The sequence below is a fragment of the Pleuronectes platessa genome, chromosome 18 (assembly GCF_947347685.1).
Source record: "Pleuronectes platessa chromosome 18, fPlePla1.1, whole genome shotgun sequence".
NCBI classification, from domain to species: domain Eukaryota; kingdom Metazoa; phylum Chordata; class Actinopteri; order Pleuronectiformes; family Pleuronectidae; genus Pleuronectes; species Pleuronectes platessa.
In genome coordinates, this window is record NC_070643.1 from 19,785,901 (window position 1) to 20,061,995 (window position 276,095).

A 276,095-nucleotide genomic window follows, 5' to 3' on the forward strand; every position below is an offset into this window, starting at 1 on the left:
ATCTCATCCGTCTCCCTGTGGTTAATCATCACTTTCTTTAGAAGTTGCAATTAGAGTTTCAAATCTCTCTGATTGTAGCAAATACAAACACACAACAGCAACAGGGAGCTGTCCTTATGTTCTAACACACCATTACAGAATGTTTGAACCCAGCTTGACCTTTATTAATACCCTCTGAAGAAATATAATTGAGGCTCAAAATGTTATAGTTGAACCATAAACTTGATTATAAATAACTTTCCTTGCTTTTTGCATATACACACATTCATAATCTAATCTAATCGTATAATATGCTATAGTAGTAATGGCAGAGACCATTCAAAAATAATAAAGACCAGTTTTATTTCTGTGTAATATCAGTTTGATGTACCTCAGTTAACCTTTTCAAATTTATTTTCCATGTCCTATCTGTGAGGAACTTTAATCAAATGTAATGCAATTAAACACACACACAGAATAAACCAGCTTGCTCTTCCTGTCCGACCCCCCCCCCCCCCCCCCGTGTCCATTCATCAATTAACTCATTCATGAAATCAGATTACGTGAGCGTGCAGCCTGTGAAATCCCTCTGTGCACGATCCTCAGTGTGTGTCCTTGCTTTTTTTTTCAAATGATGGTTTTTGTCTCCAGATTATTTGTGCAGAATCACAGAGCTGAGGCTCAGATAATCCCAATTACGCACACAGAGGATGTTTAATCCCACGGGGCAGCGGCTGCCAGCTGCTGGGAGGAGCAGAGGAATCCGCCCCAGAGCTCACATCGACTCCTCTGCCTCAGATTTAATGTGTTCATCTCTCACACGACAGAAACTAAACGTGCAGTGACACATTCAACTGGTTTTTGTGAAGGTAGCCTCACAGCCTCACATCACTTCTATTAACTCCAGTGTTTCTGTGCAACGTATCGACAAAGAAAGTCACGTTATAAAAGGTCTTTCAAATAAAGCTGGTCCTCTTGATTACTCTTTTAAAAATTAATGAAACCGTTGCAGGAGTCGTCTTTCAGAGGTCAAAGGTCACATCTCGGCTGTCAAACCCTAAAATAACATCTTGATTAATAAATCAGCGTGAGTTTTATAAACAGCTCTGTAAGTTGCCGTCCCTCTTCGTGGTCCCATGCGTCTGCATTAGAGTAAATAAAGCAAATAAAGTTTACAGGCCGAGCGGCTGTAGATTTAACACAGAATTATGTAACTCCTCGGATATTAGACTAATTCCCCTCATGTGGCTCTGCACAGGAATGCACTGGTTTTATGGTTCTCATGAGCAGAAAATATGTGTGTGTGTGTGTGTGTGTGTCTGTGTGTGTGTGTCTGTGTTGTTATAGACAGAGTGGAGGATAAAGTGAGGTCAGGAATGCCGGTGACTGTACGTCTCCTGTGTCTCGGCCTGTGTCATATGATTCTGTAACATCAGGAGACGCTCGGCCGTCTGCACCGGTGCTCTGTTCCCATGACTGAGCTCAGAGCTCCTCGGCTCTCATGACTGAACCATTCAGAGGCCTCCTGCCGTCACGTGGGTGGAGAGCACTCAGCCGTGTGTTGGGTTCTTCAGGAGAGACTTTTCTCCTGAAGCTTCTCCCGGGTCTGATGTTTGATATAAACTTTGATCCTGTCACAGAAACCATGTGGTGGAGGAAGGACTCAAACATTTGACTCAAGTAAAAGTGCAGAAATAACTTTTTTAATTGAGTACAAGTAAGCACTTTTCTAAATGTAATGTAATGTAATGAGGAGCCTGTTGCCTAATGCAATGCTCTTCATCATGGTGTTGTAATTGTGTAGTTGTAATGACATTACATTAGGGAATAAGATCCACTCAGCAAGTACTTACCTACTTTAACACAAGTAGAAAAGTTGATGTGTTACTTTTACTGACACTCGAGAACACTTTTGTGTATTTATTCGTACTTTTACTTAAAAACACAACATATCTACTGTTATATTACTATCACTATTATAGGTCTCTCTCGTATTTCTCTGAGGTTCTAAATTTGTGTCCTGCACTTTCACACAACACTTAAAGCAACAAATGTATAATGAACATGTAACTGTATTTCATCACCGACACATTGAAAATGACAATTAGTGTAAAAACGATTTGCTGCTTGTCTGTGAACATAAAACTGAGACTTACAAATATTAGAAAAAGGGAGTAAATAAGAAGTAAATAGTGAGTAAATATACATTGTTTCTTTTTATTGCTTTTCTCATGTGTGTTGTATTTATTGTGTTTTTATGTTTTTATGTTTCTATGTTCATTGTATGCACCAATAACCAGAGCAAATTCCTTGTAGGTGTCAACCTACTTGGCAATAAATACTTTCTGATTCTGATTCTGATTCTGATACAGTTATTATTATTTCACACACACGTCCTCACAGACTCAGAGATAATGAAAAATGTTTACACTTGTTGCTCTGCAGGTTCTGTGCCCACACTGTGGCATCTCACACCGTGGGCGTCGATGGAAATTTGTATCCCGTGGAAGTGCAGCTATGTTTGGAGTCTCCTTGGATGTAGGACAGTTACACAAGCCTATTAAATCATCTTCCTCCTCAGTGCAGCGGTGAGCTACAGGCTCTCACTCTCAACACCAGTGCCTATTAGGTGTCTGTTTGCAGGGGGGAGGTTTTTCTAAGCCTGTTAAAGATGTGAGCTGCTTTTCTATCACAACAAAGCAAACATCAAAGAGGCGAGGAGCGTCGGGCCGGAGCTGCAGCGTTTGATCCGGTGAAATGAAGCAGCCGCTGCGACTGGAGCCACAAGAAGAAGGAGCAGCCCATCATATCATCAGGGTCAGGGAGGCCGGAGAGGAAGGAAGGAAGATGAGCACTTGAAGAAGAGCATTCAAGTTGTAGGAGAGAAGTTAGTGTGTGACTGAAGCCACAGAACGATTCATTGGCTACAGGACTGCTTTAAGTGAGGTTTGGGATTTCAGGTAAAAGTGCAAAGCCAACACTTTTTCAAGCTCCATGGTGGAAATGTTGAAATATGCCTCTTAGAGAAAGTGATAAAGCAGTTCCTGGATCAGCTCCCTGAACCAGATCCATCCCAAAGTGTAATTGGATACTTCATTGAGCCACTTTCTAGGATTACATTTCCTAAAGGTTTGATGAGTGCAGGCGAGGAGCAGACACGCCTGACAGAGCGTTCAGCTGCAGAGCAACATGTCCTGCTTGTGTGTGGACACTCTGTTCTGCCTGTCCCCAAACAGGACATTTGATAGGACCACGATACAGTCGGAGCAGAGTCATTCATCCAGCTCGGGTCAGGCCTGCAGATGAACTCAGACCGGTCCAGCGTATGTTTAAGAGGATCACGCCTGTGATGTGATGCTCTAGTTGACTTGTAAAGTTTAAAAACAGTTCAGCAGTAACAAAGTTATTTTTGTTTAGGTGGCCTGGTGGCGTGATAGTGGCTCCGCTCACACTCTGCTTTGTGTGTGCGGCAGCGTCACAGGCAGCCGGGCGAGGCGGGCGATCGACTGCATTGTTACGTGGAAGTGACGGAACAGGGCTATTTATAGATGTCATTGACAGGCCCTGATCCCTGAGGGACATTGTGTTGTCATAACTAATTGTACGTCAGGTTGCATCCGTACTTCTACGATCTATTCTGGTTCCGCAGAAGTTTGAATCCCTGTCGATACGAACACGTCTGAAAACGCACCACCACTTGTGTCCACTGGGGGTGCACGTGTACACTGGACTGTCCCCTAGACATGTTGTGTGATTGTAAAATGCAGAATTAAACTAATCAGCGAAAGCTACGTCATGACTGAAAAGACTCCATCAGGCTACGTCATCATTTCCTAACATCGATGTCCCTGCCCTAAGACACAGCCCTGGAGTTTCAAAATAAAACAAGGCCGTTACAGCAGCTCTATAACTCTGAAGATCAAACTTGATGCACTTACATAATAAAATAAAACCACCTGCACTCGCTGTAGTTATCCTGTTGTCAAGCTCCATCTGAGGGCCACAGGTTTTCCTCCTCTTAAAAGATGCATCACCGTTTCCTCGATTATAAAAACACAAGGTGCATGTGACCCACTTCCACCTGTGTCTATAAAGCAAGACGAGAACAAAGCCGCTCTCTCCCCGGGGGGGAAGGCTCGCGGTGGAAAATTCCTCCTCCAGTGGCCAAACAACCAGCGTGGGGCCGAGAAGACGCCGGGACAGACCTGGTCCTGTTCAGAGGAGCCCCCCCCCCCCCCCCCCAGGAAACAATGTAAAGGTCAAGTCCTCCAGACTTCAGGCCAGTTTCCACTCAGAGTCGTGCTTATGACAACTCTGCAGCAAAGTGTACAAACAAACAAACAATGAACCACACAACCTGTAACTGAAATGTTCTACGTTGGACCGTCAAAGAGGAAATTCACCAACATGATGGCTTTTTTTTAAGGAGATTAATAAAGCTGCTTTCAGACAAGTACTGAACTCTGGAGAACATCCGGACATTTTGAGCAGTTGTCCGAGTGAAAGCCTCCAGAAAGTCCAGAGGAACCTTTTTGTATTGTCTCATGTGCTTCTGCTCCCCCCCCCCCCCCCCCCCCGCCCATCAAACACCTCTGCTGATTTTCTTCTTCATCACAAAAAGACGACCGAACACTTAGCGGCCGCTCAGCCCTGAAAGTCCTTGTTGCAGTGCAGAGATGATTCGATCACCGAGCTGGGACTGTTACATAAGATGGAACACGAGAGGCGGAGGAGACGGGGGGTGTGATGCCGAGCAGTCCCTTCACTTAGGAGGAATCAAACCCCGAATGGGCAAACCAGATTAGATCAAGTAGCCACACGTACGACATTTGAGTGTGGAGTGTGAGCAGGTGGCGCCGCTGGACGAGGAAGCATGGCGGCAGAAAATGGAATAATAAGGTAAAATGGGGGCTGGGCTGTGTAACAGAGGTGTGAGGTGGTATCTGTCAGGATGGAGATGGTCTCTCTATCATAACACGTCATGGTCCTAATCCTGAATCGGCCTAAACCCTCTGATACGGACACGACTTCCCCCTCCCACCAGCTCCAGCCCCTCGCTCCCTATCCAGGTCTGGAATACTCTGGATTATCGTGATCAGTAATCCGACACCAGCCTCAGGGCTCTGTGTTCAGCTCCCAGACGCCATGAACCCGACCTGAACCTTGTTTTCTTTCCTGTTTACACGACCTGTTGAGGTTTTTACAGGTTTGATGGTTTGTCAGTGTGATAACTGACCTTGAACAGGAGAGCTACGTGTCAATGGAAATGATTCCAGGGGAGTTGATCTGCTTCCACTTCATGGCAGAGAAAACCAGCATAAACCAGCATCACCCCCCCCCCCCCCCCCCCATTCAGCTGTGTGGAGGACGTGAATCATATCTGTCACCTCAAAGCCGTTCAAGTTCACACCTAGAAGAGACTCGTGATATTGGTGATCTGCAAAATACACTTTCATATCTTCTTTTTAAATTGAGGGCAAACTAAAATGTTAAGACATTTGGGTTTTCACACTCAGCCCCTCCGGAAAAAACACTGTGTTTCAGAAGCAGTTTTTAACCACATCCCATTCATTACATGCCAGCCTGGTTTTATGATCTCCTCTTATCAGCTGCATCAGCTGCGTACTGTTCCTCCAGTAAAGCTGCGGCAGCATTAACCCAGAAACAGACCGGAGGAGCTGGTTTGAGGAACAAAACTTGCTTCTTACGCAACCCCCCCGTCCTCTGAGAAGGGCAGCATCAACGTCTATTCTTCGAAAATGAAACACGAGGTGAGAACATCGCAAGAGATGTAAAGAACACAAAGTGAAAGACATCTCATTCACTGACTGCAGCCCCTGCAGCCAACTGACTCAAGTTTGAGTCTGGGGTTGAGCGCCGGACAGCCATGCATCAACTCACCCGGAGGAAGCTAAAGAGCTTTCGCCTTTCACAGGAGTTTGTGTGTCTGTGCTGCACTGGCCTCGATGTTTATGTAAGAGGAAGACTGGCAATCAGGCCCGGTGACGTCTGGACCTCTGGCAGATGAAGAGCGACTCAGGCAGAAGATGCAGCAGCAAATTGAGGGAGAAAATGTAATCGGGAGACAAAGTTGGGATTATTGGATCAACATGACTTCACTGCATCATCACGTGTCATCAATCTGTTTGCTCATTCAATTTTCAATATTTCCAAATAAAGTTTGTGTATAAATTTGTCTATGAAAACACATGAGATCAATAAAATGTGTAATTTGACTTTTCTTTCCTTTTGAATTATTCCTTTACGTAATGATTCCCTCGCTCCTCTTTCACAAGCAGCTGTGCTACAGCTTGTATCTGTATTTTTTTTAAGTGCTTGAATAAAACAGAATCCCAGGGTTGCATAAGCTGTTCCTGAAACTTTCCTGAGCTCAGCAGCAGCGACATTTCTTCCACTGCGGCAGCGGATTCCTGTCCAGTCAACAGAGTTAATCATACACAGAGAGAACAGAGGGCAAACTAAACTGCTAAATCCTGTGGAAACTTTTTATGTATCAGAATGGGAAACGGAAATCACAAAGCAAAGTCAGATATTTCAGATACTGTAATAGAAGCTGTGTCTCATTCGGAGGCTGCATTCACAGACCAGTTTGCAAACCAGCAACCAGTTGAATCGTGACTATAACACATTTGATTTGGAGTCAAATATATACTAATAAATATTGAGAAACAGAAGAACAGGTAAAAGTACAAGATTATGTTCATAATTTATTCAGAACTGATGAAACTACGCATCCCTCTCTTGAATTTAACATCTCCAAATGTCACTTTGAGACTTTATTCCCTTTCCCACAATATATATAATTACTAACGTTATATCCACATGCACCTTTTTAATCTAACTTCATCAAAATCAACTTTCCCCTCTGGGTCCTCCTCAACCTGTGACACTTATTTCTTTTCTCAAACAGGGATGAATTCACCCGAGAGGACCTCGCGTCCTGTCATGAGATTTAAATGACGATAGCTGACAAACAAAAGACTCATTCTGCAGAGCGGCCGTGACGGAGGGAGATTCGAATGTTGTCTTAGCAGCAGGAATGTAGAGCAACTCCTCTGTCATCTCTACCGTGGAGCAGTAATGTGATTGCACACGCTGCCACAAGACGTGCCGTGTGGTTTCACGTGCACTCAGAAGACGAGTAGTTTGCCCTCGTGAATAATAAAAGGAGCGATTCATCGGGTTTGTCTCAAGGGTCTGTTATCACACCACAGACACACACCTCCTCAGTAGAGTGGTTACACATCAAAATGTTAAAAACAAACACTACCTAACAAGGCGGATGATGAAAGTGATGTAAAATTCCTTGATCCGCCCTGTTGCACAATTTGAATGGGTCCTTTCTTGGCCCTATGTACCATCCTTCTAAGTTTTTGTAAGAATTCATAAAGTAGTTTTTGCATAATACTGCAAAACAAAACATGTGGAAGTGGAAGTAGCTCTAGCTCCTTTCAGACATTGCACTGAATTCCAGATTCTTTCCTGAAATCTTCTGGAGGAGCTTGGCTGTGAAAACACAAATGTCCGAGTCAGTCGCACGCAATACATGTAGATCAGGGAGGAGGTGCATCCTTCCACTGGAGGACCAAATCTAACAGTGACCTAAGATCGCCCATCATGTGTCACGTCAACATGCAGGAGACTGACTGAATTCTGTGTGAAAACGCTGCAGAGAAAGTGGAACACGCCCGTTTATTCACACCCGCAGAATGTTAAGCTCCATGGAATTGCCTCGCTGTTGAAATGTCACAGACGTCAGACGAGGTATGAAACTTTCCTCTGTGAGCGTTGCCACAAACTGCAGCACGGCCCACAAACACTCTGAATGCTTTAATGACTTAATTGAGTCTGAGTCGGAGACATCTCTGTGCAGAAACAATAAACAGGTGGAGCTGGTTTTGCTGATCTAAGTTTTCTCCGCTCGTCTCTGCAGGCAGCCGGGATTATGGATTTTATTTTGAAAAAGTATTTGGGTCCCATGCTAAATTCGTATGCAGGGTCAGGAGGTCAAAAACCAGACGGTCCTCCCACGGCGGCTGCAGCTGCAGGTCAGAGCCCATCTCCCCCCTCCCCCCCCCCCCCGCAGGGCTTCTTTCTCCAGAGCCTCTCCTCCCTGGATGTTACATAATGAGACTCCCCCACTGGACAAGAGGGAGGAGGAGAGCAGTCAAAACACACGAGGCCCAAACGAACCTCCACGTCCGGCATTTAGCCACGAAATGATGTGTAAATAAAAACAAAATCAATATCACAGCCACTTTGAGAAACAAGTCAGGCAGGTTTATTGTGGAGAAATGAAAAGCAGCTGTTTGGGGCCGTTTTAAAAACTCTTCAGCTGGAAACAGATTTTAATTTCTCTGATTTATTAGGATTTAAATCTAAGAGGTTGAATTATTAACGATAATATAATATTCTCCTTTCATCCTCATCTCTGTTGCTGTAACGAGACCGAAAATCAAAACTGCATTTTTCTTGCATAAAGAGATTAAAGAATTAGTTGATTAATTCACAAGTTGAACAGAGGAAATGAAGACATCAGCAACAATTTGGACATTGCTAATCTTTTCAGTTATGCTTTAGGCAATAATGCCAAAAATACACAGCTTGTGAGATGTGAATAATTTTGGACATCATGCAGACAAGATAAGTCGTCAGAGAACATTTTCTTAAAGGTGAATGTCTGATTATCAAATCCTTCATTTTCTGTTGAGTAACTAATCAATTTACAGTTTCAGGTTTTTGTAAATATAAAATCTGCTGTGACTTGTTCAGTTAAATATAAATTTGAAATATGTGTATTATTCAAATGTGGTTGAGTCTCCAAAATAAGGTGTCCAGTTTAAGTCTGGTTTTCTAATCAGTGCCATTTACTTCAGTTTTATGAAACCACATTTATTTTCCAGTGCAACAATAATAATAGATCAAAGGATTTTCCACCAAATAACCAGAGATAATAGTGAAAGAGAAAATAAAGCTGTGAATGCGGGAAAGAGTGCAAGTCATCACTTCCTCTAAGTGTGTATCATTGGTCATCACTGTGTTATGGGCACACACACACACACACACAAACACACACAAACACACACACACACACACATGATGTTTATGTTCTCGTCATGTTCTCCGGGAGCTGTGCTGTGATTCATCCCCACTCGCTGCTCAGCCCTGCACCTGCTCCCTGGTTCTTGTCTCCAGAGCTTTTCCCCCACAAACTCAATCACTGCAGACTCATTAATATTAAACCCGCTGCTCCAGGGTCTGATATAACCGTCCTCACCAGCTCCCCGATGCCCAGCGGCTTTGATGTCATCTAATCTGAACCCGACGCGCTGAACATGTAACTGTACATCTGGATTAAAAAGCTCTCCAGGGTCACGCGGCTCTGCTTGGTTCACTTCTCTCGGAAATAAAAAACAAAAACAGGAGCAGAACTTCTGCTTTGCAGCATGTTCCAAATCTCTGTTACGCCAGCTGGGAGTGTTTGGTGCATGAATTAATTTATAGGCTGAGGAGAAGCACAGTCATGCAGCACGGTTATGTAAAAAACACGAAAGGCTGCAGCAAAACATAACCGGGATAAATTATAGGAAAAAAGGGATCCCATAGGTTTTATTATAGGTATTTTAAAGTATTTATTTATTTGTTATCAGTAGAAAGATCGTCTCAAGGTGTTCTTAAGATTAAGGGTTTTGTGAGGCCACTGTGACCTTGACCTTTGACCCCCCAAATCCAATCGCCTTGTCCGTGAGTCCAAGTGAACGTTTGTACCAAATTCTGAGACATGTCCTCGAGGCGTTCCTGAGATATCGTGTTCACAACATAAGACCTCTGGCTTCTGGAACTTATGAAAACCTCTAGAAAACTCTTGAAAGGTCTCTGAAACCAATCGAGCAGAGGAATGTTCCAGTTGATATCCGGGACCCAGCTGCAGCCCCTCTACCTCTGCACTTGATTTAACTGCCTCCCCTCTACATAGAGGCACCCAGGTAATCCTGCTCCTTCTTTGCAAAGCCTTTATTTACTGATTAACGGTTTTAAGACTGCACGGTATGTGACAAACGTATAATTTAGAATATATACTCTTAAGCCTCCAGCATACACCGCCCCTTCCCAGTATCCCACCACATCCCCGTAATCCTCCCCAGTAGCCGTTAGGTAAGACCATAAGAGGTGTTGTGTAACTTTTCCAGCCCAAAGCGTTCATGATAGACATTAAAACTCATCCTGCAGCACACACACACACACACAGACACACACACAGGGTTATAAATGCATGATTGCACCCACCCACACACACACACACACACACACACACTCTACCCTTCCCTCTTGTGCACTTATAAAATAAGCTGTCATCACAGAATTGGCGGATAATGACTTTCTTTAGTGGACAGATTAGAAGTCAGGGTTACTCCACAGGACACGGGGACTTTAATGATCTTAGTGATGCAATGATCTTTGTCATTAAATGATAAAAAGAAGCCGGGGTGCTTCTGAGAATTATATGCAACTGAGCCGTGGATCAGTGGGAAGTTTATATGCATTATATTGTCCAACCCGCTCGCTCATCCCCACGATCACCCGAGCAAGTGTTCCTTCCTCTTGTCCTTCTTTACCTCTCTTTTCATGTCTTTCCAAAGGGGGTCGGTGGTTCCTCTGAGATGAACTTCACCTCTATCTCTATCTGATCAGGTCTCGTTCGACCTTATGTCCCTCCAGCTGAAGAACAAGTCTTTCATACGTGTGATTTCTTGTATCATTGAATAAACAGTTGTCAGAGCGTTATTAGATAGATAATACCTATTTTTTTAGCAACTCATTGAATTATTTTTTGTTTCCTGTGATTTTCACTGTGTTCATTGTTTTTAAGCGATATTAGATATTGATCTGATGACAGACCCTGGCCGCAGCTCTGTTAAGTACACATCTAAGATCTGGGAACACTGGCATGAGTGCCTTTTTTAGCCCTTCTTTCCTTGTATATTTTTATGTAATTTATTGTTTGTATGTATTGTTTTTTTATCATGTGGGCCTTGAGCCTGTAATAAAGTTTATATAATGAGCAGGTTGGCCTTGTTAAGCGTCTGTGTGTGAGAGGCTCATAACTAAATAAGAGTATTTACAACAATGAAAGAACAATTAACAGTTTGTAAACTAATGGAAAAGTGATAATATTATCATCATCTTGCTTTTTCTATTCTGGCCATGAAGGTATGCCGGTGATGCCACATAAACAATCACATGACCCTACAACTGGAGGAGCTAAATGGAATCCAGCCGTTACCAGTGTTATTATTTATGTTTATTTGCGGATGTTACCACATGAGACGGACAAATATGCAAGTGTCATCGAGACGTTTCCGCTGAGTGTCCGTGTGCCAAGCGTGACTCAGCGTATGTATGTCCCCAATGTAGGATCACACGGTTCTTAAGACGACTCCTCCTCCTCTTTTCTATTTATACGCGAGCGAGTGTTAAGCTCCTCCATGACTGTCTCCCTTTAAATCCACACTCACCTAGCGGGTGACCCTCAAACAGAGACATCAGGTGTTTCACGTTGGATAGGCCTGAAATACGGTTTTCTATGGTTCTTCTTATGGCGCTATAGAAAGATCACTGGATTTTCATGGGAACACGGCTTCCTGGACTTCTGCAGTTAAAGAGCCGAGCACGCAGACACACAAACACGCACACACAGGATTGTGCAGCCATCCTCATTGGCACATTGCGTTGACATTCCTTGTGGACGGCCAAACCTGAACCAGGACCTCAGAAATGAGATATACCTCATTAGGTCCACTCGTCCTTGACTTACATCTAATTTCCTTGACATTTACTTCAACCCAACTTGTTGAATCTTTAACTAAAAACCTATTTTCATCTTGAAATGTAAAGTTTTGAGTCCCAACACCATGACGAATCTGTAGACGACAGACACACACAGCCTGCCTGCTGACCTGCGGCTAATCAGGTTAAAGATAGCAGCAGATGAGCCGGGGCTGTTCGCAGAGTGACCTCCAGTACAGACAGAGTGACCTGCAGTACAGACAGAGTGATCTCAATCCCTCTTCTCTCACCTATCTGCTCACAGGTCATTGGTTCCGTCCCCGTCTGCAGGGTCTGTGAATCGGCTGAATAACGCTGAGGCAGGAAAGTTCTATAATGAATCGTTCAGTTTTGTTTTATTGAAGCACCTCGTGGGATGGGCTGTGATTTGGGAACCTAGGTGGTTTCCAACTCCCCCCCCCCCCCCCCGCTGCGGCTTGTTTACTTCCTCCTGGTCTGGTTTGTCCCTTCATCTCTCCAAAGCGGCCATTTCCATCGACCCACCATCAGGTTTTTTCTTCGGACCGGGTTTCCTGTCTCCATACCCGCCCGCTCACCCCGTGTCTCATCTTCAGTCACCCATGCTTCCCTGCCCACTGACACACCGATGACCAGTTACCCCACCATCATCCCATTATCGCCCAACTCCTTGTCGGTTTCTCTCCATCTCAAACCGTCTATCTGATAACTATCTGTGTGGGGCTCAATGCAGTTCTGTTCAGGTTCTGTAGACTGAGTCCAGCAGCCGATCTTTAATCTTTAACCTTTCTACTTTAGGTATTAAATCAAATTTACCAACAGCAGCTTCTGACAACATCGGTGAAGTTTACACGAGTCCCCACAACAAGACAAATGGGATTTTAATGTGTGTTGTTGTTTCTCTGGTTCGACTCGGTTCCTCGACATTGACACCAACGAAGGTCACATGTTGGAACCGTCCTGTTTCTCTGGCTCACTCCCTCTCCTCCTGCGACTCACATGCGTCCTCCACGTCCCCCCCCTCACCTCGCACCCCTGCCCAGATTTAAATCACATGCAAATCTGGTGCAGACAATCTGTCCTCGTGGAGAAACACGGGCTGCGTTCAAACAAAACATCCCCGCAGTCCCTTTCTCAAGCTACACGATATCGGCCGGTGTTTGTTTCCCTGTGAACTTTGCCGTGCGGTTTTGTTCACAGGCTGGAAAAATATGTTTGTTGGCCAAGTTGCCTGGTTTCAACACAGGGCTGCAGATATAAGGTGACTGGGAGAGAGAGAGAGAGAGAGAGAGAAAGAGAGAGAGAGAGAGAGAGAGAGAGAGAGAGAGAGAGAGAGAGGCTCTGCCCCAAATCATTTAAATGTTGTATTTTCTCAAGTTTTTCTTCAAACTTGTGTGGTTCTTGAAATGTAAACCCTGTTTGCTTGTGGAGGGAGCGGTTGTGTGTGTTTGCTCGGAAGTTGTGAGTTCAGCAGCAGGATCAGCATCTGTGCGTCAGAGGCTTCGGATTCAGCATCGAGGCCGAATGAACGAGCTGTAAAATGTGTCACACTGTAAATACGCATGTTTCCTCTTGATTATGCAGACACCCCTCGGTTTTTTTAAATCAGGATTCAAATGACACAGACAATCATCACTCCCCCCCCCCCCCCCCTCCTGACTGTGAGGGTTAATCCAAATCCAAAGACACAAAAATGGTCTATATAGTTTGATATCTAAGAGGATTTTATGTGAACTGTATTCTTTGAATGAGGTCAGTCCCTCAAATTGACTCATCATGTTAAATTTCTTTAGTTTTGCATGTCCACTAGTCTCAGGCTCTTATCTGGTGTGAGTTGATATCAAAGAGTAACCAGCAGCTCTCCCTTGAAGGGCTTCACAAAAAGTCATGACAAATTAAAGGAAATGTGTATAAATAGACGTGTATAAATAGTAAGAACAGGAGGGTGCATGGGCTTAAATATGAAGATGATATGTTATAACAGTCACCAGGTTGCATCCCACCACCGTCATTAATACAGAGGGAACATTAGAAAGTCACTCAGTCGAGAACATACAAAACCTAAAATAGAGACACAATAAACAGGAAGCCTGCTCTTTTAAAGTTTGAATCTTAACAGGAGAAGTTGAGTTATAAGAATCAACTGAATCACAACAATCAAAGACTCGGTTTATACAGAGATTGTTTTTCTATTCGTTTAACGGCATCTTTTGGTTTTTGATCGTTTCCTGATTGTGCTTTATTGTGTTGTAAATTAGATTGTTGTGTACTATTGTCTATGTACATTCAATGAAATATGATTTAGCTTCTAAACACAATCCTAATTCAATGCTGCACTTCACGAGTGTTCCTCATCAATGACGCTGTTGTTGCTCTGTTGTTGCCCCCCCCCCCCCCGCAGACCTCTCCCTCCATCACATGGCCCTCATTGTGTGTGATGGCCTTCAGCTTCAGGCAGACCGCAAAACAAAGCAATCCGGGCCGTCGGTGTGACTAACCAGGTCCGTTTAGCCCCTAAAACCCCTGAGAGGCCGTAAACGGAGGAGGAAGAGGAGGAAGAGGAGGAGGATGAGCAGCGAACACATCACTTGTGCATCAGTGGCCAATTAAGAGCAGATTTATGAACCTCTCTGTCTGTTCTCTTTATTCCTCAGGTGGTTCCCATGTCATGGAGACCGGTTTCCCCCCTCCGGCGGGACTCCCACGCTCACGGGAGCCGTAACCATATACCTGCTTTTGTTTGGCTCCAGGTGGAGGAAAGAACAGATGAGGGTGGAGTTGGAGGTGGAGGGCGGGAGGGAGGTGGTGGGTTGCACAGAGGAGGGAGAGGCAGGTGCGTCACAGATCTTTGCTCTCAGCCAATTTGTCTCAGCGCAGCCGAGACGAGAGGAGGAAGGAAACGGCCGAGGGAAGTGCAGAAAGTGATTTAGCACGAGAATCAAAGACTTTTTTCTGACCAGAGCTGCGGTGAAAAGGAAAAAAGGGGAAGAGGGAGGCACAGGGCTGCATCTCTGTCACATGCACCTGAACGCTCTGCAGCAGACAGGCGTCCACTCATCAGAGACTCCATAGCTAAATATCACCAAACACCGAGGGGGGGCCATGAAGACCGGCAAGAAATCCTTCATAGGTAGGTGCTCCTTTACGTGTGTCATGAGATGTGAGGGGATTAGTGTGCAGCCTCTCGTGGGCGCAGCAGAGCGGAGCAGGAGGCACCACAACGTCTCCTCTCTGCCCCCTAAACAGCATCCTTCCTTCTCTGCTCCATCATGGCTCTCGTGTGTTTATAACTGTTTGTTAACGACGACTCGGTCCCTTCCTCCTCCTCCTCCTTCTTGCATTCCCTCCGCTGGCGTTGACGTCACCGCCTCGGTTCATAACAAAGCCTTTTTGGCAACACGAGCAACTGCATGCCTGGATTTGGATGCACCGTCCCTCTGTGTCCTCTCTGTCTGTTCGCCTATTGTCTGGTTAATTTCTACAATGCAGAGCCCAGAGCCGCTCGCCTCCACACTGCAGCTCCTCTGCTCCTCCTCTCGTTTGTCAGCTGAGAGGATAAAAGCTGCTCCCGGGCCTCGACTGAAAGATCTGCATGATTCTGGTGTTCAGTAATAGTCTGAAAACCAATTTCAGCTTCCAAAGCTACACATAAGAAAAGCTATAAGAATGAAAACACTGAAACGCAAATGTGCCCTTTTCTAAAGCCTGGAATAGTTCCTACACTTGTACTATCCTTTCTCTCTGGGACATTGATACCACTCTCATGTCAGGTTGTGAAACGTGAAGCTGTAGCTCTCCCCTTGTGGCTGCAGGTAGTCGGATGATGTAACCTTCTCACAGAACCAGGGTTTTACTCCTGTGTCTCCAGTCTTTAGGCCAATCTGAGATAAACACCTGCTGGCTTCATATTGTCTGAAGATCCATATAGGCACATATAGCCTCCGCTCTGTCACCTCACAGAATCATAAACTGGACTTCCCTCTGTGCTCTGGAAACGCTCAGCGAGTGTTTTGTGGATTACAGGCATCATGATTGGTGGTGGACCCGGCAGGTGATCGGATCAGACCAGTATCCTGCAGATTAATTAATAACTGCACGGCTCGCTGAGCTTTAATTTCCGATTTAAAGGGGAAACAGGCCATTTTAAGACATTCCCTCCAAACTTATGAAATCATTTTCTGGAAGAATATGAAGTGCCAATAATCCATACAGTCACACAAACACGCCAGATTCGTATCTTCTTGTTTTAAATGGTTGTTGTGGAGATGTGAAGTCTAAGTCATCATCATCTAAGTCACTTCACACACTTAATGAAGGTGGTTAATTGATTTGGTTTCCAGCTGCCAAACATGAGTGGTTTTCAGCGGATGTTTTCCAGATGAATATCTCCAGGAGATAACTGACCTCATGAGCTTTACGCTGGATTAGAGTGACCGTGAAAACAAACCACGAACTGGATCCAATTGATAACTTGATGGTGGCTTAGCTAGTGAGTTAGAGGCTGACCTGTGTGAGACATTGACATTCAGTGAGCAGGCTCATCACTCAGGCCACAGGCTGGATTTTGTTTTCAAGATGTCCAGGAGCTAGTTGCTTCACACACACTTCAGATAATTCACCCACAGACGCCAGTGCTGTCCACTGACTCATGTCTGTCTGACCTGGGAGCTGCACTTGGTGAATAAGAGTCATGTTCTCTGAATGATAGAGCAGCTTCTCTGTTTTCTTATCTGCTTCCTTTTTACTGAACTGTAAAGTTTCAGTCACACACAGGAAAAAACCTGCTGCACAGTCACAAACAGCAGGGTTATTTCCAACTGAGCAAACACATTTTAGACGGGCACTAATACCAGAGAAATGAAAAAGCCATCACACTGGTAGCTCTATTAATAGCTTAACAGTTTAACCTGTCAAAATTACCTGGCAGAAAATTCAAATACTACAGAATGAGGAGGCAGCGGTGTGCGTGTGAGTCATTACATAAGAGAACAAACATCCTCTCTCCTAACTGCTGAAGCAGACACATATAAGGAGCCATCCAATCCCCTTGTGGAGACCAGAGCAAATAAAACACAAACACATCTCGTCTCCTGCCTGAGAATCCAGGAGGGAAACATGTGTCTCTGTGGTTCTCTGTAGGAACCGTGTGAGAGCAGAACGTGAGAGTGGAGGAGCTGCAGGGAGATAAGAGTTTGAAGCTTGTTTGAACTCAGAGCAGAAGCTGATGACATTATCGTGACCACGTGGGTGTGAAGGCCACGATCGCTCCTCAGCACCATCAATAAGAGCCCCAGTGTAATAACAGACCCGTCCTCACAAGCCTGCAGCTGGTCACAGAGGACCCGTTTGCCCAAAGGACGTATTCATCCACCTCCTGCTGCTTCCTGCTCACCACACAGGAGCCGAGCAGGTAGCTGTGTTCCATTAGCACCACGCTGAGCCGCTCATTCTCACCCTCACATTAGAGTCACACAGCCACACATCGAAATTCCCTACAGGACAAAAACAAAAACCCTGGCGACCTGTAAAGAAACCGGAACATCAATTAACACTTTCTGAGAAACTGCTCGATATATCGTTAATTGTGCAACAGACAGATCATTAATGTGTCCTGTAGTGGAGTGGAAGTGATTGTCACATGTTTGACAGAGCGACAGAAAGCAGGGCAGCTCCTGAGAAGGGACTAAATAAAACCCGATGAATCCGTCCCCTGACAGCTTCGGCACTGGAGAGACGTTTATTAAGAGAGACTGAGTGACGGCTTCTCTGATGCGTGTTCACGAGAGACGAGAGCTGAAATCATTTGCTAGTTGAACGATTAAATCACTTGACAGAAAATACACAGCAACTGCAAACTGTTATTTTTAAGCTGCAATTGCAAAAGATAAATGTTTCCAGTCTGAAAAAAGCTTCTTTCCCCTTTTCTAAAATTACAGTAAATTACACATCTACAAGTCGTGAACTATTGGTTGGACTGATGCTGATTCAAACCGAACCTGTACGTTATCTTAATTAAGTGATCAGCTGATTAATGGATGATTCAAATCAAAACCTTCAGTCGGAGTTCAGACCTTAACCGAGCAGATTCTTATCGTGTTGATATAAATGTGAGAATCGTCTCCCATGCGTCACTAAAGGGGAAATCCCACCTCAACCAGCTGTTTGCTCTTCTTTCCAGTGCACTTGACTTTTTCCATCACAACAGACAGAATGCAAATCAATGACCGAAGCGACAGAGAGGGACAGAGCGCTGCTGAAGGGAACGGCCCATCGTCATGTTTGTCTTTGCACAAGTCACCAGAGATGAGAACATGATATGCATGAATAATTCAGAGAGAGACTTCCTGAGGGGGGGGAAGACGCCCCACACAAAGCCGGAGAGGTGTCGGTGTCATGTTATCGATCTGCCGGTGTCTCTGTGTCAACGGAGCCGAGGCTGAGCTCACGGTGTCGGTCCGATACGCCACAGGTCGGCTCCCCACCAGCCGGTTTCTGTTAAGGGCCTTGACGCCACAGATAAGCCACCCGACTTCCTCTTCTCTCTTTCCGCTGTATACCAGAACTACCGGTTCTGTGGAGTCTCACTTCCGTTAAATGATTCATGCATGTGACATGTCAGAGACGGGACAGAACCCAGGAGTTTCCCCACGAGCACATGAACGACTCTCTGAGGCAGATGTTTACGAGAAGAGTGGAGGAGGAAGAAGAACTCAGAGGCTTCATGTTCGAGAAAGTAGAAGGAGTATTAAATACATGGAGGATTTGCTTAGTTCTCCTGTTTTCTGTTTCTCAGTGTATCATCATAAACTGAACTTGTTTGGGTCTCAACAGTACTGAGTGCTCACTGTGTGAGGGGGGGTATAGCTGTCGGCCTTATGGCACAGTTATGTAACGTCGGGGGGGGTTAGTGGATCACATCTCTCTGACATCTGCTCTGATCACTCACTAAGCTGTCATGAGCATGATGTCAAGTGCAGTTTCTCTGAATTTATGTAATTCTGTCATCGGTCACCTTCACCACCCTGACCTCCTCAAACACGGAAACCCGCTATTTAAGGATTTCTGAAAAAACCACCATTGGATTTATGTAGGAAATGATCTGTGCATTAATTTGTCTGCTGTGAACCCTTTATGTGGGAGATGGCGGCTGTTGCAGGGGGGGGTGGGAATCTGAAATGCACGAGTCGTGACACACATTTCCTCCGCCTCGTTTCAAAACAAAAACAAATGGAGAGAGAGAGAGAGAGAGAGAGAGAGAGAGAGAGAGAGAGAGAGAGAGAGAGAGAGAGAGAGATGTGTTTCAGCTACATTCTGCCGTTCTTTGTCCTCGGCTGTAAAAAGAGAATTTATAATCCCTTTTTGTTCGCCCGGCGGTTACAGTGAGCCGGAGTTTTCCATTGACAGGAGATGAGGAGGTGGGAGTGTGAAGGAGCCCCCCCTCCCTCTCCCACACACACACACAGGCACCTCCTCCTCTGCGTCATCCCTCTCCTCCTGCAGGCACACAGTATATGGCTGCAGCGGAATCCCGTGACGTCACGCCTGCCAAGTGGTTGTTGTGGTTACAGTGATGAGGAGAGAGGAAAGGGGAGGGAGGGGAGGGAGGTGAGGGAGGGGAGGGAGGCGTGGTCTCCCCTCGCACCACGTGTTTGGTATAAATACCCAGGCTGGTGCGCGTCGTCTCCAGCGGCATTGCGCAGAGGAACGCGCTCAGGGGTTGATTTTGGAACAGCGCGCGTCTGGAGCGGACACGACACGTTTTGACTGACGGCTGGAGAAGAAGCGCACTGTTTGTGTTTCTGATTCCCTTTTCTCTTTCCACCGGATATATATATATTTACCTGTCGCTCGTCATGGCCGTGACCGAAGCGGGATGCGATCTAACTTACTGCAAGATGAGGGGGATCGTTACCGTCCTCGCTGGTGAGCGACCCATTTAATTAACAGCGTCCTTATTATAAAGAGGGTCAACGCTGTGCATTCGTCAGAGAGCGTAACTTAATGTAGACTGTGTTATTTATATACACGCTGCTTAGGGATGCTGTTGTGCTTTTGTTTGTTTACTTCTTTGGAATTTTGTGGTTTATCGCTTTTAAGTGACTCGTAAGAAATCTGTTTAAAATGAACACACACTGGTGATCTGCGTTGTGAGGGTAATCCAGGAGGGAAGATGGTTTCTTGGCCACCACTGTCGGAATCTGAACGCCTGACCCAAGTGGTTGCATAACCCGTAAGCCTGCAGCATTAGAGGTCTCTGTACAACACGCAAATCTGCCCTATAGCAGGATATTTGGGACAGCGGATTACAGCTCACAGGGCATATTTTCTCCTCTCTGGTGGGAAACAGAAATCTTTCTGAACCCCTGTGTGATGATGAATGATGCTGAGTGTGTGATGCTCATGTTCCTGTCTCCCTCCATTTGCAGCGTTCATCAAGGAGAGAAAAATGGGGCTGAACGACTTCATCCAGAAGCTGGTGTCCACCCCACATATCTGCCAGCAGTAAGTACTCCCTGTAACGTTATGTAAAAATGTCAGATTAGGAACATATGGAGCATCATGGAGTGGAGTACTCATTTGTGATGATTAGGCCTCTCGTGGTCAGTGTGCAGTTTGCAAATCCAATCAGCCACTTGAGTTTGGAAGGACATCCTGTGAAAACTGTAATCTGGGTCCAAGAAGCCAGGGTAAGAATAGTCCTTTTATGACGAGCCGGTGAACAACTGCTCCACTGGATAATCACCTCTCCAGCAAATCCTCTCTGTCCCCTGGACGAGGATAAACCAGTAATTCAATTAGGACATGATACGCGGCTCGGCCCGTCACACCGTGCTGAACTCACGGGCCTGTCCTCCAGGATCTGGATCTGGGCTGCTGGAAAGAAACAAATCTGGGCAGCAGCATCTGTCCCGGAATGTGTTCCAGGAGAGACAGGCGGTCGGAGCTGGACCGCTGTGTCCTGCAGAGCTGTGTTAACCGGCTTGTTGTGGGTCAGCAGCTTAAGCTCTTCCGCAGACAGGTTAGGTGGTTACACGCAGATGAGCCTTTCCTAAACCCGACCTGTCTGGAGGGTTCAGACGGTCGCTCACAAACCAGAACCAGTTCATTCAACTTTAAAATGCAATCAATCTGCCCTGAATCAGATGTAAGAGACGATATTCATCTCACAACTATGCTTTGTTTGTGTTTCAGTGTGGAAGTGAACAGTCTCATGAAGATTGATGAGAATCAAAATGAAGCGCTGGAAAAGGAACTTCTTGAAAATCCTGTAGGTGGAAACTTCTCTCTGACTCATTCTCTTTCCAAAACATTTCCAAAACATGTATTTATAATTTCCCTCTTTTTATTTTAACCAGATGTGCCTAAATTCCCGAAGTTCACTGGCTGAAGAAACTCAGTAAGTAGCCTGATGAGATCTCCTTATATTTTTCAATGCTGACAATGTTTTCTGTTAAGAAACACATATTAAAAACACTAATTTCCTCTGTGTTTCTCCACATTAGGATCAAACCCTGTGATTTTGACTACCTCAAAATCATCGGTAAAGGCAGCTTCGGCAAGGTGAGATCTTTGTCTTACTTTCTTTTGGGTATCTGCTGTTATCTGCTCGTACTGTGTGAATCCAGCCCTCCTGTATACCACTCATCCTCTCAGGGCTGCTAATGTAATCACTGATGCAAATGTGTGTCCTGTTCCAGGTTCTGCTGGCTCGACACAAAGAGTCCTGCGAATACTACGCCGTCAAAGTTCTGCAGAAGAAGATCATTATGAAGAAGAAAGAGGTAAGAGCCTTCATTTAGGATTAATTATCTTCAATGTGCCTACATTTAATTCCCTTGTGTTCTCTGTTAATGAGATGAATACATAGAATAACATCTTGTTCCTCCTCTTCCTCTTAGCAAAAGCATATCATGGCCGAGCGCAGCGTGCTGATGAAGAACATCAAACATCCCTTCCTGGTGGGACTGCACTTCTCCTTCCAGACGACTGACAAACTCTACTTTGTGCTGGACTACGTCAACGGTGGAGAGGTGAGCCGCAACCCACACAAAGTGAACCAGGTCAGCTGATCCCGGTGTTTGAAGTTCCCTCTGACAGATGTTCTGTTCTCTCTCCAGCTGTTCTACCACCTCCAGAGGGAGAGGGTCTTCCTGGAGCCCAGAGCCAGGTTTTACGCGGCTGAAATCGCGAGTGCGCTGGGCTACCTCCACTCCCTGCACATCGTGTACAGGTAATGACCCATCCTGCAGCACCCCCTGGTGGACAACTGTGCGCATAAGCTGGAATTGGCATAATGGCGCAGATGCATTTGAGTGATCGTTCCCTTCTTTGTCCTGCACAGGGACCTGAAGCCGGAGAACATCCTGTTGGACTCGCAGGGACACATTGTGCTGACAGACTTTGGTCTCTGCAAGGAAGGCGTCGAGGCAAATGGTACCACGACGACTTTCTGCGGGACGCCAGAGGTACGAAACTGATCTCTAGACTGTCACACGCTCACTTTCTATAAAGGCTCGACTTGTATTGACCTCTTCCTGCTGCTCTCCTCACAGTACTTGGCCCCCGAGGTTCTCCAGAAGCGGGCGTACGACCGCACCGTCGACTGGTGGTGCCTGGGATCGGTGCTCTACGAGATGCTCTACGGACTTGTAAGTGAAATGTTGATGCCCGTGAATGGAAATCACCTCCATTTGGTTTATATGCAAAATAAACTCAATTCTCTGTCATTGCGTTTGCTCTGCAGCCTCCATTCTACAGTCGCAACACAGCAGAGATGTACAACAACATCCTGCACAAGGCGCCTGTGCTCAAGCCCAACGTGTCCAACGCAGGCCGGGAGCTGCTGGAGGGGCTCCTGCAGAAGGACTGCACCAAGAGGCTGGGAGTCAAGGATGATTTTGTGAGTGCACAGAGCAGATTCATAAGTAAGAGATCCGTGAAGCTTGTTTTCTATCAGGCTGCTCATCCGGGAATTTCTCTTGCCCTCCAGCTTGAACTCAAGTTCCATTCCTTCTTCTCTCCAATCAACTGGGACGACCTGATGGCCAAGAAGATCATCCCTCCTTTTATCCCCTCAGTGGTACGTTCAATTTCATAGTAATCTGCTTCACAATCATAAAACAAGCCCCACTGAGGAGCAGTTCATCTTCATGTTGAAGGGGCTGGAATCAGATTTTTTCCTGATAAACGATGAATCAGCTACAATAGAGCGATAAAGTGATTAACAATGATCATCTCCTGGTTTGTTTCACAGTCTGGCCCCACTGACCTGCGACACTTTGACCCCGAGTTCACCCACATGCCCGTGTCCTCCTCCCTGTGCAACGACACCCTGGCTGTGACGAGCAGCATCAGGGAAGCAGCCGGAGCCTTCCCGGGTTTCTCCTACGGGCCTCCAGCGGACCACTCCTTCATGTGAACGCCTCAACCTCTGCACACATGTCCAGAGGAGTGGAAGACACACAGGACTCTGGATTGAGAGCCTGACATGGGCAGCAGGGGCCACACACTGACAGAGGAGGACGCTGCAACTAGGGCCTGATAAATGGATTTAACTGATCGTGAACCACGAGGGGCAGGACATGAGGGATCTTGAGAAGGACTTCTGATGGGGACTCATGTTTTTAAACCACTGGCCCATCTCCTCTGCCTCAAGCACCCACATCTGCAATACATGTGTGCCAAGTATGGATGCACACTGGGGTCGTGAAACATCTCGCTCTCGTGGTTCTGGACCTCACAGATATTGGTGAGGTGAAGTGAGGAGAAGTGCCTGAGGGTTCACAAGGCAGTCTGGATGATGGCGGCGGCGGTAGCGGCGGCTTTGGCCAGGAAGAGCCAGCTTTATCAAAACCCACTCAACCATTTCATTGGTCTGGACTCTGTTCGCCCCAGGGCGATGGCCGTATCAGGGCGATGCCTTCATTACATTACATGTCGACATAACGTCTTTTAATTTCAAAATGCATTGATATTTTTTCATGTGAATGCTCTATTGCACTTGAGGAAACAAGGGTCAGGAAAAGTGAAACCTTCTGCTTAAAAAGCTTCAGCAAACTTCAGCTGCATATCTCTCCACGTTGAGTTTCATATCTCTACAGAGCAATTGTGGCATTTCAATATTGCACATTAGTAATGATAGTTGGACCAAACTGTAAACTAGGATATGCTTTAACATTTAACGACACTTCCTTTTGACCCGCTTGTCCTCATAAAACCGAAGATCAAAGTTTAACTGTACTGTGTAGAAGAAAAAGTTACATATATATTTTATTACAAAACCAAAATGGTTTTCCATGTTTTGAATAACCACAAACATTCACTCTCTACTTTTAATAAAATCATATATTGTAATTTAATTATAAATGTTTCCTAGTATAAATAATATATATATATATAAAACAAATTATTAAATTAAATCCTATTTCCTGGAGGCAGTTTTTTTTCCAACTCATTCTCATCTACCACTAGTGACTGTGTTAATCTATATCTACTGTTCGCACCCATAATCTCATTGATTCATATGTTCAACCAGCAATAACAGGCCCACATCACTGATAGCACACACTGTATATCAATCGTATTTGAAGTTACTGATTCAAGTGATTGCTGTTTGTTTGCAAACACTCCAGAAAATATAAGAAATCTACGATTACAAATTTTGTTTTTGTATTTATGCATCGTGTAGAGAAGAAGTGTGAATGTCTTGTGCCTGTCCAAGGCGGCCTGATCCATGTATACTGTATGCACATATCTCTTTACCCTGAACCTCTCGGTCCCTTTGATAGAAAGTAATCTGTATTTCTTTTTTAAAGTGCTTGATTATTTTGACCGGAGCAGGCGATGGCAGACTCCATAACATGATCCTGGAAAGTGCAATAAAATCTTGTTAACGCGTAAAAGAATAATAATAATTTGATCTCTTAAAAGCAAAAGTGTGATTTGTAATTTATGCTCTGACATTTATTAAATTATTAAGAAAGGATCTTATTCTTCCAACTGTTCATGATGACTTTGTTTTGCCCCATTTAAAGGTTTTTACATACAGAAGATGCATTTTCAAGCCTGCTGACGATTAATAATAAACTAATAATAAGGCAACACACTGCTCTAGAAAACTTATCTTCCATATTTGGAAGCGTTCCCTTTTTTTGTTTTGTATTTTTAATGTGTAATTTATTTTCATGCCACTGCTACTGTGTAAAAGAGTTTGATTTACATGATCAACTGAAATACTGAACTGTAATCTGTCAGAAATGGCAAATAAAATCTTTAAGGTGTCGGAAAGTTCACCGTTTTGTTTGCAATGCAACCACACAACCTTTAAACTGACCTACAACTTCTTCTAAAAAAGTATTTATATGTTACAGTAGGACTGCAAGTAAGGATTATTTACACTATTATAGTATTACACTATCTTCATATATCCTGTTTAGGGTTATTAGGTTTATTAACACATTTAATAAAGACACAAGTCAATTTAAGCAACTGGCAACTGGAATAATTTAAATGAATCAATTAATGAGACAGTTTAGATCTATAACTAATTAATTGACAACTATTTTGATAGTTAAATGATAGATATAAAAGGTAAAGTATACAATTTACTGCTGCCAGATTCCCAGGTGTGAAATATTTACAGTTTTTCTTTCTTTCTTTAGCTTTTTAGCCTTTTAATCAAACATCTTATAAATATCTGAACATCTTCCACAGTCAATACGAGAAGGGGCGTTAGCTTATGTTATTTTAACAATGTCTTAATAAACATTATTGAATCAATGATATTTTCTACAATATCTCGACAGTAAATAAGAGAAGAACATTTTTAATATCATCCAAAGTTAAACGTTAGCTTGAATTTAGTCGTTAGCCTGTTTAAACTAAACACTCAGCTAGCTCTATATGACTCTAAAGTTCAGTTTACACATTTATTTAATCATTATTTGACATTGACGTGTATTTATGGACATTTAACCTCATAGTTCATCAGTTTAAATAAAAAACATTAGTTCCTCTCACCTGTCGCGCCAAAGCGGAGTCACTTCACGCATGCGCAGTGGACCTGCACCACAGCTTCCTGCCAGATAGTGCTCCCTAACAACAGACAAAGCTTGAGTCTGTGGATTTGCATGAAGACGAGGATATAAAGACGCTCGTCCTTCGCTCCTTCGATGGTGAGACTGACGCGCGTCCGTGTTGTGTGTCGGTGCTGGGGGGATTCACTGTTAGCTTCCCTGTTAGCTCCACCGTTAGCCGCTGCGCGCACACGCTGCCATTTCTGAGCCCCACTCCAATGGCTGCAGGTCCCGGCTAATCCCTGGAGCGGGAAACTTTCATGACCGGGCCGAACTAAGTCCCGGCGGCTACTCCTTCGCCATCGTAGCGATACTAACGTGTACGTTAAGTAATCTCAAGCTAACGGAGTATTTTACATTTATACCGTAGCTATAACGTGTAGTAACACAGTTAGCATTTGGATGCTAACGCTGCTACTGCAAAGCTCGCCCGGTGGCGTCTAAATGCCGGGGTACTACGTGTTGTGAGGTTTAATCGTTTTTAGTTACACATCAGTAAACACGTGTTGTCCTCGTTTAACGCGATGTGTTGTTTTGAGTTTAAATCAAACCCGGAGGAATCGGCTGCTTCCAGAGATTAGTCCGGTGTCAGACTTCACCTTCACAGCGAACTGTCCTCGGCTCGGCTATTTGCTGGAAGACATGCCGATGAAGACATGAGTGTCGGGAATAGACGAGAGTATTGTTATGATCATAAATCACTGTCCAGACAAAGTTTACCATGTTTACCACAATAAAGGGAAATTAGTTTCACGTCTCTGTGTTGAAAGCTGCGGGGATCAGTCAATTAATCGATTAGATGATCGACAGAGAACTGATTAAACTGATAATCGAACAGTCCTTCTGATCACTTTCTTAATAAAAGCAGATATGCTGAATAGTTGCTTTATTAACTTCTCCAATGTGGAGATTTTATGTTTATTTAGTTGATCATAAACATGATAACAGAGATTTTGAGGTTGTTGATCAGTCAAAACAAGACATTCGAAACCAAAATCTGGTCCTTGTTGAACACTTTAGTGACTTAAACGTTTAATTGATAAACATGCATCGGGTCAACTAAATGTTTGAATGTGAAGAATTCAACAAATAGTTAAAAAATATTGATATATTATCAATAATGATAATATTAGGGCTACAGCAAATAAAGTATACATCAATAACTGCTCTCATATATCTGTATTTCTAATAAGAATATATATTGTGAAAATATTAATTATATCTCGTGACTTGGAGAAGTTTTAACCGACATGTGTAACTAAATAAACTAAAACGCTAATATAATTTGGAGTAATCGTTGCAGTCTAGCATATTAATTGTGAATATTTCTTATAATTTCTCCCGTAGTATGTCTCAATGACGTGGTTCTTCACAGAGGATCCTTTGGGATAATTCCACGACCTTTTCTGTTTGTCAAATAAATGAGGATTTATTCCAAATCATTTCCATCTTTGAACTCGTATTATCCGTGGCCTCAGATTAACCGATGTGTCCCTGGTCTGTGGTTTCTCCTCCGGCCCTGATGCTCCTCCCTTTTGGTAAAAGACACAAAACCTTTGAGGCAAAGGTTCCTGTATCAGGGCGAGGATGCTCCTCAGGTGACACTGGCTTGGTTACTGGTGGTAACAGCTAGTGGGACGAACCCTTTAATGGTTTCTATTCTGTCAGAAAAGTGGGGAGATTCTCCTCTAGATGTAAATGTTCACGTGCGAGGACGTAATCACAAGCGATCGTGTTAAATCATTCAGGGAAAGCTCGTGTTTCAGATAACGTGCCCTAGGTATGTTACGCATGGTCCCAGGCTGCAGCCCCCCCCCCCCCCCACACACACCCAACTAACTGAATCACACAGGCATGGGTTGATGATTAGAAGTTTCTATTAGCCAGCGGATTTCGTTTGTTTCCAAATTTCAGTGTAAAATGGTCAGAAATTCAGAGTTTTAGTTTCAAATCCCTCAGAACAGAGTTGGAAATATTAATTTGGCAGCTGCAGACGAAGTATGACAGTAAATGTAAATATTTGTAATGGTAGTTTGTTGAAAAGATGCCTTTTTTTGCTTTACAAATTGTTTAATTTACTACTTATCAATCAACCTAGTTTACAGTGGTGATTATTTTAAATCAACACTGTTATGCTGCTCAAATATGGTAATTTTCATACAGTAAATATGAGGGGGGAAAAAGCTTTGCATTGATTCTCTTCATTTCTTTTTTACCTTTTATAATAAAAAACAAAGATAATGGCGATAATGTTTCTCTTTAAAGTACCATATTGATGAACAGTGTCTGTAACCTAATGATTCCCATCCCTGGATGTCATGTGCTGATAGCGATGTACCTGTGATAGACTGATATCAGCTGACCGTCACTTGGGCTCTCGTTCACATAAGTGAAGCTGCTTCGGGGTCAGAGCCTCTGAGCATGTGTAGATATTTATTTTATCACGTTTTAAAAGTTTTTTGACGTATGCTTCGACGGTCCAGCCAATTTCAGGTGCGCACCTTCGATACCGAACGTGCGCCGCCAACAACCGCCGGGCACATTCGTAGGATTTAGAATTTCGCCGTCTGACCTATTTTCTCTTTCTGTGTCTGCGTTATGTCAGTTGGATAAACGTGCCGTCTCTCCCCGGCCGAGGGGAAAGGCCGGTTGAGCGAGCAGTGGACAGAACGAGGTTAGATCTTATCCCCCCGGTGACTTCTATTGATTCGACAGCTTGCACCTGAGCACTTAATGCTTCTGGAGAATATGTTTTCATTGAATTTAGGGTCGGTCACATGTAAGGTGGCACAATTCCTTAATCCCGCCGCAAACACAAGCAAGGCGGGGACATCGGGCACAAAAGGGTGACATGTATCTCACCTGCCGGTCTCGTGCTGGAGATTAGACCGGGGGTGTCCCATGTCCTCCATCGCCGCCACCTACCTGCTGATCATGCATGCGATAGGGGGTGGGGTGTGCATCGATGAGCACTTATTGGACAAATGGGGAGGGGGGGGGGGGACATCACGCTATCAGAAAACTACATAAGGCATAAATCCTGGCCGTTCATTTTGTGCCGTTGTGTGTCCCTGTGGTCGTGTGCAGGGTCCGGACAGGCTGTGTAGGTAGAGGGAGTCGGCTGAGCGTGCAGACATGTCGGGTCGCTCCGCTGCAGAGATGGACGACTCGCAGGAGCTGCCGGAGCTGCCGGTGAGTCCACACCAAAGAACATGGCTTAAATTATTGTGCCACACATTTTAAGAGGCAAGTTCTTTAATTTTTGTTTCATACCTACATACGCCTCTAGGGTTTTAGATACGGTTTAGCAGCACAGTACAGAATGTTTATCAAAATATGATGACACCACAGACCTACAGTATTTTGATGATGTGCTGTTATTTAGTTTTAATGCTGTAGAGCAAATGCACTCTTTAAAGTTGAGTGTAATTCTTCTTTCAGTTTCCTGTCAGTTTGTTTTGTTTTTGACAAAAAGCTTAATTTTTTTATGAAATTGCTCATGTGGCTTAAAGTAGAGTTCAAGCTACGCTAATCTAATATTTTGTATCAATGTGAATGTACTCATGACAGTATGGAGGAGAAAACATGAATATCAAAACCCTGAAGCAGCAGAGAGACATTGTCTATAAACGTTTTTGTGTGTGTGTGTGTTTGTGTGCAGTCAAAGAAAGCCAAGCTTGACATCGATGGTGGACTGGAGAAAGATTCCAGGTTGGTCATTTATTCTAAAATCTATTTTTTATCTTTTGATTCTAATCTTAATTTACTTTGTAGATTGTATACAATCATAATCAGGGCGGCTGTGGCTGAGGGGTAGAGTGGTCGTCCTCCAACCCGAAGGTCGGCAGTTCGATCCCCAGTCTGACCCATCTGCATGCCGAAGTGTCCTTGGGCAAGATGCTGAACCCTGAATGCCCCCCCCCCCCATAGAATAACAAAGTGCTGTGAATAGATGCACTGTATGAATGTGTGTGCGAATGGGTGAATGTAAAACTGTACTGTAAAGAGCTTTGAGTCATCAAGACTAGAAAAGCGCCATAATGGGCTCTGGTGCATTTTTTCCAGTGGTCTGGGGGGCGATGGGAGTCCAGCTGCTGGTTTAGGTCCTTCAGAGCAGGAGAACTCATATTCTGCGCTGTCCACCGCTCAGCTGGATCCAGGTAAATAGAGGATGTGAAAAAACGACAGAAATGTTCCAGGAAAATAAGCTTTTCACTAAAACCTCCGTCTTTGGTTACAGACGACCAGGAGCAGTCGGACATCAACAGAGGAGCAGCGTCTCAGGACTGTGGCGACACGATGAACTCATACGCACATTCTGGTATGAGCTGTCCGAACAACACACGGTGCGATTTAAAGTAACACAACCACTCCTCTGTCAAACTGACGCTGTTTGTTTTGGGCTTTTTTTTTACAGCCACAGATCCAACGGGCACTTCTGAATACACCCAACAGGTTTATCAAGGAAGCAAGTGAGTACCTGGCATTGAACAGATTCCAATCTCCTTATCACTTATGACGTTTTAATGTGGAATAGACATGAAGCATGTTGACAGGTGACATTATACAGATCTGGCTGGAGGCCACCGCTGCCACCGCTAATCTAACACACCTGAATCCACGAGTGAAGTGGTTTCACTGTGTTGTGGGAGATGTAGACGCCAAGTTCTGACAAGAAAGGAGAATCAAAGGTGGAAAAGGAGATGGAGACATTTTTTTAATTGTCCATAAAGACTCAGACAGTGTTGTACAGGGTTTTTAAAAAAGCATAAAAAAGTCTGAGATTACATGTTTGTAATTTTAGGCCTGAACAGGTCGTGTTTTAGTTTTGTGGATGTTATAGTTGTGTTGTCCACTCTGCTACTAACCCCCTTTGTTCAGGTATGGGGACATGAGTCTGGGACTATTCCTTCATGTCTGTCCCACTTGACATAATTCTAAAAAGTCTTGAATGTTACATGTTGAAACCTGCAGGACACTTTATAGAAGATACCGAGCAGCTTTGTTTGATGTTAACTCCCCTCTCTCGGTTTCAGTCCCGCGGTGACGGCGTACACCGGTCAGATGGGATTTCCTCCTCTGGTCCAGTCCACTGTGTACTCGGCCTTCCCCCAGACGGGCCAAACCTACGGCCTCCCACCGTTTGGTTAGTCCCCCCCCACCCCACTTCTCTAACCTCCTTTTTTTTTAACACTCTCTGCTCACTAAAACCACAATCACTCCTTAGGTCATTTGCTTTTAAAGGCCTCACTGTGCGTCGGTGCTGTGGGATCGGTTTGCTTTTGATCTCTGCTTAAACACACAAGGCCCACACATCCTCACTGGTTTCTTAACTTTGCCCTGGTCTTCAATGGCCCACTCCTCTCGCCGCATCTTACATTTTCTGCTTCCATTGCTCTCTTCCATCTTCAGGTGCTATGTGGCCGGGCATAAAAACAGAGACAGGGCTGCCTGAGGCCCCCTCTGGTGGCCAGCCTGGGTTTCTCAGCTTCAGCACCACATATACCTCAACCCAGCCAGGCCAGCTGCACTACTCATACCCCAGCCAAGGCAAGCTGCAACCTCACTCTGCCTCACGAGATAACGCTGTCACACTCCCTGCAAATACGAGAAGCACTCGAACATAAACAAGTTTGTCTTCGCAGCAGCACAGCTCTGTTTCTCCTCTGCCTTTGTTGGTCACTTCAATCACTGTGTAGAAATGAGTTGTTCCCCTGCTGGCACGGTTCTACATGAGTTCCCTTTTGTCTCCAGGCTCCAGTTTTACAACATCCAGTGTGTACTCCAACATCCCCTCAGCCACAGCCACCACCACGGCCTCCACCACAGCGACCCAACAGGTAGGAGCTATGCTGGTGTTACTGGGAGAAATCAAAAAGCTAAAACCCTTTGTTTTGACATCACAAATCCTGACAGATGAATTGTCTGTATAGATTAGCAGCCATGCACAATAGCGTATTGAATAGAACCAAGTCAACATGCAGTGTTTACTGAACAGCACAAGCCGAGTTCCATATTTAAGACTTTAAGTAAATAAGCATCTGCAGGAGGTCATTCCAATGTTACTCCGCCCTTGAGAAACATATTTTCTATTCCATCTCTTTTCATTGCTGGTATGATTAATATCTATTGAAGTAGAAGGTAGAGAGAATCACAATCTTCCCTTTTTCTTTTCTTATATTCTTGCAGGAATTCAGCAGCTACAACTCTCTGGGTCCCAGTCAGTTCTCCCAGTACTACACTCTGCCTCCCAGCTACGTCCCGGCTGGGCTGGCCAGCAGTGACGAGCAGGGGGCGGGTGTGGCCGGATACTCGGCTGTGAAGTCAGAGGAGGCCGCCTCAGCCGGACTTCCTCCCAGAGGTGAGTTCAGCGCTTTACATGATTCATATTCAGTGTTAGATTATTGTCTTGTGTCCACTGTGATAGCTGCTACACTAACTCCTGAATATGTATTTATTTGAATAGTTTGTCACCACTCGTTCATCAGCATTTGTTCTGTTATCTTATACTAAGATGCCTCTCCACCAGAGAACCTCCCAGTAGGAGCAGCTCTTCCCATTAGCGTGGCGCTCCCTGCTGATGCCAGGGAGCAGGACGAGGTCGGCCGCAGGAACTCTGTTGGGAAAGCTAAAGGAAAAGGGAAGAAGTCCGAGAACTCCCCACCGGCGGACAGCGACCTGGAGGTAACCACGCAGCTCACTGGTTGGCCACTAACTGAACTATAGTGGTATAGTGTTCTTTTTTTTAATGCAACAATTAAAATATGCTTTCCCTTCTGTTTGTAGCGTATTTTTCTGTGGGATCTGGATGAGACCATCATCATATTCCATTCACTGCTCACTGGTTCCTACGCACAGAAGTTTGGCAAGGTTTGTTTCTGTAAAAGGAAAACACAACACAGTGTGACACAGTGTGACACAGTTTACCGTCTGAACTCGTGTTGTTCATTTGATTGTGTTTGTTCAGGACCCAGCGACGGTGTTGAACCTGGGTCTGCAGATGGAGGAGCTGATCTTCGAGCTGGCCGACACTCATCTTTTCTTCAATGACCTGGAGGTACAGTGAGAAGAGAAATAAGAGGCTGTTATTATAAACCAGTCAAACCTGAATCCTGTTTTCTATATTAACATTACTATTTGTACACTGTAGTTTCTGCCATTTCCTGTTTATATATTTACCTGTGAAGTCTTGCAGTTGTATGTCTGATGTTAGATTATAAACATTCATGATTATTTCCTTTTGATTTCCTTCAGGAATGTGATCAAGTCCATGTTGAGGACGTGGCTTCTGATGACAATGGCCAGGACCTGAGGTGTGTTACACACTGTTCTTCATACTTTAGCCGTATTACATCCTTTTCTCTGTCAACGTAAACAACAAGTTCTTTTTTAATCTGCTTTTCAGTAACTACAACTTCTTGGCCGATGGCTTTAATGGTCCCAGTGGTGGAGGAGCAACAGGAACCACAACCGGAGTCCAGGGGGGAGTGGAGTGGATGCGTAAACTGGCCTTCCGATACCGCCGGCTAAAAGAGATCTACAACAGCTACAAAGGAAGTGTTGGAGGTGGGTCTGCATATAAAGGAATAACTTTAAAAACAAGAACCCACCTGAAACAGAGACTTAAAGTCGATGCTTACAGACAAACTCTGAAGAGTCAGAGTTCAAGGTTGGAGCCAGTTAAGTTTGTTTAACCTGTTTTGTAAAACCGGACCCTGGAGATTTAAAAGGAGACGTAGGCCAGAAAAATAAACCCCAGAGTTTTATTAGCTTAAGTCATAAATCTGCAGCTTGTGTGTCTGCGCGTGTGTTTACTCTCCCTGATATATTTACTGTTTCCAGGTCTGTTGAGTCCGATGAAGCGGGAGCTGCTCGGACGACTTCAGTCTGAGATCGAGAACGTGACGGACGCGTGGCTCAGCACGGCGCTCAAGTCTCTGCTGCTCGTCCAGTCCAGGTCAGAGCGACACATCAGTACTATCAGTGTTGCTCTTTACTTATTATACTGTGAAGCAGCATGTTCTGTTTTTCTCCTGAATGGCTGACACTGGTTCTTTTCACTGTTTACACAACCTACTCCGTGTTTGATGAATATTTAGCCTGAGGCCCGAGTGAGACAGCCACTGTGACACAACCACAAGTTTGGCTTCGAGCTTCTGCTTAGTTTTGTAAAACATGATCACGTGTCGGTTCTGGTTTTATTTATCTATGTTAACGAATAAATCTCAGGGGGAAACATGGATTACTCAGGAATTTTACTTTTACTCATGACGATAAGCTTAACCACAGAACTGTGTACTCTAACTTTATAAATGAAATTGACGTCTGATTCCCACTCCCAGGGGGAAGTGCATGAACGTGTTGGTCACCACCACTCAGCTCGTCCCTGCACTGGCGAAGGTCCTGCTCTACGGACTGGGAGACGTCTTCCCCATCGAGAACATCTACAGTGCAACCAAAATAGGTTCAGATCCCAATACAGAGCCCAAAATCTGCATTATATCTCTGCTAAAGTCCGTCATTAACAGAAAAGCTGTATCTTTTTCTCTCCTTGCAGGAAAAGAAAGTTGCTTTGAGAGAATCATTTCTCGCTTCGGGAAGAAAGTTACTTACGTGGTGATCGGAGACGGTCGAGACGAAGAGTTTGCAGCAAAACAGGTGGATTCTACTTTACAAGTCTCTTTACCCTCTGGAAATACTTTCTACGTTCAAATACAAGTAGTCCTTGAAACTCTAGATTTGTTTGTTTGTTTAAAAGTTGTCCAGCCCATCATTACACATCTACCACCAGAGACTTAACCTCTGTGTCCTCTGTCTCCCTGTAGCACAACATGCCTTTCTGGAGGATCTCCACTCACGGCGACCTCGTGTCCCTGCACCAAGCGCTGGAGCTCGACTTCCTGTAGAGGAGCGGCTGCGCTGAATGTCGTTAACACTAAAAGGGAAAACGTGTTCGTCGTCCTGTTGGCTCATGGAGATGCACTGCGTGAAAAAATCCTTCAGAACCCCAACAATACACACTCGCATTTTAGAATCTGCTCTAAAGGACGACTCGGTGTGTGACGGTCGATGTTCTGAGACGGACGTTTGGGTCGGAGCTGATTGTGAGTGACAGACTGAACGCATCAAGGTTCCTCACGTCTGGCAGCCCCGCCCCCTTTCGGCAGCTAACCTCACCACGGCTGAGACTGGCACTGATTTGGAAACAGAAGGGAAGACAGATTTGAACTTTCTCCTCCTCCTCGGTCTTTGGCCTCATTTTCTTTTGTTCAATATCAAAAATCTCCTGCAGTAAACGCTCTCCTGTTTATTTTGTATATTTCTTTTTCCTTCTGGATATTGACAACCAAAGGGCCCTTCTTCTTAAATGTCCTTCTCTTGTGGAGTAGTTGTAGCTTTTTATTTAGACCCTGTATTATTTGAAAGAATAATATCAAAGCAAACATTGGGTTGTTTTGCACTCGTTCAAAGACTTGAAGGCTTCACTTTGCAGTTTCCTCTGCAAATCACTGACTTTCTAGTTTCTGACCATCATCAAGAATCAAATTATAATGTTTGTATTTGAGTCGGGTTTTTAACACAAGGTACGAGACGTCTGCTGCCCCCCCCCCCCCCCCCCCCCCCACCCGTCAGTCAGCTGAGCTCCTCACGGTGTGAGTGTGTGATCTGTGGTCAGCAGGCGTGTGCTGAGAATCACCGGTTTCTGGATGAACAAACACTTTTCACCACAATCCTCAATGTATTTAAATCATCTCTCAAGTGCAGCCATCAACAGAACTCTCAGAAATCATGTAGTGGTATTGATTTTCCTTCATTTTCCCTGTGTGAACATAATATCCGTGTATTAGAACTCGATTATGTGGTAGATGTGAGACGCGCCGCTCGTTTCTCAGAATAAGATTTGTTTCCCTCTGCTGGCTGAGAGAGCCGTCTCTTCTTTCTTAAGCTAAAAGTTTTAAAAAGTCGCCTTTTGTCTGAAACTTTCTTTAACACGAAGCTGATAACGATCGCGTGGTTTTCACAGGACGACGACAATTATCGGTAACTTCGAATTAAATGTTTTTAACAAGGTGTTGCGATGGAAGTGTATTTAAAATCATGGCTGTCCTCAACGATATAATGCAGCTCAACCGATGGGTTATTGGCTTGTTGTTAAATCTCATTTCAATATTCTTTTTATTTTTTGTGGCTACGAAAGCAGAAATGAATTGTTGATGAAATCGACGATCATTTTTTACCAAAAAAGTAGTTTTTGTTTACAAAGGCGTTTTCGCGACATGTTTTTTTCGGCTTCTGTTTCAGGTTGTGTGTTTTTAGCTGTTTATTTTTAACAGTTCTTTAAAACAGTTTCATAATCAATTAATAACTTTTTCTCGCCTTGTTTTTTGTCTAAATCTGCAACAATTAATCTGATTTATGAGGAGCGGCGACAACTGTGCAATACATTTCTCCTTTGCTCATCAACTAAATTTTAAAAAGGATTTCTTTTTTTTTTTTTGCTGCTTGTTTAAAGTGGGGGGGTGGGGGGGGAGGCGACAACTTCCCTGACTCTGAGATTACGACTGAACAATACTGAGCCTGAAGAAGATTTTACACACATGCAGCTCGACCGTTACGATTGTGTATTTGTGTGTTACTCGTTTGTGTTACCCGTGTGCCTGTTCATATTTATATTGTGCCTTTTAACCCATCATCCGAACTCATTAATCTCAAAGGGAAATTGTGTACGATTTTTGTGTTGGATACATATATCACTGCATTGTTGTACTATCCAAAGTGTTACTTTCTTTTAATCCCATATTTGTGTTGTTGTTGTTGAGTTAGACGTTTTGATTGAACTGTCCTGTCTGCACTGTATTTAAAAGGTCTCCTAGGAAAAGAGTGTTTGGTGTTGATTGCTCTGTGTTTTTCCGCTAATGGTTCCCAGTTTTGAGTATTTCGACCATTTTACTGGTGAAAATCTCATTTCCCAACATCAGCTTTTATGGCTCCTTTTGAAAAGGAGGTTTTATTTTTGCTGCTGTGAAAACCTTTGCGTGGCTCAGACAATCACAACCTGTTAGACACGCTGTTTCCTTTTTTTTTAACGCAGGTCAGATGACGAAAGAGAGAGAGGCACGTTTTGAAGAGGCCGAGCTTTTGTACGATCGCTCGGTGTCGTAAGGAGAAATGGGATCATTAGCGCCTGACACACATCTGAGAAAAACATGAGACCATATGCAATCTCTGCGTTTTCTCTTTCTTTACTTTATCTGCATGGCCTTCAAAAAAAAAAAACACACGACCATGCAACATTTAAAGGTCTGTATTCTTAAACGTGTCCTTTTTTCTTTTTAATGCCAAATACTGTTGTTGATTTTTAAAATGCTGTCTTGTTTATTTTTCTATACTTTTTTTTTAAAAAGTATTTCATCTCATTTTCACGGACCTGTGAGGCTGCGGGTACAGAGCCTGAATATGATCCTGTAAACTGAACCCTGTCATTATTATTCATGCTAATTTAATTACAGTAATCACTATCTCCCCTCAGTTCCTCGACTCGGTCCTGTAAGGTTTTGTCTGAACCTGAGAATCTCAAGACGATGTAAATAAATTTTAAAGTTTCAGACTCAAGTTTGTCTTTATTATTCCTTCTAGTATAAAAGAGAGTTTTTGACGTAGTTCCAGTAAAATCAAGAACTTTCTAATAGAAGAACCATGAGAGCAGCAGACAAGTTTCTCTCTGTGATATAATATTTAGTCACTTGAAAGAAATGCTGCCTTTGTTCTTTCTGTCCGAACAGATCAGAATCCGTCCCGGCGCTTTTGAAACTTCCGCATGCAAAAAATGTTTTACCTCGAGCAATGTGGTTTAGATCTCACGCGTCCACATTTTTGTTTGTCAGCTGAGTTATGCAAAATACATGTGAACAGATTGAAGGGAAACTTGAGGCGAGATGAAACATTTAGAGATATTATCTGGAGTATTTAGTGAGATTTCCTGGGAAATAAATCCCGGATCTTGATCGGAAAAAAAGCAGACGTGTGAAATTTGATTCAGATTCAAATAAAAATCTGGATCAAGCTGAATTTAATTTACCAGAAGGAGTCTGTTGGTCCTCTACTAACGGACCTTCTATTATCTTATACTTTATTTTTCGCAAAGTGAAACTAAGGGTCTAACGAAACAGTGATTAAACCCGGGGAGGACTTTGCTTCTCTAAAAAGTGACAGATTAATTTTCTTCCAGTCCCTTAAAATGAATCATTTAGAATAAGATCTGTTCAAATCCAGAGCAGATGAGCAGGAGGAATAAATACAGCAGCCAATAACTGTTCCCACGTAATGTGAACAACTATTGTTTTATTAATAATAATAATAATAATAATAATATTGATAATGATAGACGGTCAACACAAAGGAACACCACAAAGTGCCTGTGAGGTAGAAGCCGTCTCCACCTGGAACCCCAGTAGCGCCTCATGAGTTTGAATGTGTGGTTACTGATCAGGTCAAAGTCCCGTGAACTCAGTGGCGTGATGACAGACGCCTGCATGACTCACGTCTCTTTCCAACCTCACTCCCTGTGTGGATGTCAAGTGACGGCTGGTCAGCAGTAGAAGTTATCGGCCATCTTCCTCATTCTGTTATTGCAGCGGCCAACGCTGGCCGGCGGTGGTGGTGAGCTGGGCCCGCAGCGAAATGCAACGTCTGTATCTGATGACTCATTAGAATAACTAACTAAGCGGCGGGTCTGAGCACCTGAGCCCATCAGCGTTAAGTCCACCTCGTCACCAGAAAGTGATTTACCTACAGGGGCCTCATCTCCATTTTGGGTCATCCCAACAGAGACACCTGTCATCTGCTCTCTGTCCAGGTTTGGGTGGTAGAGCTTGTAATATATTATTTTAAATAAGAGGCCAAGGAGGTAAACAGACACGACACTGACAGCAGTGATTAGAGCATAAAAGGGAGTTATTCCACTGTGAGATGGTTCTGTGGTTATCTTCCAGCACCACAGGCCACAGAGCAGGGAAATATCCACCAGTTTGTACCCGTGGTAGAACAGCTGCCTGGTCCTGGTGCTCCCCTCCGCCACATTAAACCAGTTGAAATACCAAATGAGGCCCACAGTGGCTCGGTAAAGCCACTCGGCACCGGGGCTATCCATGAAGCTGGTCTTGGATCTCCAGGCGAAGAAGAACAAAACCAGCCAGGAGCAAACGAAGTGGCTGAAGATGAAGCAGGGCAGCACGGAGGCGAAGAGGGCGAGGGCGACGACTCGAGACGCGATGAAGAGCAGGTTCCAGAGGAAGTAGACCACCGAGGAGACCAGCCCCTGGTCCATCTTGTCGGGCAGGAAGGAGCGCAGGGAGCGGTGGTACATGGTCACACTGATGGCGATGGCTGCGGCCGAGCAGAGGGCCTTCAGCACTGAGGAGGTCAGAGGTCAAGAGGCAGAATGTCAGAGAGGAGGAAGCACCGAGGTCCAACACGTGTATTAAATCTATGTTTTCACTTCAGTGGGTTTACGAGTTGAACTCCTCCGGTTCTGGAGCTCTAAGGAAGGCAGACACACTTCAGTACTGGAATTAAGTAAGAACATCACCTGTCACAGGGTCCAGCTGACCCCGCTGCAGGATGATGGTGAGCATGAGCACGAGCTGAGGGCTGCTCTCCGAAAAGGTCTCAAACAGCCGCAGCATGCTGAGGTCATGGGTCAGGTACACGGCCACATCCTCGGGCCGGCGGGACTTTGTGAGGAAGCTGTGGACTGAAGCCTCCACGACGCCGGCATGCCTGAGAAGAGAGAGAACCAGTTAATCCCATAATAAATGATATTACTAAGCAATAAGGCTGATTGTGTTAACTGTAGATCAAAGGGCCCCAAAGGTCCCATCAATGATTTCATTCCAAAATGTCCATCCTCTTTTGTGTAGTCGGGACATTTTGTGGGTCCTTTACATATTTTTGTATTAAAGTTTGGTCGCATGTAGCTCTAATTTTATAGAATAAATAGTTCAGAGTAAAATTACTTAGTGCAGGTTACATTACATTTAGCTGTCGCTTTTATCTAAAGCTACTTACAATAAGTTCATTGAACCATGAGACCAGCAAGAATCAAGTAATTACAGTTTGCTTCCAGCTGGGAGAGCATTTCCCTGGAAGGAAAACCAGTTCAGTCTTGTGAGGGTTCAGTTTCAGGTTCAAGTTCTATTTATGTTTCATTTTCATTAATAGTTATTCGTTATAGAGTTAAGGGTTGGTTAATGACATCTTAGTAATTAATGACAAAAATATAATGGCAAATATATCTGTATTAGATACTTTTACTCCCTAATATCAGTATCGACCCTAAAAACACATCAGTCAAGCTGTAAGAAAACATATCAAATATATATTGAGTTTCATTGAAAACTGGGGAAACTGGGAAATCTATGTAAGAGAAGCTGGTACCAGTGTATATTTGGCATCCTTGGTGTCACTAGGGAGTCATTTTCAGTTCTTCATGAAAGTTTCATCTGGGAATGAAAAGCCGTGAATTCTGGCTTCTACAAAAGCCAGTTTTCATAATAGGAATATTCAAAGAAACAAAGTGTTTTAAAATGTGATCAAATCAAGTACAGAGATGCCTCGATGAACTTCATTATATTCCTCGAGGGACAGTTCAGGGTGGAGTACACAGATGAATATCTAAAAACGAAACTGCCTGGTATTATGCGAAGTGATGCAATGTCAAACTGCTTCATTTACAGCTCTAAATACTATACAACATACAGGAGATGGGATTATAAGGCCACCTACCTGAAGTAGATTCCCAGCTGGAGCACATGAAGAAGGTGGAGCTGCCACAGTCTCAGGCATCTCTCCACCTTGGTGTCCCTGCGAAAGTCCTCGTAGCTGTACCACAGCCAGCTGTAGAGCTGCCCCAGCACCGAGGAGCCGAGCAGGAACAGCAGCAGGACGCCGAGGCTCACGTACTCCCCTTCCTGGCAAAAACTCACCGCTGCAAGGAAATCCAGGACAATGTCGAGCACCAGGAACACCAGACCCAGGAGAGTGAAGAGGAAGTCCACAGTATGATACTTAAACACAGCCTGGGAGTCGTTTACCGGCTGATCTGAGGGCTGCTCCATGCCGGAGCACTGTTGACACTTGTTGGAGAGAAAGACAACTGAAAGTATGAAAGGAGCAAAGGTTCAGTGTTGAACCTACAAAGTGTGACCACTCCCATGGGACAACCCTCTTGAGCGCACAGCACAACTTAAAGACAAACTGTAGAGCAGCCGTTTCCTACTCATGTTGTGTCACCTCTGGGAAACAGAACAAGTGCAAACACACAAATTGAAACTGTTCATACAGGTGTTTGTTTTTAATAATTGCACTTGGCAAATGAGAAAAAACATCCACTCAGCAGAGGCCGGAGCACAAATCTTGTCTTTGAACATTGCTTAGGAACATTTTTGTGAAATGAATCAACTATAACAGGTTTGACATGTAAAAATAACACAAACCGATAACGACAACTTGAACAGACTTTTAAAGAGATTTAAAGTGAACATGCTTCACCTACAATAACTGTTTAGCACCGTATAACTCATAAACTGAGGGAAAAGTTTGTTTTGATGAGTTTGAATTGAAGTTATAGGGAAATGATGTGACAATTAAACAAGAGAATGACTCATAAGTAGAGCTTATGAGTCGGATCTACATTCAAGGTCCTTCAGACAGGTTGTATCGGTAGCAGCTGTGACACAACCCAACAGTACAACACACACACATTTACAATGCACATCAGTTGTAAATGTGAAACCCCTGAATAGTATAAACTTTTAAAGTTTTAAAGCAAATTCCAAAAGTAACAGGGATCAGATGTTGGTAACAGGTTGAGAAATTAGAACGTTTGCATTGTGGAAAAACAAGGTGTTGACGCAACCACAACAAACCTTTGGCAAGAGGTGAAACAACTTCCACATGTACAAGTTGACTTCCTGTATCAAGACATTCAAATACATTCACTTGTAAAAAAACTTTACGAGCATTTTTCCAAAACCTAGCTTATCATATTACAGCAGCTTCAAGTAGAGTTGAGATGTATTGCCGTGTATTCTGTGTGATGACATTAATTCAAAACAGGATTTTGTTTTATCTTATTCCTTTAATATTTCTTCTTGTATTAAGTCGTTGTAATACTAGATTTTTGTACAAAGTACCTGAACATATACCGTGAATAGGATTTTGTTTCAAGTATTGTTTCTGAGCTTGTATGTTGGTTGAAATCCGGTCAGATACGAAGATGACTTTCATTTCTTTCCTTCTTCATGATATAAACAGTCTGTGGTTAACACTGAGCACAGGAAACAGTCGATGGAGACGGACAACACTCCATCACTTCCACACAAGGTTTACGTTTATCGGCTGAATACTATTGGCTGAGACATCACAGATATCATAGACATGGGGATTCTGCTTTACTGGTTTTGTCCGTCTGTCCAGCGTCTTCCTCCTCTGAGTAAAAATTAGAAGCGTGGCATGCCATGCGTTTGTTGAGCAGCTCGGAGGACAGCGTGACGTCCTGGATGGAAATGTCTCTGAAGGACACTTCAGCATCAGGCAGATCAGCGGGCAGCCCGGGGTCCCTCATCGGGGGCCTCCACAGCTTGGGGTGGAAGCAGCAGTAGTAGAGGGTTTTGAAGAGCAGTCCCAGGAGGTAGATGAAAGGTAGAGTGATGATCAGAGGCAGGGCGTAGGACTCGGTCTGGACCGGGTCTCTGTAGCACCACCAGGTCACCAGCAGGATTCCTGCGTCCGTGGTGATGAAGGAATGGTAGACGAGGCTCCGGCCCCGGGTCCGACCGTCGGCCACATTGAACCAGCTGAAGTACCAGATGAGTCCCACGGTGGCCCGGTAGAGCCACTCGCCAGCCACACTGTCCATGAAGTAGGTCCTCTGCCGCCACACCCACAACACAAAGACAAGCCACAGGATGAGGAAGTGGACGCCGATGTACCCGGGCAGCACCGAGGCGAACAGAGCGAGCGCCGCCACACGGGGGGCGATGAGCAGCAGGTTCCACAGGAAGTAGATGAGGGAGGAACCCCAGCCCTGCTTGGCTTTGTCCGGGAGGAAGGAGCGCAGGGAGCGGTGGTAGTCCACCACCATCCAGGCGATGGAGGTGGTGGATGCAGCAATGCTCACAACTGCAAAAACAGAAGTTAAACTATCAGTATCCTGACTTACCAGGACCCGGCTGGAAGAAACCTCAACCCTGCAGCTATATTTGATTAAACCACAAAACATGTACTTGCTTGTAGGTAAATCTTAGTAAAGAGGAACTCACACTGGACCGTCCTGGCCTTGTTGGTGCTCAGCATGACGTAGATCATGAGGGTGAGCTGCGGCGCGCTCTCACAGAACGTCTCGATGAGGCGCAGCATGCTGAGGTCATGTGTCAGGTACACGGCGTACTCGGACCCTTCCTCCTTCCGCCACCAGACCCTGAAGCCCTGACGTATGGCGGAGATGTGCCTGCAGGGAGGAGCGTGTCAGAGAGGAGCATGAAACACACACAAACTGTGAGAACGTGTCACAAACCAAACACACAAAGCTTTTAAAAAGAAAAGAAGCAATGAGGCGCGATGCATTGAGCGTCTTGTGAAGCTGAGAATCACGCCCTTCATACTCAACGCTTTTCAAACCCTATTGACTCACTGTCTGTTGTGTATTTTAAAAATCCAGTTCTCTTCTGGCTCATTAGATTTATTTGTTTCCAAACCGGATTTACAGTCAGAACCTGACAAATGTCATTACTAGTTTGCCTGGTTGAGTTTCTCTACGGGAGAAATGAGGTGTGATAATAGTGAAGACAAATAATCACTTAGGAAAAGTTTTAAGTAAAAAAGTCTAAACTATTTACATCATCAAACATTAACATAAAACAAATGTTATCACATACCTAATTTGGGAATGGTTAAGCAAACTTTAAAGTGAACTTGCAAAACTTTATTTCATGCAAAACTATCGATGAAACTCTACACATGTTGGGAAATCACTATAAATAACACAAGGCAAGCTATTCTTCAGCATTGATACAGTCAAATAGCTACTGGTGCTGTAAATCATAGTCAAACTGGGAGTGATTTCTCCACAGGTGTAAATTTTCATTAAACGTCTGCATGAAATAAAGTGATGCAAGTGACTTTACCCTCGACAAGACTGAGATAAAGTTCTCTAAACAAATCTCCAAGGAAGCAACCAACGATTTAATTATCATTGATTAATCAGCTGATTATTTGCATTAAGTCCATATTAATAAATAGAGAATAATGCCCATGGTAATAAGACTGATGTCATAAAATGTTATTTTCAATCAGCAGAGTTAGCAGAGGTCCTTTTCTCATTATAATGACCAACATGACTCTTTTAACAATGCTATTACATTATTAATATTAATATTCAGTCCAGTTTGAAGGTTTTAAACTCTAACATCTGAGCTGAACTCCTGGAGCCAGAGACCGGGACTCACCTGCAGAGGAAGCCGAGCTGCAGCACATGTAGCAGGCAGCAGAGCTTCACCCGGTCCACGAACATCACCGTCCCCGCTCCGGGCCGCCCGCTGAACCCGGGCAGCTCCCGGTCGTACTTGAACCAGAACCAGCTGAACATCTGGACCACGACCGAGGACAGGACCATGAGGCCGATCAGCACCGAGAACCACAGCAGGTCCCCGCGGCAGTAAAACTCGGTGGCCACCCACACGTCCGATGCCCAGTCCACCAGGAAGGTGCACACTCCGATCACCGAGAACACGAAGTCGATCCAGGAGTATTTCGAGAAAGCGGAGCGCTCCATGTCCGAGCCCCGGGGGAGGGGGGGGGGGGGACTAGCCGACCTGTTGCTGCGAAGCTAACATGGAGCTAACGCCGAGTACCGTTACTTCCCTCCCGCTCCAAACTCGCTCCTCAACCCATTGAAGGAGCGAGTTGTCGGGACTCTACCGGCTGAGCGAACCCGCGTCGACCTGCTCCACCGGAGCCACATCAACCCGCGGCGGACATTGTGTGAAGGAAAGCGGCAGAAGAAGAGTTTAGAGGACCGGTAACAGGACAGGGACGCTCGGTGTGTGTGTGAGGCTCTTAACCCCGCCCCCCCGCGGATTACACAGGTCACCACAGGTCGAGCCGTCAGGGAGGGAAAGGTGGACTAATTAAAGACCCCCAACATGTTCGATAGTAACGGGTTAGTCGATTAGTCGAATCTACAGGTCGGTAGAAATACACTTATATTGTATTGTATTGTATTATATTAATAGACCGGTATTAGGCCAAGTCCCATTACACCTCAGAGCTTGGCCCTAGTAACGTAACACTTTTTATTATACCATTACTTTACATTACATTACATTACATGACATTACTTTACATAACCATGGCTTGGTTTAATTTCCTAGTTCTTTAAAACTGGAAGAACTCTCAGCCCTAAGTCCACTGTGTGAAAAGGTGCCCCCCCAATCTGAGCAGTCTAGATCCGGGCCTGATTCCATCATTGATTGTATTGTACACATATTACTGTCCAATTAATGTATGTGTACGTTTTATTACGATGTTAGTTTGCGTGAAATGCAGCGTTACGCCTTATTATGAACTATTATTTGGTAACAATGGCCTCATGTCTAAAGTACACACTGTCTCTTTGCACCTGGGACGTTATCAGGTCAGGTTTATTCTGTTGGGACATCTAAATAATAACGGTTTATGTTATGAACTGTTATATGCTAACAATGGCTAGCTGACCAATGTAAACATTGTTGTAACTTTTGCCCCTGTCTATATTTTTGCCCTAGGTCTTGCCTGCGAGTCAAGACGCCCCCTGACAGTCTCAACTCGGGTCCCAACAAACCCCCCCTCCCCACTACTGAAGCCACGCCTCCCGCCGCCGCGACCTATTGTGTGAGAGGAGCGCGTGCATGTTTCTCCGCCGCCTCGCGCTTGCCCGCTTCACGCCGCGCTAGCACACGAGCTAACAAGATGTCCAGGGTGTACATCGGCCGACTGAGCTACCGCGCCCGGGAGAAGGACGTGGAGCGGTTCTTCAAGGGCTACGGGAAGATCCTGGAGGTGGACCTGAAGAACGGGTAACGACTCCCTCCCTCCGGATTCGGTCTTTATTCGGTTTCCCCCGTGGAGCCACCGCGCTGCAGGCCGCGGACCCGACGCGCTGACCGGGCCTATCTGACGGGCCTAGCATGCTAATGCTACACCCGCCGCCGTGTATCCTGTGATTTAATCCCCACGGATGTGCTAGCTCTGCTTCAACCCGCGTTTCTCGGTGTTTTATGCGTGTTTACCCGGCCGTGCGTGGCCCCGTGGTGGGATTTGTTCGATCTCCTCCGCACAGCCGCGGGTAGCTAACCGTAGCTAGCCGTTGGACGTGGCAATGTCACGGGCGATTGTTTGTGTTTGGTGCACAACCCGCACGTGTAAACCCCGAGGATCAGAGACACTTTGTTCGAATATCGTGCGCGTGTTGTTAAACGTGCTCGAACGTGTTCGCAGCTGCACGCGCCGACTTCCTCTTTTAGCTCATACATTCGTACAGAGAGCGCTGCGGTGATTGGTTGAGTGGAACCTTCACACGTTCGAGACCGGATTAAAAAGTAGTTCGAGGCGCGGTGCCCTTTGATGTGTTAAGTAAATAAATAGGCCAATTGAACGATCGTGCTTTTATTGTGTAGTAGAACTATGATCCCATTGTTATGGATAATAATTGACTAAGGAAATAATACATTCATAGAGTTTGATTGTTAGTTGAAGGCTTAACAATGCTGGAGATGTTGTTTTAACTAATCAACATGTTTCAACACAACAATCACTTTCTATTAGATCTATAGAATGGGCAGTGGGTGTTTGTGTACATTCATGATTAGAATTATGTTTATATATATTTTGTAGTTGTTTATAGTAAAGTTTATGCTTAAACTGTCAAATGTCAAACCTCAATTTCATTACTCCCTGTTCTCTGATAACACAATCTTAGGAAAACTCAGAAATTATGCACTCCCTATTATTGTAGTACATGTGTGGGCTTGAGTCTAAACACCTGACCTGTGTTGTTGTTGTGTGCATCCTTTGTTGTAACCCAGTGTCTTCTTCCCTCTGCAGCTATGGGTTTGTTGAATTCGATGACCCCCGCGACGCAGACGATGCCGTGTACGACCTGAACGGCAAAGAGCTGTGTGGAGAGCGGGTCATCGTGGAGCACACCAAGGGGCCCCGGCGTGATGGAGGCTACGGTGGTGGTGGTGGAGGAGGAGGAGGTGGAGGAGGAGGCGGCGGAAGGAGTAAGTGTCCAGAAGAGTATTTCTGTCATTTCACATGAATGATGTCATTTGGTGAGAGATTTCATTCATTTAAGGGAATCTTTGATCTAAATTTACGAAGGGGGAAAAAATGTTTTAAATCTCGTCCTTGGTGGCTGCTGTGCATTCAACTCACATCCAAGTTTTCGTAAAAATTTGGGGTTGTGTGTTTGTGATACTTTCCATTCAAGACATTTAGCTTAATGAATGTTTTGATACAGGCCTAGATGGTAATATTTCGAAAATCTGCGATTATATATAACAAAACGTATTTTCCCAACCATAAAAGATGCACAGATAATAATACCAGGGACTTCTTTTTCTTGGACCACAGACCACGACAAACCGTTACAATCCCCCTCACAGTCTTCAGGGCATCCCAGAGGTCATCAAACTACAAGTGGGTCAGCAGCATTTCCAAATTTTCTTTTACGTTTTTTGAAAGCTAGTAGTGTGAACGTTTGGGGCCTAACCCTGGTGTCAGTGGGTCCTCCTGGTTTTCTGATTAGCTTGTTTAGGTGTGTCTTAGTGTCGCTCATTCCAAAGTCTCTGTTTTTATTTTTGTGTTGCACGTAGACGAGTTAGACGGCGCTCGAGCAGAACTCACTGCGGCGCCTAGCGGCTCTGTCGTCTAAAAGAATAGTGGAGCTGGGTGGAGGTTTCCTTGTCAGTGTGCACCAGAGCCACCAATGACTTGACAAATCTTGGGTTTCCATGTGTTGTGAATATGTGATGGGGCTTAATGATAGAAAAGGAATATAACTGTCTTGATTTAAAATATTGTAAAATAACCGTACTGATTGTTAAATTGTTATCTATTGATGTCTTATTCCATTTTTTTTTATTTATTTAAAATGACTGTCAATTTAAAGGTAAAGATTTAACAAAGAACCTCAATGTTTTAATTGAAAGAGTCCTTTGCTGACTGCCTGCCCCTATTGCTGGCCATGGTGTCCCCCCTTTCCAAGAGTGTGGTTTGACCATTCTGGGCCCCTGGGCAGACCAAAAAAGGGAGCCATTGTGAATGAAGACCGCTTTTCCCATTAGGCCAAGGCCGGGTGGTGAGGATGCCATGGGGTTAGGAACAGATGTGGGTTCAGCTCTTATAGGTGCCTGAAAAAAAAACAGAACATGTTTTGTAACAGTGAAATGTTTTAGATAGGCTAGCTTAGAAACTTGATGTAGTTCACCGTAAGTACTTCCTGGATCAGTTATGCTCTTGAATTTGATTTCTTAAGATAACAGGCTTAGTGAGCGTTTCTAAAAAAAAAAAAAAAAGTTTTATCTGCTAAAGTTCTCATATAGGTGTAGGCTTTTGAATAAATTCATAGGAATATACTTTTTTTTTCTGGATTTAAATGATTTTTTTTGTAATGTTTTTTTTTTTCTTTTCCCAAGAGAATATTGAAATGTTTATTAGGGTGTAGCTCTGAGTGTAGTGTAACTGCATCACAGCTGTTTGTGTCTGGTCCTCATTTCCCTGTTTCCCTGTTGCCTTGAAAGGTGGCTATGGACGCTTTGGAAGAGACAGATATGGTCCGCCTATAAGGACAGACTATCGGCTCATTGTTGAGAATCTCTCCAGCCGCTGCAGCTGGCAGGATTTAAAGGTAAGACATTCTCACACAGATGATTCAAACTGAAAAACACAGAATTAGATTGTGACAACGAGCATCAGTGGCTGACTTTGTCTCCTCGTCTCTGAAGGACTACATGAGGCAGGCAGGGGAGGTGACTTACGCCGACACCCACAAGGGCCGTAAAAACGAAGGGGTGATAGAGTTCAGGCTCTACTCTGACATGAAGAGGGCCCTGGAGAAGCTGGACGGCACCGAGGTGAACGGCAGAAAGATCCGGCTCATTGAGGACCGACCCGGAGCCCGGCGCCGCCGCTCTTACTCCCGCAGCCGCAGCCACTCCAGGTTAGAGACACATCACTGCATTGATTCCTATCTTTATATTCGTCTGCTTCCAAACAGCAATACAGCCTGTGAGAGAAGCATACAACTGTTGAGAGAAGGGAAGAGAAAGATGGCGACTTGACAGATTGTTGCTGACATTCTTTTTATTTCTCCGACTCAGGTCTCGCTCCAGGAGCCGCAGGTCTCGCAAGAGCCGCAGCCGCAGTGAGAGCAGCAGCCGCAGCCGCTCTCGCTCCAGGTGAGAAATCTAAGCTTCCCCAGAGGAGAATGTGATCGGGGTGGCTGTGGTTTTACTAGATATGCACCAGTCTGACTCTTACTGGTAACTCTTTGGCCGTGGCACTGAAATATGAGTCGCCGGTCTGTAGTGGCATTGATTAATAACCTATATCACATTGGTACTGACAGGTTCTTAAGTTCTGGTTTTCTTATGTGGATGTTTTTATTAAATGAGAAAGCTGAGCAGACCAAAGAATGAAATATAACATGTAGTTCTGTTTCTGGTCCACAGGGCGGCGTCCCAGTCCCGCAGCCGATCTCGTAGCAAGAAGAATAAGACTAAGGTGAAGAAGGAGGAAGAGGAGCGCAGCAACGGCGCTCAGAAGAACAAGGACCGCAGCAGGAGCCGCTCCCCCAGGAGCCGCTCCCCCAAGAGCCCTAAGAGCCGCTCGCCCAAGAGCCGCAGCCCCAAGAGCAAAAAGGCCAAGAAGGAAGGGAAGAAGATAAAGAAGGAGGATTCCCGGTCCAGGTCCCGCTCTCGCTCCAGGTCTCGTTCTCGATCAGGAATCAAAGATCGCTCCAGGAAGTCGGGCTCAAAGGGCCGCGAGCCGCCCAAGAGTGACGACGAGGGAGGCGAGCCCGAGAGGGGCTCTCGCTCCCGCTCCCGCAGCCCGGTCGACCTCAAATCCAGAGCCAGGTCCAAATCCCGGTCTAAATCCAAGTCCCGCTCCCCCCCACCTGCCAAAGCCCGCACGCACTCCCGCTCCGCCTCACGATCAGAGTCCCGCTCCAAATCCCGCTCCCCGTCTCGTTCCCGTTCCCGCTCCTAGTTTCAGGTCGTGGACTGTTTGTCATGAGCCCTCATCCCAGTGTCTCCCCCCCACCACCCCACACCCCCGTCCCTCATCTACGTCCCCCAGACGCTGCCCCTGCCTCCTGTTTTTTGATAAATAGCTGTAGGAAACCAGGCACTCCCGCTTGATGTCTTTTATGCTACTCCATTTCATTTGACCTTTAGGCAGCATATGTTTTCATTAGACGTCTCGTGTGGAGGTGTTTGTAAAATAACAGGGTGCAATCTCAGTTTTATAAGTTTAAATGATGATATGGTGTGTGTGCGTGCGTCTTTAGCCTTTTTTTTTAATCACATGTAGGAGCATACCGTTTTTTTGTCAATATGCCTGGTGGGATCGTGTTGTGGCATCTCCTCACCTTTTGTGAAACCCTTGTATCATTTTATTTCAGATTAAAAAAAAAATACCAGCTCTGGATTTGGTTTTGTATCTGTGGTTCTTTTGTTCTACTGCAACCGATTCTTTTCTTTTGTACATCGTTATAACCGCAAAAACACGTGAGGGAATTTTCTTAAATTTGGCCAAAATGTAAATTTACCCTCAGATTAACCGACTACATTTGGGCGGTCACACTCACAAAACATTTCTTCACAGCTTTAACCAGATGTCACTTTGACTCAGATTAGATTTCAGTGGCCAAAGGTTTCTATTACGTCACAAGTCTCAAAGAACAAAATGTACGGACACTGTAACTCTACTGGTTGGAGCCATAAAATTAATTATTGGTTGATTAAATCAAAATGCTGTGGTTCTACAGTCAACAGGCTGTTGCCCTCATTCTTTGTGACCATCAGCCTTATCTGCTGATTTATTAACTGTATATTTATGATTTCAACAATATGTAGTCATAAGACAGGAACAGTTTATTTCCCTCCAGTCCATAAACACCCTCCTGCTGCCATTGTTCTTTTTAATGGGATTTGTGATGTTATCTTTACTAAATCAAACCATTTCTAAACTGAAGTGTGAAATGGTAAATCAGATGAGACTAAGTGTCAGTTAATCATTAACTAAACCAACTACATGAATTCACATTCAATACTTTGTGTGTTGTAGCTCCAGGTCACTCTGGACTGTGCGGTGAGAGGTTCATGTTTATACAGTATGTTGTACATTTAGTAAAAAATGCATTTAATTACACAGGCATTGAAGTAAGAGCAGTGCTAACACTCATGATGCTACATCCATTGACCTCCTGATCAATCCTACACATGTACCTTTTTTTTGGAAGTCAAACTCTGTAATTTAAGCTGCAGTTAAATCTGAACTATTCAAACGTTCATGTCTTTTAGTGACCATGTGATTCAGTCCTGGTCCTTTAACCAGCAAAGCTCCTCATGTCTGAGGGAGAACATGCAGGCTGTAAACATCTGTTCCACATCAGTCGTCATCAGAGGAAGACGAGCGATTCGTCCCGCCGCTGCTGTCTCTGTAACATCGGGCCATCAGACCCAGCTGCTCCATGGCCTCCTCGTAATCGGCCATCTCGGGGCCCTGGGAGAGGAAGCTGGGGGCCACGCGGCGGATGTCGAAAGCACCGGCAGCCCGATGCAGCTCCGACAGCCAAGTGCCGAGTGCAGGCCCGGACTGAAGGGACGTCATGACCGGGACGGACTTCACCAACGGGGCTGGCGCTGCAGAGAGGAGCGTGAAACGATACAGGTAAATGACAGAAAGGCACAGAAGCAAATAAAAGGTTGAAAATATAAAAGTACTCACAGCCGGAGGGGGGGGCCTGGCTCTGCAGGAAGCCTTGAGGATTCAGGGACTGGCCGAAAATCTGAGGGAACGGTGGCGTCAACTTACTGGGAGTCGACACCAGTTGCAGAGCGCTGGGAGAGGGCGGAGAGAGCGGCGGTTACAATACAGTGTCTCCTGTTGGGGTTAAACAGTTTAAATAACGAGTCTGTGTTGGGACTCACAGAGAAGCTGAAGGATAGAACGATCCGATGTAAGACGACAGGACGTCTTCTCCGCTGTGGAGGCTGTGGAGGGGTGAGGCAGGTTCTGTCCCTGGAGCCAGAGAGCTGTAAGAAGATCAGTAGTTCAGCAACACATTGAAAACAGATTTAATTTCTAATGTGGTGATGACAGCCTGTATCCTTTATACAAGACTCTCTCATACTTAAATCCAGATAAAGCTGAAGCTTGAGGTCATTGTTAGCCACCTCTGGACTCGATGTGGTTTTAGCACTTATACGTAGATGAAGCTGCTACCAATCTAAAATATAATGAAAAACAACAAACAACATAAAACTCCCACCTGATCAGTCTCTGGTCCTCAAAGCCTCTGAGCGTCGCCCACTGGCTGTAGCACTGACTGTCGCCTGGTTCCGGACACGATGACAGAGGCTTCCAGGGCAGAGCGTCCGAACAGGCGCTCAGGGCGTCAGGCAGAGAGCTGCCGTGCATCATGGGAAAGGGGACGGCGCCGTAAGCAGCCACCACCTACAATTCAAAGGATCCGATCACAATGAGAGAGAAAGGAAAAGGGGGAAATTACTTATTGATTTAGGTATCAGAGAAATTAACACATCCAGCTTCATGTGCAGTCTTTGTGTAATTATTTTGGATTAAAGTAAAATTCACCTTTCTCCCCGATACGGCTAGCGAGTCTGCCATCTGCCACATGGGGACGCTGTTGTTCCTCAGCCTGTAAGGGACAGTGAGGGCGTCCAGGGCCAGAGCCAAGACGGCGCTGGAGTGGAACCACAGTGACGGCTGGACGGAGGGACAACAGGGACAGAGAGAAATCAGAGAGAGACTATCAATCTTAAAATGTCCGTAAATCACATTTCAACTCAAAAACAAGTGGAGTATTGAAGATTTATTATATTCAAAGTCAATTTCTTTAAATTGTATCTGTAGGTTTACTTTAAATCAATTAAAATGTGGAAATGAAGCAGAGAAATGTCTTAAATCAGCAAAGACACATACAAAATATTCCACACATATCATTCATCACTTAAAACATGAATAATAGTTACGATAAAACCAGAAAGAAAAAGCCTCACATCGAAGTTGAGGTGAGGGAAGTTTGGGGGAGAGGAGGGGCGTCGGCCCAATCCACCACGGAGAGTCAACGGGCAGAAGAAAGAGCTGTGATTGGCCAGTTCAGCCGTCGCTAACGTGCAGTTCAACATGTGGTAGAGGTTCTTCACTGGACTCTGGTGACAGAGAAACACAAGGTGTGAGAAGCCTGTTGACAAAACATCTGACTCTTATACAGACTCGTAGACACAGAGACCACTCACTGAGTCCCGGTGACTGACGGGTGCTAGGCCCCAGGTCAGGATGCCTTTCCCGCTGTAAGAGTCCTGCAGCATCTCTGTGACCTTTGACCCCAGCCCTGCAAACCCATCAGCAATGTCACAAAACACCTGGAAACCCTGAGAAAAAAAAAAAACAGGAAGCAGAGGGAGGAGGAGAGATAGAAGATAAGGTTTCTGAGAAGCAGACGGTGAAAACATTAAAACATTGAATGATAAGAGTGGAAACACCACAGTTACCTGGAGGTAATTACACTCTTCTGTAAAGAAGTGCAGTTTGTCCTCCAGCTCCTCGAGCACCGGCCCCTGCAGGAGAGCTTCTCCCTGACCGAAGGCCTCCAGCCGATGGGCCTCGCTGCAAACACACATGATTCTGTGTTAGAGACTCGAACCAACCACCACAAATCTGCATGTGATCGATATTAACAATGCAAACTGATGGCAGAGTAGGTTTACACATATTTCTGTACTTTGAATACGTTACAAAGAAAATCAATTGATCATTAAACCCAGTGTGTAATTCAGTGTTAAGTACAATTGTGCGTAAAGCCTGACATCTGCTGGAGAAAAGCCGATACTGAAGCTTCAGTCTGCTCTGGGCTGGTTTTTGGTGCAACTTGATTTTATCCATTTCTGTGCTTTGATTGTGATTCTTCATCCTTAATAGAAAAAGTTTTTATATCATGTCGACAAACGATCTGATAACTATGACTTTAATTTTAAAATGTCACTGGTGATAATAGGCTTCCATATGTTTGTTTGCTTTTGAACCCAAAAAGCCATCAAGTTTTTCAGCCTCTGATTTCACCAGTAGATCAAATTCACATTCAACACAACTTTATTCTTCTCCCGAGGACAATTCCCACTTGATGTCAGGCTTCAACTGGATGTAGATTTGAATTTCAAACACGCTAGGGAAGGTCAGACTCTGCACTTTACCCGTCGTGGTTGTACTGATGGATGACTGAGATGCTTTGAGGGTGCAGGTGGATCCGGAGGAAGTCGGACCACACCTTCACGTTGCCCTCCAGCCTGTAGGCCTTTTGGACTTGGGCCAGTCGACTGTTCACCGTGTCCACTCTCAGGGAACCAGCTGCTGGGAGATTGGTCAGACTGGTCACTGCAGTGCGACAGAACATCTTGTAATTGAGGTGAAATCGGGCTGGTTGAGGATTTGCTTACCTGGGAAACCCTTGGCGAGTATCTCTCCCTTATGGAAACAAAGCGCACGGTTACTTAATTATATGAAGATGTTTATATATTAAGTAGTAATATTTTGCTTCCACCAGTAAAAACCTGTCCTCACGTGTCTCCTTACTTTTCTCTGAATATCTCCTAGGCTGATAAAAAGCAAATGTTGCTGGAGGTCAGTTTCATTTCTATCTTAAATTACTCACATCGAATTTATCCAGATCTTCAAGAAAAGGGTTCTTTGATGGGGGACTTTCTTTATGCATCAGGACACTTCCATCCCTGAAAGACAAAGCACATTCTAATATTGTCATCTTCTAATAATAGGGCAAGAATTGTTCATACAAACATGTGAAATGCATCATTCATGGGAATGTGCTGTTTCAAAGAAAATGAAACAGCATCTCCCCTTGCTTATTTATATCGTTTATGAAATGCAGATCAATAATGAACCCACTCATTTACCATGTGACAGAGGTCGGGTCTTTTCCTGCATCGTACAGATTTCCCTCCTGCCGCAGCGTCCGGAGACTTCCTGAAACAGAAGAGGAGGAGACGTAGTTTTCAGAATAAATGTTTGTTTTACCAGCAGCATGAATTATAATGTGGTTTTCAGAGTCGGTCTAATCTTACGGGGACAAAAGTCCCATGAGAGCAGAGGATGTTTCCAGCGTCAGTGAAAAGCACGAGAGAGGATGAAAGTACCTTTGAGGTCCATGGCGATGAGGCGAGGAGTGTAGGTGACGTGTCCCCCCCGGGTCTGTCCTTCACGAAACACCACATCGCTCTGGATCTCTCCCAGCTGCTCCTCCGGGTCGTACGATAAAGAGGCATCCTGCGAACCAAGAGTAGATTAACTCCATTTAACGGAACGGAAAATGTTCAACTTGAAACACTTTCCCCCTCTGTGGGCAGATTTGAGGTTAAATTGCAGATCAACACATTTCCTCTTATCAATTTTATCCTTGTGCATTTTATTGTTGAGTTTTTTGTTGAGCACTTTGGTTCTGATGGTGTTTTAAATGTGCTTTATTATTAAAACAACCTGAGTTATCCATCAGGGAGGCATCTGATCACTCCCATGATTCATTGCAGCATGACAAAAGGCCAAAACACACAACAACAAACACACAACAACCAGTCTGATACCTAGAAGTTAGATTTGTATCTGTTTGCAGCTCCTTGATAAACAAAATATTGTGAAGCACAGCACCAGTTATTATTATACATATTGAATTGTGATGCATTGATTTGTGCGTCACATTAATGTCGCCCCCTCTTAAGGTGGAACTCGTCTCACTGTCTTCTTACTGGACAACTTTATTAATGTCTCCAGCTTGGAAAAAGTAAAGTCTTAAGCACTATTTTAATTTGTGCTTTTTTTAAAAGTTATTACTCTGCTGGAGAATCTCACTCATTTCCTGCTGCGCGGACACTTCATCATTAGCATCGTTAGCATCGTTAGCATCACACAAACTGGCTGCTGTAACTTTATTTCACGCTCGAACCTCGAATCCATCTCATCGCCTGTTCTGACTTATTATAATTAAATATAACAACGTGCACATTTCAGCTGTTCTATCAACGTCAGGCACGTGAGAGTATTGTCAACTCACGCGATGCTAGCTAGCTAACTTCGCTTTAGCTTAGCGCTAGCCGCTTCCCCTCACCTGTAAATTCCACCAGTGGGTCCCCACGAAGTTAGAATAGTGTCCGAGCTGAAGAGTGACGACCTCCCGGCAGGGGCCGCTCATCGTGAGGCTGCTCAACAACACGGGTCCGAGTGAGAAGCGGCTTCTTCGGACATGTTGGGAGGAAACTCCAGTGACAAGCTAACGCAACGCTTCCGCCTCCCCCGATGACGCATGGATTCTATTGGCCGACGGGAGGGTGAGGCGAGCTGTGATTGGATGAGACGGTGACGTCCGCAGGGATAGTTTGGCTTCATCGCGCCGTGGATTCACACGTGGTGTAAACATTCGGGTTTCAGGATCAGAACCAGGATCATAATTAGGATCAGAATCAGGATCACGGTTAAGATCAGAACCAGAACCAGGGTCAGGATCAGAATTAGAACCAGGATCAGGGTTTATGACCAAGTATATTTTCACACACTAGGAATTAGCTGTGGTGTGTTTGTTCAAGTATAAATATACAAATATAAAAAAGACATTTCCAGGAAAAAGATTAGTCACAACGAAGCTTTTAAACTATTACTATGACTATTATGATTATTGTTATTATTATTATTAAATACCAGTTTTATTTGCTGACAAACAAACCAATGAATCTTAACCCACATTGGAACACGTTGAGTTGAGTGAGTTTTATTAATATTAAATTACCTTTTAGATTATTCTGATGGTTTAATTTGCATTTAATTTGAATTAAACATGTTTCAGTGTCTGTGTTGCTTTGAAATGTAAATGTGATGATTTCCTTCTCTCAGATTTATAAAAGAAGACTTTGATAAGATGGTGTAACAGATGTAAACAGTTTAATCTCATTATTGATGACCAGTGATCGTACTCATGTCTTAAGACGCTGGTTTTTATTGGACGACACATCAGTCACTTCTCTTTTCATAGTTTATCAACTTCAGTTATTAATCCCTCTTTACACGTGCATCAACAGTCAGTCCGGACCCTCTGATGACAGGTTATCCTGTGATCATGGAGACATAGGGCTGGAACCAGGAGCGCACCTCCTCCATCTTCTCCTCCAGGGTGCTCTTCATGTCTTCAGCTGTGTCCTCCAAGCGGTCCTTGATGTCCTCGGCCGCGGCTTGAATCTTGATCGACATTTTGTCTACCTGTGACATCAGCATGTCATTCAGGGTCGTGACCTTTGCGTGGGTGTTGTCTCGCACGTTAGCCAAGTAGGGCTCGAACCGGGTCTGCATCTGCCCCACGTTGTCTGAGGTACGGGTCTGGAGCTCCTCGAAGTATTCAGCGACTTGACTGAGGGGAGGAAAGAGTTTTATTTGTACCTTTAAAGATCACAAAACTCAAAATCAAAGATCCTCAGGTTTGGTTAGTAAATATATCAGTGTCCCCTCCCTCACCTCTTGATCTCCTGTGCGTCCTTGTTGAGGCGTTTCTTCATCTTGCGGGTGTAGGCGGAGACCCTGACCCGGACGTCCTCGGCGTTCTGCTCCATCATGGTCTGCAGCTCCACGCCGTACTTCTCCATCTGCTCCCGGCCCTCGTGCATGTGGACACTGAGTTTTTTGGACAGCCAGTCCAGGTCATCGCCCATGCGCTGTGCGGCCTCCTGGGTGTACGGAGCCAGTTTGGTCTGCATGTCCTGTCTGTACACGGCCAGCTCCGACATGCTGTCCTGGATCAGGGTGCTGAGAGAGAGAGGGGGGGGGGGGACACAGGGCGGTCGGTTAGGTATCATCATGAAGAAGTGAGGGGTCAAGACTGAGAATAACCTCATATCAGGTACAGAACAGAAAAATATCTGTTTATTAGTGTTTGAATAGGTGAAATAATAAATATTGACTCTGTTAGTGCTGAAAACAGTGCACGTCAGGGCAGAGGTCAGAGGTCGCAGTCAGGTGATAACAGCTCGGTAACTTCTCCTGATAACCTCATAGGTAATGTGGTTTAAACTCACTCGAGCTCTCTGGTGATCTCGTGGCTCTTGATTTCCTTCAGCATGGCGTCGGACTTGGAGGTCAGGTCGGTGAAATAATCCTTGAACTTCTCCAGCGCGTCCTCCCAGGGGTCGCTCCTGGCCTCGGGCATACTCCTGGCATGGCAGCCTGGTGAGGGAGGAAAATTAAACGACTCAACAATCAACTTCAGGTGGATTGGATCAGAGCTGAGTAGATATATTTGTATTATTATCATAACAGTCGGGTCCTGGCATATTCTGTATTTTCAACATTAAAGCCCCAGGAGCTTAAACTTCTTTATTCACACATCTACTTCACAAATTACATCGTCCTTGATCGTAAAAGTTCATTGAAAAATAAAAATAAAAATAAAACATCAGTTATCTAAAAAGTCATTCATGAGTGGAACTTTGAACTCACCAGACAGAGCTGCCAGAACAAAGATCACTGCAAAGACCTTCATGATGACCAGAAAAGCAGACACCTGAAAAAACAATCACATTTAACAAATCAGTTCCATCAAACACTTTATAAAAACATATTTAAGTTGAAAAAATCTGACAATTTCACCGATGAAGATGGGTTTTTAAAAAGAGAAAAGAAAAGAAATCACTCTACATAGTGTTAAAAGAAACCTCTCTTAGGAACGACGCAGCAGTTAATTAAATAAAAAGGTTGAATGTGTGTCTCACCTCAGGAATCCTGATCTGTGACGTCTGCGTCTCGCTCCTCTGTCTTTATACGCTCAGGTATCGTTGATCTGATCCAATAAATGCGTCCGAAGTTCCCAGCGTGAACTGTGCTGTTGTCATCTTTTATTGCTGTGGGTGCTATTTTGTCTCCACGTCTCACCGAGGGTACACGAGGACACACGAGGACACACCAGGACACACCAGGACACACGGGTCGGTCCAATTAGGAGCACGCACCACAACATCTGATCTCTCAGCCTGCGATGGGTTAAATCCTCTGAATTACAAAGTGGAGTAGTTGGATTAACTGATAGGTAAATAAAAACTGTGACATCAGCAGGAGATACTGAGAGAAGACAGTGTCCCTGTGGGTCACATGCTGCTGATAGGGCAGCAGGGAAAAGGCCAATTCTCTGTGCTCATCTGGTCCAGAGTCTGCTTTAATAACCGCTGGGACAAGATGGGAAATCGTCCAAAGAATAACTGCACCTTCAAGTAATGAATAACTTTATTGTCTGTGAAGATTGAAATCTACTTTTCATTTGACTGTTGACTCCACGGAGGCCCATGAGTCCCCTGGAACTCAGCTTCCACTAAACAGGGTCCAGTCATCTGAGCCAGATCCTCAGGTCTCGTCCCTCCGAGTCCAATGTCAATATGTTGTGTAGTTTTTGCGTCATCCTGTTGACGAACAAACCAACAACCATTATGGATTCTGGGGATATTTGTGAGTAAAGAAGAAACATCGACCGGAAACTATACAATGTGGAAACACACTTTTATTAGAAAGACTTTCCGGATTTGACCAGAACTTGAATTCTGTTTTATTGTATACTTTTCCTCAAAATTAATTTAAAAGAATTACAGTTCTTTTTAAGGAATGCTGTCTTTTAATATGTGTGATTCCCTTTGCTGCCTTTATAACACACTTTGTAACTATAAAGGAAGTTGTTAAATTATTATTACAAATAAAAATAAAACACATTTATAACCAAATATATAGAGCTTCAGATAAGAAAATAAAAACTAATTGAAATAAACATAAAGGTGGTTCCTGCATTTCTTATACTGTAAAATAAAAGTTTTTATCTACACATAAACACAGATAATGATTTGTCATTTGCTACCATAATTATCAATGAAGTATTTTTATTGAAGCAGTAGTGGAAAGTACCTCCAAACTATTACAATTGGTTTCAAATTACCACAACTGCTACTAGAAGACAACACTAAAACTATTACTAACTACTACTACTATTACTGATAATAATAATAATTCTACCTGCTGTTTGGTGCCTATTTAAATGTCCAGCCTCCCTTCTATTGTTGCTGCTCTTTCTTTATGCTTTTGCTGATCTAGTTGACAAAAGTTAAACTGAGAGACTTTTGCTGAACATTCGACTTTGGGGCCGAAGTGACGAGTCAACAATCAGACTCAGGATTGTGGCTGATAAGACTCCACGTGTTTAAAGTGTTTACACTAACCTTAAAGTTAGCTCCTGTCAAACCAGGACAAAGAAACTGTCGTGTTTTACTGTTCATCAATCAAACTTTTCATTAAGAAAAGAGAAAATCGTTTTTTTCTTCTCTCAAACTTTCATTCTGTAACTTTCACGTCAGTTCTTCATTTATAAAAGTGATATTAATAAAAGACTGGGTTTAGAAATGTTGTATAATGATATCCAGCTTCATGAATTTACAGCCTCAGAATGTATTTTCTTATTTTTAATGGATGTGGTTGTTTACCATAATAAAGAAACCATAGTATTCATTCACTGTGTTTATTGTTGTTTTTTTATGTTATAGTTGTAAACAGTCAAAACAAAATACTGATATTTTTCACAGAGCACAAAAACATAGAAAACGAGGTATTGCACTTTTTCTTTATTTTGAAACGTGACCTCTGCCGCAGCAGAGACCAGTGACGACGAGGTAGGAGGAGATCATTTCAAACTGGTGAGAGATGTTTTACTGGGTGAGCTTGGTGAAGGACCTCCACAGAGCAGAGAGCTGCTTCTTCAGCTCGGTTGTGTCCTTGTCCAGCCTGACCCTGATCTCCTCTCCGTATGGAGCCAGGTTCTCCTGGATCTCCTGGGTCTTCTGGGTCAGCTGCGTGTGGAAGCTCTCGGCCACGGGCATCATGCTTCTCTGAAACTCCTTCACACTCTGCTCCATCTTCTGCTTTAACTCCTCGGTGATGGGAACCATCCTGTCCTGCATCTGCTTCACGCTCGTGTCCAGCTGCTCCTTCACCTCCTGGGTCTTCTGCTGCATCACGGCCTTCAGGGACTCGGGGTCCATGGACTCGGCGTAGGGGACCACGCCGCTCTTCAGCTCCTCCACGTGCCTCTGGAGGGCGGACTCCAGATCCTCGGTGTAGGGCTGCAGGTTGGTGCTCACGGCGGCCAGCTCTTTCTCCAGACGAGCCTTCAGCAGCTCGGCCTCCTGGGCAATTTTAGCCACGAGGTCCTGGGTCAGAGGAGCCACCTGAGTGCGCATGGTGTCGGCGAACGTCTTGATGGCCTCGGTGCTCTCAGAGATGAGGACGCTGCACAAACACAAACACATTCTGAATAAGTCTTTAAGAATTCTCAGCTGAAACTCAAAACAACCCCCCTGCTTTCCAATAAAGGTGAAACTGTTCTTTCAACTGTTATTCAAGGAACTCAAATCTGACTTAAGTTTACTGGGGTTTTCTTACTTATTTAAAGTGGGTGATGCTCAACTAGAAATTCGCCTGAAAATAATTTGTCTATTTCACTCTGAACGGGGCCATGATTTACTAAATAAGATAAGATAAGATAAGATACGATACATTTAATGAAATGAACATCACACTGTGTTGAAGGAGACTTGACACTATAGATGAAATGTTCCCTGAAGTTGTAAATTAATCTTTTTCTTTTATAGAAATTGACTCTTTGCAACCAGTGGAGTCGCCCTCCGCTGGTTGTTTTATTTTATTTCTCTCTTCATCTGTAAATATATATATTTAGATATGTATATTTTTTTCTATTTTAAATGTTGATATTCTATTTTATTCTATTTTATACTATTTCTATTTTATTTTTTGGTTGTAATTACTTGAGCATTGCTAGAAGAGAACCTGTGACTCAAGCATTTAATTGCCAGCGATGCTTAATGTTATTGTTGTGCATTTGAAAATAAAAATCTTGAATCTTGAATCTTAAATCTTGAATCTTGAATCTTGAATCTTGGTCATGTGACAGACTGCAGGTTTCAGGCACTTCTACGTTGGCTTCACTTTCTGGACCCGGAGTCAACGTCCATTTTACAGCTCTTGTGACCGATGTGTATCTACTGTGTGAAGCTGGTTTCTGATTCCTTGTTGCTCTCTCACTTCAGTTCGTGTCCCAGCTCCGACTCTCGGATCTGCTTCAGCGAGTCCTCGCTGGTGAGGGTTGCCCTGGCGACGTAGTCCCAGAAAGCATCCTTCACCATGGCGACCTGGGGCCTGGGCTGGTGCACGAGGCGGCCATGGCAACCTGACGAGAGGACACGTGGCCATTAAACACCCCCCCGACCTTTAACCGATGCAAACGTCAGAACTGTGGATTTTCACCCAGAATAAGAAAACTCACCGGTGAGGACAGCGAGGACGAGAACCACGAGGAACTTCATGTCTGAAAGGAAACGTGCACAAGGAGCAGGTCAGTGTCTCCGGGTGGATCTCGTGAGGTCAGAGGTGACACCTCGCGGCCGGAGTCTTACCTGAGCTGTTGAGTCGGGGAGAAGCTGAAACCTGCGTCTGGGACCTGCTCAGCTCACGGCTGAGTTTATAAAGGCGGAGGAGCTGAGTGGAGGAAGCTGAGGAGCAAAGTCCAGCTCTGAGTGTCGTGCTGTCACCTCCTGCTTCCACATCACAGCTGAGGTCAGAGGTCAGACGGCCTCACCTCTCTGAAGAGGAGACGTCTCCCTGTCGCTGATCAGTGAATCTGGAATAACTCTCCTCTCACATTAATCATTTTAAATTCAAAGCCCAACTTTTTTAAATCCTGCTTTTAATTCGACCGGATTCTGTTCATGGCTGTTGTATGTTTTTCTTTTTCTGCATTTTCCTTTTCCAGTGTTTTTAATATGATCTTCTCATATTATGATTTTAAAGCACAACTGTAGTTTTCAATGTGCTAAATGAATATAAACTTGAGTGTAAAGGGGACGAGACTCCTTATGTCAACACTGTCTGGAAAACTCAGATTTGTATTGATCTAAGGTTTTATTCTCTTACTCACTTATATATTTTTCTATTATGTGTTTATGTTTTGATGTTTTATCCAGTTTTATGACAGAAACATAATTTTATTCAGGTTTATTTTCTGTATTTGTTTCCTCTGTTGCTCGTCCTGAGGTTTCTTCCATGTATTTTTTATCCAGAGGTTTTTCCTTCTCTGATTTGACGGACAGATGTTGTTGGATGACGCAGGAAGTTCATCATAACTTTACACTTTATTATCCTCAGTCATGTTGATTGATTTCCTGTATAAATATTTAAAAAGGAATTAATCAATTAGCCACAACATTAAATCATCCCGGCTAATATTGTGTATTTCTAGAAACTAGAGCATTGAAATGTGATTTCAACTATTATTATTATACACTCATATTGATCTTAATTACTGTCTAATATTTGTTTCCTTTGTTTTATCTAATAATGTACATTTGACTGAAACGACCTGAACTTTATTCACACACACTGTTGTAGGAGGAGCTTCTTCAGGTCAGTGAGATGTGGTTCAGGACTTTGATCCAGTGGTTCCACCCGAGCTGCAGATTATCTGGACTGAAGAATGTTTGGTTTCCTCACAGCTCTGCTCCCTCCAGATAAACAGGAGCAGCCACACGTCTCCTCTCAGCAGGAACCGACCCACAAACACCTCAACACACCGGTTTCACACACAGGCCTCGACGTGTGTTGACAAAGACGTCCCACTCGGATTAAAATATGAAAAACCTTTTCCTCTTGAGCTGTGTTTAATAAGAATAAGGCTGAAGAAGGAAAAACCTAAATTACTTCATTGTTGCCAAAAACAAAAAGGTAAATAAGGCTTTAGATAAAATGAAATCCACTCTAGTCTATAACTATTCACCTACTCTCATTGGAATGTATAATGTCTGTGCAATATCTCTCCATGTGCGATCATTTTCACGTTGTATAATATGTTTATTATTTAAACATTTCCATAAGTAAACATTTTATGCTACTTTCATTTTAACTGATGTATCTTATGTATCTTGCTATATTCAAATGAAGGATTATATTTTCCTACTTTACATTTATTTTAATTTCATTACAGTTTCTTCCACTTTATCTTAGTTTTGTATGTGAAATATTGTAGTTCTCATAATCTCCATAGATCCGAGGGAACAATGAAGTATCATGATTTTGCTTTTTCCTGCTAAAAGGAAGTCAAAACAAACCACTGTTCATTTTCTGAACTTTTAACTTTTAAAATGTTTCTCTGTGTTTTTATTCAGTATGTGACCTAGTTTTGTGTATATTTATGTTTTGTGAAGCTGGATCTCATCAGGGAGATTTAAACACATCCTCGAAGGGGAACCCCCGTTGATTTGACATCTTCCCCATGTCAGTGAATGGGACATGCAGCAGACATATTAATTTCTTATCTGATGCTATAAAAATAGGGTGAAACCTAATGATTGATTAGATGGTATCAGATGATCTGTCCCTCTGGGGAACACGGGCAGGACTTTAGCCTTAAATGTGACTATAAAACTATGAGTGATTGTCTGAGAGACGAAGACAGACGCCGCCTCTGAAGGTGAAACATGTTATTATCTAACATTGTCCTGATTAAGCTGATGCTCACTTTCTAAATCTAACATTTGCTTTTTCTTTATCCAGTTCAAACATGAAAGTCCTCGTGGTTCTCGCTCTCGCCCTCTTCTCCGGTGAGTGAACTTCCTCTTTATTAAAAACTGGATCCATGTGAATCCCAGTCGCTGTTTGAACTCTGCTCATGACTCCGGGCTGCGTCTGCTTCATTCAGTTTGCAATGCCGACGTCCAGAGCCAGGAGGCGCCCAAGATCAACCTGGAGCGGGTGAAAGGCGCTTTCTTGGACAGAATTGGCGAAGCTGTGCTCACTGCTGCGACCTGGGAGAAGGAGTTCAGACAGTCTGAGCTGGGACAAGACGTCCAGTAAGAGTCTCAGCCTCAGACAGCCAAAACACGTCGTCCATCTTTATTTATGGCCTGATAAAGAAACCTTCTGTCATGAGAAACACATTCAACATGTTTTCTGTTTCTCACAGCGCCAGGATCACTCAGAGCACCGACTCAGTGAAGCAGTATTTCACAGCTCTGCTTTCTGAGGACGTCATGATCCAGCTCACCCAGGAGGCCGAGAAGCTGCAGGTCTGTCTGACGGAGGGTCTGACCACGGTGGGATCCAGCCTGCAGCCAATCGCCGAGGACCTGGCGGCCAAACTCCAGACGCAGGTGGAAGCCCTGCTCCCCGAAACCCAGAGCCTCCAGCAGCAGCTGACCCAGAAGACCCAGGAGATCCGGGAGAGGCTGATGCCGTACGGGGACGGGATGAAGGACAAGCTGTATGACGGCTTCAACTTTCCACGTCACACTGCTTCTAAAGCCTCCACACACCAACTGTTTCTCCCCAGTTTGCTCATTGTATATCTTATTAAATAAGAAAAAGAGAATTCATGGATGTAGATGAAAAAAACACCAGTTATGTTTAGAGGACTGATTTTTGAGGGCAGATCAAAGTAGAAATCTGGATGTAGTGAATTTAAATGTGGCTTCATAAGGGGAATGTTTGCTATTCAAGTTGCTGTAGTCACTTGTTAAACGGCTTGATGCTCTCACACTGTTGTCTAACATGAAATTGTCCTATTTTCTAATAAAGTTCTCTGGTGTTGTGTAACTCTCCCTGGGATTTTGTGGTCATTTCAAAAACATAAATTCACAAACTCACAGTCCAGCAGGGACGAGATCGACCGAAGGATGCGACGGAGACGAGCAGGTTTAGTAAGAAATGGTATTTATCCGTTTTCAAGAGGTATATACAGGTCTTATACACTGTTCCAAACGTACGTAACATAAAAAAGGCAACAGAACACGGGATGGATTGTGAATGTGACAGCACGGCACACGCCTCCTCACGGCCTTCAACCAACAAATCACCTTGAAACGAGCAAACGACACCGATTCCATTCACCGCACGCCAACACAGACTTTACAGTAAAAATAAAAGAAATAAAACTCAAAACAAAAAAACACAACAGGCAACAAACTCAGTGACAGAAACAACGAGCTCTGTAACGTCTCACGTCTTCCTACTGGTTTGTCGCCACGGGCGTCAAATTCCTGACCAATCACATTCTTCATTTCACTTCAGATAGTTCGGGGACGATTAAATGATTAAAGTCGTTAGATTTACATTTTTTTTTTTAGCGTTCAGTGTTTCTACTCTGCATATTGGATGAAACGTGATTGAGGAAAGCAATGACATGATCATGGGCGAATCTGCTAAAGGAGGTCAGGGACAGAATGAGGTGTACAGCACGTGGCAGCGTCCGTCCGTCCGTCCATCGTCAGTTAGTCCGTTCTGTGAGGTCCCGTCTGCAGGAGGCTCGGAGCTCGGTTTGGACTTTAACCGATGGTGACGCCGAAGCCGCACTGGAACTTGTTCTTGCGGTGGTTGAGGAAAGAACAGAGGACGAGCGAGAGCGGCAGAGGGAGTAACTTCTTTTCTAATGTTGCACCGACGACCCAGTTACTGTCGACGGAACCTGGCAGAGGCACGGAAACAACAAGATTAGATGGGTATTAAGAAGAAAGTGATTATTTTCAATTGAACCCTAACTCAATGAATTCAAATTATGAAACTGGTCTCTTGAAATAACCTTAACTTGCATGTCCTACCTTTGAACTGTAAATTGGCTTTGGGCACATCTAGCTGGTAAGCGAACGACATGCTGGTGTCCTGCATGCGGTTGCTCGCTTCGAACTCCACGCCGACCGACAACTGTTGAAGAGCAGAGGACGGTCAGAGGATGAAACTCGAGAGTCACAGAGCAACCGCCTCTTCACATTCTGAGCCGTCTCTTTAGGGCTTGAGTTACCTGGTCGTTGGCTCTGTGGTAGTACGACGCGTGAGCTCCCGCTGAGCCGAGAGTCAGCGTGGCGATGTAGTTAGTGCCTGTGAAGAGGGAGGGAGGGAGAGAGGGAGGGAGGGAGGCAAGGTGAGACGGGTATGTAACAGATCCAGGTACAAATCTCCCTCTGAAGGAATCTGATCTACAGACTCACCGCAGCCTGTGTCTCACCTGTGTATTTGCCAACTAGTGACATCACCGTGCCCTCCTCTCCGGGCCTGCGGTGGTAAACCAGCTCCCCTCCCAGTGCCAGCGAGGGCGTGATGGACTGGAGGTAGTGTGTAACAACAATACCTGACAGGCAAAGAAAAGCTCGGATTAGATTAACAGTTAAAAGTAACTTCTCGTCTTCGCAGCGTCACCGACAGACGACCTACCAGAGCCGACGAGGACGTCTGGGTTTCCAAGTGTCACCGTCGCAGTGAAGTCGTCTCCCTTGAACTCGGCGTCTCCCTGCCAGTTCACAAACTTCTGCTGCTGTGTCTGAGGACATGACAGAGTTTAATAAAGTTAATCCAAATGATACATCAGCAGATCATTTTACATAAATGTCAAGGATGTCTTTTTGTGGTTTGATTTAATTCTGGGTCAAATTGTGACCAAGATACAGAAGAAACAAGATTTGTTACAATATAATAATAATTACCCCATCTGTTAATACTCAAATAACTTGAATCAACAAAAAGCACTTTCAAAATCTGTATGTGAAATGTCTGACAGAGAAAGAAGTGACTTTAAATTGAAAGTAACTCTACCTGGAAGGCCAGTTTGGACCGTACTCTGCTGTTGATCTGGTGGATGATCTGAGCGTTAAGGCTGCCACTGTTGTCGATGTCTCCCACCATGACTGGAAAAAACTGAACGAGAACAAGTGGGAATTTGAATGACAGTTCAAAATATAAATATAAAAACGTGCGAGCGGTGAGAGTTACGGGGACTCGAGTGCAGTGCTCACCTCTCCTGGACCGATCTGCTTGGGTCCAACGTACGTGGCACCGAATCTGTAGGTGGAGTCGCCCATGGTGCTCAGCAGCACAGTGTGATTCACCTGGAAGGAAGTTACACACAGTAAGTCTCAATAGCTGAGATACTTTGGGGATTGAAAACCCCAGAGATATAAAGATATGGTTTCACTTTATGACTCTAAAAGCACCGGGACAACCCCCCAATAACAGCTTGGTCAGATTCATGCTGGTACAAGGAACCCGACTGACCTGGAAGTGGTTGCTTAGGCCTTTGTTGACAACTAGCCTGACGCCTTCCATCTGCATCGGGAAAACCTCTGTAAAGAACCACAGCCGCAGATGAGTTTCACTCACACAGTTCAGGTTTCGAGTTCTTTTTCTAGCTCAGTCGTTGCTTCTCACCTTTGCATTTGCGATGACACTCCTCAAACGCTCCCGGGTTGGGCAGAGGAGCTTCTCCATCGTCCTGCTGTCCCTCCCCCGGGGGCAGGACAGGGGAGACTGGAGGCATCCCGAAGCCCGGCGGCACCGTCAACCCGGGGGCAGGGGCACCGCCGCCGGGGGCAGGTGGTGGAGGGTTGGGGGAACTGGCAGCCAACACACTGCCCATGCTGTGAGGGCGGAGAGGAAATGAACAGATATGAGATAAGAGGGCAGGTGACTCTTCTAATCCACTTGAACCGTAGATTATATGAGGCAGCCATGTTTGTTGGTTTTGTAATATACACATCACACTTGTAATAATGTAGTAAAATATACTTAGAATAAGTACAAATCGGTTGGATGTGTGTATATAAAGCTGCACAATCCTTATAAGATCAGATAAATGTGATATAACACGTGATTAATGTGGAGATAAAGTAGATTTATATCATATTATTACATTTTAGTGATTAACAGTGTAAAAGCTTCTGTAAAAACTACAGAGATCAACCGGAAACAGTGTCAGAGGCCACGAGAATGAACGAGTGAGCTGATCTTCAGCTGTAAAATAGGTGGAGTGTCCCTTTAACCTTTCACACCCAGTGTCCATGCATGAGCAGGTGGAGCAGCCGCCGCTTGGAACAACAGAATGACTTTAAAATTCAAATCCCAACATTAAATCACGTGAATTAAAGAGAGAACAGCGGCCATCGGCTGCTCCGATCACGAGAAGAAGCCTAATTCCTGTTTTGAATGAAAGCTAGCATGATCACGTTAGCTAGGCTAGCTCCTTGTTAGCTTCTGCACCGGCTGCTAAGAGCCCGGACACGGACGCTGCTGCGGGGAGACAGACATCGACAGCCCCGCTAACTGCTGCCGGAAGATCAGCTCACACATCCAAGGGTTTCCGGAGAAAACGCAGGTTTCCTGAAACATCGAGCTAACGCTGCTACTCACGTTGTGAATCCAGAGGACGATACAGCCGGAAGTTAAACCCGGCTTGCACCGAAGAAGAAGAAACAGGCAAGTGACGACTAAGACCCGCCCCTTTTTTTAACCTGTACGCATTTCGATTGGCTGATAGGCCCTGGTCCTCGGATATGATATGCGGAAACACAGGTCTGTCATTGTGCCTGTCAGGAGAATCCAAGGGGTGTGGTTTTGAGACAGATGACGTAACTTTTATGCTCAAACGCCATTGGCTCGTCGAGGTGAGGTCAGCCGTCGAGGGGCGGGGTGAGATTGTCTTACAGCTCAGGGATTGGTGGAGTATCCTGGATGACAGCGTGGAGGGCGGGGCTAGTGGAACAGCTTCAAGGTCAAACGACAGATCGACAGTCTGATGATTTTAACACTAATCTGCAGTATAATAATATTATAATAAATAATAAGCAGATGTATACAGTTTAATGTTTCACAGTCTGATGAGTCACTGGTGGATACACTTCAATATGGAGGAGGATCCATTCTGTAACTGTCAGATCACTTGTTCATGTCCTTATTCTTACACTTTTAATTTGCAATGTTGAGCTTTCTAATAAATCATATCAAACACTTACAGGCGACTCCCTTTATGCAAAAATCACATTTCATAAGTTCCATAGCTTCTTGTAGACATTTGTAAAATATAAATCAATTTACCAAAAGCTGTGCTTAGCGAGTGTCACTTGAAATCATGCATCATCATTACAAGGTTTTAAATCAGTCAGTGCAGAGATGAAGAGTCAAGAGACAGTTGTAAATTTCTGTTCAATTTATTGAATTTTTAGAGCCCTGCGAGTATTTCCATGTTACAACAGGAGAGGACAGAGTGATTCACACACAAGTGGCTGACAGACTTTGTGCTGCGTCAACGCATTTTCATAAAGGAAACAGGGGAAAAAAACAGTTTTTCAGTTACATCCAATGAAAAGCGTTTGTTTTTTTTAATTCTAGTGGCACAACAGAGAATTATGGGACAATGACTGAGGAAAGTATTTTACGAAATTCCCAAAATACAGAGTCTGGATAAGGGCTGTAGTACTGTCAGTTCAAAAGGATGCAATGCACCAAGGGGCCACCAGGGGACCGATAACTACAAATAAGACAACTAAAGAAAAACGGATAACCGTACGTAAGTTTTTTTTTTTTTTTAAACAATCCAATTTAATGTCACACTGTCCTGCCTCTCCAATCTACCCATGTAATAGAGAAATACTGCTGTTGTGCTAGCCTGAGCTACATTCAAACCAAAATACGTCAGAGCCAATTAAGAGTCGTGAAGTCGCCGTTACGTCGACCTAATGCTGTTAAATGCTTCCTCAGCTTCCTGCGACTAATCTGCTGAGTTGGTCGTTAAATTTGGCTCAAATCGCTGCTCGGCAACGCGGGTGACTTCTCGTTAGTGCAGCAAATAATACGTCCAATTCAATTTAGTGATGCACAGTAAAAGTGTTACGGGACAAATCGCCCATTAATGCATTTTTTGGGGAGAATTTCACCAATTAAGAATTTGCAGAGCCGAAGCAGCGATGCCAAAACAGTAGTTCTGTTCCCGAACCCCCACCTTTCCGGATTCCCTTTTTTCTTTACTCCTTTTTTTATATTTTATTTTTTAAACAGTTATACTTTTTAAACAGGTTTTGGACTAGTATCCCTCCCACTCCCTTACAGCACTACAGACCCGACAGGTCAGAGTGCACCCACACACACACACACAGACAAAAATCAACATTCATTACTGCATTCATCAGAACCTCCTTTGTGACGACGGATACATTTACCGTAACACAAAATTAAGTAACATTAAAACAACTTGTGTTTCATCATTCAGGCTCCGACCATCACTTCTATCAGTTCTAATATAGTTTCACTAAAGAAAGTCCTTTAAAGTCCAAACTTTCTTCTTCCTGAAATCTCAACAATGACTCTGGTGAGTGAGATCAGTCATCACTGATTGAACAGAAGCTCGGAGCAAAAGGAATCAAACTCAAGTTGCTGTTGATAGTTTTTCTTCGAGGGGTCTGAGATTTTGATTTTCGGTTCAGGCCACAAGCAGAGAGAAACCACCGGGTCTCAATGAGCGACTGTGGACTCTATGCTTGTCGGTCACAAAGGAGGTCATGTGATAACCGTGGTAAACGTGATCAGGGAACACAAAACATCGAGAAGAACAGAAAAGTGGGAACATTTCCGTTTAGAAATGAGATGTCGTGTCCACAAACTCCTGGAGGACGAGGGAGTTGGAAGAAAGGAGAGAAACAACATAAAGCAGACCCCTGACAACTGTAAACACTCGTACTGATATTTAAAGACATCGTTCATCAACCCAACAGAAACATGACACAGGTCTGCACTCGAAAAGAAAAACCTTACATACGACGGTCACGCCCACATGCAGCCACACAACAGGTTTAATATTATTTTAAATTTAACGGTCGACCACGAGGGACCAGGTGGACTCCATTTCTACTGGATAAGATTTTGCCCCCCCCAAAAAAATGACTTGTGAGCTGCATGTGAACGTAGATTCTGAACCAAACTGCCAATCGCCCCTTTTACAACCTTTCACACACACACACCAAATATCTCACACTCACATCCTGTCTGACACGCACACACACACACCTAAATGTCTCGCCCTCACATCCTGTCTCTCTCTCACACACACTTTTTTGGTTTTGCTTCAATATAAATCCTGAAATTCATTCAAGGGGAAACAAAATAAAGTTGACCTCCTCCACCCAATGAAGCAAAAGTATTTTTTCTTTTTTTTTTTTCTTCAACTGTAAACGACTTAGTGTAAACAATGAATCATTTACAATTTATTTTTCCTCAAAATGATTCATGAACACCTCGTATAGAGGTCGCCCTCAGGGTCACCGGATCGAGCTGCTGAGAACCAATCACAGCACTTTGATCATCTGTCACACGAACATGGAACAGGATCAAGAGGATCACAGTGCTACAAACGCTCATCCAGGACCCCCCCCCCCCCCCCCGTTTAACTGAGCGCCCTCTCTGGCACTAAGCTATAGAAGATATTTTGTGGAATTTTAAGCAGAGACCGTTTCAAATCGAAGCTTCTAAGTACCGGAGAGGGGGAACGACTCAAGATGCCCAGAGAGCATCTGAGAAACACTTGGCGTCTGCAAACCCACCACAAAAAAAATAAAAAAAAACACCTCCTGAAGTTGCCCAGTGCTAAAGCCTCACAGAGCCAAACTGCTTTAAGCATCAAAATAAATCTTAAAAAGCTCCTTTTTATGTTTTAAAAAAAAAAAATGTATGATGCTCTGTAAGGGGAGGGGGGGGGGGGGGGGGGGGGGGGGGAGAGACAAAAAATAAGTCACAGCTGCCTGTTCAAAGATGCTACAATTTTGCTTAACAAAAAAAATAAACAAATTAAAGACCCCACCCCTCAAGAAAAAAAAATTCTCACGTTTTTATATATAAAAAAGGGTTTTGTATCGCTGCTGCTGCAAAGAGAGAAACTAATTTCTTATGATTTCAGTTATATTTCTGATTGAAGGTCAACATGGTTCTCAACAGAGTGAACAGACCTGTGAGCCATGAAACCATTTCTTAACATTTATATACGAGTTTCTAATGCAACAGCAGCCATACAAACAACAACAACTATGTTGAACCACCGGGCCGCAGAGTTCACATTGGCAACTGAAACATTCACCAACTTAAATTGTGTCACGACGGGGCTTAGAAAGAAAGTTTCACTTGAGGTTCTGCAGAAACGTTTGCTTCATAAACCTCATATTTCGGACAAAGAAAGTTCAAACTCTCGTTCTGCGTCAGATTTCACTAAAACCCTTTGAATCTTGACGCCTTGGACCCGCTGATGCTCAAATAACGGAGAGCGTAGAAATGGCAACATTTTGCTATCAAAGCTGTTTTGAACCAGTTTTCATCTCCCAGCTACATAGGCCGATGAATTTCACAGGACTCACCAGCCAAGCGTGTTTCTTTAATGCAAGATAAACTCCAAAATAACGACTGTCGGCAGGCGACAGCCTTAGTGTCACAGCCTGTGACTGCTAATTATTTTCCCATGCTGTTTGAGTGGTCGCAGGCCAACATCCACGAATCAGTATGAGGGCTTGTGTCTTGATATTAGCTCTGCTCATGAATTATTAGCGGTGAGGGAAAAACAGTCACACAGTATTTAAATAAAGCTGCCCTTTTTTTATTGCAACATTCACATTCAGTAAAGTTGGAGGAGTTTGAGCCTTGTTTCGACACACAAACGCATACACAAACACACACCTCTGCAGGCCAGTGTGTGTGTATGTGTGTGTGTGTCATCTTTTTACCCCTTTGCATAATGCGATGTTTAAATAAAATCCGATTAGGTTTTAGTTCATCTCGTTTGTGCTCGCACTGCGCTGCATGACAGGAGACAGCAGGCTATGAATGGATGAGTGCACACGGGAGTAAGTAAGGCACTTAAGTGACAACAGCAGTGTAGGTGGACAGAACGATGGCTGGTGGAAACACACTATTGTATCTTAAAACACGGACCAAAGTTGCTGCTGGCGATGAGGCCTCGGAGGACTACTGGTTCAAAACAGCTGTGACAATAATTCGCGCGGGTCTCTAACGTAGTTTAGGATGAAAACTAATCTGAACTCAAACACATGCTGTGATGGTGTAGTGAGAGAATAAAGTTTCAACTTTCTCTGGGGAAAAGCGCTAAAATAAAATTAAACATCCATTTGTCAGGCTCTGAAAATGAGGGGAAAACGTGAAACTGAAGATTCGCCTGAAGACTGCGGGCGCTGATGTCTTAGCAAGAGCCCGATGAGTCCTAAAGTCCTGGAGCCAAGATGAAACTTAGATTAGGAAGATTTACCTTTTTTTGCAATAAAAAGTAGAAAAAACATTATCTCAAAGCATCTCACCTTTTTTTCCCCATTTCATTTTTTTTAGATGCTGTCGTCGTGGTGTCCGGATTTCTCTTCGATTTCCTCCACGTCGCAGTCGCCGCTGGACGAGTGGTACTCGGCCACGTAGAGGCTCTTGTCGATGCTGCCGGGAATGGGCTTGATATCGGTCACCAGCTGCTCCTCAGTGGCCTTCAGGTTTATGCGATCCTCTGACGTGATGAGGTTAATGGCCAACCCCAGGTGACCAAACCTCCCTGAGAGCGAGAGAACACTTAATATAAATATATGCCCCATGTGTATTCAAATTCAGGATTGATTCTTTGTGCGTTTGTTTCTATGAACGCCAAACTTAAATATAAAAAGGAGCAGTTCACAATATTAAACTTAACAACAAACCTGATCTTCCAATGCGATGGAGGTAAGTCTCAGCGCTCTTAGGGAAGTCGAAGTTGATGACGACGTTCACAGCCTGGATGTCGATACCTCTGGTGAACAGATCTACAGGAGGAAAAATATCAGTGCGTTAGAGCATTAAACAATAAATGTGTTGGTTTGAAATATTGCAGTATATGATAGACTCACCCGTGCAGACAAGGTTCCTGCAGAGCCCGTTCCTGAAGTCATGGAACACCCGGTTTCTGTATTCCTGAAAACACACACAACAAAGGGAAATGCTTTATAAGTGAAAACAAAACCAGGAACCGCACAAAAACCACACAAAAGACTCACTGAAGACTTAAGGGTCATTTTTAGATGTTATTTTCAAAACATGAAGTTATACACTGATGCAGGTCTTAGATTTTATTAAATCCATTTTTTTTTAAACCTGAACAGACGATGCAAATACAAAAAAAGCTCACCAACGCAATTTCAGATGAGGTGAAACCCAGAACTGACTTCAGTCAAACCGTTAGTTAAATACAAACTATAAAGTCAACGTCTCTCACCTGCATCATCTTAGCGTGGATGTAGAAGCAGGAGTAGCCCAGCTGAGTGATCTTCTTGGCCAACAGCTCCACTCGCCGGGTGGAGTTACAGAAGATGATAGATTGGTTGATCTGAAGCTGTGACGGAGGGAAGTAAAAAAAAAAAAAAGACACTGTTTAGAATCACTGCCTCAAACCTCTGACCTGAAGTCTGCTGCATAACAGAAGATATTTACAGAGGAAAGAGGAAACAGCACAAATATCCAAAGTTAAAGTCAGCCACTGGGCAGCGACTGTGCCAAGTTACAAAACAACCAGAGATGCAGTCCTGTATTTTCTGCCACTCTGGCCGTTTGATTTTTGATGATGAGTCGTCTGATGAGCCACTGCCTTGTCAAATAAAAAGTGCATTTGTGACCAAAGAGGCCGGCAGCATTTTGAAAAAAGGACAGAGAGTGAGTAAAGGGTGAAGCGTCAGTTACCCTGGAAAACAGTGTGTTGAGGCAGTGCACTTTCTGCCTCTCTGTGACGTAGGCGTAGAACTGAGTAATGCCCTTCAGAGTCAGCTCCTCCATCAGGTTAATCTCGTATGGTTTCTGAAGGTGCTTGGCCTGCAGGGAGAACACAGGGAGAAGGAACAGATTAGAGTCTGTGTCATCGTCCGAGTTTGAAATCGCTAATGAACCGAAGACACGGACAAATCTGAAGTTTCATGTACATTGCAAAACACACGACATTCCAAACAGAAGAGTGCGAGCTGAGCTGCTGCAGGTGAAGGCCGCCCAGGAATTGTTTACAACAGACAAACACAGATCTGGGCACGGTGCGAGGACAGCTTGGTCCGCAGTCAGATTCGAAAGGAGCCAAGTGGCCCCGCGCCACTGGGAAGGACGCGTTGTGTAGCAGTTAAGCCAACAACTCACCATGAACTTTTGCACACTGATGGGGAAGGTTGCAGAGTAGAGCAGGATCTGCCGGTGCTTGGCCAGGAAGCTGATGATATCCTCAATGAGCACCACAAAGTCCTGAGACAGCAGCTTATCCGCCTGAGGAAACAGATCATTGGACATGAAGCAGGATCCGAGTCAAACAAAGAAACACGCACACATTTTTACAGACGGTTATTGTCCGAATACAAACTAGGACGACAATATACAATCAGATTTCCGTTTATGTTTTAAAACAACTTTGCTGATGTTTACCTCGTCCATCACCATCATCTGGACCCTATCCACCTTCGCCACGCCCTTCTTTATCAGGTCCAGGATCCTGCCGGGGGTGGCGATGACCACATGCACTGATGAAGAAAACAAGACATAATTACTAAATTAGGTATTTTTTTTTTGCACTGCTCCTTCAGCTACACGGAAAATTATATTGTGTTAAATTATGAAACTTATATTCGACCTAGACTGGACCTGAAAGTTCTTACCGATTTCGTCCAAGCGCAAGATGTCATCTCGCAGGTTGGTGCCCCCGGTGGTGGCCATGACCTTGACTCCTCCTAGGTGCTTGCTGATCTGGATGGAGATCTGACTCACCTGCAGTGCCAGCTCGCGAGTGGGCACCATGACCATGGCTGAGGGAGAACAATGCACAGGACAGATTACAAGTCAGCCCGGTGATGGATCTCACTATGGGACAACCGTGTATGACACCAGAGGCAGAGTCTCACCCTGTATGTAGTCCTTTTTCAGGTCTATCCTCTCCAGCATGGGGATGAGATAGGCTCCACTTTTTCCTGTTCCATTTTTAGCCCGAGCCAGAATATCCCGTCCGGACAGGGCGATGGGAATGCTCTCCTCCTGAAAGGAAACAGAAAAAATGATAATGAGACACTGGAATCCATTCTATAAACATAATGCTCTCATATACACATGGTTTTGCACTGTCACTGAGATTTAATGCTATTAACAGACCTTTTAGCTCTTTAAGCTGCTACAATTGTTAATGTGAACCTCTGTATTACACGTTTGACCCTGTTCAAAGCTGTGAAGTCATTGGGTAAAAGAATAACTGATCAAAAATAAAACATACCTGAATGGGGGATGGTTTCTCCCAACCCATTTCAAAGATGCCCATCAGGAGTTCTCGTTTGAGACAGTAATCTTCAAATTCATTCCCCTTGGTGGATGTCACATCCTACAGTGGAGACAAGAAGGTCAGGACAATGGTAGAAAAAGTATTTACGTGTTTAAGTGTTATTCAAAAGCGTCCTGGAGTTTCACTTACGGAGGTTCTGACCCTGGTGTCTCTGGGCGGGAGCTTCAGGCTCCTTTTCCAGTCGTCTCCGAACTTGATGCCTCCTCCCTCTTGTGGGGGGCAGCCTGCTTTCTGGAGTGCGCCCATAGCCTTTCCTAGAGTGGTCGGTGCTGGCTGGACTGAAGCTGGTTTGGTCTGTCCTCTGAGCTGCCCGTTCTGCTTGTTCAGTCCCATGAGGGCTGTGCCAAGGTTTTCTGTTCTGGCGGTTGCCATTTTTTCCTTGACTTAGTTTATTTATTTTTTCTTCAAAGTATTAAATTTTTGCCTCTTAGGGTCTTTCTTTTAAAAATTCTCTTCAAAAGTAAAAAAGTTTAATAAAGCATTAACAAAACAATATTCTCTATTCTTTTAAAGTCCAAAGCTTTTACAACAGAGGTTGACTCGTATTATTTACATATACACAAGTACGTGCAGTCGGTCCCCTTCAAACAACAGAGTGACTGACGTACAGGAACATCAAAAAAAAGTTTTTACACAAGAGCTCTTCAAAATGAAGAGAAATTTGCATTAATATGCATGAATATACTTGTCCACAATATAGAAAAATTATATATGAACAAGTATCGAAGCGGTTCAAGTCCTGAAATAGAACAACTAAGGCAATCTGAATTTGGGGAATAGCTTCTTCAATATAATCTTAGTTCAATACTTAAACTTCTGTTTCTAAATGGAACAATTTCTTGTTTCCACTTTGAGTCCGAAAAGAGTTGCTCAATATCCCTGTCCTTGGAAAAAAAATGATGTCCAACTTTGTACAAGTCTTTCCCCAAAATCATATAGTCTGTAATTCTCTGTTATTTCCACTGTGTGGGTGTATGTTGCTCCACGTGTGAAAAAATAAGGATCCTGAAAATACTAGTCATACAGGGGGTTATGTAGTCCAAAGCCAAACAGCTTTCCACCCCTGATGTGTCCTCACTGTGCGTTTCCTCTCTGCTCCAGGTGTTCGATCTTCTCTCCCTGGACTCCGCAGTCCTTCAGGTCGGTGTGTAAAGTGTGCGAGTGTGGCCCCTATCAAACCGCTGCCTCCTCAAAGTCAGCCAACGACTCAAACTTGTCACCTGGAAAAAAAAATCCAACAGAATCGTTTTCGGGGAGCACGGGCAGTTGATTTATTGCACAGTCGTTATCAATTACTCTGATATTTAACATCTACTCTAAGTAGTTCCAAAACTTGACCCTTAAAAAATATGTAAAGTCTGGTTGAGACTCAAATATTGAACAAATATCGGGAAATTAAGAGCTACGCCAGAAATTACCACTATCACATTTTCAAGATGATGAAATTAATAGTTTTAGAGGACAAATAATATTTAGATCACATGAAATAGTGACTGAGATTTGTAGACACTGATTTCCTCCACCACACAGGAAGCCAATAATATAATCTACACTTAGACCTAATTCCAGGTCTCTGGTGAACTTGTAGCAGGTTGTGATGGGGGGGAGGGGTTAGTAAAATAAACAAGTTAGCTGGTTAAAACTTTGATAATCCTCATGCTGCAGAGTTTTAAACAGATTACGATGTTCAACGTTTAAAATAACACTGAGCTTCAGAACAGGCTCCAGATCTGACTGACATTAATTTCAGACGGACTGTCAAGAGCTTCTGCTGTTTACACAGGCGTCAAATTAACTTTAATTGCTAAACACTCAACAATTATCTATTCTAAATTATTCACATTACATCTGTAGCAACATTAAGATGATCGTTTCCTCCGTAAATCAATAATTTTAACAAACTCTCTGCTTACTCCTGCAATAACTGAATTTGTACGTATTATATGCATATTTTATTCCAGTCATATTCCCACCTACCTCGTTACGTCGTCTTTTAATGCAAACAACTGCTGCAACTTTGCACACTTGTCATCTCTTGTTTCTAGGCTTATTCTTTCTTCTAATGTATTAAGTATATTACTGTGTATTTAGTACTTTACTGTGTATCATTTACTGAGGGAGTGTGTACGATTTTCGTACATTTGACGTTTATTACATTACGTTTTAAGCTATTTAAATTATTCCGCATCTGCTCTATTGCTTATTTTTCTCTGTGTGCTGCTGCGACACAATCCTAATCCCAATCTGGGATCGATTACGTACATCTATCGATCTGTTAGCCCCATTATGCTAACATCAATAGCTAAGCTAGCTTGACGCTAACTACCCACTAAACCGTCGACTCATTTAATAAGGCTTTCGATTCACAGAACACAGCAACACGGGAGTAAAGGTCGAACAACAGCGACGTGAGGCGACGCCGCTGTGGCGCAGTTTGCGGTTTCACCATTGACGTTGTTGTGGTATGTTAGCACAAACAACAGGACCGCTAGCTCGAAGGCTAATTTAGCACAAACGTCAAACGGCTCTCGGGTGTTTTTAACGGGAACCGGACGCGTCCGAGTCCCCGCGGACGTACCTCAGTCTGTCTGCTGTTATACTCGGGATGTCCAGGTCATGGCCGGTCGGTCACTTTCTTTGCAAGTCGCTTTAATAAGTGAATTTTACTTGAGATAAATCGCTTCTATTGTGTTTCTTCCTCCTTTCAATCAACATGGTCGCCTTCTTCTTCTTCTTCTGCTCTTCCTCGGTGTCTCTTTCTGCTGTTTATCACATACGAGGCGCCACGACGCTGCTGCCCCCTCCTGTCACTCCTGGGTTACTGCATGTAGAGTTTGAAACCCAGCAGTGACGTGTGGGAAGGAGTTAACTGCACCTGGGTTAATGTGTCATGTATGTATGATGAGCTCTCTGGACTACACATGCAAAATATATGGTGCAGATTTTAAAACAACAGAGTTAATAAAAGAAAATGTATGTTTCACAGTCTCATTCAGCAATTCCTGAATAATAATAATAAACATGTTTTCCTCATGATTATTTTTTAATCATCTGACCTCAGTGGCCAGAGGGAGAATAACAGCTCTCACAAGATACTTTCAAACCATTCTTTATTTTTTATTTCATTACAATGTTTTCCTTGAAATAAAGTTAACATTACAACATACATGATTTCTATAGATATAGAACATGTCCTCGCCCTCATATATTGAGTAAAGCCATTTAGTCTGTGAAAACTCTTTTTTGATTAAATCCACATAAATATTATATATTTTACGTGTATAACCAGTAAAAGGAGGCTACCGGCCCAAAACAAAAAGGTCACTTAAAGTAAAACTAAATAAGGAAAGGGAATGATGAGTAAGTGTATTCTTGTCACATTTTGTCACCTTCAAATTAACATTCATATACAGCTTTGTCATCTGTATCATTCAAAGCAACTTTCTAATTCATTTCAAATCAATTTCTTAAGAAGTCTCTTAAATCTCAATCTGCCCTGGTGAGCATCCAGCTTTGTCACAAGTCTGTGACAGATTTCCTCCTAACGAGGAACATTAACTTCACACTTCAACCCAGCGCTGCACCCTGCTACACACACACAAACACACACGACTTAACATAGCAAGCCCAAAACCTTCGAATACACATCAATATTTGAACGCCAGTCATCATTGGGGTTCTGATTTAATACAGGCTTTAAATAAACTGTGTTAAATACTTATAATAAGAGCTTTAAAGAATTAATTTACAGTAAAACATGTCACATCCACATACTGCCGGTAAACACAAGGTGAAGGCCTCCTCATCAAAACGCTGTAAACATGTGACAAACTGGTAAAACCAGGTAAAACTATATTTCTAAATCATACAATAATAAAGGTTAGCATTTAACCCTGGTCAAATGCAAATTGAGCAATGGTTTAAATTCAAGAACAATAGCTCCTGTAACTGTTATGTATCAATACCAGTGCTGGTTATAGTGATCGTTTTAGTCAGCTTGCAATATTTTAAATGTGCGTTTAATCTGCCTCTTCAACATGGAAATCTGAATAGAAAAATACTTTTTTCTGACATGATTTCAATAATATAATGATATAATAGTTGAGCATAGTCGTAGAGAGTTAAGGTTTCAGTGGCTCTACTGAACTTCTTTGTCTTCAGAAAATGTTGTGCAGTGGAAGTTTCAAGTGCAGTTTCCCTATAAGCTTCCTCCAGTTCTACAGTTTTAGGTGCATCTTCATTATTCTCCCTGATTTGTTTCCTTAAACTTATTCTACCACAATACGTCCGTTCTCTTCTTCATCCAAAAACAGCTGGAATGACAGATTAACAAGTCATGGCTTGGTTCTCTGTTACGCCACTTCCCCCTTTGACAGGCTGCGGAGAGCAGGTGTTGGGTTTTATCGCTCAAAAATCTGCCTGATTCGCGCAATGCAGATTTCTGAAGCGACCTCCGTCTCCTTGGCAAGCTGTGAGAGGCTGAGGAAGCCGTGAGGCAGGTCCTCCACCACCGTCAGACTCACGGGCTGGCCCATGTCTCGCAGTTTCTTGGCAAACATCACAGAGTCGTCCAGCAAGGCGTCCAGAGCAGAGGCCTGTGTGGACACACGGAGGAATCAGGAAATATTGTTAGTATGGAAAACAGCTGACTCTAGTGAGATAACAGACTGAAAAAAACAGGCTGATTTAAGGTGTTGCTCCACACGTAAACAAAAGATCAAATCAAGCTAAGTGATCGAACTGGACCTCTTACCACGATGTATACCGGCGGCAGGCCTCTCAGCAGGTTTTCCGGAGCCAGTAAAGGTGACACAAACGGGTTCCTAAAAATAGGAGAGGAGGTCGGGAGAAGTACAGCCAGGCACTCGGCGCGCAGGGGCTCAAAGCCTTGTGGGTAATCCGGGTGATCCTCAGTGGTTTGTGTGGAGGTGGGAGTTGATATCCTGCGTGTTTCACTGCTCTCGGTCCTCCTCTGTAGTGACAACTGGGAGCGGGCTCCACTTGAGATCAGCACGGGGTCCAGAAATGAGTGGATCCAGTTGGAGGCTCCCTTAGTGAGATCCCCGAGCAGCACGGCTGTGTCTCTGCCCAGAGTTGTCAGACTGTTGCTTTCCACTGCAGGCGGCACTGTGTGACAGTCTATACCTGAGAAGGAAAGGACGAGAGCTTAGGAAAGGAGACTAGGAAACACTGCAGAAAACAAAGAAGGAAAAAGGAAGTACAATAAAACAAATGTGACAGTTAGGAACTCTGGAAAATGTCCGGACAATTGTGTTGAGACATTTTACTGAGTTTCAACATCATCAACATTGCAGAAATGGTCAAGGCCTCGACGGTAGGTTCATTATTTTCATCTCTTATTCCTCCTACATGACCTGGTCTATGTATAATTGCGTTTGATACCCTGTTTCCATGAGGCACGAGTCAGTATACACCTCACCCACCCACATCCACATACCTGCATAGGCATTGAGGCACTTTGCAAGAACCCCTAAAGGCAACAGTGGGTCGATGAGTGTGAGCAGGCGAGAGGGCGAGGCGTCTGTGGTGAGCAGGGTGGCGGGGTAGGCAGTCATCATGCCGTCAGGGACTCGGATGCCACAGGTCATGGCCTTCATGGACACAGTGATGCAGAGGTTTCCTCCAGCGCTGTCCCCCGCCAGACAAACCCGCTCCGCCGTGGAGCCTGAGAGACACGGACACACAGAACTGTTTGTGTCTATGATCATTTCAAACATACTAAAGGGGAAAGTTTGTTTGAAAGCTGTTGGATGTTGCTGGTCTTTCTCCTGGTCCAGAATGGTCCGACTCATCCACTTACCCAGCAGGTGACAGTTTTTCAGTGCCCAGCAGTAGGCGTAGAAACACTCCTCCAGAGCTCTGGGAAAAGGCGCTTCAGGTGACAAAGAGTAGTCGACAGACAGGATGGGCACTTTCAGCTCCCTCGACCAGTTCCGAAGATAATGCTGACACGTGGGGGATGAGGAACAGAATTAAAAGACGTGTGATGAGTTGCAAACCAGCAGCTGCTCAGCCTCGTCTAGTTGTTTTAACACACTGCACATGTGCTGTACCTCATGAGATTTGGAGGTCTGGGCTACGAAACCTCCTCCGTGGAAGTGGATGAGCAGCCAGGGGGAGAGAGGGTGCCTCTGTACCCAGGGCCGATGAGAGGCGGAGGTGGGAGTGTCGGAAAAAGCCAGCAGCTCTTCACTGTCCTATAAAGTCACAGGATGAGCAATGAGGTCACTAATAAGGAAAAGTAACCGAGAGGCATGACACTCACAATATTAACCTTTTTATATCTCGATCATATTTTCAGCAAATTAACCATTTATCATTGATCTATGGTTTTCTTAAACATTTTACTTCTGCTCCTCTTTTAGTATCTTAGTTATATCGTCTATTACATCCAAAAGTTTTGAGATTAACATTTTCTTCTTTCTTACTCATGAGAATTGACTCCAGACTTTTTTGTCCGAAAGGCAGAATGCAGCAGGAGATCTGATGAGATTTTTCAGGTCAGACTCAAACAACTGTTTAACAACAGATAAAATAAGCGGAACATTCAAGCGAGGGGTGGAGCCCGGGTGGAGCAGCAGGAGTCAGGAAACAACAAACAATAAATTCCACTGAGGAAATCATGCGGTTTGTTTACAGCACATCAACACCGGGCTCAGACGTTATCGCCAAACTTATATTGCCCCTCTGGAATGTTTGGTAACAACATCTGGACTTCAGTAATGTCTGAAAGCAGCTTAGGTTCCTTATCTTTCCTGAATAGTATTAGAAACAGTATTTTATGTATTTTGACCCCTGTATATTGCCTCCCTGTAAATCCTTACCTGTCCTTCTCGAAGCTCATGGGAGATCAGACGCATGTGGACCGGCCCGGGGCCCGAGTGAGCGATTGGAGGCGACACAGCAGCAGATAGACTTGGGTCTGAGGCCAGAGGAAGGCGGAGAAGGAGAGGAGGCACAGTCAGGGTGAGGTTCACCTGCACTGGGTTAGAAGTTATTCTGGTTAAACCCTGGAAGGAGAAAGACAAGGGAAAGAGCTGTTAAAATACCGGAGATCACTTCAGATGATAACACAGTGAGAGGAAGAGTATGTGAGCCTGCCTACTGATATAAGGCCGGACTCCGTGAGGTTCCAGAAAGACTTCCAGAAATGTACATCAAGGTTCTGGGTGATGCGTTCAAACTCTGTGCCCCGCGTCTCTGGATCAATGACGTACTTCCCTGATGTGAGGAGAGAAAGGGCCGCCATACCTGGAGCGAGAGAGAGAACGTATTTAAAAAGATGATCACACCAGGAAAACGAGAATTCAACCTCCACCGACACGACACGTTAGAAACTGAGACTCACCGAACCGTGACTGCTGTCTACCGTACCTCTCGCCGTATGAAATCATGCTTATGACAACAGTCTGGAGTACTGGACGAAGAGCTGGAGAGAACTGTGGAGAGAGAATTGTATCCAAAAATTAAAAGGACTCACAAACAGGTTATTCAAGAATACTGCACTTACATGGAAAGTGCGGATCAGAACAAAGCTTGTATGTGTGAAACAAGAAATTAAGAGAAATGAATTTAGTGTAGTTGGCCGACCTGAAAGCCAAGACAGCGTCCGTAGAAACACGCCTTGTGCATGGAGCTGTACTCCTGCACAAACCTGCGGGTCAGCTCCCCGTCCTGCTGCGAGTACAGCTGGCCACATTCGTTGTCGTTGATCAGCTGCTTGGCGAGGTGGAGCAGGGCCCGCAGCTGGCACAGGGCGCTGCAGTACGCCTCCATCTCAGAGGCATTGTGCTCGGCCCTGAAGAAGGCGCCGTTGCAGTTGTCGGCAATGTAACGGCCCTTGTTAATGATGTGCAGAAGACAGGCTTGCAAGACCTGGGAGACAAGAAGTGAAGAGAGGGAAAGAAATGATGTTAATTTCATATGAAATGAAGGGAATGTGCAATATTTAGAACCAAATGACCACTTAAAGATCTATTTCTGTTGTGATATCTGATAAATATATATTCTATACACATCTTGTCATACTTTGACCAGGGTGCGGTAGCCGTTCCCAGGTGTTTCTTCGTCAAAGTCGTAGTGGTGGTAAACGGCGGTGAGGCTGGCGACCACAGGCTCCAGCGCACGGCCATGCTCCTGAACCTCTCTCAAACACGTGACCAGGCGGCTGGCGACAGAATCAGAGGATCCACACAAGGCAGAGAAGTTGTCTTCACACATCGTCTCCAAGGCTGCGAACACGACCTTGTAATCCATATTTGAGGCTGCGGGAGAGAGAGAGAGATGTTTTTAAAAGTGTGTTTTCTTTAAGCTGCTTTATAGCCGCCTCTCGAGCTACCGCCAAAGCAGACATGTGACGTGTCTCTTAAAGAAAACAGACCATCCCCCTCAGGGTAAACACACAGATCTCTCTCCTGCAACACAACTCATTGTGTTGTTGATTATCTTCTTATCTGTTCGGCCAAGGGTCAACGACACAACTTTAAAACTCTTACTTACAGAAAAACGATAAACCTGATATATCATAAACATATAGAGATGTGACTGAAATGGGAGCTCACAGCTTTGTGCTCTAAAGTAAAACGCCTGTAAATAAAATGTGATGCATGTGATGGTACAACTGAAAGTCAGGGCCTTGATCCGCTGTTGGCTAAAGAAAACATACTGAGCAGGCAGAGTGAACTTTGCTGATACTACCCATGCTTACATGCATTATCCTGGAACATTCATATTTAACACATCACATGCTGCACAGTATGCCCTAATGAATCAAATTGAAATCTCCACTGCGACAACATGGCCTATGAGAGCACGGCCTGCAGCACAGACACAGAAACCAGGACACTGTGCTTGTGGAGCCAAAACTGAAAAACACTGGAGGCTTGTTCACAGTTTTGACACAAGGTTGATTGTGTTTTTCTATTTCTGTTCAGCGGTCACCGATTTTGAGGCCCCTGACATTGGCAATACGGCAGCGCAGTGATGAAATGTTCCCCATGTGCATTAGAAATGATCTGTGTTTCACCACAGACACGGCAGCCGCCTGGATTAGTCATTGGACTGCAACGTATGACACATAGCAACAAAAAATACTGATTCACTGGAGGTTTCTCTGAATCCTATTTCCTTTCTATTCCTTATCTTTTGATTATCTTTTACTGTCCTCTTTATTATCGCGATTCTCTGCTCTCATGCCAAGGATATGACATCATCTATTGACTTTAGTATCCGCTTCAGTATTACATTTACTTTTTGTTCTTTTTCCCAGCTGGATCTCGGAGTTAAACAAATTTAAAGTCCTAAACGTGGCCTGGCTGATGAATCGTCAAGCTCATATCACTTTGTAGTAACACATATTCCAGGGAATAAGGATCAATAACCTGTAATAAACTACAACAAAGTGTCACAGATGTGTTATCAAGATGAGAGCGATATGGATTATTGGTGGCTGATGCTGGAACTCCAAAAGAGTTTTATGGGCTCACACACGTGATCCCCCCCATCAATCAGTATAGTGTGAGTAGATAATGAGAGAATTTAGATTGTTTGGTCAACTATCCCTTTAACGTGTCCATGTATAAGTTTAACTTTTTCTACTTTATCCATCGAAATTCAAAACAGGGCAAATTACCTTCATCTGATCTCGTTAGTAGTTTGTCACTAATAACCTTGTGTTCTCGGGCAGCTCCCTCAGCTGTCATGGAGCCTAACCTCCGTCACTCCACATCCCGGAACATCAGCCTGTCACGCCGCTCCGCCGCCTCATCCCTCGGCTCTGGGTCTGGGTCTCCCTCCCCGGGGCTCCGGTGGCTCCTCTCCCCACAACAAGCCCTCGTTCAACCCGCCGGTAAAGCCGGTTAGATTCGTATGAAGTGCCGATGACAACTTCTACCCGCAACACCCCGAGTTTCCTCGCTGGACTCAGCCGCCCTGTTGTTTCCTTGTTTTTAAAAGAACCGTCGCAAAACAGTGACGCAGTTTCACCTCCGTCACTGACCCTCTCCACCGGGTTTAAACCAAACAGCACCGCGGACATGTTACCGCAGACATTATGACGACATGTTGTTTTTAAACAAAACCCTTTCACTCACCGAACCGCATCTTCCTTCCGCTCTGTCCCGCGTGCCTGCTCGCTTCAATGACGTCATGTGTCGGGAGCACGAGACGGTGCGCGTGCCCGGCAACAGGTGGGCCAACGCTACATCTCCGCGTGACGTCATTGCGTCCTTTCCCCCCCCTATATGATTTAATAGAAATAAATTAAAGTGTCAGTTTTGATATGAGCAGGTTCACATCAGAGCAGAGAGAAGTGTATGTGTGTGTGTGGGGGGGCTCTTTAAACACACATAGTTTAGCTTTTAGTTCTTAATGTCGCATTCTGCATAATCCGAATTACTGGAGCCCCGTGTCGGCAGTTCCAAGATGGCCGCTCTGTGTGTCTGTTTATCAGCACTTCTGTTATTCAATTTGTCGTACAAATAGTACTTCCTGTCTGTGGCAATTTACTACGCTGTTAATACACAGTAACTGCCGCATATTGCATTATTATGAACTGGTTTTGCTAACGGTGGCTAGCTGGCTAACGTAAACATTGTTCCTGTCCAGATGGAACGCCGCAAACTTGGGTTAATCGGGCTGAGACGTCATTCCAAGGGCCGAGCTCCGAGTTGTACGCTGGCTCCAAGATGTCATCCATCTTTTTTTACAGCATATGTTAAACTATATCTTTACTCCAGTCCTGGAATTGTCGTTTATTTTTGGAGTTTGTTTAATTTACGTGGAGTATTTCTACTCCACTGTCATTTACTTGTAATGGAATATTAATTTACTGTCTTGGTACTTTTACCTCAGTGAATGATCCGAATTCTTCTTCCACCATTGGTTAAGTTTATTTTGTTGCTTATACTTTAGTACTTGTTTAACAAGTACTTGAAACTCAGTATTAGTACTTTGGTTTCCTCTTCGTCCTCCAGTCCAACAGGGGTCACTGCTGGCTCGGAGCTCGGAGTCTCTGGCTCTCTTTGTCCGCTCAGAGACTCAGAGTGAAGAGGAAGGAGGAACATGTCCGCCGTGCAGCTGCTTCGGGTTTCGGTTCATGAGCGGATCAGCGCTGCCGCTGAAGACTTCCTGCTGCAGGTGGAGAGAGGAGGAGGAAAGGCTCAAGTTCCGGAGCTGAGAGCGATGCTCACCGAGCGACTCGCGGCGGCGGGGGAGCAGATCCTCGCGGGGCTTGAGGAAATCTTGTTAGAGTACGAGGACCGAGTGGAGCGGACAGAGCGGTCCGAGCGGGAGATCAGCCGCCAGAGGAGGCTGCTCGATGCCGCGATGCAGCCCGAAGTCCGGCTGCACAGAGCAGGTCAGTCCCTAGAGGAACCGCTCAAATGCTAATGTTAGCTACCATCAGCTGTAGCAGCTGAGTTAACACGTCACTTCCTGTCTCTCTCTGCTGCACCCGGCTGCTCCACCCATAGATATCAGAATGTGAATCAGAAGTTTTTTATTGCCAAGTAGGTTTACACCTACAAGGAATTTGCTCTGGTGATTGGTGCATTCAATGAATATAGAAACATAAAATGCAATAAATACAACATACATAGGAAAAGCAATACAAAATTGAAAACCAGTATATATTTACTCACTGTTTACTTCTTATTTACTCACTTTTTTTTCCAATATTTATACAAAGTGGAATTTATTTTGACAAACATTTCTGAATAAAGATATATGAAAGATAAAAGATATAAAAAGTGAAGTAAAAAGTGAAATGCAAAAAAGTAGACAGTGTCCGATTGCAATATGCAATGTAATACAGTATAATATAATATGAGCCTTTATATATATATAAGGCTAGATGTCTAGTCCGCGTTGCCGGCCCAACAGTTGTCTTTTTTAGTGTTGTCTTTATACAAGTGGAGAATACGTAGCCCCCCCCCCCCCCCCTCTCTCTTTTTATATTTATGACTGCTTGTGTGGCTGTAGTGCAGCAGTGTTAATTTTGGCAGCTATTTTGATTTAGTCTTAGTCTTAGTCTTCTGACGAAAATGCATATAAGTTTTAGTCACATTTAGTCATTTTTATCCTTCTTAGTTTTAGTCTAGTTTTAGTCGACGAAAACTAATTCCATTTTAGTCTAGTTTTAGTCACATTTAATAGCCACATTAAACTCCTTTTCTATAAAAACATATAGCTGCAGCCTAATCGCTTAAAAATATATATTTAATTTTAAATGTGAAAACAAAAAGGGAGAGCAGGTCAGACTGGAGCCGGACACAGAAACTGCAGCTCGGTAGAAACCAACTGCAGCTTCTGCTCTGATCAAGAAGCTGAAGCGCTGATCTCTGAGCAGCTGAGACCAGAGAAACTCTGTGTTTTCACTGTTTCCATAGTTAAGAAGCAGTCAGTCACTGAGAGGCTGTTCATAGAGAACGAGCTCTGCTTTCACTGTGTCTCTCTGAGCGAGGGCGGGGGGCGGAGCTACGGACCGGAGCGCTATCTGGGGCGCACACACACACATACACAGACACACACAGACACACTCACTCGCCCGCTCCTGATACTTCATGAAGGCCTGATATGATGATGTTTTAAAAATTATTGTGACTTAGTCAACCACCAACATTTTCGTCTCGTCTCGTCAACGAAAATTAAAATAGATTTCGTCATCGTTTTTATTTTCAAAGATTCGTTTTCGTTACGTCTTCGTCTCGTCTTCGTCACGGAAAAAGGGTCGTTAACGAATATATTTCGTCATCGTCTTCGTCAACGAAATTAACACTGTAGTGCAGGGGTGGGCAATTAATTTTCCACATGAGAAACATGGACAGTTGTGGAGGGCCGGACCAATAAGCTGAACTCAATTCTACTCAACTGATGGTGGGGCTTATTTCAGTGTTGGCATGTGGTTGAGAATGTTACCCTCCAACTGGCTTGAGAGAAACTGCAACTTTCTCATGAAAGTCTCACCAGGCTGTACATTTCATCTGCAAATAGGCCCTTGCCCTGCAGTTTGGTATTTCGCTTATTCATTAATGCAGTGACATCAACAGCAAATGCAAGATCTGCCATCCAGTCTGCATCTGAGAGCTCTGGGATGTCCTTGCCTTTCTTTTCCCAAAACTCTTGAATCTCTGCTCTCAGGTCCCATACAGTTTTAAGCAATTTGCCCAGACTGAGCCATCTGACAGCTGTCTGGTAGCCTGTCACCATGTTCAGTCTCATGCTCCTCCAAAAGTGCAACACACTGTCTGTGATTCAGCTCTTGCCCTGATAAAGTTCAATAATTTAGTAACAACATCATTAACATGATACATTTTTAGCACTGACTTACACAACACCTCCTGATGTATAAGACAATGCAAAAATAGCAATTTAATTTCTGGGTTAATTTCCCTCCCTGTCAGATTTGGAAAACCATCGGTTGTAACACCTGCCAGTTTGTCCCATTTGAGTCCCAGCTTGTCCAAGCATGCAGTTACCTCAGTGAAAAAATCATTCCCAGTCGTTGTCCCTTTTATTGACCGCATTGCTGCCAGCTCCTCTGTAATCTAAAAGTCTTTCATCAGCAAACGTACAAAGATAAGTAACTGGGCTGTGTCGCGGACTTCACAGCTCTCATCCAAAGCCAAGGAAAAAAAGTCCAAATCGACCACTTTCTTTAGCAGCTGAAGCTCGAGATTTCCCGCGATGTCCTCGATCCTTCTCATTACGGTTCGTCCTTAAAAGTCTCTCCGTGCTTTGTCTTGTAATGGCGGTTCAAATTGTAATCCCTAAAAACAGCGACCTTTTCTCCACAAACTAAGCACACGGCTTTCCCTTTGACTTCAGTAAATAAATACTTATCGGTCCATGTCTCGTTAAAAGCTCTGCATTCTGTATCACTCTTTCTTTTCTTAATGTGGGCTGACATTTTTGCAGACTAGCAGTTAACTCACATCTCTCCTGAACTCTGTTCGCCAACACATCATCCGCTCGCGGGCATTCAGGATGTACAGTGCCTTGCATAAGTATTCACCCCCTTTGGACTTTTCTACATTTTGTCATGGTATAACCACAGATTAAAATTTATTTCATCGTGAGTTTATGTAATGGACCAACACAAAATAGTGCATCATTTGGAAGTGGGGGGAAATATTACATGGATTTCACAATTATTTACAAATAAAAATCTGAAAAGTGTTGAGTGCATATGTATTCACCCCCTTTACTGTGAAACCCCTAACAAAGATCTGGTGCGACCAATTGCATTCACAAGTCACATTTGCAAGTCACATAATTAGTAAATAGGGTCCACCTGTCTGCAATTTAATCTCAGTATAAATACACCTGTTCTGTGACGGACTCAGAGTTTGTTGGAGATCATTACTGAACAAACAGCATCATGAAGACCAAGGAGCTCACCAAACAGGTCAGGGATAAAGTTGTGGAGAAATATGAAGCAGGGTTAGGTTATAAAAAAATATCCAGAGCTTTGAACATCTCTCTGAGCACCATAAAATCCATCATAAGAAAATGGAAAGAATATGGCACAACCGCAAACCTACCAAGAGGAGGCCGTCCACCCAAACTGAAGAGTCGGACAAGGAGAAAATTAATCAGAAGCAACCAGGAGGCCCATGGTTACTCTGGAGGAGTTGCTGAGATCCACAGCTGAGGTGGGAGAATCTGTCCACAGGACAAGTATTAGTCGTCTACTCCACAAATCTGGCCTTTATGGAAGAGTGGCAAGAAGAAAGCCATTGTTGAAAGGGATCCATAAAAAATCCCGTTTGGAGTTTGCCAGAAGCCATGTGGGAGACACAGCAAACATGTGGAAGAAGGTGCTCTGGTCAGATGAGACCAAAATTGAACTTTTTGGCCTAAATGCAAAACGCTATGTGTGGCGAAAACCCAACACTGCCCATCACCCTGAGCACACCATCCCAACAGTGAAACATGGTGGTGGTAGCATCATGCTGTGGGGATGCTTCTCTTCAGCAGGTACAGGGAAACTGGTCAGAATAGAGGGAAAGATGGATGGAGCCAAATACAGGGAAATCCTTGAAGAAAATCTGATGCAGTCTGCAAAAGACTTGAGACTGGGGCGGAGGTTCATCTTCCAGCAGGACAATGACCCTAAACATACAGCCAGAGCTACAAAGGAATGGTTTGGATTAAAGAATGTTAATGTCTTAAAATGGCCCAGTCAAAGCCCAGACCTCAATCCAACAGAGAATCTATGGCAAGACTTGAAGATTGCGGTTCACAGACGGTCTCCATCCAATCTGACTGAGCTTCATCTTTTTTGCCAAGAAGAATGGACAAACCTTTCCATCTCTAGATGTGCAAAGCTGGTAGAGACATACCCCAAAAGACTTGCAGCTGTAATTGCAGCGAAAGGGGGTTCTACCAAGTATTGACACAGGGGGGTGAATACTTATGCACCCAACAGATGTCAACTTTTTTGTTCTCATTATTGTTTGTGTCACAATAAAATTTATTTTGCACCTCCAAAGTACTATGCATGTTTTGTTGATCAAACGGGAAAAAGTTTATTTAAGTCTATTTGAATTCCAGTTAGTAACAGTATATAATGGGAAAAAGTCCAAGGGGGGTGAATACTTATGCAAGGCACTGTACGTCAGGTAAAAAAGTTGAAAAAAGGCACCTTCAACGGTCATAGACAGCCAAAGGGCCAGATACGGCCCGGGGGCCATACAATGCCCAGGTCTGCTGTAGTGGATGGGCAGAGGGGGACATTTAATAATGTGGTTGGTAAAAGTGGTAAAATTAAAACTCCAGGACAACAGAGGGTGAATACAAAGTTTGGGATGCATATTTGATCATTTATATCATATCAAATATTTCATCAATATCGTTTTAAATCATTGTTCAGAGTGTTTCCTGTCGCGATACGCTCGCATCTCGCTGCACGGCGCTAGGCAGCCTTGGCCATCGTGGTGCTTCAGCGGCCAGTGTGACCAGCACAACGGTTTAACATGGGAGTGGATGGGAGCCAGCTGTTTTGTAACGCTTGGCGCTGCGCTTACGCCACGCTTTGGCGTCGCTTCTGCATCCAGTGTGAACCCGGCGTTAGTGGTACATGTACTTTTTAAATAAATAATTCTTGATGTATATTTGTAAAGGAAAATCTTTAGAACAACACATAATTATTTATAAGTATGCGTTGTTCTCCTCTGTTAGTGACCTAATTGGTTTATTTGGCCTCAAAATGAAAAACATTTTTGGGAGAAACCCTTTGTTTTACGCTGCTTCCTTCACGAGCTGCATCGTAACAGCAACTGTAAACGACCTCAACATCTCTACTTCCTGAATGTGATCCTTAAAAAATCACAACAGTCGACATTAAACGACACAACACAAGTTTTTCACAACACTTCAGGAAAGTCTGAAATGATTAACGTGTGTATTTGTGTTTCAGTGTGTCCTGCAGACATCCAGCAACTGATAGTGATTAAAGAAGAGGTTCCCCCTGAGGAGCAGCAGTGGAGCCCCCTTGTGGACCAGGAGGACCCAGAGCCCCCCCACATTAAAGAGGAACAGGAAGAACCGTGGACCAATCAGGATGGACAGCAGCTTCAAGGACTGGAGGAGGCTGATATCAAGTTCACATTGACTCCTGTCGCTGTGAAGAGTGAAGAAGATGAAGAGAAACTTAAATCGTCAAAGCTTCATCCGAGTGAGACGAAGGAGAACAGACCAGACTGTGGAGGACCAGAACCAGCCAGGAACTCAGGTCCTGATGGACGTTTACAACCAGGTACTGAGGACAAGACTGAAGACTCTTCTGAGACTGAAGTCAGTGGGGATGAATGGATGGAGACCAGAAAACCTCAGACTGGGTTAAATACAATAAATAACAAACAGCCTCTAAGTGATATGGGATGTAAGACAGAAAAAAAATCGTTTAGTTGCTCTGAGTGTGGTAAAATATTTAACAAAAGGGGCAATATAAATACACATATGAGGATTCATACAGGAGAGAAACCATTTAGTTGCTCTGTGTGTGGTACAAGATTTAACCAAAAATGGACTCTAGAAAAACATATGAGGATTCATACAGGAGAGAAACCGTTTAGTTGCTCTGAGTGTGGTAAAAGATTTAACCAAAGTTGGATTCTAAATAGACATATGAGGGTTCATACAGGGGAGAAACCGTTTAGTTGCTCTGTGTGTGGTAAAAGATTTACGAACAGGGGCAATCTAAATAAACATATGAGGATTCATACAGGAGAGAAACCGTTTAGTTGCTCTGAGTGTGGTAAAAGATTTAACCAAAGGAGCAGTCTAAAAACACATATGAGGATTCATACAGGAAAGACACCGTGTAGTTGATCTGAGTGGTAAAAGATTAAAGATTCAGTTCTAGTGTACTAGGGGGTGTGACAAAGGAGAGAAGTGATTCAGTTGCAATCTTTGAAACAAAAGATTTATTAGGATTTAACAGCAGATATTCATATTATACATATTCATAGGTCACTGTTTTAAATAGACTTTAAAAGTTTTTATGTACCTAGAAAATATAACTCATTGAATATCATGAGGACCAGGAAGACCCAGAGCCCCCCCACATTAAAGAGCAACAGGAGGAACCTTGGACCAATCAGGATGGACAGCAGCTTCAAGAACTGGAGGAGGCTGATATGAAGCTCACATTGACTCCTGTCGCTGTGTAGAGTGAAGAAGATGAAGAGAAACTTAAATCGTCAAAGCTTCATCCGAGTGAGACGAAGGAGAACAGACCAGACTGTGGAGTACCAGAACCAGCCAGGAACTCGGGTCCTGATGGACGTTTACAACCAGGTACTGAGGACAAGACTGAAGACTCTTCTGAGACTGAAGTCAGTGAGGATGAATGGATGGAGATCAGAGAACCTCAGACTGGGTTAAATACAAGAAATAACAAACAACCTCTAAGTGATATGGGATGTAAGACAGGAAAAAAATCTTTTAGTTGCTCTGAGTGTGGTAAACGATTTAACCAAAGCTGCAATCTCAATAGACATACACTCCTGATCAAAATCTTAAGACCAGTTAAAAAATTGCATGAATTTGCATTGTTGGATCTTAGGAAGGTTCTAAGTAGAGCTTCAAAATGCAAAAAGAAGAAATGGGAACAAGAGACCAAAAGTTGTGAGCAGGCAATTTATTGAAAACAAACATTTAACTCAAATAGGCTGTTCATCACCTGATCAAAAGTTTAAGACCACAGCCTTTAAAAGCCAAAATCTGTGCAAAAATTTGGATTCCATGTCATTTCCTGTCAAGTAATCACACTGTCAAGATCTCTTGATGGCAAAGGCAAAAAAGCTCACCGTCTTTGAACATGGTAAGATTGTTGAACTGCATAAACAAGGCCTCTCACAACGTGCCATCACTGCGGAGGTTGGACACAGTAAGACAGTCATTTTGCGTTTCTTAAAAGATCCTCAGGGTTATGGAACAAAAAATCAAGTGGTAGACCCAAAACAATCTCACCGGCGCTGAGCCGGAGGATCCGAATGGCTGTCCGTCAAGACACGGGACGATCCTCGTCCCAAATTAAGGCTATTACTGGTGCTGACTGCAGCCCAGTAACCATCAGAAGGCATCTGCGAAGGAAGGGCTTCAAAAACAAGAAACGTCTTCAAAGGCCACGTCTCCTTCAACGCCACAAAATGCCCGTTTGGACTTTGCAAGGGAGCACCAAACATGGGACATTCAAAGGTGGAAGAAAGTTTTATTCTCTGACGAGAAAAAATGTAACCTTGATGGTCCTGATGGCTTCCAACGTTACTGGCATGACAAGAAGATGCTACCTGAGATGTTTTCTACGCGGCACAGTGGAGGGGGCGCCATCATGATCTGGGGTGCTTTTTCCTTCAATGGAACAATGGAGCTCCAGGTTGTGCAGGGGCGTCAAACAGCAGCTGGCTATGTGGAGATGTTGCAGCGGGCATCCCTCATGACTGAGGGCCCTCGTTTGTGTGTTAACGACTGGGTTCTTCAGCAGGACAACGCTCCGATTCACAATCCCCGTCTGACCAAGACTTTTTTTTCCAGGAGAATAACGTCACTCTTTTGGACCATCCTGTGTGTTCCCCTGATCTTAATCCAATTGAGAACATTTGGGGATGGATGGCAAGGGAAGTTTACAAAAATGGACTTCAGTTCCAGACAGTGGATGCTCTTCGTGAAGCCATCTTCACCACTTGGCGCAACATTCGCACTAGCCTTTTGGAAACACTTGCATCAAGCAGGCCAAAACGAATTTTTGAAGTGATCAACAATAATGGTGGAGCTACTCATTACTGAGTCAATTTTTGACACTTTAATATCAGTTTTAGGAGTTTTTTTTTTTTTTTTGAGCTGTGGTCTTAAACTTTTGATCAGCTGATGAACAGCCTAATTCAGTTAAATTGTTGTTTTCAATAAAATTGCCTGCTCACAACTTTTGGGCTTTTGTTCCCATTTCTTCTTTTTGCATTTTGAAACTCTACTTAGAACCTTCCTAAGATTCAACAGTGCAAAATGCAAATTCATGCAATTTTTTAACTGGTCTTAAGATTTTGATCAGGAGTGTGAGGGTTCATACAGGAGAGAAACCGTGTAGTTGATCTGAGTGGTAAAAGATTAAAGATTCAGATCTAGTGTACTAGGGGGTGTGATAAAGGAGAGAAGTGATTCAGTTGCAACCTTTGTAACATAAGATTTATAAGGATTTATCAGCAGATACTCATATTATACATATTCATAGTTCACTGTTTTAAATAGACTATTAAAAGTTTTTATGTACCTAGAAAATATAACTCATTGAATATCATGAAACATTTGTGTATATATCTTGTTTCTACTGATGTCTACATCATTTATCTATTTTTCATAATGTCCCTCATGTCATTTTAAGGTTAAAGTGTGTTCCTTGTAAAGTATGTATGTGCGTTCTTAACTAGTTCATATGATTAAATATGTTTGTTTTAAAATATTTTTTTCTTGGTTCCTGAGATTCAATGACAGCGTGTGTTCTCCTTTATGTATTGAATGTGTTTCCAAGAATAAAAGTCTAATAAAAAGATAATGGCGTCGTCGCCCTCCTCCTCTTTGTTTCTGTACGAACGGAGGCTGCACTGGCTACAGTTGAAGTCTGTGAGGTGGGAGATGTGTGAACAATCACCCAGATCACAGTGATGGTTGAGTAATATCAGATCTGTGCTCATATCAAAGGTCAGCAGAGGGGATTCATGTTGAGTCAACAGTTCTGTTATACATATTGAACTGTAAACTCAGGCCCGTCCTTCATCCAGGTCGTGACCATGCAGGTTATTTAACATCCTCTCCTCTGCAACCTGACACTATAAACACACTGTGACCGGTGACTTTACCCCAACGGCTACAGTCAGTAAGTTGTATGAAAGTTACAGACGGCTTAAGACTCTCTGCTTCCTTCTGCCAGGACAGTGTTATGTTAATGAGACATTTAATGCGAGGATTCAATATAATTAAAATCGTATTTCTGTATGTAGAATCTATATATAAACCTTAATATAAGTAGTGATAATCCACTATATCCACGACCATGTCACATTTAGCTAATAATTAATGATATAAGTTAATTATTTTATATACTGATGGAAAGCACTGAATAAAGTGTGATAACAGATGTGGTAAATATATTCTTGGCCCTACTAGTTTTCATTATTATCGGTCAGGGGACATTAAATGTAATGTTAAAAAGTCTCGAAAAATCTCAAAAAGTAAAAAAATTCCAAATAAAAATTTGACAAATATTGCATTTAAATTTAAGGAATCTGTCAGAAAAAGTTCATAATCATCTCCTGTCATTTTTTATTAAATCATATTCATTAATTCATACATTATTGAACCGGTGGAAGTTTTCTGATTTAACTCATTAAGTCAATGAAAAGTAGAAACAAAATTCCCCAAAGCCTTAGGTAACATCTTTAAAAAGTCTCCTTTGTGTTCTCCAAAATGAGTATGTCAACATGGTTGTTATACAAATAAAGTTTATCATTATTATTATCATTATAATACCGGTCGGCAAGAAGCTCTTAACTTTTCCTCTAGCGCAAACCATCAAGTCAAACTTCCAATTGGTCCATATAGTCTGTCAGTTGCATCATAAACGGATTGATTGTTTCAGTTTAAGACCAAATCTCACTGACTTATTACTGATATATAAATGAGACTGCAGTTTCTGTTACTCTGCAGGTATCATGGTGTCCTCGTTCTTTTATTGATACCAAGCCTTCATCTCGTGGAGGCTTGTTGAGAGTCGGGTCTAGTTCCTTCCAGCGAAGCAAGCTGTTGATGACTAACCTCAAACATTCACTCGTCTCTTGGACTATGGGCAGAGAAGGTCTCTGGTTCGTCTCTGGTTCAACTCCACGGAGAGACAACAAAAAGACGAACCTGGATTGATCTGTCCAAAAGACCAAGAGTCTCCCTACCCTGTCTAGTGCCCCTGAGCAAGGCACCTTACTCCCCCAACATCTGCTCCCCGAGCGCCGTACATGGTCGCTCACTGCTCTGTGTGTCCTGCACCAGATGGGTTAAAAGCAGAGATTATATTTCCCTACCTGTATGAGTGTGCCTTTGCATGTCTGTGCATGTGTTTGGGACTAATAAATGCATCTTAATCTTAATCTCTGTTGAAAGCCGACCCTCTGGTTACTCCTGACTTAAGATACAAGTGTTAAACCCTTTCTTAAGCCGGGGGAACAATCGATACCGCCCAGTTAACTCATAAAGTTTTCACAGAGGAGCCATGAACTCCAACAGAAAGAGCACGTAGTGTGAAAGTGACACTAAGCTCTAAAGCTGCTCTCAGACCTGCACTGACCTCCAGACACTTTCCTGAGCGAGTGGGCACGTTGATGATTTGTTTCTAAAAAGCAACACAAATACAACTGGAAAAATACAAATTTCTCAGGAGGAAGACGCCAAATTGGAAAGACAACTTGATTGGATTAGGACTCGTGTGTGATCTGTATCAAACAGTGACAAAGCTTTATTTTGTATCCTCAAAGCTCTCATTGGCAAACTCCCTGTTCCCTCCTCGAGAACTTTTATACCAAAACAATAAAACACACGTTATGACGTAACCAACGATTCTTTGACAAGTAAAATTGCTGGCGAATATTTTTGTCATCGAATTTTGTCGACGACGTCGACTTATCATTGCACCCCTGGTTTTAAGCTGCTTCCTTTATGAGCTGCGTCGTAACACCAACTGTAAACGACCTCAACATCTCTACTTCCTGAACGTGATCCTTCAAAAATCACAGCAGTCGACTTTAAACAACACAACACTTCAGAAATCTCTGAAATGATAAACGTGTGTATTTGTGTTTCAGTGTGTCCTGCAGACATCCAGCAACTGATGGTGATTAAAGAAGAGTTTCCCCCTGAGGAGCAGCAGTGGAGCCCCCTTGTGGACCAGGAGGACCCAGAGCCCCCCCACATTAAAGAGGAACAGGAAGAACCGTGGACCAATCAGGATGGACAGCAGCTTCAAGAACTGGAGGAGGCTGATATCAAGTTCACATTGACTCCTGTCGCTGTGAAGAGTGAAGAAGATGAAGAGAAACTTAAATCGTCAAAGCTTCATGCGAGTAAGACGAAGGAGAACAGAGCAGACTGTGGAGGACCAGAACCAGCCAGGAACTCAGGTCCTGATGGACGTTTACAACCAGGTACTGAGGACAAGACTGAAGACTCTTCTGAGACTGAAGTCAGTGAGGATGAATGGATGGACATCAGAGAACCTCAGACTGGTTTAAATACAAGAAATAACAAACAGCCTCTAAGTGATATGGGATGTAAGACAAAAAAAAAATCGTTTAGTTGCTCTGAGTGTGGTAAAATATTTAACAGAAGGGGCAATATAAATACACATATGAGGATTCATACAGGAGAGAAACCATTTAGTTGCTCTGAGTGTGGTAAAAGATTTAACAGAAGGGGCGATCTAAATATACATATGAGGATTCATACAGGAGAGAAACCATTTAGTTGCTCTGAGTGTGGTAAAATATTTAACAGAAGGGGCAATATAAATACACATATGAGGCTTCATACAGGAGAGAAACCATTTAGTTGCTCTGTGTGTGGTACAAGATTTAACCAAAAATTGTCTCTAAATAGACATATGAGAATTCATACAGGAGAGAAACCGTTTAGTTGCTCTGTGTGTGGTAAAAGATTTGTGGACAGGGGCAATCTAAATACACATATGAGGATTCATACAGGAGAGAAACCGTTTAGTTGCTCTGTGTGTGGTAAAAGATTTGTGGACAGGGGCAATCTAAATACACATATGAGGATTCATACAGGAGAGAAACCGTTTAGTTGCTCTGAGTGTGGTAAAAGATTTTCAGACAAGTGCAATCTAAATAAACATATGAGGATTCATACAGGAAAGACACCGTGTAGTTGATCTGAGTGGTAAAAGATTAAAGATTCAGTTCTAGTGTACTAGGGGGGTGTGATAAAGTAGAGAAGTGATTCAGTTGCAATCTTTGTAACAAAAGATTTATAAGGATTTATCAGCAGATACTCATATTATACATATTCATAGTTCACTGTTTTAAATGGACTATTAAGGTTAAAGTGTTCCTTGTAAAGTATGTAAGATTAAGATTAAGATTAAGATATGTTTATTCATACCAAACACATGCACAGACATGCACAACACACCCATGCAATGGCAGGCAAATTCAACCTCTGCATTTAACCCATCTGGTGCAGGACACACAGAGCAGTGAGCGACCATGTACGGCGCTCGGGGAGCAGATGTACCCTTGAGAGGGTAGGGAGACTCTTGGATTTTTGGACAGATCAATCCAGGTTCGTCTTTTGTTGTCTCTCCGTGGAGTTGAACCAGAGACCTTCTCTGCCCATAGTCCAAGTTTCTGCCACTAGACCATCGCCTCTCCCTCATTGCCTTCTTAACTAGTTCATATGATTAAATATGTTTGTTTTAAAATATTTTTTTCTTGGTTCCTGAGATTCAATGACAGCGTGTGTTCTCCTTTATGTATTGAATGTGTTTCCAAGAATAAAAGTCTAATAAAAAGATAATGGCGTCGTCGCCCTCCTCCTCTTTGTTTCTGTACGAACGGAGGCTGCACTGGCTACAGTTGAAGTCTGTGAGGTGGGAGATGTGTGAACAATCACCCAGATCACAGTGATGGTTGAGTAATATCAGATCTGTGCTCATATCAAAGGTCAGCAGAGGGGATCCATGTTGAGTCAACAGTTCTGTTATACATATTGAACTGTAAACTCAGGCCCGTCCGTCATCCAGGTCGTGACCATGCAGGTTATTTAACATCCTCTCCTCTGCAACCTGACACTATAAACATACTGCCACTGTGACTGGTGACTTTACCCCAACGGCTACAGTCAGTAAGTTGTATGAAAGTTACAGACGGCTTAAGACTCTCTGCTTCCTTCTGCCAGGACAGTGTTATGTTAATGAGACATTTAATGCAAGGATTCAATATAATTAAAATCGTATTTCTGTATGTAGAATCTATATATAAACCTTAAGATAATTACTGATAATCCACTATATCCACGACCATGTCACATATAGCTAATAATTAATGATATAAGTTAATTATTTCATATACTGATGGAAAGCACTGAATAAAGTCTGATAATAATAGATTTGGTAAATATATTCTTGGCCCTACTAGTTTTCATTATTATCGGCCAGGGGACATTAAATGTAATGTTAAAAAGTCTCGAAAAATCTCACAAAGTAAAAAAATTCCAAATAAAAATTTGACAAATATTGAATTTGAATTTAAGGAATCTGTCAGAAATAGTTCATAATCATCTCCTGTCATTTTTTATTAAATCATATTCATTCATTCATTCATACATTATTGAACCGGTGGAAGATTTCTGATTTAACTCATTAAGTCAATGAAAAGTAGAAACAAAATTCCCCAAAGCCTTAGGTAACATCTTTAAAAAGTCTCCTTTGTGTTCTCCAAAATGAGTATGACAACATGGTTGTTATACAAATAAAGTTTATCATTATTATTATCATTATAATCACAGTCGGCAAGAAGCTCTTAACTTTTCCTCTAGCGCAAACCATCAAGTCAAACTTCCAATTGGTCCATATAGTCTGTCAGTTGCATCATAAACGGATTGATTGTTTCAGTTTAAGACCAAATCTCACTGACTTATTACTGATATATGAATGAGACTGCAGTTTCTGTTACTCTGCAGGTATCATGGTGTCCTCGTTCTTTTATTGATACCAAGCCTTCATCTCGTGGAGGCTTGTTGAGAGTCAGGTCTAGTTCCTTCCAGCGAAGCAAGCTGTTGATGACTAACCTCAAACATTCACTAGTCTCTTGGACTATGGGCAGAGAAGGTCTCTGGTTCGTCTCCGGTTCGACTCCACGGAGAGACAACAAAAAGATGAACCTGGATTGATCTGTCCAAAAGACCAAGAGTCTCCCTACCCTGTCTAGTACCCCTGAGCAAGGCACCTTACTCCCCCAACATCTGCTCCCCGAGCGCCGTACATGGTCGCTCACTGCTCTGTGTGTCCTGCACCAGATGGGTCAAAAGCAGAGATTAAATTTCCCTACCTGCATGAGTGTGCCTTTGCATGTCTGTGCATGTGTTTGGGACTAATAAATGCATCTTAATCTTAATCTCTGTTGAAAGCCGACCCTCTGGTTAATCCTGATTTAAGATACGAGTGTTAAACCCTTTCTTAAGCCGGGGGAACAATCGATACCGCCCAGTTTACTCATAAAGTTTTCACAGAGGAGCCATGAACTCCAACAGAAAGAGCACGTAGTGTGAAAGTGACACTAAGCTCTAAAGCTGCTCTCAGACCTGCACTGACCTCCGGACACTTTCCTGAGCGAGTGGGCACGTTGATGATTTGTTTCTAAAAAGCAACACAAATACAACTGGAAAAATACAAATTTCTCAGGATGAAGACGCCAAATTGGAAAGACAACTTGATTGGATTAGGACTCGTGTGTGATCTGTATCAAACAGTGACAAAGCTTTATTTTGTATCTTCAAAGCTCTCATTGGCAAACTCCCTGTTCCCTCCTCGTCAACTTTTATACCAAAACAATAAAACACACGTTATGACGTAACCAACGATTCTTTGACAAGTAAAATTGCTGGCGACTATTTTTGTCATCGAATTTTGTCGACGACGTCGACTTATCATTGCACCCCTGGTTTTAAGCTGCTTCCTTTTATTAGCTGCGTCGTAACACACCTGTTAACGACCTCAACATCTCTACTTCCTGAATGTGATCCTTCAAAAATCACATCAGTCGACTTTAAACAACACACTTCAGAAATCTCTGAAATGATAAACATGTGTATTTGTGTTTCAGTGTGTCCTGCAGACATCCAGCAACTGATGGTGATTAAAGAAGAGGTTCCCCCTGAGGAGCAGCAGTGGAGCCCCCTTGTGGACCAGGAGGACCCAGAGCCCCCCCACATTAAAGAGGAACAGGAAGAACCGTGGACCAATCAGGATGGACAGCAGCTTCAAGGACTGGAGGAGGCTGATATCAAGTTCACATTGACTCCTGTCGCTGTGAAGAGTGAAGAAGATGAAGAGAAACTTAAATCGTCAAAGCTTCATCCGAGTGAGACGAAGGAGAACAGACCAGACTGTGGAGGACCAGAACCAGCCAGGAACTCAGGTCCTGATGGACGTTTACAACAAGGTACTGAGGACAAGACTGAAGACTCTGCTGAGACTGAAGTCAGTGAGGATGAATGGATGGAGACCAGAGAACCTCAGACTGGTTTAAATACAAGAAATAACAAACAGCCTCTAAGTGATATGGGATGTAAGACAGAAAAAAAATCGTTTAGTTGCTCTGAGTGTGGTAAAATATTTAACAAAAGGGGCAATATAAATACACATATGAGGATTCATACAGGAGAGAAACCATTTAGTTGCTCTGTGTGTGGTACAAGATTTAACCAAAAATGGACTCTAGAAAAACATATGAGGATTCATACAGGAGAGAAACCGTTTAGTTGCTCTGAGTGTGGTAAAAGATTTAACCAAAAATGCATTCTAAAAACACATATGAGGATTCATACAGGAGAGAAACCGTGTAGTTGCTCTGAGTGTGGTCAAAGATTTACGGACAAGGGCAAACTAAATAAACATATGAGGGTTCATACAGGAGAGAAACCGTTTAGTTGCTCTGAGTGTGGTAAAAGATTTAAGGACAAGGGCAATCTAAATAGACATATGAGGAGTCATACAGGAGAGAAACCGTTTAGTTGCTCTGAGTGTGGTAAAAGATTTACGGAAAAGGGCAAACTAAATAGACATATGAGGATTCATACAGGAGAGAAACCGTGTAGTTGATCTGAGTAGTAAAAGATCAAAGATTCAGTCCTAGTGTACTAGGGAGTGGATTAAGGAGAGAAGTGATTCAGTTGCCACCCTAGTAACAAAAGATTAATTAGGATTCATCAGCAGTTATTCATATTATACATATTAATAGGTCACTGTTTTAAAAAGACTTTTAACAGTTTTATGTACCTAGAAAATGTAACTCATTGAATATCATGAAAGATGTGTGTTTATATATCTTGTTTCTAATGATTTTTACATAATTTATCTATTTTTCATAATGTCCCTCATGTCATTTTAAGGTTAAAGTGTGTTCCTTGCACAGTATGAATGTGTTTTCTTAACTAGTTCATATAATTAAATATGTTTGTAGTAAAATAATGGCTTCTTGGTTCGTGAGATTCAATGACGGTGTGTGTTCTCCTTTATGTATTGAATGTGTTTCCAAGAATAAAAGTCTAATAAAAAAATAATGGCCTCGTCGCCCTCCTCCTCTTTGTTTCTGTACGAATGGGGCTGCACTGGCTACAGTGGAATTGTCTAATCATGAGACAAATTCATCAGCTTCTCACAGCCAAACATGTTTGTTTATGTTTGACGTGAAGTCGGAACTGGGCAATTTCAGGTCAGAATATCTGATATACGAGTCGTCTGGAACGCAGCGTTACACTCACACACACAGACAGTGAAGCAGCCATGACGGAGGAGCCCTCGTTGACATGCATGACGGTAAATGTCAAACATCAGGATTGTTAATTTCAGAGACAGCTGTGATGTTCCCAATGTATACTATTTAAGATAAATAATTTGATATGCTTGTGTTTGTACTGAGATGGTTTGGTTCCGTCGGTCAATTTGTGTGATACTGTGATTTTACAGTAGATCATTGATCTATATAAAACAACATAGATCATAGGGCAGTGATTTCAAAACAAACATATTTATGAACTGGTTTTGCTAACAGTGGCTAGCTGGCGAACGTAAACATTGCTCCTGTGCGAAAGGAACGCCATGAACTCGGGTTATTCGGTGTGTGACATCATTCCGAGGGCCGAGCTCCGAGGTGTAAGGGAACGCTGGCTCACAGGTATGTGGAATATTTTGGCTTCGTTTTTGTACATTGGGAGGAAGTGGAGACGTGAGCCATCTTTATTTACAGCATATGTTAAACTACATCTTTACTACATATTATTCATACAGCAGCTTTTAAAGCACTTTTCAAAATGACTATGTTGGATACACGCATTTTGTGACAGTATATCAAACAGCACTGAGCCCCCACAACGTTTGATTGACTGTTGAAAAGAAGAACATGAGACACAAAGAAAGGTAAAGACTTTTATGTGATGAGATTATGGGAGTGTGATTGTTTATTTTTGGTTTTACTGTCGTAGTTTGTTTAATTTAATTATTGCGTATTTCTACTCCAGTGTCTTAGTACTTTTACTTGTAATGGAATATTACTTTACTGTCTCTGTACTTTTACCTCAGTGAATGATCCGAATTCTTCTTCCACCATTGGTTAAGTTTATTTGTTGCTTATACTTTAGTAGTATAGTAACAGAGTATTTATACTGTGCAATATTAGTACTTTCGTTCCCTCTTCGTCGTCCAGTCCAACAGGGGTCGCTGCTGGCTCGGAGCTCGGAGTCTCTGGTTTCCTGTCGCTGTCTCTCTTTGTCCCCTCAGAGGCTCAGAGTGAGGAGGAAGGAGGAACATGTCCGCCGTGCAGCTGCTGCGGGTGTCGGTTCATGAGCGGATCAGCGCTGCCGCTGAAGACTTCCTGTTGCAGGTGGAGAAAAGAGGAGGAAAGGATCGAGTCCCGGCGCTGAGAGCGATGCTCACCGTGCGGCTCGCGGCAGCGGGAGAGAAGATCCTCGCGGGGCTTGAGGAAACCTTGGGAGAGTGCGAGGACCCAGTGGAGCGGTCCGAGCGGGAAATCAGCCGCCAGAGGAGGCTGCTCGATGCCGCGATGCAGCCCGTAGTCCGGCTGCACAGAGCAGGTCAGTCCCTAGAGGAACCGCTCACATGCTAACGTTAGCTAGCATCAGCTGGAGCAGTGGAGTTAATACGTCACTTCTTGTCTATATCAGCTGCACCCGGCTGCTCCACCCAGGGGCGCCGCTAGGGATTTTGGGCCCCATGAAAATAATCTTTACAGGGCCCCCAACACAGCGGCAACATTTTTTGATGCTATTTTACATACAATTATGCATTTTAATGGTATTTTTGACTATCATTACCATATTTGTGAAAGAAGAACAGCATGACAGTTGACATGTACAGTAGGGGAAGAACTGAGCACTCTGAATACAATGGAATTCATTTTGAGTCATTTATTTGCTGCACCACTGATTCTTAAATTGGAAATAAACTCTTCCATGAAAAAATAGCAATTATAATCAGTGGAGAGAAAAAAATCTCAGCAAAAACAAAAACGCCATCAGAATACAAAATGGCCATATATGATTTCTCATCATTTAAGTAGAACTTAATATATGAAAGAATGGCAAATATATATATAATATAACGTTGCCGACTGAGTCAAGCTTCCTTTTGCAACCTTTCAATCACTGGTCCTTGCTCAACTCTTCTCACCAAAAGCCCAACGCCGAGCCTTCTCATGTGCAAAATCACTTATCAGGTCTTTGAAGTCCAGCTTTCTAGCCAACTGACTCTCAATTGACAGCATGGCAAGACTGCAAAGTCTTTCCTGAGACATTGTGGACCTCAAATAGTTTTTTATCATTTTTAGTTTACTGAACTCTCACTGTCATCTGTACCCTCTTCCATCTCTTTCTCCACTTCCTCCACATCCCTCCCTGACAAACCAGAAGAGGGTCCTGGACCTGGCTCTGTAGAGTGTACATGACATACATTAATTATATAGGATTTCCTATAATATAACTATTTGTAATAGCATAGTCACCAACATGTAAACTTCTCTGATTGGACTGAGAGCAGTCACCCCAGTCTGCTGCACACACCACAGATGTTCTCCTCTGTTCTTACTGCACGTCTTCTATTTCATTTTTTAAAAGGGTTTATGCTTTTTAAACCATTAAAATTGTTCAAAATGCCTTTTATTTAATTCATTTTAATTAATGAATTACCTTCATCTTTGTATTGTTTTGAGACTGTAGTAAAATGTATTATATTTTGTATTATATTATGTATTATTATTATTATTATTATTATTATTATTATTATTATTTCAACACACAGCTGCTCACCTCCTTCCTCATGTGGGGGCACTGGGGCTGATTCAGGGGCAGGGGGAGTTGGGGGCTGACAGACAGCTGCTGCAGCTTCTGGTGCACTTGACTCTGTTCAGAATGAGGCATCATTTTGACAGAGGGGAGATCAACTATTATTGAATAAGAACAGCTTGATAAATGTTTGACTGGATTGATTATTTAACTAATATAGCAGTAAAATGTAAAAATCCAGAGTTTTCTTGAGCTAACATGGTGAGAAAAGTGAGCTAGCTTATAGACCACAGACAGGGACAAAGTTAATATCCATAACTTTCCACCACAACAAACCCACCTTTTTTTTGGAAATACTGGGTAACATATTGTCGACCCTTCAACTCCTTCTCCTCTCTTAATTTATTTTCCTTTCTTTTTTGGCTGCCTGATTTTTGAGGCATACTGCTGTCTCCTCCGCTTTGCCCGCTGTGGCGCTGTCTGTGACAAATCGCAGGTGCGCTACCGGCTGCAGCTGATCCAGTCGGACTGAACCATTTTACGTAAATAGAGGGGGGGAAGGGGGGTTGATGCTTCCAAAACAAATAAAGGAATTGTTACCAGGACATGGAAAATAAAACATGTGTGATTATATGTTAGTTAATAACTTAGTGTCATTATTTTTTCTGTATTATAATTTCATCATCATTAGGGGCCTCTCTGGGCCCCCCTCCATCATGGGCCCCTAGAATCCGTCTCCTTTACCCCCCCTTTTCGGCGCCCCTGGCTCCACCCATAGCTATAAAGGCGGCCATCTTGCCACAGTCAGCTCGCTCACCCATAACATTGTGTTGTTAGTGGTACATGTACTTTTAAAATAAAATAAAACAATTCTTGATGTATATTTTTAAAGCGAAATCTTGTATCTATTTTGGAACATTATTCAATTTTTTGGAAGTATGCAATGTCATACATCTCTGACTGTTACGTCCCCCAAGCTGTCTAGGGAAGAGGGACGAACAATTAGAAAAATATAACCGGGCACTTACACAAGGAAGCCATAAGATTAAGGTTTAACAAGAAAATAAGGTTTTATTAAGTAATCCTTCAGTTAACAAAAAACGCCCTTCCTACGTCGGAAGAGGAAAAAGAAAGACACCAACCAACAACCACAATACAATAATACAGCACAAAGCCTGCCCACACGGCAAGTCCACACAACACGTCTCTGCTACGTCTGCTCCCGAATCATTTCACATGATTAGGTAATACCATTAATGGGAAAATATGAACGGACACCCACAGTGAAAAACCCAGTCATTATCCCTGACTTGACATGAATCTGATGCAGAGGGGCGGGAACACAACCCATTTCAATACCCCTTACCACTGCACATGCATCAGAATAAACACTTAACGGCAGAACACCTGACAGGATAATTGACTGGGAGCAAGCAGTGTCTCGCAGTATCCTAACTGGACGCTTATCCTCAGCTTTACCTGTAAGGGACACAAAACCATCACAAACAAAGGGTTTAAAACATTTATCACTCACTTCAGAGATTCTACAGTCCACAGACTGGACTGTGGGAGAAATTGTTATTAACCCCACCCCCTTTGGTTGTCTCGGTACCGACTCTGAGTGCTTCCGCTTCCAAGCTTCACAATCCACAACCAAATGACCGGACCTACGGCAAAAATAACACAATTGTTCTTTCTTCGGGTTCGAGGGAACGCTGTTATGCACCCGAGTTTCAGATCTCTGTGAAAACTCGCGGTCAAAGGAATCATGTTGATTAAAAACAGTTTTATGGATGAGTGTAAACTCGTCAGCAAGCGTGGCAGCCTGCTGTAGGGTGGAAACTTTCTGCTCGTTTCAATAATACAGGTGTACGCTCCTATAAACAGTTTTTAAACTCCTAACAACATTATTTCCTGCATTGAGGACAGATCTTCCGCCTTGCATGCTGCACACCACCGGTCAAAAAGAATCCCCTTCTCTCTGGCAAAGTCGAGATACGCTTGGTTGGTCACTTTTCTTAGATTTCGAAAACGCTGCCTGTAAGCCTCCGGTACCAGCTCATACGCCCGCAAAATAGCATTCTTGACTTTCTCATACTCTAATCCAGGGGTGGGCAATTCATTTTCCCGAGGGGCCACATGAGAAACATGGACAGTTGTGGAGGGCCGGACCAATAAGCTGAACTCAATTCTACTCATAATAATTTGATAAGCTTCTACAGGTAAGAGTAAATGTTATGGTTAGGCAATGAAAAAGTGAGGCAGGCAAAGTAATAGCGCCAACAATATATCACACTTTAATCAACATTTACAAGAACAGTCATGAACAAAGTAGCAATTTTTTTGCAGCATTCCAAAGATCAGCTTTAAATTAACTGTATACAAAGCGCTATTACTATTTGGATATAGTCTAATCACCCCATTTGCGTTTTTTTTTCTTGTTAAGTGAGAGAAATCTAGTCTGTTTTGGGCTTGAACAAGTGCACTGAAGTCAGGTTGAATATCTGAGGTGGATATGCGTAGGACAGCTGACAGGTGATCATCAGTGAGAGAGGATCTGTATCTGGATTTGTTAAACTTCATCACAGAAAATGTTTCTTCACATATGTCAGTAGATCCAAAGAGAACCAACATCTTCTGAGCATGCCTCCTCACGTATGAAAAGTTCTCCTCTTTGAGAGAAGAATAAAACATTAGCAGGGATACTGACTTAAAGTGCTCTGCCAGCAGTGTACCTGCGGAGGTGATCCACTGATGGTGGGGCTTCTTTCAGTGTTGGCATGTGGTTGAGAATGTTACCCTCTGTAAGGGAAATGTAACATGTGACCATAATATAATCATGTTTATGTATACTTGGATTGATCATCATTGAATCTCTAACAAATGTAACTTTGATGTTGCTGTTTCCTGTAGAACTGAGTGAGTGTTGGCCTGATTACTCCAGTCACAGTAATCTAATTAGTCCGGACACAGTGTGATAGTAATTAGCTATTCAGGCATTATGATTGATGTAAGGAACTACTTTGATGTTCCTTACACAAACTCACCTAACAAAGACCTTACAGCACGGGGGATTTGTGGTGGTTGTAGACACTAAGAAGGGATCTTGGAGACAGATGTTACACTCCAGGGGTCTGAGAGCAGGGGACAGGATACCCGTCACCTATTTCCTTTATATCAAAGAGGCTGATCAATAAGTTTGTTCCTCTCTAGGAGGAGCTTGAAGATGTTTGAAGTGCTGCTTCTCCTGTGTCATTAACTGTTTAACAACCCCCTCCCGAATGGGTGGGGTTAGCCAAATGTATAAATAGCAACCACTGTCTTCTGTCTGGGTGCATATGACAAACTCAACTCTGTTGTATGTACCATGCTCGAGCATTAAATGTGTGACAATACTGTAAGAGAATTGTGTCTCGTTTCCTCCTTGCTAAGGTGGGATTATTATTAATTGCCACGACACCTCCAACTGGCTTGAAAGAAACTGCAACTTTCTCATGAAACCCTTCACCAGGCTGTACATTTCATGTGCAAATAGGACCTTGCCTTGCAGTTTGGTATTCAGCTCATTCATTAATGCAGTGACATCAACAGCAAATGCAAGATCTTCCATCCAGTCCTCATCTGAGAGCTCTGGGATGTCCTTGCCTTTCTTTTCACAAAACTCTTGAATCGCTGCTCTCAGGTCCCATACTGTTTTAAGCACTTTGCCCAGACTGAGCCATCTGACAGCTGCGTGGTAGCCTGTCACCATGTTCAGTCTCATGCTCCTCCAAAAGTGCAACAAACTGTTTGTGATTCAGCTCTTGCCCTGATAAAGTTAACTAATTTAGTTACAACATCAGTAACATGATTCATTTTGAGCACTGACTTACACAACACCTCCTGATGAGGGTTCATACACATTTTGAACCATGGATTTCCATGACTTTTCCATGACTTTCAATATCTTTAAACAAACTTTCCATGACCAAACATTTTGGGATCTCAGTGTATACATGCAAAGCATACAGTAAACCTTGAATTACACAAACGAATGAGACAATAGTTTGATTGACGTCTGTTGTAACCCATGGCATGTACTTTTCCATTTGTAGCCAAGCATGGTTGAATCTACACTTCCCTGGCATAGTGCATTATCTCACCTGCTTCCCCACCGAACATTTCAATTATTATGAGATAGTACGCCTGCTTATATTTTGAGCATATTTCTTTTAAAAGCATATGAATTAATTAAAACTCAGCGTAAATGAACGACATGAAAATATGTATATAACAAATCTCCATGAATTCTCCAAAACTATTGGGATTTAATTTTTTTCAAGCACTTTTCCAGGACTGGAAATAAACATTTAACAATTCCATGACTTTTCAAGGTTTTTCATGACCGTGGGTTAATTTCCCTCACTTTATCTTGCATCCGCTTCAAGAGTCGTCCCTTTTATTGACCACATTGCAGCCAGCTCCTCAGTAATCGCAAAGTCTTTCGTCATCCCACATACAAAGATGAGTAACTGGGCTGTGTCACATCACAGCCCTCATCCAGAGCCAAGGAGAAAAAGTAAAAATCGACTACTTTCTTTAGCAGCTGAAGCTCGAGATTTCCCGCGATGTCCTGGATCCTTCTCGTTACGGTTCGTCCGTAAAAGTCTCTCCGGGCTTTGTCTCGTAGTGGCAGTTCAAATTTTAATCCTTAAAAACAACGATCTTTACTTCAGAAACTAAGCACACGGCTTTCCCTTTGACTTCAGTAAATAAATACTTAGCAGTCCATGTCTCGTTAAAAAATCTATATTTCTTGTCTTAACGTGGGCGGACATTTTTGCGGACTTTAACAGCTAACTCACATCTCTTCTTAAAGGCCAATTTATGCTTCTCCGTTTTGACGGACACGGACAGATAGGACCGCCTTCTTTGCCGTGGAACGCCCTCTCCGGGCTCCACGGAGAGCTTTTCGTGCAGCTCTGATTTTTTACACGTCGGAAGGGCGGAGAGCCTACGGATAGCCATTGGCTGTGATTGGTCCGCTAACGACAGTATTTCGGAACGACATCATTTCCGAACCTCAAACTTCCTGTTTCATTTCCTAAATCACAATAAACCCAAACACAAATACGATTCTACGATTGATGTGACAAGTGTGTTAAGCCAGCGGAGTTGTCCGGCTGATGGTGGCTGGTTAGAGCACTTACGGCATGTGTGTACGATCACATACGGTTATAACGAACTTTGATAACGGGGATAGCGGGCTAGCCACCATGCTAACTGCGGTGGGAACAGCGCAAAAACAGGCTGACTTTAATCCCAGGGCTGTCATGACACTGTTTCTCAAACACCATCAGGTTAGAAGCAAACACTTGGTAGTAGTTAGTATCGGGTGTCCCTGCTGACTGTGTGTGTGGAAGCTGGGGGAAGACAGCTGCCTCCGTGTAGCTTCAAGCTGTTGCAGCTGTTGAATTAGCAACGCAGTTTGGAAACAAGACCGGGGAACCGCTGCGTTAAGACACGATAACATAAGCATTTTGACCCGCTGGGTGTCACTTTATTTCAGCCAAAGCTGTCGCGTCATCAACATCCTTTTTCTGTTGTCATCATTCACTGTGTGTGAGGAGCCGGGGGGACGTAAATAAACAAGCGTGGACTTCTTCTATATACCTCATGAGGTAGGCGTCTTTAAGCTCGACTTCCGTTGCACCAACTACTGTTCTGGCGGTGAATTGTTTTCACAACAAAAAGGCTCTTAGAACTATAAATCAAGAAGGGTCCGTCCAATCCGTCCGTCCGTAACGGCCTCGGAGAAGCATATCGGCCTTAACTCCGTTCGCCAACACATTATCCGCTCGCGGGCATTCAGGATGTACCTCAGGTAAATGTTAAAAAAGGGCACCTTCAAAATAAAAGAAATGTTGTTGTATTCTTTGCATGATGTTCACTTATTCACGTGTGATTCCTAATATTCCGTTGACCTCACGCGGGCCGGTCACAGACAGCCAAAGGGCCGGATGCGGCCCGGGGGCCGTACAATGCCCAGGTCTACTCTAATCCATCCTCCACGACAGAGAAGAGCACGCCTCCTGAGCTTTTCCTGTCAACTTACATTGCAACAAGATGGCCCACATATTTTCCGGCCAGTGCAAAACGTAAACATAGCTTCAATCGGACGTCCAATTTAGACCCAGGAGACGACTCCGCAGACAACGGGTCATAATGTGGCAATGTGAAGGGCTTGTGTGACGTTCCCTCAGGTCGGACAACAGGAGTTACACTTACGGGCTGACCCGTCCCCTCACTTACCTCTGGATCGGAGGAAGCGGATAAACTAATAATCCCTCTACTAATGAGGATATCCAGAAGAACAGCTTTCAGCTCAGCTTTGGCAATATAAATAGTTACGGATATCTCATAATACTCTGCAAGTTAATATAAATCACACTTTTTACACCGGTCAAATTGACCTAATGTCGGGTTGGAAATAAACACATCTGAATCATAGCCGCCATCTCAAAGATGCACCGCAAAATAAACGACAGCAATACGTAAAATAGTCATGTCTGATACCACGCACACAGTGAACACCAAGCCTTTACCCACAGAAACAAAAACTTCCCCGGAACCTGCCTAGTAAAAACTTGTTCCTTACTTGCCTTCGGAAGCCGTGCCGGCTCGAGGCAATTTAAAGGCACAAATCAGCAGCCGAAACCCTGACACGCCTGCCCCCTTTGGAGAGCGCGGTCTCCGCCCAGGATTGACTCCAAAAATAATAAAGGAAAAACAATAAATTAGCTCAGCTGGACACTCCCCTAGCTACACCGAGGAAGCTGTTCACACGTTACAGGAGGCTACACACTGGGCAATAGCAGAATCAATTTATCCAACACACTGGAACTAAAAACAAACCTAGCAACGAGGGACGAACAATTAGAAAATATAACCGGGCACTTACACAAGGAAGCCATAAGATTAAGGTTTAACAAGAAAATAAGGATTTATTAAGTAATCGTTCAGTTAACAAAAAACGCCCTTCCTACGGCAGAAGAGGAAAAAGAAAGACACCAACCAACAACCATAATACAGCACACAGCACAAAGCACAAAGCCTGCCCACAGGGCACTTCCACACAGCACGTCTCTGCTACGTCTGCTCCCGAACTGCTGCCTCGTTCACTGGCACAGCTGAGGGTCTTTATTGGCCACACCCTGATGCCAGAGTGGCCTCAGCTGTGCCAGTGGAGGTGCTTCTTGAGCTCCCACCTGGAGGAGATATGAGAGGGGGAGAGAGAGAAAACACTGCACGTAACACTGACGTTTATAACAAACCAAACCGTTTAAAAATCTGTTGAAAATTGAGAAAGTTATGGTTATTTAAAAAGTACGTACCACTACCAACACAATATTATGGGTGAGCGAGCTGACTTTGGCAAGATGGCCGCCATGTGCGGATGTAAGTTTTTCAAAACACTTCAGGAAACCCTGAAATGATAAACATGTGTATTTGTGTTTCAGTGTGTCCTGCAGACATCCAGCAACTGATGGTGATAAAAGGAGAGGTTCCCCCTGAGGAGCAGCAGTGGAGCCCCCTTGTGGACCAGGAGGACCCAGAGCCCCCCCACATTAAAGAGGAACAGGAGGAGCCGTGGACCAATCAGGATGGACAGCAGCTTCAAGGACTGGAGGAGGCTGATATCAAGTTCACATTGACTCCTGTCGCTGTGAAGAGTGAAGAAGATGAAGAGAAACTTAAATCGTCAAAGCTTCATCCGAGTGAGACGAATGAGAACAGACCAGACTGTGGAGGACCAGAACCAGCCAGGAACTCAGGTCCTGATGGACGTTTACAACCAGGTACTGAGGACAAGACTGAAGACTCTTCTGAGACTGAAGTCAGTGAGGATGAATGGATGGAGACCAGAGAACCTCAGACTGGTTTAAATACAAGAAATAACAAACAGCCTCTAAGTGATATGGGATGTAAGACAAAAACAAAATCGTTTAGTTGCTCTGAGTGTGGTAAAATATTTAACAAAAGGGGCAATATAAATACACATGAGGATTCATACAGGAGAGAAACCATTTAGTTGCTCTGTGTGTGGTAAAAGATTTAACAGAAGGGGCGATCTAAATACACATGTGAGGATTCATACAGGAGAGAAACCATTTAGTTGCTCTGTGTGTGGTAAAAGATGTATCCATAGGGGTGATCTAAATAGACATATGAGGATTCATACAGGAGAGAAACCATTTAGTTGCTCTGTGTGTGGTACAAGATTTAACCAAAAATGGACTCTAAATAAACATATGAGGATTCATACAGGAGAGAAACCGTTTAGTTGCTCTGAGTGTGGTAAAAGATGTATCCAAAGGGGTGATCTAAATAGACATATGAGGATTCATACAGGAGAGAAACCGTTTAGTTGCTCAGAGTGTGGTCAAAGATTTAACCAAAACTGCAGTCTAAATAGACATATGAGGATTCATACAGGAGAGAAACTGTGTAGTTGATCCGAGTGGTAAAAGATTAAAGATTCAGTCCTAGTGTACGAGACGTGTGAGGATTCATAGTAAGTGATTCAGTTGAAACTTTAACAACAAAAGATTTATTAGGATTTATCAGCAGATATTCATGTTATACATTTTCATAATTCACTGTTTTAAATATACTATAGACTATTAACAGTTTTTTTGTCCCTAGAAAGTATAAATCATTGAATAACATGAAAGATGTGTGTTTATATATCTTGTTTCTACTGATTTCTACATAATTTATCTATTTTTCATAATGTCCCTCATGTCATTTTAGGTTAAAGTGTGTTCCTTGCACAGTATGAATGTGTTTTCTTAACTAGTTCATATGATTAAATATGTTTGTTTTAAAACAATGGTTTCTTGTTTCGTGAGATTCAATGACAGTGTGTGTTCTCCTTTATGTATTGAATGTGTTTCCAAGAATAAAAGTCTAATAAAAAGATAATGGCGTCGACGCCCTCCTCCTCTTTGTTTCTGTATGAACGGAGGCTGACCTGGCTACAGTTGAAGTCTGTGAGGTGGGAGATGTGTGAACAATCAAGCAGCTCACAGTGATGGTTGTTGTACAAGTTGAGTTATATCAGATCTGTGCTCATATCAAAGGTCAGCAGAGGGGATTCATGTTGAGTCAACAGTTCTGTATTTCATCTTGAACTGTAAACTCAGGCCTCGTTCCGTTTTCCAGGTCGTGACTATGCAGGTTATTTAACATCCTCTCCTCTGCAACCTGACACTATAAACATACTGCCACTGTGACTGGTGACTTTACCCCAACGGCTACATTCAGTAGTGGGAGAAATACAGTTTCTATTTGTTGTATGAAAGTTACAGACGGCTTAAGACTCTCTGCCTCCTTCTGACAGGACAGTGTTATGTTAATGAGACATTTAATGCAAGGATTCAAAAATAATTACAATCGTATTTCTGTATGTAGAATCTATATATAAACCTTAAGATAATTAGTGATAATCCACTATATCCACGACCATGTCACATTTAGCTAATAATTAATGATATTATAAGATAATTATTTTACATACCAATGGAAAGGGTTAGGGTAAAAATCATAAAAAGTGAAAATTTCCAAGTAAAAATTTGAAAAATATTGAATTTAAATTAAGGAATCGGTAAAAAATGTCATAATCATCTCCTGTCATTTTTTATTATATCATACAAATAAATAATCAAAATGATAAGTTCAGAGTTTCTTAGCAATAGACAAAATGCTGAGTTACTGTGTGAGTTTTATCATTTATTTACAAATATAATCTTGTAAAATGAAGACTGAAAAATTGTAAAAAAAAACAAGCACTGATCCAAATATAAACTGAGTAAACTTTTTAAAGATGACGTCCACATGGAATCAGGAAAACACGTATTGTTTTTCTCTGAGACCGTTTCTTCCTCTTGTCTGTGACTCAGCTTCCTGCTCGGTAAACTTCCCCATCGCACAACACACAAAACAGTACAATCAATGATTAAAGATATGTGAGCTTTTTAAGTCTTTAAGTGTCATACTGTGTGTCTCTGTTGTGCACACAGTCATTTGTCCTGAGCTGTCAGGATGACTCGCAGATCCCTGAGACAGGGCTCCACTTCATTCATTCATACATTATTGAACCGGTGGAAGTTTTCTCATTTAACTTATTGAGTCAATGAAAAGTAGAAACAAAATTCCCCAAAGCCTCAGGTGATATCTGTGAAAAGTCTCCTTTGTGTTCTCCAAAATTAGTTTGACAACATGGCTGTTGTAGGTGTTATACAAATAAAGTTTATCATTATTATTATCATTGTTATTGAAGTCGGCAAGAAGCTCTTAACTTTTCCTCTAGCGCCAACCATCAAGTCAAAATTCCAATAGGTCCATATAGTCTGTCAGTTGCATCATAAACGGATTATTGTTTCAGTTTAAGACCAAATCATGATGAATTATTACAAATGACATTTCAGTTTCTGTTACTCTGCAGGTATCATGGTGTCCTTGTTCTTTTTATTGATACCAAGCCCTCATCTCGTGGAGGCTTGTTGAGAGTCGGGTCTAGTTCCTTCCAGCGAAGCAAGCTGTTGATGACTAACCTCAAACATTCACTCGTCTCTGTTGAAAGCCGACCCTCTGGTTACTCCTGACTTAAGATATGAGTGTTAAACCCTTTCTTAAGCCGGGGGAACAATCGATGCCGCCAGGTTTACTCATAAAGTGTCCACAGAGGAGCCATGAACTCCAACTGAAAGAGCACGTAGTGTGAAAGTGACACTAAGCTCTAAAGCTGCTCTCAGACCTGCACTGACCTCCGGACACTTTCCTGAGCGAGTGGCCACGTTGATGATTTGTTTCTAAAAAGCAACACAAATAAAACTGGAAAAATACAACTTTCTCAGGATGAAGACGCCAAATTGGAACGAAAACTTGATTTGATTAAGACTCGTGTGTGATCTGTATCAGACAGTGACAAAGCATTATTTTGTATCTTAAAAGCTCTCAATGGCAAACTCCCTGTTCCCTCCTTGTCAACTTTTATAATTGCTTATATATAAGCGTATATAAATATATCACACTTCATATGTCCTATGCTATTTGTTTTACATGTATGGATAGTTGTTTCTTAAAATCTATATTTGTATTGTAGTGAGGGCGTCCTTGACAAAAAGAAAGCTTGGTGTCTCAGTGGCCTTTTCCTGTATAAATAAAGGTTTTGAAAAGTTGCTTTGTCTAAATCAAAATGTATTAGAGTTCATGTTTCTAGTCCTGTTTATTAACAATGAATAGAAGATAATTTTTCCACAGAGTTTTTAGGAAATAAGGTGGAAGATTTTGAAGTGATTAGATGTTGAATTGTGCAACTCCAGGAAAAAAGTCCTGCACTTATGGTCAGAAAATGATTTGCAAGTTGAATTATTGTTATTTAAGTAAAACTCTCTCTCTCTCTCTCTAATTTGACTGAGGATTGTGAGCGGCCCCGAGACAAATCTTGATGAACAACTCTTGGAAACAGGAACAGCTCGTCAGAACTAGGGTTCATTTACAGGTGTCTGTCGCCTAAACACACACGTATCGTGGCAATGAAGGCTCAACACAGTTTTTGTTGTGCAGCGTGCAGAGCAGAGGATGTTGGGGGAACAAGCGCTCCGTTCCAATAAGGGAGACAAATGGGTCAAACCTCCTTCCTGTCCTCATACATGCATTTTAAACACTTTTCATTTGGCCAGGGATTACAAGTTGTGGTCAAGCTGAAGCAAATGAACACACTGCGCATAAAATAAGCTTAAAGACTCACGAGGGAAGATATACACTCTGTTTATAGGTAAACTTAATTAAAACTAAGGCAATCTGACAAAACAATCCTGCATTATTACCTAATCTCTTGGAAGTTATGAGGTTTAGTTATTGTTGAAAGTGTTTAAAGGAGGAGTTTCATAAACTCTATTGTCATTCTGGAGGCTGTAGTTTGTGTTGCTGCTGATCCTCAATGCTTTTTAATGAGACTTGTTTCTAATATTTTGTTTTCTAATATAAACGAATCATTAAAACCTTCATGTACGATAGACTTAAGAAAAAAGAGTTTGATGACTACCACCCACCATTGGACGTAACCCTCTGTCTCTAAATGGGACCATCATTTACTAAATGAATCATGCTGTATTGACTAAGACTGGAAACTAGCAATTAAGATTATAGATCAGGTCATAAATCGGGGTCATAAATCACAGCTCCAAATCATGTCATCGGCTCAAGATGGCAGAGTTTCTTATCTGGGATATTTTATGATTTGATAATTTATGAGTAGTGGGAAGAAGTGGTCGGCAAGACCAGGAAAGGTTTATTTTCCTGGTCGTTTTACTGTAAGAGGTAGCATTGATTTCTTCCTCTCACATTTTTTTGTTTACACAGTATTTCCACACATATTCTGGTTTCTCACAAAAGATAAATCCCCTGTTTTGACATCTCCTGTAAGATTTAACCCCTCAGTGGTTTTTGTCAACCATTAATCTCATGTACAGGAGGAGCTCATGGCTTAAACTAGGAAAATAAAATGAGGATTGTATAAAAGGGGGAATTTTACTTAAAATTGTGAAAGTTATTACTTATATCACCTTCATCCAAACTCATATCAAGTTATAGTATGTGTGAAAGCTACAATATCCCAGAAGAACATGTATGAGTACGTGCTTCTAGAATAAGGATATTCTGCCGTCCACTCTTCATAAGAGGTTATACTCAGTAACACAAGCTTTTGAGCATCAAATCTCCCATTGAGTAAAGTGGCCAAACTAGCTGGGCTGGGTGCAAAGTGGGAGGCGACCGGGCAGCATCAGGATGGGCTGAGCTTCACCTTGTGTCAAAAGAGAGGAGCGCAGAGAGGAGAGCCAGGTGAAGATGTGAGAACAGAGTGAGAGGGAGGAGACGCAGGAGATGAAAGAGTGAGAGAATTGCCCTCAACCAACTCGAGTCAACGTCTTTAATGAGAGTTTGTGAAACGTTTCTGCGACAATCATGGCTACCACCTGGAGATTTGCACTGTTTCTGTGCGTGATGCTGCTGGGGTCCGGAGGCCCGAGCCTGGCCAGTGAGGAGCCAGGGACCACGGCACCCAGCGGTGGTCACGGGGTCGTCCCAAGCTCAGGTCCGGCCCCTGGTCATGGAGACACTGGTGATGGTCACGGCGGGGAGCCCATCACCACCCTGCCAATTGTGACCTGGAAGTGGCACCATGTCTCCACCCCGTACATGGTGGCTCTGTGGATCCTGGTCAGCTGGCTCTGCAAAATCAGTGAGTTCCACCGAGTCCGGTTCCATGAAGAGCTGATGGGTCCTGACACAAAACAAGGCCAGGACTGTGACTAATATTTTTGATATTGATTAATCTGGTTAAATTAAAGAAAATAGTGACAAATGTTAATTTAAACTTTCCCTCAGCTCATCCTCAAGCGTCTTGAATTATTGTTATTAAGTAAAACTCTCTCTCTCTCTCTAATATGACTGAGGATTGTGAGCGGCCCCGAGACAAATCTTGATGAACAACTCTTGGAAACAGGAACAGCACGTCAGAACTAGAGTTCATTTACAGGTGTCTGTCGCCTAAACACACACGTATCGTGGCAATGAAGGCTCAACACATTTTTTGTTGTGCAGCGTGCAGAGCAGAGGATGTTGGGGGAACAAGCGCTCCGTTCCAATAAGGGAGACAAATGGGTCAAACCTCCTTCCTGTCCTCATACATGCATTTTAAACACTTTTCATTTGGCCAGGGATTACAAGTTGTGGTCAAGCTGAAGCAAATGAACACACTGTACATAAAATAAGCTTAAAGACTCACAAGGGAAGATATACACTCTGTTTATAGGTAAACTTAATTAAAACTAAGGCAATCTGACAAAACAATCCTGCAGTATTACCTAATCTCTTGGAGGTTATGAGGTTTAGTTATTGTTGAAAGTGCTTAAAGGAGGAGTTTCATAAACTCTATTGTTATTCTGGAGGCTGTAGTTTTGTGTTGCTGCTGATCCTCAATGCTTTTTAATGAGACTTGTTACTAATATTTTGTTTTCTAATATAAACGAATCATTAAAACCTTCATGTACGATAGACTTAAGAAAAAAGAGTTTGATGACTACCACCCACCATTGGACGTAACCCTCTGTCTCTAAATGGGACCATCATTTACTAAATGAATCATGCTGTATTGACTAAGACTTGAAACTAGCAATTAAGATTATAGATCAGGTCATAAATCGGGGTCATAAATCACAGCTCCAAATCATGTCATCGGCTCAAGATGGCAGAGTTTCTTATCTGGGATATTTTATGATTTGATAATTTATGAGTGGTGGGAAGAAGTGGTATCACTGGGTGAAGGTGACTTAATCTGTGAAGTATTTTAAGTGGTCGGCAAGACCAGGAAAGGTTTATTTAAATACTGTCGTTTTACTGTAAGAGGTAGCATTGATTTCTTCCTCTCACATTTTTTTGTTTACACAGTATTTCCACACATATTCTGGTTTCTCACAAAAGACAAAGCAAATATTGTGACGTTTATTATTTAGATAAATCCCCTGTTTTGACATCTCCTGTAAGATTTAACCCCTCAGTGGTTTCTGTCAACCATTAATCTCATGTACAGGAGGAGCTCATGGCTTAAACTAGGAAAATAAAATGAGGATTGTATAAAAGGGGGAATTTTACTTAAAATTGTGAAAGTTATTACCTATATCATCTTCATCCAAACTCATATCAAGTTACAGTATGTGTGAAAGCAGCAATATCCCAGAAGAACATGTATGAGTACGTGCTTCTAGAATAAGGATATTCTGCCGTCCACTCTTCATAAGAGGTAATACTCAGTAACACAAGCTTTTGAGCATCAAATCTCCCATTGAGTAAAGTGGCCAAACTAGCTGGGCTGGGTGCAAAGTGGGAGGCGACCGGGCAGCATCAGGATGGGCTGAGCTTCACCTTGTGTCAAAAGAGAGGAGCGCAGAGAGGAGAGCCAGGTGAAGATGTGAGAACAGAGTGAGAGGGAGGAGACGCAGGAGATGAAAGAGTGAGAGACTTGCCCTCAACCAACTCGAGTCGAAGTCTTTAATGAGAGTTTGTGAAACGTTTCTGCGACAATCATGGCTACCACCTGGAGATTTGCACTGTTTCTGTGCGTGATGCTGCTGGGGTCTGGAGGCCCGAGCCTGGCCAGTGAGGAGCCAGGGACCACGGCGCCCAGCGGTGGTCACGGGGTCGTCCCAAGCTCAGGTCCGGCCCCTGGTCATGGAGACACTGGTGATGGTCACGGCGGGGAGCCCATCACCACCCTGCCAATTGTGACCTGGAAGTGGCACCATGTCTCCACCCCGTACATGGTGGCTCTGTGGATCCTGGTCAGCTGGCTCTGCAAAATCAGTGAGTTCCACCGAGTCCGGTTCCATGAAGAGCTGATGGGTCCTGACCCAAAACAAAAAGGGCAGGGTTAGGGTCTTTTTGATATTGATTAATCTGGTTAAATTACAGAAAATAGTGACAAATGTTAATTTAAACTTTCCCTCAGCTCATCCTCAAACGTCTTGTTTCGACCACGAGTCCAGATATTCAGTTTACTCATCATGCACCATGACGTGAAGCATGAGTTTCTCTCATTAGAAACGATTTGGAGCAGGATCAGGACGTTTGTCAGTGAGCAGGGTGCAGGACTCAAACTGTCAAGGTGAAGCTCATCGTATTTCCAAACCTTATTCTAACTTATGTATGGTTCGATTCCCACTGATCCAGTCATGTCTCCGTTGGCTCTGATTAACCCAGAGTCACGCTTCATGTCCCAAACTGAAAAGCTGTGATTGGACCTGGACTGAAACCACTTGTTAAAATACAGGATCCAACAGTTTGACCTCTGTTGTGCTTCACACCTGACGAGGCCTCGGTTCCTCTCTCGTCCTGTTTTGTGCGTACACAACAGACGCAATTAGGCAATGTGGACAATGTAAATGAATGGGCGTCCTTTCACGTGTGTGTGCGTGTGCATGTGTTTGTATACACCTCCCCTGACATAAATAGGGGACTGTGGTTTTCGGTATAAGGTGCAGGAAGATCAGTGAAAACAGACACAATCTGCCGACTTTTATATTTGTCTGCAAATTACAGTAGATATTTAATCTTCAGGGTTGATCGCTTTTGTCTAAGTCAGCTTAAAATGTTACAGAAGTGTTTGTACTGAAATTAAGTGGTTATGAGTGAAATCAGAGAAATGTGTATTTGCTGTTTTAGCAGGTGATTTTGAGGTTTCAGACATTTTTTCCTTTGAGTTTTTGTGGGAAAAAATGTGGTTAAACACAACAATACACAATACAATGTTAAAGTTGATTTAAGTCAAATCAACTCAAATCACACTTTGTTTATAAAGCTTCTTTCATGCAAACGTGCAAAACAAGGAGCAAAACAATACATTCGAAATTCGGCAATAGAATAAAATACAATTCTGCAGCACTATAATAAGTAAAATATACATGTACATACATTTAAATAAAATAAAATAGAATAAAATAAAGTGCATGGAATAAAATAATTTAAAATACTATGAAATAAGACAAGTAGTAGGTCTTAGGGTTTCTTTTTAAAAGTGTTCACTGGTTGTCCTCAGCTCCTTTGGCACAGACAAGGACCATAACCAAACGCCACCGCCCCGATGTGCAAGTGTAGTTATTTATAAAAACATCTCTTGAATTCAAAAAGGTTCCACGACACCGCAGGTGAGACGGCAGGTTTCACCTTTCAACAATAACACCACAGTTCTCCCAAAACCTTCCACTGTTGCTCAATCAATTCAAGAGTTTGCACTTCACTGAAAAGAAAAAGAAAAGAAACATTAGAAGGACCAAAAGCTGTGAGAAGGTAAATATTAGCACAAGGAACTCTGAAGTGTCACCGCTAAGTCTGCTGCTTCAGGATTGGATCAAACTTTTATAGATGTGAAAACAATGGAGCCAATAAATGTTTGATCGCTCGGTCGGGCCCCAGAGCGACTGCTGTGAAGCAATAAGTGGAAACCTACCAGTGAATATACAGTGACGTTAACTTCTAAAGCATTAGTGTGTGAGGTTTAGAGATGAGACACTTTATGGAGGCAACAAACCATAACACAACAAACTTTACCTGTAACTACTGTACCCCCCCCCCCCCCCCCCCCCCGTCTTAGAATAACCTCTGTCTGACCTCTCGGTGGAGTTGACCCGTCTTTGGAGCATGCACCGAGCCGTGGCCATTTCTGAATGAATGAAAGTTTAAAGTTAAAGTGCAGCCTCCGCCGAGCAGGATGTGATAGGTCATTAGTTAATAAGGCTCACCAGGGGGGGGCTCTGCTTGACGGAGCAGCCAAATGTTCTCAAAATTGTGATTTACAGCGTCTGAAGGAAACAATAGGGACTATAAAAAAAATTATTCCAGCTCCATGGTTGAATATATAACTGAATTCAACTAGTCCAGCAGTTTTTAAGTTGCTCTTAGCGGAGATGCACAGACGGACACCTGTGTGAGAGCTAATCATCAAACCAGTCCAGCGTCACCAATGAGGCCATTGTCCCTTGTCTTGCTCAAACAGGACGGGACAGTCGGCCAAAGAAAACAACCAGTCATCACGCAGCCACTGCATCAACGCTAATGGGAGTTCACAGTGTGGGCTGATGTAACTTCACTGGGGAGAGGTGCTGGTGTTGTCAACAGGACTTATTGTAGAGAATGTTTTTAAATGACAAGGCTGCTGCTGCTCTATAGTTTTCTTATTGTCCATGAATCAAAAGATCAACATGTTTGTATCTTTCCACAACTTAATCCTGATCCCAACTGTTATCATTCTGAAGACATAAATCTGTAAATTTAAATCCATGAATGTAAGAATAAATAATAAGAATAACTTTTATTAAAACAGCAGATTTCCAGTTAAGTGCAATGTGCTTTCCAAGTGGAAAAAGATTGGAAATTTGAAATCAGAAACCCATTGTCCCAGTGTCACACTCAGGACAAAACAAAGGCCTGCACTTGTTCACTGAATCCGAGCTTTGTCATATCTGAGTGGCAGCTTTTCTTTAAGCCCTGGAATAAACAGAGTGAGGGCGTCTTCAACCGGGACTGAGTAACGTCAGCGTCAATCATTACTCAGCACAAAGCCTGGAGATGAGAGCCAGGGGACAATATTCCCTCAACACAGGTATTTGTTCAGCAGCTATCGAATGACCAGATGACCTGTGCCCCATCCCACACACACACACACACACAGACACACACAGACACACACGAGCGCACACAAATGTATCATCTTGAGGAGATGTGCTAGACACCGGAAAGCACAAACAAAGCAATGACTGGTGAGTGTTTTCAAATGTGACTGAATAACTGGACACATTTCCAGTCATCCGTTACTCCCCCCATTGAAACTGCAACCTAAACAGACACTCGCGCACACACACACACACACACACACACAGGGGAGATACTGTACACATAAAAGGCTGAGTCCGGCTTCCTGCACACTTCTGAAGTCACTGCACCGCTGCTGACCTCAGCCTGTGGGAGGACACAGAGTCACAGACTGGGATAGAGAGATGCATCCCACTAAGAGATAGAATAGTGACAAGATAACGTGCGTCACTTTTTACCTCCTTCTCATCCGAGGTCGTACAAGCAGAGACAGAGAGGTCGTACAAGCAGAGACAGAGGAACTTTCTTTTGGGAGTTGGGGCGTATTCTCTTGATCCAATGCGACTCTGTGGATTTGTGTGTCTGCTGCTGTTGGGCTCGGTGCTGCTGGCGTGGCCCGTCTCAGGGGCGAAGGACGACTCGGCGCCGACCCGTCGAGAACTTCCCCTCCGGCCTTCAGAGTCCAAAACGGACTTGAACAGGAATGAACATGGCCACCCCCACAACATCACAGGAGTGCCCATCGTGACCTTTAAGTGGCCCCATGTGGAGACCCCCTATCTGATTGCATTGTGGATTTTGGTGGCCGGTTTGGCCAAGTTGGGTACGTAAAGAAAGTGTTTTCCTAAATGATGAAGCTTGGCAGATGTGGATCATGGATGAATGAAGGTCCCACAGTGAAGCGTCAGCCTGTTAGAGTGAGACCAGGAGGCAATAAGAGCAGGTGGCTGTGGCCCAGGAGGTAGAGAGGGTCGGCCACTGAACTCTGTCTTTATGCATCAGGTTGTTTCCATCACCCTCAGCTTCTCTCAGTTTGTCTGGCTTTTAGCAGATTTATGCAAAATTGATTTCCATGACATTTTGTACAGGGGTGAAGCGTGACCCAGAGAAGATCCTTTAAATTGTTATGTGGATCCAGGAATGATTTCTCACTTTATTCAACATTATGAGACGGGACATTTACTTGTGTTGAATGAGACACATTTAGGGGACTGATGTTTATGAGTAGCTTGACTGTTGGGCCTTGACCAAGTTATGTCCTCTACTTATTGACGTTTTAGTTTGTTTTTCCATTGCGCTCAGCAGCCTTTTCTTGCAGCTCCAAATAACCCCAGACTGAACCTGTCCCCTGGACTGAAGGAGCAAACACATCTATTTGCACTTAGACGCACAATGATAAACTAAGCCCTTAAGAAAAGACCAGCGTGTTCTCACCTTTAATCTTCAACTTCTTTTCAAAGGCATCTATCATGGGCCTGGAGAAAGAAATGAACAGTTATTATGAAATATAACTATTGCCATGGATCAGTAGGTTTTATTATTTAATAAGCTTTACTAAAAAACACTTTCTCGGGCAATTAAGTCAAGAGGCCTCAAGCAGAAGTCTGTGTTTAGTTACACAGAGAGATTTCTGATCCTTTCCCTCGCACCACCGGGTTAATCATATTCCCAGAAGACAGAGTGACACCTTCTCAGCCGAGTGCGACAGTTGATCATTTGCAAGTTTTGCAACCTCTCAGGTTTTAGATTGACGGTTAAGTTACAACTCAACGATGGAAACCTGCAGGTCGATGGCTCTCGTGTGGAAACCCCCACATTAAATTTGAGGACAACTTGTCTTTGTCCCTTTTTGTCTTCTCCCTTTCTCCTCTCAGTCATCGAGGCCAACCACCATGTGACCAGCGTGATCCCCGAGAGCGCCCTGCTCATCTGCTTCGGCTTCATCCTGGGCGGGATGATCTGGGGCGCCGACATGCAGCAGACGTTCAAACTGACCCCGACGGTCTTCTTCTTCTACCTGCTGCCTCAAGTCATCCTGGACGCGGGCTACACCATGCCCAACAAGCTCTTCTTCAGCAACATGGGGGCCATCTTGATCTACGCCATCATCGGGACCTGCTGGAACGCCGCCAGCGTGGGGCTGTCGCTGTGGGGGTGTCACATGGGAGGAGCCATGGGTGAGAGAGACTTTGGAATGAACGCTAAGGGAGTAAACACCACATTTGAGGTTATATTTACTACATTAATACTTTGTTCATTCACTTCCTGTGCTCCAGGCGACATTGACATCGGCCTGCTGCAGTATCTTCTGTTCGGCAGTCTGATCGCCGCCGTGGACCCCGTGGCCGTCATCGCCGTGTTCGAGCAGGTGCACGTCAACGAGGTCCTCTTCATCCTGGTGTTCGGAGAGTCGCTGCTCAACGACGGCGTGACCGTGGTTCGTATGAGACGACGAGGCTTCACCTCAGGTCACCTGAGAAGCAGAGCAGCGTTGAGTTAGCTGCACCATCCATCACGGGAAAACAGAAACACAGCTACAAGACGTGAAGTGCAGTGAAAACATGCCGCACCCCAAAGTCAGGACCTTTACCCCCCCCCCCCACCCCCCCACCCCTCCCGGCTGAGGCCTTCCCCGTACTCCTGTCAATCTGCTCTTTGAGGCTTTGATCTAGGAATCAGGTTTGCCTAGCCTGTATATGTAAATATGAAAGAGTCACTTTTAAGTTTCCACATCTTTCAAACACTCCGACCTGCACAAGAGATTTTGAAGAAACCTTATGATGAATATTGGAGCTGCAGATTAGGAATAGACTGGAATGTCACTCGGCAGAAAGAAAGCATTTTAAATGAATATATCCAATTATTATAATCATCTAAAGAGTTTGACATGTGGAACTCACTTTCCTCTGCTTCTTCTCTCAGGTGCTCTTCAATGTATTTGATGCATTTGTGTCACTGGGAGGACCCCAGATCGACGCTGTGGAGATCATCAAAGGAATTGGTAAGAAGTGGCTCAGATGTTTTTAACAAGTGGTTATTTTTGAATGAAAGTCCACATTAAATAGCATAAAATCCAAGTTATGATGGATTTATTTGTTTACGTGTGTTCTCTGTCTGTGTCCCTCGTCAGTGTCCTTCTTCGTGGTGGCGTTCGGCGGTTCCCTCATGGGCTTCCTGTTCGGCCTGCTGATCTCTCTTCTGACCCGATGGACTAAAAACATCCAGATCATCGAGCCGGGCTTCGTCTTTATCCTGGGGTACCTCTCCTACCTCACCGCTGAGATGCTCTCCCTCTCTGCCATCCTCTCGTTAGTATTTCATTTAAAAAACACTTTGTTTCATTGATTCTGCTTCAAGGCATAGATAAATAGTTATTGCATTAGTTTAACGTTTGTGTTTCTGTCCACAGGATCGTCTTCTGTGGTATTTGCTGCCAGAAGTACATCAATGCCAACATGGACGAGAAGTCCGTCAACACGGTGAGATTTGGAATGAAGGTTCTCGCCAACGGATCAGAAACCATCATCTTCGTCTTCCTCGGCATCTCGGCCATCGACAAGGAAATCTGGGTGTGGAACACCGGCTTCATCCTCCTCACGCTCCTCTTCATCTTTGTGTTCAGGATAATCGGTGAGATTTTGATCTTTGTGCTGTCACGTTAGAGAAGAAACAATTACACGATCTGATGTGTGTGTGTGTGTGTGTGTGTGCACTGCAGGAGTCTTCTTCCTCACCTGGATCCTGAACAAGTACCGGCTGGTCCCCGTAGGCTGGATCGATCAGGTGATCATGAGCTACGGTGGCCTGCGAGGGGCTGTGGCGTACGGCCTGGCTGTGATGCTGGATGAGAGCAAGATAAAGGAGAAGAATCTGATGATCAGCACGACTCTCATTGTCGTCTACTTCACTGTCATTCTTCAGGTGGCCGCTCTGGTTCTTTTATATTAATAGATTATTAGAACAGTTGTTTTCTTTGCAGCATCATTTCACTTCCTTACGCTGGAACCTCTTTGTTCTGCAGGGAATCACCATGAAGCCTCTGGTCACATGGCTGAAAGTGAAGAGAGCCAAGATAGCTGAGCTCACACTCATAGAAAAAGTGCAGAACAAGGTAAATCTCAAAATGCTACCAACATGTCTCCCTTCACGGTAAACTGTGTCATAATTATAATACTTATAATTATGACACAGTTTTTCTCTCTCTGTTGTTGAAGGTGTTTGAGCACTTGCTCGTCGCCATTGAAGACATATCTGGACAAATTGGACACAACTACATGAGGGACAAGTGAGTGAAGACGCCTTTTACAATTTAACAGGAACAAGTCTTGATTGTGTGTTTGTGTGATTGTTCGCTGTCTCTCGTTCCGAAGGTGGAAACATTTCGAGGACAAGTGGATGACGGGGTTGTTGATGAAGCCGTCGGCGAGGAAGAACCGCGACAACGTCTTCAGCATCTTCCACCAGCTGAACCTCAAGGACGCCATGAGCTACGTGGCCGAGGTGAGGGTCACGCACACGTTCAAGGTCACGGCTGTGGGATCAGGTGCAGGTCTGTTAAAGGAAGTGATCTCTCGTCCTCGTTGCTGCTGCAGGGCGAGCGCAGGGGCTCACTGGAGTTCATCCGCAACGACAACTCCTACGTCGACTTCAAGAAGAAGTTTGGCGAGGAATTCTCAGAGGTGATGCCGGACATCATGGCCGACATGAGGGACGACCGCAGCGGTGTGTCCGACATGAGGTGAGCAGACACTTTAACTGACTTGGACTGAGACGTGTTGGAGTTCAAACCTCCATCAAGGCCCCACAGGCTCCTGGTGAAATCCACTAGATCCAGAAACACTCCTTTATCTATCAACTATTCACAGCCTGGAAGCCAGATCTGATCTCCTGTCAGTTCACAGATCTGCTCAGACACTGCCTCCTGGTGACCACAAGCAGTTGCAGCATTTCTTTCTTGCATGATTCCTTTTTTGTCTTAACTAGTTTTGGGGATAAAGATGAACTGGGACTGACATGATGTATTCATTCTGTAGAAGAGACCCTGTGCCATCAGTGAGCCTGGACATGCACGAGCAGACCATGAAGGGAGTGAGGGAAACCGAGGGCGTCAACACTCATCACCTGCTGCAGCAGCATCTGTACAAAGGCAGGAAACAGGTGAACACCTTCAGCCCCTGTCTGAACCAGATCCTCAGGTCGTCCCCTCCCTGACGCTCACCATTCTCCCCTCTTGTCTTCTGGGTTCGCAGCACAGACACAGGTACAGCCGGAGCCATTTCAACGTCAACGTGGATGAGGACGAGGTGCAGGAGATCTTCCAGAGGACGATGAGGAGCCGTCTGGAGTCCTTCAAGTCTGCAAAGATGGGCGTCGCCCCATCAAGCAGAAAGCACAAGCAGAAAGATCAGCAGCAAAAGGTCCGAGGCACTCAGATAATGTATAACACATGGGGACGTGTGCACAGTAACCTGGATTGAACCTCAGTATTTCATGGTTGCAGTATCGGAAATCCAAAAATAATCTGTAGAAACTAAAGAATTAACTGTAGGTACCTATAGTATTAACATATTTAGAAAATTATTTAGAAACATATATTTAAAGTGTATTTAATTGGTTTATTGCAATCGATTTTAACTTAATTTTAACTTTTGTTAAATCAGGACTAGAGCAGGAAAACATGATCACATATTGTATATTTAATATTTAAAAATAAGATATATAAAACATAATACATTTTATTGTAATGTGTTTCAATTCATTTTTCAGCATAGACATTTTTATTTAGTTAATGCAAATAATTCACAGGCCCTGGTGTTCAAATCATGTCCTTATTTAAAATTGTTCTTAGTTTTAAGATGTAATTTACTAATTCTGTGTTCTATCTCTCTATCTTTCTTTCTTTCTTTCCATCTATATCTATTCGTCCATCTGTAGATGTCGAATGGAAAATCCCTGGACAAAGGTAAAAGCAACTATTCAGGAGATGAAGGTTTGTATCATGTTTAAGTTTTATTGACTAAGAACCATCTTCATAGAGAGTGTCTCATTTTCTTCTTTTCTAGATTTTGAGTTCCCCTCAGAAGGAGACGAGGCCTCTGGCTACAACCGATCCAGACATTCATTCCCCATGAGGGCCACCTACAGAGCAGGAGGTGAGATACATCTGTCACCTCGTTGATGTTCAGTTAAACCTTCAACTCCTGTCCAGCACTAAGTCACTTTCTATCTCTGCTGCAGCTGGGATCGAGAACCCGGCCTTCATGCCGGACCTGGACCCCATGTCCACGGTGCAGATCCCCCCCTGGCTGGGGGAGGTGGAGCTGGACAGTGGCACGGTGGCTCCTTCGCAGAGAGCCCAGGTGAGGCTGCCGTGGACGCCCAGCAACCTGCGGCGCCTGGCTCCTCTTCGCACCAGCACCCGCTCCACCGACTCCTTCATGCTGGCCGACACTCCGGTCCCGCAGCAGTGGAGCAACCTGCCTCCACCTCCACCTCCGCCTCCTTCCGACAGTCCCGACGGCCAAAAGTAGCAGCATCCTCACCCCCCCTCCTCTTCTCCTTCCACAAACACAACCTAACCTCAGACTTTGCACCTTCTTCTTCTCTTAAACTATTGACTAGAGAATGTTTTTCTTTTCTGTGCCATCGTTAAATCTCCACGTTCACACTCCCATGACCTCTGTGCTCTGCTCTTGTTGCTCTAGCGTCGCTCTTCACTGAGCAGAGGGGAGCTGCAGGTGAAGCCTGTTTGCACAGCGGCAGGTTATGGAACATGGTCACGTTGTATTTTAATATCGTAAATCAGTCCTGAAGAAAAACCTTTTAAAACGGAATGAGATGCAAAAAGCTTTATCGAGCGCTGTAGATATTTATTCATTATGTTGTTTATACGTATAATATAAATTGGGTTTTAATAAGATATATAAAATCAGCTTCAACTCTAAAATCTGAATGTTTGTTTGTGTTTCCTCGTGCATCTCAGAACAGAACTTTGAATTTTAAACTTGTAGAAAGAGACCAATGTAAAAATGTGACTTATAGGACAAAGATATATATATATATATTTATTCACAAAGGAAGTTTGTAATGTGTTGTTTTCCAAAATCTCTAATCTGTGCACCTTCCAACATTTGATGTACTTGAACTGGATGTGTTTTAAAAATCATGGATTTAGCAATAAAAACAATAAAGTCAATATGTGATCATGAAGTCAGTTTTATTTCATATTTGAAAGAAACTAGAATTATAACCGGAATTAAAAAGCTATACAATTACACTCATCCCAAGTACGGGTTAAACACACAATGTTACATTTCTGAAAGGTACAAATTTAACTTCCATCAAACTGAATTAATATAAAAACATACAAAAATAAGAGACACTGTGCAGTAATGGTGCATATTTGATCAGAAATAGTCCATATCTAACGTTTCCAGATGATTTGTGATGTATTCTAAGATGTGTTTTTCATTTCCAGACTCCTTGAGGTAGAAATGAGCCCCGTCGAGCATCCTAATGGTGAAATCTCCTGATGTGATGTCTTTCCAGGCTGTAAAATAAATAAGAAAGCATTAATTACACAGAGTCTGAGCCCAGAGAGGACGTTAGATGACTCCTCCTTTCCTTCACTGACTTCAGGTTACACAGATTATCATGCAGCACAGACGGTAAATAAAGACAGACGACGTGTCTCTACTTCTTCCTGTTAAAGAGAATGAAGCTAAAGGATAAGGCTGCTGCCACTTGGAGTCTGAGCATTAGCGATGACGTGTTCTTTGACTTTTAGTTTTAACATGGAGGAGGCTGCATGCTTGTCTCTTTTGCTCTGAGGCTGCCGTGCACTGTTGGAATTCTTCACCTGACCTTGTAAATCATGAGGCACGTCGTCCTTTCCGTCAAAACACGTAACAGGGCAGGACAGGAATGGATGATCTGGTTTGTTACACCTGCAGAAAAATCATAGACTCCAGTCACTGCTACTATTCATACTGAAACCTGCGCTGTGAGAAAGTAAATACGAGTTAAGAAACAAGCAGGAGTTGTCGGCTCGCCTGTAGTTCTCCACGACGTGCAGGTCGGCCTTCAGGACAGGAAGGAAGCGCTCCATGACCTCTGGGTTCCCCAGAAGCTCAGGAGGAGTTCCTCCGATGGACGTCAGCCACTTGAGAAAGTCGTCATCTGATAAATCGCTTCTCTTTGGGGCTTTGATTCTGATCTCTGACTAAAAACACACAACACAGGACTGGGTTAGCTTTGACACAACACACTTGTCTTTATCAGTTCAGCTTTAATGATCTTTAATTTGATTAAAGCCCTATGCAGCTCTTTCTGGGTGTATATCTGACACAGACGGAGACACAGTGAAGTGCCGATTGAATTAGATAATTAATCTCACATAAGGTGCAGAGGCTCCAGACAGGAAGATGTGAACCGGTTGGAGGTTGTGAAGTTTCTTCAGAGCATCTGCCACAGCGAAGCTTGTGTAGGAGCCGAAACTGAGACAAACCAGAAAGGTGAAAACACATGAAACAGGTTGAGTGGAAACACACAAAGATGTGGTGTTGTTTATAAACAAACAAAAAAAGCCTTTCTCTCGACATACCTGTGACCAAAGAGAGCAAACGGCTTCTCCTTCAGCAGCGGTAACAGGACATCAATCACCTCGTCCACGATCTGCTGCATGTTCTGAGAGAACGGCTCCTTGGTGCGACTCTCTCTGCCCGGAAGCTTGACTGCAAACACTGGGAAGGACACAACAAGTGATACACATATCAGGAGCTGCATGACAGAGAAGGGTCTTAGGATTTTGGTCATGATTCACCTTCTTTTTCAGCAGAGAATTTGATATTTTGCAGTAAAATTATAAATAAATGATATCAAGCTGCAGAAACTCTGAGATATCAGTCCCCTACATAATAAATACACACTTTATATCGAGAACCAAGAATTCTTCTCTGGAAAAGTGGTGAAAAGGTCAAAGAAAGTGACAAATCTGTCCCTTGGTCTGAAACTACGTCAACATTTAATGAGTTCTTTCTCAGCCCAAGTTTCATGGAAATCTGTTCAGTAGCTGTTGTGAAATCCTGTTGACAAACCAACCAACTGAACAGGGGTGAAAACATAACCTCCTGCACAGAGGGGAGTACAACAACTACTTGAGGAAAGAAATCATGGGAAAATGTTGAATACTAGAATACTTTGAATGCAAAAATACTACAAATACAACTTTGACAACAACAACAACTACTAGTACTAATACTACTACTTATAATAACTGTTATAAATAGAACCTCAAAGAACACTTTTCTAATTAGTTCCTTGAGGCTCTTCTGGCTCTACTGAGAATCCAGGATAGATGGTCAAAGTGCAGGAGCTCTTATGTAACATGAGTGTTTGTCTGTGTGTGTGTGTGTGTGTGTGTGTGTGTGTGTGTGTGTGTGTGTGTGTGTTGTGTTACCCTCCACAGAGCTGAGGAGGTTCCCCCAGCGAGCGTAGTGCAAAGAGCCTCCTCCTGCCCAGGGGAAGCAGATCAGCCGGGCCACAGCTTCTGGATTCCTCTTGAAGCAGTTGATCACCTTCTCCATCCTGATCCAACACAACACAACACAACTGAGTCACACACCCTGCTAAGAGCTGCAACACCTGGAGCTGCACACACACACACACACACCACATGGCTGCAACATGGCTCCAACAACACAACTCACCTCGAAGCAGAGATGTTTTTGTGTCAAATCACTGGGTTTGATTCTGGGAAGCTGAGTCCACAGGTTGAAGTGCTTCCTGGTTGTTTTCTTCTTCTGTGGTTTTCTGCAGTGGGATGGTGTGACTGGATTCTGGAGACATCTACAGTGTGGAGTGTGAATCTGCTGCAAGAGGCAGAGAAACCACAATTAGCCATTTATCAATTAATCAAATATTTTACACACGTTCTTATAATATCCAGATGCACGGGATAGAACCGTGAAACATCTGGCACACAACTTTTGTGTTATTTCAAAGTATTCTATTGAGAAGTAAAAAGTTTGCAGGAAGTGACGTTTTCAGTTTAGTTGGTATTTCCTGACGGATTTCCCTGAGTGGAGGTTTTTGTCAAGTTAAACAGAATTAGTCAGGTTGGACATTCCGGACAGCTCACAATTCTCCTTTTACTAACAGAAACACAGAATATAGACAAATACACATGAATACAACACAATTTCCTTAAGGAAAAGCAGCAATGTCCAAGTGAAACATTATGAAAATACCTTTACTCTAATTCCACAAAAACAGATTTTTGATTTGTTGACAAAATAAATGATGGAAATCGCCCTGCACCCTATTATTATTCATATAATTTCATCTTTAGCAGTGCTTGATCACTTTACTCCATAATTCTATCAATCAACATTTTTACTTTGATTTAGGCCCCTCAACAGTTTCAGATAAGAAGCGTCAGTATTTATAGTTGACGTAGTTTTTTCATTTAAACGGCGACAAGCTGGTAAATCTAATATTTTTGAGTAGTGAGTTTAAATCTGAAAAGTAAAGAGCAAAGATAACTTTAACACAAATACAGAGGAGTGTAATATTTCCCCCTCTGAGATAAATCACCAAATTATCGAAAAACTCATAATATCAATACCTCAGAGTAGTATTTGCATTTGAGTAACTGTAATCGATTACTTTTCCAAAGCTGAGAGTAAAAAAATAAGAAATTAACAGAAATCTCACTTAGTAACTATTAATCCGCCGTTGTGCTTTTGTTTTGAAGGACCCTTCCCGGAAGTCCCACGCGTGTCTTCCTGTGAGCTTGTCGTCCGAGCGGGAGAGGGCGGTGTGAAGAGCCGGACTCAGACCGGGTCTCTAGCCGACACTCAGGAGGAGGACGCCGGGCAAGTGAAGCTCCGTTACATCGGTGTGAAAAAGACGTTAACTCACCGGGGGGACCAACACAGCAGCTGCCGGGTAAATGTTCCCGTCGCCCCGGTGTCCCGGTCACTAGTTGCCGGCTAGTTGCGAGCGGCTAACGCTAGCTGTTAGCTTCGGCTGAAAAAAATCCACCACCTCCTTTTCCTCCAAACACTCAGAACTCGAGAGTAAAATCCTTCTTCTTCCAGGTTTCTACCGAATCGAACTTCGAGGGTTCCAAGCGGCGACGTGTCGGTGAAGTCTGCGCTGTCACCCGGGGGCAGCTCGGTCGAGTGGCGGTGGGAGAGAGAGGACTTTCCAGCCCAGGGAACCCCGAAGCGGCCCGGGTGCACATCCGCCTGTCAGCCGGGGGGAGCCGGGGGAGGGTCCGCGCGGTGTCGGCCCAGCGCAACTTTCGTGGAAGTTTTTGCAGAAATCCAATCGCAGGGAGCCGGGTCAACCGGACCGAGACCTCATGAATGGAAATCGGAACAACAGGTGGGGACCGACGGCCATGCTGAGCTGAGCCGAGCCGAGCGAGTGTGGTGCTCAGGTGCAGGGGTTATTTTCAGACTGCACTGGGGCCAACAAGTGTGTTAAAGTTAAACTACTGGGATTATCCTGCACATCTCAAACCACACACGCTCCTGCACTGGATCCTCCCGTTTTAAACACGAGGCTCACTTTGTAGAGAAGCTGTTTCCTGAGAGTTTTCTTCTTCATGGCCCTTTTTCCTTTTGGGAAGCTGTCTCTCTTATTCAGTCCAGCCCTAGAGAGTAGCTTAAATAACAGACACACACCTCTCTGTGCAATGCAACACAACGCCACAGCATCAACAGACCACGTGCTGCAGAAATAATCCTACACCTGTGTCCAACAATCTCAACCTGAGGTGTGAAACCACGTTCGAGTCCACTTTAGATCCAGATTTGTTTTTGGATCTGCACCAAATTGCAGACGCCTCCTTGTTTCCATCAAGAGCCAGTCGCTAATAAATGTACACGTTCATAAACGCTCAAATCAGATGGAAAATAATGATAATATAATAACTTAAATTTATGTAGCGTGTTTCCAAAGGACGCAAAAAGAAAAGTAATTCACACAAAATATTGGAAAGCAAAACCTCCTGGATCCTCTTCCTGACCCAAGTACACATCAAGATTTAATAAGTTCTGGCCCTGACCCATCCTTTCACCAAGTTTCATGGTAGTTATTGTGTAATCCTGCTAACTCACATAGGAACCCAGATGGAAACAGACCCTCCATGTGCTCTAAGTGTCACACTCCCCTTAAATTCAATCAGGCTGCACCAAATTGCCCATCCTCATGAATATCAGTCCTCTAAATAAACTTAATAATACAAACGGAACATGATAATCTTCGTTAAATAAGGATTAATTGCACGACTTGTTTCTTTAGGGTGTACCTAATAAACTGACAACCGAGAACATAGTTGTGAGTAAGTTGTCAGGTCATCATAGGCTCTGGTGCTAAAGCCTGAAAACACACAATTCAAAGCCCACATGTCCTGCTGCGACTAACTGCTTGTCAGCTGGGATTTGCCGGTCATTTTTGTGCGTTTTTGACCCTGTGAGTGTGTGTGTGTGTGTATTCGTGCCCCAAAACCAGTCTCACAGGTTCCTTTTCACTGTCGACGTCATTCTTTGTGGTCCGTCACAGGCAGGTGGTGATCCTGTCAGGTGTGTCTGAAGCCTGAGAGTGGCTGGCTCTCGTTCAGGGGTGTGTGTTGTGTGTGTGTGTGTCATTTGTGCGTTTTTATAAAGTGCAGCCTCACTCACACCAGCTGCTGCCATAGTTACCTCAACTGTTGAATAGTGCTCAGCTAACTGCCTGTGTTAATTACAAGTCAATCGAGCGCGGCAGGACACAAGTCAATTCACTTTGTTGGCATGCGTCACAGTTTGTGAGTCACTGCTTGTGTAATATTGATGCTGTCGGGGCCGCTGGTGAACTGGGAGCACGACAGAAAAGGGCCAAACTGGTTCACTGAAACTGACCCATTAACTCCCCACCCACTTTCCGCTGTGAGAGCTCAGAACAAAGCTTTATCAGAGACGTGATTCGATTCAGAGTCTATCAGGGATTTGATCAACGAGCTGACGCCTGTTTGATTCAAAATATGATGATATAAAACTGAGTTTGTGGTTCTTTCCATCCAGTTTTTAAAAGTAAAATCTTGAGGTTATCTCCATTCAGAGCAGAAACAATCGATTCATTAATTGAGAAACAGAAAGACACAAGTGATCAGCATCAACTTTTTAGACTCTACTTAAGTTTGAGTCATTCATCAGGAAAAGAAAAGCTAAAAATCTCTTTTCTGTTTTTATATATTCAACATTATTGTCGGTATCTTTGTATCGAGCTTTGACTCAAACTCTGAAAACTGAAGACATCTTGAGCTTTAGGAGGTCATCATGTTTTTATGACTCAAACAAACAAACAAAAATGACAGGGTGAGAATAATTATTTGCAATATAGTTATTTTATTTATGGATTCATTGTTATGAATTGATCTTTCAATTATCATTTTTGACTGATTTATTAATGATTCAGTCTTTAAAATGTCCAAAGCTGTTAGAAATACTTTATAATGACGTATCACAGAATAAAACACATTCAGGTGGATGGAATTTTAATTATTTTAAAATAAAACTGAGTGACCAATTGATTATTGGAGTAGTTGCTGATTATTCAGTCAGTGTCAAACATCTCCTTGTGACATATTTGGTATTTCTTATTAAAGCCTGGATCTTTTTAGCAGGTTTTAAAGATATTTAACCTAAGAAAAGGTTTCTCAGGGTTAAAAAAGATGAAACTAACATTTTCTCATTAATACAATATCAGCTTTACATATATTTTTTATCAACATCATCAAGTGACGACTGCACATTAATGTGTGTGGATTGAACGTCAGCTCCTATCGGTCGTGTGGTGCACGTGTTTGATGAAACATTCTGATAACTGCTCATTATTCTCTCCATTGTTGCTCCTTCCCCAAAAAATCTTTCACTTTTTTAAAAGTCTGAACTGGTGAAAAAAACTGATAAAATAATCCTACGTTTTTACCTTCTGCTATTTTTAATCATAAAACTTCAAATTTATGCCATTTATGCCAAAACAGCAATTTTTTTGTCACAGAAACCAAGAACATCTGTGTGCATCTGTTCCCCCCCTCCTGGCGGCATGCTTTTGGTTGCCATGGAGAAACCATAGCAGCATAGGGCACCGTCGCCATGGGAACAGCACATGGGAGGAGGCGAGCTGGGGACACATCAGCAGAAAGTGTCTTTCCCCGAATGGTGCGTCCTCACGGCAGGTCCAGGGTCAGCCCTCGACCCTGAGAGCAGCACTGTGCAACAGGCTGGAACTGCTCTAATGTTTTCCACCCACAGCCGCTCTGATTTCACAGTCACAGTCACCATCACAGCCACACAACTGGATTCACGTGTACAAAACATCACATTATGCTTTTTTCACAGCTTGACCTCTGTGCAGACTTTGTCATGTTGGTCATTATGTGTGTGTGTGTGTGTCTGTGTGTGTGTGTGGATCCTCTGAGTCACATTTGTGGAAATTGTGTGGTTGTGTGATGTCAATTCTTTTCCTCTCCAAGTACTTTCCACATTGGCATTTCTGAAAATTGGTGTCAAATGGTCACGTTGTGTCACCCGCCTCCTTCTCCTCCCGCCCGGCCCCGGCCTCGTCCGTCAGGAGGGATCTGCTTCTGCCGTCGAGCTGGTCTTTTATTCAAAATGTCGCTGAACTCAACAGCCTTTTTTACATGTTCTTTATCAGGCCTGGGGGGGGGGGGGGTGACGCTGACCTGTTTGTCTCAGTTTTATCGGGTTTTTAATCTTTGACGTCCCCCTGATCATCCTCAGTCCCCAGCACCCACCATCTGCTCCTTCCTCCTCACTAACCACTTCCTTCCGACAGTTTGCCCTCGTTTCGGAGCCCCTCCATTTATTTAAAAGCCTTCCACACACTCGTGATTACTGGTTTGGGCTTTTGATTCTGTAATGGTCCCAAATTAAAATGAATACAGAGGGAAGGTGGGCTGTTTAGTAAAAGATTGCATTTTGTAGGGCAATATTACAAAAGCATTCAGTAGAAGGAGACACTATAAAAGTAAAAACCTGCAAAAAAATACTGTAACTGAAACATTAAGACAAATCTGTCTTTCATTATCTATAATTCATTGATTTTCCTTGTTATTAATTTGTGTTTCCACTTGTTCTGATTGTTGTAGACGACGCTGAAGCCCCGGCCCTCTTTTCTTTGCCACGGCGACCTGGCCATGGCACCATCGGGAAGCCCATCAAGCTTCTGGCCAACTGCTTCCAGGTGGACATCCCCAAAATCGATGTCTACCTGTACGAAGTGGACATCAAACCGGATAAATGTCCCCGGAGAGTCAACAGGTACCAGGAAAAACCCCCAAAGCCTTGAGACCAGTTTGATTCAACACTTCATTTCATCAGTTGACTCATTTTCTGGGCTTGTCTTCTCAGGGAGGTGGTGGACTCCATGGTGCAGCATTTCAAGGTGACTATCTTCGGTGACCGGCGGCCAGTTTACGATGGGAAGAGAAGCCTTTACACCGCCAACCCACTTCCTGTCGCCACCAGTGGGGTAAGAACCACAACGGTCCCTGTTCAGCTTGATAAAGATCCTGAGTGTTGTGTCAGAGGCTGCTGTGGACAGAGTCTGATCCTGTGGTGTTGTCCTCCTCAGGTTGATCTGGATGTCACCCTGCCTGGTGAGGGGGGGAAGGACCGCCCGTTCAAAGTCTCCATCAGGTTTGTGTCACTGGTCAGCTGGCACATGCTGCACGAGGTCTTGAATGGAAACGGCGTGGTGGAACCCCTGGACCTGGACAAACCCATCAGCACCAATCCAGTTCACGCTGTGGATGTGGTCCTTCGACACCTCCCCTCCATGAAGTGAGTTCCCTCACGTGGTCGCTGCAGACATCTGCTTTTCAGTTCACCTGAACCGTGTCACAGTTTCAGCCTTGGAGCCGTAGTTCCTGTTATTTGATCATGAAACATGAGGATCCCTGCATCCTGGAACAACTATACAGTCCATTGTCACTTATTGTAACAGGAGAAATTGGGTATAATTACTCAACAATGCCACAGATATATTTATTTATTGTATATTTGATGACCCAGGTGGGATTAAACATGGAAATGTGGATTTAAACATCTTTATGTAATCGACCTTTTTTCAGTGACATGAACATAAACCTCTCTGGTCCCCTGTGGTTTCACACCTGGAACCTGGGGGAGCCTTCGTGTTGTTGAGGGAGCGCAGGGCACAGCCTGGGGAAGCGTTTTCTTTTGGTGCTCTGCTGATCCCTGTGTCTCTAATGTCCTCCCCAGGTACACCCCCGTCGGACGCTCCTTCTTCTCCTCCCCAGAGGGCTACGACCACCCGCTCGGTGGAGGAAGGGAGGTGTGGTTCGGTTTCCATCAGTCAGTTCGGCCGGCCATGTGGAAGATGATGCTCAACATTGATGGTGTGTAAACGTGAAAGTTGGAACATTTAAAGAAACCGTTTTGGGAAATAACATCATTTGTTTTCAAGCAGAGATAAAATGAGAATCCATTCACACATTATCTTAACCACATACTGTCTTAGGTTAGGTCTTAATGCTAAGCTAAGCTAACTAGCTGGTGCGTTTAGTGTCTTATTTGATGGACTGATATGAGTGTTATCAATCATCTTATCTAACACAAGAAAGAAACACTTTCAAACCTTCAACACTTAAAGTACCAAGTGCTTTTATTTTAATCTCAGCTCTGTTATAGAGAGATTATTTTAAAAGAGTATTAAATAATATCAGAAGGATCCTCTTCTCTAGATCCAGTGTTTCCAGAACTGTCTGAACCAACACATGCATCATTTTTTTACAGTGTGACTCTGTTCTGTGTTGTTTCAGTGTCGGCCACAGCCTTTTACAAAGCCCAGCCAGTCATCCAGTTCATGTGCGAGGTCCTGGACATTCACAACATTGATGAGCAGCCGCGGCCGCTCACCGACTCCCACAGGGTCAAGTTCACCAAAGAAATCAAAGGTATGTCACCAACGACCAGTCGGCCTCGGCTTGTTTCAACTGAGTTCACCGTCTGCAGCTCTGTTCTGTCGTCTGAGAAGTTTTATCTCATGAATGAGGAATCTGGGCCTGTTCAGTTGTTCCACTCATTGACTTTGGATGGCTCCACCCTTTCACAGGTCTTAAAGTGGAAGTGACACACTGTGGAACCATGCGTAGGAAGTACCGAGTCTGCAATGTGACACGACGCCCCGCCAGCCTCCAGACGTACGTTTCCACATCTCACTCCTCGAGCTGTTACTCTGCACTCACATGTCCCCGGCTTCCCTTTAACCAGAGAGTCTTGTTGCTGTCGAACACGCAGGTTTCCATTGCAGCTGGAGAATGGTCAGACAGTCGAACGCACGGTGGCGCAGTACTTCAGAGAGAAGTACAGTCTGCAGCTCAAGTATCCCCACCTGCCCTGCCTGCAGGTGGGCCAGGAGCAGAAACACACCTACCTGCCCCTGGAGGTAAGGACCCACGGTATAAATAAATAATAAAGCTGCTAAAAGTGGTTGGCTCCCAGGCTACTGCAGAGACTGGAGGACAGACCCGTCTCTCAGGAGGTCAGGGCACGAGGAGGAGGGTTTTGTAAAGGATGAGGAACATGACAAGTTGGGTTATCAGGCTCGGTTTTAAAACTGGATCAACCGTCATTTTCCCATCCAGGTGTGCAACATAGTAGCTGGACAGCGCTGCATCAAGAAGCTAACGGATAACCAGACGTCCACCATGATCAAAGCAACAGCTCGCTCTGCACCGGACCGGCAGGAGGAGATCAGCCGGCTGGTGAGTTTCCTGTGGACCAGGATCACAAGAACCTCTCCTTTTATATCTCTCTCTCTTTGTAAAGTAAACTAACGTTCTGTCTCCTCTCAGGTGCGGAGCGCGAACTACGAGGCCGACCCGTTTGTCCAGGAGTTTCAGTTCCGCGTGCGAGACGAGATGGCTCAGGTGATGGGCCGCGTGCTGCCGGCCCCCATGCTGCAGTACGGCGGCAGGGTGAGCTCTGAGCCGTTTATGGTACTTTCCCTTTAAATCACGCTTCACATGCACGTGTTTGTCAGAGCAGGGTTTCCTCAGGTGTGGGTGAATAATCCTAAATTTACCCAAACATAAAACTCAGATATTATCACGGTTCCAAATGAGGAAACCCCGTGATTAGTGTCTTTACATTTATTTTTGTTAGTTTTCACTTTACACACTTTATGATCACACTCTATGATCACACCTTGTCACACCTTCCTTTTATTACCTTTAAGAACTTATTAATATCATTTTGAATCATAAAAGTAAATTCTTGCATCACAGCTCTTTTGCATGGCTCATTCAGAAGTCTGCACGGATCAAATTTAAACATCAATTTGACTCTAATGCCACAAATCAGCTCACCGGTCACTGGCTGAATCCCTTGAATCCACACATTGTGTGTGTGCCCCTGTGTTGCATGTGTTTGGTGTCAGTCAGTCCCGGCAGATCAACCCTGCACTGTCGTTTCAGAACCGCACGGTGGCCACGCCCAGCCACGGCGTGTGGGACATGAGGGGGAAGCAGTTCCACACGGGAGTGGAGATCAAGATGTGGGCCATCGCCTGCTTCGCCACACAGAGGCAGTGCAGAGAGGAGATCCTCAAGTGAGTTCACTGATTGTTGTGGAGTTTGAGAACTCACAGTTTCATATTCACAATGAAACTGGATGAGTGTTTTATCTTCTCCTGCTCAGGAGCTTCACTGACCAGCTGAGGAAGATCTCAAAGGATGCTGGGATGCCGATCCAGGGTCAGCCGTGCTTCTGTAAATACGCCCAGGGAGCCGACAGCGTGGAGCCCATGTTCCGACACCTGAAGAACACCTACGCTGGGCTGCAGCTCATCATTGTTATCCTGCCCGGGAAAACACCCGTCTATGGTACAGACAGAAATATTAAATATCAGATAAAGTAATCGAGGTAATTAGACGGATTTTACAGTTAATGTACGGTAGTTAAACTCAATCTGATCTGTCCCCTGCAGCTGAGGTGAAGCGGGTGGGCGACACCCTCCTCGGCATGGCCACCCAGTGCGTCCAGGTGAAGAACGTGGTGAAGACGTCGCCTCAGACCCTCTCCAACCTCTGCCTCAAGATCAACGTCAAACTGGGAGGAATCAACAACATCCTGGTTCCACACCAGCGGTAAAACCTCCCTTTGTTTTGTTTGTCCTCTTATTTCTCTCTCTCTCTCAGCTGAGTGGAAGACGTCTGATGAGTTGATGGATCATTTTTCTGTCTCCTCTCCTTTCCGTCCAGGCCGTCTGTGTTCCAGCAGCCTGTCATCTTCCTCGGGGCTGATGTCACTCATCCTCCAGCCGGTGACGGGAAGAAACCATCGATTGCAGCGGTGAGAGAGAAAATTACACAACTGTTATTCTCTCTTAAAAACTACACATGTGGCAACAGCAGGATTATTCTACCCCTGAAGTGTTTTTACACAAATTTCAGTGTCAGTGCTCATTCTGATATTTTAACCTCCTGCAGCAAACTTCAAAGTTCACACATAACACTTTATATTTGTGAATATATATACACATACCTCTTTATGGGGTTGTGTGTTTCTTATTTTCACAAAGCACTTCAATTTATCTGTTGGTGATTCCTCTGTAGGTGGTGGGCAGCATGGACGCCCACCCCAGCCGGTACTGTGCCACAGTGCGGGTGCAGAGGCCCAGACAGGAGATCATCCAGGACTTGGCCTCTATGGTGCGAGACCTTTTGATCCAGTTCTACAAGTCGACGCGCTACAAGCCGACCAGGATCATCTTCTACAGGGACGGCGTGTCGGAGGGCCAGTTCAGACAGGTACCACCTTTCTCTTGAAAAGATTGAATCATGTAGTTTCCAATCCTACTCGCCTGAAATTGACCACGATACAAACCGTGTTCCTCTGTGTAGGTGCTGTACTATGAGCTGCTGGCGATCAGGGAGGCTTGCATCAGCCTGGAGAAAGAATACCAGCCGGGGATCACGTACATCGTCGTGCAGAAACGCCATCACACACGCCTCTTCTGTGCGGATCGCAACGAGCGGGTCAGCAGCACATGAGACACGATTCCTCAGACATCTTTAAAACATGGATATTGCTGAGTTTCACTGTCAAAGGGAAAGTTTGATATCAGGGACACTGCTCAGGCCGGTTCAGAGCCATTTAGGTAAAGTAGTCTCCTTACATGAGTTTATGTTTCAGGTTGGACGAAGTGGAAACATTCCTGCCGGCACCACGGTGGACACAGACATCACCCACCCCTACGAATTTGACTTTTACCTCTGCAGTCATGCTGGGATCCAGGTAAAAAAAAAAAAAAAAACAACGTCCCTGCTTCAACCTAATTTTAGCAGCTCCTCGTTTTGTCCTCCCTCCGCGGAGCTTCCTGTCTCGGGGGGTGTGATTAAAACCCCGGCTCTCCTCTCTCCAGGGTACGAGTCGGCCGTCTCACTACCACGTTCTGTGGGACGACAACTGCTTCACCGCCGACGAGTTCCAGCTCCTCACCTACCAGCTGTGCCACACCTACGTCCGCTGCACCCGGTCCGTCTCCATCCCGGCACCGGCCTACTACGCCCACCTGGTGGCGTTCCGTGCCCGCTACCACCTGGTGGACAAAGAGCACGACAGGTGAGGCTTTGTTTGTATGATTGATTGTTGGACTAGTGATTTCCTATTGGGGGCATCTGACAGATTTGACTAATGTTGTGTGTTGTGATTTGTTAAACTTGTGTATCTCTTGTTATATTTATCCCTGTGCATGAGCAACCAAACCAATTTCCTCTCTGGGGATTATATGGGGGGTTATAAAGCTTTTCCTCTACGTGTACAGCGAGTTGGTTTAGATGGAGAGTTTCAGTGAAGCAGATCCTCTTCATGTCACCTTGTCCTGATTGTTGTTTTGTGTATTTTGTGTGTTCTCCTCTGGTCGCAGTGCGGAGGGCAGCCACGTCTCAGGGCAGAGCAACGGCCGGGACCCCCAGGCGCTGGCCAAAGCCGTTCAGATCCACCACGACACATTGAGTACCATGTACTTCGCCTGAAGCCCTCCACCTTTCTCAGTCGCTCAGCCAGTCTTAAGGTCCGAGCCCCCCCCCCCCCCCCCCCCCCCACTGGTGAAGCTCTGGTCACCGCAGCGCGACGGTGATGGCGGCAGCTACTGCAGACTGCATCAGGATGAACGAAGCCAGAGAGGAGTCACAGCCACATTATGCAAAAAAAAATTTAAAAACCAGCCAATCGTTTCCCTGTGCTCCCGCATCAACCACCCCCCCCCCTCTCTCTCTCTCTCCTTCGCTTTATTTAAATCATGACGAATCGACAGCAGTTCAAACTTTTATTTTGCAGGGATTCTTCTTTTCTTCTCGTGCGCCTGTGTGTGTGTGTGTGTGTTTAACTGACGGAGGAGGAGGAGGAGGTGGAGGAAATACAAACTGATGATTCTTTGGTGAATGAGTGGGAGTGAAGCCTCATGTTGAGCCCAGTGTCGCTGGTTCACGGTGTTTACACGCGTTGTGTTTGTGTGTTTTCTCAGCTTTCTAGACACCGAATGTGTTGTGTTGTCTGTGTGGAGCAAAGTGTGTGATCGCCATAGCACCATTGGCCGGCTGCCTTCGCGGTTTACCGATCGGCCTCCCTTTAAGCCAATGGTCTCCCCCCCCCCCCCGCGGCCCTCCAGCCTGACGGTGAGAACCGTAACCAACACAGACACTGAATGAAAATGTTTTTTAAAATAAAAAAATAAAAGCCGCGTACAGCTGCGTGTATCGCTGGCTGCCTTAGTGCGAGTCGCATAAAGTTAGACTGTTAGAAAACTTCTCCACGTCGTAGTTCAGCCTGGTACAGTTTGTTAAACCAAATGTTTCCCCGTGTGCGTTTTATTCCTCTTCCTATTTATGAGTGTTATTTCCCCCCGTCTTTTAGTTTTTAAATTAACTTTCATATTCAGCAATAGAACAGAGTGGACGACTTATATCTTCTGACGACAACAAGCGCTTTTAACCTACCCCATCACCCCCATCACCCCCACCACCCTCAACAAACTGATAATGTCAAGAGCTCTGTCAGTGCAATAAGGTGCTAATGCAGAGATCGGGCTCAGTGCTGAACGAGTTCTCTGTCGTCATGAGCGAGTTCTGGCAAGTGACGGTGAACCTCGGCTTCAGGAATGTAAAGTATTTGACGTCCTCGTGGGTCAGTCAGAGGTCGGAGGGTGCGTTCGGAGAAGTGTAATCAAAGTGCCTAACGTGGTTTAAAGGGTGAAGTGTGTGTCTGTGTGTGTGTGTGTCTGTGTGTAGGATGGAAGGAAGTTAAACGTGTGTTGGTTCGGGCGCCTCTGTGTGAAGAACCCTGAGCTGTCCGGCTCCTGGGCCTGGACGACACGGAGGTTACTGGGGAATTGTTTTCTCACGATCGAGAACAAATTATCTTCTGATTTCAACATGTTATACAGCTTTATTATGTAAAATACACATTTTCATTGGTTATAAGTACAACTCCATCATCACCCACATCCCCTGATAGATCCGAACAGAATGAAGGAAGTTAAATGAAATTACAATTTGGCTAATCAGGCTCTCAAACTTGCTTTGTTATAATAATTTAGTTTCTTTATAATAACCAGTAATTATGTCCAGATCCAGGATCAGCTTTGCATGTTGAAATCATAAGATACCTTCTCTCTCCGGGAGGAAAACAGAACCCGGTCGTGCACACGGAGGAGTTTGTGTCACCTCCGGGACTCGAACCCTTCGTGTTCAGACTCCTCAGCATCTGTCAGCCGGCCGGTCGGTCTGAGCCTCACGTTCACGTTCCACCACTCGAGCTCAAACCCCAGTGAACGTTTATCTTTCTTTATTTTGGTTGAAGCGACGTCGTCTTGCAATAAGGAGCGGTCCAGAGCGGGGGAACTCATCGTAGACTTCACAGCTCAGCCCCTCGCGGTGTGGTTTAATTCAGAGGAAGCCTTTTTTGTTTTCATCAGTCGGACCAAACCAGTGGTGCCTGGTCCGGGTCGGGGGGGGGGGGGGTGTCGGGACTCGGGTGTCGATGCTCTTATTACAGCCTCGTGCTGGAAAGGCTCTGAACCTAAGCTGCTATATTTGATATTTCATCAGATACATATAGATTCAATATATTGACGGAGAAGGAAGAAGAGGATTCGTGGTGTTTTACTGCACTTAGATAAATAAATTTAAAAAAAAACAGCTGCATGTGTTTTTAACGGTTGAGTCGAAAGATGCTGAGGTTTTTTGTTTGATTTAATATTTTCTCTCTTGACTTAAAACATTTTTAATTCTAAAGATACCGGAGCTGATGGTTTAGTTTTCTTTTTGTTTGTCGTCCTGTTGAAGCAGTTTCTCGTTTGTCGGACATTACCAGCATTTTTACTTGAATAGGTTTAGTAGTCGTGGGCATGTTTAACATTGTTGTCTAGTGCTCTGCTTGTTTTTAAAAGTTTATATTTATAAGTATATCAAGAGCCTTATAACAGAACCCCCCCCTCTCTCCTGCCTTGATGCCACCTGCAGTCATTTGACCTCGAGAGGCCGAAGGACAGATTCCCTCAAAAATATAAAACCTTTTTAAAACTGAATGGAGAAATATTTATATTTAAAGATACCAATGTAATGCACATACCACTTGTCCTATATAAAACAGAGGCCTGATAGCTGTATTGAAATATGATATTTAATTGTCATCTCTTTCCAAATTGGATAATGCAATAGCCGTGTTTTCTGCTTGGTGGAGTCTGTCGGAGGTTTGTTGTTTCACGTCAGACGAGCCGTCAACCCTCCTCTGCCGGCGTCCCTCCACTCATCATCATCTCAAAACTCTCTTTTATTCTGAAAAGCTCTTTTTAATTTTTAACATATATCCTGCGTATTAATACAAAGAGGAGGAGGAGGAGGAGGAGGAGGGTTGAACGTTCATCGCTGGACTGATTTGTCAGACTGTGCCTTTCCTGATGGTGCTGAAAAAAAAAAAAAAAAAGAAGTAAAATCAAAGAAATCCTCACATTCAGAAAGTCTACAATAATAAGTATATATTGATACATGACAATACTGTAAGGTGTGGTTGTGTGTGTGTATGTATTTGTGTGCGCGTGTGTGTTTGTGTGAGACTTATGCCAAGAACACAAGTTATGCAGAACTGATTGGTTTTGGAGCTGCCAGGACCAGACGGCCTGCGGGGATCAGTTTCTCACGGACGGGCACTTTCCAAGCACAACCCAGATCTAACATTTAGGAGTAGCTCAGTGTTATGTAGCATTATTTATTTAGCCTTTTATTTCTATCGGGACGGGACTTGAACCCTTTTCTCACTGCCTGGAAACACGGATGAGACTCAAACCAACGTCTCTGTTAAAAAAAACAAAACAACCTTCGTGATTTTCCTTCTCATTCGAATGTGAAATTTGGACGTTTACAGAATTGGGACGCGTCTTCGTGTCTTTGAGTCCTCGAGTGCCCGTCTAATGGTTTTTCCCCACAAAAAATTAATATTTAAACGCCTCTGTGCTTGGCTGCATATCATCATACTCTAAAATTATGTTTGGTTGTCACTATGTATTAATGTGATTATCTTTTCTTTTGTGCCCGATTATGAGATTTGTCACTTTTAGAAGTAAAACGTCTTTTTTTTTTTGTCTTAACACTCATCTGATCCTGGTCCTACAAGTTGAGCCTTTTTCATTCTGTTGTCGTATTTAATTTTTTTTGGAATAAATACTCTATGTAATGTTTTCTTCTGCGTCTCTTTGTTATTTATCAGGATTATACCGAAAAAACTGCTCTTTCGATTTCCAGTAAATCTTGTGACGTCTGAGTTTGTGTAACTTTGTGCAGCTTGATTGACTCTCAGGGATAATTGGGCCACAGCGGAGTTATTAGTTCTTAAACATACATCGGATATTTAGCTCCACCTCATAAACACAATCTGCAGATAAGACTTCTGCTTGGGAAAAGATTTTATTAAACTTTATATTATCGCTGAACTAATAAACGGACGTGCACCACTGAACCCGCTGTCCTCGGAGACGTGTACAACAGGACACTATAAACAGATGTTATGTGTGTGTGTTTGTGTTGTGTGTGTGTGTGTGTGTGTATGACCCTGCACAGGAACTCCGGGTTCGTTATTACTGACAGGAAACAGCCCGAGGACGTTATCAGTCCCCTCGCAGCACAGCGACTCAAACTTTATCACCTGCGCTGTGTAATCTGTGTTTACACCTCAAATTAACTCGGCAGTGAACAGGATCCACTTCCTGTTACTGTGGACCAACATCCCCTGGTTTTTAATTGCTTCATCCCTCGCTCCTATAAAACACTCGTCTTTGATTAAAAAAAGTGTCCTGGTTGAACCCTGAGTCACAGAGAAGGTTGTTCTCCCTGTTGTCAGTAAATTAACCTTTTTAAAGTGAAGCCAAATCATCTCTATCAGCCCCTGGTGGCTGGTTGCAGTATAACACATCAACCCCACCTTCTCCACGTTAGTGTCGGGGACATGGATCAAACAAAAAAAGTAAAAGTTCACGTCGTACACATTTTTCTCAAGGATTTATTTCCTTCATTTTAGGTGACAGTGGATGTGGACAGTCAAAAGAGCCGAGTTACATTCAGCAATCACTCGCGTCTGTTGCAATTCTTAAGCTTTTGTGTTAATGTGCTTATTAAGTCTCAGGCATAAATAAGCAGATAAATAACTGAAATATAAAAGCGCACATTCAAGTGTTTATTTCATCTTTCATTCGTCAGGGGGGGGGGGACAGTGATTCTTCATTCTGTCGGTTTTTTCGATGATGAAATAAACGAGACCCAGCTCATTGAAAGTCTTACTGGAAGAAGAAAGTAGTTATTAAAAGTCTTCTTCATGGAGGGGCTGCTTCCTGGCTCTTCTCAGAGATGTGCGGAGCCCCCCCACACCTCAGGATGTGCAGCTTGGCCATGATGTTCCTGCAGCAGAGGTTCAACATGCTCCTGACCGCCGCCGACGAGAAGTAGAAGATGATCGGGTCCAGGCAGGCGTTGAAGGTGCTGGAGAGCAACGCCACGTTCCTCCACTCCAGGCTCTCCATGTTGAGGAACCCCACCAGGTGGGAGGCGTTGTAAGGCCCGAAGCAGACGGCGAACACTATCAGCGTCCCGAGTGCCAGGCCTATGGCACGTAGCCTCCGCCTCCGGCCGATGTTCGGGAGATGTGACAGGATGAGGATGAAGTTGACGTAGCAGTAGCAGCAGATTAAGAAGGGGATGCAGAAGAGGACGATGAAGAGCTCCAGGCGGAACGGCAGAATGATATCTAGCTCGTCCGGTGAGAAGTTATGGTAGCAGGTGAGTGGGGGTGCGCTGCTGCTGCCGTTGGGGTTCCCACCATCTGACCCTTTGCTCCACTGGACGTGGGGTATGATGTAGACCATGCTGAGGTTCAGAGAGCTCACCAGCCAGAAGGCCACGCTGGCCATCACGGCGTAGCGAGGCCTGCGACACGCGGCGTACCTCAGGGGGAAGGCCACGCCCAGGTACCGCTCCACGCTCACCGCCGTGAGGAGCAGCGTGCTGTTGTAGATGGTGACGTAGAACAGGAAGCTGGTGAAGGGACACAGGGGGAAGGGCAACAGCCAGGCCATGTCGTCCGAGGCCTCCTTCATTTTGAACGGCAGGAACAGGAGGAAGATGAGGTCGGAGATGGTGAGGTTGAGGAGGAGGATGTCGATGGGGTTGGCCTTGCGACGCACCTTGCGGCAGAAGGTGCAGAATGCCAGGATGTTGGCGGGGACCCCCATCAGGAAGGTGAGGATGTAGACAAAGAGCAACAGGTGACTGTAGAGCATCATGGTGGCTTGCAGCACGGACACACTCACTGAGGCACTGGACGGAAAAGTAAATATCATAATTTATATTAACATAGCTGGAATGTTCACAGTTTATTAGATATCACGTCTTCTGAGGTTCAATAATAAAGTTTAGGCGGAATCAGCAAATATTAAGAAACTTGAACAAGTCAGAGGAAATGGAAAATTTCAGAACTCAGATATTTACAACGTCTCTGCTTGATGTCCTCAGTCACGTCCATCAGGTCCTTTTGAAAATATAAATCTATTAAAAAAATCCATGACCCAAACGAATAGTTTAGAGGAATAATTATGAAAAACTTAATGAATAAAATAATGAACTACTATAGTTTTAAGCAGACGTAACCCGACAGTTAGTTGTTGATTGAATATTAGGAGAATGTATACATACATCATATTTCATAGTAGAAAATAAACAAATGACGTAGCAGAGAAGCTGTGACTCAATTTGTTTTTTGACAAATTGAAATATGAAATATCACCAGACTTTTTAAAAATGTTTTTTAAATATAATTAAAATAAATTCTAGTCCAACAAAAGTTTTTTCAAATCCTTTTATTATATTTTATTTCATTTTTTTTTTACTCTCATCTCTTCTGTAAAATCTGTGCTGTAATGTTGTCAAGTTGCTTTTAATTGTTTCCTATTGTTTTACTTTTAAAGAACCTTGTAACTGTGTTTTAAAGTGTTTGTTAATCTTATAATAAACATAATCTTATTATAAAAAGTACCAGACACTTTTACCATCAAACTAACTTGGAAACTGAGAATTAAAAAGCATAAATAAAAGTCCAGTCTTCACATTACTCCGACCAGGATTCAAATACGTCGTGTAGAGACTGAACTGTTAAACGTGGGATCATTGAACTCACCTCTGTCAGACTCGGAGAACCAGGATCTCCATCGCTCCGGCTGCTCGCCTCTCCTCCTGGAAGCAGACTGACTGATCTCATCCCGACACGCTGCTTAATAAGCCCGTCTCGCTGCGTCCCTGCTGTCTCACCTCATACAGCGGAAATTTGATAAGCTCCTGAACACGACCTCTGTTCTCCACACTCTGCAAACAGCATCTCCCAGCAACGTCACAAAGCCTCCGAGTGATGTGCAGAGGAAACGTGTGGAGGCGACTCGCAGACTTGGAAAAATTGCATCTTTTATTTCATATTTACGGTAATCATGATTTAGAAAGGGAAGCTTCACCTTCCTGTCTCAGTTGTATTTACAGAAAAGTCAGAAATTATCAATCTTTCATCACAAGCACAAAATAAGGAGATCGTGCAGCAGAAATTATATATTTTATTAATTACTTTTTGAATTTTAAGGATCTGTGATCGTTGAGCTGCAACGATTCACAGATCAGTCGATCAACAGGAAATCTGCAAATATCTTTTATTATCAAATAATTTTTTTCGGTCCCGTCTTAAGCAAAATACCAAATATCTGCAGGTTTCAGCTTCTTTTGTGTTTGGATTTGATGCTTTTCTTTGTCGTGTATGAAAATAAACCGTTGTTCAGACAAAACAAGACATTTGAAGATGTTATCTTGACCTCTGGGTCTTTTTATTTACTATTTCACTGTAAAGTTATTATTTATTTCTTGCTTTTTGTAGACAAGATGATTCAGGAAATGTACAGATTCATTAGCTGCATCCCTGGTATCCTGTATCTGGATTCAGATCATCTGATGGATCAAACATACTTGTTATTATAATATTACATATGCTTTATTTAAGTGTTGTTATTTGTGTTACTTTTTCATGCAACACATGTGTGTCAGTCCAGGTCACATGACAACTACCAGTTTTTCACAGTTATGAAATAGTTCAAAGCCAATTTACTCTTCAAAGCTTCTTCGGCAAACATTGAACCTTTGAAGCTTTGAAACTTTGAAACTTTGAACCTGTGAAGCTGAGTGGAGTTGAGGAACAGATCAAAGCCAAATATCTCCTATATAAGGAGCCACGTCTCTGAGTGGAGCCACCGTCAGGACAAGTGCGATTCAACGAGAGACACACGAGATACATCTCACCTGTGACTTCCAATCACCGCCACTGACGACACCGACAGAAGACATCGCTCTTCAAACCCTTCGTACAACTTGGTCCCACTGCAGCACCTGCTAAGCAACATGCAGAGGATCATCATCTCAACAGACATGACCGAGGAACAAAAGTGCACCAGCAGCAGTTCTCTGCAGGACCCCGGACAAACCCTCCTGGTTTTGAAGATGGAGAAGCAGAAGCTGGAGGCTGAATACTCCGCCCAGAAGGAGTTGGTGGCTCAATTCACCGCCCTGGAGAAGATGGATGATTTAAACTTCGCCCTGAATGAGCTGATTGATCAAAACCCCCATCTTAGGAAGCTGGTGAAGGGAATCTCCTATCTGAGGGACCTGGTGGATGAATTCTACGCCCTGAAGGAGCTGGTGGACAAAAACCCCCATCTGAGGAAGCTGGTGCATGAAATCCCCCGCCTGAGGGAGCTGGTTGATTACTCCACCCTGAGGGAGCTGAAAGCTGAATTCATTCGCCTGAAGGAGCAAGTGGATGAAAACCCTGATCTGAGGAAGCTGGTAGATGAATACTTTTCCCTGATGGAGCAGACCGCCAGAAACCACCGCACCTGGGAAACAGATGGAAAGATGGTGGATCAGATAAAGTCTCATGCCTCACTTCTGTTGAAGTATGGATATATGGACTTGATCTCCTTAACTCAACATGTGGAGTCTGCAAAGGCCCGAGAGAAGGAGCTGGAGAAGGAGCTCGGAGAGATGAACATGAGGATCAAATTAAAGGAGGAAGAGCTGGTTGAGACGGAGGAAGTCGAAATTGAGCAGAAGGAGACATTTGAATCTCTGGAGGAGAGCTGTGAGGAGAAGCCCGGGATCAGTGTCCTCACAAATTGGGCCAGCCAGTTGGAGGAGAAGTCGTTCATGGAGCAGGAGGACAAAATACTTCCCCTGATCCAGCAGGACATTCGGCTTCAAGTAAGTTCCATCAGCTCATTGTGATTTGAATCTTATGGATCGTAGGTTTGTTTGAGGTTTAGACTTTGAAAAAGAAAAAGAATGAAACTCATATTGTCTCTGTCTTTTCAGGAAGTCCCCTCAGAGAATGACAAGCAGAGCATGAAGAAGGAGGAGGAGAAGGAGAAGAAGGAGAAACAGGAAAGCAAGAAGATGGAGGAGATAGAGAAGGAAAAGAACGAGATCGAAAAGAGGGAGAAACAGGAAACAAAGAAGAAGGAGAAGATGGAGAGGAAAGAAAGGAAGAAGATAGAGAAGGAAAAGAACGAGATCGAAAAGAGGGAGAAACAGGAAACAAAGAAGAGGGAGAAGATGGAGAGGAAAGAAAGGAAGAAGATAGAGAAGGAAAAGAACGAGATCGAAAAGAAGGAGAAACAGGAAACAAAGAAGAGGGAGAAGATGGAGAGGAAAGAAAGGAAGAAGATAGAGAAGGAAAATAACGAGCAAGAAGGAACGACGACGGGGAAATGGTGGAGCTGTTGCTTCTGCTTCTGACCTGTCAATCATCACATCCCTTACCCCCCCCATCCCCCCCTCCACACCGCCCTTCCCTCCCTCCCCCCCACCCGCACACCGCCCTTCCCTCCCCCCCCCCCCCACCCCCACACCGCCCTTCCCTCCCTCCCTTTCCCTCTACTCCAGACTGACTTTTCTTACAAATATATTATTGAATAAATAATAAAGATTTTTCATTGAGATGAAGGGTTTGTTCTTTTATTACAAAAGACGGTTGGTCCAAATGATGAAAACATTTATATGTAAAAAATACTCAATAGCTGTATATTATTTATGCACATGTTTATTATTTGAACTGAGAGACACTCTTTCTCCACAGTTGCACTTTTCCCAGATTTAATTCTATTATCTTTAGAGAAACTGACGGATCATATATTTACTGAACTCAGGTATATTTACTTTGTTTTCCTGCTCGTGGATCTGCCTTAAAATACACATTTCAATTCACAGTAATTGGATCAGTTGTGTATCCGTGGACTGTTTAAACAACAGCTTTACTTCCTGTCGGGTATTTTCAGGGTTTGATTAAATCAGTTGTTCAGAAATTCACGTCTGACCCTGACCTTTGACCTTTATCCTTCTGCTGAAGCAGTGCTGAAGCTGTGTGTTATTTAATAATTATTATTTAATAATCTAGTTCACATAAATGTGGTTTAACAAACAGACAGCTGGACCTTGGTGGTGGTGTGGGCACTAAGGTTTGTTAACTATTCATGATTTTCTTTTATGGAATCTGTAAAGATTCATAAGAATCTTAATATCTTTTGTGTTTGCTTTAGCAAGACAACAGACAACCGGCCACACACAATAAATCCTACTTTATATGAATCAAACAAACCTCATTAATGATGCTTATTCAATCAATCATCAATTATAAATCAGTGCAAATACGGACATTTCAAACCTTCATATCTCCAGTGAACCAGGGAATCAAACCTTAATAGCATCAGTGAGAAAAGTCAACGTTCACGTCTGTTTGTCCACGGTCATCGTCTGTTACTGAGAACGTGACAGATCCCTTGTTGCAGTATCTGACACCAGGTGGAGCCATTTGTCTCCAGGTGAATGGTCCATGTTCAGAGCTGCTCGAGTCGGAGGGAGTTTCAGTTCCATGCAGGTAATAACGAGGATGATATCATATCAACACGCCCGTTCCCACAGGACAAAACACTCCCAGGACAATGAGTCACTTTGTATCATCAGCAAAAACCACAGATGTAACTCTGGGACAGGACGACTCCACATTTGTAAAGACTTTAAACTGCCTGGACGTTCTCTGGCTTGTTGGTTGGTCCATGTGTGTGGATGGAGTTCCACTGTGACCTCACTCCTCCGCCCCGGCCTGGCTCCTCTCAGAGAGCGTCACTGCTGCCTTGACCTTTGCAGCACCATTGCTGTTAATGCACCGAGGCCGAGTCCCTTCAATTCGGCTGAAGTGACTTTGCCGACCCCAGACTCTTCCCATGATGCCCCTGGACCCTGCCGGCGACAGCATCAGCATGACGGCCGGTTCCAGGAAAACGTTGCAGGAGCTCGTCAGCATGGCGTACGTCCTCCACTCCACACTCGTCCCCAACGCGAACCCCACGATGTGCGAGGCGTTGTAGGGCGCGTGGCACACCACGAACACCGTGAGGGTGGAGAGCGCCACAGTCAGGACTCGCCTCTTCCCCATGAGCGGCAGGTTGGAGCGCCACACCAGAGTGACGCAGCGCAGTGTGCAGAAGGAGGTCACGACCAGGGGCAGGAGGAACAGCAGGATGGACATCTCCAGACGCAGAGGCAGCAGGACGGCCAGCTGAGAGGCGTTGAAGTTGTCGTAGCAAGATAAGGTGTCATCCTTGACAGAGACAAAGTGGGCGCCCCCTTCGACCACCAGGCCGCCGCCGAGGTGGAGCAGCACCAGCGCCCACAGGGCAACGCTGATGACGCAGGAGATTCGAGCGTGGCGGTATCTCTTGTAGATAATCGGGAATGCGATGCTGAGGTAGCGGCCCACGGTCACAGCGGTGATGAACAGGCAGCTGCCGTACAGCGAGGAGAAGAGGAAGAAGCTGTAGACGGGGCACACGGCCGGGGGCAGCCTCCAGCCCTGAAGCAGGATCTCCATGGACTTGACGGGCAGCCAGGCCATGAACACCAGGTTGGATACACACAGATTGAGGGCGTAGACCACGTTGGGGGTGGCGCCCCGCTTGCGGGCTTTGCGTACGTACACGAAGAGGACCAGCAGGTTGGAGGGCAGGCCCAGCAGGAAGGTGAAGGTGTGGACGGAGAGGGCGACGCAGTCCCTCACAGGCACCTGCATCTCGTCAGACTGGGACACGGAAACCGACGGGATGCACGGGGAGTCCGGAGAAAAGGTCACACCCCCACAAAGTGTCAACGAGGGAAAACAAACTCACGAACCACATCTTCCAAAAGTCCAATTCTCCATTAATGGCGGCAAAGCTCAAGTATCTCCTCCGTCGACCCTGATGATAGAAAGTTTCTGAGCAAGGTGACGGGTGAAAACAGAGGCGGTGGCCACGCTGGTGCTGATGCGTGAGGGCTCGGCGAGGGCGGGGCGCACACGACACGGTGACACGGACGCAGATAAGAAGATGCAGCCACTCATGCAGACGGAGGAGGCGTTTTAACAGGCACCAGGCCACGTTAAGTGCCCCTCTCAGCGGAGGGCAGCAGACAGGTAGCAGCTGGAGCCTGAAGTGAAATGATTCAGAATAATTCAGCGTGTCAGGAAGCCCGAGGCCGTTTAACTGAACTGAAGGGCCGAGCTGTAAAGTGGTAAATGGGCTGAGGTTGATGGTCGATGGCGATTGGAGGACGGCTCTCCCTTCGTGACTCGTTTATGAATCTGTTTGTGTGAAAGAAGAGGGGGCGTGTCACGTGTAAAAAAAGGGCTTTGGTGGAGTGAAAGAAAATGGGGCAGAAAATCTCCACGTGTTGTTGCAGAGGCGGTTTCACTGGAGCGGAAAGACGGCTATACCGAGAAACGTCTTTCAAAGAGAAGCTCTGCGCTCGTCAAAACAAACGGCTGCTGGCTCTCTGATTGGTGTATTGATCCCACTGATATCTGAGTGTGAACCAATGACGACATGTTGACCTAATTTATCCCCTGAAGTGAGGGTGACATCAGCACAGGCTTTTCAAAGGAAGGTGGTGTTTATTAGGTCCGGAGAAGAGGCCAAAACAGAACCTGTTGTTTGACGTGCGTTAGCGTGGAACCAGTGAAAGAGAAAAATAAGATAAATCAAGAAATCTAAATCTAAATAGTGAGTTAATCAATATAATGATTGTCTGATTGTCTGTATATAAAGATGGACGACATCTCTCAATCGCCTCCTAGTGGCTCGCGGCTGTATAGGCCATTTACACTGCCATGTTATTGGATGGGACATGGACCAAACTAAAAACTCCCTAAGTTGAGATGTAACATCATCCATCCACTTATACAGATTGTCTCAATTATCAGTTCTAGTCGAGCTGGAAATAGCAACAAATGAAGTAAGGACTCGTATACTAGGATTTCCTGAAGGTGTGTTGACAATCATAAACCTTTAAAAACAGACTCTACAGACCTCTACCACTTTAAATCATCGTAAAAAGCAGCGACTGACACAAACACATCCATTTGAAGGCATCACTGCTGAGGCAGGTGAGAGTTACGAGCGTTTATTGACCTACAGACCCGGCTCAATGCCTGTTTACCAGATATTTTTTTATCTAAACCGTGTTCACTGCCCGAGTGAAACTTCATCAAACAGCCCGACCCGGCAAAACAAAGCCATTCCAGCTAATGGTCGATTAAAGTAGAGACGAGCAGACGAGAACGTGAGTTAAAGTATTTATTCAGACGCCAGAAATATCTCTAATATACGTTAATGTTTCATCGAGAACCTGAATATCTGTAATTTCTTGTTTGAGTAAAGCAAACACACATAAAACACTTAATTGATAACAACTAGAAGTAAATTACACACAAATAAAACCAAGTTAAAACAGGTCAGGGGGACGCTTCTGAAAGACGAGGACGGGTTGTATTAAAAATAATAAGATTAAGAACTAACTCATTGGGTTTATGATTATTCATCATCAATTTAATTTAGTAGGGGACGTCCCCAGTTCTATTCAATGTCTCTGCTACAAACCTCCGGGGGGATTGAAGCATGAAGAAGGAAAAACACACAATTGTTCAGACGCCAGTTTTTTTCCGGCCACTGTTTGTTTTGGTTCACTGGTAATGGATTGAGATTATTTATTGCCAACTTTACAACATTCCCTTATCCGTGAATATGTTCGGTGTCTGAGTCGCGTCTGGTCGATGTTCACTGGCATAGATTCTCTGCTGCTGCTCAACCTCATCAAACAAGAACTTCTGTTGTTGTTTGGTTATAAATTCTACATTTAAAGAGACTTTAATATGCTGTTGTTTAGTAAAAGTCAAAGCTACAAATTAAGTATCTTCTTAGTTGATTCCCTTCCCTCCAGAAACATGGACGCCCTCGTCTCACTGAGCCAGCAGCTGCAGGTGGCTCCTCCCACTGGAGTTGGTGAGCGGCACCAGCAGCACCGGGGATCGACCGGAGCAGGAGGCCGACCTCAGGTGTGAGCGCGTGTTCATGCTTCTCTGCTCCAGAGACAGAGCTTCCTGTTTCCTGGAGAGATCCTCCAGCATGCGGGCGTGATGCAGCTTCATCTTCTGCAGAGACCTCCTGAAAGACGGAGGGAAGATTCAGACTCTTTATCTTTCTGATTGTTGTTGGATTTGTACGAGAGGGTTTTAATTATTTCTTCTATGTTGACTTCAGTTGAATTGTCTGGGTTTGAAACATCACCATGTACAGTACAAAGTGTATTTTCTCTTCTCTTTGATTTGTTGGGTTTTATGTTTTATGTCTCATCCCTAAAAACTGAATGTTGCTTTGTCCTTTTTGTCTTTTGATGCTTAAAATAACTTCTGACCGTCTTCAATGTGTTATCTCAATTTAAAAAAGCCTGTTTTTGCTGAAGAGCAGATGAATAAAACATATTAAATAAGTGTCAGGTCCATAAAAACCAAACAGAGACTCACTGCGCCTCTGACAGCTTTTGATCCAGAGCAGTGATCGTGGCCTTCAGCTGGTGGACTTCATTAACTAGACCGTGTTGGACCTGCAAACAAACATCATGTCAGAGGGAATCTTCTTCAAACACTCATCAGGCTGGTTTTCTGCACTGGTTTAGGAACCTCGTCTCTGCACAGGTCCATCCCAGTTCGGCTGGTCCTGTTCTCCAGTCTGGTGTGAGCCAGTTTCAGATTGGTCGTCTTTGCCTGCAGATCCAAGTCCAGTCCCTTGATGTCGTCTTCCATCTCTATCATTTCATCTTCGGTCTGCGGATAAAACACAATCTGCATTAATCAATAAAAGATAAATACCTGATAAGCTCTGAGACCTCATACATTTCTAATCTGCCACTGCAGCTGATCTCGGGCCTGCTCCTCATCGTGAGTGCGCTTGCGAAGAACGAACTCGGTCGCCCGCCACTGAACCGCTAACTCGTTCTGCAGCTGAGAAATAGAAGAAGAGAAATAACGTTTTTAGTATTATTAATATATGATCAGGTGAAGTTTACTCGCACCTACCTGAGCTCTGGTGAGACTGGTGTCCTCCCTCATGTGCTGGGACACCTGCATGGCCTCCTGAGCCTGAAGGACGTTGTACTGGCTGAACTGGCCCCACTCCTGAGGGGTGGAGGAGCTACAGCAACAACAGGCACATTTCTACATTTGAGACAATGAGCCATATTTAAACCAGGGCCACTGAAGAAACCTCTGTTTACCCTGATGGAATGCGAGTGGGGTTGGTCTTCAGGGAGATCTCAGGGGACTTTATGGTCAGTGACAGACAGGACATGTCAATGTCCAGGGCGTCCATCTTGTTCTGGAGGTCGGAGGTCAGCTGATGTCGAACCTCCTGCAGAACGCTGGGATGGAGAACAGGAGGTCAGAGGGAGAAACAGAAGGAGAAGGTGTGAAGTATCATCCCGACACGTTGCATCGCTCACCACAGTTGTTCGAAGGCCTTGTCGACGTGCTGCTGCAGAACCTGCTGCACTCGACCAATCAGCTGCACCTCCTTCTTCAGCTGCTCGTCCACCGGGTCGAGGACCAGCTCGGAGCCGCGGCGCCCCTCCCTCAGCGTCACGCACTCGGTGCTGACCTCCAGGGGGACGGCGGTCGCAGCCAGGGCCTGCTCAGTCTGCTCTTTACTCTGGAACCAGCACAACAAGAGGCTGTGAGTCAAACTGGACAGGGAAGTTTGTGAGAGTATTGATGCTCAGAAGAACAAACCTGGGTCTGAGGGTTTGTCAAACACTCACCAGGGTCAGAGCCTCCATCTCCTCATCCACCTTCCGTGCACATGCTTCCAAGGCGTCCTTCCATCGAGCCACGTCCCACAGCCGGTCACTCAACCTGCGGGAGGTGTCGCTCTCGTCCCAGCTGGTCTGCAGAGGAAACAACACGAGTGTTAGGTGTGTCCATGTCGTGGAGTGTGTGTCCTTCATGCAGGTTGAGGACCCACCGTGCAGCTGGTCTCGTTGCGTAGGGACCTCCCCTCCTGCCGGATCCCATTGGAGACTCGTCTCTCGTGTCCGGCGGCGGCCGACAGCTGCTGGTTGCTGCTCTGCCACTCGGACACACTGAGGCGGAGGCCGGGCTTCACAGGGACTGAAGACATCCTGCAGCTGCAGCAACATGCACACATCAACATCACTGGATTGTCAAGTGAAATTAAATGTGCAAGATTTGTAATGTTGACTTCTACTATTAAATCTTTGAATTATAGAATTTATATGTTAAATAACCTGATAAACTCTTAAAGGTCACCTGAGGAATATGAAGTATTTCAAAGGCTTTATTCACTCTTCTGTACTCAAAGTATTCTTATTTATTCAAATAATTTTGTATGATATATTTCTTGTTAAATACTTATGTCATTTTGAATGTATTATTACTTTATTGCTGCTGCTGTCAATCTCTAGGTCTTCGTGCTCATTACAGCTTAACTACTATTTTTAAAGTACAGATTTCCTACTCGTTTGTTCTGCATGTTTGACAATAAACATCTTGAATATTAAAACTTATATTTTTAAGGATTAACACACTTTCAAACATCATAAACAACTGAGCTTCCAAATCCATATTAAATAGGTTTGTTGCATAAACAAAAAATATTTTGTCCCTTATTGTTATTATACATTTTGTAGTGCCTCAGAGGTAAATATCACAGGGACAGTTCATGTATAAGTTTATATATTTAACTTTATGATTGACTGCAGCATTAGGCCACTCCCACAGGGAAGTGGATCCTCTCCTGACAGGTAGATGAACATTTATCTCTTTACATCAACTTTTGAATCTAAATAAAATAGTGAATTTACAGATTAAAACATAAATGATGTCACGAGCTCCAAACCGGAAGCACTGCGGGTCATTAAATGGCGGATTCGATCTTCTCCTCTTTTCCAGAACCTCAAACTTCTCTCACTCGTCGCTGCTGCAGTTTGTTGAACTTGTTAAAATCTGATGTTAAAGTTTAAACTCGACTCACCAGTTCCTCTAATGGTCCCACAGCCGGCGCGTGCTGGTTTATCTCCCTGTCGTCTCCAGGCAACGACACACAAGGTCCAGCTTTAATTATTAAAATGCCATGGCAACGTCTGTTGATGCGGGTGTTTCTGTGACATCATCAACCACCAGGGGGCAGTAGGAAGCCCAAAGCTTATGAATAGAAGGGTGATATTGGCCTTGATTCTAATGGTGAGAACTTAATTTAAAAATCCAAATAGAGAAAACACAAATAATTTATATATATATATATATATTTATGTGAAATTAACCTAAATTTAAAATAACATTAAGCTTCCATAAAAAAAACTAGTGGAACTGAATTACAAATATAAAATAACACAAAACACACAAAAATAAAACCCACCATTGACCACTAGATGAAAGTTATATGCCATTACCTTAAATTATAAATATTAGTCCTTTTTTAACCCTGCGAGTAAAATAATTAAAAAAAATCTAAATATGTAAATAGAGAACACACACAATTTTTTTTTTCCACCAGGGGAAAGTCCTATTCAGTTGGCTTGAATGAAAAGTTAACACAAATAATCCGTCTGTAGCAACGCTCACGCTTGTGTTTTATTGTGAAATCAGAGTTAGTCATGCCAGTGGTTATATTCCCATGCTGTGGAGACTCAGTGTGGACAAAAGCTGGTTAGTAACAACAATCACATCCAAACTTCCATCTACACACAATCCAGACCGAGGCGCTGCTACTCTCTCCTGTCAGTTCTGTCAGTTCTGTGAATATCGTAGAGAAAACTCAACACGCCGTCTTTGTGAGTGTCCGGAACACGTCACATGACCGAACCCTCTTATTTCAATGACCTATTAGCAGATTCACAAACAAACCTTATTTTAATGCCCATTAAAAAGGATTCACACGTTGAAAAGCATCGTTTTCTCATTTCTACTGTACATTGCAGCTAGCGGGCAGGGTGGGGGGGGAAACAAGAGACCTAAACTCTCCATACGTGAAGACTTCATTGAGTCTGGGATCCGCTTGCCAGTGCACTATCCCAATTACCTGAGCTATGTTAACAACGAGATTCTCCAACAGGCTCCTATCAAGGCGTTGGAGTGGGAATAGAAACCAGCAGGTCTGTGACAGTGGAGCCTCGAACCCTTCACCTGTCAGGAGAGTCTTATAGTTTTTGAATTTTCCGACATCAGGCTACATTTATGAAGTCTGTGAGCTCTGCCTGCTGCCGGAAGTGTCAGTGTCCAGAGGCAGAGAACTGCACCCAGATCAGATATATACACACACACACGTTCCAGTGAGAGTGATGAACACGATAAACATCGGATTTGCAGGTTAATTATTGGGGAAAGAGTAAATGCAGAACACTTTTCCTTTCTGTAGACATTTTCCTTACAGAACGATAAATTAAAAAGGTAAACAGGAGCTATTTCACATTTAGAAGCAAACATCAACTAAAACAGGAAAATCAAAAGTAGTTTGTGTTACGATTAATAAAAAAATAAAAGGGTGAAAATCAGCTAAAGTAACATTTTCTGTGGCAGTTTTTATAATTTAAAGTAAAAAGACAGTTTGGTGCATGTGTGGTGGAGGTGGAGGAGGAGGAGGTGGTGTTGTGCAGAGGTGGCGTTCCTCGAAGCGGAGGATGAAGGTTCAGGTTGGAGCTGCACAGTCGACAGATGTCAGAGCGTGAAGCCGCTCAGCTCCGTGTGCAGTCCTTCAGAGTGCGTCTCGAAAATCGGCTCCAACGTCTGATGGAAATTGTCTTGTTTTTTTTTTTTTTTCATGGTGGCTCCTCTCCTGGAATTGTTCAGGCGGGGAGAGGAGGATAGTGTCCGGCTCACGATCACTGTGGTGTGGCGTCTCCGTTCATCTCTATGCCGTGCTGCTGCAGCTGAGCCCGGAGAAGTGCGTTGTCGTTCTTCAGCTCCTCGATCTGGTGGAAAGAACAGAAACATTTCATTTCTAACTCGTTTTTTTTATCCCTGGACAGTTGTTAAATGATGAATTAAAGAAAGTGGCTCTTTGATTTAATATAAATCCCAGGAAACATGGCGTATTTGCAGTCCTGCCTCTCGACATTGTGTTCTGGTATCAGTCAGAATCTGACCTGTTGTCGAAGCAGCTCATTGTCCATCTTCACCCGCTCCACCTCCTTGCAGCTCTCCTGCAGCTGCTGGTTGCTCTGACGCAGCTCCCGGATGTAGTCGCACGCTTTGTACAGGATGCTTCCTTTGCTCTGACGGACACACAACAGAGAACAAGTCAGAAACATTTCTCTCCTCCGACCTGAGGGGGGCGCTGCTCTGCGTGCAGGACTCACCGCTCCACTCCGGCTGTCCACGCTGCAGTCGGGGATGATTTTCGACAGCGTAACAATCCAGTTGTTAATCTTGTCTCTTCTTCTTCTCTCCACTGCGGAGAAGGAAATGAAGAGACTCGTGTTCAAACGCCTGAATGATCAGTTTGTGAGCAAGATTACACAATTTAACAGATTATTACAAATTGTAGAAGTAAGTGAAATATTTAAATTGTAAGGTGGCAGATCCAGGAATACTTTTGCCGCTTGATTTAATTATTTATCCCTAGCCATGATTGAGGGGATAGAATTTAGTCGTGACAGAATTCGCACCCACCTTCGTTGTGCTGTGCTCTTCTCCTGTCGTCTCTGGGCGCCCGTGGACCATCAACCTTCCTGAAAACACACAACACAACCACTGTGATGATTTCCAACAGCATCTATCACCTGAATTAGAATCCAGCGACTGAAATAGATTTTGTTATCTTTTTTTGGGGATGTGTGACGAGGAGAAGCCCGAAAACACAGAATAAGTTTGGGTCTTTACTCAAACACAGGTTTATGGGATTTGTCATTAAAAAAAGAACTCTAAACCAAACATGTAAAATTCAACCATACACATGGATACTGGTGATTGACTACACGTGATGGGGGCAGGGTGGGGGTGCATGTGAAAGTTCGTCTCACCAGTTCGAGCTGCCATGCTGCAACATCTCGCTGTCATCCAGGTCTCTGAGGACGGCAGGTAAGTGGGACAGAGTGTGGAGTTCAGATGTTGGAGGTTTTAAAATGACGGATATTGATTGTGTGTTTCTTTTTTCCCCCCCTTTTGTATGTTTCTTTGTAAACATAATGACAGATGGATGCAAACAGGGGGTTAGAAGAAGATGGAGGAGGAGGAGAAGAAGAAGAAGAAGAAGAAGAAGAAGAAGAAGAAGAAGAAGAAGAAGAAGAAGAAGAAGAAACAACAACAGGGATGAGAGGATGTGAAGTATGAGTTATGGTGATGTTGAATCTCCGGGAATGTGTGTGTGTGTGTGTGTGTGTGTGTGTGTGTGTGTGTGTGTGTGTGTGTGTGTGTTTGGGTTGTACTCACGCAGTGTAGGTGTGTGTGCGCGGTGCGATGGTGCGAGGGGCTGTCTGCAGCACCTCGGGGGGGCTCATCATCACGTAAAACTGACCTGGATTCAAAAAGAGAAAAATTAGAGCAAGAGAATCGTACAGAATCATTTTATCGTGGCAGATATATATATATTTGTTTATGTCGAGTCTGCACCACACGATGAGGATGATGGTTCTCTCACCTCCTGCCTGTGTGATGGATGGGTCGGCGGTGGCCTGCACCGACACGGCTGTTCCATCGCTGACGGTGCCGGCGGGGAAGTAGGCGAAGCGCGTCTCCCCCCCCACCGTCTCCCCGCCGGGGCTGCCCCCGTTACTGAACGGGTTCTGGATCACAGCCTGGAAGAGGTAGAGGCAACCAAGCTCAGATTAATAACCTCCTAATTCAAATGTTTCCGATTATATTCTAAAAACAAATGCAAGTGTCGTGATTTAAACATGTGAAATGGCTTAATATCCCATCATGCTTCACTCTCACCTGGGCCACAGCCTGCGGGGCTCCGGCAAACGCGGCGGCGGAGACGACGCTCACGGCTCCGGACCCGTCAACGGCAGCTTCCAACTGATCGTCCGTCACCTGGACCACCCGATAGGTCACCTGACCACAGAGCGGAGGAAACTGGTTATTAACGTGTGCGTCCACTGACGTCCATGAGGTGGAGGTTGTCTCTTGAATTCAGATCAAATGACCTCGGTGTGGGGACATGGTTTTGAATAATTGAGATTTAAAAACTGCTTCCTGGGTTTTCCACGCTCACCTGGCCGCCGCTGTTCTCCGTGCGGAACTGGTACTGAACATTGTGGTCGCCGAACGCGCCCTGAGGGACGCCGGTGATGGTCACAGAGGTGTGCTCCTCCGTCCCCACCACGTCTCCTGCAACACACGGGTCAACATTCAAACGTTTAATCCAGAGAAGAACAGTGAAGACAAACAGACAAATCAACAAACGCCTGATTCAAAGTGAAACTGGGTCAGAGGACGTCTCATCCACAGATGAAGGAACGTGGCCTCATGCACCGCAGACCACATCTGTGATCTGATCTCAGGTCGCACTCGGGTGAACTCAGAGAGATGCGTTTGTCTGTGTTAGATTAAATGGAATTATATTCTCACCTTCCTGTAACTGCACCACGTCCTCCGATTCCTGTTTGTCGTGACTGGAAACAAAAAAGAGAAGAAGAAGAAGAAGAAGAAGAAGAAGAAGAGTGAGTTCATTTGCAATCATCATCAGTGTGGATGGTCTGTAGTGCAAGCTGTAACAACACGATGAGAGAGAAGGGCGCCCCCTGGTGGTGATAAGAGAAGATGATGGCTGAGATATAAAGTAAAGTATAACTGACAGAAATCACATTTACTGCAACTTCCCACTGGAAAATAAGAATTATCTGAGTAATAACACTCAAATGTGTGTATTTGGATTTGCTGCACCATTAAATACTAACTTATATTAGCATATATTATTATTATATAATAATAATAATAACAACAACAACAAGTAAAACACACCCCTGCCGGTTTCATTGCTGCATTTTAACCCTAAAAAAAGAGCTGCACCAGATATAAAAGTGCAGAAACTGTGCATGTGAAATCTGAGCACACGCAGAAAGTGCAGCTGTGCATTGATTGTGTAATGTCTGCAGCGGATGACCCACAACAGACGTGAGGATGCACGAGCCTCAGTTTCTGCACAAATCGTCTCCCTGGATGCTCGAGCACCGACTCATCCGGGGGACGGGGCACTAAACCCGGCTGGGGGACCAGGTGTGTGCGGCTGGATGGGGTCGGACAGGGGGGTGGGGAGGGGACGTGTACAGGGTGTTCCAGGCCGAGCAGGGAGCCCTGACACCGGGGGGCAGGAAGCGTCCTCACCTCGCCGAGCTGTCCAGACTCTGCTCCAGCATCTCCATGGAGCTTCTCTGGTGGGTAGGGGGGTGAGGGGGGTAGGGGGTGGGGGGGAGACGCCGGGCTTCAACGAAACGGATTCCCGGAGATGGAAGCGCTGATCACGGGGACAAACACACGGGTCATGTGAGGAAGACAGTCCAGGACACGTGAGGCGGCGAGCGGGCAAAGAAGCTCAAAATGGAGGCCGCGGCGGAGCAGGACGGATCCGTCTGTGCGGAGCGACGAGAGAGAGAGGTGGGGACGACCAGCCCGGGTGTTCGCGCTGCTGCCCCGGCTGTGGTGCTCCGGTTGCGGGTGTGGACTCCTCGACCCTCCGCGGTGGACTCCTGGACGGGCAGATTCGAGGATTATCTCGGTTTTAAGGATCCGCTGGAAGTCGGGTTCGCCCTCGGTTTCCCTGTTCGCTGCTCCGGCGCACAGCTGCTGTTTATCCGCGCAAAGCTGCGGCTCAGCGCTGCGGCGGTCAAGACGCGGAGTGGATCCGTCCCGCGCCTCATACCGCCACCGAATCCGGTTGTTTTGTTAGTTTTTAACGCCACATCTGCTGATTTTTGTTTATTATTAAACTTTTGCATGAAAAAAAAATATTTCACACGGTGTCAGCTGCCTTTTTGTGTGCACGTGACTCGTTCTGCGGCTGTGTTTGCAGGAGAGAGAAACGGGCGGGGGGGGGATTGTGCGTGTTTCTGCGTGAAAGCGGTGGTTTTCATCCACTTTTGGACACACAACCGCACACACGCGCTCGGATAACAACACACACACGCATCCCAGAGCGTCGTGTCCGTGCAACAGCACACGCACGAGCTGTCAATCAGCACTTTTTTCCTGTTTTCTGCCCAGGTGACCGCGGGGATCCAATCCGGGTTTTCCCACGAACCACATGACAGGGCGACGCGGCGCGCGGCCCTGAACACACGCTCCTCGTAACTCAGCGCTTTATGTCGTGTTCCGACAGCGAGAAGAGGCTGTTTATTACATTTATTGATATTATACAGAAACATAGAGGGTGGGGGGTTGAGGTGGAGGAACAGCAGAACAGCTGGGGGGGTTTCCAGGAGATCCAGGACAGCTCGGAGGGAGCTGCTGGTGCATCTGTCAGCTGAGGATTCACACGTTCATCATTCAAAAGCACATTTTTTTTATTTTTATTTTGTTGACTGAGATGAATCCGCTGCAGTCGCCGTCACAAAGCTGGAAAATCGTGATATAATAAACTCATTTTACAGTTTGCAAGCAACAGGAGGAGATGTGTGCACAATGAAACAACAGGAGTTTGTCATTTACACTTTTAAATCCACCAAATCTCCCACTAGGATGTAGAGTCAGGCAACAAAGGAAGAGAGAGAAAGTCCTCACAAGCACAACAAGTACAAACAAGTGGGTCATATACTGGAATGACACTCAGCCAAGGCCCAACACTCGATTCAAAATCCAATAATCATATCCATGCCAAACTTTAATGGGTTCTTTGTTGGCCCATGTTCCTAACCTCTCCATCAGAGCTGCTTTCAGACCAGCTCTGAAGTCGAACATGAGCCCGACCCTGTATAGTTCCCTGGTAGAATATCCGTAAAATGTAAAAAGGTTTTTATTTGTCCTAACACCTGGATCTGCACATCTGCATTTACCCCATTTTTATTCCCTTTTCCTGCTCCAGGCCTCATCCCTCCTTTAAGTAAGGTGGAAACCGGTTTTGCTTGATCCTGCAAAAAAAACACCTTTGTCAAATAAATCAATAAGCGACTGTGGGGCCCTGTTGACCATTGAGCTAACGGCCTTGACCATGTTGCACGGCCGTTCTTCATCCCTCTTCCCTGTCTCCCAGTCCTGTCTCCATGTCTACTCTCCAATAGAGGCAAAGCATCATGAAATAAATATGTAAACAGGAAACAGTACATGGAGAATATAATCCCTCTCATACTCACACTAAGCCCACGACTTCCGGTGAGGGATCACAAACCCTTATTTTAAAGGCTCACAAATCAGAAAAATACACTTTTACAGAGATAGAGTCCAACGTACCAACATTTTAATCATGTAGAAAAGTGTAAATTGAGAAAACAAATAATAAAAGTCAGTTTGCAAAGGATCACAATATAAAGATTATATTACTATCACATTGTAACAGGCTGGATATCATGTGCATCCCTTCCAGAGGACAGAGGCTGTTTCAGGTCTTTTGAAACATGAAGATCTCCCCAGAAGGAGTCGGTACAGATCGGGTTTAAGATATTGAATATTTTTAGAATATTTGAAGAAATCAAAATCTCTGGAGGCGACGTTACATCAAAAAAATAAGTGTCTTGAGACTCTAGCTCTGTGTTTCAGGGTCGAAATGAAAAAAGACTGAAACATCTTGAGCAACTTAAACTTCACAGAGAAACATGAGCAGTGCGGGTTTGAGTCAAATACTGTAAATGACTTGAACTCAACTCCCAAACAGCAGATCTGCCTAAAATGATCCCTCGGTGTTGTGTGTGTCTTTGAGTGGATGGTGACTCATTCATCCAGCCTGCACAGCCAGAGAGAGAGAGAGAGAGAGAGAGAAAGACAGAGAGAGAGAGAGAGAGAGAGAGAGAGAGAGAGGAACAACCACAGTGCCAAACTTGAGGCCAACCTCTCTCCTCCCATCTCATTCTTTCCTACATGGGCACTCGCAGTTTGCAGACAGCGCCAGTAACAGACCGAACTCTGTTGGAGAACGAAGACAGACCGACTCACTTCACCGGAAGATTAAGAAAAACTCAAGAGAAGATCCAACAAACATCCTCGGAGTAAACTTCTCTCATCCTCTCAGCAGCTCTACGAAGGTAAAACCTGCCAAAAGTAAACCTGCCGTCTTTTGTGCAAAGACTTCTCGTGGATTTCTTTGGGTGGAGTCGATGACCCCTCCCATGTCCTTCGTTGAATGATGACCCTTCGACTCTGGTGTTGAAGTCACGACCTAAAATTAAACTTCACAGGTTTCTTAATCACTGTTTAAAAGTTTATTTATGGTCAACTTTGACCACTTTCTTTAAAAGTCAACTGTTTGCATGTTTATAGTGGAATTATCACATTCCTCTATTAATTGTGATTGGAAAAGAAACAGATTTAGAGTCAGCGGGTGGATAATCAGGATTTTCTCTACAACAGTTACAGATCGGTGCAATGGCGACACCCAAAAACACCCCGCGAGGCGCCAGCTCACCAACATCCCCCAACCGCATCACCCGGCTGCAGGAGAAGCAGGACCTGTGCAACCTCAACGACCGCCTGGCCGTGTACATCGACAAGGTCCGCTACCTGGAGAACGAGAACGCCGGCCTGCGCATGCGCATCACCGAGTCCGAGACGGAGGTCAGCCGCGAGCTGACGGGCCTGAAGGCCGCCTACGAAACCGAGCTGGCCGATGCCCGTCAGACTCTGGACTCGGTGGCCAGGGAGCGAGCCCGTCTGCAGCTGGAGCTGGGGAAGCTGAGGGACGACCACAAGGAGCTGAAAGCCAGGTGGGACACTGCTGCAGTCCAAATCATCATCTGATTGCATCTACCACTGTTTGTTTTGTGCATGTGAAGGCAAAGATAAAAGTAGGATTATTTTCAATATTGTTATAAGTGATACTATCTAGGGGGGGTTAATGGGGGCCCCATCATTTTAGGGCCCTGAAATCCTTAAAACCACCCCTGTGTGTTACCAGTGCGTATATAACCTTTAAAAGACAAAGTATTCCTCTTAGAAATTAAAAGTTAGTTCATAAGCAAATAAATAAAGTGGTATATAAAACAAGCAACACTATTTATAAACATATTTAAGTTTTATATCCTGCTGAACATGTTTTTTTTGTGGGTGGCACCGATGTTGGCTCCAGTGACGAGACATGGGGATCACAGAGAATTAACACGTGGCCCCTTTAAGGGCTTTTAATGATACAGTCTCATTACTCTGGTATGTGCAGTGGTTTATTGTCGCTAATTTTAGCATTAGACGGATAAAGATGTGTAACTGACTCACAGTCAGTTCTTCTCTCACTTTGTACCCTTGTGACCACAATACCTGTCGTTTAGCTAAAGTAACTATAAGTAAAGTGAGATTATTTTTAAACAGCAAGGAGGTTCAACTAGTTGCCTCTTTTCCAAGAAAGGCTTTTGGTCAAAATCTAAAATGGATATAAACTAACCCATGATCCAGATATTTTTTTTTTCTGATGATCATGAAAGGAAACATATTTTCCCCCGAAGCTCCTGAAACCTCCGTGTTCAGCCAAATCCTCCTCAGTTTGCTTCATTCATTCCTCTGTGCTGAGAGAAAGTGTTTGATCGCAGAGTTACTGTCTAAAACATGTGATTATCAACAATGAGTCATTAGCTCCTTGTAAAAGATGCTTGTTTAACTTCTGCTGAGACGTTTCTGCTGCTGGGCCACTCCCTGGCGTTCACATGCCCTCCTCATTGCTCACTCCTTGACGTTGGACTTCCACTCTGTCTCCTTCCTCTGCCGCCGCATCCACAGCCTGATGACTAACTCTTTCCCCCGGGTTTCTCCTCCTTCAGCAAAGCAATCATTACACACACAATACGTGGCAGCGGCTCATGCCTCCATTGCTTTTCCATAAATATTGAGATGATGGGCCTCGTGTGTTTGGCAGGAGTCACGGCGTTGCCATGGCAGATTCCCCAGCTCAACGCCAGCGGCTGTGGCTTGTGGCGTCCAGACACACGGGCCTGGCCGCAGAGCTCTGTGGTCTATGAGTCATATGCGCCGAGGTCTTTCCCAAAGACTCAAAAATAGCTCATATTTGATTCTTTGGAGACTGTAAAGGAAACTGCAGGATCTCAGTTTCCACTTGGTTCTTAAGTTACAGGACAAAGCGATTGTCCTCTTTTAGCTTTAAAGACACGTGACCCTGATGACCTCTCTGTCGCAGGAACACCAAAAAGGAGTCGGAGTTGGCCGGAGCGCTGCAGAGGGTCAAAGACCTGGAGGCTCTGCTGAACTCGAAGGACGCGTCTCTGACCACGGCCCTGGGGGAGAAGCGGAACGTGGAGGTGGAAAACAGGGACCTGAGGGCCCAGGTTGCCAAGGTACGCTCCATCCCAGTCTCCCACGCTCAGAACGCCCAGTGGAAACACATCTGGGCTCAATTCTGCACAGGCGGCCTGCAGGACACCCAGCGTTCAGCTTGTCCCTCATCTCCCTCCTTTGTGTTTTCCACATCAGGGACAACGTTACAACCATTTCCTTTTTACTTGTGCCACCTCTATGTATTATTGAAAGGTCTGAGTTCAGCATGGAGACTCTGTCAGGGCCACGTGAGCTCAGCTACTTTGATTAAAAGACAGATTTCCTGCTCTCGTGCCCACGTTTTGGAATAAACAAAAACATGCAGTACCCACAGTGTATTTACTGCCTACTTCTGTATTTCACGGCCTGTTTATGTGAATGTTTGTGCGTTTGCTTTGAACTAATATCCCGTTTCTTGTTGGCTGGTTTAGCTGGACACCAGTTTGAACGATGCCAAGAAGAAGCTGCAGGACGAGATGCTGAGGAGAGTGGACGGAGAGAATCGCATCCAGACTCTGAAGGAGGAGCTCGAGTTCCAGAAGAACCTCCAGGCCGAGGTCAGAGAGAAACCCTCATCACCACCGATGCCTTCCACCTTCTCCTCCATCATGTGTGCTCAATACATTTTCTAACTGTCCACCAGGAGCTGCGGGAAGTAAAGCGGCGTCACGAGTCTCGTATGGTCGAGTTGGACAACGGCCACCAGCAGGACTTTGAGAGCAAACTGGCGGAGGCACTGGTGGAGATGCGTTCCCAGCACGAGCTGCAGATCAAAATGTACAAGGATGATATTGGGAAGACGTACAACTCTAAGGTGGGCCTTTGATTTGATGTGAACATTATAAAATGACAAACAGCAAAGATGAAATAAATAAACAAAGAAAACATCATACAACGGCAGTTTCACGAAGTTGTTGTGTTCGAGCAAAATGATACACACATCACTCAGAGTGAAGCTACAGTCTCTTCTCAGTTTCATGGATCTTCCTCCTCGTTGTTTGTCTTCCTCAGCTGGAGAACGCTCGGCAGTCGGCGGACAGGAGCAGCCACCTGGTGGGAGAAGCACACGAGGAGCTGCAGCAGACACGGATCCGCCTGGAGTCCTCGTCCTCTCAGCTCAGCCAGCTGCAGAAACAGGTTCTTAGAATCTTAATGCATTTGCACCACACGTCATCAAACTTATGTCTTTGGGAGATAAAGTCATGTAAAGTTGTTTATTCTATTACTTTGACCCTTTTTCCATCAAATTCAAGGTTGAGTTTTACATTTGACTTGCATTTTCTTGCTTATTATTCGTTTTCTGACTCTAAATGCCCTCGTCTGCTTCTGATCCAGCTGTCGGCCTGTGAGGCGAAGGTGAGGGACATGGAGGCCGCTCTGTCCCGGGAGCGGGACACCACCCGTCGCCTGCTGGGAGACAAGGACAGGGAGATGGCCGAGATGAGGCAGCGGATGCAGCAGCAGCTGGATGAGTATCAGGAGCTGCTGGATGTCAAGCTGGCTCTGGATATGGAGATATGTGCCTACAGGAAGCTGCTGGAGGGTGAAGAGCAGAGGTACATTGGGCTAGGTTGTCTCTGCTGTGGGGTCATGATGAGTTTACTCAATGCAACCAGAGTTTTGCAGCAATAGGAGAGTTTCAGTTATACCTCTTTGTCTTTATCTTCATCCCTCTACCATGTGTGTCCCTGCAGACTGCGACTGTCCCCCAGCCCGCCGCCCACTAGAGCGGCAGGGAGTCGTTCCTCTACCTCGGCAGCTCACTCTCGATCCGTCCACTGCAGCGCTCAGAGCTCTGCCACAAAGAGGCGCCGGCCCAACGACACGGACAGCGAGGCCTCCAGCTTCGCGGGAGGAGCTGTGGCCCGCACGCGCATCACCCAGCAGGCGTCGGCCAGCGGGCGGGTCACTGTGGAGGAGGTGGACCAGGACGGGAAATATGTCCGACTCAGCAACAAATCAGATGAGGTGAGAAGATGATTATATTGGCAGGATGATGAAACATTATTTACCTTTTATTCAACCGTCAACTTTCTCCGGCAGGATCAGAACCTGGGGAGCTGGCAGGTGAGGCGACAGGTGGGGTCGGGCGCAGCCATCAGCTTCAAGTTCCCGGCTAAGTTCACCCTGAAGGCCGGGCAGAGGGTGACGGTGAGCGGCACCTTCATTCACCTCCATCACCGAACTGGACTCAGTAAACACACTGACAGCTATCACACCCAACACTGTGTCTTTTTCATGGCGGTCAGATCTGGGCCTCCGGTGCTGGTGGAGCCCACAATCCTCCCTCTGACCTGGTGTGGAAGACCCAGACGTCCTGGGGCACCGGGGACGTGTTCCAGACGACTCTGATCAGTGCCAGCGGAGACGTGCGTAACTTTATTTGAACATAAAGCTCATATGATTACATGAATTTTTAATTTAACACGTTAATAAACACGTTTTCTTCCAGGAAATGGCGATGAGGAAAGTCACCCGCACACAGTTTGAAGACGAGGACGATGACATGGTGAGAGAAATCATTTATAATCCTGACAACTGATGACAACCTGTATCTATGCACTGCATGACAAATGAACTCCAATTAACCAATTAATCAACACATTTAGACAAAGAGGCCTTTTCACTTTGCTTGTTTCTTCTCCTTGAGTTTTCCACTGACCAGTATGTGTGTTTGTGTCTCTCTGCCTCAGCAGGTGGCTCACAGCACCTGCGGGGACGGTGAGTACAACCTGCGGAGCCGCACCGTGGTCTGTGGCTCCTGTGGACTTCCCTCGGACAAATCCAGCAGCTGCTCCGTGTCCTCGCCCTCCCGCTCCTTCCGCAGCGGAGGCATCTCCGAGGGTTTACTGCCCCACTCCTACGTGTTCAGCAGCACTCCTCGCAAGGTGGGCTCTGCTACAAGGCCTGAGAAGAGACATTACTCAGCTACTTGGTGTGTTTTGATGCAATTAACATGTTTTGTGTTTTGTTTCTTTCAGACTGGATCCAGAGTGGAGACCTGTCCAATCATGTGAGCCCCGGGATCCTCGGTGGAAACACGTAGACTCTGTTAGGTTTCAGTTATTTAGTCCTTTAGTTACAAGTCGTAGATTTTTAGTCCATTTCCTGTGAGTAATTTCCAAGATCTTGTATGCAATCAAACTTTATACTGCTTTTTTATAATGTACATAGGCATGCATATTTTCTTAAATTTAAATGGTGATGTAAGCAGCCATTTGTATGTTTATTGGTGACATTAAGAATTGGAAACTTCTGCCAGTTTTCCACCCGACAGTAAAAGAAGACCCTAAAGGCAATTTTAACACATTAACAAATTAAAGCAACAGCTTGGGCTAAAATCATGTTACTGGTTTATTAGTGGTTGGTGAAAACCATAGCTACTGGAACTATTAGATAAAGATCAGGCTTTACTTATTATACTATTACATCAGATTTGCATCTGTAAACATACTGACGCAGCAGGGCTGCAGGGAATAGAGTACAATTCTTCTGGAGTTAAAGTGAAGTGACTCCCACCCTGCAGATCCACAGGAAATTATGTAATTTTTGACTGATTTTAATAAACATTTTTTCAGAAATGTTGTGTTTGTTAATAATGATTTGATTGTTTGTCTTTCTTATCACTGCATGGAAATAATCTGCTTTAACTGTTGGGTCAGTTCTTTTTGACTGTGATCCATTTGCAGAGTCTGTGCTTTTTCTTTCAAAAGCTAATATTCAAAAAAGTATGGGATTCATATCTTCAAATCTCAAAACTTCAGATTATTGTATACATATATTCATATAACAAATAACATTTAATCAAAACAAGAGAGAACAAGGATGAACATGTTCAAGTGCCGACGCGAAGGATTATTAAACATTCATTGTGAAATTAACCCCTAATCCAATTAAAATACTCAGACTTTAGCTTGAGGAACATTTTAACAAACTTACTTGAGATTTCTTTTGCTTGATAATTAATTCAGAGTCAATAATTGTACAATAATAATATGAATATCTTGAAATGGACCCTCCTGAACTAGGGGTATGTTTATTTTTTAATACTTAATAATAATAATACTTAATAAATACTTTTTTAAAGGCTAAACGTTTTTAGTGTTTCGAATTTTATAGCTTATACTCTCATCACCTCATTTTCCATAATGAGAGCATTTCTCGAACTCCAAACTTACTTCCGTCACAAAACGGAAGTACTATTTTATTTTGAAATGGGACCAGTGTTTATATATATCCAGACCCGGAAGTGATCGTCATCTCAGTGTTTCTCGTGTTGATGTTCGATTCCTCAGTTTAGCAGCTCGTTGTTGATCCGTAAGTTTTGTTTGAAGGAAAAAACGTCTGAGCCGAATCGTTTTCATGAAATAACCTTTAACATTAAGTGAGTTAATCTAACGTGTTAAATTACACAAACACGTGTAACGTTAGCAAACAACACAAAGTGAAACAGAACTGAAGCTAAAATCTCAAACTTGTTCTTTCTGTGTTTTTAAGAAGTTGATTGTTAGAGAGTGAAACTTCCACTTTAATAACTCACCTGACTGAGAAGTTCAGAGAACTTTAACACAGAATAATAACATCAACATGGGGTCATGACATTCAGCTGCATGTTAGAATAAGAACGAGTGTACAGATGTATTTTGTGGATTTAATTCTGTAATAAACAACTAGATATTATCTTGTTTTCATATTTAGATTGGTAACAATTAAGTGCATATGTTTTTATACGTGATTATTGCTGCACTGATTTAAACCAATTGTTACAACCTGCTTTATGAATATCAAACTATGACTTTATATGTATTTATACACAATTCGGCCTTATTCAAATTCTATATGGTTGTAAAAAAGGATTTTGAATTTAACCCTGAAATCATTTCATTATAGCAGGATGAATAATTGATGGGGGCCTCTCATCCATACAGGATTAAAAAAATGGTGTTTTGTCAAATGAAAGTAAACCAGCAAAGTTAAACACGGTTTATTTAGCAGTTTGATATTATTTACAGGTTTCATCAGGTTACTGTAAAGCCTCCTGAGCACCAGCCACGTGCATGGGGATGATTTATTGTAGAAAACAAGCTGCAGGTGGACGGAGGGAGCTTAGAGGAAAAATGCAAGTAAGCAGTGAAAGCATTGCATCAGCAGCACAAGGCAGCGATATCAGCAGATTGTGCAGAAAAGCTTTCATCAGCACTCGACACGTCTGAACCACAGCTCCCTGGCTTCATGGAAAAGCTCCTTGTTCTAACAGAGGCTCCACAGTTACATGTCTGACAGTTCATGAAGCCATGTGACAGGGCTGAACGTCCCTCAGCTCAGTTGAGATCACGTGTGTCTCCTCTGTTCCAGCAGCTCGGATCCCTCTGGATGTTGAGTGCTCGGGCTCTGTTTGGGATCGGAGTCCTGGTGACGTCCAGAGCCGCCTCAGTCCTCGCTCGGACGGGGACATGTCCTCTGCCCGCTGCAGCTAACAACCACCAGAGCAACTGTTACAGAAGCAGAGCAGCATCCACCATGGCCAAGACCATCAAATATCTGGGGTGAGGTTTCACGTCTCGCACACGGAGCAGTAAAAAAACCCAGGTACATCTTGTATGTGTGAGTCCAGACTGAGCTGTAGATGCTCCACAGGCAGGAGGAGGCCCAGCACATTGACGAGGAGCTCTTCAGTGAGTACGGCTTCAGTGTGGACCAGCTGATGGAGCTGGCTGGACTCAGCTGTGCCACAGCCATCACACGGGTGAGGTTTAAAGCAAGGCTCTTATTTTGAAAGGAAATTGACGGTGTAAAGCCAATTAATCAATTTAGCTGAGTTACCAAGAAACAGAGTAAGTATATGTCTAAATCTGATTACTCCCTGAAGCTTCTCTCATCAGTAGCTGCTGTAAAGATGGCATATTGTTGTGTTGTGATTTCTTTCTGCAGGCGTATCCGATCACGTCCCTCGTCAAGGCCAGACCTTCCCTGCTGGTGGTTTGTGGACCAGGAAACAACGGGGGCGACGGGCTGGTCTGTGCCCGACACCTCAAGCTCTTTGTGAGTGTCCCACACTTGTGTTACAGTAAAAGCAGCTTTCAGATCTGCACTGAGGTCCGGTCATAATTAAATAAAACCTCTGTGGAGCTTTAAACCTCGTCTTTACCAATAACTGTTTAATCCGACCTCCTTTCTTTGCCTTACCTCACGGATGTGTTAGTGATAATAAAATCTTTGTGTGTTGTGTTGTCCTGCAGGGTTACGAGCCGACCATCTTGTATCCGAAGAGGCAGAACAAGCCTCTGTTCCAGGGCCTGACCACCCAGTGCCAGAAGATGGAGATCCCTTTCCTCACCGAGATGCCTGAGGTTCCGTGTTAATCAATTATGCAGCAGCCTCATTCTCTGTGGTGGAGGAAATGTTTCTGCTCCTTGTGTTTATGACTGTGCACTTTATTTCAAGCTGTAAGAGGCTTGACTTTCACAGAATATGATCTCGGTAAACAAGCCTCAGTGCAGATGAAGCCTTGATGAATCCTTGTGGGAGAAATGGGTTTAATCGCTCATAAAACCACAGTCAGAAATATGATCCATAACTGATGATGCACAAACTGAATTAGAGGCTTCACATGTTTACTTTGTGCAGTAAAATAAACAGTTTAACTGTTTTTTCGGGACAATGAAAACAATAACCATTCATTTCTCTGTACGTGATTCTCCTGTCAGGCCAAATTGATCGACGAGGCTTACAACCTGGTGATCGACGCCATCTTCGGCTTCAGCTTCAAGGGAACCGTGCGAGAACCTTTCGGTTCCATCCTGGACGTGCTGGAGAAAACCACCGTCCCCATCGCCAGCATCGACATCCCCTCAGGTCAGCCCCCCCCACTCACAACTTCACACGGACAAAAACAATTTAAACGCTTCTCTTCTTACAGTTAATTCCTGTGGACATTTTTATGAAATGAGCAGCGATTAAAACGTAGAGAAGCACAGATCTGATTGGCCGGATGGTGTAGATGCTTCTTTTGAGCTGATACAGTGTATTAAATCGGTGGATAATGGTTGTATTCTTTCATTTGTCATGGGCCGCATGTTATTTCTTCAAACATTAAGTTGATTGCAATGTACAAATCTTTGAATGAATATGAAATAATCCTGAAAAATCATTCACTGAACTCTGAAATCTGCTGTTCACGCTTGTGATTCCATAGGGAAGAAGTCTGTCGATTTCAGTGACCCTTTGACCTTTTGACCTTGCCTGTAGCACTAATATCTGACTAATGACTTATTCACTGTGGATCATGACACTGAATTGTGTGTGTCTGTGTGTGTGTTAATTTAAAGGCTGGGATGTGGAGCAGGGCAGCGCAGACGGACTCCAGCCCGACATGCTCATCTCGCTCACCGCGCCCAAGAAGTCCGCCTCCTTGTTCAGGGGGCGGTACCACTTCCTCGGGGGTCGCTTTGTGCCACCGGGCCTGGAGAGGAAGTACCAGCTCAACCTGCCTCAGTATCCCGGCACCGACTGCGTCTTACAGCTGTAGGAGATTCAGGTTTAAATCAGACAGGACCGTTGTTTCTCCAGGAAGGAATAAGATCAACACTAATCCACTTTCTTTCTCAAAGTTAGAGGAGCTTATAAATACCTCTCGTCTTTGATTTGTGTGTCGTCCATCTTTAAATCATGTCTCTGCTCTTTCTGTCTTTATAAACTAAACCTGAGATCTGAAGTTACCTCTCATCTGACTGTCGGACTGAAACCAAATGAGCGTATTTCTCTAAATGTTGAACTATTCCTTTACATCTGTGAATGAAACTGGTTCTGATTGGATGAGTGGTTGTGAGAACGTGTTTAAAAACGACCAGAAGCCTGAATAAACTGGAATAATATAAACAACATCAAACAAACAGGATTGGATTTGTTCTCATTATTCCCACATCAACATAACGACAGATGACATCTCCACCTTGTACCTTTTCTCCGATTTTATTGAGCACATCTCAAAGGATCATTGAACAACTAACAACTGGACAGACCGTCTATCACAACCCACCACATTCTATTTGATAAATAACATCCCCGGACATGGTCTCGTTATTTAAACATCAGGTGGTGATGATATCTTAAAAACCTTTCTTTTACAATCCACCTCACAGAGTCCAGCACAGACCCTCGTATACATTTCCTATGAATGGATGATTACATGAAATACTGAGTGTGTCGTGTATGCTTTTTTAACAGTGTGGCTCATTAATGCATAATGCTTTCTCTTAAGTGCAGGACATGCTATTGCGCGCAGAAGACTATTTACAGTGCTGGTGCCATGCTGTCGTCGTAATGTCACATCCGCTTGTGATGTGTGCAGAGGGAAAGGTCGAATAGAGAGAGTTGAGATGACGAGGAGGCTCCTCCCCCTTTTTGTCTTCATGCAGGTCGGAGGGTGGAAGGATGTTTTCAGGCCTGAGGAAGAAGCCTGAGGGAAAAGACAAAACAAATGTTACTGTCACATATTCAAATGCACTTTTATTTACAAATACTATGAAACACAATATTTATTAGGTACACTACAATTACGCAAGTGCACATTTACAATAAATCCTTCTTTTATAATCGTTATTTGTTACCTCCGCCAAGGAACTCGTGTTTTGCCCATGTCCGTTTGTTGGTTAGCAGGATTACGTAAAAAGTACAAAATGTTTTATTCCAGGATGAGATATAAACCTTTTAATGAAGGGCTGGATCCAGGACTCTTCTTTACTATTATAAGCAAAAAGCATCTTTTGACATTTTCATCAATTTCCCAGGGAATTATTCATGTCTCTTGACTATTTGACTATTTCATACCTTCGCCAACCAATGACGTTTAAGTCCACGCACCTTCTTCCAGACTCATGAGGTCACCGAGACCTTTTACCACTCAAATCTAATCGGCTCATGTCGAGTCCAAGTGACAAAAGTGTCCGAATTTGAATAACAGTCCTACAGTCAGACTTGAGATATGTTCACGAGACCAAAAACATGTCTTGTGATTCCATCGTGACCTTGAACACCAAAATCAAATCATCCTCGAAGTCTCAAGGCGCTTTTGAGATTTCTTTTTAAGGGAACTGAAATCTGTGCGTCTGTGTAATTTGATGAGGCCTGGATGAAGTTAAGAGCACTGTTGCAAAGACTCTATCACTTTGGAGTTGATTGAATATTGAATTTTCACATACCTGTGCTATTCTCCAACCTGCACGCCGGCACAGTTATCTTTACCCTCCGAGGCTATTGCTAAATATTCAGCATTTCTAGAAGGAGAAAGATATTTACAACAAAAAAAGTCGTAAATGTTTTACTTCATCACAGTGACATGGCTTTTAAATCAAATAAAAATACAAGAACAAAGACATGACAGGTCTTTGTTTTGTTTTTTTTGGACTTACAGTCGGGAGAGTTTGGTTTTTACTAGGGAGGACGAAGACATGACGGGACGGACAAGACGGAAACACGACAAGGAGACAGACGGAGCGCGAGATGGCAGACAAAGAGACACACATGAAGACACACACAGACAAGATGTAAATGACCTGGAGTTAGTAAGTGTGTCAGAGGACAGATGAGGTAAAGGACAGGGACATAAAACCAAAGAGAGGATGTAACAAAGGTATAATAACAGGTGTGAGTTCAGCAGTGGGACATAAATAAAGAACACACACTTTTTAAAAGCCTCTAGAAAGAGAGCTCCAGTTTTAAAGAAGGAAAACATTGAACAGAAAAGCATGTTTGCAGAGATTCTAATTTTCCAGCCTGTTAAAACTTAAAGAAAGGTTTCACAACTTTCAGTTTCAATCGTGCAAAACGTTTTTCTTTTTAGATTTCAAATCCGTTTTCAAAGTGTTCAGATATTCAGAATATGGTAGAATACGTATTCCACAGGTTTTAACCCAGATGTGTGTTGTTTCTATACAAACAAGCACGAGAGCAGAATGTTACCAGAAAACGTGTGAGCTGATAAGTCACAAGAAATTTACAGTATAGAAACTTTCAGAACATCTCGGTTACAACCCATTGAAGTCCAAATTTAAAGAATCCTTCTCGTACATGTTTATGCTTTATGTTAATCTTTCATTAGATGTTTGGTTTATTGTTTGAGCTCGACCACACAACCTGTACTTCAGGTTTTAATCCTAATGAGAAAACGTGGATCTCTTTTTCAAAAACACAAAATTCAGAAACATGTCTTTAGCTTCAACCGCCAGTTTTCAATGCTATTGGAAGATTTGCAAATCAAGGCTTTAACAGCTCCGTAAAGAAATACTCACGCCGCTTCTCGTAGCGCCTCCTCCCCGGCCGCTGAGATCTTCTTGTAGCAGTAAATCATCTCTATGAGGAGCCAGACCTGCAGCCCGATGATGGTCACGTACATCATGACCTCTGACACGATGGAAGCGGTTCCTCTGGTCGCTGCAAAGGAAGCGGCAGGAAATCAACTCATCAGACCAGACACTCACAACCGCTCCATCAAACAGGAAACATCCCTCAGACGAGGGAGGATTTACGCCGGCGTGTGGCAGATTGCTTTTTACACTGGACCAACTCTGTCTGGTCAAGGAGGCAATCAACCGCGTCTGTTTCCTTCCTGATTTGATTCTGTGCAGGAGTCCTCTGGGATATCGTGTGAATCATCATCATCATCAGAAGCTGCTGCACCTTCACTTCACATCCCACACGTTCTTTCCAGAATATTTAAAGTGATGGAAACGAACGTGATCCGGTAAAAAAACAAATCTATCCGAGACAAAGAAAACCTGAAGATGCTGAACCTCCCGTGTTTAGTGAAGAGCAAAAGTGGACAATAAGCCCCCCCCTCCCCCCCCCACCCTGATGCTGACTTTCTCAACTACTTCATCCCTGCCTCCTCCATGTTAGCAGATGGGAAATGGAGTGTTGGTTATTTGAGGGGATGGAATGAATCGGTTCAACATTTCAAAATGTAGCCTGCTCTTGTAGCTTTTCAAGAAAATACCATAAACCTTGGCATTAAAGCGATTTGCTTCTCAAAGAGGATATCTGTAATTTAAGGTATTTCTTATCACACAGATGTAAGTTTGGTTTTAATTATTTATCTGATGCAAATACAAAACAGGCCGAGACTTGCTGAGAAAGTGCAAGATGGCGGTATCGTTATTCGTGCTTTATTTGCTGTCTGTGCCGGACATCCCACCATTTTCAGTTTGATCTGTGCTCATATGAAAACGACCTCACGCCGTGGTCACCGTACCTTTAGCCACCACGGTGAGGTGGACCAGTTTGCTAACCAGAGTGCTGTACTCGTGGTTGGGGTAGATGAGGATGCGGTTGAAGTAGCAGCGGAAGGTCCCCGTGTCGTTGAAGGTGATGTTGAGCACGTATATGGATCCATCCTGGATGTCGTTGCTCGTCTTGCTGCCGTTCCAGTCCACGCGGTCGATGAAGTCCTCGTGCTCGATGGTGGCGATTCCACTGCCGTACGTGTAGATCTGGGAGACAGAGAGACCTGAAGGTTCATCGAAAGGCGAAAGGGACAGAAAACTGCAAGTACACAGTATAGTTACACAGTCCTGGAATCAAATCATCGAATTTATAGCTTGTGTTTGTTATTCTATGTTCTCTACCTCTTCAGAATGTTTCCTGAGCTGCTGTGAAATGTCTGGTCCCCCTCCAGGGATCAGAGAAGACTCATGATAGATGAAAGGAGGTCAAGGGTCAAGCTAGAATTTATTGTCGTTCCATTTATATACGATATGGAGCCGCAGCCGAACACACATGTGTTCATCAATCCTTACTGCCACATCAAGTAAGAATAAACAACAAATATACAAATAATACAAATTATGTTCTATGTTCATTGTATGCACCTATATACCAAAACAAATTCCAGGTAGGTATAAACCTACTTGGTAATAAATACATTCTGATTCTGATTCTGAAATGATCCGATCCTTAATTAACTATCGTGTAATTAACTATTTGTTTGTATGGGTCAATGTTTTCTCCACTGTTTTAACCGATTTCCCAGAGAATGATTCATGGATCTTGATGAAAAACAAAAATCTGGCATATTTGTGGGAACCGGTATCTCTGAGTGTCTTTCAGGTATATGGTATTTGGATGCTGCTGTGCTGCACCGTGCACTTTCACCGTGCACTGTGCTCAGCTACATGATCACCACATGCTCTCCAGTGACGAGCAGAAGAGGCAGCACAAGGTCAACACAGGCGTGGGTCCTCTCTGCAGCTCTAACGATCTCTGAGTGAGAAGTATCACCTCTGATTGCTTGCAGCGACCTCAGCACCGGATGCTGTCATGTGATCGAGGACACCATGTGTGTGTATATGTGAGTGAGAGACACACAGGAAGGAAGAGAGCTCGAGTGACACTGCATATACGTGTGTATAAATATAGCTTGTGTCTTAAAGGGATGCAGCCTGGGACAGGTTTTCACTTTAACGATTCCTAGGACGAGTAGAACTCCAGGAAGGAAACACATTAGTGCTGGCATCAGACTCCAAATGCAACTCGTTAAATTAATGGTGCACTCACAGGGAAAAAGTCGGCTTCTCCTTTGGGCTTGAAGTACCATTCGATAATGGCTGTGCTCTCCACCTCGCTCCTCAGCTTGCAGGAGACGCAGCCCAGCTTGAAGCCCTTGCCTGCCACTGCCTCGGTGTCCGAGGCCACCTCTGCGCAGGCCGCATGGCTCTGGTGCACTGTTCAGAAAGGAAGGAGGTGTATTTATTTTTATGCAGCTCTGGGTTTGCATGAGGTAGAAACAACGTGTGGAGAACTCACCGAACAGCGTGCAGAGCAGAGAGAGGAGCAGGAGCTGTGATGCCATGTCACTGGAGCGGCTGTACGGTTCTGGCTGGACGAGGATCCTCAAAAACTACAACCACTGACGCCCCAGAGGATTGTTGTTGAAGCTTTAAGTGACACCTATACACAGAGCACCTCCACGTTTGCAAGGACTGAAACTTCAACTATATATTTTGGAGCTTATCTGTAGATTTCAAAAAGCCAGTAACCTCGCTTGTGTGTGTGCCTGGCAGCTCATGCAATGTTAAGTGCAAAAGAATAAATGTGTGTGTGTCCCCAGGCTACTCCCTCCTATATGTGTTTATGATGTGAGCAGGCCTGAGATCTGTCAGCGTCTCCCTTCTGTGGCTCAACACTGTCCTGCGTTGTTTACAGAATATTATCACCACAGATTAATGCTGCTTCCTGATTCCGGACAATAAATGTGCCCCCACTGGACTCATGCATTCAAGTCGAGATGAGATCAGATAAGATACTGATCCAATATTCCCACAATGGGGGAAACTGAAAGCCTGTGCGCTGGTATTTCTCAGCTCTCAATCATCCAGCAGCATCATTAGACTATCTCTGGAAGCTGGTGGCTCGCAGTGCTCCCCAGATCAACACCCTGAGATTTGATTATGAGCTTCCCTGAGGTCCTATCGTGAGATACACAGAGGGATCGTTACATCTGCCTGCAGGGGCCACATTGCTCCGCTCCCGCATATGTTGACAAGCTAAACACAAGCTGGATTGTGTGTTTATGTAACGTGCAACACAGCAAACACTGACCTGCGCGTCTACAATGCACCCAACATGCCAGTGCACATACTTATATAACACGCATGCTTCTATGGGGATTGAATCGCTACCTCTTGCAGGCAAATGGGTGCACGAAAAAATTAAAGTAGAGAAATCCCAGTCCTGGATGAGAGGCCTCCTCGAAGCACAGACAAAACCAAATGTCCTCCCCGTGGGATGCTGGTGGGAACACTGGTAATCTCACCTATCTACCGACCTCGGAGAAGAGATGCGTCCATCGCCTTGGCATCGCAGGATAAACAGGTGCGTGAGGGACGGGAGCCGCACGTTTCAAATGAATTCAATGGAACGTGAGAATGTGTGGAATAGTCCTGCGCTCGGTCCGCCGCGGTCCTCCTGCGCCACAGCGGCTCCTCCGTGGCTCCGTGCGGGAGGATGCTCGCTGCAGATGCACTGCGGTAAATCCCCGCGGCCGTGCGGGGCTGACTGGACAGATGCTGCGGCGGATGCTGCGGATTTTTTAAAGCTGCTTTTAAAAAAAATAAAACACACGCTACACGCTGAAAAGCATCCGCAGGAGGCCTCACCTTGATTTCACACGGAACCTGACGGGGGGGGGGGTGGGGGGGAGGAAAGACGTCGGGAGCCGCGGTGCAGCCTCTGACGTCACGGGGGGACTGTGCCTTTAAGATGCAGGCTACAGGGGGTCGACGGGGGCGTGGTCAGCCCAACATGGCGGCGCGCAGTCCGCATGAGTTTCCGCAAGTCTCCGCCCGCAGCGCCATGAAACCCGCTCGTGAAGCCCCCGCAAGCTTCGACCCGCAGGTTCACGTCGTCGGTGTCATGGCGTCTCTTCTTCGCACCTTTAGAACCCCTCGCACCAACACACCCACTCACGTCGCGCGTGACGCCGGTGATGCTGCGCTGTCAAGCGGCTAGCAGCAGCAGCTAGCTACGCCTACGGGCAAGCTGCTGTTAGCATCTGCTAGCTTGATTTGTTTTTTTTAACAACGTTAACAAGCGATGAACCTCGTGGGGAATAAACACGCGGGATTCAAGAAGGAATAACGTAAATTATTTAGGGACAAACTCTACGTAAGGACAACACAGGTAAAGTACCAAGCTAATGTTAGCATTCCAGCTAGCTGTGGTACCCGGAAGCTAACGCATGAACGAATACAGTGCAGCAGTGAACCTAGAATCATGTACATACGTTTTATTTGTGTAACGTCAGACTTAACAATAGTGATAATAATGCTAATGTTGCTAATTATCTCGGTTTACAAGTTGGTTTGGACCGAGCTAACATCAGCTAGCTAAATGTATTGAGCTAACTTTAGATGCTAATGCTTCATAACACTGTTTGAACAGTGGTACTTCACACAAGGATTAATAGCAGAAACATTAACAGGTTATTAAACAAGAGGCTCTAATCAAAAGTTTTTTTAATTGCAGATTATTCTGCTCATTATATTCTATATTAATGGATAACTTTAAAACACTTATAATAAAAGCTAATCTCTACTCTACGTTGAATAGATGCTTGATTCATATTTTCATAAACTGTTATAATCTGTTATCAATCAATAAGAACTGTTAAATATGCAAAGATATTAAATTAACTGCTTTATAAGATAATTCAGTTGACAAATGCAGTTGATGAATCAAATATTTCCAAAGAACTTTATGTTACACGATTAATCGATTGGTTTGTGGTTGTCTGGTCACATGTAAATTATTATTATTATTATAATTTATCATGTGTGTGTGTAGGTATGATATATCTTTCCCTATGGATAATGATGGAATCAATAAACAAATCAAATCAAATTACAAATATTTATATTATCAACACATATTGTACATAAATCTTTCCTTGATACAAAGGGCAAGTTTCCCTTCAAGGAATTGCGACAACAACAACAAAATGCTGAAGATAAGATCATTTATTTATAACCTGCTTGGAAACTGAAAAGTCAGCGACAAAAGGAAGCACAAGAACAAATGCAGCAGTAAAATAATTAATCTTGGAAACTCTGAAGTCTATAATGTCATCTAGTTGTGTATAGAGACATGAACTATCACCATAACATCTTTATTTTGCTGTAGCTCTTCTGTGACCATGGATCCGACCTGCAGCGCCTCAGCAGCTCCAGCCGGTCTGACTGTGCAGGTGTGTTTCCCCGGTGCTCGAGCTGCTGTGTTGGACAATCTGAACCGTCAGCGGGAGGAGGGCCGGCTGTGTGACCTCTCCATCCAGGTGCAGGGTCAGGTGTTCCGGGCTCACCGCTGTGTGCTCGCTGCCTCCTCGCCCTACTTCCACGACCAGGTAGGCACCGGGTCGTCATCCGTTATGAAAAGCTGTTATCGCTTTGTGGCAGTAACCAACTGCATAGTCGACAATGTTCTACCCGTTTTAAATGGTCCAATGTAGTCATCTGGATGGAGCCTCAGTATGTCTGTGCTCCTTTCTCCCAACAGGTGTTACTGAAGAATGTCACAACAGTCTCTCTGCCCTCGGTCATGGACCCGGTAGCTTTTGAGAGTGTGCTGAGTTCCGCCTACACAGGCCAGCTGAGCATCGTGCATGAAGACATTGTGAACTACGTCACCGTGGCCAGTTTCCTTCAGATGTGGCACATTGTGGACAAATGCACTGAGATCTTGAAGAGGCCCCGGGTGTCAGTAGAAGTCTCCTCTGGAGAGGCCGCGGCAGCTCACCAGGGCCCCGCATCACGACAGCAATCCCCCAGCAGCACCGACTGCTTGAATCTGGAGAGGGAGGGAAGAAGGAGAGAGAGGAAGCCTGACGCTCTGCCCCCCCTGGCTACCTGGAGGCGCCCGCAGCAGTTTCCTAGATGGGGGCGTCCGCGGCCCTCGTCAGCCCAGCACTTAGCCGACACTCAACTGGACACGTTCCCCGGCTACACGGAGAGTGATTACACCAGCTGCGAGGAGGCATGGGTACCAAGCCATGCAAAAACCAGCCACTTTGCACATGATGGACCGGGACACAGTAGCCGGCATCACGGGGGGTTTGCCAGCGGTGACTCATTAAAGCAGAAAGTCAGGTTTCAACAGCGGGGAGCAGTGCCGAGTGCCGATCGGCTGCTTGATAGGAACAGAGGAAGCGGGGATGGTGATCAGAACCAAGAGAGGAGAAAGAATGAGAAGAGAGAGATCGAGGCAGATGAAGGAATCGGAGACGATGCCGCAGAGAAAGAGAGCTTTGCACAGATGGGACATTGTGGTAAGATATAAAAGCCTCTTGTTACTTTAATCAAGAATGCAAAGCCAGGAAAGATCCTGATGTAGCTTTTACTACAGACATTAATTACTGCTTTCAATGTTTTCTATTTATAAACAACAATTCATTAATGTTATATCCTAACTTGATTTACTACAGGAAAAGGTTCTGGAATGCAAATACTTCTTTATATTACTCAAGGTTTGGGTTTTTAGATATTTCAAAAAAGACATGATACATGAATATAGCTTCTGATACCAAATCTATACTTTATAGAACCGTAGTTTATTAAAAACAAGCTGTCACATAAAACATTTGCCAAATAATATTGTTAAACTCTTTATATCGAGCCTGTTCTTCACTGTTGGGTTACGTAATCCTTCTACTCTTCTTCTCAGTACACAATCTGAATATAAACACTCTAACGATCTGCCTGTGATTTGTTTTCTCCAGCAAACCTGCACCAAGTTTCAAATGCAAATGCAGAAGCCGCACAAGCCTCAGTAAAGACTAGTGCGGACGTGATGAAGGACAAAGTGCAAAGTGATCACTCCTCCAACCTGCCCAGTGTTCATGCCTACCAATCAGGGGACAGAGATCTGGGCCCGTCCTGCTCGGACTCAGCCCGGCAGCAGTGGCAGTCGGCTCCCTGGTCCCATCAAGAGCACCGGCCTCAGGAAGGAGAGGCCGGCAGCTGCAGCAAAGACGAGGATGAAGAAGAAGAGGAGGAGGAGGAGGATGTGGATTTTGAGTGTTTCACAGCAGGGACCTTCAGCAGAGACACGTATGATGAGATTGAGGACGGCACAGGACAGGTTTCCCAGAGGCCTTTAGTGCCTGCGTCTCCAGACTTCACCCCTGCAGCCTCCGAGGGGCACTGGCCGTCCACCAGTCAGGGACAAAGTGGCTCACTGACCTCCACCTCCAGTCGCCACCTGTCCCCGTCCTCTGCTGCTTTCCCCCCGCCCTCCTCACCCCCAACCCCCTCTTCATCATCCTCGGTCTCCCTCGCCGGCGCCCCCTACACAGGGAAAGTCCACTTCTGCCACTGTGGCAAGGCCTACACCCTGAAGAGTATGCGTGACCGGCACGTGAAGATGCAGCACCTCAATCTCCGGCCTTTTGGCTGCCCTGTTTGCACAAAGTCCTTCAAGATGAAGCACCATCTGACCAAGCACCTTAAGACCCACGGCGGGCTGCGGCCCTACGAGTGCGGCCTGTGTGGGAAGAAGGTCATCTGGAGGGACAGCTTCCTCAGGCATCAGGCGCGATGCGAAAGACTCGCCTCCAGCTCCTCGGCCAACAGCAACAACGCGAGTACCACTGCGGCGGATATGGACGACGGCTTCGGTTATGGATTTGACGAGGGAGAAGCTTTTCTTGTGAGCAGAGGACAGGTGAAGGTGGAGGAGGTGGATTTTCACGGGGGGATGGAGGGCGGAGGGATGGGTGGGCTGCTGGGCAGCGTGCCTGGGATCGTGGATGAACTCAGAACTCAGTCACAGAATCTGAACACGGGTCACGTTTTTAAACAGGAGGCGAATGAGAGCTTTGGTGGAAACTAAATATTAATGTGAAACATGTTTACCGCCCTTAAACTGTATGTAGATGAATACATATGTGAAGGACAATGAATCACGTGATCACTTTGAAAGTCTGCGGACACGAATCATTGACTGTTTTTAGGAGAAGCTTTTTTTTTATGTGCATAACTCATGTCATGGGTATTTTGAAGAAAACATGTGTTTCATTGAGGTGGTGTCTTTTTACATTTGTGCAGTGTCACGTAAACTCAGTTCTTGTTTAGTGATGTTGTAAACTACATCTTAAACAAGCCATGCTGTGAATGTACTCAAACAACTTTAAAGCAACACTATGTAACTTTTACAGAACAACAGCGCCCCCTGCAGCCACCTGTTCATTATTCCTGTCGGGCTCCGGGTCCGAGCTATTAAGTGGATTTCATGTAAAGAAGAAACGGCTCTGACGTCTAAGTCCCACTCACTGATCTAAAACCCAACTAAACGCTGGATATTACCCATGATCCTCTGCTTCCTGAACCAGCCAGGGGCAACTGTACCAAATCCACCAAACTCTGTTTAGGATTCTTCATATTTTAAAAGTTTCACGGCTGAATATTGGAGATAAACGCTGGTGTTTAATGTTACAAAGTGTTGCTTTAATTTGCATTTTGCACATTTCTTTTTTGCTGTTGATCTTCATTAGAAGATAAGAACACATGGATCAAAACAATATCAGTGCAATACTGATATCTACACACTTAATGAAAAAAAAAAAAATCTTGTTTTACAAGTTAATAAAAAGTTTGGATGTTTGGTTGTTGGATGCTGTGACTCATTGTGTAACACTTTGCAGCAGCAGAGACCGGGCTGCAGAGGTCTCTCTTGTTCAAGAAAGGTTATTATGGTCTGGTGCCCAAACTGAATCATTTGAATGGGGATTTTATTTAATGCATTAGACTCATTGAAGACGTTCACTAAACTAAAAACAAAGAAAAGCATAAAATGTCTCAACTAATATTTAGGGTTTGTAAAAGTTAGTCCTGTCTTATAGCCTCAGAAACCAAGAAATGTAAATGTAGTGAAGTTAAGAGAATTGACTCAGAGCTAAGAGACGACAAAAGATGTTTATTTCCAGTTAGGCTGAACATTTAAAACCCAAAGAGTTTTACACAATGTGGAAACACAACACTCAGTTTTCTGCTCCTGCAGCAGAGACACACGTCAACAACCTCAGAAAAAGACGCCTTCACAGAGCTTTGTGCGACACAGTTAGAGCGAACTCACAAACAGATCGCGTACACACATGAACAGTGATCCAACACATTATGAACACAACTGAAAATGACCATTATACCTCAGAACATGTGAAATCAACATCCTCCCGCTCCTCTCGCTGCTTTTGCCTCAAACCACTGAGCCACTTACGATCCGACCATCAACTCTAACAAACCTCTTTCAAAATAAAACACACAACATTAAAACCCTCAAACTTAATTTAAGACGCAAACAGATCACGTACAATAATAATAATAAATGAGAGATGCTAAAGCTACAGTATGGGACCAGTTGTATTTACACTTGTGTTATTACCAGTGCATTTAAAAGGGCATTTTTAATTCTCATTCGACGACATCAAACTGTACATGTTTAATAACCCCAAACAAAGCTGTTATTCAAAAACAATATAATTTTCTTTTAGGTTTCCAGTTTCAAATACATTTCCCTGCGACAGGCGTGTAAGCAGCGAGACACAAACAAGCGTCACTCGTGTACAAAATGCAGACAACAGGAAACACAACAGTGGCACCATCACAACAACAAACTCAAAGAGGTGATTTTTACAGTCGGATATTGAAGTTAAAGCTTCACAAAGCCTCTGGTAAACAAATTATAATGACAAGATATCCAGGAGGAGTCGGATTAGAAAGGGAAACAGTCCCCAGAGAGTGGAGATTACACCGTGTCAGTGTCTAGAGACTCACAAGAAGCTTTGTGTTAGTGAGTTAACATTTCTTGAGGTTGTGAGTCCGCCGCCTGCTGATCTGTGTCTCCTCCCTCGTCTCGTCCCGTCGGCTTTGGGTCTGTGGTTCGGTCCTCGGCGGAGAGCTCAGAAGATGGTGCTCCAGCGTTTGGGGGGTGGACGGGACTTGGTTTCTCCCTGGAGAGAAGAAGAAGAAGAAGAAGAAGAAGAAGATGAAAAACGACAGTTCTCTCTATCTGGCAGCTACGAGGAATCTGTGGGATGGAGTTTGATGAAAGTCGATTTGATTGTCACGTGTTTTCTTGTGAGATCCACACTGAAGATTCCCCCTCAGAGCAGTTGAGGTAGATCACGTGTGTGTGTGTGGAGATAGTCAATGGATTTTTAATGTGTGGAAATTTAATAGATGGGTTTATGAAAATGTTGCTCTTTGGTTTGTTAGTCTATTATCATGACAGGTTGCTGTGAAAGCATCTGGATGAATTTAAAGAATAAAACTATTACAACTGAAATGATGAATCTCTGTTACCTCTGCCAAGGAGGTTATGTTGTCACCCCTGTCCGTTTGTATGTGTGTGTTTGTGAGCAAGATTACACAAGAATGACTGAACTGATTTCCACGAAACTCGGTGGAAAGACTTAGAGCACTTTAACCAAGAAGCCATTAAATTTTGGTAGAGATCCGGCTTTAACAATATGAGATTTTCACCATTCTCCTAGGAAATAATTCACGGATCTTGATGAAAACAATCAGCCACATTCAGGGGAAAGACACCTTTGAGTTTGTGTAATTTGGTGCAGCTTGATAGATTTAAAGGGGAAGTTCGGCCTTGGCGGAGGTACGTGCTCATTCTAAAAACTGTATTTATTCACTACTCACTGATCTCTGAGGAGAGCATCACTGTTGCATTCGGGTAAACACAGACAGGGGAAGATTCTGATGAGGTCCAGTTTTATCGATATATATTTAATAAAGAGTAGATTCAGATGTGAACGTGCAGCGAGCTCACCAGGTTGAAGATTCTGGACAGTGTGCTTTGGTCTCTGCGTCTCCTGACCGGCGACTTTGCGCCCTCGGCACGCGGCGACGAGGCCTAGAAGAAGATGTTCTGTGAGATGTGGACCTGAGGCCTGAAACCATGTTTGATGCTGTGGCGCTGCCGTTTGACCTTTTTACACAAGGTTTAACTCATTTTACATCGATGGGCCTTTATCTCTTTTATGAGATGAGACACATTCAACGCGTTTGCTTGTTTTGTTAGAAAGAGCAGAAGTCTGTCTTTTGCTGGACAAAAAAAACACACATCCACAAATTGTACGCTGTTGAAAAATATAAGAAATTCAGCACACATCCATAATGATGCACTTTTTGTACATCTCTTTTTATCAGACCAATTTAAATTTTGTAAATCTGCAAAAGTAAATAAAAAGGGGCTCTGATTTCCAGGCAGCCTTTTTCTTTCCTTTTCAAACTATCCACCCTATTCCATTTTTATTGGGATCAACCTTTTAGTAATTGAATTTGTTTTTTTCCACTGGGTTTAAAGTGCTTTACAACCTGAATTCCTTCTGTGGACACTAAAACCGAGTCGATGTGAGTTGTTTGTAATAAAATAACCTCAAGAAATCGTACAGTTATCAAAAGTTTAAAGGTCTTTCGATTGCGTTTCGATATAATCAAATTTCTACAGATTTTAAGATGGACAAATGGAGCACAGGGAAGCAGGAATGTGGTTTCTCTGAAGTGGAGGGAGAGAAAGCTGCTTCTGTTACTGTGAGAGAAGAACCAAGGCCGAGACGTGACAGGAGGAAAACATGCACACGAGACAGAACCGGATGCACAGGACAGAAACCTTTAGGAGGAAGGAAAGTGACAAGAGGGAGGTCAAGTCTGCAGTGAGACGACGTGAGAGGACAACGTGAGGGGACGGCAGAGGACACATATGTCTCACAAGGATGAGTGAGTCATCTCCGGCACAAAGGAGATGTAGGTGTTATAAAGAAGACTAGAGGTTTGAAAGAGAAGAGGAGGAAGAGGAGGAGGAGGAGGCGGGAGAGAGGTGCAGGCCAAGAGGTCCTAAGAGAAAATGTTTACCGGTTGTGGTTCATAAAAAGCTGAGCAGTTTCAAAGTCATCCAGAAACAGCGAGTCGCTCTGGATTCAAGCAAAGAAGGAGGAGGGGGGGGGGTTAAAATCTATCAAATTGACTCATAAGCCAATAATCAATGTTTGCAGAAATCAATGAATCTCTTTATGTTTCGATTGACCGATCCCTGATCAAGCTGCTGTCAGATTTATGGCCTGTGGTGTATAATCAGCTCGCGTTTGGAAAATGTCTCGATTCCAAAATGTGTAAAAAGAGATTTGTCTTTGAGGAAAGCAGCCGAACACAAAGCAAGAGTGAGGGTTAGGTAACAGGTGCACTGCAGACAAAGGAGCTCTCTCTACGGGCGCATTCAAGTGGGATCATTGTACCCACACACACACACAGACACACACACACACACACACACACACACACACACTCAGCGGTGCACTCAGAAGTCGGGCTTTTGTTCCACTGGAGGAGGAAAGACTGAATGACGTACCAAGCCCAAGACATCTCTCCACTGGACATGAAAGAGAAACATACAGTGACATGATGAGAGGAGGAGCAGTGAGAGGGCGACGCCTCCGACTCGACACATCCAACAACAATCTGATAATCTGGTCTCAAACATCACGCAATCAGATTAGCAGCAACGTGGGTGAACTTCCAGAGTCCATCTTGCAAAGAAGCCACATGTGTGGACGCATGTGAATATTTCAGTTTTCCTCTGTGACGGCAGAAGCCTCTCAGTCATTTGAATAATTCTTGGAAACAGGAAACCTCAAAAACAGAGCGTCCTGACAAAATACAGCCACGGCCATTTAGAAATATAATGAGGAACATTAGTATAGACCAGGAAGGTACCCCCCCCCCCCCCCTCTCCCCCTCTGGACTGATCAACCAAACAGATACTGTGAAGAATGAGACTCACCCTGGATTTAGGACGAGGAGAGGAAACCTGAAAAACACCAAGCGACACAGTGAGTGACAGCACAGCAGGAACACAAGAATTATTCATTCCTCTTTTTATCAAGATACAGATATATGTACATGGCTAAATGTTTGTAAACCATTAAAATTAGTTATGATGTAACAAAGAATCCACACTTACAATGCTCCTGAAGAAATGCGCCACAGCGTTTTCATTGGTCTTGCGGCGAGCGGAGGATTGTTGGGGCGAGGAGGCGTGGTGACCCCGGAACGACCCCTGTGAGGATCACAGATCAAGTACATGTTCACCACAGACTTGGTGTGAAGACGCACAACATGACAGACCCACAAATATGAAGCCAAGCCCTTTTGATTGCCCCCTGGTGGCTGGCTGCAGTACATGTCATGAACCCTGCCTCCTCTATGTTAGCAGACGTGTTTTTCCCAGTAAGTTTGGTCTTAGTTATTTAATGCACAGGGAAACATCATGATTGACAGCTGACACTGACTCGTGATTGGCGTAGAAGTGGCTTCACACATTTTTCTGCCTAAATTTTGATCAACAGGAGGAAGTGGAGATTCATCGTCCATCTCACAAACGATGTTAACGTCTTACAAAACTTCACAAACTCAAATAATTCAACTGTGAAAACAAACAGAAATCAGATCGATATGAATCAGGATTTTACATTTTAACTTTCAGGCTCCATATAACACACCAGCATAAAGAAAGAGCTTGAAAGTTTGAAGTTCTTTCCTGAGAGTTAATCCTCCCTTCACCCTCTGAGCCTCGTGATGTAATAATTACAATGATTATAGTGATTTCTGAAGGTCTGACGGGTCCTTTGGTTTCTTCCAGGTGAGACTGATGCTTACATGAAGGAGGCTTCACACCACAGAGCACGAGACAAAGATTAATTATGAAAACTCAAACTAACGAACGAGTTAGTGTGAAGTCACATTTATCAGATTGATCAGGTGTAACAGGCTGAAACTGTCGCTCAGTGGGACACGATGCACACAGGCAGTTTGTTATCTGTGTGAATACTCAGAAATAAAGCTGAAGGTAAAAGCCTGTATACTTTCCTGGACAAAAAGTCAAGTGCATCAAAGTGTGAGTCAGAAAAACAGGCGTGCGGGTCGGAGTAGAGAGCAGCTGTGGCTCCTGAGGCCCCCCCCCCCCCCTCTCACCTGGCATAGATTCATAAATCTTAAAAGAGGCTCTATCTGATTTGGTTTTATATATATAGCGCTTTTCTAGTCTTGATGACTCAAAGCTCTTTACAGTACAGTTTTACCTTCACCCATTCACCCAGTGCATCTAATCGCAGCACTTTGTTATTCTATGGGGGGGCCATTCAGGGTTCAGCATCTTGCCCAAGGACACTTCGGCATGCAGATGGGGGTTCGAACCACCGACCTTCAGGTTGGAGGACGACCACTCTGCCCCTCAGCCACAGCCGCCCCACAAGACCTGGTTACTCATTCAATTTCAAATGTTGTGGAAGGTTTAAACGACGATTCAGTCCAAATTAATTTGTACCTTCTCTCAAGTTCTAATTAAATTGTAAATTCTTTTAAAATATTGTGTAGGGATGGAATTAAATTGTGAGACTTACTTGTCAATAAAGAAGTATCTTTCAATCAATCTACAAATTGGTTTCCAGCTTGTAATTAGTTTTGTATAAAAGCAGCCTGTTCAGAGATTAAAGAGTTTCTAACTGGGGAAGTGAAACCATCAACTTTAGAAAAAGTGTCTGTCAAGTACAAAACTCTTAATTGAAAATTTGTAATTTCTATTTAAATTCAGTAACTCTGATTATGATTTGACCAGAGTCACAGAACCCAGCACTGGAAGCAAACATCATTAACACAAATTATTTGACTTTAAACTTTAAAGTTTAAAGATAATCTGAAAAAAATAAAACTTTTCTTCTGAATCCCGACGCTCACCTTGCTCCTCTTCTTTTTGTCTCCCCCGAAGAATTTGCTAATCTGATCCATGAGTCCAGGGTTCTTCTTTTTCCTCCCGAGCCCGAATGCGCTCTGCCCGGAGCTGCTCGCCGTAGCCATGTCGTGTAGTTGAGGTCGGGGGGGCTTGGCCGGTGTCTAATTGCTCAGTCGTCGTCTTCCTGTCTCAAGTCCACGTCCCACGTCCCTCAGCTCCGTTTGCAGTGCTTCTGACGCTCGGGGGGGGCCGTCTTTGAAGGTGTCGTCCCAGCAGTCTCGGGGCACCATGGGACATGGGGAGGGGCGGGGGGGGGGGGGGGGGGGGGTCCACAGAACTGGCTCGCCTCCAGGCATTCTTTGGAGCTTCAGTGGCTTGTGTCAGTCACTGCCGCCCTCCACATGCATGGGCCCAGCCATTGTTCCTCTCCTCATCGGCCTCCCCCCCCGACCACCGGGACAACAAGGCTCATCTCTGAACTCACGGCCCGATGCAAAGCAGCCGCCGCACTGAGACGTCTTTGTTGACTTCGGCCTCATGCGTCTTCTTAATGGGTCGAGTTCAGGTCCGATCGACGTGTGGAGCTGACCCAGAAGAAACAGGGCAGAGTGTCAGGGATGAAATGAACCTGCCGTGACTCTGCATGTTTGGATTTTCACGTTTCTTTGTGTTATCATGTTGAAACCAATGAGCTTCAAAGAAAGGCCCTTGAATTCACCTTATTAATGGTTATACTAGGTTTTCCATCTAAGGCCAACATGATGCACCAATGCAAAACCATCCCAACGTGAAAATAACGATGGTTTTATCTTCTGCTCTCTAAAATAAACCAAAGAATGACCGTTCAAAGATTTAAGACCTGCTCTTCCACCTCAAGCTAATCTCCTGTGTTGCTGAAGAATGTGTGATATGGATAGAAAGTGAGTGATAGAACCTTGAATGAGGATTGATGTGTTTGAGAGTTTCCTCATTAATCTGAGAGAGTTTTCACTTCTCGTGCTGCACATCCCAACGCTTCACGAAGTCCTGGGTGTGTTGTCCCATCGAGAGGCGGCAGCGCCCGAGGAACAAAGCCTCGTCTGTGGCAGGACACGTTCTGTCAGAAAACACCCACGCAGCATCGGAATATTCATATTTCAGAACAGGAGCCTTTTTGTTACGGCTCCTTGTTATTTCAAGTCAGAAACTAACTTTTTAGGAGAGAGGTGTGGTGACACAGGAATCTGTTTTCATGTCACTGCTGAGCTCCAGCTGACATTGGGGCGAGATGCAGGGTATCACAGCCCCGACATGAAGTCAATATGTAGAAATTGTCTGGATGATCAGCTCCTTAACTATATGACACAGAAAAGAAAATCTAAAATTGTTGGTAAAAGGAGGAGAAGGGAAAAAGGTTTTCTTGTGAGCAAGGGCCTCTGGGAAGTCATTGGATCCAACATGGCTGCCCAGTCTCCTGAATAAACCAAGTGAAACGGGGATAAACTCAGCGGCCGACGTGTTTGTCCACCCTGACCTCGCTCACAGGGCCCAGTCTGTTCGGCCTGCAGGGCCCGGCCTCAGCCACGCACCCACGGGACTCACGGAGGGGGGGGGGGGGGGGCGCAGGAATCCAGGGAGTGGGACGACCACACAGCTCGGGGCCCGCGAGTCCAGAAGAGTCTTGGATTTGTTCCTGAGGCTGGAAGGTCGAGGACGAGCGCGGGGGGGAAACAATAGCGGCCATGGATGAGAGCTGTGGGACACAAACACGGGAGATATCCTCGAACCCCCGAGAGGAATGTTGATCTAGACCAAGACGCCCACTCAGAGAGGCGGGTGAATATCTATCTGCTACTGAGGAGAGGGAGAGAGAGAGAAGAAGGGAAGAAAGAAAGAAAGACTCTCAGATCACATGTGCAGAATTTTTTTATTGTTTTAAACTTTGTATGTTTTCTTCATTTCTGAGAAATCAAAGATGAGCATAGTGTTTACCTTTATTTAAACCCTGTGTAAACACAATGATCATCAAACCTGCTGTTCAGTTAAAACATATATTTTACTGTCATCTGCATAGAATCAACCAGGAATCTGCACAATAACATTTCCTATACCAATTCCCTTTCTGAGTGAATTTTGATTTGTCTTGACACAGTCGTGTTTTTTTATGTTTGGTATGGATCCTTAACTTCAGTTGTTCGTTGTTTTACTTCCAAGTGTCCTTGTGTGTCTCTTTTAAATGCACTTCCTGTCTTTGTCCTGTTTCCTGCTCCTGTGTCTCACCTGAGTTCTGTCTTTTCTCTGAGCTCCTTCACTGCTTCACTCCTTTGTCAGTTTGTTGCTGTTATTTCTTCCCTCTTGCTTCCTGGTGTAAGTTTGGATCCTTGTCTGCCGCCTGCCGACCAAACCGGAAGTGTTTTATTGATTAAATTCTCTTTGGTTTGTTTCAGTGAAAAATGTTTTAAGGTTTTTTAAACATTTGTTCAAGAGGATGAACAACAGGAAGATCTGAAAAACAAAGTTAACTTGATCTCCAGCGTCAGAGTCTCATAAACTCAGATTTGATCTTCTGTGGGTTTTCTCTGGACGCTTCCTCCACTAATTATTAAAAGTTAATATTTATCTCATATATATTGGAGTTGACCATGTGCTTCTCTTTGTAGGCACAGTGGGGGTCTTTTTCTTTAGGGGGTTTCTGACCACGGTGTCGTTGCTGTTTCCTGTGAATAACTGATGGTGGAGTTTCAGGGGGTTCTCACATCATTGCTGTGATCTCATGTGTGTCCTCTGTCCTCTCAGCTCGGGGGGGGGGGGGGGGGGGGGGGTTGCTTGGCCTCTCGTGGCCCTGGTTGACCTCTTGTCTCATCCAGTGCTCGCAGCCTATAGATGACAACACAGCTGTGATGACGCTCAGCAGCTGATGTCCCCGGGCGGTGGGTCCTCGAGGACAGACACGGTTCGTCCTCATGATGCAACCGACTCATTTTCATACTTCACTCTCGATAAATGAAAGAACAAGTCGACCCGTTCCTCGAAACTTTTAGATTCTCTGAGGTTTTTCTGTTTTCTCTTCGAACTGCCCTTTGTATGAGGTGATAGGATCAGCTGTACAATGTGAATGTGTCCCCCCCCACCCCCCCCCCACCCCCCACACCCAGCGTGTCCTCACAGCGATTCTTCTGCCTGATAAACAACTCAACACAAAACGTCTCACTGGTCCGACGCCAGTGATTCCATCAACATTTGGCCGAAGCCGCCGCACACGGCTCCTCGAGCATAATGCCGTCATTTGTTTAGCAGCTCAACAATATCAAGCTCTCTTGTTTCCAGCTGCCGCCGCTGTAGAGAGAGAATCACTGCAGGGAGCAGGAGAAGTTAAACACTTCCGATTTTAAATGTCAAAAACAAAGTAAAAGATGGTTTATCTCCTTTGTCTTGTGTCATAATCATCGATATGTTTTCTACGTGACCTCCTGCATTGAGGAGTAAACGGATCTGCAGGTTGTGCTGAAGTCTCTGAGGCTTCGATGATTGTGTCCTCGTGTCAGTTTCACATCTCAGGCAAATCACACGCTCGTGGTTCAGCTGTGTTTGATGTGACAGTATCAAATCTAGAGAGGAAAGTCAGATTTATTTATGTGGCACATTTAATAACAGCAGGAGCTGCAAAGGAAAGCAACACGAGCATCGATAGAAGACATTTTAAAACCAATTCATCCTGATGTTTTCATCCCTCAGTAAACATCTGTCCTCACAGCCACAGTGACCTTGTCCTTGTGTGTGAGGCGGTGCAGATAAATACAGCGTGTTCTGGATGTGAAGGTTTGTGAATCTCCGAGTGTCCTTCGAGTTTCTGCATAAACACCTGAAGCTTCAGCTTTATCAGCCGGGAGAGTGAAAGTTTTTTTCAGTGATTGTTTCCATAATTCCTCCAAATAAATCGTCACAGGTTTGTCATTTCCCATCCATTAAAGAGCGCTGTGCATTGTTTATTTACTGTACACAGTTAGGGTGTGTGTCTGTGTGTGTGTGACCGTGCTGAACTTGTAGTTGCTGACACTGAGCACACACATTAATATCTGCAAATACATGTTTAAGAAGGACTCTGGTTCCAGACAGCATCTGATAGCAGAGCTGTTTGTCTCGAGCTCTCTCTGCCTCAGTGTCCCTCTCAGATCAGTCGCTCTGAAATGACACCAGCGCCGAGGCAGACCTCCGTCACTGCCTCTGCTGCTGCTGCTGCTGCTGCAGGGAGTCACAGCAGGAGGCGGCCGAGCATCAGACTCCCTGCAGGAAACACAACTCCTTCCCACTGAGACTGTGAATTCACTTTTGTGGCGATTAACACGTCGCTGACTCACAATCTCAACAGAGAAACTGGACACGTCACTGAGTCAGGCAACAGTTTGACTTTCATTCAAGATTCACATTCGACCTTTGACCCCAAATTAAAAAGGCTGAATAGTCCATCTTCTCTGAAAGGTTCAGTGTGTGGGATTTCGTGGCATCTAGCTTGTAAACTGCATCCGGCTCAGTCTCTGTGGCTCTAGGACCAATGTAATCGTTTCATGCGAGTCTCTCACTTGAGTTTTCTGAGAGGAAACAGGAAGGATGTGCTGGTTAAGAGTGATTTTTAAAGGTTATTCCCTTCATGCAATTAATGAGATTTCACTTTATTTCCCTCAAGGCTCAGGCAGAATAGGAGAGAACCTTCAAATAAAGCCGACGCACAAAAAGCCACTTGTGTGCCTGTGCAATTACCGTGAGTAGGAACATCTATGGTGGCGTTAAGGTCAATCTTGAAAGGTCGTCTCATATGAACGAAAACATAATTCTGAATATTAAATTCAATTCCTGCTGATAATTCCCACAAAATCCTTTAAATCTGTTCTGGATGAGGAACACGCACTGAGGTCGTGAGGAAAACAATTTCTACAAGAAATAGAATATTAACAATTATTATTATCAACTATCTAAAATACTGCAGATACTTTGCATATATATATATATATATATATATTTAATTAATTATGAGAAACGACGAGTGTATTTTTTTGACTTTTTTATTTGCACACCCACATGACAGGACATAACCTAATATTATAATTAAGAAAATACTTTAATGAAATATATGTTTTAAAGACGTTAAATAACATTAAAAAATGTGATAAAAGGTTATTAAGATGTTTAAATAATTACCAGCTCTTGATATTTATATTCCAGATGTAGAGAGAATACTGGCCATGTTGATTTCTGTAAATAATTGGACGAAAGGAGTTTCTGGTATCGTTAAAGTAAATGTGAGGATTCAATTCAAACTAATCAATACACAGTTTATAGGGAAAATTATATATAAATTTCAGAATATTTAAAGATTTCAGCTTCTCCTCTCCAGAGATACAGAAGACTGAACTGAACTGGAAGGAGAATCCGACTCTCAGGGACTTTCTCTTTCTCCCTCGATGATAAACAAGCGTCATTATCTGACTGAGTGGGAAACGAGGGGCCGTGAACTCACCTCAACAAAACAGAACAACCTCCACGGCCTGTCGGAGAGAGAGAGCACGTTTCAGATGATGGAGCCGAGTGGATGTTGCTGCTGCTCTGGTCTCCGTGTCATGGCAACAACAGGTCGGACCCAGGTGGGAGCACTGGGGCTAAAGACCCGAGAGGAGAAGAAGCCGGGTCCAGAGCAGCTTATCTCCTCGGGGCTCTAATAGGGTCGGGGGAAGGGAGTCCCAGAGGAGTCACTGGGTTTTGTCGTCTGATTTACTTTTTAACTACTGTATTATCCCGCCTATAGTGTCTTCATATTTATATATATTTATCTCGCTCATAGTGTATTCATCGTTCTTATATCATACAATATCTCTTAATACTGTAATATTCCATATATATTTTTCTTACTGTACAGATCTTAGTTAAATCCATATTCACTTTAAATAAGGCACAACACTCTGCACTTTTACTTTCTTCTTTGCACTTCTGGTTAGATGCTAAACTGCACTTCGTTGTATAAGTACTTGTACTGTGCAATGACAATAAGGTTGAATCTAATCTAATCTAATCTTCTGCTTTTTAACCGGTAATTAGTCCGTGGGGGATTATAGTTAATTAGTCAACTCTCCACATGTGGTTGAAACAAAAAAAAAGATCTCATTGTTAACTCAGTTTTATTCATAGAGCACGGAATCAATAATTTATCTCACACGGAAAATACTCCTTGAATAACCAGATCAATTAACTACGTAAGAAAGACGTGGAAGAGCAGAGACGAACAATTCAGACCTGAGCTGAAACTCTCTACAAAGCTCCGCCAGGGAAGATGATTCTCTTTCCAGTGTCTTGTAACATGATAATTTGTTCATTTGCACCTTTTGCTCCAGAGAAATACAGTTTAGTTTGGCTGCAGACGTCTTTGTGTGTTGATGGGAACGACAACAACGTATCCTCGAACATCGAACCTTGAAGTAACACCAGAGAAACATCAACACACTGAACTGAGACTGACAGTTACACACACATCTTTAAAGTTAGATACTGCAATAGGAGATTCAATACATGACACAACAAACAATTATCTTCTGGTGTTTTAATTCTACCATGATGGTGGCTCAAAGCTTGTACCACGGTGACAGACACAAGTCATTTGGCTCTGAACCATCAAAATCACATTTCATTTATATTAAATAAGCTCCTCCTCACATAGAGGAAGAAAGTTTATCCAATCAGCTCTCTGCATGGCTTGACAGAGCGCTCAAACATTCTGTCTCTTCTTTGAAGTCTTGGAACATCCAAGACTTCATGCATTGCACATCCATGTGTTGGATCATCCAACACATGGAATCTGGATTCTTCTGAGACTCTAAGTGTGAATAACATCTCTCTTCAGAGACCCCCATCTCTGGTCAACCACAATCATAGCTCCATCTGCTCCATCTGATTGACTGGCCCCTGCTGTGAAAAACCTTTTGTTTCAGCAACAGGCACAGGAGTCTCGAAGCAATACACATCTGAGCAAAGGAAGAAAAAGGTTCCGGGCCATCAGGACTAAAACCTTGCGCCATCTGAACAGTTTTTTCCCTCTGGCAGTGGAGCTCACAAACAAGCCCCCTGCATCACACTGACTCTGCATCACACTGACTCTGTCCCCCCCCCCCCCTTGCACATAATTTATACTTGATATATTAGTGGCACTATCACCAATCTCTGTACCTTAGCACAGCACGTGCCCATAACTCTGGTACTGTATATATTTTGTTCCATTTTGTTCCATATTGTTGTTTTATGTTGTTTTTATATTGTTGCTTTTATATTGTTGTTTCTATATTGTTGTTTTATGTTCAGTGCACCAATGAATGACACAAAGGCAATTTCCTGTATGTGCAATCATACTTGGCAATAAAAACATCTTAAGTCTAACTACAGAAACACATTTTGTAATAATATTCTCTATTTATACTAATCTGCTTTTTCATTAAACCTATCTAAATACAGAATGTCCCATTACAATACAGACGTGAGGGATGAAAACATCAAATCAAGGTTTAACAAACATCTTCAGGTTGAACTTCAGAGGTCGAGAGAGGAGCTGTCCGTGGTCCTGAAACAGTCGACGCTCAACAAACACAACATTTCACTTCTCCTGTTTCTCAAATCAAGCTCCTGCAGGTTGGCGGACACATCTCTGGGATGAAGCTTCACTGTGTCTTTGTCTTCCCTCGCAGCAGAGACGTGGGGGGGGGGATAACATCTCGGTCGATGGAGTGAAGAGTCGCCATGGAAACTTCAGGCTGCTTCAGGACATGAGCTGAGAGGCCAATTACAAAACAAGCGCCTTTCTCCCAGAAGTACAATAACTCTGCGACTGGAGAAAAGGAAGAAGAAGAGAGATTATAATGGCTGTCATCAGTGTCTCTTATCAGGTTTCTCATCAGGGAAGCAGTTGTTGAATTAACCTGATTAACGCAGGTACCTTTAACAGGACGTGTAAACGATGAAAGATGGAGTTGTGTACAATCATCTGAGGACAACCGGAGAGATAACATCAGCCTCTGCTCTCAGGTTACATGCAACGTGCATCATATTTGTATTCATGATTTTTTTCCTCCCGACCAGATCTCTCCGTACTGGTCTGTCTGCAGGTTCACATGTTTTAATAATGAGAATACAGCTGTTCCCAGATGTGGTCTGAGCAGATCAATAGCAGAGACTGAGAGAAGTGCCGAGGGGGGATCGATGGAAACGAGACAAACGAGAAACCAGTTCTCTGCCGGTTCTGAGCGACTTCACTGGTTTAATCACGGGGAAAACATTCAATGGATTTCAATCAAAAACTTCTGATGTTGTCGGCCAATTTTGACCATATTTGTAGGAGCGATATGTGGAGATGTGATCTATGGGTTTCAGGTTCCTCCAATTTGGGTTCACTTTATGGACCCGGGGTCATCGTCCATTTTTATTTACAGGTAATTGTCCGGAGGGAATATCTCAAGGAATGTCTGATGAATCACATTTTGAGATTTTTATGCCTTGTAACAATTTTATCTACATATCTGGATCTTTTGTCAAATTTGGATTCACTACCATGAAATATCTTCAATTTAGCACCACCATCTTGTTTGTGATTACATTGATTTACGCTAAATTATGCTGCGACCACACGTCCCATGATGCAACTCGCTACCTGGAGATCTCCCGCACACCTTCAAACTCCACTCGCCCACTTTATACCAACAACCTTTCTATTACAGATTTCACAGGTTTGATTTGATCCGATAATTTAATAATAGTGTTGATATTTGAAAGTTTCATATTATATCATATTAAAACCAGCCTTCTACCACACTTCTCAATTATTTCATTTTCACAGTGTGATATGATTTTAAGTTCAGAGTGGTTGATGAACGTGTTGTGTTGATACCCAGTGGATCAGAGGGTTGTTCTTCTAGTCCCCTCTGACTGGCTGCAGGTTGCTTACTGGAAACAGCAGACAGGTATTGGTGGAATCTGCTGCGCACAGCATGGTGACGTTTCCCACGGAGGTAGGGAGCAGCGTGCACATGCATGAGCTCCTCTTCCTCAGTCTGAGCTCCATGTGCAGGAGGCGCATCCTCTACATCAACATGTAACTCCTCCGCATTCATATAGAACCATGGAGCTTCAGGTGGAGAACCAGAGTCATGTGCCCGTGGACTCCAGCACCGTGTTGCCGCCTGCTACTCTCATCCTGGGGATGGGGGTAGACAACTTCATCTCCCTGCTCATATTTGGACTGATCTTCATCCTGGGTGCGCTCGGGAACGCCACGGTCATCACGGTGCTGGCGCGCAGCAAACCGGGTCAATCGAGGAGCACGACCAACATCTTCATCCTGAACCTGAGCGTGGCGGACCTGTCCTACCTGCTCTTCTGCGTCCCCTTCCAGTCCACCATCTACATGCTGCCCACATGGGTGCTGGGCGCCTTCATCTGCAAGTTCATCCACTACTTCTTCACCGTGTCCATGCTGGTGAGCATCTTCACGCTGTCGGCGATGTCCGTGGACCGCTACGTGGCCATCGTGCACGCCAGGAAGTCGTCGATCCGGGTGGCGCGGAACGCCATGCTCGGCGTGGTGCTGATCTGGACCCTGTCCCTGGTGATGGCGGCTCCCGTAGCGCACTACCAGAGCATCGTGGAGCGGGAGGACAACACCACGTTCTGCTGGGAGGTCTGGCCCAACCACCAGAGGAAGGTCTACGTGATGTGCACCTTCGTGTTCGGATACCTTCTGCCTCTCGCCCTCATATCTGTCTGCTATGCAAAGGTGGGCGCGCACGAGCCAGAGCGCACGAATCCACAGTGTTACTGAAGGGCTTTACGCATTGGAACAAACAGCATATTTGCCTGTGCACAAAGTTTAACATGACGAGTAAAAAATGTTTGACTTAAGAGAAATGTTTATTGATTTATTAATTAGTAGACTGGCACAGAAAAGAGCACAAAACTCAGCCAATAAGGCAAAAACAGTCTCTTTACATCCAATCAGGCTGCGCCAAATTACGCACAATGATAAAAATCTGTTCCCTATGATCCAAGATCCGTGAATGAGATAGGTGGATGGATGGATGGATGGATATATATATATATATATATATATATATATATATATATATATATAGAGAGAGAGAGAGAGAGAGAGAGAGAGAGAGAGATAGATAGACAGACAGACAGACAGACAGACAGACAGACAGACAGACAGACAGATAGATAGCAAGGTATCTGGCATATAACACACTATACAAGATGTAAAAATGTATGAACGCAACCATACAAAATATAAAGAATATATAAATATACTATACATAGAGAGGGGGAGAGTGAGAACTGAGTGTTCTCTTATTCTCTGGGAAAATAGTGATCACAAAAAACACACACACACTTAGTTTTGTGTAATCCTGCTGGAGGTAATCATCAAAGTGGAAGTTGGTGCAACGGGGAATTAAATAAAATGCTGTGCACGATCAGAATTGATGTCGGATCAACAGCTTTTGTCTTAATTCATATCTTTGTTATTTCAGGTTTTGAAATATCTGCATAAAAAGCTGACAAACGTCTCCAAGAAATCCGAGCTCGCCAAAAAGAAGGTTGGTTTGACTTTTATTTTTTCCTTCACTGTTTGGTCATTTTCAGTTTGGATGTCCAGTGAACATGTTGGACTCAGGTGCACGTGCTCCTCCTGTGTGGATGCTCTGTGGTACAGTGCTGGTGAAACGTACGTGTACACAGTGTTCTCTGGGAAAGACCGTCTGCTCTGCAGCCCTGAATATCAGTGTAAACCCATTTATCTAATCACATGATGTCTGTAAGAGTAAAGTCTAGTTACAAAAATGATTTAGTGTCTAGAAAAGAAAAAAACCATAAAGTACATGTCTCTTTTATCTCCTTTTATTTCATTTGATGAGGTTATATTACCCGTCATTATCTTCCTGTTCCTGCTCCTCCACAGACTCGTTTATCTGATCACATGACTTTTTATGACCCGTCATTGTCTCGTCTGTTTCCTGCTGCACAGACGGCACAGACAGTCCTGGTGGTGGTGGTGGTCTTCTGTCTGTCCTGGCTGCCCCACCACATCGTGCACATGTGGGTGGAGTTCGGCTCCTTCCCCCTGAACCAGGCGTCCTTCGTGTTCAGGATGGTGGCCCACTGCCTGGCCTACAGCAACTCCTCCGTCAACCCCATCATCTACGCCTTCCTGTCGGAGAACTTCAGGAACTCCTACAGGCAGGTGTTCCGGTGCCGGGCGCCCAGCGAGTGTCCCCTGAACGACACCAGGGACCCCCGCAGCCGGTTGGAGCCGGTGCTGTCCACGAACATCAGCGTGGCTTACAAAGGTCACGACTCTCAGATCGGTAAAATGCTTTGATGACGTCTCCAACGATGCTGAGAACAGCTGCTGTGGTTTAACATAGAGTCTGACTGGCTCCTGTGAGGCTGGTGATGAGAGTCCATAATAGAAATATATGTTATCCCATATTCTGTTTGCTGATATGCTGCTTTGAATTTGGCCGGTACCTTTAGTTTATCATCGTGCCACTGCCGAGAGGTTTCAGGTCCAGGGTTTGGTTTAGTGGCAGAACAAGTGTTTATTGTTTTCACCTCCAAAGACCAGGAAGAGGCGACAGACTGTGAACAAAGATGGACGACGTGTCTCCACTTCCTCCTGTTGCACAAAATGAAGCTAAAATATTTTGTTTATATAGCTTCACATCATTTATAACAAACTTACACAGTGAGATAAGAACCACATAAAATGACAGAAACCACCTTTGTGATAAAGCACTTTGACCTTTTAGTTTGGTCCGTGTCCTGTACACAACATGGAGGAGGCCGATACCACAGCCAGCCACCAGGGGGTCATCAAGATGATTTGGCTTCACTTTTGTTATGTCGTCCATCTTTATTTACAGTCTGTGGTAGCAGGGGGAACTTTTATTTCAATATAAAGGCAAGAAAATACCTAAATGTAATGAAAGGCTGGATTCATCTGTAATGAAATGGATGTTTTTCACAAAACGAGTAGAGAAGGAATCACTGACAGTTTCAAACCAGTGTTTTACATTTCACAACCTCTCATACAAACACAAGTGGCTCTTAGAGTCGCCTGGAGATCAGCCTCTGCCCTGATTGGCCGGTTTATTATCTACATACATTAGATCTATGCCACAGAACAGCAGCTGCATGTACATTAGAGTAAATAAAGCAGCATTTAAGTGTCAGATAACCGTTCTGTCCTCAAGGACAAACGCTGAAGGATAAATAAAGAGAGAAAGAAAACTGGTTCACACCTGATCTTCCACAGACTGTTCACAAGGGAATAAAGAAACAGAGTCTGAGAGTCTCAATCTTCATTTAGGTTTCTGTGTCTGTTGTTCAGTCCTGTTCGAGTCTGTGTCTGTTGTTCACTCCTGTATGAGTCAGTGTCTGTGGGAGGAGCAAAGTGAGGGTTAAAAGCAGATTATACAACTCTGATTAATATTATTTTAATGGTTCAGTGACTGTGAATATGGAGAATGTTTCCTGTGTCCTTCCCACTCCTCAGTCTGAACGTCTGTTCTTTGTAGAGTCACAGCTTCAACTATCAGAATCAGAATCCTTCAGTTTTAGGGTGAAGCTGAATCGCAGATCAGATACAAAGACTTAGAAGTTATTAAAAACCAGAGTTTATCTCCAATATTCGGCAGGAAACTTTGTAAATATGAAGAATTCTAAACAGAGTTTGGTGGAATTGTTACAGCGGCAGCTCTTCTGGGTCGGGAAGCAGAGGATCATGGGTAATATCCAGTGTTCAGTTGTGTTTGAGTTAATGGTCTTAAATCCTGCCTCCGTTATGTTAGTGGATGGGACATGGATCGAACAAAAAAATCAAAAACACGTCAAATACACGTTTTCTGTCATTTTAGCTGATCACACAGGTGTTTGTTCAAGTTTTCATGTTTCCTGTGGTTTGGTCGTCATGATTGGTCGAGCACATATATGGGTGGGACCTCGATACCATGGCTCCACCCCTCGATCCTTACTGCGCAGATTAAAAATGGCGGCGTTCGTATCCTGGATATTTTGGCTTCATTTCTGGATAGTGGTAAAGAAGAGGAGATACGACGTCCATCTTTATATCCAGTCTCATTTCTGTGAATTTCTCTGCGTGAACAACAAATATGTTATTTGAATACGTCGACCAATAGAATGAATCAGCACGTGTGGCTGCAGGGGGCGCTGTTGCTCAGTAATAATTCACAGTGTTGCTTTAAAACGAGGACATTTTCAGAGTTTGTCTCTTTTCTCTTTATCATAACCCACGTGCAGACACATGCATCATCAAACCCTCTCATTTCCCCTGATTCTATTAATGGAAACTTTTGATTCAGTTTAAAGTTCTCGTGTTTTCAATAAGTGTACAATATGTTTGTGAATGCATAAATAGTATTTCAAACAATAAAGTGTTGTTGACTCTCTTTCCACTCGTGCTGGAGCCACAGCTGTGTTCACTGAGTGGTTCAGTCTGTTCTGATATGATCAGTTTCACCGGAGCTGCTTCACTCGTCGCTCTGATCACAGATTACACATCGTCCTGTGTTTATCCCCGAGGCTGAATCATTTCAAACAGGTGAAGCTCCTCCCTGCTCCATCCTCCCCCCCCGCGGCCGCCATCGCCCCTGCAAACTGGAGCAGCTTTGATTCCTCACACTGAGTCCGAAAAAGAGGGGATTTGCATATGAATCTGAGCTTTGTGTTTACAGAACGAGATGAGTTAATGTGTGAAATTGAGATTTGCTGCAGGGGAGCGGTGCAGATAAAAGAGTCTGTGTGTGTGAGGTGCTTTAAAACACATCGTGTCCTGTGCTGCATCCAGTTAAACACTCAACACGACTTGTAAGGGCAGTTGTGATTAGTGCAGAGGAGGCTGTGGAGTCTAATTCAAACAGAATGTGTAGGTTTTATTACATGTTAGTGTTAGAGTTAATATCTGAACAGGGGATTTAAGTTATTTGATATAAATAGTAAATATAAGAGCAGCAGATACAGGAGGGATTTAAATCTCAATGATTTTGCAGCAATTAGTGCTGAGAAAATAAAATTTTGCTTAGTTTATGTAACAGAAAAACAGAAAAATAACAATTAGTTTCAGATGAATAACCGAAACCTTTATTTTCACGGTATCTGTTGTTTTATGCTTATGTTTTATCGCAAATTAAATGGAAGCAAAAATCTCAATTATTTACTTGAATTGACGAATGATTCATGTTTCCTGGCAGCTGTTTATGTCCTCACTCACATTTCATATACTTCACACACATACTTGTTGTGTGCTGATGTTTCCAGATGTTTTCCAATCCACTCTGCTTGTGAATCTCTGTTTGCTGCTTGTCTGTCAGCAGAAGAAAAACCTGAGTCTGAATAACGTCTCTCAGTCTCTGTCTCATTTCATTTCTCTCCTCAAATGACCGAGTTACATTAAACACTCAGGAGCTGTTATTAAGTCATTTTCTCTCAGAGAAGATTTGATAAAGAGAGCGACACCAATCTGCTTCTTTCTTCTTTGCTTCTTCAGCCAACAACCTAATTTACTGCTCCTGACGTCTTCAAGACTTTGATCTTTCTCTTCTTCTCTTCTCTTCTCTTCTCTTCTCTTCTCTTCTCTTCTCGTCTCTTCTCGTCTCTTCTCTTCTCTTCTCTTCTCTTCTCTTCTCTTCTCTTCTCTTCTCTTCTCACGTCGCTCTCCGGCTGTTTTAACATCAATCAAACACCAGATGTCAGGCTTGTACCAGTGTTGATAGAGTCTTTCTTTCTTTCTCTCTTTCTTTCCATTCACATTATTTATTATAATTATTACATCTATTCTCTATGTCTTCTCCTTCTATCTTTCTTTCTATTCACATAATTTATTGTATAATTATTCTGTCTAATCTCTCTCTCCTCCTTGTTTTCTCTTTCTCTCTCTATCTCTCCCTCATTTCTTTATTTCCTCTATGAAATCCCTTTTCTGTCTTCCTCCCTTCCTTTAATTCATTGTTTTTCATTTTTTTCCTCTGTATATAAATTGTGTGTTTGTGTTTTGAAATTATCTTTCTTGAATCTCGCTCTGTTTCTCTGCAGAAATCACATCTGACAGATTTTGACGTCTCTCTTGTGTGAAACTCATTTCTGGTTCCTCCATGCTAATCAATAGCTCCTCCTGTTAACCTCTCCCATTCCTCATTTCCCTCGGTGGCAGCTGAGGTCTCCCTGCCTCCCCTGGGACCCCCCCACCCTGCCCATTGAGAGTATCATAAATAATACGGCCTAATTAGATATGAATTGATTGTGTGTAGGCCGCGGACGTTTTCATCCATCACTCTAAAAAGCTGCTCAACAATAGATTACCACCCAATAATTCCCCGTGGAGCCACAGGGGGAGCAGTGGGCTACTCCAGCCGTGTTTGAGGGGCCGTTATAAATCTGTTGAATAATAAATATCACTCCGCTGTGTTTCTTCTCTCAGGGCTGGAGGTGGTGTTATTACAGAGGAGCTTATGAATCATGGCAGGGGGACGCCGAGCTCGTACTGAGCGACTCGGAGACTTTGGAAGCTGGAGATTATTTCACTGTGTTGCTGCTGTGAACTTTTCTCTGTGATTAATCCTCAGTCAAACTGAAGTAAACAGCTGCAGCTACAGATGAGGCTGAACTTCTCATTTAACTCGGCCACAAAGCAGAGATACGTGTTTGGTGATGTGTTGCCACAGACTGTGAATAAAGATGGACGACATGACCGCTCTGCTAAAAGTGAAGCCAAAGTCCAACCAGGTGAGCTATTCTGCCCTAACCCTCAAACCTCCTCCATGTCCACGGATGGGACACGGTTCAAACTAAAAAGCCAAAGTACACTGATATATGAACAAGTGCTCATTAACCCAGTGAGTTTGGTTTTAATTTAAATATTTGATGCTATAAAAAAATAGGGCTGAAACATCCTGATTGACAGCTGAGACTGACCTAATGCGATTGGTCGAACTTCATATCTGGAGAGCGGGAGGAAGTGGAGACGTGTCGTCCATCTTTATTTCAGCAGAACATATAGTGAGTGTTTGACGTCTACAGGCTCCAACTTCTTCTTCATCTTATATACTAATTAACTAATATCTATAACCCCCCTGTTGGAGCCTACAGGCGGATGCTGCAGGGGTGAAGGGATGGGAAATGTTTGCAGCTTATATAGACATTTGTGTTTTATATTTTATTATATATATTTTGCGTTAATGAATGTCCTGCTGAATTATCATAATTTTAGTCATAAAGTATCTGTATCTTTCTTTTTCTCTGTATCTGATCCTGTTGTTTAAAATATTTATTTCAGTTAAACCTTCAGGTGAAAAACAGTTTTTGAGACAGAACACATCTCTGTCCCACGATGAGACGATGGGTGCAGAGCCCGGGGGTTCGATCTCCATCCACCTGCCGCAGACTCCAGTTTCCTCCGTGCCGCCGATGAAAAGGTGCAGAGTCGAGCGCGGCGGCTCGGCCTGTCACCTTCTCTGATTAATGGCCCTGCTGAAACATGTCCAGCCACATTAGAGCCCCATGTATCTCCCAGTGTCCACACAGGCCTGGCTCTTTGTTCTGATGGGAAATGGTGTCAGCCGCTCACTGCTGCTTGCCCAGAAACAGATAAAGATTTACTGTCATCAGAGGCCAGATTAAAGCGCACAAACGCAGACATTGATTTCTGAGAGGGAGAGAGGGGAGAGGAAAGAAAAAAAAGACGACACACTTTGGGTAGGAAACTCATTCCAGGGCGGGTGGAGATATGATCAGCTTATTTGGGAGGTGGATAATATGGAGCCCTCTCCAAGAATGAACTTTGAAAGAAGTAAATTGTAAATATTGATTTCTCAAATGAACTGTCAATCTCACTGGGCGAGATTATTCCTATCATCTGGTCGTGAGGGGGCCGGTGAATTCACAACACCGGACAAAGACTGTGTGTGTGTGTCTGTGTGTGTGTGACTGTGTGTGTCTGTGTGTGCTGGATCTCTGTTGGGTAGCACTCAAAAGGGCTTTATTCGCTTAGTAATGGTTGTTGAGTTTCACCCGATAACAGCTGAGATCTGATCGGTGCTGAAAAATGAAATGAAGTTTGACTTCACGTCTCTTCCTCACCTGAGGGAACAAAGAGCTTGTCCAGAGGTCAAGTGCGAGGGGCCGGCAGGATAGAGCGTTCACCTGCAGAGGAGTCGCTCTGGCACAGATTAAAGGGTCAGTTCACTCGAATCACAGCACAGAAATGTTCATAAGTGAATATGCAGAATCTGTAGGGGGGGAAAGAGGCTTTGGGTTCTGGTTCGGGTTTGACCAATCACGTTTGAAACAGTGGAGAGTAGAAAAGAGGAGGAGACTGTTTACTTTGTCTGCGCTCATATGCAGAGGGCTGTTAATGGAGATTATCTCTCTTTGTGTTTAATGTGGAAAAACCTGTAAGATATAAGAAACCAGTCGACTCCATCTCCTTCTCACAGTGTCCCAGTATAAACACCTGAGTCCCAGCTTGTGGAACCACTCTGGACGTTTCACAGTCCTGGTGTGAAAACCAACTTTTGAGTGAAATGTGCCTTTAAAACAATATTGTTGTTGTTTTTAAATTGTTGTTTGTATATTGTTGTTTGTACAGTGCACCAACCACACCAAGGCAATTTCCTGTATGTGCAAATATACATGGCAATAAAAAGAATTCTGATTCTGATTCTGAAAAGCCTGTAGAGGAAAACCACAAGATGCACATGTTAAACTTTAACACTCACAGTGTCTTTCCCTCTTCAGAATGCAAACTGCAGGAGGCCGGGGATCGAACTGACCGACCTTCTGTCTAGTGCACGACCCTCTCTCCCTCCTGAACACACACACACACACACACACACACACACACACGCCTGATGTGATTTTTGCATACAAGCTCTCACTAGGTGGCAGTGTGCTTCTATGCAAATCCAGTGTCCCTGCTGCTGTGATGAGAGTCTGAGGAGGTCAGTGAGTGAGGATGTGGAGAGACTCTGTTCCTCCATCTCGCTGTTCCTCCTCGTCGTTTGACCCCCCCTCTTCTCCACTGACACTGGGAGTAGAACTGATGAGCTCCCTGCCTGTCATTTGTCAGTGTCCTGCTGTGGATCTGAGGACTGGGCCCAAAAGTTTAGTTTCAGGGACGAGAGCAAGACACAGAAACTCTCTCCTGTGATTCTACTTATGATTCAAGCTTCATGTTCACAGTTCACACATGTTGGATGCGGAGCTGAGGACTAATCCTCCTGATCACCTTTTCTATTACACTTATTTGATTTAATGTGCCCGACTCCCCCCCCCACCTCTGCCTCATTGGGACAAATGAGTGTCAGAGGCCAGCGGCTCTCAGCAGCCGAGTGTGCTCCTATCAAAACCAAGCGTGAAATGCAAGGACAGCGCCTGCAGCACTTAGTGTCCTTTAATTGCCATTTACATAGTAGGCTAATCATTATTTTTTTTTATGTCCCCTATTAACCCACTATCACCGGCCGGGCTCTGTGTGCGTCCGTCTCTCTGGGCTGAAACAACGGGCTGTTTGTCAGACGCTGCTCTGATGGGCCGGTCACAGATGGAGGAGATGATATCGACTGAGAGAAAACATTAGACCAGTGTTCTGGAGGCACAGAGTCAGAGCAGCTAATGTTTAGATTTAAAAAAAAACAAGTCCCCTTTTGTATTGTCCATTTTAAATTCAGCTGAGGCCTTCAACGACGGCCATGTGCACTTTGGTTATTAAATGCAATTTAATGTCTTTTATTTGCTTCTTATTTTCTTTATTAAAGTCCAAAAACAATTTAAAAACAAAGAAGCAACTCCATCATAAAGTGCGATCAAGGTCCTGGGTTCAAACTATTTAAAATAGGGATAATAGATAGTGGTTTTAAAGTAAAGGTGACTTATTGTGCAGACCGGGTTGAAGCTGTTGCAAATTCAGGCTGTTTTTCTGCTTTTAAAGAGCGATGCTGACACATGAATGAGGTGTTTTGGTGATTTCAGCGAGTTTTACAAGAGAGATTCACTAGTTTGACCAAGATACATGAAGAGTTTTGTGGTTTCAGTACTAACCAATATTTGTTAACAACTGAAAAAGGCTGAATTTCCTCTCTGTTCACACTCTGAGTTTTTATATTTGGACTTTTGTGGCTGTTTGGTTTTGATCGTTGCTTTTAAACTTTGACGATCTGACCCGTGTGCCAGACCTGACCCCCGGTTTATCTGCCTCTCCACGCTTCACAGGGCGATAATGACAAATCAGCCGATGTTTACTAATGATTAGTGGAGATGGTTTCACATCACTTGTAAAAGCCGCGTTTAAAAGCTGTATTTATTGTTCCATTTGCACATTTTGTGAGTGTGTTTGAGAGAAGACTAATCGTTATTAATTAGGGTCATTGTGTGTCTGTGTGTGTGTGAGTTTGTGTGTGTGTGGAGGGAGTTTAGAGTGTGCATTTGTGTGTGCACGTCAGCATTATTTGTTTCCAGTGTGTTTTTGCGTTTATGTGTTTCTTATATGCTTGTGTGTCTGTCCGTGCATGTGCATACGTGTGTGTGTGTGTGTGTTGGGTGTAGAGAGTGTGCATTTGTGTGTGTGCAAGTCTATAAGTACGTGTTGCATGCATATGTGTTTGTGTCTGTCTCTGCATGTGCATACGTGTTTTTATGTTAATGCATATCCTTTGCATATTTGTTTGTAGATGTGTTTGTCTGTGAATACATCAGGACCTTTGTGTGGTTGTGTGTGTGTGTGTGTGTGTTTGTGTGTGTGTGAGTGTGTGTGTGTATGGGTGCAGCCCCGGAGCTATACTCAGCAAGCTGTGACAAAGGTCCATTACCTTGTCTGATCACAATGGCCTGTGATCTATTAGCATCATCTAAAAGCTACATTAGGATGAAGTGGAGACACTCATAAACCGAGCGCTCTGATCAGGCCTTTTAATGGGTTCACTGGTTTTACATGGAACCTCTCTGGCTTATTCCCCCTGGTTTGTAGGTTAATGCATTTTCAAGTACCCACCAGACAACACTCAATTGACAATGAGGCGTATACATCAGCCATTTAATCAGAGGCGACGGAGGATCCACCCGTGAGTTCACATGGAAAGTGAAAAGCAGCTGTTGTTGAGTTATTAATTGTGTATTTGCTCACGTTTAAAAACCCAATTAGTCGTTTTTGAGAAGGAGTTCACAGCTTTACCTTGAAATATATAAAAGATAATTTTTCTATGTGATAAGCACATCTCACATGGTTGTAATGGTGTAATTATTTTATATAAAAGATAGAAAATGACTGATGTGCAGTTCTATGAACTCTTTTCTGTCTATAAACATCTGTATGAACCTCTGGAAAACCCTCATCTTCATCACTGCTTCAGCAGAAGGATAAAGGTCAAAGGTCGGCTGATTCTGACGAGAAATTCTGCACAACTGATTTTAACAAACCCTGAAAACACAAATGATCCAATTACTGTGAATTGAAATCTGTATTTTGATGCAGATCCACGAGCAAAGTAAATAAACCTGAGTTCAGTAAATATATATGATCCGTCAGTTTCTCCTAAGATAATAGAATTAAATCTGGGGAAAGTGCAGCTGTGGAGAACGAGTGTCTCTCAGTTCAAATAATAAATATATGTATAAATAATTAAGTTTTTTTTAACATAACCATGATCTTATTTGTAAGAAAGTCAGTCTGGAGTGGAGGGTAAGTAAGGGAGGGAGTGATTGATAGGTCAGAGGGTATCTGTTCTGATCTTCCTCATTCACTTTGATCCTCATGTTCATCTCTCCAGCTCCTTCTCCAGCTCCTTCTCCAGCTCCTTCTCCTTCTCCTTCTCCTTCTCCTTCTCCTTCTCCTTCTCCTTCTCCAGCTCCTTCTCCAGCTCCTTCTCCAGCTCCTTCTCCTTCTCCTCCTCCAGCTCCTTCTCTCGGGCCTTTGCAGACTCCACATGTTGAGTCAAGGAGATCAAGTCCATATGGCGCTTCAACAGAAGTGAGGCAGGAGACTCCATCTGCTCCATCATCTTTCCATCTGTTTCCCAGGTGAGGTTGTTGGTGGCGGTCTGCTCCTTCAGGGTGGAGTATTACTCCACCAGCTTCCTCAGGCGGGGGTTTACATCCATCAGCTCCTTCGGGGTGAAGTTTTTATCATCCAGCTCCTTCAGGGTGGTGAATTAAGCCTCCAGCTCCTTCTGGGTAGAGTATTCATCCACCAGTTCCTCAGCTGGTGGACATTCTCCCAAGTAGAAGTATAAGTGTACTACCTAACAGGTAGTGTAGCCTCAGTATTAATACATTTATTTGAAGCATTTCTGACTCTTGAATCCTCCTTTCTACAGAGATTATCCTTGTTTTTCTAATTATTTATCTATTTTATGTCATTTTGTATTTTTCTGTCCCTCTCTCACTCATTTCCCTCCTTCCTGCCTGTAAAGCACCTTGCTTTGTGTGTTGCTGTAAAAACAACACATTGTTTTGTGCGTCCAGATTTCACAACGCTAACATGAGGAGATTTTCTACCTCATCAAACTCTTCCTCTGTCTGGTACTTGAGTTTTTATGCTGAGCTGCTGTTTTGACCAGATTTCTCTTTCTAGTAAAAGATGTGTTCTTGAATTCAATAAAAAAAAATTAAAAAAGCTGAAGTAAAATGAATAAATCATATTCACCTACTTCAAAGCCTCAGACCTGAATGTAAATGAGACTTATGCATGAGGTCTGACAGACATAAAAGAAACGTTATCAAGAGGGAACAACACTGAAATCAATAGAGTGAACTTGAAACACCACAGAATACATTTGCAGCAGTGAAATAATTAGTGTTCACGTACAGGGGCTCATATCTGCAGCGTGAAATCCCTTCATTATATTTTGCATGATCTCTGAGATCTGCTTCAGAGCCATAATGGTCGGACGAGTCTTCAGATGATGAGCGCGGTTTGTGCGGCCGTGTTTTAAACGCCCGTGTTTTTGATATGCAGAGTGGGGGGGGGGGCATTGAGGACTGCTCGCGTTGTGAGGCTCACCTCATTGTGTGTGTGAAATTATCATAACCTCCTGCTACCTTCACAGTCCCGGAAGATCAGGCTCCCAGCAGCCGCTAAGAGCCGCACTTTACAGGAAATGCAAATGGCTGCCTCGGCAAAATTGGATTCTCGTAAATAATAAAACAAAACATGGGAAGTGTCAGAAAAACTGCCGACGCGTCAACACGATAAACAAATAAAAGATGACAGTTTGCGGTGATGACAACAACAACCAAGTGTGAAACCTGAGGAGTTTATGTATCACTGCGTGTTCTCCATTAAGGCCTGTCTGAGCGGAGGGGAGGTCCAGTGGGCGGCCGCCTTATTCCGCTGATTGATATACAACTGTGAACCATATGGACACTGTGTTAATCGAATGAGGGAGACATCTGCCACGTGATTTATGGCTCTGTTGTGATTTGTGAGCGGCGGGTGGCGTCGATGACATCATCAGCATTACTCAGCTCTTTGCCCGGCGATGCCAACACATTTTCTAATTGATGAAGCGGGACGACCTGCGGAGGGTGAAGACTGTACTGATCCCAGAGCTGCACGAGGAATATGACGGGCTGTCTCACAGGAGAGGAGAGGAGGGGAGGGGAGGGGGGGGAGGAGAGGAGAGGAGAGGAGGATGTATGGGGAGGAAAAGCAAAGGAACAACTGGAAACGAGAGGGAAAGGGAAGGAGAGGAGATGAGGATGCATGGGGAGCAAAAGCAAAAGAACAACTGGAAACAAGAGCAAAAGGGAAGGAGAGGAGGATGCATGGGGAGAAGAAGCAAAGGATCAACTGGAAACAAGAGGGAAAGGAAAGGAAAGGAGAGGAGAGGAGGATGCATAGGAAGGAGAAGCAAAGGAACAACTGGAATCAAGAGGCAAGGGAAAGGACAGGAGAGGATGATGCATGGGGAGAAGAAGCAAAGGAACAACTGGAAACAAGAGAGAAAGGGAAGGAGAGGAGAGGAGGATGCATGGGGAGGAAAAGCAAAGGAACAACTGGAAACAAGAGAGAAAGGAGAGGAGGGGAGAGGAGGATGCATGGGGAGGAGAAGCAAAGGAACAACTGGAAACAAGAGGGAAATGAAAGGAGAGGAGGATGCATGGGGAGCAGAAGCAGAGGAGCGATTGGAAACGAGAGGAAGAGGGAAAGTGGAAAGGAGGATGGATGCGGTGAAGAAGCAAAGATTGGAATCGAGAGAAGGAAAGAAAAGAAGAGGAAAAATTAAAGGACCCAATTTAGGATGAAAAATCAAAGATATGGAGGAATAGAAGTGAGAAAAATAAAGAAATAAGAAATGGAAAGAAGGGAAATTAAAGAAAAAGAAGTTCTCCCTTGTTTAAGAATCCCACAGTAACTTTGTGAGAAGTGAGAAAGTAATGAGTAATGTACGTCTGAGTTGGACCCCCGAGTATCTGCCTGCTGATATCTGCTCAGACATCACATCACTAGAAAAGAATTCACTCTACACATGAGACGATCCTGCAGGAAACTGAGGACGAGCGGCCGTGACACCATCAGCACGCAGCGGCATCGAACCTGGACTGACTCATCGCCACCAGAGGCAGCAGGACAGAGTCACGGTTTCTCTCCCCACATCCAAACACACAGTATGCAGAGTGTTGTGAAATGTTTGTGTGTTGAACTAAAGGATGTTTATCAGCAGATCTGACAGATTATGAGTCAAACACAAAACAACAACACGTCTCCGTCCTCGGTCCTTTTCAGGCCCCGGCTCTTTATAAGCCTCAGATCAGAACCTGGACTTCAGCAGCAGCATCTCCCACTGACAGCTCAGACTTTCCCTGGAGGGAAATCCTCTTTGTGCGGGCGGTCCGAGCCGGGTCGCCTCTTTCAACAGGATATCCCAACAGAAGGTGAGGTCAAGTATGAGCCGCTCTGCACAATGGGATCTGGAGCTGGATTTGATGCCTCACAGAGCGGAGGACGTGCTCTTTGAAGATTTCCTTCGCCTCCTCCCTGCGAGATTTAAATTAAACATTGGATGACTTGAGGTCAAGAGCTCTTTCAAAAACCATCATTATCGTGGCATCATGTCTAATGCACAACTTTGTAAAGCTTCAGCTGTTGTTGTCGACTATTTATTTGTGGAGAACAACTTACCTTTAAATCTGTATCTATATATTCAATACTCTGCCTACATCTCTCTCTATCTATCTATCTATCTATCTATCTATCTATCTATCTATCTATTTATCTATCTATCTATCTATCTATCTATCTATCTATCTATCTATCTATCTATCTATCTATCTATCTATCTATCTATCTATCTATCATCCATCCATCCATCCATCCATCCATCTATCTATCTATCTATCTATCTATCTATCTATCTATCTATCTATCTATCTATCTATCTATCTATCTATCTATCTATCCATCTATCCATCTATCCATCCATCCATCCATCCATCCATCCATTCATCCATCTATCCATCTATCTATCCATCTATCCATCCATCCATCCATCCATCCATCCATCTATCTATCTATCTATATATCTATCTATCTATCTATATCTATATCTATATCTATCTATCTATCTATCCATCCATCCATCCACCTGCTATCACCTTTGTCACGTTGCATCAGAGGCTGAACAGAGGAGCTGCAGCAATGGACAATATAAAAGGGAAAGTTTTATGAACAAACATAAATGTGAACCTTTTAACCCAAATTAAGAATATGAACTTGAATATGAAGATAAGTCTCTTTGCTGCTTTTCAGCACTGGATTTCAACACCTTTCATGCATTTGTAGCTTCATCTACAACTACACAACTTTGTCAGAACTTCAACAACTATCAATACTTACAAGCTGAGAGTTCTCAAACTTCACCTCTGATCCTATTTCCACGTTATCATTCCGATCTGAACCAGGGTGAATACGGTTAAACGTTTGATTCCTGCTTGTGGTTCCCCTGCAGAGTGCGTTTGGCAGCAGCCGAGCTCTTGGCTGCCCTTCCATGTCTCCTGTTGTAGTTTTTCTGGAGGCCTCAATGGGATGGGTAGTTTGTGAAATGACAGGACATGCCAACAAATTGCATCACTTCTGGCTCAGCGGCCAAGGACAATGCCATGCCATATGCCAATCGGGGGGGGGGGGGGGGGGGATGTGGGTGGAGGGATGAATGGGCTTCATTCCCTCTGCTCTCTTCGAAGCCTGACACCCCCCCCCCCCTTCCTCTCTGAAAAAAAACCCAGCCACCCAGAATTGCCCTACTCCAAAATCTCTCTCTCCCACACACACACACACACACATACACACACACACACACACACACACACACACACTGGGGAGGCTGCCCTGGCCAGTAGTGTGACACAGACATACGAGCGGACACGTCAGCCATTAGCCGAAACAAAACATCCAGAGATTAATTTCAGTCCAGGGGCGGAGGAGCTGATCTCCCTCCGCCTGCAGCCGACTCACTGTCCTCTCCGGGACTTCTCCCACCGCAGGTCCTGCTCTGTACATCGACCTCTCATCGGGAGACACCACATCACACGAGTTCTAATGTACAAGAAAAGTGTCTTCTACTTTCTCTGTGTAAACTTTGTATCTACTGTAGTTTGCAGCTACTTTCTACTACGTGTATATTTAACTTAGCTTTTTAGCATCTTTTTAAAAATGTGTGTTTTAAGTTAGCTAAATACAAAATACTACTTACTGCTACAAATTCCAATGCATACTTTTCATCTACTTTGTGTATAGATGTACTTTATAAATGTGTTGATATGTGTAAAATACAGATACAAATATTGTATTTGTGTGTGTGCATGTGTGTCTGGACTCTTTCCTTTACTTTCTGATCAGTGTTGCCTGACAAATAATTTAATCTTACCAATATTACTTTTATATTTGGCAAATTTTATTCATCACTGATTATTATTTATAATTATTGAACATTACTATGTGAGTTATTACTCATTAAAATCGAAAATGTAAAAATCTCACAGATGAAAGCACTTTATTCATAGAAAGGCCTAAATTTCAAATTGTGCATGATTCACGCTGAGATCACATTTTATCTTTTTCTTCTTTGCTGCTCCAGATAAAAGTTCTGGAACTCACCAGGATGAGATCGTGTCAGAGTCACGTCTCTTCTCTGTGACTCTGGGATCTCAGATTCAGGAGGGGGGGGGGGGAGCCAGGCCGTGATTGAGGAGCTGTTTTTGCGTTGACACGATACAAATGAGGAAGGTAGTGGAAGGTCAAGGAGCCTGAGCCGCCGCCATCATCGTGCTAATTGGGACAATATGTGTGAGATAAATCACCTCGCCCGGCACCGGCTCCTCTAATCTGCTTTAATTCTGAAACTATTTAATTCTGAAACCATCAACACATTTAGCTCCTTGGGTTCAAAGCGACTGTTTCATTGTTTCCAGTGTTTTTGGGAGATTTGTTGCTGAGCATATGTTTTTAAGAGCATATGCTGTGGGAGGGAGGAGACTGTGAAAGGGTTCTAACCTTCGTCGTGGGGGGAAGTTGTGCAGCTAATGCTCCAGCCACCTCTTCACTGGGCCGCTGCCAAGTCTTCCTCAGCCTCGGCTCCACGACCCGGGGGGGGGGGGGGGACGGGACCCACCACAGATGCTTTCCCTCATCCTCTCACAGCATCACAGCCAGATGCCGAGAGGATAAACTCCGATCGCTCCAGGACCACGACATCAAGGTTGTGTCCAGAACTGGAGCCGGTGAGATCCGTCAGAGAGAGGGTGTGATGCATGACGCCGGGGGTCAGGCTCAGCAGCAGCTACAGACACAACAACAGACAGGATCCAGTTTAAAACAAGGTTGGAAGAACTTAAGATGAAGATGGTGCTGAAATGTGCTCGACTTTCACTCGCCAAGAAGGATTTGGTGTAAAAAAAATAAAACACTGTTCTACATTATAGAGTTATAAAGTCATAAAGACCACGGTCAACACGAAGGTGGCTTCATCTTCGTGAGGTCACGTAGATTCAAGATCCAAGTTTTAATGTCGCTTGTTTTTAGTTCCATGTGTTGGAGCTGTTCGGTTGAGTTGAAGCTTCACAGATAGAGGGATGATGACGTGAAGCAGGGCAGTGCAATGAATCCTGGGACAGTTTGGGTCAGAAGGAGCCATTGGAGGAATCGTTTCTCGGGGATGGAAGGAACCATTTATAAATTAAATGTTATGTGGAAAAAGTGGCACAATTAATAAAGAAACATGAAAGTTGACTTTTAGCAACTTCAATCAAAATGCTTGATGTAGGTCCACTAACGTTTCAGTAATATTGATAACTCATAACAAACCACACATGTATTTCCACAGTCTGATGGAGGTTGAGGTGGTGTTAAGGTCGGAGCGACCTGCAGAGACCCTGTCAACCTTTTGGATCTGTGACCTGCCTCAAAACATCTCTTTAATATTCAAATGTCGTGGTTCACACAACATCAGTGTTGTTCTCCTGCAGCTTTGCACCTGCATGTGACGTGTGCGTTGGTTGTTTGTTCCCACGACACAAACAAACGCAACAAACAATTCATTTTAAAAGTAAGTGGAGGCCTCCAGCTTCGCTAATGAGTCGCTGGTCTGCCCCGGAAGATGTGCTGCTCAGTTCTGATTGCAGAAATGAAAAGTGAAACAGAAATAACAGTAAAACAAGAATTTTTTCCTGTTGTTTTCTGTCAATTTGAGCGCTAACTTCTTTTCAGTGTGAACGTGTGTTTCCTTTGTCTCTGGGTCTGTCTGAGTGTAACACTGATAAATAATTAACAGTCAGAAAAGCTGTCTCACATAAATGTGGGAACCCCCCCCCGACTGTCACAATTATACATGCAGATTTATTCCATCAAACTTACATAATCTTTGTCTCTCTTGTGTTTTTTTTTTTTTTTTACAGATAACTCCAGGGAGGGAGGAGGTGGTGGCGACGGAGGTGGAGGGGTGGGGCTGGTGGGGGGGTGGTGGTGTGGACCTGTGGATGATTAGCTTCTTTTTGTCCTCTGTTTTTTTTTTCTTTATTTTCCCCGAGAAGATTAAATATTTCTGCTTGAGAAAATCTTTTTAGAGCGCCACTGACTGCTGTCCCGGCCCCCTCTGTCACCCGGGGTCCCCCCCCCCCCCACCCCCCCCACAAAACCCACAGCTCTCCCCCAGTTTGTCATTCCAAAATGTGGTGAAAAAATGTAATCTTCTAACAAAGAATAGAAAAGGGAGGCTATAGAGGAATTTTTTTTTTTTTTTTTCTCGAGCAAGTGGCCTCTTTATTGGGTGGGGGATGGGCGGCGGAGGGCTCCTCCACAGAATCCACACACAACGGGGCTCCAATCTGTCATATAATTAGCCAGTGTGGAGGGACAAAGGTTTTTATTTGCCCAAATTTCATACATCACTGCTTGAATACATCATCACTGTATTGTGACGGGTCATGGGAACTTGTGCTCGGAGACGGAGGCCGAGGTGTCTAGAGAAGCTGATAATGAACCAGGAATTCATGAGGGTTTTAAAATGCAGATGCTGTCAAGATATTGTGGCCGAACGAGGAGCATGTTTATGTTAATGAGACGCAGCCATAACTTCACAATAAAACAAAAACAGAGGAGACGTCGACACCTGGGCTGCGAGTAAACCCGTTAAAAACTTTAATGAGTCGGCACTAACTTTTCATAACTAGTTACAGAAAATAACTAGAATGTCACTTAGCAGAAGACAAACCTCCTTCCAATCATCCTCATGGTGTAAATATTAAAAAAGACAAATGGATCTTAAGTGTTTTATTTGAAGTAACTTGCATATGGAGGCGAGACAGTGACAAACGAAACTTAACAGAAAAGTTGACGTCAAAAAAACGTTTGTTCCACACAAAATAAAACACATTAAAGCCGACAGAGTGATAATTAAAGACTCTGCGGTATTGTTAGATTAATAGAATCACATTTCTACGCTTTTCCTTTGATCTTTGGTTCTAAATCACTTGAGAAGTTTTGTGTAATCCTTTTATCTAAAAAACAAACAGACGATGAAGTCATCAGCTCTTTGTCCGAGTTAGAAATGAAGCTTCTTCTTCTTCTTTTCTTATTCTGCATTTCCTGTAGCTTGTTGTCACCGTGCAGGACTTTTCTATTTCCAGTGTTTTCGGTTGAGCAGCTTCACACAACTGAAATCAAAGAGTATAGAGCCTCTGATGATTATTGGTCAATTACAAGAAACAGGAATGAGCTAACGAGACGGTTTTAATTGAGATTTAAAACAGACACGACCGATTCAAGCTGTAGTTAGAAACACACGTTTTTCCAAAAAAGGCCCAATCGTGTATTTCAGGTACTAAACTGAAAACCTGCCTCGTCCTCCAGCGTCTCTGTCACAATAAGACGCATTCACCGGGATGTTTAGACGAGCGGGTCGGGGATTGAAAGGTATAATCGCCCCCCCGGGTGAAACTCCTCACTCTGTGGTGACTGAAGTCGGAGAGACGAAGGTTATCAGGGGCCCCGGACATTGTCTGCTTTCATAAAAAAGTAACTGGTCCTTTCACCTCCCAGCTCCCAGGTGAAGGGAGTGGATGTCCGTGAGGCCTTTGTTCGGCATGATTGAACCGGTGCATCACACGTCTGTCTGCAGGATTAGATTGATCCGGTGAGTGAGATGGAGTTCTGCAGGCGTCTGTACTGTACTGAGCCACAACACCAAGAAGGGGGGGGGGGGGGGCTCAAAGCTGTTCTTCTCCTTTTTCTATCTACGCTGAAATGAAACTGGTTTCTGTTTTTTTGGGGGGAAACTGGGAATCGATTCTGTACGTGGGGAGGATTTATTTTTAAGTTGTTAATCTGTCACTCTGACGGATGAAAGAATCTTTTATCTCCTTCTATAACAATTTGAGATTTTCATTGACAATTTTCAAAGATTTCTCCGATATAATTCTGAGATAATAATCTTGATGAGAAACATTTAGTCGACTGATATCTTTGAGTTTTTCTGCACATTGAGATTGTCTTCATCACAATGTGGCTTTTATTTTTTTTAATATAGGTTTGTAATATATATGTTTTATTTATTTGAAAATTAATTTGAGCACTTTACTTTTTGTTGTGTGTTTACTTCTCGTCTATTTCTATATACGAGCTCGTCAAGACAAATCCCAATCCCCTTATTAATCTTGAGTCACTTTCCAAACACACATTATTTTTGCTCTTTTTTTAAATCAAATTATTCTTAATCACCTTTAATAAAAATAAAAACAACTTGTCCATGTGGTATTTTTTAATCTCATTCTCTAAAAATGATTCTGACGACTGATAAATAAAAGCAAAGAGTCGAAGCGAAGTTAAACACACAACTAACTGTCATGTGTGAGTCGGTGACATTCTCAAATCTCCTCTTTGGGCTCAATCTTTTACTTTCTCCTTCGTCTTCTTCTTCATCTCTTTTTTTTCTTCTTCCCTTTCCTCTCTCCCTCTCTCTCTCTCTCTCTCAGACTGTGATTTATACACACAACATGTTGCACAATGGGGGCCTTGTTTGCTAAATGGGATAGCCTTAATGGAGACTTATATTTCCAGGATTATATCTGTATTCAGTTGCAAATGATTTGGGAGGAGGAGGAGGAGGAGGAGGAGAGGGAGGAGAGGGAGGAGGAGGAGGAGGAGGGGGGGGGGGGGGTTGGTCGTTTCAATACTCTTCCTCTCTCTATGAATAATAGTATCATTTGAATTAAGTGGACACCTGGTGCAGTGGGTAAGGCTCCGCCGCTCCGCTGTTGACCCGCTCCCACTGCCAACTTCCCTTTTTCCCAGCCTGTCCTTATCCATCCCTCCGAGCCTCCGATTTCATCCCCCCTCCACGAAACACCACACACTTGTAACTTTAGTCTCCCCTCGGCAAGAACTTGCTCTCTGCTGAAAAGGCGAAGGGGTAAGAAGAAGGAGGAGGAGGAGGAGGAGGAAAAAAAAGAGAGGAACTTTAAGAGAAGAGAAGGTGGGGGGGGGGGGGATTCTTATCAATCTCCTCTTAGATTTGGGGGGGGGGGAAAGTCATTTGAAAGTGCGGGTGTAACGTTTCAGGGGGAAAAACTTCCAATTAAATACAGTAAAAAGATAAAATAACAGCGTCCGGGAGCCGCTGGTATTAAAGCTCCTTTTGTTGATTTATTGTACATTAGCCACTGAGCCGTGCAGGCGAGGGGACGATTCAGAGGGGATTCTATTTGTATGCATCCTGCGTCGGCTCCACACACAATCAGGCCTGTATTGCGTTTTGCAAATTTATACCAGGATGTAGGTTTAGAGTGTCCCCCCCCCCCCCCAAATCCCCCCCAACCCCCCCTCCTGAAAGCAAAAAAGAAAGTTTTTCAAGTAAGTGTCTGCTTTCATGAGCACAAGTGATTGAGGCTCACAAACAAAGCTTTGTTTCTAAACTCACAGATGTACGGCCTCGCTGTAGCTTTGTCCTCTGCCCCTGAGAAGCATTCATGCACTTCTGCTGCCGGAGCACAACATCGGATTGTTTTTGAAATACTTTCAGAGAGCGCACATCCAGTAATGACCCCCGACGCTTTCCCAGGGCTGTATCTCTCACCCAGGAGAGGATCTATATATATTTAATAAAAACGATGGAAGGAACCTGCCAAAAGTTCCTCTTTTCATTCTTTGCTCGTGATTTAAGGACAAAACAAATGATAAAACACACCCTGAGAATCAAATGAGACTTTGGGAGAAATAATATTTAGCACTTTAGATCCTGGGAGGCAACGCGGGAAAATTTCAAATTATCTCCATTTAGCTTAAGAAATAATCGTAAGACTCTCGCAGAGGTGAAAAGTACACTCTGTGCTATTTTGAGGTACTTGTACTTTATCTGAGGATTAAAAAACTACATTTTCAGAAGCAGAAATCCTTCAAAAACACAATAAAAGACGTATTGAACCAATGATCTCCAACGTGTTTTGCCTTGTGAATTAAACAGAAAACATTTATTGTCAACCGTTAAATACAAGTTCACAAGAAAACAACCTAATCCATTCATCACCACTACGCAGGGAGAGCTGGAGTCAACACAACCTGATGTAGATTTAAAAATGAGAATGATAAATAAATATGAAGTTCTATCGTCAGGAGGCTACGTCCAAAGAACAGAGTCTCACTGGGCTCAAGTTTCAAATCACTAGTCTTTACTTCCCATTTTTTCCTTTTGCCCTACAGAGATTAAATTATCCAAGAAATGCAAATTATGTTCATTTGAATTGTGTTGTTTCTTCCTGTCTCCTCAATAATCCCACAGGTTTATCTCGTGACCCTCAGGGGGCGCTGTCTGACCCGTCGTCCAGGAGCCACTCCACAAAACGACCCACGTGAAGAAGCTACAGTATTAAAATCCCTCTGGATTTATCTACATCAACAATCTACACAACATAACACACATTTATATATGGTGTAAATGTTCAATGCCATTTAATCCGGGATTATGTGGATACACAGTGGTGACTGTTCGGTGTAGGTGGTTTCTTGACTTGTCTAATAATATCTATCAAGTCTCTGAACACACACACACACACACACACACACACACACACACACACACACAGACACACACACAGACAGAGTTAGATGTTAAATGACAGAGGAACCATTATCCCTCTAACTCTCCTGTCGATGCAGTTATGTCTCACGTGGTCGATGCACACACGGCTCTTCTCCCCTGATCGATACCGAGACACTTCATAACCCGCGTGCTGTGTGATAGAAGCTGATCTCCTGCCTGACACCCCCCCCTTGATCCCCGTTTAGCTATGATCGCAGGCGCTGGCGTGAATCTGCCTGGCTGCTTATGGATTGGCTGCTCTGGGCCCTGAAGTGGCGGCGGTTGATGATGTGATTAAATCAATGATGGCGTCTCCCCGGGCTCTTTGATTCGCTCTCGATCGGCTGTGCAGCTGAACGGACCCGACCGTCTCACACGTTTCACAGGTTCTACTTCAAAGTCCTGATGCGTCCACTGTCCCAATGCACAGAGGACAGACGCAGCATGTCTTCAAGGGACAAGTGGGTTCAGGGGATTGGGGAAAGACAGATGATGTTTGAAAAATAAATTGCACATTAAGGTTTTTTTTTGCCTGGGAGTTCAGTTTGTATATTGGTAAGTGTGTTTGAGAAAATGTTTAGCATCATTAATATGTTTTCAACGTTTTTCTTTTTCACTTTTAAATCATATCTATGTGTTTTCTTAAGATCTTTAGGAATTTAGGGAATTTAATGTTTTTTCTTAATTTTAGTTTGTTTGATTGGATGATTATTTATATATTTAACCAAAAAACTTGAGAGGTTTTGAGTAATTTTTAGAATTTGTTATGTGATTGTACTTTCCATTTTTCTATGATTTAAGGGTGATTGGATTTAATTTAAGGTTTTGAGGGATTTCTAATCGTTAGAGATCAACTTTTGATGGTTTTGTACTTTTTTGATAAACCTTTAACGGCCTTTTCTTAAACCTTTGCCTTCTCCTTTGAGACAAATATCATTTTAATAATACAAATCAATGAGATTTGATGTATTTCACAAACACAGATATCATACATACAGTAAACAGTTGTATTTACATGACATCTTCTCAGTTTTTCTTCTCAGCTTCTCTTTCCCTCCGCAGACGCCTTCCCCTCAGTTGTGTCTAGACTACAGGAAATGCAACAGTGCGTTTGTTTACAGCCACGAGGAGCTGGAAGCGGGTGGCGGTTTTAAAAGTGTGGCAGCCAGTTAGGACGGTGCAGAGCTGGAGCGGATGTGAGAGCGGCTCCGTCTGCAGGCAGCTGCCGAGGCTCTGCCCAGGATGTGCTGTAAAACTGTTGTAAAGCACATTGGGCCTTTTTTTATTTTCTGTTTGCATCTCATGACACTTGTTTTTCCCCCCCCCCACCCCCAAGCCTCTCCCCCTCTCGTCCCCTCCCCTCGCCTCCCTCTTTCAATGGGCTGTTTGACGCACACGCTGCCATTTTGTGGCCTGGTTCGCTGTATCGCGACCGCCAGAGAACAAAGGTGTGTGGCAGGTAGAAAGAGAATCGTTCACAGGGTTTTTAAACGAGGTCGTTGTCAGTGACAAGACGTCCTCTTCTTTCTTTTCCTCCTTTCTTCACTTCTCTGTAAACACCGGCCCAGTAGAAAGTGTCAGTATCATGATCTGTGCCAGCTCCTTCGCCTCAGGACCAGACATAATACAAACATCCGCCCGACGACAGGAGTTGTCATCCAGCTATTGATTATCCATCAGCGGCCGGTCATAAATGACCCGTGATCATCTGGAGCAAAAACATATTCCCAACATCTGACCTGTCGCTGGGGGTTAATCAAATAAACCCGCCCAGGCCTCATGGAGCATGACTTTGCAATTATCCGTAACTTGCTCCTCCTGTACAGACTTTTATTGCATCATTAATACGTGGGAAGTCGGGCGGACTGTGACTTTAAAGAGTTTTGGTGTGTTGACTTCCTTTTACGTTCAGTGGAAACATCCTAAAAATGCAACTAGAGGCCTGATGCTTTAAAAGAAAACACATCTGAAACCCACACGGTGCCGACAAACGACGAGTTCACAAACCGACTCCAATTAAGACTCTGATCCTGAAGGAGGAGACAGAAAGTTTGAGTTTCTTCTACTTGTGATGAAGACGTGGGTTATTGTAACATTTAGGATCACAAAGAGATGTTGATGTCAGAGGAGAGAGGAAGTGTGTTCGATTTTGTGTGTTTTATCAGAAGAAATGAGAAAAGTAGTCGTAGAGAAAGACGAGAGTGTAGATCTGTTGGTTTGGGATTGAATTTCTGTTTGTGATTGATTAACATAGAATGTATATTATCACGTTATATTATATTTTTATCATAAATGTCATTTAACATAAATGATTTTATCCGTGTTCCTGACACATTCAGCCGAACGTTGAGGCTCCAGAAATTATCAATTAATGTTAATTTTGACTCTTAAACTGTAACAAATTAAGTTATTATGGCAAATGTCAGCTTCAATCTGCCATGCTACTTTCATTTTTACGTCTGAACAGGAAAAACAGAAGCTAAATCATTGCAGATCAAACCACACAGAGTTTTTATAGTGAGTAAACTCTAGAATATCTCAAACACCTCCGTAATGTGCCCGGTCGTCAAAAACAGAAAATCAATCTTACCTAAAAGTTTAAAAACCGGCTCCTGGTGTTTCTGTTTTTGAACAATTCAAAACGTGGCCTCTCTCTCTCTCTCTCTCCTGTCAGGCCTGAGTCAGAGAGCAGCAGCAGCAGTCGGACTGTAACCCTGGGAATGTGTGCCATCCTGCATGATGAATATCAGTGATTTGCTCCAGGCTGCAGACTGTGACTCACAGGAAGTCCCTGTTTGAGTGGGTTTACACAGATGGAGACCATTCTTACCCAACGTTCACATAAAGAATCCGTCTGGGGCCTTTTTCTCTGTTTCTTTTCTCTCGTCTCCTTTTCATTGTGTGCAGAAGGTGGCGGCGCTGGTTTTACTGGGCCGAGGACGACACCTTCATTTGTTGGTGGGATCTTTGTGAGCGTCGACTTCGGACCTCACAAGGATCTGCAACTTCACACGGACGTGAGTAAGTCTGAGCTCATGGTTCAGAGGAAGACACGGTCTGGGGCAGTGATGCTGTTTGGGTTTTTCCTGCTGGACTTTAGGACGAGTTTTCAAATCATTATCCTCTGTCTCTCCGTCTCCTACTGAGAAGAGGAGGCTCACAAATCTTCACATATGTTGCTTTTAAGTGTGTGAGACGCCTTCAGGCTCCTCTCGCTGCCTCGCTGTGGTTTATTTGTGCCTGTGATGGTTCCACGCAGATCTGTTAAAGTCCGGCATTCAGAATGTAGAGCAGCAACATGTAAAATTTTAGATATTTTGATTTTGGTTGGTTTATGAAAGTTATTAGTGTTGTAATTTACTCTGTGTGGCAGATGCATCATTATCTTGAATTAACCATGATTTAAATTTTACGACCTTCTTTGCAAAAGTTGATAAAGTAAAATTTTTCCCCCTGAAGTTAAGTGCAGGAGGAAAAAGATGCAGGAAAATTGAAGTATTACATAATAATTGTGTCTTTTGGTGTTAGTTAATGATTCTTTGGGCTTTTTCTCAATATTTAAAATAATACGACAGCACAACTTTATTTAAAGTTTACAAGAGAAGGAAGAACAACGAGATTAGAGGTGCTCCTTCTGAAAAACACTGCAAATTTATGTAAAAAAATTTCGATTAAAATCACACAAAACACAAACCAATAGATACGAGATTAATAAATACTTTAAAATAGCAAAGTGGATACTTCTTTGTAAATAAATGTAATTTTACAATATTTCAATTTCTTTCTCTAACTTGTTTCCAGTTTGATAACGTAAATAATGAAGGGTGAATGCAATTGACCTGATGATTTCTTGTTAGGATTTACACTGAATCACGATCGTTTCACAGTTAGGAAACTTTATTTATATTTATCTATTTATTGTTATTATTATTATTATTATTATTATTATTATTATTAAGTTGTGAAACAGGAAGGAGTTTCTACCGTTTCCCAACACACAACATGATTGTTTCTGTTTCTCACGTCACTGGAGTTAAAGTCTCTTAAAAACTCCACAGGTTTGAATCCAGGATTTTCTTTCTGCTCGTGTTTTAACCCCTGAAACATAAAGACATGTTTCCAGATTAGGAGTTTCCCAGGCAGTTCATTTGTCAGAGCTGCCACGAAAAATGCTGTTTCCGTCGAAGCTGCAGCTGAAACAAAAGGCTACCTGCGGGTCGCCGGCTTTGTTAGTCGCTCCTGAAAAGACTTCTTACTTTCACTTTGATCCGGGTGAAGCCATTCTTATTCGCATCTGTTGTCCTGTCTAATTGTTTCTGGGATGAGAAAAGGTCTCCAGCCGGCACATTCAAGACTCTATCTCTGCTTTGTTTTAAGAAATCCTGAAAAGTTGACTCTTTCTCTTTATGAATGGAAACTTCCCAGTATGTTACTACATAGGGGAACTGGTTTTATAAAGCACTGTGAGGTTTCCTCCACCAGCCGGGGATGCTACGTGCTCAAAGGTTTGTAATTAACTTAACTCTTTTACTGCCTCTATCATCGGCATGGAGCTTTATCAGGAGGAAGGATTCACTTTGGGTCCTGAAACTTGCATTTTTTAAACCGTTCTGTGGTTTTCGTGGGAGCTTGCACGTCAACAAAGTCCCAAACACATCATAATGAATCTTTTTACGTGTCGGAAAAACAACATCTGAGGAGGTGTTAGAATCTCATGCTGCTCTAAATGCAAAGACTATCACACCTTCCCCAGATTTCAAAAACTTCCCTCAAGGAAATCTTCTCTCCCGTGCCCCAAGTGGGAAAATATTTACACCCATCTTCTTTTACCCCACGCTAAAAAAAAAATCTAATAATTTTTGTGTCCAATTCTGTCCTCCTGCAGCCAATTCCCTCCTCCTTCTTGATCCCGGCCCATCAGCTTCCTCATTTCCAGCGTGAAGGCGAACCTGACACCCGGGACGTCATGTGAAGCCGTGAAGGACAGGAGGCAATAAGCCAGAGAATAGCAGCAATCTTCAGGAAAAGTTCTCCATTCACTCTCGCTCCCGCGCTCCTCTGTCCTCTTATCCGGCCTGGAAGATAAAGCAAAAAAAAAAATCAATACCGAAACACAGTGTTAGATAAAAGCAGTGGAGGGGGAGCGGGCCGAGCCAAGTTGGTTCTGCAGTGAATTAAAGCGATCAGAAATTTCCCGACCGCTCAGCCCCCGGTCTACATAACCCACGGCAGCCCTGTCTCGCTGCTGTCCATCACTCTCCCCCCTCTGTTCCTTTGTTGGCTTTTGATTTCTTCTCGCTCCATTCTCCACCAGCTTTGTGTTTTGGGATGAAGGAGCTGCTCCCAATCAGCTGCAATAACTGCTGAGTGAAGGTTTTGGATATTGCCAGGGAGGCTGTCGGAGTCCGAGCCTCCGTGTCGGCCCTGACGGGTGCTGGTCCCCCTCTGGACGGACGTGAGGATGGACCGGAGCGATCTGTCTCTTGTCTTTAGCCAAACTCTGCTCGCCAGGCTCCAGTGATAGTAATGTTGGTCTTCGGGCTGATTGACCAAGGCCTGAAATGAAAATCAATCAGGTGATATTTTGTGCAGATGTTCATGGTCCCCAGAGGATGAGCCGCTCTGACTTTGGAGACCAAGTTTAATCTTAAACATGAACTTTGGAAAAGGTCCGTAAAATGTTTATTTCACTTATGAAGAACGCAGTAGGAGATAGTTCGGCTCTGACACGTGGACAACAACCATTCTACGATATTCTCCCGTGGACTAACCCCGGACCTTCTCCAGAGGGCCGGCATGAGGAACTCTGTAGCCCCTCTGGATGATATCAGGAGAATATACAGAAATCAGTGCAGGTCTGAAAGTGGAGCGAGGAGAAGACGAGACCAGTTATCAAGAGCGGCTCGTCCCAATTCTTTAGAAAAGCAAACAAACACCATAATAATGCATTTTCAACAGAGGCTTCCGTGTTATTCTATTCTTCTTTTTAGATTTTTAACAACTCCGCTAAGAAGTTTGTTTTCAACCAAATTACGATTGTTTGTTTGCAGGATAAAACAAAAACTGCATAATGGATTTCCATGAAATTCGGTGGAAGGACCTGAGCCAAGAATCCAAGATCCGAAAGAAAAGATCCAGACTTCTTGTTTTTCACTTTGTTTACCATGTTAGAATTTAGAATTCGATTTTTTTTTAGAGTTACTTGAATTTCCCAGTGAATAATTCACATGGAACTTGATGAAATGGATAATCCATATTTAGGAAACTGATATCTGTGAGTGTGTGACATTTGTAGCTCAATGTTGACACTAAAGAATCAAAAGTTATGAGTCTAATCAGTTTAAAATCACAACACCATGGATCTTTGTCGTGTTCTACCTGCTCCTGGAATAGATATGTGTCCATCATGTGTTTTTCCTCCCCTCGGTCTCTCAGCTCTCCGTCCCCTCGGTCTCTCAGCTCTCCGTCCCCTCGGTCTCTCGGTCTCTCAGCTCTCTGTCCCCTCGGTCTCTCAGCTCTCTGTCCCCTCGGTCTCTCGGTCTCTCAGCTCTCCGTCCCCTCGGTCTCTCAGCTCTCTGTCCCCTCGGTCTCTCAGCTCTCCGTCCCCTCGGCTCCTCAGGTACCAGATCACGTTGACGTCTGATGATCTGTCGCAGATATCGGGGCCTGTGACGCTCTGCAGGGCCGATTTCCAGAGGGGCTGAGGTCATATTTCACTGTTTCAGGGCTGAGGCGCTGTCATGTATTAATTAAAATCCAAATACCCTGTATTGATCGTGTTATCAGGCCAGTGCAGCCTCGGCCGGCTGTATTGATCCGGTCTGTGATTTATTGTTATTTTCCAGAAAAATCCTTTTGTGTGATTATATGAGGAAACACAGGCTGAGTGAGTGTAATTCTTTTAGATCTATTCCTCGTGGTGGAGGAGGCCTGAACGGACTGCCACCCAGAAACCCCTCAGAGCAAAGATATGTCCGACTGAGGAAATAGTTATGATCCAGACGGTTTAATTGAAAAGTAAATCTAATAAACAGAAAAGGCTGCAGCTTGTGGCTCTTTGTCTTCTTTCTCTTACATTCATTAAAAATCTATGTGGAGAATATTCTCTCCTGTGTTTTGTTTTGACTAAAAACTGAAATAAAAATTGTACTTAATGGAAAATATACTGTTTTCTTTTCAAATCCTATTGACCAATCAAAAACATTAACACATAAATGCAGAACCTTTTCTATCCCTGCCATCAAGGGGCAAATTGGTTTCAGTATCTTGCCCAAGGACACTTCCAAATGCAGCCTGGACAAGCAGGGAATTGAACCGCTGACCTTCTAGTTAGGGGACGACCCTCTCTAGCTAGGCCCGGTCAGATTTGAGTGTATTTAACCCCACAAAGTCTTTATTAAACCTAATTTGTCAAGCTGAGTTGGATCTGAGACTTTAAACTTTATCTGTCACCTCACCCGAATTCCAAAAAACCCATTCTCTTACCACAATGTTCATCAACCCTTTCAGCGGGGGGGTGGTGGCTCAGGTGGAAGAGTGGGTTGTCTCCTAAATGGAAGGTCAGAAGGTTTGATCCCCAGCTCTGTTGACGGTTGTGTGTGAATGAGACGGGATGTGTGAGGATAGCATAAAGAGCTTTGTTTGCAAATGGGTGAATGTGGCTCGACAAAGCACTTTGCGTGGTGGAGACTAGAAAAGCTCTAAATCCAGGAGAAGATTCACACAAGATGGTTGTGATTGTATTTTTAAAAAAAAAGCTCTGGTCTCCCAGTAAACCAGAGACAGATGCACCACTTCAACAAACACAGCTACACTCGTCAGGGCAACACCACTTTTCATCCACATCTGAATAAATCATCACGTTTTCCCATATTCCCAAAAAAAGAGCTAGAGAAATCTTTAGAAATCATTAAATCAAACGAGTGGGATGTTTTAAGACAAATACAATGACCGCACTGTCCAATAATGTTTGTTGCATGATGTCATGTTGGAAGACAAACAATGATGGATGTTTCTTTTTTTACATCTTTATTGGTTTAGTAACTTGTTGTGACCAGTTCTGGATAAAAAATCTGCACAAACGGATCCAAAAGTCAGTTTTTAACCTTTTTTTCCACTTTTATTTGTTCTTAAGCTTCTTTTATAAGTGAAAAATCATCATATTCCACTAAAGTTTCACGTCCTATATCAATGTGCAATGAAAACCTGAGATAACCAGTATTTTCCCTCCTGGCTGATCCCTATCAGGGCAGCAGGTCGGGGGCCATCAGCTTGTCACATCTCCGTCCGAGGCCTCACATTCCTCAGCTGGCAGCGGCTGACAGGACGCTGCTGGATCTGCTCGGCCACTCAGCTGCCAGGAAACCACAGGGCGCACTGTAATCTTCAGGAAGTGGGAGTCGTCTTCGTTCTGCAGACTCACTTTTCTGTTTTACGGACGAGGCCTCGTGGCGGCGGAATTAACTCGATAAGAAAGTGGAACCTGAACGTTACATCTGATATTGAACTGGTTCATATTTCAGATGAATTCTAGGTTTGCTAGAGCCTGAACTTCAAACTGGTTTTCTACTGCAACTCTTTGCAGCTTTAAATTCACATGTTTTTATTTGTCCAAATACTTTTCAATTCAAATGTTTAAATTTCGGTTTTAAATTGAATCCAAATATGGAGGTAATTTGAATATAATTTGCAGGACATTATATTGTTCACTGAATATATAAATTCATGCCCTGTTTTCATTTTTAATTTTGTGGTGTATTCGGCCTATTTTATTTATCGTTGGTTATTGGGTTTCAAATAAAAAGTTCATTCAATTAATAAATGTAATAAAATCAATGTTATTTGATATATAAGTAAATAATCTTGCCACGGTGTCTTCTCTTTAATGTTTACATTCGTATAGAAATTAGATATTTAGGTACTTAAAAACATTTTTAATCAATAAAAAGTCACTTTCAGCATTTTTTTATTATTATTATTTATGTCTTCGGCATTGTGATGATTTTGGTTATGCAACAGATGAAGTGTTCCCTTGAAATCAACAATACATTTGTCATATTTATTATAAGTTTCTTCTGTGTTTAACTTTAAATCTGATATAGAAATAAACTTGACTTTATTCTAAAAGTGCTATGTTGGACGTGGACAAAAATTTGATTTATTATTAATTTATCATTGAATGTGATTTGTTAAACTTAAATTCGCCTGGTTTGGCTACAGCTCCATTGATTATCATCAAACACAAACTGGTCCAGATGAATCCAGAATGGGAGCGGTGCTGGAGGCCGGGAGTCTGTGCTGGTGTCGGCCAAGTTAGAATCTGGAAGAGATCATGGTCAAGTAGTCGCTCGTTTGATTTTGTGCTGGTAACAAAGAATCAATATCGAATCAAGGATGTGTGTGTGTGTGTGTGGGGGGGGGGGGGGGGGGGGGTTTCCAGATAAGCACTCTGCTGGGCCACTCTGGCTATTCATCATAAGTCTGTAGAAACCTGATAGGTCAGAAGAAATTATATTCCAGCAGGAGTGGGGTCTCCTTATCTCTCTATAGCAGGAGAATCAGAGACATGCCGATCAATACCAGGCTGTTGTGTAGTACTTGCAATTATCAACAGCTGATTCTGCCCCCCCTCCCCAGCTGCATCTTTTTATACCACATAATCACAAGTTCTGGAACAAAGCCTGAAGAGGGATTACAGCTCTGGTGAAGTATTCTTCATTCTTCCCCTCGGCTTTGAAACTGTCACCGTGGAGGCAGACAACACGATTCCTTCTGATATTCTCCCACCAGTATGGTGCAGCTGTGGTGGGAATAAGACTTTAAATGGGAGCCATGACCTGTACTGGGGGATTCCTCCATGAGCCAAACACCATCACTTACAGAGAATATCCAAGACGAGTTATTTACATTTGAAATCTATGCATTTAGCAGTTTATTTGGATTGATTATCCTCTTCCTCCCTCTGAGGAATTCCTCTTCTTCTTCTTCTTCTTCAACATATGAGACACTTTTCAGTGTATTCTGGCGCCAAATAGTGGGAGGTCGTTAACCAATGAAGCAAAGGCTCCAACACCTCCTGTGGTCTCCTGGCAGTAGCCTATCGCAGCCGGCTGAAGGGCAGCTAATGATGCACCGGAGGCGGAGGCTGCAAGGAGAGCGCCGGTTCCTTACGCAGACCGAGGAGTCTCCCTCCCGAGATCGGACCTAACTGAGACCTGAGCGGCGGTTTCTCTTTTTACGCCTCAACTTTCACTTTACGCACGTTTCTAAACCCGACGAGATCTCATCCGTGGGAGGGTTTGTTCTCCACGTTTTTACGCAAGAACCGCGTTTTGGGGAAAAACGTCGATTCGGGACTTTACGCAGTTTTACAACCTCTCCACGGGACAACAGGGAGAGTGGATGAGTGTCGGGGCTGGTGTTCAGTGTGTCCGGGGGAGAGGCTGAGCCAAGACGACCCTCTATACACAGCCGGGACACGCAGGTGAAACCAGGGGCGTCTATTTTGGCACAAACTCATCCAGGGGGCTCAGGGCAGAAGCAGGTCGATTCTCCGCCTGCAGGACCTCACCGAGATGCGGGCACTGGTGACGAAGTTGAACCCAAACACTGCTGCGAGGCGCACGAGACGCTCACGAGAGTTGAGGTCGGACTGAACCTCGGCGCAGCTGCTTTGGAGTCGTGCGTAAAGAAGCAGCCGCTCGGACAGGAAGTGAAGTAACTGTTATTAAAACCTCATCCCTCATTTCCATATCTGGTGCGAGGTGGCTGGAGCGCAGCCAATCACCCGGCGAAGGGCAGCGAGGGGTCGTAAAAGCATCATCCTCTTCCTCCATCATAATTACACTGACATGCGCAATCTGCACTCGGGCATCAGCACCAGCCGCCGCTCGCCTATTTCACCGACCCCGCTCCCCCCGGAGGGTCCCAGTCGCTGCTCGTAGATGCCCCGGCGCAAGGCAGCGGCGAGTCGCACAGAGAGATCAACATGTCCCGGCGCAAGCAAGCCAAGCCCCAGCACCTCGGGTCCGACGAGGAGGCGACACGCTCCGGACGCGTCCTCAGCCACGGTACGTGGATTTAAAACCACTTTCCCCTCCAGTGGATCAGTGGTGACAGATAATGGGAGAGCAGATTTGTTTACAGGATGTTGGTGTAGAGAGATTAAGACTTAATCTAATGATGATGCTGGATTTAGAGGTAAAATACAAAAGAATGGCTGTTTTAATTATATTTCCCCAAATTTAAGAAACAACAAACATTGAGTTTTTTCTTCTTCCTGCTTGTTTCCTAATAATTTAGGCAACTTTTTAATTTTAACATCCTTGTTTTAAAAAAAGCAAACGAGCCTGAAATTTGATAAATTAAACTTTTCGGTCTAAAAAACACTTTAATATCCGGTTTAAAAGTTTCTCATCAAGATAGAAAATTAATTAAAAAATACACAATTTTTCACTTTATTCTATAAACTGGGGTTAAACAACTTAAGAAACAAGCTGTGGAACACGAATGGAAAACAATACAGCTAAATCAATGTATTTTTTTTATGAATTAACTCAATTAAAACAATCATTATAATTTACTTTCATATCTTTACACAGCTTCAGGGGTGATGGGTAGAAACGGGGCCTGTTGAGAACCGACCAACTTCACCACAACACAGAATAAACTCCTCTTCCATATTAAGGATTTATTTCTTTATATCATGTGGGAAGTTACTCTGTGTTTTGGTTTGAGGCCTTTTCATAATTATTTCAGCTTTAATTCTAATGAGAAACTCTGATCATAAGCCAGGAGTCAATAATGTGAAATGAAATGTGGCCTGAACGAAAGTGGGATGTTTGTAATAATTTGTGTATTTACAAGCATGAAAGGGGACTTCTGTATTTCACTTGAATGATTTTATAAGATATTAATTTCATAAATAATAAAAGAGAAATACATAGTGAAGATTTAACCTGCATGTGTACACGTCCATTATCTTCTATACAATTCTTCAAGGAGTAAATATATATAAATCTTAATTATTGATATTTATAATTAATCTCCAAAACTAGAAGCCTCACTACTTTTCAATATTTTAATATTTAATTGAACAATGTTCTCCTTATGCAGCCTGGAAGCTTTTTGAACCTTTTAATCAGCACTAAGTCAGTATAAGCAATTATATTTTAAACTCAAATTAACCAGAGAACTAATGGATCATATTAAATAAAATGTTAATCCAGAAATGGAGTTTTGAATTGAAGTCGGTCTGAATTCACTCGATTTTGTGCAAAATCGTAAAAAAAACAACAACCTAGATGTTAATAAATTGTCTATAAATCCCAATAAATCTGAATTATTCTTGTAAATTTCAAAAATGTTGTATTTAAATTAATATGAGCTTTATTCATTTCATGATGCTATTGTTAGTCAATGCAGAAATCGTTTAAAAGCTCAAGTCAGTTGAAGTCACTTCCCCATCATGGCCCTTGTTTCATGTTTTTTAAATCCAGTGTCGTGTTAATATACGATTATTAGGGGCTGTGAAAAGGTGATGAGTGCAGAAGAGGCCCTCCTCACCCGGGGCCCTCCCACGGCCGGGCCCCTGCAGCCGGCAGGCGGGGGGGCTCCGCCACCCTGAGCTGGGCTTTGATTGAGCCTGCTGACTTAACCTTTGTGCAGCCTCACCCTGCGAGGGGCAAGTGCTCCGTGTCTGGATCATAATACAATTAGTACATGTGAACCAGTGACCTCTGCCACCCGGGGGTCACGCACCGACAGGCGAGGAGCCACTAAGGCCGGGCTGACGTGTCTGTTTGCTCTTCAGCTGCAGCCTCCCCGGTCTTTTCTCTCTCTCTCTCTCTCTCTCTCTCTCTCTCTTTCTCTCTCTCTCCTCTCTTCTTGTCTCTTCGCCAAAACCGCACAACAAGAAACGGACATAAATCTGTTCTCTGCTCCTGGCAGCACAGATTGAGCGAGGGTGACATTTGAAAACAAATTTTCTAGCCGTGTTATTGTAGTTGGAAACACAGTCGGAGTTTTGACTCTTTGAATCAACTGTGATCTCTCCTGATCTTTGTTTTCATTGGATGTGAATCTTCACGGAGCGAAAACACAATCCTGAGCTACAGCGGCTGAACGTGTTTTCGCTCCTGTGTTTGCCGAATCGCCCTGGTGATCCTCGGACCACCCACTCGCCCAGCCAGGGACTCTGATTATTTACTCGTGATGAGTTTGACTTTCAGATCCCGACTCTTCTTACTTTGCTTTGCTTTCCTGAGCTGAAAAACACGTTAAAATCATGTCAGAGGTTGTGTAGTTTAGGAATAAAGCGTGTGTAACGCGTTGATTGACTCATATCATCAGTTACACAGACACTGTGTGTTTGTGTTAGGATTTGTTGAGTTTATTCATGTAAATATAGCAGATGTCTCGCTCTTTGTGTGGCTCGACAAGGTGGGACTAATTCATTTAGGAGGTGAAACACACGGATAATTGTAAACACTGGGAAATGCAAACACAAAGACACACACACACACACACACTCTTAAACCACACACACATTCATATTATAGTCGGGACACAAACACACACACACATGTTTAAATTGCTAAATGTCCACATTTAGTGTGTTTAAGAAGAAAGAGCAGCACACACACACTTACACACACACACACTTTGGTGTCCTATCTTAATGATTATGTGGCAGAAAGTTATTTTTTCATGGATAATTATCAAATTAAAAACTAAAATATTTCCCAAAATTATTTAATAAAAAAAAGACAATTTGAATTCAATATTCTTACATATTGTAAAACCCTTATAATATCCGTCTTTCTAACTGTTTATTAAAAAAAATGTAAAATCTTAAATTGGTGGCTGAGTAACAATAATAATGTGCCACTGGTTTCCACTGATCTTTCCATCTGCTCTTACTGTCTGTTTCCTAATGGGCCAGAGCCGGAGCAGATGAGCTTTGACTCCAAGAGACGAAAACTCTCGTGGCAGATTCTCTATGAGTCTAAAGATCAGAGTCGAGATTTGAACCAAATACATTTTACTGACGTTTGTCGTATGAAGGAGTTTGAAGATCATTTATAAAAGATTTCATCATACGGACACATATTGGGTAGAATTTAATAATGTGGGAAATGGACATGAGACCTGGGAACACCTCAAGTTTCATGTCAAGCTAAACAATATAATGTGTGCGTGTTAATTCATGGATATGTCCTGAGTGGCCACGGTTTTATTTTATGTTAATGGTGTTTTAGTTATAAAATAATTCGATTTAAAGAAAGTTAAAGCTGACTGACATTACAAAAGCCATAAAATCACATCTGGATATTCTGAGTCTTTTATTTATTTTTACCTACTTTTATTTTTCTGTGAATGTAGAAGTTTGCTCTGATAACTCATTAGATCTGTGCTGTATATTGAAGCTGTGACATTAGAGATTTGAGTCTATACATTAAGACTTATACACTGTTGATGTCCTGATGCTGTTTGAAAATTAAATTGATCAAAGTCTGAGCACAATAATTTATAACCGACTTCAGATGGCTGCGATTTACTGCTCCAAATAAAACTTGAATTGCAGGAAAATGTTAGAGAATGAAATCAGGGATAATTCACATTTTTAAATTGCCCCATTGCAGTGAACCTCGAATTCAAAAGGAAACTAAATATCGTTGTTTTTCGACCAATAAACCCACAATTGTTTTTGAAAGAGGAGACGCGTTACTGAAATGTTCGAATGCACAGAAAATCAATAAGCTGTATGGAATTTCATTATCTGTGTGAGTGCACGATTACAGAGGTCAGATAACTTCACGGAACTTTATTGATTCCTCTGAAAGATTGTTAATATCTGAATAGAGGGGAGTGTCAGTTTAAAAAAACAACTTTCTCCATGTTTCACGTGACCTGTTGAAGTTCATGTTTTAATCTGCACTTACAATCTTAAACATCTGTTAACAGTTAAATATTGGGGGAAAACTTTACTATAGTGAAACCTCAGATATAAGCAGAGGGAGATAAAGTGGGTAGTTATTTTTAAACTGAGATTACCACTCAGCCATGTATAAATAAATAGTTTCCGCATTCTACGACGGTGTTTGGTTTATTTTGTGAAATGCAGAAACTTTATTTTACTTCGAATGAAATGTTTCCAGATGTGTTTTGCATCAATTTATACAAACCATCTTATAATTCAACATGTCGTGTTTGTTATCTTTGGACACTTGGGGAGTTCTCATGGAATTTGAGGTTCAGTGGGTTTGAGCCGGTCCACACGACATTTGTTGTTTGGAGAGATGGGACTCACAAGAAGGTGTGTGTCTGTGTGTTTGTGTGTGTATGTGTGTGTGTGTGTGTGTGTGAGAGTGTGTGGGGATTCATTTCAATGTGATAAAGGAAAACAAACGTCCCATTGTTGAAATATCAGGGCAATAAATAATCAAGTTAGTATTCTTAATCTTGTTGTGTTTCCTTCCAGGCGTCACGGGAGGCGTGGAGAGCGAGGAGACGAATGGAGGCTGCCACAGCAGAGAGGACACGCACGTCTGTGACAAATGCTGCGCTGAGTTCTTCTCTTGGACGGAACTGAGCGACCATCAGAAAGTCTGCACTGAGGATCCTCACGTGCTGATAGTGAAGGACAGTGATGGGACGCCTGCTCCTGAGGAATCTCCAGCGGGACCCTCTCCGGTCCCGAGCCTTTCGTCCAGCGACTCGTCCCCGGAAGAGTTCACCGCCGCCGGCTTTGAGCTGGTGAATGACGACAGTCTGGATTGTTTGGAGGAAAGCCGGGAGCAGGATGAAGCCATGGAGCTCGAGCTTTGCCCACAGGACAAATTCACCTGCAGCCCTCAGCCTCTAGAATCAGTCGAGCCCTCGTCTCCCCAGGTGTTGGCCGCCGACAGCTACAGCATGCCCGGCACGAATGTGACGCTGGAGATCCTTCACGGCACCCGAGTGGCCGTAGCCCAGTTCTCCCAGGGGATCAACGGCAGCGGGGCGGGAGGGAAGGCAGCCACAGCGGCCATCCCTGTGATCCTGGAGCACCTGCTGGCTCTGCAGCAACAACAGGTCCATCAGCTGCAGCTTATTGAGCAGATCTGCAGCCAGGTAGCCGTCATGAACAGAGAACCAACACAAGCTACGTTAAAACCCGGCTCCAGGTCCCTGTCCCTGAAACAGAAACCTTTCTCCTCTCAAGGCACCAACCCTCCTCCCATCCTGCCTCTGTCAGGATCAACTTCCTCCTCCGTCAATGGACAGGCGGCGGTTTCTTTGTCATCCATGCTTGAAAAGTCACAAAATATCCCCCCACTAACTGTATGTGGGAGGTCCACCTTCAGAGACGTTACTTGTACCTCAGCCTCCTCAGAAACTCCATCTCTGTCCAGCAGCAGCAGCAGCATCCCCACGTTACTGCCTCCGTACACCGGCTCACACACCAGCCGCCTCAGCTGCACTCAGACACTGAGCGCTTCCAGTCCGCTGTCCCTGGGGCAGAGCAGCCTCCTCAGCTCATCCTCCAACCTGCCATTTCTACCTCAGAGCCCCCCCAGCAGTGTAATCTTCCCCAATCCGCTGGCGAGCATCGCTGCCACTGCTAATGCACTTGACCCCCTTGCAGCCCTGATGAAGCATAGGAACGGGAAACTGTCTAGCGTCTCCTTGTTTGAAACGAAGCCCAGCCCGGAGGAACCCTTCTTCAAGCATAAATGCAGGTTCTGTGCCAAAGTGTTTGGCAGCGACAGCGCTCTGCAGATCCACCTGCGCTCGCATACAGGAGAGCGGCCCTTCAAATGCAACATCTGCGGCAATCGCTTTTCCACTAAAGGGAACTTAAAGGTGCACTTCCAGAGGCATAAAGAGAAGTATCCTCATGTGCAGATGAACCCTTACCCGGTGCCAGAGTATCTAGACAACGTGCCAACAACTTCTGGGATTCCCTATGGAATGTCCCTCCCTCCAGAAAAACCTGTCACCTCATGGCTTGATAACAAACCTGTTGTAGCAACTCTGCCGGCCACCATGGGTCTTCCGCTGTCCTCCACTATTACCAGTATCGGAGGCTCAAATGACCCTGTAAGTGTAACACCATCCGTTAGGTCTCCCTACCAGCCATCTCCTGGTGAATGTGTGTCTTTGTCACCTGACCACAGAGGCAGCGAGGCTCATTTCTCTCCTGTTTCAGAGTCTCCACTGTCTAACCTGGAGAAGGAAGCATCCAATATACCGAAAACAGAGGGAGTACACCTGCCTCAGAGCTGCACCCTGAGGCTGAGAGCCACCCCAGTGACAGAAACCACCAGCTCCACAATCCCATCTGTGGCCACCACACCCGAACCCGTCACCCCAGTGTCGCCCGACCCCAGTTCCCCGCCACTGTCGCTCCACTCTGAGGAAACTAAATTCCCATCACTGGGCCTCTTTGATTCTATGCAAACCTCTGAAACCTCAAAGCTTCAGCAGCTGGTGGAGAGTATCGACAAAAAGATCACGGACCCCAACCAGTGCGTGCTCTGTCACCGTGTCCTCAGCTGTCAGAGTGCGCTGAAGATGCACTATCGTATTCACACCGGGGAGAGGCCGTTCAAATGCAAAGTGTGCGGCAGGGCGTTCACCACCAAAGGTAACCTGAAGACGCACATCGCCGTTCACCGAGAGAATCCTCCGGTCCAGGTGCAACACTCGTGTCCCATCTGCCAGAAGAAGTTCACCAACGCTGTTGTTCTCCAGCACCATATCCGCATGCACATGGTCGGGCAGATCCCAGACTCGACCCTCGTGGACGGGCTGCAGGAGATGGACAGCGACACCTCCATCAACGGGAAGAACTTTGACAGCCTCAGCAGCAACAGCAATGACTTTATTGATGACATTTCAATGGAGGATGATATTGAGGAGGAAGAGGTGGAAAACATGAGGGAAGACGCGAGTCCCTCTCGACCGTTGATCTCTGATTGCAACTCTCCTCCCAGGTCGTTTGCCATCGTTTCAAGTTTAGCAGCTCTGGAGAACCAAATGAGGATGATTGACTCGACTGTAAACCTAAACCACTGCTTCAGCATGAAACCCCTGATGAATGGTTTTAGCGATGGCAGCCAACTGAACATTAAATGTACTTTATCGGAGAAGAGGTTGGGAACCTCCAGCCCGAACGTGTCAGAATCCTCCTGCTCGCCTCATGCCTCCGAGTCTCCCATTCAAAGCCACTCAGAGGGAAGAACGATCAAATCTCCTGTAGGGAAAAACCACAGGCTTGAGTCCCAGGAGCCGTTGGCAGCGTCGGTGAAGAGAGAAGCGTCCGAGTCTCCCATGTCTGCATCGCCGGCTGCAGCGGCTCAGGGGCGGAGAGGAATACAAGCTGGGAAACTGTGTGTGAAAGAAGAGACTCCGTACAGTTTGTCTTTCCAGCTGAGCAGAGACAGAGGTACAGTTGACATACCCGTTTTCATGCTTATCTTTCCTAAACTTGATTGTTGCATTTTCAAGAAACCTTCTTACGCTTTGATTCCTTCTGCAGGTCAGACCCTCCCCAGCCTGGTCACCAGCACATCGTCAGGCGGCATAAAGACAGAGGTGAACGGTCACAGTCAACCACACAACAAGCCCGAAGGCCAGCACCCGCCGTTCAGCGTCCACATCCCTCCGGCTTATCCGTCCGTCGGCAGCCCGGCGATGACGTCCCTGCTCGGCCCCGCGCCGCCCAGACGGCCACCGAAGCAGCACAACTGCAACGCCTGTGGGAAGAACTTCTCGTCAGCCAGCGCTCTGCAGATCCACGAGCGCACGCACACCGGAGAGAAACCGTTCGTCTGCTCCATCTGCGGCAGAGCGTTCACCACTAAAGGCAATCTGAAGGTAGAGAGCAGATTCCTTTCTCTCCTGTTGTGAGGTTTCAAACTGCTTTGTCATATTTTAATAGTAACTTTTGACTATGAGTGCAGTGGGTACACATTTTGTGTTGTGTGATATTGTATTTTAAGAATAATCTGTTTAAAACCCAGGAATTCCCCTTATAGTAAAGAAGTGATACAAATTCTACATTACAAAATCTTTGCTCTGACCATCTGTGCCAAATATGTTTGTCTTTTAGAACGAGAACATCTCCCTAATTAATTTGATGTCACTTCCAGGTTCACATGGGAACTCACATGTGGAACAACGCACCGGCCAGGAGAGGCAGGCGGCTGTCGGTGGAGAACCCCATGGCCCTGCTGGGTGGGGAGGCTGGGAAGTTCAGCGAGATGTTCCAGAAGGACCTGGCAGCTCGGGCCATGAACGTAGACTCCGGATTTTGGAACCGCTACGCCACAGCGATCACCAACAGCCTGGCCATGAAGAACAACGAGATCTCGGTGATCCAGAACAGAGGCCTCTCTCAGCTCCACCCTCTGAGCTCAGGCATGGACAGAGTGAGCGCCGCAGGAAGCCCCAGGACCAGTCTCACCAAGACCAGCATGGACAGACATTTCTCTATGCTGATCGACGACAGCAAAGAAATTGGAATAAATTGATTAAAGCTGAAATGGTGATGAAATATGCAAATTGTCAAGGACGTTGAGATATTTGTAAAAACATCTTCCTTGTTCTTATGTATTATATATAGACTTAAAAAAAAGAACTTTTATCAATTGACAGAGAAATAGTAGGATATTCACATTTTGCAAATTTCCTTTGCAGCCATTTGTGAAGGTTTTTTTCTATACATTAAGACGCTGTTTAACTTGTACCTGAGAATTCCTCCGGTGCTTGGACGAGCAGTGGCTCAAAAGAAGGGAACGTGTGTTCAGATCAATGATGCAAGGAGTCTGCTCTCTCTCTCTCTCTCTCTCTCTATCTCTCCCCCCCCCTCCGGACAGCTGCCCAATGCTGCTAGCTGGTGCAAAGCACAAAGTATGCTCACGAGTACCCACAATCCCACACTGCGATGGTCTGTCGTCAATGTTCTGGTGAGAGATTCTTAAACAAACAGTTGGACCGAATAAAGAAATAGAACAAACCCGAGTGTGTGTTCAGTTCCTCACAATAGATGATGTCATTTCAAATGTTGCTTTAAACCTATTACACTTGAGAACTACTTTTCTTTTTTCTCTTCTTCTGCAGAAATACTTTTGCAAACTTGCATTTATTTCCTATATAAGCTCCTCTCAAGCTGAAGCATTTTGTCTTTCACTATCTGAAAGTTTACATAGTTCAGTTTGGTGATTATCTTTTTCCAAACTTAATGACTTTGTGACCCACTCTCCATCTCTACTGGGAGGATGAGTCATATTCAAACAGGCAAATTATTTCCATCATCAGGAGGGAGCATATCAGAAAGTGGAAAATGTTCAAAATAAACACAGTCCACATATCTGGAGTATTATCGGCCACTAAATGGAAAAAGAAGTAAAGTCACAGTGTCCGGCTTACGACTTGCTGATGAGAGAACTTGTGTGGTTGAGGAAGACGACTATAAAAAGAAGGGGAAACTGTCTCAAAGGTCAAAGGTTGCATTACTTAGAAGCTTTCAACCGGATCTCATTGCCTCAATCCACTTAAAGCTTATTTTCAGGGACAGTTGCTTGTCACGTCCACCGAGGCGGTCGTCAGGCGTAGTTAGTAGACTGATATTTATGATTGCTGGGTGCAGATCTAAATCACAATCAGGATCTGGTGAATTTAAATGTGGTTTCATAAGGGAACTGTGAAGGTATGAACTCTATTAAAAGACGTCTAGTTTCTCATTTGATTTGCTTGCACATTAGTGTATATTCTGCACAACATTCCTCTTTTAACTCTGTACAAAGCTTCATTGTCCGGTTTGATCAGAAATATATATTTTATTTAACCACATAGTGGGTAACCAGTATTGTTTGCTTCCTTCAAAGACTCCAGGAAAGCACACATTTTAAATGTCAAACTGAATAAGGCCCTCTTTTGCTTTAAAATAAAGACTGAATGAATGACTTTAATTAATGAAAGGAATTTCATTGCCCACCACATGTGGAAAATTTCCTTCAGGTCACCAGTACAACACAAAATTAGACAAACCGATGGAATGGATGCAGTTTGGTGTCGAGGGTAAAAGTGCGACAATTGCAGAGCTAAGATTAGTATAACTATTTATTAATTTATTTCTGTTAATGTGTTGTGACACACTTTCTGGATGTGATTTCTAAATAATGATTATAATAATAACAATCTTTGCTTATACAGCGTTCATCAAAAAACATGGTAATCGGCTGCAGATGTAAAAACACAGGATTCATGCGATGCAATTATAAATTTAGACACTATGATGAACGAAAAATTAAACCCAATAAAACTAACAAGCTCCTGGTGATAAGCAATATAATAAAACCCTCTTTATCAAGCCTCTTGTATTACTCTGCATCTTCTTCTGTCGCGACTTTCACATTTACGATATTTTCACTCGGCTTCTGAACGCACCACAGAACCTGAGTCTACGTGATTTTTTTTTTCCCGACATGACGTCATGACGCGCTCTGCCCAGCCAAGATGGCTGACAGCATCCCGTTAAATCCGGTGCGGAAGAACTCGAAGTTAATCACGTATTACAACGCCGCCAGACACTCCAGGTACGTGGCGGCCCCGCGGGGCTCTGTGCGCGGTCCCGGGCTGTGCGGAGAAGCCGCTCGGGTGAAATGTTCCCCTCCGGCCGCCTTGTTTGTCCCCCTGCTGCGTTGACTGTGTCCGGTTAGCTGTTAGCTTTGTGTTGCTAGCTAACAGCTGGAGGCGCATTTTTCTCGTGTGACAGCTTCTTCCGGTCACCGAACCAAGAGACCATCACGTGTTGAAGTTAATCCAGATTCACTAGTGTCATGTAAACAGATCTACACACTCTCTGTGTGTCTGTGTGTGTTTGTGTGTATGTGTTTGTTAGCTTTGGTTAGCAGCGCGTCTGTGGTGACATTTAATTTAAAGTCGCATGACTCCCCTGTCACATGTCAGTGTTGTTGTGGTCATCGCTCAACAGGTGAGTCGCTTTTCTCACGGACACACACACACGGACACACACACACACACACACACAGAGGTCGAGGTTATTCAAGCTGAGACTTCAGATTCACACACACGACTCTGTGGGACTGAAAGTAAGTGATTCGAAAATGGAGGTGAAGTAAACACTTCAGGTTCTGCTCGATGTTGATGAGTTTTCATGTACTCCACTGTTGTGTTTCTCTATAAGGTTCAAAGTCTCGACCTCAAAGTACCTCGCGATTATGTCTGTTATGATTTGGCGCAATACAAATAAAGTTGATTTGATTAATGTGAAAGTGATTTCATTAAAATAGAGATTAGATGAAAACAGAATCTTGTTTCAACATTTTCCACGTTCTTGCATTTGTTATTTATCCTTCTCGCCCTTCTCCTTGGAAAAGTTATTAAAATGTCTATCGCTATTTGATAAACTTATCGATAACTTTAAACTGTATTGCTCTGATAACCAACTGTTTTTTTGTTTTTAACTTTTCAAGTAATTTTGAACTGGAATATAAGTAGAATATATTTTAAAGTTCAGTCCGACTGAAGCCTTCTTAGAGTTTATTAAGTTAACTGGGAAGTATCTTAAGTTTTATTTCTATATGAAAATAATGACAAAAGATTGAAATGTCCGGATCGACATCACTTTCATGAAAAGTGAAAGTAGACAGTTCTATTGTGTTTCTATATTTCTTTCGCAATGCTGCATATTACACAAGGGGAATGATGTCACATCTTATAAAAGCCAGGAAGTGTTTCTGTATCTCACCCTAAATAGTGTTATATTTCCAAAGCAGTGTGTTCTTCTTAGCATCAGACATGACATTCTCAAACTGAGGTTGTTAATGTGTGACTCTCTCAGATACTCCCTAGAGGATGAGCCCTCTAACCTGGATGAGATGCCTCTGATGATGTCGGAGGAGGGCTTTGAGAACGATGAGAGCGACTACCAGACTCTGCCCCGGGCCCGAGTCAACAGGAGGCAGAGGGGCCTGGGCTGGTTCCTCTGTGGAGGCTGGAGGGTCCTCTGCGGCAGGTAGTTCTGTTGTTTTAATTCACGATTTAATGATGACAATATGTTGGTGCAGAGCTCTGTGCACGATGACAAAAAGAAATGAGGCACAGGTCTCATTCGTTCTAATGTTGGTGTCATTACATTACATGTCATTTAAAGACACTTTAAATGACATGCCGGGATTGAACCGGCAACCTTCATGTTGGAGAATGCCCACTCTACCCCCCTAGGTCACACCGCCCCATGTAATGTAATGTAATGTTGGTGTCGATGTGGTGTCACAAATGCAGCAGAATTTAAGTTCCCTGACATTTTATTGTGGTTATAAACTCGTCAGAGCCGGATCATCTCCTGCTGGCATCCATCAAAGAGAGAAAGGTCCTAGAGTGTTTTGAATTTTAAATTGAGCATAATGTTCTTACTGTTATAAAGCTACTTGTATAACATATACAATATCTCTACACACAAAGGGGACGAGAGCACATGATTGGTTTAGAGGTCAGCTATTGAATGAGCAAAGTTCACAGACGTGTGCTGCTTTCAACCTGAAGTAAAAGGACTCTGCTGTACTTTAACGACAGAGTCATTGCTCTTTAACCACTCCAGATGTAGTGTGTGTGTTATCTCTGTGTGTGTTAATGTATGTGTAGTGTATAATGTGGCCTGTGACGATCAGTGTGGATTTCGAACGCACCGGCGGCTGTGCGTGAAGTGACAACAAGAGGATAAGGGCATATTTTTGGTCGAGTTCCTTGATGCGCACCATCAGCCCCAAAAAAGATTTTCAGGTCGCAGAGCAGAACAGGGCGGTTGATCCGGCTGATGATTCATTTGACAGCTTTTGTCCTCTAAAGAAGCTGCTTTCTGGCCAAGAGACAAGTGTTTGTTTTTGCCAGAACAATAAAGTGTCACAGTCATAAACAAATGTTTGTGCAGCACTTCACTGCCCTGAAAGTCATATTTACCGTCGGTTGGAATTTTATATAATATTCTTTTTTTTATTTATTTTTCCCGTTGTGGTTTTAGTTGTTAGTGATGCATCTCCAGCTGAAGCCCCATATTGATCCCCCCCCCTTCCCCATCCCCCCACTAATGAACAAATCGGATTTTTCACAGCTGACCAGTTTGATGCTTTCCAGTAATTTTATGTGTGCTTAGTGTGGGATTATAAAACACAAATAATTCACAGTGAATAAGCCCCGACTGTTCAAATGACATATTATTTGGATAGCATTCATTTGCTCAAATAATCGCTCTTATGAATCTGTACTCAGAGTGCACAGAGACGAGGTGGGGGGGGGGGGGGGGGGGGACGTCGACGCCAATACAAACAAGACCTTTTTACCAAAGTTGATTTATTTAGTTTCATGTTTTGCCAACTTGCTTAAAAAGTGGAAAAGCCAAGTCGCTCAGCATGACGGTATACACTGCCACACGTCCCTCTCTCCCCCCCCAGGTGCCAGTTCAGGTCGCGCTCACATCGAGCGGCTCTCATTGTCATTTACCCCCCCGCTACACCGCTGTTTGCTTTTGATATCAGATATGCTAGATAAGCTCCAGTGTAGTCATTAGCAGGTTGATCGAAAGTCAAATACTTTTTCAAAAAGTAAATGTCAACGTACACTCTGCCACTTCACTAATCTCTTCTTGGAGTTTTGATAATATCACATGATTAATATTGTTTAAACGATATGGACATTGCTCAACATGAGGAGAAACTAATAAAGGAACATGGTATGTTTGTCTGAATACACAGTGAATACCTGGTTCTTCAGTGTTACCGTGTTATTCGACTCTGATTCTGAAGTTTTCAGATCATTCAATGTGCTAGAAGCAAATAACATCCTTGAAGGATTGTACCTGAATAAGCCTTGAAGATCTAATTAGCCCCTGACGAGAGTAGAGATATAAATAACATCAGTACTGGAGGATGTAGCCGGGCACAGCCGTGGAGCTCAGTCGCCACAAATTGATCCAACGGCTGAGAAAATGAATGAGGAACGAGGCTGTTGCATTGTGAGGTCCTGATATTTGTTAAGAACATGGCCTGAAGTAAGAGCTCGATATTTATGTATCGGCATAAATGTTACAAATGGGATGAAAAACACTTCGAAGATATGTCTGATGCAAATATGAAATATAGTTGTTCTCATTCCTCTCAACCCTCAGTTTACCGTATTACCTCTGACAAGGAGGTTGTGTTTTCACTGACAAACAAATTATTTAAATTAATTGTGACTTGGTGGAAAGGTGGGCTATGGGCCAAGGGAGTGGATTAGATAATTCTTGTTTCTCATTCTTCAACATTCGGAGATGTCCTCTCTCCGAGTCGCTTCTAGTTCCCTAAGTTACTTCCTCTTAACTGTCTAGAACCAGATGAATGTTCTGAGTCATCATCCCAATTTCACAACAGTTTACTGTAAATTTTTGTTTTACATAAATTGTGAAAACCAACTTCAACCAAATTGGTGTTTCAATTAAATTAACTTTAGATAATATTTATCTTTTATGTCTTACTACCATATCAATTTAACTTGTTTCATTATTTTTAATCTATCATTTGTGAGAGTACTAAAGTGTATTGGATCATTCACTAATACAAGGTGTAGTCTATAGTTGAGACATAGCAACCGGTTCCAGCTCTGTTTATTTATTTATTTTTTGGGTTGAGAATCCAGAATCTTACAGTTATGCAGTAATTAACCACAAAAATGTCAAAAGTTACAGGAAATTTCAGATTTATCAGGTTCCTGTCTGGTTAATCATCTCTTAACACTTTATTCCATTGTTGAAGGGAACCAAACTATTCAAAGCTACAAACTGAGACACCATTCAGTCGATGTGATAAATATAAACCAAACCATATCAATGTGTTTCTTCTCTCAGCTGCTTCGACTGCCTGGTTCGTGTGTTTCGACGGAAGAAGACGCTGAAGGCCAGGACCGTTTGGCTCGGCTGCCCGGAGAAATGTGAGGAGAAGTATCCCAAGAACGGCATCAAAAACCAGAAGTACAACGTCTTCACCTTCGTGCCTGGGGTGAGTCCAACCACACTCACCATTTAGGGTCTGATCTTTGCTCCAGTTAGGTCTTTTGTTCCCACTCCCATTAACTTTTACAGCATCCTTTTCGGTGGAAATCCGCTGATGGTTTCACATATTAACAGTATATAAAGCCCAGTAGCCCACACTGGATCTAATTGTTAACTCCTCTGTCATTAAGTGAAGGCTGCACACCGTAGGGGACATTAGGGATCTATCAGTTACTTATTAAAACGCAAATGGTTCCATGATTAAGAGGGCCACCTCTGGCCTGGGCTGTAAAATGTCAACTGTCTATTAGAGACATAGATATTCTCATCGATGGTGAACGAAACAGCTCTGTTTCTCTGCTTCCACTTTGAATTATTAAATACACACAAATTGAGTTTAGCAGTGAGCATTTCCCCCCCTAAAGGTCAGGGGGTCCATTAACTGTAGTGTCTAGTCACAGATTATCAGAGACAATGTGATCAATGGGAGATGCGCTACACTCTCATTATTGCAAACATTATTCAAAATTTGACCTTAGATGGATAGAACACTGAGGGCTGCCTGCTGATGGATGGCCCATTAGCAAAGAGACCTCAATACGTTACAGGTGGCACTTTGCTGTAAGTGAATTAAGAGGGTTTGTCTGGTTTCTTCTTCTTCTTCAATCATTACCTCCACCGAGGAGGTTGTGTGTTTCTCATCCCGTTGGTTTGTTTGTGAACAGGATCACACAAAAGCTACTAAAAGGATTCGCATGACACTTGGTGGAAGGATGGGACATTGGCTAAGAAAAAACCCATAATGTTTTGGGGTGGATGCAGGAATTTGTTTGTTCTGCACCATTATGAGGATTTTTTTACACTTCCCCCGATTTCCCAGAGAATAATGCATCCTGATGTAACAAATAAATCATAATTGAGGGGTTAATGTGTTTCATAATCCAAATATAAATCGAGATCTAGTGGATAGTACTTTTCTGCTGCTATGCGTTCACAAAAATGTTTAGAAACCTGTAACTAGCCTCAATGGGGAGCCGAGATAATGGGGATAAATAAGAGAATCAACTAATTCTATGTATCTTTAATAATTTAAGAACTATGTCCAAACGAACATGACAGATTTGGAGTGTAGATTTTGGTCTGAGTGCCAATTTCATCATTGTGGTGACCCGTCCTGTTTGTCTTGTACGATATTTTTACTAGACACCAACCGACTTTGTACCCGTGTCATGAAATCCGTCCCCTGAATGACATTCTGAAACAAAAGTTTGTTAAACCGAGTTTTCCATTAGGTTAATGTAAAGTTAAGAGCATTAACATGTATCCAGTTCCAGGACCGGACACGTGCAGTAACCCATCCCGCCTGCTTGGTTGTCCCAGCTGTCATCGTGTTGGACTCACCTCGCTGACACGTTCCCTCAACTCACTGAAATCCTCGTCTCCTTGCTCTCCTCTCAGGTTCTCTACCAGCAGTTCAAGTTCTTTCTCAACCTCTACTTCCTGGTGGTGGCCTGTTCCCAATTCGTGCCATCGCTGAAAATCGGATACTTGTACACGTACTGGGCACCTCTGGTAAGTGCACTCCAGTTATCACTCAGTAAATCATTTTCTGAAAGACTGTTGGCCCTGGATTATGCCACAATTGTTACTCATGTGTATTCATAGATGTTGTTATTGTTGAATTAATAATGTTTAATGTGAAATTAGTTGATTGTCAGACAAATATTTCTAAAACAAAGTATTTAGATTTCAGCTTTGAGCCTCTCAAGATTAAACTCTGATAAACCTCTTCTTCTAACGTGTGTCTGGTATAAATGAACCTTTCTAAACGCTCAGGTGTGATACATGAGTGTTTTCTAAATTGCTCTTTTGTCTCCCAGGGTTTTGTGATGGCTGTTACGATGGCGCGAGAGGCCGTGGACGAAGTGCGACGCTACCAGCGCGACAAAGAGATGAACTCCCAACTGTACAGCAAGCTCACCGTGAGAGGTCAGTGACGGATATCAATCCACTCGCCTCCTCCTGCCAGCAACTGTTTGCTGACATTATGATAGTGGATATTTTCCCAGTGCATGGTCAAGCTGCCCCCTGTGCAATTTAGAGACAGCACCCCACTGGATCTACACTTGTAACTGAAGTCATCCGTCTCGCTGTAATTGCATTGATTTTTCTCTCTCGATTCCTCCAGAGCATATGATCTAAGATCTGTCCCTTTTGTTGAATGTGTGGTGAAATCCCCATGTGTGGTATTTGTGACCGTGGGCTGAAGTGTGCGCTCGTGTGCATGAGCAGCAGAAGAAGAACAGGAGGGTCGCTGCAGATATTCAGGCGATATAACTGAGAGTGACCCCGTGTTCCATTGGTTTAGTCTTTACCTCAGACCAGAGATGAAACAAGATGGTTTTACTCTATCACGCTGAGGTTCATTAATCCGTTAGAGCGTGAGAGAAGAAGAAGAGTCGGAGGAATAATTGGGATTGGGATTTGTGTAATGTCAGAAATCAATGCCATCATAATAATTCATCGCTACTTAAAGAGTAAAAGCCTAATTTTAAACTGTTTTCTTGATGCAACCTTTGTTTTTCCTCAGGTAAAATCCAAGTGAAGAGTTCAGACATACAAGTTGGAGACCTAATCATTGTTGAGAAGGTAAAACCTTTTAAATTAAAAGATTTTAAAGGGATCATAAGGAATTAGAATAAAATGACTGGTTGCTAAAGGCAGAATGACATCACTATATTTAAAGTGTCAGTCCACAGTGTTGATTACAGTTTTGCCGGAGCTGTGACTGTGAAACTGATAATGCTCTTGTGAGACAACAACACTCGACCTGTTCGGCTTGTGATCTTGAGTTTCAGCTCAGCCGACATGAAATCTAGCTGCTGCTGGAAAGTGGACAAGTTAAATTTCCATTAGTACGTTAGCCAGACTTTTAAAAAACTGATTCTCCTTCGCTCTCTGGTCAAGGTATTGACCTTGTTTAATTATTCAGTGAGATTCTTAGGGCTTTTGCCACAGTGCTCGATAACACGCTGCCATTTACACCCTTTTTTCTTTTCCTGTCTTTTTGTAGAACCAAAGGATTCCTGCAGACATGATATTCATGAGAACATCTGAGAAAAACGGTGAGAAGGCGAAGAGTTTCTGTAATTTAAAGTGAGGTGGACGGTACGGAAGAAAATGTAAATCTACAGGAGCATCCTTTCATAATGATCCTGCTAGTAGGCTGCAAAAATACCCTTTACCCCACAAGTCCTGGTATTTAATTCCCAGCCCTCAGATTTGTAAACCGTGCTCATGGATACAGAAGTGAAATGTCTCAGTAGATTAAACATTACTGAATCAAAGGGGTAAAATTTCCATTAAACAAAGTAACGCACAGTTAAATGTTTCCTCTCTCACTCCCACTCCTCACCCTGAACGTTCTCTTTCTCTCTTGAGCATATCAAATATACAGTTTCAGTTTAAAGTCAGATGAAATGGTAATTCAATTTTATTTGTATATGGCCAAATCATAATATACATTATCTCACAGCACTTTATAATTGTTGAGGTCTCGACCTTCCATGTAGAGCAATCGTGTAAAGCTGCATGTTGGACCGAGCGCTGCACCGCTGAACTTTATTTGCCCTGTGGCTCTTTAACACCGTGTCAAGATCGTTTGCGTGAGAAATGTGACTTTTCCCCACACGTCCTGTCCTTTGACATCATCCGATCAAGGCCCCGTGTGATTCATATGATGTATTTTGCATTGTTCGGGGTGACTGATGATGCAAATTCCAATTAATCAATGAGCTGTGTGAGATCCTGGCTTGTTTCTGAGGGGCATCGGGAGGAAATGTTCTGAGGACATCATTTCCATCAATCTTCGATGTGTCAATAAGCCTGATGGGGAGTTGTTGATGTCTCTATGGCTCCAACACACTCACTAACATACATAAACACTCCCTCACCGCCACAGTCTCGTGTACTTTGTCTTTCACACACACACACTGCAGTAGTGTTATGTGAGTAGCTGAACTGCCACTGCAGCAGAAGGAGAGCATGAATCATCCTCCTTGTGTTAATGTTTTCCATCCTTGTTAACCCTCCATGGATGGTTTATAGCTGCCCTTTACCCCCTCTGTCAAATAGCTGCTCTCATCCATCAGCTTCATATGTAATATTACCTCAGATCAATGCAGGTCACCACCGCTCAACATTTATCGGACCTCGTGGCGTCCGCAACAGGCTCCGTGTTAATGTGCCGCACGGGCAGTGATGCACATAAACGTATGTCAGTTCTTTACATTAACGTGACTTTTACACATCAGTATACAGTGTGGCACAAAGGGGTTTTAAAAATATGATATCTAATCTATTCAGCCACACAAACTCCTGCTAAATACCAGTTGTTACAGGGTTTTCAAAAATTGCTAAATCATTCACGATCATTAATTGTTTGTGTTAAATGGTGATAAAAGCAGTTCATCTTTGACAGAATAAATAACACAATGTTCCTCCTGCAAATATTAAACACATTGAATTGATTTGCACACAGAATTGAGCTTGAAGTTACACAGCCTCTCTTTAGACTGTTTATTTTAAAGTGTGATAAAAAATCCTTTTAGCAAGTCTTGGTCAATTAGATAAACGATGCAAGGACATGATTATTTTGTCCTGAAGTGTTGGAAATACGTTTTAAAGAGGGTCATATTCATTAATTTAAGGGAGGGGACATGTGTCTAAAGATGCTTCTCTTGGATACACCTTTTAAGAATCAGAATTTATTCATTTATTCCAGTGAGCAGCACAAACCATGACACACAAAACAATCTAAACATTTCCAATCCTTTTTTCTTCAGGTTCGTGTTTCATCCGAACCGATCAGCTGGACGGAGAGACGGACTGGAAACTGAAAGTCGCTGTCGGCTGCACACAGCGACTGCCTGCAGTGGGGGTATGGATCCATTACAATGCAGTGAATCTCTGGTAACAGACAAACTGACCGGGAACGAGTGTTGTGTGATCGCTAAAAGCATTGCTCATTAAACGAAGACGTCTGAGCTGTGATGGAAACCTAATCACCGATGACAGACAGCAGGAGCAGCCTGGACCTGACAGCAGCTTCCTTTTGAACTGGAGGCGATACTCAAGATTTAGGTTGAGTTGATGGAGCTTCTCTTTTTTTGTCGCCACTTAATGTGATCAGAGAATTAAAGTTTCAACAAGTCACTCGGCGAAAGAGCCTCTACTCTCCACTACTAAATAAAAACCTTTGTTTGAATCCCAGCAGCACTTTACTGTGAGACCATTTCGTGGTTGTTTAAGTTCTCCAGCCATGTTTTCCTCAGCGTCTCTCTGAGCCTTTGCCTGTAAAGATGCTCGATCAACATGACTCTCCACTGGGGGCTTCAGTAAAACTATCTCCACTGCTCCTCCTTTAACCGCTCGGCCCAGGCTCTCAGCAGGAGAACACTATCTGAGCACGACCCAGGGCTGAGCGGTCACTGCAGAGGCACAACTGCCTGTCTGAATAATTTAATGTTTACAATCAATTTTGTTCCACTATGGGTGAGAAGGCTGGTGTTGAGTTCTCGACGGGTCAAAGGCGGCAGTCTCACTGGTTTACTCGATGACTGAGAGGAACATATGACTGAAGACTTGTTCTGGGTTAATGTGTCGTGTTTTTTGAGGTGCAGATTAATTCAAACAGCTTCAAAATTGTTGTGTTATTTCTCCTCTTTTATTTATCATAATTCCAGTGATTCATTATGAAACAAGGCTGCACATAGACCTGCTCAAACTCAGACTTTATGAAAACTTAAAGACCTTTATTTTAATATAGATTTATATCTTTTGGGAAGAAAACATCTCAACTCCACTTATTAGGTTTTATTCTGTCATTTTTCTTGGTGATAACTGGACAAACCACATTTGAGACAGTATTAAATGTTATTTATTTACTAAATTCATTCATTCTAAGGTCTTAGCTGAGCTTTATGTAAAGTGGTTTCAAATAATGGCCTGAGCTGAATGAATAGAAGCAGGACGAACAGAACTAGTAGCTGACTGGTGTAGTTTAGTTACATTTAAAGACCCTAAATCTCTGCTACATGTTTTACAACTTAAAGACTTTGCCTTTGAGTCTTTACAATAGTCGGGCCTTAAATCTCCTGTGTTTCTGTCGCGTCTCCTTGTCTCAGGACCTCTTCTCCATCAGCGCCTACGTCTACGCCCAGAAGCCACAGCTGGACATCCACAGCTTCGAGGGGAACTTCACACGGGTACAGTAGCCTCGTTGACGTATTTATGAGCTGTAAAACAAATCTCAAACACATGCAGATTCTCCTATAGAACCCGGGCTGACGTAGAAGATGTGTATCTCGGCAATATGTTGACAAGCGGCAACAATGAGCGCCTGTGTGTCCATGTGGGCCCGTTGTTATCTCCAGCAGGCATGCCTCTTACATCACAGGCAGGTTCTCGCGGCTCCAGCTCCATCCATCCCGTCTTGCTTGTTGCTCAGTGATTTTTTTTTTTTTTTTTTACTCTCCTTTCTTTTTTTTATTAATAGGAGATTAGTGCAGCCCCCACAGAGAGGAGAGCTCCGGTACAAAGGGAGGCTTTGTGGCCCGTCTTCACTCTTGGCCACACACCAGGCTTAGTGAGCGAGCACTTCCTCCGCTCATTCATCCTCCGCGGCCTTCCTTTGCATAGCGTGTGCTTTTAGTCCGAGCAGGATGGGAAAAAAAAATGGGTTCCCACAGATCCGCAGCAAATGAACTTACCTATTTATGAGGGGTTCTTTCTTTTTTTCCCTCTTCTTTCCTTAAGGCGGATATTGTGGCTTTGTTTCTTGTGGTCTCTCTCCGTCGAGACCCTCGGCAGTTATGAACACCGTCGTATGATGCCAATGTCAGAGCGGTCAAGCGTGCTGCCAACTGCCATTTATTTTTTTCATGCGTCTCTTCCCCCCCGTGTGTGAGTGGACTGACAGGATGTGGGTGCTTGGGTATCATAATTATCATATCAGGAGAGCCATTCGAGCCGAAACTGGAGCCTTGACTCTGCACTCCTGACTCATGCCGTTTTCAGCATTTGTCTTTATTTAAGTGAGAGGGGCGAAACCGGGGGGGAGAAACAGGAGGCTCTCCGGGGGCATATTCATCACTGAAATCTCATCTACATGCACTCTCTCTATACTGTTTTTTAAAAGGAGCCTCTATCACCATGCCAGATCTAGTCAACGTATTGATAAAGGGACTACTGTATCACCACAGTCTGCACAACCGTGTCAGGTGCTTGTGAAGATTAACGGCACAGCAGATCCCAGCCAATCTGCTGGACTCAACTCAGTTGTTCTCAGCTACAGTTTTTATTTTGTATTAAAACTTTTGCCAAAAAAACATTAAAGGAAATGGCAAAAGATGTTATTCCACTGTGTAGGTTTTACATTTTCTATTTTCTATTATGAAAGTAAAAAAATAATCTTTAAAATCATCTCAGCTGAAGACAACAAGTTTAATAAAGTCAAAAAGTGAAAACCAAAGTTGAATTCAGCTACAAATGTATTTTTAAGAGAATTTATTGCTTCAGCGCATCACTTGTCTTATTAAGTCTAAAAGCAAAATTCATGACCTGCTGGTCTCGGTTTTGTTTTCCTTATCTGCTCGAGGGCTTCACTGAGCAATACCAATTAGCAGTCGGCTAATTGCAGAAATAAATTCACCTCGTTGAGGTTATCTCTCCTTTGCCGCTGGGTCGTGTTCAGTGACTCTTTAGCTTCAGAGAGTTTATCATGTAAAAAATAAGGTTTAAAACAAAGCTTAAAAACTGTGTTTTTTACTGAAAAGGTCAAATCAACTGGTCACAAGTTTTATTTGTTTTTTGTTTTGTTGTTGTAGGAAGATGCCGACCCTCAGGTCCATGAGAGTCTGAATATTGAAAACACTCTGTGGGCGAGTACAGTTGTTGCATCTGGTAAGTGAACATGTGTCAAATCAAACGTGCATTTTTAGCTTGAAATAAGATATTACATTTTGATCAGAAGATGCCTTGAAGCCACTTTTAGAACGTTTCCAATCCCACGGCAGAATCACTGACTGTGTTCAACCCCTCAGTGCCACCACCTCACCAAAAAAAGAGTGAATGCTAATTAAGAGGAGTGGAGTTACTAGAAGTATCAATGAACCTGATTCAAGTCCAGACCAGGGCCCTCGTTGAATATCACCCTCATCCAGTGACACACACACGCACAATAAACACAGCCGTAGATGGAAACACACAGTCACACACTGACACACATTTTAATTTGTTGTGTTTTCAGACTTTACATTTTTTTAAATAGGAACAAATCCAGTCGCTTATATGCAAATCATTGTGTTTTATAATTTAAGTGATTCTTAAATTACTTTTTAGTTTTAAAATGCTCCAAAACTCTGTGGCTGCTTTGTACTAAGGACAGACAAAAGCTCTTATTAACCTTTGTCCCCAAGCGCTGTTCTAAGACTCAGACGTATGAGGATGGCTGCAGCCGGGGTCTCGTAGTTTGCACAAAGGATGCACGGCATGAAACTTAGAAGGCGTTTTACTCCGCTCGGCGCTTGTTTGAATAACTCTGAGAAAACCCACAGTGGAGGTAATCCTGCCTCGCCTCCACAAAGCGATCCCCCACAGAAACAGTTGTGTCAGTTGAGAGTGTTTCTGACGCTCTCACTGATGGCCACGCCATTGATTTGCGGTGCTGCTCTCTCCTCTGGCCTGACCTTGACCGGAAGAAGACACACACAGACACACACACAGAAACACACACACACAGAGAGAGACACAAAAAGCCTGCCTTACATCATCTCTGCTTGGGAATGTCATTGTTCCTCACAAGCGTCTCCTTGACAGACACTTCCATTGCCTCTGCGGTGCCGTTCTGAGCACTTGAACCGGCCCAGATTGCCTTGTGTTCCCCCTCCTGCAGGCCCCAGTCCAGCTGTGATGAGGGAATTAGTTGCTCGCATATTCAAATTGAAGCCCGGGCCGCACGCTGAGCCACTCACCATTTGTCACCTCGCTTAATATCTTAGAGCAATTCATCACCTTTCTCTCAAACCACTGGTTGCTCTCCTCTTCCTCTCGTTGTGTGCACACTTCACTTTCTTCTGTCTTCTGCACATTTTTTTACTTTCTTCCCATTTATTACAGTTCAGGGATTTCAGGGCTAGTATTTAGGTTTATTAGCACCTTTGCTCTCCCATTAAGCTCATTTAATATTAATGATCCATTAATCCTTTGTAATAAAGCCACTGTAATGAATTGGCAAATAAAGATGGAAGCATATTGATCAGGTTTTATGAGCTTCAGTATCGGGCGGCTGAAGGCCTCGAGAGTCTAAACGTATTAAACTCCTGTCTGTTGGCTTGATTGGCAATGAGACAAAACCGCCTCAGCTCAGCCTTATTGTGTTTCCTCTCATGCCGTTCATCTTACTTGACCAAGATGAGTGTGTGTGCGTGTATGTTTGTGTGTCTCTGTGTGTGTGTGTGAGACGGTGGGGGGGCGGGTGAGGTTCAGTTAATGAGCAGCATTACTTTCTTTGTCTCTCTCCTCTTGGCAGGCACGGTGATAGGGGTGGTGATCTACACCGGCAAAGAGACCAGAAGCGTTCTGAACACATCCTTCGCCAAGAACAAGGTGAACACAACTAAGATCTCGGGGGGGGAAAACCAGCAAGTTCTAAGATTTAAGTTTGAGAGGTTTTTAAATGGCTGATGTCTTAAGAAATAATGGCATTATGAGGGTGTTGTGATTATATACTATGGTTTTTTTCATTTTTAGTTTATCTGCTTTATTTCACATCCAATCCATAGTTTGGTTTATAAAATATCATTAAATTGCAGAAAGAACCAAAACAAGTGAGACCAGAGTTTTACCTGCCAGCCTGTGGTGACAGTACTTTGAAAGATTTTCCTCGATTTTGGGGATAACAGTCCTTAACAACTGTAATGGGACATATTACTTACACATCCTAGACAAACCTGGGTTACTCAAAGTTCTAACAAATGGTAAAAGTACTGAAGCCCTGTGAGGTGAGGCCAGCGTGAACACAAATGTTTTGTCAAAGCTGCAGCGAGTCATTGAACACACAAAGTAACATCTGCTCCAAGTTCCCCTCATGCCATCTTCGTTCCCCCGCCTCTAATCACTAATCAATCACTGTGGCAAGGTGCTTTTCTAACCTTGACTTTCCAGATAAAGTTGGACCTGTCAGTGCTAAAGGTCAGAGCCGGTTGCTAATTAACCAAAAGGCAAATTAACTAACCGAGGATTTAAATGACATTTTGCAGCAGGAAGTTAATCCCACTGAATCCCCATCGAGTGTTTTTGTCCTCCAGATTGAGGAGATTGATGAAAATTTCACTCTGAATATAAGATTTTACCTGGGAAAGACACAGCTCGGTTAAAACAAGCGGGTTTTAAAGCATCTCTGAGGCAGTGTGTGACTTTAACACACAAAGTTAACACCTACATCACCTCCTGGCACAACAACACACAGCCCTCCCTGCTGCAGCGCTGTTTTGACACCAGCGTCTTCTGTAAGGAACGCTGATGTGGCCGGTCGAACCGCAGGGGCCTCTGTTTTGTGTAAGCCCGCCAGCTGAGAGGAATTCAATATTTCAAGGAGATGATGTCAGAAGTGCCAATATGGAGACTGGAGATTGCGGGAGAAAGTCGATACAGTGCGGCTGAAGTCCCGAGAACGTTTCTGGCCTCATATAATCTGTTGTGACACCGGCCAGGACAATGCCTGCACTTGATCAATGTGACAGGACACGGGACGGACTCACTCTTTGTCTCGGTGTCGTTGGACAAGCGGCTGCTCTTCATAAAGATTGTTTTGTTTGCGTGTATCCGAGTCCCAGCTCCACTTCACGTCTCTCTCTCTCAAAATGTCCTACTCGGGGATAAAACACGTGGAACCTTAAAGCTGTTTACCACAAAAATCAATTTCAGTTTATTTTCTTGACTTCCTCCATTTGCCAGCGTCACAAGCTCTAAACAACAAACTGCTGCCGGACTGTTGCCCGATATTCTTTTAAGGTTTAAACTCATGATTATTCATGTTCACTGCAATTCTTCATCAGATTTCACACACTTGATAAAATACCAGCCACACAGGCAGATTGAATCATTCCTTTCAGGAGATGAATGGAGTAAAATATGCACTTTTTATTCATTGATAGCATCTTTAGGTTGAGGTAATTGAGTCCCCCCCCCCCCCACCTCCTTGACTGAATGAGTAATGACTTCATCTGATCCCGGGCAAAGCCTGGAAAATTTAGACCAGCCATTGTTCAAGCAGAAGGGGATCTCTTGCTTTTCAGGCATGCACTGTCTTAATTTTTCTTGGTTTTAATCCACCCAGACCCCCTATTTTTCTCAATTGCTCAACCATGAACCATGTAGTGAGGCACCGGGTTGGGGAGATACCACCCTCTCCCTCTCCTCACCCTTCCCTTTTTCCGCACTCCGCTACTGGGACATTAACAGCAACTGATAAATCAGTCACACTGGGCTCCCAGCTCTCCCAGTCCTCAGGGGAATGGGCTTGGTGGGGGTTTAGGCAGTGGAGGAATTTTGCTGCTTTTTTATATGTGCTTTTCCCCCTCCCCTCCTTTTCAGCGAGGTTCCTTTTATTTGAGGGAGGAGAGATGTTATGTTCTGCTGTTTTTGTAAGCGTGGTGCGTCAGATGAAAGCCCTCTGTGTACAGGGCTTTGCTCTGAGCGCTGCCAGAAAGGGGAAGGGCGCTTCTTTATTTGACATCTTTTTCCCACATGCTCCATTGGCTGGAAGATACACTCGAAAAAATAAGACAACTCTGACCCCCCCCTTTTTTTTTTTTTCTTCCAGAGAACAGCTCAATATGGGAACTTTCTCTATTTCTGAGGCCCTTTGACTGTCTGTTGCTTTCAGGAATAATACTTCAGCCTGACATGTTTGTAGTTTTCCACACAACAGTGCAACAAATAAACTTCTTTATGCTGAGCACACACAGTTTGCAGGATAAAAGCCTGCAGCTAAGAATGTCTTTCATTGGCTTTGTGTTTTTCTCCCTGTGTAGCATGTGGTAAGGTTTTTGGAGCAGATGGGAAAGTTACAAAAAGACGGCTCTAGAAAAAGTTGTCAAAAAAAGAAATTAAGTGGTTGCACTTGATCTCAAGTCTGGACTTAATTTTTTAAGTTTATTTATTGTTGAAGTGGTTTTATACATACACAGTTGTTTGTGAGCTACAGAGTGTCTCACTTATAATACACGCCCTCCCACAGATTTTATAACTTACGATTAAAGAATGAAATTTAAATCTCTAAACAGTTTGTAGGACTTTTACTCTGTAATGTCTTCTTGCTGTGACCTCTGACCTCTCGCCCCCAAAGGTGGGCCTACTGGACCTGGAGCTGAACCGCCTCACCAAGGCCCTGTTCCTGGCCCAGGTGGTTCTGTCCATTGTCATGATAGCACTGCAGGGCTTTGTGGGTCCCTGGTTCCGCAACCTCTTCCGCTTCATAGTGCTTTTCTCCTACATCATCCCCATCAGGTAACTCTTCTTTCTTTGAGATGGATTTTCTTCGGTTTTTCTTTGAACACAAACCAAAAAGTTAGGCTAAGCAGTAAGTTTATTGGAAATGATTAAATGCAACAAATTCATTTGAAAATCTTCTATTCCAGCTTTGGAATAGAAGTCGTCTCTCTTTGTTTTCAGTCTATTAAATTGTACAAGGAGCTCTTTTATGTGAACATATTGTCAGAGGCAGCCTTAAGCATCTGGGGGCCCATTTCAAGAGCTATTGTGGGGGGCCTACCTCCTATAAAACACATAAAAGAGAAGAAAAATGCAAAGGTTCAAGTTGGTTTGCATTAATGACAACATGATTTCAGACTTAAACGCTCAACATAGCTTTTAAAAAACATAGAAATGTGTTTTCTGTTCAGTGTTACAGTTTGTTTCTCTCCCCTCGTTCGCAGCTTGCGTGTGAATCTGGACATGGGGAAGTCGGCCTACGGCTGGATGATCATGAAAGACGAAAACATCCCCGGCACCGTTGTGAGGACCAGCACCATCCCTGAAGAACTGGGCCGAGTGGTTTATCTGCTCACGGACAAGACGGGTACGAGTCCAAACACAGTGAAGAAAGTGACAAAACCACTTCAATGCTCCATCAGCATTCACAACATGTTACTCTGTGCAAAGTTTTAAATAAAGAAACATTATTATCTTACATTTAATTGCATAATTCTGGAAAAACAAACAAACAAAGGACTTCATTCTCCAGGTTCTATTTAGGCCTCTTTAAATATCACTTCACAATCAGGGCCTGGTTCTCCAATAACAAATGGCTGCTCCTCGCTAATGCTGGCCGGTGTGTCAGTGTGATAAACTCCTGTGGTGGCCCTGACATGCGTCTTTGTCCTACTTCACTGATCTGAGGTAGGAATAGATTAGCCATAAAGCCAATTCATCCAGGTTGATAGTTAGAGCACATGGAAAGAAGAGCAAACAATCAATCCATTAGAATTGGATTAACCCCGTGGCTCTGATGTTTTTGGAAGTTAGATGCCCTCTAATCTGCTTTACGCTCTATCAGCACACATTCTGGCAACTGGCATCCATTAAACAAAAGCCATTGCCCTAATTTTCAACGTGTTCGTTTTTTCATAGTGTCTAAACGTTCACTCAGCCTTTATGGATGCGATGTTGTGTCTTGTCTGTTAATTACAGGGGACACGCAGTCCATACTGGTAATGAGATTAGGTCAGTTGAGAAGGCAGTCACACCACCCCTGCAGGTCCCATGATGCATTGGGGCCAGTCCTCTGGGGACAAATGCTGGGCTTTCTGTGTAAATAATTATTTTTGTTATCTTTTACTATGAAGTAGTAGCAGTATTTTTTTAAACAAATCGGATGTGATCAATATTAAACAGTAGATTTATTTATTTAGGGAATCCATGTGATCCAAAACTTAGATTTTTAGTCATTAAGTCTTTTAAGAGGAGCTGAGATAGTAATACTTTACCGAGGCTTTACTTTTGAAACATTATGCTGTAAATATTCCAATAGTAGAAAACAGGTGCTGCCTTTTCTTTTCTTCACTTTATGATTTTGGTCTGTAAAGGATAAATTGTTTTTTCTGATCTCAGGAACTCTGACACAGAATGAGATGATCTTCAAGCGGCTGCACCTGGGAACAGTTTCCTACGGCACGGACACCATGGATGAGATACAGAGCCTGATGGTCCAGTCATATGCACCGGTGAGTTGTCTCATGATCCAGTACAACCAGTGACAGGCTGCTTTCTGGGGTTCAAGCCCTCCTGCCACCACTTTCACCTCCACGGGGTGAATTAACTGATGAATATGAAGGATCAGGTTCCTGAGCACCAGGCGGTAACTAAAGAATTTACAGTCACAGGGAAGGAAATTAAACGTTATTGTCAAGACACAAAATTAAACTACTGTACTAAACGCCCCTGAATGCAGCATGAGTCATCTAACAGTTAAAACAAGAAAAAGGAAGGACATGGATTAAAAAAATAATACTTTAATATCCTTTTTTTCGAATAAATTTGACACATGGCAAAGTATATCGCATAAAGATTGCAGGGACACAGGATTAAAACTGTGAAATTGCATTTTTTCAATCTTTTAATAGAACAAACTTAAATAAATCTGCATTAATAATTCAATATGTTGATCATCCAGCCCATAAAACTGGATTCTGTACAGGAGCGAAGCTGTTGAAATGAAAACATGCATGATCCATCACTCCCCTGTTTCCCCTGTTTGTTCCCGTCCCTCCCCGTAGATCAGTTAAATCAATTTTTATATTTAGCTAAGGATGAGTTTTCCAGGAAAAGAAGCATATTGTTCATTCATCACGCAGCGTCCCCCGAGCGGCTGCCTGCGCTGTGAGTGTTCTCCTGACTGGGTGGCTCAGATCTGGTTGGAGTCTTGACAGAATGATATTGTTCGCTCTCATTCCGGCTCCGGAACAGCTGGTCGACAGCGAAACCATCTGCCTCACGCCCTGATGTGTGAGCTCAGCATATTAAAAATGACTAGTCCCTTTTAATACTGCACAGACATACGCAGATTTTTCTGTATTGAACTGTCACGGTTAAAATGCAAAATTAAAAGTTGGATATTGAGGATTTATTTAGATATTTATATTAGATTTAAAGATGATGAAATGTTCACTTTCCTCATAGTGCTGCAGCTCCTCTTTTCAGCCACTGTCTGAAACGCATGTTTTTAGCTCCTGTCCCTGTAAAACCTTATTTTTGTATAATTCTACCTTCCTCTCATGGGTATGAACTAAATTTCTCTCCCGAAATAACTCGACGATCTCTCTATGAATCGCTCTGCGTGAAGGTTGTCATCTTGTGTCCTCGCTGCGTTCTACATCGCCGTTCCTTCTCTGCCTGGCAGGATCTGAAGGTTAATCATAAGCCAAAATAAAATGCGCCAGTAGAGCGCATCCCGCCCGGTCAAATGCAGCCGGCACAGTGGGCAGTCTGCCCGCTCGCTGATCACCACCCAGTCAAATTGATGGTTGATGTCAAAACAGCGGAACACAGAAAAGGCCCTCGAACCAGATATGACACGATAAAGGTGGTGATTCAAAACTTCCCCTCGCTGCATCGGAGAGAGTTTGGGTTAAGATGTAATGAAATCAAGGTGTAGGTCAATACCTAGAGAACCCAGTGCTCACTCTCTTTTGATATTTCAGGTGACTTCCCAGACGTCCACCAGTGGCACCAGTGTCCCCAGTGGCACGACTCCTTTGAGAAAGACCCAGCAGTCCGGCCCGAAGGTCCGCAAGAGCGTCAGCAGTCGAGTCCACGAGGCCGTGAAGGCCATCGCCCTGTGCCACAATGTGACGCCCGTGTACGAGACGCACGCCAGCGTGAACGGAGAGCCCGAGTCTGCCGAGGCCGACCAGGACTTCAGTGATGATAACCGCACCTACCAGGCCTCCAGCCCCGATGAGGTAGGTATACGAGATACAGACCCGATTTTTATACATCATATGTTTTATTGAGAATTTGTGGACAAAGATCTTCTTTTTTTGCCATTGTTTTTTTTGCGTGGGCTGTAAAATGTTGACCAACGATTTAGCTTTTGCCTCAAATCAAATCTTAAGAAGAAACATGGAGGTTGATCAGGAGCAGACTCCGCCGCCGCTTCCTCTCTGTCTTGCCGTTTTATTGTTGATCCTAAATAACCCTGGTTTGTCATTATGCTCATTTCACGGTCACAATGTCAGAGGTCATGAATTCCTCTTGGAGGTGGACGTATTTAATCGTCCGTGTTTGCCTCTTGTTAATTCACTGCATCGGCTGACGGGAAGAATTCAGCACAAAAAAGTATTTTATGACTGAGGGTCCCCGAGACTTTCTGTTTCTAATGGATCTAAAGAATCAATAAAGAAATCCAAGGAGAATGCTTATAATTTCAAGCTGTGGACACGGGGATAGATTTTAATCAGGGAAGGGTTTTTCTTTTTAAAGATTGGTTAAATGTATATTGAAGGAGAGTCCAGCGGCTCATACACACGCAGTTCTATAGAGCGTTGACATGTTTATCACCCGTTACGTGTGAGGCACCGTGAAGCCCCGCTGGGAATTGCTGACTTTTTGTCAAACTCCAGCCAAGTGGAGCCGTCAAAACCAAAGATAAAAAGATGTTGAAAGATAAATCTGTGTGTTTCTTTTCTTTCATTTTGCCCGACTGAGGTTGATGTATATATTTATTTATATCTCTGCTCGCCCGGCTCCATCTCTCCTCTCTCCGTTGTCTCCCACTGCTCGGATTGATCAATATTTAATTTTCTCCCCGAGACAATGAGAGGTGGAGGTCTGCGACTGTTGGTGGAGCGCTCCTCTTCCCTTCCACTTTATTCTTTGTTCTTTCTCTCTCCTCTCATTTCCCTCCTCATCACTCGCTCTCCTCGGTCTAATCGACTGCCGCATCAGATCTTGGACATCGCGCCTCAGTCGGTGATCGTTTGCTTTGGCCCTGGCTCTCTCTCCTCAGCCTCTCTAATGTAATGAGCCGTCGTTAAGGAGATGAAGTGGGCTGGCCGCTGAGGTCAGGGGTCATCCGACAGCAGAGTCCTAGTGTGACCTTTGACCCTCGTAATATCAGACAAGAGCGCTTCACTGTGGCGTTTAATGAGTGGGTGCTTCATCAAATCCAACTGGACAGAACCGGCTGCGTTCATTTCTTTTGATTTTGCTATTTAGTTTGTTTATTTTACATATTCAACAATTTCCCAGGGACTAATTCATGGATCTTGATGAAAAAATCAGGCACATTTAGGCGACTGATATTTATAAGTGTGTGAAATTTGGTTCAGATCCAAATAAAGATATGCTTCTAGTGAATTTGATTGTGGTTTCATAACGGGGCTGTTGAGGAATGAACTAACTTTCTAGTAGTTACCAAAAAGTGCCTCTGGACTATAAACCGTTCCAGATATGTCA

At 43.9% G+C, this 276,095-nt stretch overlaps 29 protein-coding genes across 47 annotated transcripts in view; 14 read left to right on the forward strand and 15 right to left on the reverse strand.

Annotated features, from left to right (window-relative positions):
* Positions 1-14,648: 14,648 nt before the first annotated feature.
* Positions 14,649-25,092, forward strand: si:ch211-195b13.1 (STKc_SGK domain-containing protein). 2 transcript variants are annotated; one of them, XM_053446833.1, is made up of 13 exons: positions 14,649-14,935; positions 20,232-20,307; positions 20,998-21,073; positions 21,162-21,202; positions 21,309-21,366; positions 21,504-21,587; positions 21,705-21,836; positions 21,924-22,036; positions 22,148-22,271; positions 22,359-22,454; positions 22,550-22,705; positions 22,796-22,885; positions 23,060-25,092. In XM_053446833.1, exons 1-13 carry the CDS (start codon positions 14,908-14,910, stop codon positions 23,222-23,224), a joined length of 1,239 nt encoding a protein of 412 aa, XP_053302808.1. In that variant the 5' UTR covers positions 14,649-14,907; the 3' UTR covers positions 23,225-25,092. The 2 variants fall into 2 exon arrangements, with proteins under 2 accessions (XP_053302808.1, XP_053302807.1); XM_053446832.1 differs by lacking the exon at positions 14,649-14,935 and adding an exon at positions 19,502-19,728.
* Positions 25,093-25,859: 767 nt separating this feature from the next.
* eya3 (EYA transcriptional coactivator and phosphatase 3) lies at positions 25,860-35,493 on the forward strand. 4 transcript variants are annotated; one of them, XM_053446820.1, is made up of 18 exons: positions 25,860-25,979; positions 28,968-29,072; positions 29,542-29,591; positions 29,946-30,040; positions 30,121-30,201; positions 30,298-30,352; positions 30,917-31,026; positions 31,635-31,720; positions 32,070-32,241; positions 32,395-32,564; positions 32,667-32,750; positions 32,848-32,937; positions 33,135-33,193; positions 33,286-33,446; positions 33,723-33,837; positions 34,223-34,344; positions 34,438-34,538; positions 34,706-35,493. In XM_053446820.1, the coding sequence occupies exons 2-18, from the start codon at positions 29,016-29,018 to the stop codon at positions 34,784-34,786; spliced, it is 1,689 nt and encodes a 562-aa protein (XP_053302795.1). In that variant the 5' UTR covers positions 25,860-25,979; positions 28,968-29,015; the 3' UTR covers positions 34,787-35,493. The 4 variants fall into 4 exon arrangements, with proteins under 4 accessions (XP_053302795.1, XP_053302792.1, XP_053302794.1 ...); XM_053446817.1 differs by having other exon boundaries at positions 34,223-34,538; XM_053446819.1 differs by having other exon boundaries at positions 32,410-32,564; positions 34,223-34,538.
* Positions 35,494-38,202: 2,709 nt separating this feature from the next.
* On the reverse strand, positions 38,203-41,167 carry LOC128461743 (XK-related protein 8). Its single transcript, XM_053446828.1, has 3 exons — positions 40,665-41,167; positions 39,469-39,659; positions 38,203-39,293 (listed from the first exon to the last, which is right to left on the reverse strand). Exons 1-3 carry the CDS (start codon positions 40,994-40,996, stop codon positions 38,470-38,472), a joined length of 1,347 nt encoding a protein of 448 aa, XP_053302803.1. The 5' UTR covers positions 40,997-41,167; the 3' UTR covers positions 38,203-38,469.
* Positions 41,168-41,208: 41 nt separating this feature from the next.
* xkr8.3 (XK related 8, tandem duplicate 3) lies at positions 41,209-45,826 on the reverse strand. Its single transcript, XM_053446835.1, has 3 exons — positions 44,387-45,826; positions 43,202-43,389; positions 41,209-43,061 (listed from the first exon to the last, which is right to left on the reverse strand). The coding sequence occupies exons 1-3, from the start codon at positions 44,710-44,712 to the stop codon at positions 42,310-42,312; spliced, it is 1,266 nt and encodes a 421-aa protein (XP_053302810.1). The 5' UTR covers positions 44,713-45,826; the 3' UTR covers positions 41,209-42,309.
* Positions 45,810-50,630, forward strand: srsf4 (serine and arginine rich splicing factor 4). Of its 3 annotated transcripts, none has more exons than XM_053446829.1 (7): positions 45,810-45,994; positions 47,022-47,200; positions 47,553-47,618; positions 48,722-48,828; positions 48,926-49,140; positions 49,301-49,378; positions 49,652-50,630. In XM_053446829.1, exons 1-7 carry the CDS (start codon positions 45,888-45,890, stop codon positions 50,187-50,189), a joined length of 1,290 nt encoding a protein of 429 aa, XP_053302804.1. In that variant the 5' UTR covers positions 45,810-45,887; the 3' UTR covers positions 50,190-50,630. The 3 variants fall into 3 exon arrangements, with proteins under 3 accessions (XP_053302804.1, XP_053302805.1, XP_053302806.1); XM_053446831.1 differs by having other exon boundaries at positions 45,852-45,994; positions 47,553-47,622; XM_053446830.1 differs by lacking the exon at positions 47,553-47,618.
* Positions 50,631-51,055: 425 nt separating this feature from the next.
* On the reverse strand, positions 51,056-56,530 carry msto1 (misato mitochondrial distribution and morphology regulator 1). Of its 2 annotated transcripts, none has more exons than XM_053446823.1 (14): positions 56,344-56,530; positions 55,379-55,508; positions 55,139-55,208; positions 54,880-54,955; positions 54,665-54,692; positions 54,422-54,575; positions 53,723-53,837; positions 53,468-53,602; positions 53,228-53,380; positions 52,803-52,934; positions 52,477-52,661; positions 52,136-52,240; positions 51,933-52,045; positions 51,056-51,847 (listed from the first exon to the last, which is right to left on the reverse strand). In XM_053446823.1, exons 1-14 carry the CDS (start codon positions 56,425-56,427, stop codon positions 51,594-51,596), a joined length of 1,734 nt encoding a protein of 577 aa, XP_053302798.1. In that variant the 5' UTR covers positions 56,428-56,530; the 3' UTR covers positions 51,056-51,593. The 2 variants fall into 2 exon arrangements, with proteins under 2 accessions (XP_053302798.1, XP_053302797.1); XM_053446822.1 differs by having other exon boundaries at positions 54,422-54,578.
* A 672-nt stretch (positions 56,531-57,202) lies between these two features.
* Positions 57,203-59,273, reverse strand: apoea (apolipoprotein Ea). The gene is made up of 5 exons (XM_053446852.1): positions 58,988-59,273; positions 58,716-58,779; positions 58,295-58,442; positions 57,738-58,025; positions 57,203-57,633 (listed from the first exon to the last, which is right to left on the reverse strand). Exons 2-5 carry the CDS (start codon positions 58,756-58,758, stop codon positions 57,333-57,335), a joined length of 780 nt encoding a protein of 259 aa, XP_053302827.1. The 5' UTR covers positions 58,759-58,779; positions 58,988-59,273; the 3' UTR covers positions 57,203-57,332.
* Positions 59,274-60,843: 1,570 nt separating this feature from the next.
* LOC128461757 (apolipoprotein A-IV) lies at positions 60,844-62,629 on the reverse strand. The gene is made up of 3 exons (XM_053446854.1): positions 62,590-62,629; positions 62,349-62,493; positions 60,844-61,535 (listed from the first exon to the last, which is right to left on the reverse strand). The coding sequence occupies exons 1-3, from the start codon at positions 62,627-62,629 to the stop codon at positions 60,956-60,958; spliced, it is 765 nt and encodes a 254-aa protein (XP_053302829.1). The 3' UTR covers positions 60,844-60,955.
* A 1,094-nt stretch (positions 62,630-63,723) lies between these two features.
* Positions 63,724-65,914, forward strand: LOC128461758 (apolipoprotein A-IV). Of its 2 annotated transcripts, none has more exons than XM_053446855.1 (4): positions 63,724-64,043; positions 64,872-64,918; positions 65,017-65,167; positions 65,281-65,914. In XM_053446855.1, exons 2-4 carry the CDS (start codon positions 64,879-64,881, stop codon positions 65,672-65,674), a joined length of 585 nt encoding a protein of 194 aa, XP_053302830.1. In that variant the 5' UTR covers positions 63,724-64,043; positions 64,872-64,878; the 3' UTR covers positions 65,675-65,914. The 2 variants fall into 2 exon arrangements, with proteins under 2 accessions (XP_053302830.1, XP_053302831.1); XM_053446856.1 differs by lacking the exon at positions 63,724-64,043 and adding an exon at positions 64,142-64,788.
* A 95-nt stretch (positions 65,915-66,009) lies between these two features.
* On the reverse strand, positions 66,010-69,620 carry tomm40l (translocase of outer mitochondrial membrane 40 homolog, like). 2 transcript variants are annotated; one of them, XM_053446843.1, is made up of 10 exons: positions 69,489-69,620; positions 68,511-68,719; positions 68,358-68,425; positions 68,099-68,191; positions 67,899-68,000; positions 67,521-67,626; positions 67,315-67,437; positions 67,111-67,187; positions 66,911-67,013; positions 66,010-66,777 (listed from the first exon to the last, which is right to left on the reverse strand). In XM_053446843.1, exons 2-10 carry the CDS (start codon positions 68,716-68,718, stop codon positions 66,638-66,640), a joined length of 1,020 nt encoding a protein of 339 aa, XP_053302818.1. In that variant the 5' UTR covers position 68,719; positions 69,489-69,620; the 3' UTR covers positions 66,010-66,637. The 2 variants fall into 2 exon arrangements, with proteins under 2 accessions (XP_053302818.1, XP_053302817.1); XM_053446842.1 differs by having other exon boundaries at positions 68,511-69,492.
* A 4,068-nt stretch (positions 69,621-73,688) lies between these two features.
* Positions 73,689-80,203, reverse strand: LOC128461742 (probable ATP-dependent RNA helicase ddx6). Its single transcript, XM_053446827.1, has 13 exons — positions 80,018-80,203; positions 77,569-78,659; positions 77,374-77,478; positions 77,012-77,141; positions 76,769-76,915; positions 76,539-76,633; positions 76,260-76,382; positions 75,819-75,947; positions 75,358-75,474; positions 74,993-75,056; positions 74,807-74,908; positions 74,426-74,664; positions 73,689-74,339 (listed from the first exon to the last, which is right to left on the reverse strand). Exons 2-12 carry the CDS (start codon positions 77,809-77,811, stop codon positions 74,450-74,452), a joined length of 1,470 nt encoding a protein of 489 aa, XP_053302802.1. The 5' UTR covers positions 77,812-78,659; positions 80,018-80,203; the 3' UTR covers positions 73,689-74,339; positions 74,426-74,449.
* Positions 80,204-80,532: 329 nt separating this feature from the next.
* lipea (lipase, hormone-sensitive a) lies at positions 80,533-87,632 on the reverse strand. Of its 4 annotated transcripts, none has more exons than XM_053446811.1 (11): positions 87,552-87,632; positions 85,489-85,724; positions 85,051-85,335; positions 84,809-84,899; positions 84,566-84,711; positions 84,285-84,470; positions 83,514-83,657; positions 83,261-83,405; positions 82,898-83,125; positions 82,193-82,584; positions 80,533-82,034 (listed from the first exon to the last, which is right to left on the reverse strand). In XM_053446811.1, the coding sequence occupies exons 1-11, from the start codon at positions 87,559-87,561 to the stop codon at positions 81,840-81,842; spliced, it is 2,058 nt and encodes a 685-aa protein (XP_053302786.1). In that variant the 5' UTR covers positions 87,562-87,632; the 3' UTR covers positions 80,533-81,839. The 4 variants fall into 4 exon arrangements, with proteins under 4 accessions (XP_053302786.1, XP_053302785.1, XP_053302784.1 ...); XM_053446810.1 differs by having other exon boundaries at positions 87,172-87,617; XM_053446809.1 differs by having other exon boundaries at positions 87,092-87,617.
* An 846-nt stretch (positions 87,633-88,478) lies between these two features.
* On the forward strand, positions 88,479-116,255 carry LOC128461735 (gastrula zinc finger protein 5-1). 2 transcript variants are annotated; one of them, XM_053446815.1, is made up of 5 exons: positions 88,479-88,816; positions 93,878-94,216; positions 99,810-100,148; positions 103,842-104,180; positions 115,536-116,255. In XM_053446815.1, exons 1-5 carry the CDS (start codon positions 88,522-88,524, stop codon positions 116,105-116,107), a joined length of 1,884 nt encoding a protein of 627 aa, XP_053302790.1. In that variant the 5' UTR covers positions 88,479-88,521; the 3' UTR covers positions 116,108-116,255. The 2 variants fall into 2 exon arrangements, with proteins under 2 accessions (XP_053302790.1, XP_053302789.1); XM_053446814.1 differs by lacking the exon at positions 115,536-116,255 and having other exon boundaries at positions 103,842-105,309.
* Positions 116,256-120,493: 4,238 nt separating this feature from the next.
* LOC128461760 (sodium/hydrogen exchanger 3) lies at positions 120,494-121,470 on the forward strand. The gene has a single exon (XM_053446857.1). The coding sequence runs from the start codon at positions 121,048-121,050 to the stop codon at positions 121,396-121,398; it is 351 nt and encodes a 116-aa protein (XP_053302832.1). The 5' UTR covers positions 120,494-121,047; the 3' UTR covers positions 121,399-121,470.
* A 596-nt stretch (positions 121,471-122,066) lies between these two features.
* LOC128461732 (sodium/hydrogen exchanger 3) lies at positions 122,067-133,437 on the forward strand. The gene is made up of 16 exons (XM_053446807.1): positions 122,067-123,444; positions 128,103-128,405; positions 128,505-128,665; positions 129,151-129,229; positions 129,359-129,536; positions 129,638-129,858; positions 129,947-130,149; positions 130,250-130,339; positions 130,443-130,513; positions 130,599-130,728; positions 130,821-130,966; positions 131,262-131,385; positions 131,478-131,645; positions 132,163-132,190; positions 132,291-132,380; positions 132,466-133,437. The coding sequence occupies exons 1-16, from the start codon at positions 123,168-123,170 to the stop codon at positions 132,756-132,758; spliced, it is 2,562 nt and encodes an 853-aa protein (XP_053302782.1). The 5' UTR covers positions 122,067-123,167; the 3' UTR covers positions 132,759-133,437.
* Positions 133,426-136,074, reverse strand: olah (oleoyl-ACP hydrolase). The gene is made up of 7 exons (XM_053446853.1): positions 135,936-136,074; positions 135,686-135,813; positions 134,831-134,969; positions 134,624-134,723; positions 134,280-134,449; positions 134,092-134,174; positions 133,426-133,777 (listed from the first exon to the last, which is right to left on the reverse strand). The coding sequence occupies exons 2-7, from the start codon at positions 135,810-135,812 to the stop codon at positions 133,635-133,637; spliced, it is 762 nt and encodes a 253-aa protein (XP_053302828.1). The 5' UTR covers position 135,813; positions 135,936-136,074; the 3' UTR covers positions 133,426-133,634.
* Positions 136,075-137,013: 939 nt separating this feature from the next.
* On the forward strand, positions 137,014-147,329 carry ago3b (argonaute RISC catalytic component 3b). Of its 2 annotated transcripts, none has more exons than XM_053446806.1 (20): positions 137,014-137,175; positions 137,328-137,616; positions 141,389-141,560; positions 141,651-141,771; positions 141,874-142,082; positions 142,524-142,660; positions 143,084-143,218; positions 143,377-143,464; positions 143,562-143,709; positions 143,909-144,028; positions 144,119-144,262; positions 144,707-144,873; positions 144,963-145,147; positions 145,252-145,411; positions 145,526-145,616; positions 145,880-146,074; positions 146,168-146,302; positions 146,460-146,561; positions 146,689-146,888; positions 147,193-147,329. In XM_053446806.1, exons 2-20 carry the CDS (start codon positions 137,598-137,600, stop codon positions 147,299-147,301), a joined length of 2,637 nt encoding a protein of 878 aa, XP_053302781.1. In that variant the 5' UTR covers positions 137,014-137,175; positions 137,328-137,597; the 3' UTR covers positions 147,302-147,329. The 2 variants fall into 2 exon arrangements, with proteins under 2 accessions (XP_053302781.1, XP_053302780.1); XM_053446805.1 differs by having other exon boundaries at positions 144,740-144,873.
* A 4,801-nt stretch (positions 147,330-152,130) lies between these two features.
* LOC128461435 (free fatty acid receptor 3-like) lies at positions 152,131-153,105 on the reverse strand. The gene has a single exon (XM_053446360.1). The coding sequence runs from the start codon at positions 153,094-153,096 to the stop codon at positions 152,131-152,133; it is 966 nt and encodes a 321-aa protein (XP_053302335.1). The 5' UTR covers positions 153,097-153,105.
* Positions 153,106-157,979: 4,874 nt separating this feature from the next.
* si:dkey-211g8.9 (free fatty acid receptor 3) lies at positions 157,980-158,975 on the reverse strand. The gene has a single exon (XM_053446362.1). The coding sequence runs from the start codon at positions 158,961-158,963 to the stop codon at positions 157,980-157,982; it is 984 nt and encodes a 327-aa protein (XP_053302337.1). The 5' UTR covers positions 158,964-158,975.
* A 2,190-nt stretch (positions 158,976-161,165) lies between these two features.
* On the reverse strand, positions 161,166-163,377 carry tekt2 (tektin 2 (testicular)). Its single transcript, XM_053446844.1, has 9 exons — positions 163,222-163,377; positions 163,019-163,144; positions 162,704-162,909; positions 162,479-162,622; positions 162,282-162,396; positions 162,099-162,206; positions 161,886-162,029; positions 161,730-161,809; positions 161,166-161,370 (listed from the first exon to the last, which is right to left on the reverse strand). The coding sequence occupies exons 1-9, from the start codon at positions 163,375-163,377 to the stop codon at positions 161,166-161,168; spliced, it is 1,284 nt and encodes a 427-aa protein (XP_053302819.1).
* Positions 163,378-164,823: 1,446 nt separating this feature from the next.
* usf2 (upstream transcription factor 2, c-fos interacting) lies at positions 164,824-169,640 on the reverse strand. The gene is made up of 11 exons (XM_053446859.1): positions 169,542-169,640; positions 168,786-168,829; positions 168,430-168,545; positions 168,150-168,269; positions 167,854-168,010; positions 167,646-167,730; positions 167,237-167,281; positions 166,887-166,945; positions 166,574-166,665; positions 166,361-166,489; positions 164,824-166,186 (listed from the first exon to the last, which is right to left on the reverse strand). Exons 1-11 carry the CDS (start codon positions 169,577-169,579, stop codon positions 166,097-166,099), a joined length of 975 nt encoding a protein of 324 aa, XP_053302834.1. The 5' UTR covers positions 169,580-169,640; the 3' UTR covers positions 164,824-166,096.
* Positions 169,641-172,238: 2,598 nt separating this feature from the next.
* On the forward strand, positions 172,239-178,201 carry LOC128461736 (lamin-A). Its single transcript, XM_053446816.1, has 13 exons — positions 172,239-172,387; positions 172,713-173,065; positions 174,484-174,640; positions 175,052-175,177; positions 175,264-175,434; positions 175,632-175,757; positions 175,956-176,176; positions 176,315-176,588; positions 176,664-176,771; positions 176,870-176,989; positions 177,073-177,129; positions 177,314-177,508; positions 177,602-178,201. Exons 2-13 carry the CDS (start codon positions 172,728-172,730, stop codon positions 177,635-177,637), a joined length of 1,929 nt encoding a protein of 642 aa, XP_053302791.1. The 5' UTR covers positions 172,239-172,387; positions 172,713-172,727; the 3' UTR covers positions 177,638-178,201.
* Positions 178,202-178,842: 641 nt separating this feature from the next.
* On the forward strand, positions 178,843-182,512 carry naxe (NAD(P)HX epimerase). 4 transcript variants are annotated; one of them, XM_053446849.1, is made up of 7 exons: positions 178,843-178,937; positions 179,979-180,166; positions 180,258-180,366; positions 180,552-180,662; positions 180,860-180,970; positions 181,328-181,475; positions 181,949-182,512. In XM_053446849.1, exons 2-7 carry the CDS (start codon positions 179,994-179,996, stop codon positions 182,146-182,148), a joined length of 852 nt encoding a protein of 283 aa, XP_053302824.1. In that variant the 5' UTR covers positions 178,843-178,937; positions 179,979-179,993; the 3' UTR covers positions 182,149-182,512. The 4 variants fall into 4 exon arrangements, with proteins under 4 accessions (XP_053302824.1, XP_053302823.1, XP_053302826.1 ...); XM_053446848.1 differs by having other exon boundaries at positions 178,846-178,937; positions 179,976-180,166; XM_053446851.1 differs by having other exon boundaries at positions 178,871-179,004.
* A 1,313-nt stretch (positions 182,513-183,825) lies between these two features.
* On the reverse strand, positions 183,826-187,464 carry scn1bb (sodium channel, voltage-gated, type I, beta b). Its single transcript, XM_053446363.1, has 5 exons — positions 187,419-187,464; positions 187,170-187,336; positions 185,869-186,106; positions 184,910-185,051; positions 183,826-183,895 (listed from the first exon to the last, which is right to left on the reverse strand). Exons 1-5 carry the CDS (start codon positions 187,462-187,464, stop codon positions 183,826-183,828), a joined length of 663 nt encoding a protein of 220 aa, XP_053302338.1.
* Positions 187,465-188,920: 1,456 nt separating this feature from the next.
* On the forward strand, positions 188,921-193,766 carry zbtb22a (zinc finger and BTB domain containing 22a). Its single transcript, XM_053446813.1, has 4 exons — positions 188,921-189,293; positions 190,293-190,512; positions 190,665-191,433; positions 191,884-193,766. The coding sequence occupies exons 2-4, from the start codon at positions 190,306-190,308 to the stop codon at positions 192,993-192,995; spliced, it is 2,088 nt and encodes a 695-aa protein (XP_053302788.1). The 5' UTR covers positions 188,921-189,293; positions 190,293-190,305; the 3' UTR covers positions 192,996-193,766.
* A 1,294-nt stretch (positions 193,767-195,060) lies between these two features.
* On the reverse strand, positions 195,061-200,026 carry mbpa (myelin basic protein a). Its single transcript, XM_053446858.1, has 6 exons — positions 199,907-200,026; positions 198,135-198,230; positions 197,955-197,981; positions 197,523-197,543; positions 195,945-196,028; positions 195,061-195,111 (listed from the first exon to the last, which is right to left on the reverse strand). Exons 1-6 carry the CDS (start codon positions 200,024-200,026, stop codon positions 195,061-195,063), a joined length of 399 nt encoding a protein of 132 aa, XP_053302833.1.
* Positions 200,027-209,031: 9,005 nt separating this feature from the next.
* galr1a (galanin receptor 1a) lies at positions 209,032-211,287 on the forward strand. Its single transcript, XM_053446845.1, has 3 exons — positions 209,032-209,685; positions 210,440-210,505; positions 210,934-211,287. The coding sequence occupies exons 1-3, from the start codon at positions 209,032-209,034 to the stop codon at positions 211,285-211,287; spliced, it is 1,074 nt and encodes a 357-aa protein (XP_053302820.1).
* Positions 211,288-243,117: 31,830 nt separating this feature from the next.
* On the forward strand, positions 243,118-252,519 carry sall3b (spalt-like transcription factor 3b). Its single transcript, XM_053446364.1, has 5 exons — positions 243,118-243,129; positions 243,420-243,612; positions 248,025-250,973; positions 251,067-251,404; positions 251,680-252,519. Exons 1-5 carry the CDS (start codon positions 243,118-243,120, stop codon positions 252,058-252,060), a joined length of 3,873 nt encoding a protein of 1,290 aa, XP_053302339.1. The 3' UTR covers positions 252,061-252,519.
* Positions 252,520-254,023: 1,504 nt separating this feature from the next.
* atp9b (ATPase phospholipid transporting 9B) overlaps positions 254,024-276,095 on the forward strand; it is a 31,099-nt gene continuing 9,027 nt past the window's right edge. The window contains exons 1-15 of one of the 2 annotated variants that reach the window (XM_053446861.1): positions 254,024-254,127; positions 255,396-255,569; positions 258,435-258,585; positions 260,037-260,150; positions 260,459-260,567; positions 261,169-261,227; positions 261,652-261,703; positions 263,423-263,517; positions 264,764-264,844; positions 266,465-266,540; positions 268,168-268,244; positions 270,988-271,148; positions 271,577-271,719; positions 272,751-272,863; positions 274,340-274,600. In XM_053446861.1, coding sequence (XP_053302836.1) covers positions 254,048-254,127; positions 255,396-255,569; positions 258,435-258,585; positions 260,037-260,150; positions 260,459-260,567; positions 261,169-261,227; positions 261,652-261,703; positions 263,423-263,517; positions 264,764-264,844; positions 266,465-266,540; positions 268,168-268,244; positions 270,988-271,148; positions 271,577-271,719; positions 272,751-272,863; positions 274,340-274,600 — 1,746 coding nt within the window. In that variant the 5' untranslated portion in view covers positions 254,024-254,047. Of the gene's footprint in view, positions 254,128-254,325; positions 254,526-255,395; positions 255,570-258,434; positions 258,586-260,036; positions 260,151-260,458; positions 260,568-261,168; positions 261,228-261,651; positions 261,704-263,422; positions 263,518-264,763; positions 264,845-266,464; positions 266,541-268,167; positions 268,245-270,987; positions 271,149-271,576; positions 271,720-272,750; positions 272,864-274,339; positions 274,601-276,095 lie in introns of those variants that run through there. The other variant, XM_053446862.1, reaches the window with a different exon arrangement.

Coding starts and splice junctions, on each gene's coding strand:
- scn1bb (XM_053446363.1), bottom strand. CDS start 187,464: ATGGCATCACAGCTCCTGCTCCTCTCTCTGCTCTGCACGCTGTTCG. Junction 186,107..187,169: donor GAGAAGCCGACTTTTTCCCT/GTGAGTGCACCA, acceptor TCTGTCTCCCAG/ATCTACACGTACGGCAGTGG. Junction 183,896..184,909: donor GAGGCGCTACGAGAAGCGGC/GTGAGTATTTCT, acceptor TTCTCCTTCTAG/AAATGCTGAATATTTAGCAA.
- mbpa (XM_053446858.1), bottom strand. CDS start 200,026: ATGGCTACGGCGAGCAGCTCCGGGCAGAGCGCATTCGGGCTCGGGAGG. Junction 198,231..199,906: donor ACAAAAAGAAGAGGAGCAAG/GTGAGCGTCGGG, acceptor TGATCCTCACAG/GGGTCGTTCCGGGGTCACCA. Junction 195,112..195,944: donor TGTCCAGAATCTTCAACCTG/GTGAGCTCGCTG, acceptor TCTTCTCTCCAG/GGAGAAACCAAGTCCCGTCC.
- tomm40l (XM_053446842.1), bottom strand. CDS start 68,838: ATGTGTATATTACAAAACCAACAAACATGGCTGCCTCATATAATCTAC. Junction 68,426..68,510: donor GTGTCATCGCAAATGCAAAG/GTGAGAAGCAAC, acceptor GGTTCTTTACAG/AGGTTTTCCCGATGCAGATG. Junction 67,188..67,314: donor ACTAGTTGGCAAATACACAG/GTGAGACACAGG, acceptor CCCTCTTCACAG/GCACTAACTACATCGCCACG.
- sall3b (XM_053446364.1), top strand. Junction 243,613..248,024: donor CGGACGCGTCCTCAGCCACG/GTACGTGGATTT, acceptor GTTTCCTTCCAG/GCGTCACGGGAGGCGTGGAG. Junction 250,974..251,066: donor CCAGCTGAGCAGAGACAGAG/GTACAGTTGACA, acceptor TTCCTTCTGCAG/GTCAGACCCTCCCCAGCCTG.
- LOC128461435 (XM_053446360.1), bottom strand. CDS start 153,096: ATGATGCTCTACAGTCACCTGTTGCTCTTTGTCTACATCCTCACCTTC.
- eya3 (XM_053446817.1), top strand. CDS start 29,016: ATGTCGGGTCGCTCCGCTGCAGAGATGGACGACTCGCAGGAGCTGCCG. Junction 30,353..30,916: donor CAGGTTTATCAAGGAAGCAA/GTGAGTACCTGG, acceptor TCTCGGTTTCAG/TCCCGCGGTGACGGCGTACA. Junction 32,751..32,847: donor ACGCACAGAAGTTTGGCAAG/GTTTGTTTCTGT, acceptor GTGTTTGTTCAG/GACCCAGCGACGGTGTTGAA.
- usf2 (XM_053446859.1), bottom strand. CDS start 169,579: ATGGAGATGCTGGAGCAGAGTCTGGACAGCTCGGCGAG. Junction 168,011..168,149: donor CCCCGCAGGCTGTGGCCCAG/GTGAGAGTGAAG, acceptor TACCTCTTCCAG/GCTGTGATCCAGAACCCGTT. Junction 167,731..167,853: donor ATCCATCACACAGGCAGGAG/GTGAGAGAACCA, acceptor TTTTGAATCCAG/GTCAGTTTTACGTGATGATG.
- galr1a (XM_053446845.1), top strand. CDS start 209,032: ATGGAGCTTCAGGTGGAGAACCAGAGTCATGTGCCCGTGGACTCCAGC. Junction 209,686..210,439: donor TATCTGTCTGCTATGCAAAG/GTGGGCGCGCAC, acceptor TTGTTATTTCAG/GTTTTGAAATATCTGCATAA. Junction 210,506..210,933: donor CCGAGCTCGCCAAAAAGAAG/GTTGGTTTGACT, acceptor CCTGCTGCACAG/ACGGCACAGACAGTCCTGGT.
- olah (XM_053446853.1), bottom strand. CDS start 135,812: ATGGAGAAGGTGATCAACTGCTTCAAGAGGAATCCAGAAGCTGTGGCC. Junction 134,724..134,830: donor TTTGCTCTCTTTGGTCACAG/GTATGTCGAGAG, acceptor GGTTTGTCTCAG/TTTCGGCTCCTACACAAGCT. Junction 133,778..134,091: donor CGTGCCTCATGATTTACAAG/GTCAGGTGAAGA, acceptor TTTATTTTACAG/CCTGGAAAGACATCACATCA.
- si:dkey-211g8.9 (XM_053446362.1), bottom strand. CDS start 158,963: ATGCAGGTGCCTGTGAGGGACTGCGTCGCCCTCTCCGTCCACACCTTC.
- xkr8.3 (XM_053446835.1), bottom strand. CDS start 44,712: ATGGAGCGCTCCGCTTTCTCGAAATACTCCTGGATCGACTTCGTGTTC. Junction 43,390..44,386: donor CAGCTCGGCTTCCTCTGCAG/GTGAGTCCCGGT, acceptor TCCTCCCTGCAG/GCACATCTCCGCCATACGTC. Junction 43,062..43,201: donor CAAGGCCAGGACGGTCCAGT/GTGAGTTCCTCT, acceptor CTGTTTTTGCAG/TTGTGAGCATTGCTGCATCC.
- LOC128461743 (XM_053446828.1), bottom strand. CDS start 40,996: ATGGAGCAGCCCTCAGATCAGCCGGTAAACGACTCCCAGGCTGTGTTT. Junction 39,660..40,664: donor CAGCTGGGAATCTACTTCAG/GTAGGTGGCCTT, acceptor CTCTCTTCTCAG/GCATGCCGGCGTCGTGGAGG. Junction 39,294..39,468: donor TCAGCTGGACCCTGTGACAG/GTGATGTTCTTA, acceptor TGACCTCCTCAG/TGCTGAAGGCCCTCTGCTCG.
- LOC128461757 (XM_053446854.1), bottom strand. CDS start 62,629: ATGAAGTTCCTCGTGGTTCTCGTCCTCGCTGTCCTCACCG. Junction 62,494..62,589: donor CGTCCTCGCTGTCCTCACCG/GTGAGTTTTCTT, acceptor TCCTCTCGTCAG/GTTGCCATGGCCGCCTCGTG. Junction 61,536..62,348: donor GAGCTGGGACACGAACTGAA/GTGAGAGAGCAA, acceptor GTGTTTGTGCAG/CGTCCTCATCTCTGAGAGCA.
- LOC128461760 (XM_053446857.1), top strand. CDS start 121,048: ATGGCTACCACCTGGAGATTTGCACTGTTTCTGTGCGTGATGCTGCTG.
- LOC128461735 (XM_053446814.1), top strand. CDS start 88,522: ATGTCCGCCGTGCAGCTGCTTCGGGTTTCGGTTCATGAGCGGATCAGC. Junction 88,817..93,877: donor AGTCCGGCTGCACAGAGCAG/GTCAGTCCCTAG, acceptor TTTGTGTTTCAG/TGTGTCCTGCAGACATCCAG. Junction 100,149..103,841: donor TGATGGACGTTTACAACCAG/GTACTGAGGACA, acceptor TTTGTGTTTCAG/TGTGTCCTGCAGACATCCAG.
- LOC128461758 (XM_053446855.1), top strand. CDS start 64,879: ATGAAAGTCCTCGTGGTTCTCGCTCTCGCCCTCTTCTCCG. Junction 64,919..65,016: donor CGCTCTCGCCCTCTTCTCCG/GTGAGTGAACTT, acceptor TGCTTCATTCAG/TTTGCAATGCCGACGTCCAG. Junction 65,168..65,280: donor GAGCTGGGACAAGACGTCCA/GTAAGAGTCTCA, acceptor TGTTTCTCACAG/CGCCAGGATCACTCAGAGCA.
- ago3b (XM_053446806.1), top strand. Junction 145,617..145,879: donor AGAAACCATCGATTGCAGCG/GTGAGAGAGAAA, acceptor ATTCCTCTGTAG/GTGGTGGGCAGCATGGACGC. Junction 146,562..146,688: donor GCAGTCATGCTGGGATCCAG/GTAAAAAAAAAA, acceptor TCCTCTCTCCAG/GGTACGAGTCGGCCGTCTCA.
- si:ch211-195b13.1 (XM_053446832.1), top strand. CDS start 19,659: ATGGCCGTGACCGAAGCGGGATGCGATCTAACTTACTGCAAGATGAGG. Junction 19,729..20,231: donor GATCGTTACCGTCCTCGCTG/GTGAGCGACCCA, acceptor CTCCATTTGCAG/CGTTCATCAAGGAGAGAAAA. Junction 21,588..21,704: donor TCATTATGAAGAAGAAAGAG/GTAAGAGCCTTC, acceptor TCTTCCTCTTAG/CAAAAGCATATCATGGCCGA.
- LOC128461732 (XM_053446807.1), top strand. CDS start 123,168: ATGGCTACCACCTGGAGATTTGCACTGTTTCTGTGCGTGATGCTGCTG. Junction 130,729..130,820: donor CCATGAGCTACGTGGCCGAG/GTGAGGGTCACG, acceptor TTGCTGCTGCAG/GGCGAGCGCAGGGGCTCACT. Junction 131,386..131,477: donor TGTACAAAGGCAGGAAACAG/GTGAACACCTTC, acceptor CTGGGTTCGCAG/CACAGACACAGGTACAGCCG.
- zbtb22a (XM_053446813.1), top strand. CDS start 190,306: ATGGATCCGACCTGCAGCGCCTCAGCAGCTCCAGCCGGTCTGACTGTG. Junction 190,513..190,664: donor CGCCCTACTTCCACGACCAG/GTAGGCACCGGG, acceptor TTCTCCCAACAG/GTGTTACTGAAGAATGTCAC. Junction 191,434..191,883: donor TGCACAGATGGGACATTGTG/GTAAGATATAAA, acceptor TGTTTTCTCCAG/CAAACCTGCACCAAGTTTCA.
- naxe (XM_053446849.1), top strand. CDS start 179,994: ATGTTGAGTGCTCGGGCTCTGTTTGGGATCGGAGTCCTGGTGACGTCC. Junction 180,167..180,257: donor AAGACCATCAAATATCTGGG/GTGAGGTTTCAC, acceptor GATGCTCCACAG/GCAGGAGGAGGCCCAGCACA. Junction 181,476..181,948: donor CAGCATCGACATCCCCTCAG/GTCAGCCCCCCC, acceptor GTTAATTTAAAG/GCTGGGATGTGGAGCAGGGC.
- lipea (XM_053446809.1), bottom strand. CDS start 87,161: ATGACAGCTGAGGGAGCTGCCCGAGAACACAAGGTTATTAGTGACAAA. Junction 85,725..87,091: donor ACTAACGAGATCAGATGAAG/GTAATTTGCCCT, acceptor TCTCTCCCGCAG/CCTCAAATATGGATTACAAG. Junction 83,406..83,513: donor AGACCTCCAAATCTCATGAG/GTACAGCACATG, acceptor CCCACGTGTCAG/CATTATCTTCGGAACTGGTC.
- apoea (XM_053446852.1), bottom strand. CDS start 58,758: ATGAAGGTCTTTGCAGTGATCTTTGTTCTGGCAGCTCTGTCTG. Junction 58,443..58,715: donor TGTTCTGGCAGCTCTGTCTG/GTGAGTTCAAAG, acceptor CTCCCTCACCAG/GCTGCCATGCCAGGAGTATG. Junction 57,634..57,737: donor GACGCACAGGAGATCAAGAG/GTGAGGGAGGGG, acceptor TCCTCCCCTCAG/TCAAGTCGCTGAATACTTCG.
- LOC128461736 (XM_053446816.1), top strand. CDS start 172,728: ATGGCGACACCCAAAAACACCCCGCGAGGCGCCAGCTCACCAACATCC. Junction 175,178..175,263: donor AGAAGAACCTCCAGGCCGAG/GTCAGAGAGAAA, acceptor ACTGTCCACCAG/GAGCTGCGGGAAGTAAAGCG. Junction 177,509..177,601: donor TCAGCAGCACTCCTCGCAAG/GTGGGCTCTGCT, acceptor TGTTTCTTTCAG/ACTGGATCCAGAGTGGAGAC.
- srsf4 (XM_053446829.1), top strand. CDS start 45,888: ATGTCCAGGGTGTACATCGGCCGACTGAGCTACCGCGCCCGGGAGAAG. Junction 47,619..48,721: donor CAGAGGTCATCAAACTACAA/GTGGGTCAGCAG, acceptor TTGCCTTGAAAG/GTGGCTATGGACGCTTTGGA. Junction 49,379..49,651: donor CGCAGCCGCTCTCGCTCCAG/GTGAGAAATCTA, acceptor TCTGGTCCACAG/GGCGGCGTCCCAGTCCCGCA.
- LOC128461742 (XM_053446827.1), bottom strand. CDS start 77,811: ATGGCAACCGCCAGAACAGAAAACCTTGGCACAGCCCTCATGGGACTG. Junction 76,916..77,011: donor GAAAAAGGACTACATACAGG/GTGAGACTCTGC, acceptor GTTCTCCCTCAG/CCATGGTCATGGTGCCCACT. Junction 76,383..76,538: donor AGATGATGGTGATGGACGAG/GTAAACATCAGC, acceptor CTGTTTCCTCAG/GCGGATAAGCTGCTGTCTCA.
- tekt2 (XM_053446844.1), bottom strand. CDS start 163,377: ATGTCTTCAGTCCCTGTGAAGCCCGGCCTCCGCCTCAGTGTGTCCGAG. Junction 162,397..162,478: donor CCCACTCGCATTCCATCAGG/GTAAACAGAGGT, acceptor TTGTTGCTGTAG/CTCCTCCACCCCTCAGGAGT. Junction 162,207..162,281: donor CCAGTCTCACCAGAGCTCAG/GTAGGTGCGAGT, acceptor TCTATTTCTCAG/CTGCAGAACGAGTTAGCGGT.
- msto1 (XM_053446822.1), bottom strand. CDS start 56,427: ATGAGCGGCCCCTGCCGGGAGGTCGTCACTCTTCAGCTCGGACACTAT. Junction 54,956..55,138: donor GACCCGACCTCTGTCACATG/GTAAATGAGTGG, acceptor TTTGTCTTTCAG/GGATGGAAGTGTCCTGATGC. Junction 52,662..52,802: donor TAGCCGTATCGGGGAGAAAG/GTGAATTTTACT, acceptor TTTGAATTGTAG/GTGGTGGCTGCTTACGGCGC.